The sequence below is a fragment of the Ovis canadensis genome, chromosome 6 (genome assembly GCF_042477335.2).
Source record: "Ovis canadensis isolate MfBH-ARS-UI-01 breed Bighorn chromosome 6, ARS-UI_OviCan_v2, whole genome shotgun sequence".
NCBI lineage: Eukaryota > Metazoa > Chordata > Mammalia > Artiodactyla > Bovidae > Ovis > Ovis canadensis.
The window spans coordinates 118,058,338-118,346,695 of NC_091250.1; the positions used below are offsets into that span (position 1 = coordinate 118,058,338).

The following is a 288,358-nucleotide window of genomic DNA, read 5'->3' on the forward strand; positions in this document are numbered from 1 at the left end:
TGCTTTTACAATTTGTTTTACGTTGAAATAGCTCATAAAGTTCTTGCTTGTTTACTGAAAGAGTCGTGGAAAAACTCATTGTTACTACAGCTGTGTGCTTGTTCACCCTTCTCTCACCACCCACTGGCTGTTTGCTGAAAGGGAGGTCTGGTGATCTTTCAAAGCATCTCTTTGAATGAGTTTTTGCACAAAAGTGCTTTTACTTTCCGTTGAAGGGAAAGAGTAGTATGTGTGTGAGTGTATGTAGGGTGACGACAGTAAAGGGAAAGGCATGGCATGGTGACTACCTCTCTTTCCCAACATCCACATGAAATAATTTCATCAGAGACCTCGTGATGTAATGAACATAGGCAGTGCTGCTTCAAGAACCAGGTGACAAAGTATGGCACAGAGCTGGCCTTGCCCCTGCCATTGAGCTCAGTCCCACTCTCGCTCTTGGTGAGCAGCTTTGAGAGCACTCAGAGATAATCCCCTTGACTCCAGCGTGGATTCCCTCATGGAGGGTATCAGCAGCAGTGGAAGTGGCAAGCTCCCTAATGCAAGTGATACTCAGCACTAGACTTTCAGGAGAAGGTTTGAGGACAAGAACAAAGACAAACATTACAACATTACAGGGCACATAGGAACTGTCTCTTGGAGAATTCTGGAAATATGGGAAAGAGGTACGACGTTTTCAGGAGTCTAGGGGCCTAGTGGAAGCAGAAGGGGCTAAATTTATATTATTAATATACCTGGAAATCAGTTCATACCCCAGGCTGGTGTGAGCTTTAAAGAGTGGTTTTTGGCTAATGGGTTGTTAGCTAACTGATACTCTTCACGTAATTCAAATTGCCAATGGTGGGACTGAGAAGACTTTCCCATTAAGAGAACTGGACAAGAGAAAGGAAGATCATTCAAAGTACAATGAAGTGGGAGAATGTTTATGGAAACCTGAGTAACTGAAGTATATTCTCTGATCAAAGGCAACAGGGGTTATTCTTCCAGGGACAACAGAGGATGAGATGGTTGGATGGCATCACTGACTCCATGGACATGAGTTTGGGTGGGCTCCGGGAGTTGGTGTTGGACAGGAAGGCCTGGTGTGCTGCAGCTCATGGGGTCGCAAAGAGTCGGAACAACTGAGCGACTGAACAGAACTGAATTGTTTTGAGAGAGTAAAAAGTCTCTTCCCCCCCCCCCACCCGCCAACACTATACATGGAATATTAATATCTCTGCTATTTGCCCTTTCCCCTTTTCCCCTCTCCCTCCCTCAATAGAGTGACAAGAATAAATGTATCAATTGACAATCAACAAAGATTAATATTTTCTGAATACTTCTGGTGTATAAGATACTGTGCTAAGCACTATACCAGGATTTTTCAAAATAAAATAGAAGCACTATTAAATGACCTTCACTTAGTCAAACCACGAGATTAACTAATGTTCTCCATTCCCTCTATAAGACACACAGACTGATACCCACTGCCTTTGAATGTTTACTAATGAGCCAAATCATGGTATGTGAACATTTATCCTTCCTCCAGCTGAGTTAAAACCACCAAAGGCCATTCACTCATTCCCTTCACAGTATCTGAGTGCCTACTATGTGACAGGCACTGTTGTAGGAGCTAGGGACATAGCAATGAATAAAATAGACAAAAATCCTACTTTAATGAAGCTTACATAAAAATCAATTGTCTTAGTTTTCCAAACTCTTAATGTAAGTTATTCTTGCTAATGTAACTAGGTAATTTAATTTTTATATACTTAAGTGTAAAAGACATTTTCCTATTGAAAATAAAGTTGAAATTTTAAAGTAGTTAAAATGGTTCATTTTGTTATGTATATATTTTGCCATAATTTTTAAAAAATGAAGTTGAATGCTTCAGAAAGACAAATTGTTGCCACAAATTACCAGAAGCAAAAAAACTGGAATATACTATACAAATATAGAAGTACTCTAAAGTCATATTACTGTGCTAGTATCATTTAGGTTCCATACTTCCTTTAACATAAAACAAAACAGAAAATTGTAGCTTTTGATTCTGATTTGGAAAGAGTTTATGTAAAAAAGACAACCTGGAACTCATGGTCAGAATCAAAGCAGCAGACTCCTGGTCAGAATCAAAGATTGGCCCAGCATCAAAAGATTTGCTAATGAATGTATAATGACAGATTTTTTTCGTAAAAGTAAAGCACTTAAATTATATACGTATAATTTTTTTTTTTTACATTTTCCTACTTTAAGTTTGTAGATGAACTAAAGGACTGCGCAGCTTCAACTCTCTAAGATAAACTTCCTCTCTTCGTGTGGTTGTCAACTGTGGCGGGTTCAGTGTTTCTCCCACTACATGATATTCTAAGTCAGGAGAGGGCCCTAAACTGGTAACCAGTTTCCATTAATTAGATCATTTTCCTCTTACATTTTCTTTTAAACATTACAGAAGAGAATGCAAAAATCAAGGCAATCAACTTTTGGGGAATTTCTTACAAAGTGATGCTTTGTTTCATTAAACATTCTGATTCCACCTTACAAAGCCTTTAATGATCAACTTTCCTGCACAGCAGCACAGTCTCATCAGACTTTAGTTTATGTTCTTTAAGACAGAGCATAAACTAGAAAGCTTAACTTCTGATTTGGTTTCCATTTCTGGGAACACTTTAAAACAAAAAAAAAATCAAGATTAACAGTCATGAACCCTAAGGCAAGTCCTTTAGGTCAGATTTAGATGACAGCATATTCATATTAAATTACCTTGTGTGTGTTCAGACGTGGCCAAGTTTCAAAAAGCAGAAGGGCTATGCTTATTTGCCATACTCCCTTCAACCAAAGTGAAGAGGTGGTTCCAAAACTTGCCAGGACAAGTAGCAGAAATGAGTCAGAGAGGACTGGCCCTGGTGAAACCTGTGAATTAGGCAGTTTGACTTCAGCGCCACACCCCTTGAGTACTATATACTTCTCTGCCCCTCCCTTGGTATCGGCAGCCCTGAGGGTCACCCTCACACTGCATACCTCTTCCCCACCAAATTCCTCTCTCACCAGTTCCACTTCTACTCACGCTGAAACTAGCTTCCCCTCATTCCTCTTTCTCCTTCACTAATTAAAATTTACCTCCCCAGTATCTCTCACCCTCAGGGTTTAAAGTGACAGCTACCTAATTTGATAAATCAATCACACAGATGCCCGAAGAGAGAAAGTTGGAAGGGAAAGCAAATTTAACTTCACACTTCTAAAGTTAACACCTTGCAGTTTAACTCATTAGTGACTAAAAGTGAGAATTACCAGCTGAGGCATTCAGGGGAGAGAAATATTCTGAGTCAGGTGGTGCACCTGGCAAGTCAAGTAGGAGGGAGTGAATGCTTTTAGCCTAACATGGTACCAGCCTTCATCCGAGTGGCTAATAAGTTGTGGTCAAGTTTGGGAGCCAAGGTTTCCCTGGTAGCTCAGTTGGTAAAGAATCTGCTGGTAAAGAGACCCTGGTTCGATTCCTGGGTCAGGAAGATCCCCTGGAGAAGGGATAGGCTACCTACTCCAGTATTCTTGGGCTTCCCTTGTGGCTCAGATGGTAAAGAATCCACCTGCAATGCTGGAGATCTGGGTTCAGTCCCTTAGTTGGGAAGATCCCCTGGAGGAGGGGCATGGCAACTCACTCCAATATTCTTGCCTGGAGAATCCCCATGGACAGAGAAGCCTGGCATGCTATGGTCCACAGGGTTGCAAACAGCTGGACACGACTGAGCTACTAACTACACAGTAGTGTGTAGTCAGTAGTCTAGTAGTGTGGTAGACTCTTTGTGATCCCATGGACTGCTCACCAGGCCTCCCTGTCCACTGCCAACTCCCAGAGCTTGCTCAAACTCATGTCCATCATATAACCATCATATAACCATCTCCTCCTCTGTTATTCCCTTCTCCTGTCTTCAGTGTTTCCCAGCATCAGGGTCTTTTCCAATGAGTCAGTTCTTCACATCAGGTGGCTCAAAATATTGGAGCTTCAGCTTCAGTATCAGTCCTTTCAATGAATATTCAGGACTGATTTCCTTTAGGATTGACTGGTTGGATCTCCTTGCAGTCCAAGGGACCCTCAAGAGTCTTCTTCAACACCACAGTTCAAAAGCATTAATTCTTTGGCACTCAGCTTTCTTTATGGTCCAACTCTCACATCCACACACGACTACTGGAAAAATCATAGCTTTGACTAGACAAACCTCTGTCAGCAAAGTGATGCCTCTGTTTTTAAATATGCTATCTAGGTTGGTTATAGGTTTTCTTCCAAGGAGCAAGCATCTTTTAATTTTATGGCTGCGGTCACCACCTGCAGTGATTTTGGAGCCCAAGAAAATAAAGTCTCTCACTGTTTTCATTGTTTCCCTATCTATTTGCCATGAAGTGATGGGGCCGGAGGCCATGATCTTCGTTTTTTGAATGTTGAGTTTTAAGCCAGCTTTTTCACTCTCCTCTTTCACTTTCATCAAGAGGCTCTCTAGATCCTCTTTGCTTTCTACCAAAAGGGTGGTGTCATCTGCATATCTGAGGTTACTGATATTTCTCCCAGCAATCTTGATTCCAGCTACAACTAAACAGTACAGGGGGAAATTAGAAAAGAGCCAAGAATCTGGTTGGCAAAAAAAAAAAAAAAAAAGCAGAAGTTACAGGAGCACCACAGTTAAATTTTTCTGACGATCTTTCATAGAATTACCTGACCCTGGCACCTAATAAATACTTTCAAAAGTTTCTCTTCAGAATGAAAGAGATTATTAATAATTTCTGTCTCATTAAGCTCAACACTAATTGCAAATATCTGTACAGTTTTGGTTGTTGCTGTTATTTAATTTTTTAAAACAGTGCTATAAAGTTTACAAATAGCTTTCATACATGTATTTCATTTACTTCATGTATTTCATTTACTTGAACACTGAAAGAACATTACAGGCTAGTACTCAATGGACACGGGTTTGAGCAAATTCTGAGAGATAGTGAAGGACGGGGAAACCTGGCATGCTGCAGTTCACGGGGTTGTAAATAGTCAGACATGAACCTAGCAACTGAACAACATGTGGAACATATCAGCTATTCCTATTTCCTTCACTTTCTAGAGGAGGAAAGTCATGCTCAAAGGAGTTTGGTAACTTGCCAAGATTTGCACTCGAGTCTTCTGAGTGCAAATGTTGTGCTCTTCATTGTACTGAGCTACCAGGCTGCCTCCCAATGCTTGGAGTTACCTTTGCCATTGCTGTCACGTAACTCCTCATCCTAGGGGAATTCTCACATTTTACAGAGAGTTCAGCTACCACCAAAAGAAAACAACCTGCTTATTCAGTGGAGCTGAGGGTAATTGTAGTCCTATCTGGTTTCCATCACTGCATTTTCTCGCTAGCTAATTCTTGGTTCACTTGGAAGTGTTAGTACTGCCTCACAAAGTCTTCCTTAAACACTGTCAGAGTCTGTGCTCCAATTACCTGCTCGTGTTTTGGTGGATTACTTATCTCCCTTCTGCTGCTCACCTGAGCAAAGTTCCCATCGCAGTCCTTACTTTGTAAGCAAGAAAGGATAATATGTTCCTGGGCTTAAAGTGGGAAAAAACACTAACATAGTTGGTACAAGTCAGAATACAAATATTTCATATTGAGATGAACACAAGAAGTCAGCTGGGAAAACATTGCTATTTACAAATTTCGATTAGCTTAGAATTCATTTCAACCTTTGAAAGGTGATATTTTAAAATCATTGGCATTTAAAGCACCCAATCGCAACATTTTGGAGGGATATATATACTTTTCTGAATTTGTTGAAATGTTTATTAGACACTTTCCCTATAAAAATAAACAAAACACACATTCTTGGAATACAGTCTCAAGGAGACTGTTATGGGGTGATCCCTGGGTCCCACAGAAAATATTTCTTAGGATGCTCCTCAAGTAATAAACATTCTGAGGCTCACAGACCATGTTGTCCTTGTTCAGTTGTTAAGTTGTGTCTGACCCTTTTCGACCCTATGGACTACAGCATGCCAGGCACCCCTGTTCTTCACTATTTCCCTGAGTTTGCTCAGATTCATGTCCACTGAGTTGGTGATGCTATGTAAGAATCTCATCCTCTGTTGCCCCTTCTTCTCCTGCCCTCAATCCTTCTCAGCTGCAAGGCCTTTTCCAGTGAGTCAGTTCTTTGCATCAGGTGGCCAAAGTTTTAGAGCTTCCGCTTCAGCATCAGTCCTTCCAATGAATATTCAGGGTTGGACCATATGGGAGCCCAGTTAAATTTGTGTTATGGCCAGCTATGTAATTTCTTTATTGTTAGTAGTGATAAACTATGTTGACCTTTTTGTTTATAAGTTTTAATAGAAACTAGCAAAAGAGAAAGAGATTTTCTTTCATCTTTTAGAGAAAAATCAGGTATGCTAGCCTCTGAAATAGTACTGTCCTATAGGACTTTGGGAATCGGTGATGGACAGGGAAGCCTGGTGTGTTGCAGTCCATGGGGTTGCAAAGAGTCGGACATGACTGAGCGACTCAACTGAATAGGACTTCTTGCCATGATCGAAATGTTCTGTGTCTCTACTGCTCTGTATCTGTGCTACACTTGAAACACCCCTAGTTTGACTGAAGAACTGAATTTTCAATTTAATTAAAATTTACAAAAAATTTTTTTTCATGATGAAAACTTTTAAGATCTACTCTCTTAGCAACTTTAGTGCCTTTGCCATACATTATATATCCATGAATTTATACATCCCCATGACTTATTTTATAGTGGGCAATTTGCCTTTTTTAACCCCTTTGGCCTTCTACACAAAAGTAAACAATCTTGTGAAGATTTTAAATTAAAACATTTCAGAAATGCAATGTTTTCTGGATTTCTAATTCTTATAGAAACCATTGGTAACAGTATAAATATCGCCATATATCAATACATAGATATATGTACTTTTGAACAGAAATAAGATCATTCTGTATGGCCACTTGATTTTGTCACCAGGTAATATACCTGAGTAACCATAGTTAACTTAATCATCCCACCATTATGGACATTTATTTTGTTTTTAAATTTTCTGACTATCAACAATACTGTAAAGAATATTCTTTTTTTTTTCTTTTTGTGACACAGCACGTGGGATCTTCACTCCCTCCCTGACCAAGGATCAAACACATGACTCCTGCATTGGAAGCCTGAAATCTGAACCACTGAGCCAGGTAGGTCCCACAAAGAGGTCACATCTCTGGTCATGGGTATACATATTTTTATAGGATAAATTTCAAAAAAATAAGTAAAAGGATATAAACATCATAAATTATGAAAGACACAACTGCACTCCCAAATGGAATAACTCAATTTATAATCCTACCAACAATGATGAGACAATATCTATTTCACGTGTTTTCACCGACACCAGATATTACATCTTTAAAAATATTTTTCCAATTCAATAGTTACAAATATATAATTTTTAGTTTTACTTCTCTATACAGTTGTTTTATTTTTAAATATTTATTGCTTTTTAAAATTTCTTTTGTAAATTTCCTATTTGTAGCATTTTTATTACTCTATAGAAGCTTTACATGGTTATACAGTTAAATTTACAAATTCTTTTAAGGTTTTGGGGGACAAATGGGTAGTTACTGCTACCACCAAAATAAATTCCATATGGATCAAAGAATAAACTGTGAAGGCTATAAAAGTTCTAGAAGAAAATATGGGATAATATTTTTGGTAACAGAAAATAGACTGGCTTGTAGACATACAAAAAGTGCTCATAAGAGAATTGAAAGTACAGATGTAATGTGATAGCATTTTGTATCTATTAGATTGGCAAAGTTCAAAAAAGTTTAATGATGAGGATGTAAAGAAACAGAATGCACTCTCAAAATTTCCATCTGTATTAGAATGACTGTAACTTGTACCACTTCTTGGCTTTGTCCATCAAAACGTAAAATGTTACTCTAACTCATCTTTTATTGCTTCTGAAAGTTTTTCTATTAGTCCTTAAGTTTGCATATAATTTGCAAACAAATGACAATCCTAACAGTTTCAGTGTTTAATTTCTTGTTTCTATTTCACAACAGTGGATAAAGAATCCACCTGCATTGTAGGAGACACAGAAGACTCAGATTAGATCCCTAGGCCAGGAAGATCACCTGGAGGGAGAAATGGCAACTCACTCCAATATTCTTGCTTGAAAAACCCCATGGACTGAAGAGCTTGGTGGATTATAGTCCAAAGGGTAGGAAAGAGTCATTCACAACTGAGTGACTTAAGTACATGCCATATCTAATTTCATTGGCTATCATTTCCTTACATGGACTGATGGTGGGCATTCTTGGCCTTGCTCCTGACTCCAGCAGGAATTAGCATAGTGGTTCATTATTCAGCAAGTTTCTGACTTTGATGTAAAATATACATTCTTCAAAACTGTTTATTAAGGAACAATGCTGGATTTTACAAAATCCTTTTCAGTATCAATTAAAGCACACAGTTTCTCTCCTTTGACTTAATATATAAATAAGTTTTCTATTACAGAATCATTCTTATATACTTGGCATAATTCTTAACTTCGGCATACATTCATAATATAGTTCATGTTCTACTGTTAATATTGTACTTTAATTTTACATTATATCCAAAAAGGAGATTAAACTATAGATTTCTCTTTTGTGTACTCTATCAGGTTCTGGTATCACAGTCATTTATTTTAAAACCAGCCTTTCAGCTTATATAAAACACAAGGATCACTGAGAAAAAGCCTGGAGGGCAACCACCTGAAAAGGCCTTAATGCACACACACACACACACAAACTCACAACACTTTAGTTTTTCTAACTACTTTTGTGAAAATTTCCAAACCATCCTCTTTATACCTTCTTTCTGACATGAATGCATAAGTTATTCCAAGTATTATGGATATTGCTTTTCTTTCTAATGAATGCAGGAACTTTTCTTTCAGTGGCAAAACAGGGGCAGATGTTCCATGAAAGCTTTTATTCTCACAAAATGACCTCTCCCACTCTACCTTCCCAACCCATACTTAAACCAGAACATTTAAAACCTCCTATTTCGGAAAATGAGGGAAGGGCTAGGGAATTGCTCCAAGCCTTCATTTCTGTCTCTAGGTCAGCTGGCCTGATCTTCTCATTGTTATTTACTTTCACCACTCTATTCCTGCTGTTGCATTTTGGTTTTACATTTTTCCTTCAAATAAATGTCTTTTCTCATCTTTGCTTCCTTCATCCCACTCCCTATCCTTCCAATTTAAATTCTTTTCCTCCTTAATCTGACTAATCCAGTCCATTCTACATACCACAGACTTGCTCTCATTGACTACTGTACTGCACTCAGTGTTTGGCTGCACATTCTGGCCCTAATCTCAAATTGTTTCAAGAATGCTAGTTTTTTTTCTTAGGCTTTGCGTTTATCTCCTTGAGGGCAGGGTCCTTATCTTAAAATTCTGCTGTGCATTTTATTGTTTTAGTGCTGTAAGTAATCACACTCAGCTCACATTTGCAAGGCATTGTCGACTGAATACATCCATCACAGCTATTCATTTAGTAAATGAGATAATGAAAACGCAAGTACTCGCCAAAGGTAAATCATTATTATTAATTCCCTCATTCATCATACATGTACAGCAGCCTCAGGGGCTAAGGAGCCTAAAGCTTGCAGCTCTTATTTTGCTTCAGATCTCTCTATTTTGGAACCAGCCAAGAAGTTCAGATTCATCTAGGGCTTAACACGGGGGGTCCAAGAATAACTTAACCTTCAGGTCCCGCTGTACCAGGTTTACCTTATACTTCTGAGAGTAAACCCAAACGTTTGAAACTCAAATGATGAGATATCCTTTGCTCATGAATTCAGTAAGACTTCCTGGTTAAATTGTGGACACCCAAATTTTTTAGCTTTCAGGAGGGTCACAGCTGCTAGGACAAACTTTTACCAAGCTGTAATATGTAGTTCTATAGAAAAATGGATGTCTTTATTTTATTGCATTATGCCAAACTTTTTACTTTATTTTTTTTAACTTTAGGATTATCCGAACTTCAGAAGGAAAATAACAAGATTTTACATACTTTATTTTTATTTTTTCAAAAAGATGAGAATGGGAGTTTTCCTGAAGGCATCTGGCGTTGACCAAGTGTTCCACAGCATCTCTGAAGATCACTTTACAACTGTGGGAAAACTCACCGGGCTGTTTTCGTCGACCCCGCCATTTCCAAGTTGCAATATTGCTGCAGGGAACTGGCACAGCCCCGCTCTTTCTCGCATTCTTCTCCTCACCCTTTCAAAACCCCAATCCGCCCGGTGAGAATATGGAAACAAGGCTGGAGACAGGGGAAGTCAAAGTGGGGGGGGGAGGGGTTTATTTAGATTCGCAGAGGAAGAGCAGGGCATTTTTCCATTCTCACTCTCATTCCCCAGGGCCATAAAGTTCTGTTTCCGAAGTTGGAAGTGTGGGGGCGGTCGGCGGCATTTTCAACTTGGTCTGAAATTAGGAGTCCACCCCGGAGGAGCTAGTAACTTTTCCTGCGGGGTCATCAACTTGAGCTTCTGGCAAGCCAGAAGTTCGCGAAAAGCCAGGCCTAAGGCACCGGTTGTCATAGGAACCTGGGCGCCGGTCTCCCCGGCGACCTCGTCTCTAGGGAGGGGGCGGGGCTGAGGAGCCGTCGGGCCAATGAGGTCGAGGGAACGGCGGGGTCGGAGATCCGCGGGGCTCCAGAAGTCCGAAGAGGGTTGATTGACAGGGACTGGGGCGGAGCCGGGCGAGCGCCAGAGGTGGAGCCGGAGAGGAGCCGGGAGCTCCGGCAGCTGCGGCGCGGCGAGGGTGACACACCGGGATTACCGCCCCGAGAGACCGTCGTGGCGGGCGAGCAGCGCTCCTCGGCTTCCCGGTCTGCCTCAGGCGTATCTCGGCAGCGCTCGGAGCCGGCGGCCGGAGTTGAGCGGCCCCGCTCCGGAGGGTTTGGGGAAGCCCTTGGAGGCGCGCGGGGCAGCCGAGGGTGCGCTAGCGCTCCAGGGTCTGGCGGTCGGCCGGGGTCGCCGCCGGACAGCGTTTCGGAGGCGTGGAGGAGGAGGAGATGCTGCTTCTCTTCTCCCTCTCCAGCTTCTTCGGCCCACGCCCGCAGCCTCTTGGGGGAGAGGAGGTGGTGGCTCTCGGCGCCCGCGGCGGCTGCCCGCGGCCCGCCTGGACGCCGCGTCCCCGCTGCCCCTGCTCCGCGCGCCAGTAGCCGGACCGGGTCTCGGGACGAGCAGGTAAGGACGTGCGCTGTCCTGGGCGCTGGGCTGGAGGGGCGCAAAGTGCCAAACAAAGTGTGCCGCGCTCTCTATTCCTTCCTCTGTCTGGTTTTTTTTTTTTTTTTTGGCTTCAGCCTCTCAAAATCAACCTCTCTATGGCCCTGGTGGAAGGAACTTTTCTTTGGTGGTGTGTTAGGGTGGGGGTGGGGTGGCGGAGTGGGTAGGAAGGATGAGATGGTGTCTGATTGTGAATTAGGTAGATCCGCCTTCTCGGCGGAGGAAAGTCGGATCCTTAGGAATTAAACCCCAGAGGGGATGAGTACAGAGATTGTGGGGCAATCGAGAGTGACCTTACCCGCATCGTGCTACTCCAGCTCTGTGCGTGCTGTGGAAGGGCTCCCGGAGTCTGTTTCTCATTTCTGTAAATGATTGTGGACATGGTGTGGTTAGAGGCCGCCCAGAAGAATGTGTATATGTGAGGGTTCGAAGAAGAGGGGGTGGGGTGGTGGGGAACAGTGCAGAGGGACGGACACTGCCTGATGCAAGCTCTTTTATTGCTCTTCTCCGCGTTCTGGAGTTAACCAGCCCTCTCCCCGCCCCCGCCTTTGCTCATTGCAAGATGCTGTAGTACCGAAAGCGGGGAAGCTAAAGTTTGGTAGAGGCAAGAAAGTTTTCACGAAGTTTAATTTCCCTGTATTGTTAAGTATATTGGAGAAGGATGAACTGGGATAAATATTACCACTAAAATAGATTTACAGCAATACAGTTTTCGTTGGCCTTACCCAGAGATGATAGACTCCTCCACGCACTGGGGCAGCTCTTCTGTTCGACAGCCTGTGTCATTTTCGTTTAATTGCATCTTTGAAACAACAAACGCGGTGACTTCATAGGGAGCTTCCTGGAGCTGAGTTTACCTCTCAGAAAATGGGGCAATCGGGTTTGTTTTCAAGGCGGGGACCTAAACAAAATGTAGGACACCTGATCTGTGGGTTGACGGGCGCACAGGTAACTGATTAAAATGATTTTAAAATTTAGATCTGCAGAGGTTACTAAAGGATTGGGGGGACGGGAGGAGGAAAGAAGTTGCTGTGTTTTGAAACAAGCCTTGGTTATTTTCCCAAATTCTTGATGACTGGGTTGGCAGGATCAACGTGAAAACTTGCTTCATGCTCATTGCTCGCTTGTGTTGTGCTATGATACAGATTATTTTTTGTGTTGTTATCATCAGCATCAGTAAGTTCTTGTATGTATTGATTCAGTAAATTCGTACAGAAGCCAATGGTCTGCTTTACGGTCCAGTTTTAGGTTTAGTTTACCTTTTTCATAATAACTTTGTGTTCTAACTTTGATGTTCTAGCGGCTTTGTGGGAGTATGTGTGGGGGAGATGGCAGAATGGAAGCAGGAATTAAATAGAAAAAACATCTAGGTTAGTTATTAAGAAAAGGAACTAATTTGTAGTGTGTTTCACTTTTACAAGAACTTATTTTTTAGCTCTTATGTAGTTTGTCTTGGATTAACATTTGTTCCACCAAAATTTGTACTTGCATGAGAAGCCCACTTATTTTTAGGAAAGTGATTACCAGCATTTTAAAATATTTACAGATAGCTTTTCATGTCACAAGTAACACACACAAACCATAAAAACCAGTGTCAATTGCAAGGATGGACTATGATGCGATCAAAAGTTTTAAAACCTACATTATTTTTTCTGGAGGCATGCCTCAAATGAAAAGTGAATGTGAAAATTAGCTAATCAGTTGTTTTTAGTAAATGATAGATACCAGTCTTGAATGGAATTTATGTTTTGTTTTGTTTTGTTTTAAATTAAGATGAACAGGTCAAATCCTTGCTTTATTCTACTTTAGTAGGTCAAGGATGGGATGAGGAACATTGTAACTTCTTCCGTATCAGTTGAGTATGTATTTTTTCAGCTCATCTTATTGCTCAGGCCAGACTTCCTAGAGAAGGGATTACTGGGGATAAGCCCCTGCTGCTGCTTCCTTTTTTATTACTTTTGGACAAGAGTTTGTAATTTTCAAATAAACTACAAAACACTTTTGTGGTGCAACTAAATTGTAATTAATACCAATTGAAATCGAAAGGAAACACTGTTATACCTCAAGCCTGTGCATCTAGGAGTTAACTCCTGTCAACATTTTCTTATTTTGGAATATGCTTTGGGAGAAGTCTGTGCCATGAATTAGAAGAGTGAGTTGAAGGTTTTCTTCTGTCAGGCCTCTGATGTAACCAAGTGTGACTCATTTGAGTTGATGTCTCTTTGCAAGGCTGGGGCCTGAAAAAGGAGAAAGGATATCTGGTCTCAGGACTGAAGAGTTAGTGCTGATGGGGAAGGGAGAGGGTCTCTTGCACTCTTTCCCATTTTTTTCCACTGACAGCTTTTCTTAATTTGAAACTTAAGAACAACCCAGGAACTGCATTTAAAAAGCTTTTAATGAGCAAATTATTATAGAACATTAAATGGTCGAAGTTAAATTAAAAGTTACATAGTGTAAATTTGTTTGTTGTTGCCCAGGAAATCCCATGACAGACTCACTTGTAGGTACCTCACATCAAAACTGTGGTCTGTAATTAACAGACTTAAAGGAGGAGCTTAAAGGTTGCAGGGGGAAGGATGGGGGAAGGGGTGGTTAGGGAGTTTGGGATGGACATGTACACGTGCTATATTTAAAATGGATAACCAACATGGTTCTACTGTGTAACACAGGGAATTCTGCTCAATGTTGTGTGGCAGCCTGGATAGGTGGGGACTTTGGGAGAGAATGGATACATGTATTTGTATGGCTGAGTCCCTTTGCTTTCCACCTGAAACTACCACAACATTGTTAATTGGCTGTACTCCAATACAAAATAAAAAGTTAAAAGAAAAAAAAAAAAACTGGTCTGTAAACTGCTCTATGAGGAAGAGTTCCAGTAATCCTGTGAGTCTAGGGGGCAAAATGAAAACCCCTGTTTGATTCCTGTTTAGTGTCAGGCCCTGTGACTACGCAGCCTGTATGGAGGCTGGATGACAGTAGCTAATAGCTTGTGAGGCAGTACGAGACCAGTTGTTTAACTTCTTAAGGCAGAAGGACAGCAACTCCTGTATGGGCTAGTGCAGAGGCTGGTGGAGAGTTGAACCACAGATGCACATGTTTTTTCCCCCAGGGTTTGCTTAGGAAATACAGGAACTGGTCTAAGCACCTGTTTAAGGATGTTTGCCTTAGCCTGTGCTCCACCACTGAATCCTGCTTTTTCTTTATTTTTCTTTCTTTGATTCCAGTATGAGACTTGATTGAAACAGACTTCCTCAGAGAGAATTCTGCTGTAGTATAAAGAATGTGGACTTTACCGTTTGAGACACATGTGTCCAAATCCTTAGGAACATCTTTATCTTTATTTTCCACATCTGTAATTTAATAATACCTACCTCTCATAGTATTTTGAGAATGAAATTAATAATATATATATAAAGGTGGCAAGTACAAACGGACAGTAGTTTATTTCCTCCTTTTTTAATCTCTTTTACATATTTGAAAACATTCACTAATAGCAAAAGTTATGATGGTGCACCCAAATTGTTCCTGACTGTTTACAACATGTAACTCACCATAGTCCTCAGGGTGAGCTTGAATCTGGGTTGCTGAAAGGCCCTCTTGGCTACCAGCAGATAAACGTCTTTGGTTGTATACTGCATCTGTGCTTAATAAACAGTTTCTTATTTTCTTTCTAGTTTAGTGATTCTCTGGCTGCCTGATAGAATCACCTGGGTGGCTTTTAAAAATCTTAATGCCCAGGACTCAATTCAGACCAATTAAACGAGAATCTTTGGGGTTAAGACCCAGACATACATATTTTTGGAAGCTCCCTAAGAAATTACAATGTGGAGCCAACTTGTGAACCAATATTCTAGTCCTCTCTAGAAGGTTAGCATAGAAAATTCGATTCTCACAAATGTAGCACCAGTATTGTTATATTATGTACTTTCCTCTACATAAATCACAAGAATTTAAAGAAAATAAACTTGCATCTTCTGTGTCTATACCCATCTAGGGGCTTTTTACTATTTGAATCAGAATGTAAGGTATAAATACTTCCCGCCTGTTCCTTAAAGCTGCGCATGTTGTTAAATTTAAATTAATTTAATTAGGTATCATTTAAAGTTCAGTTTCTTATTTCACTGAAGAATTTTTTAAACCATTTTATTGAGGTATAGTTGACTTACAATGTTGTGTTTAGTTTCTGCTGTATAGCAGAGTGACTCAGTTGTATATATATTTTCCATTTTTTTCCCATTATGGTTTATCCCGAATACAAAGTATCATTCCTTGTTGTTTATCCATCCTATAATAGTTTGCATCTGCTAATCCTAAACTCCCTCCCCTCACTAACCAAATTTTAAGGACTCAGTAGCTACTTTTGGCTCAGTAGCCGCTGTATTGAACAGCTCAGCTATGGAACATTTCTGTCATCACAGAAAGTTCTGTATTACCTAGAGATTTTAAAATTTATATTCTAGTTTCTCCTTTGAAATGAGATGTATAGAGTCGTTTCTGTCAGATTTATAATTGAAAGTATATATAGTATTATTTTTGATAGTTTCTTAAGGAGAAATACCGCTTTTTTGATGCTTATATTTCGTCTTTCTTAGGTTTCTTGTGCCTAGTTGTGAGGTTTTCTTTCTCCAAGTTAACTGAGAGGAGGAACTTGAGTGTCCTTATGTTTGTCATTTATATCAGTATGCTCCGAATCTAAACAGATTCAGGAAACAGAGAAATTCATCAATTCAGCCTAAGTGCTGGAATTTGACTCAAGGTTTTTCTTTCTGGAGGAGGCTCTTTTTTTTCTTTTGCAAATGAAGTCTGTTTGTTGTCATATGATATGATTGAATTTTCCAACAGAAAATCATCTTTAGTTTTAACATGAACATGCACCAGAGACTTTTTCTTCCCACAAGAAAGCATCCTCTTTAACAAAAACGAGGTTCCTAAGCAGTTTGAGATGTTTGAAAGCTAACACTACGTCATCAGTTTCAGTGGTATTTGTCACTTGTTAACTACTGAGGCGCAACTTAGAGGAAACTGCACTCTAGTTCATCTCAGGTGCACACCGCCCCGCCTCCCCCCCACCCCCCGCACCGTAAAAAAAAAACAAAATTCAGTTTTTCTTATTGGCTTAGGGTTTTAGACACTTTTTCTAGAAAAATGTAATTTCTAAAATAAGCATTTAAATTATTAAGGGATTATTTATTTTAGGTCTTTGTGTAGTCAAATACCTCTCTGGAATATATAGTGTTGAAGTGAAGAAATAATCAGTATTTTGACCCAGGAGTTTCCCTTATCATAATATTTTGAATGATAAATTTATTCCCTCAGAGTCTTTCATATTCTTGACTTTGAGGTATAATTTCATAGGATTATTTGAATGCAGTATTGATTAAAGTCATTTTTCACAGAGTCTATTTTGATTTTACTCTCATGGCTAGTTTCTAGAAGTGAAGGAATGAACTTCAGACAATGATTCAGATGTAACGTATATCAATTTTCTAGCTACTGTATGAAAATTTACAGAAGCTAAAATGTATCCTTGTAGCTGTACTTCATGAAAGCTGAAATAGATGTTTTATTAAAAAAAAAAACTGATGAGCTATACTTGAGTTTAAAAAAAAAATTTTAGATTAAAAAACTGATAAAAATTTTAAAATATATAATAAATATAATTTAGGAGTGCTTGATTATCAAATGTAAACTGTCTAAAACTGTTCTGTGGTTATATACCATTCAGTTGAGTTCAGTCAGAGCTTTGAAATTCTGGCAGTGCTTTGAGGTATATAAAAATAAATAATAAGTAGGATATGTTATTACTTAATACATGACAGTATTGCTATTTCAGTTATAATTCAAGTCAACACATACTTCAGTGTTCATTGTTATATAATTCTTACAAAGAAATCTAGACTGTATTGTTTTCCATTATTAAAATTTAGTGGAAATTTTCAGTTTTTATTAAAAGAAAATATATTAATGTGATCACATATACTTGTGTAACTAAAGACAAAGCAGAGCTATATTAAAAAAATAATTCATCTAAATCTTTGTTTGTGCTTAAAGACTTTGTCTAAATTCAAAGGTATTTTAAGGCTGTATTGAGGTCCTGAGGTTTAACTTAAAAATAGATGATATTGTTCCACCTAAAGGGATTTTAAAGAATCACTGTTGATGGACCAAGCCAGTTGAGTGTTTTCTAACAGCCACAGTGATGAATCTGGAGTAATAACCTTATTGTGATGACCTGCTCCCTTTTTAGTTGTTCTATATTCAGCAAGTATACATTGAGTACAGTAAGTGTACACGACATAAAGTTCAGTAAGTGCCTCTGCCAGACACTCTGCTAGCCACTGGTGATACACAGAGATCACATTTCCAAGGCAGCAGATAAGTGGAATAGTCTGTGCCCGCATATATTTGATCATCTGAGATCACGGCAAGTAAACCAGCCTGTTGACAGGATATATTGACACAGAAGAGTTGTGAAGATAAAAATGATATGTGAAAATCGTACAAACATCTGGGTACTGATTTGAATAGACATGAGTTGGTTTTAGCTGCAGTTGGGCACGGTGTTGACCATCCCTCTTTGACTTAGAGTATAGCACAGAATTTCGAGCACGGACGCTGGAGCCAAGCTGCCTGGAGTTTAGTTGCTGACTCTGATATACAGGCTCTATGGCCTTGTGCAAATTTTCACTTTTTTTCCATCTACAAAATAAGGATTATAGCTAAGCCTCTTTTATAGGTTTGTGGTAAGGATTAAATGATTAATTCATTGAAACTTGTAAAGCAACAAAGCAGTACCTAATACATGTCGTTGTTCAGTCACTAAGTCATGTCCGGCTCGGCACTCTCATGGCCTGCAGCGCAGCAGTCTCCATGGGGTTCTCAGCTAATGCATATGGGTATTTAATAAATATTAGATTATTGTTTTTGATATACGTACATTTTACTTATAACAGTTTTTTTTTTTTTAAAACATTGGGTAAAGGTAATATATGAACTTAAATGTGTTTTTTTGTTTCAGCGTTCATGGCCCTGCTTGTTCCTTGGGTTACGTGTTTCCGTTTCTTCCGCTCACTACTTGGACTTGATATATGTTATCTGTGCCTAAGTTTCACATGCTTCGTGGAACTTGTGAAAATAAATGTCATTTTCTTCAAACTGCTCTTTTTTTTGCCATGCCTTGTAGCTTGTGAGATCTTAGTTTCTTGACCAGGGATTGAACTTGGGCCGTGCAAGTGAAAGCACAGAGTCATAATCATGGACCACCATGGAAGTCTGCAAACTACTCACTTTTAGAATCCTACATCTCCTGTTTTGGAGTTACTTTTTAGATCATGTGACATGTGGCACATGTCTTCTTTGAGAACGGATTTGCTTCAGTTAAATAATACATTCATATTCTAGTAAGGTGAATGATTAAGGAGGATTTACTGATTTAAATTGGAAAATGATTGGAAAGTAAATGGAGCAATTTTAAAATGAGACTGTAAACATGATTAGAAAGGAGAGTCCCAGAAATGTCTCTGATAATACTGTGTTTGAAGCCAAAGGTATCTATCCTCCCAAAGTGTCTATTTTGAAAGTTAACACTCTCAAGATATGTAAACTGTTCAGTCACGCAAACAGGGATATTGCTGCAGTCCATGGAGTCACAAAGAGTTGGATACAACTTAGTGACTGAACAACATGTTGTTATGCTCTTAGGAGTAAGCATTTTGTAACATAACGTAAAATTCTTGAGTAAGTATTACTGGACATTTATCCTGTTACTGTGTGCACTTTTAGACCCTTTAATATTCTAATGTACCTTATGAATCTCCAAGATAATAACATATACAGTTATCCCTTACTGTTCTCCAGGGGATTGATTCCAGGACCCATAGGAATATAAAAGCTGTGACTAGTCAAGTCCCTTATGTAAAATGGCATAGTATTTGCATATTACCTATGCAAATCCTCCCACATACTCTAAATCATCTCTAAATTACTTATCATATCTAATACAATGTAAGTACTGTGTAAATCATCGTAAATACTATATAAATCTTATGTGAATAGTTGCCAGCGTGCAGCAAATTCAAATTTTGCTTTCTGGAACTTTCTGAAATGTTTTTCCCCCCAAATATTTTCCATCTGAGGTTGGTTGAATCTGTGGTTGTGGAACCTGTGGTTACAGATGGTCAACTGTTTATCATTTTCATTTCTTTGACAATTTAACTGCAGAATTTGTAATGCATCTCTTGTAACAGGGGAATTGATTTGGGAAATATTCTGTGTGCTTGCCCTATCCAAAACCACTGCAATGAATTGTTTTGCTTCTTCTAATTAGAAATTGCATTGGGTTGCTAGTACAGAACCCTGGCATAACAGGGCCTAAAGAAGATTGGGATTTTTTTTTTTTTTTTTTTTACATAAAATCTTGGCATAGTACTCCAGAGCTGCTGGATAACTGTTTCAAGAAATAGCAATGAACCCAGACATCTTTTTTTCCTTCTCTGCCTCCTTATAACATGGCTTTCATCCTCACGATGCCCTCTTGGTGACAAAATGGCTGCTAGCATTCTATTAAAAATGTTATCCTTCTAGTTAGACAAAATATGGAAGAAATAGAGAAAATGGCAAAAATAACAAAAGATGAGTGTGCCTCCCAGCTGAGTCAGATCTTCTCAAAAACTTTTCTTGAATTCCTTACCCAATGCTATACATCATGGGATGCTGGGAATTGTTTTTTGCTGGGCACTTGGCTGTCCCCAACCTGACAACTGAAGAGAGTAGATATTGGGGATTCAATTATTGTTTTCTTCAGATTTCCTGACACCTGATCTCCATTAGTTTCCAGCTTAATGGTATTTGGTTGTAGTAGGTATGGATAAATTATAGATCCTATGCTAGGTTTTGGGGTGAATACTGGACTTGGTTTTACTGACTTATCACTTGATAGCTAACACATCTATTATGTTAATTAAAGTGCCTTGACCTAGAAAATAATTAAAAACTGGATTTACTGTCTGTGGAGGCTAGTTCACAGAGATTGTTTAGTATTTTATACTTTGTGTGGTTTGATACTTAATTCCTTGTAATAAATATGAATCATTCACACAATTTTCATTATTTAACCTACCATTGAAATATTAAACTGAGTTACTGATAACCTTTAACAGGACAAAATTAATATATTTATGTTCATTCTCAAATGTGTAGCTTTTGTGAAAACTAAATCTAGGCTGTGTCATAATTTGCTGTTTACATTCAAACAAGTTTGGAAGCATAGTATAGTAGAAAGAGCACAGATTTTAAATTTAGGTAGTCCTTGGAATGTATTTTAGATCTTTTAGTAATTAGAGTCATTTTGGATAAGTGATTTATCCAATCTCTTTGATATATAAAATGGAAATAATATCTACCTCAGGAAGTTCCATGAGCTTTATTCCTGAGTCATTACATATATAAATTGGTTGGGCACAGCCCATTGATTCAGTTAATAAGAATTCTTTACCTTTCACCACACTTTTCATCTGTATATATTGGACAAAATAGCAAACTAGGAAATATGATTCATTATATGGAGAAAAAAGCATGGCTTGTCTCTTTATCCATGCAGATTTTAGCCTCAGAAGTATGTTTTGATTAGGTCACTGACTATGCTTTGGTTATCAGATGTATTCCGAGTAAGATCTTTTTAGACATAGTAACTACGCATTGGTCACTTTAAAGCTAAAATGATTGACATCTTAAGGGAAATAAAATGGGCAAACCTGCCATGTCCCCTTGAATATGTGAAAACTATGAAAACTGGTAGAAAAAATACCCACAGAATTATTTGACGATAGTTAAAATAGCAGCAATTTAAAATGTTTTACAAGTAATGTAAATTTTTGTTGTAATGGTCTTTTGTTTCTTAACTAAACTAATTATACAGCTGTAAAGCATTTGACTGACTACTCTGTGTTTGGAATTATTTTTGGTATATTGAGGAATGGGCTTCCCTAGTGGCTTAGTGGTAAATTATCTCCCTGCCAGTGCAGGAGACACAGGTTTGATCCCTGGATTAGGAAGAACCCCTGGAGAAGAAAGTGGCAACCCACTTCAGTATTCTTGCCTGGAAAATACCATGGACAGAGGAGCCTGGTGGGCTACAGTCTCAAAAGAGTCAGCCATGACTTAGCGACTTAAACAACAACAGCATTGAGAAATACTAAAAGAGGAAAGGAAAATGGCTCCTACCAAAAAAATTAAAATCTAGGAAAAAAAAAAAGCAAATAATGAAGATAGGTAACCATTATATTACAAAACAATCAATACAGTACAAGTTTTAAGAAAGTGTGGCTCAGTCAAAGGATTCACTTGGGTAGAGATTGATCTGTCTTGGAGACACTGTTATTATCTGGGAGCAAGCATGGTGTATCATTTGTTGTTGTTAAGTTGCTAAGTCATGTCCGACTCTTGTGACCGCATGGACTGTAGCCCACCAGGCTCCTCTGTCCATGGAATTCTCTAGGCAAGAATACTGGAGTGAATTGCCATTTCCTCTTCCAAGGGATCTTCCTGACCTACTCACTAGATAATTTTAATAGTGAAAATCATTTGTAACTTTTAGTTTAAGGTTAGAAGTAATGATCTTATTAAGGTGCAATCATTAAGAATAGTTTATGACCCACTCTCCATTCCATTCTTAGTGCATTTAAAAATTGTCCTTTGGTTTGGTTGACAGCTGTGTTTACAGAGCCCCAAACTCTTGGTGACTGCTAACAAAGTTTCTTTTCTTCTCCTTTGAATTGACTCTTTCAGTAAGCTTGCATGCCTTGTATGTGGTGCTGTAGAAGGGAGATAAGAGAACTCCAAAATTTCTAAATTTTAGTTTACCATACAGTTTTAAAATTCATTTGCAATATAAATTGATTGACATTTGCTTTATTTGGAGAAGTGAAATTTATATTCTGGAGTTCTTTGAAACATAAAATCTCTATTCACCCTTTCCCTTAACTGTTTTCACAGCTTTTTTTTATTTCCCCCACTTAAGAATTTCATAGCATTCTCATGCAAATAGTTAGATGATCATACAGTTTTTCACTCAGTGAAAAGTTTTGTTGCTCCACAGGCTTTACAGTAGCAGGTAAAGTGTGTTTTATTAATTTTAGGTATCTTATTTTTCAGAGTAGGCAAAACATGCATATTGAACAAGATTGAAAAGTACCAACATTAAGAAGTCAGTCATCTTTCTAGTCCTGTCTCCAGGTCCCCTCTTGGGGTGCTTTGCTGTAACCTTCATTTTTAGTAATGTTATCAGAGCCAGGAGGAAACATTATATACCAAACTAATGGTTCAGTTTTCCTTAATGGGAAGCTTTATGTGTACCCTCTGAGTATGCTAAAAAGTTCTGTGCTTTTGAAAATAATTTATAGAAAGTCTTCCTTTTTTATATATTTAATGGTTCACTTTTATTTTTTTTATTTTCTCCCTGCCCCCAATTACCTCATTAGTCAAACATGTCTCACATTTTTGACCTGTTCATCTCCATTCTTTTGTTACCAGTTAGAAATCTATTAGTAGTAAAAGCAAAGTTGAATGTTTTACCATTAATATACTGTTTTGTTTGTTAAGTTGGACATTTTCTTTTAACTGAGGTTGATAAATATTTGGTACAGCTGAAGTTGGATTGTTTTGCAGTTGAAGGGCAACTTAAATGTATTTTGGTTCTTTTACGGAGTATTGAGTTACAAAGAAACCCTAGTATACAGAAATGTTTGGTATATAGAAATTCACTTACTCTTCTGGTTTTCTTGGTTAATGCATGAAAACCGAAGACTATATATGGACCATATATGGACTTTTACTTTATACTCGAAGTTCAAATTTATTACCTGCCTAGACTGCATTGGTAGAAAAAGTAAGAGCCTACTTTTCTGATAACATTGTTATCGCTCTTTGTAATTCTGCTGTCTTTTATGTGTACCTTTTGAAACATAGGCAAAAGATAGGGTAGATTGTAGTTTCTAAATGCAAGCTGTATCTGAATTATCTTATGAATTGGTTAAAATAAGCATTTTGGGACTTAAAACGTACTCCACATACAGCTTTCCTAAAATTGGTAGAAAATAAATATGCTTTTTATTGTATCTTTTTAGGAATCCTAACTTCCCCCTTTGAAAAAAAAACAGTTTCACCATGCTTTTATACATTTGTTTTATAAGTTAAAAAATATAAGTTAATTTGTTGGGATAATGTTATACATACCCTTCAGTAGGTATCACTAGCCTCCATACCTGTAGGGACAAGAAAGGTCAGAGATAGTTGAGAGGGAGAGGAAGACAGTAATGAATGATAGATATTGTGATGAACGAAAGGGCTCAGACTGTAGCTAACATGGACATCTGCTGCCCACCTGGAGTCCTGCCCCATCTCCTTTTCTCCCAAGATTTTTATATGACATTTCTTTAATTTGTGAGATTTTCCAATTTATAAATACTGGCACAATTTCACACTTTGGAAAATACAGTCTGGGCCATTGCTGTCCAGGAGAAGCCTAAGTCTGCAGGCCAAATAGAGCCCATGGGCCACGGTGTGCCCCCTGTGCCCTAGATTCTTTTAACAACCTTACACTTGTATGAACTTGCCATATTTTGTTTTGACATTTATTAAGGGATAATAATGATAATGCTTCCAGCTGTCTGCCTTGATTAATATTTCACTTTAGCATGTTAGTTATATAAACATTGGATTTTTGCGTAAGAAGACAGGAAAGAATAAGACTGTTTTCTAAAATGTGTCAAGGACAATGTCTGTGTAAATGTATCAGGGACTTGGTTCTATGATGTTTCTTAGAAAAATTTAGTTCTCAATCTCTTTCTTTCTCAAAGTCTGTCCTTCTTCTTTTGCCTGCCTGCACATCCAGTATCTTCGTGCTCTTCCCATGAATGTTCTTTTCATTTGCAAGAATTATGAAAGAAATCCTTCGTATAGAAACTCTGCAGAATGAAAATCATTCTCTGACTGACTTAAGCTGCACAAACTTCTAGACATTCTTCACTATAGCATTAAAATTCCATAGCCTTAGTACTATTTCTTTCAAATGTGCTTTTTAAACAGAAGAATGACTGCCTTTAAGGCAGACAGTGAAAAGACTCACACAGAGGCAATCTAGGGGGGCAGGCTCGTAACCATGAAAGATTTGACCCCAAGCCATCAGGAGGGATGGTTGAACTGAGATGCCGTTTACAGTGGCTCAGTACAGAGAAACGAGCATAATAAAGCAGCAAGACTTCTGCTTCTAGCCAAGATGCAGTAACAGGGACAAGATTCTGTCCACACCAGCTAAAAAACGAAGAAAATGTTGGAGACAACTGTTTTTAAGCCACTGGATGTCAGGCAGTGAAAGACAGTGATATCCACGACAGAGAGAACTAAGGTGAGCCTTCGGATTGCTCAGGTTACTAACTTGAGAGAGTTTCTAGGCTGTGGTGCAGGGTGGGAAACCAGGTGGAAAATGGTGTACACCCTGAATTCAGCACTTATTCCTGAAAGTCTGGGGAGACTAAGGCAACCAGAGTTAACAGGACAGCGTAGTAAGATGAGAACAGAGCAGAGAGAACCCCAGAAGGGTTCCTGCAGAGGGGCCTCTTTGAGTGCTCAGCTGAGTACTCTAAACACATGCATGTGAGGAAACTGACGGACTGTAGAGGAGCCGCACAGAAGGAAGAAAAGGAGCAGTGCTTGTGGGTGCTGGCGGGGCTGGGAATAGTGCCTGTTCCCACAAACCAGACTGAAAGGCCTCAGGGTTCATAGGGTGTTAGATAGGGTACACAGAAGAACGCACCCCACCAAACGAGCCCTAGACCTGCATTGCTCTGGGCCAGACTAACACATCTTAAAAGTTAGACCTGAAAGGATCAAATTTACAAGTTTTCAAGTAATTTAACTTCATCCCTAAGCAAGACTCAAGAATATGTCTAAATACGTTCAGTATCCAGCAAGATGAAATTCACAATATTTGGCATTCAATCAAAAATTTCCAGGCTTGTAAAGAAGCAGGAAAATATGACCTGTAATGACAAAGTAAATAGATTAGACTGCACACAGAGGTTAGAATTGACACAGAGGTTAGAATAGCAGAAAAGTACATTAAAGTAGTTTTTATAACTGTATTCCATATGTGCAAAAGTTAGTAGGAACACACTGAACTTCTCAATATGAAAACTAGAATGTCTGAGATGAAAAATACAGGGATGGGATTAATGGCAGATTAAACATTAACAACCTAGATAGCATATTGAAAAGCAGAGGCATTACTTTGCCAACAAAGGTCCGTCTAGTCAAGGCTATGATTTTTCCAGTGGTCATGTATGGATGTGAGAGTTGGACTATAAAGAAAGCTGAGCGCCAAAGAATTGATGCTTTTGAACTGTGGTGTTGGAGAAGGCTCTTGAGAGTCCCTTGGACTGCAAGGAGATCCAACCAGTCCTTTCTAAAGGAGGCCAGCCTTGGGTGTTCTTTGGAAGGAATGATGAAACTGGAGCTGAAACTCCAGTACTTTGGCCACCTCATGGGAAGAGTTGACTCATTGGAAAAGACTCTGATGCTGGGAGGGATTGGGGGCAGGAGGAGAAGGGGACGACAGAGGATGAGATGGCTGGATGGCATCACTGACTTGATGGACATGAGTTTGAGTGAACTCCGGGATTTGGTCATGGACAGGGAGGCCTGGTGTGCTGCGATTCATGGGGTCGCAAAGAGTCAGACACAACTGAGTGACTGAACTGAACTGAACTGAAACATCACAGAAGAAAAGATTAGTAAACTTGAAGACAAAACCAGTATAAAAATCATTCGAAGTGAAACACAAAAAGGAAAATAGTTTTTAAATTAACAGAGCATCAATTGTGAGATAACTTGAGGTGGGCTAATATACATGAAATATGAGTTCCTAAAGGAGAGAAGGCCATGATGAAAAAGACACTTGAATAACTTACGGCTGAAACTTCCAAATTTGATGAAAGCTATACGCATGCAGGTTCAGAATCTTAATGAACCCCAAGCATAAGGAACATGAAGAAAATTGCACCAAGGCACATCGTATTCAAACTGTTCAAAACATGAGAAAGAGGCAGTCTTACAAGCAGCCAGAGAAGCAAAGAGGAATAAGGATAAGTGTTGACAGTATATTTCTTGTTAGAGACAATGCAGAGAGGAGGACAGGTGTAGCAGTGTCTTTAAAGTATTGAAAGAAACTGTCAACCTAGAATTCTCTCCTCAGTGAAAATCTTTGAAAATTGAGGTTAAATAAAGACTTTTTTTCGGAGATAATAGCTGAAAGAATTCATCACCAGCAGATCAAAGAATGAAGTTCCCCAGGCAGAGGGCAAGTGATACCAAATGGATAAAAAATAAAGTACTAACGACACTGGTAAATATATATGATACTTTTCCTGTTATTTAAATATGTTTTAAAGGTAATCTATAAAAGGCTGAGAAAAGTAGATTCATAGGCCCATTCTATATAAGAATCCCCAAATGCAAAAATGAAATAATAATGGCTAACATATTTTGGCCACTTACTATGGGCAAGAGGTTTTATATCATGTTTCATTTAATCCATCTGACAGTCCTTTAATTAAGTACCATTGTTGTTACCTTGAGGAAAGTAGGTTGTTAGGAGGCTGAAATAACTTGTCCAGGATCACACAACTGTTAAATGAATGAGCAGGAACTTAAATTCATTCTGACTCTAAAGCCTAGATACTTCACCGTTTTCCTACACTGCCTTCCCAGGGAAGGAGCAAAGAGTATAGAACATGTGATCACAGGTCAAAGAGGATGAGGAAGGAGTTAAGGAGGAAGGAATAAAGAGGCGGGAGTTGGGCAGATTTCATCAATTCGTTATGTATGAATCACCGATTATTTCTAGTTAGATGGTCAAGGCTACTGAAGGTGGCATTTTTCTTAAATTTTATTTATTGATTCATGTGGCTGCATCGGGTCTTAGTTGCAGCAGGCAGGCTCTTCATTGTGACCCGCAGGCTTCTCTCTAGCTGGCAGGCAGGCTCAGTAGTTGTGTGCTGGACTAGTTGCTCCACAGCATGTAGGATCTTAGTTCCCTGAGCAGGGATTGAACCTGGGTCCCCTGCACTGACAGGCGAATTCTTAACCACTGGACCACCAGGGAAGCCCTAAGGTGGCACTTTTAACTCTAATATTGTTTTAATGTAAGCTTTACACAGATGTGGGAGCCAGTGAGTTCGGATGTCTTGTTTTTAGCTTCACATAGTTTAGAATATGCCCTCTGGAGTTACGGAAGGGAGGGGATGAACCTCCCTGTTCAGGCAGCCAGCTCTTGCATCACTTCAAGTAGCTCTCACCAGTTGGCTGGGCTCCAGGCCCAAGTTATTTAAATAAATTTTCTCTTTCATTTTTAAATAACAGTTGTAGTATTTTAACACTTTACTTGCAAGGTCAGCTAGCCAGAAGAAAAACTAATTTGATTTGTGCTAGTAATAACAGTGATTAGGTCACAGGGGAATGGTTTAAAAATACCTATGGATATAAAGATTGGTACTTTTTAATGTGCTTTTACTACGTGTAGTAAACTTTTTTAAGAAGAGGTAATTTATTTTAAACAAAATAACAATGTAGTATGGAGTATGGCTGTAGTATGGAGGTTGCAGTATGAGATTTCCCTGGTGGCTCAGACAGTAAGGAGTGGCCTGCTATGTGGGAGACCTGGGTTCAATCCCTGGGTTGGGATGATCCCCTGGAGAAGGGAATGGCTATCCACTCCAGTATTCTTGCCTGGAGAATTTCATGAATAGAGGAGCCTAGCCAGCTGTATGTCCATGGGGTCTCAAGGAGTTGGACATGACTGAGCAACTAACATTTTTACTTTTTTCACCATGGAAGTTAAATACATGTAAAAGTAAAATGCATGGGTTTGGCCCACAGGTTGAGAGTGGGACAATGAAAGTCAGTTGACCCTTGAATAACACAAGTTTAAACTGCATAGGTCTACTTATATGCAGATTTTTTCCAGCAATGTTATAGCGCTGTGTGATATGTGGTTGGTTGAGTCTGTGGATATGGGGGAACCACATATATGAAGGGTTGACTGTAAGTTATACACTGATTTTCAACTGCATGGAAGATCAGTGCCCCTAACCCCTGTGTTGTTTGAGGGTCTGTATACATTGTGGCTTCTTATGAAATGGTATAATATCATGTGAAGATAGACTGGAATAAGTCAAAGATGTGTACTATAAACTATATAGCAGAGATTAAAATGACAAAAAGTTATAGCTAAAAGCTAGCAAAAGAGATAAAATGGAATCATGAAAACTGTTGTTAATCCAAAAGCAAGAAAAGAAAAAAAAAGATGAGAGGGAAAACAGACAGGACAGATTTTTTTAAAATAGCAAAATAATAAATCCAACTATATTAATAATCACATTGAATGTAAATAGTTAAAACACCCCAGTTAAAAGGCAGAGCTTGTCATATTGCTACAATCTGGTCTTGATTTTTAAATCCAATCTTAACTGATTAAAGGATGGGAATTCCCTGAGGGGTCAGTGGTTAGGGCTTGGCACATTCACTGCTGTGGCCTGGGTTCAGTCCCTAGTCAGGGAACTAAGATCCTGTAAGTTGTGCAGTGTAGCAAAAAAATAAATAAAAGGATGGAAAAGATATACCATGTTAATACTGATTAAAAGAAAATTGGCTATATTAGTATCAGACAGAGTACTTCTCAGGACAAAGAATGTTACCAGGTTGAAAAAATACCATTTCATAATGACAACAGGATCCATTCATTAAGAAAATATAACAGTTCTAAACATTTATGCACCTAATAACAAAGCTTCCAAATACTCAAAGCAAAAACAGAACAAGTGAAAATTGACAAACCCACAATGGTAGCTACAGATCAATATGTCTCTTTCAGAAGCTGACAAAATTAGTACAAATGTACCTTGGAGATATTGTGGGCCCAGTTTCAGAGCACCACAATAAAGTGAGCCACACAATTTTTTTTGGTTTTCCAAAAGTTATGTTTATACTAACTGTAGTCTACTAAAAGCAATAGGATTATATCTTTAAAAACAATGTACTTATCTTAATTAAAATGTAATGAACTTGCTTGATACAGGATTGCCAAAAACTTTCAATTTGTAAAAATTCAAAATCTGAAGTATAATAAGTAAAACAAGGCTCAATAAAGTGAGGTGTGCCTGTAGAAAATCAGTAAAATACAGAAGACTCTAACAACATAATCAACTAACTTAACTTTTATAGAGCACACCACCCAACAACAGGAGAACCAACACATTCTTTTCAAGTGCACATAGAATAATCACCAAGATAGTTCATATTCTGGGTCACAAAACAAGTTTTAATGCATTTAAATTTATTCAGGTCATAAAATGTCTGGGAAATTCTCAAGAAGTTGAAAACTAACACACTTCTAGATAATCCATGGCTCAAAGAGGAAATGAGAAAGCATATTATTTGGGATAAAAACGATGACACAGTATATAACAATGCATGGCATGTAAGCTCCTAAAGCAAAACTTGGGGGAAATCTTATAGCATTCAGTACCAACCACAGAAAAGAAAATATGTCTCACACCAGGTTTCTCATAGAAAAAGAAGCAAAGTAGTAAATAGGAGTACACTAAGTAGAAAAAAGGAAAGTATTAAGGTCAGGAAAAATCAAACAAAACAGAAAGGAAGAAAAGGATTGAAAATCAGTGAAACTTAAAGTTCGTTCTTCGAAAAAAACCAGTTAAATGTATAAACTTCTAGCCAGACTGATCAGGAAAAAGAGAAGACACTACTGATGTAAGGAATGAGAGAGGTGACATTGCAACAGATTCTGCACTTAATGAAAGAATAATAAATGAATATTATCGATGATTTTATGCCAGAAAATTCAACAACTTGAAAGGGACAATGAAATCTACTGAAATATAGGCCCTCTCAAACCTTACTATTGGATTGGCCCAGAAGTTCTTTCAGGTAAAAAAAAAAAAAAAGGACCATGATACATTTCTTTTGTGCTTTCCTGGAGAAATTAAAATTTAAAACCTCCCAAGAGTAATGTCTTCAGATAACTCTATTTTACTTTTACCTAAGCAGTTCTTTAGAAAGCTTGGAAGAGTACTTACATGGATTTTTTTCCCTTACAAATGATGATTTATTTAAAAATGCTAAACATAAGGTGGGGGTTTCCCAGGTGGCTCAGTGGGTAAAGAATCCACCTTCAGTACAGGAGACGCCGGTTCAATCCCTGGCTTGGGAAGCTCCCCTGGAGGAGGAAATGGCAACCCACTCCAGTATTCTTGCCTGGTGAATCCCGTGGACAGAGGAGCCTGGCTGGCTACAGTCCACGGGGTCACAAAGAGTCAGACACGACTGAAGTGGCTGAGCACGCATGCAAACATAAAGTAGAAGGTTCAAAGGTTTGTTCAGTGGCTCAGTCATGCATTTTATAAGGTTCGTGGGGTGGTTTTGTTTTTTCAGCCTGCTGTTCATCTGATATGTTGGGGGTTCCCACGATCAACCCAAGTTCCGTACTGTGTTCAGATAGCTCACAGGACTCCACAGAATAAATTGATCACAACAAAAGGGTGCAAAGCAAAATCCACAAAGGGGAAACAGGCAATGAGACAAAGCCTGAAGGAAACCAGGGGCAAACTTCTAAGAGTCCTCTCCCAAGGGAATCACACAGGCTCCATGAGTTTAAAGAGTTGCTTACTGTTGCAATATTGCACATTTCTTTTCACACAAGAGTCTTTGTCTACACTATTATATGGTTGATTTTCCAAATTGATACTCTTTTTCGAAAAGGGTCACCTTATTTACCGTAAGAACTTTCATCTTTTCTCAGTGAAGTTATTCTTTTTCAGTTTGACGTTTATGAATTTCCTTCACGTTTGACAGAATGCTTCTGCCATGGTCAATTAAATAGTCAGTTCAAGTGGAAAACCAGTTGGAATTATCAGAGAAATGTAATCAGTTTGGGATTTTACAGTGGTACAAAAGTCATCATAATTCATTTCCTAATATGACGGTTGTAGTATGTTGTTAGGTGCTCAGGCGTGTCCAACTCTTTGTGACCCCGTGGACTGTAGGCCTCCAGGCTCCTCTGTCTATGGGATTTTCCAGGCAAGAATCCTGGAGTGGGTTGCCATTCCCTTCTCTGGGGTATCTTCCCTACCCAGGGATTGAACTCAAGTCTCCTGCATTGCAGGTACTGTCTGAGCCACCATTCCTGACCATGTGCTATGTTGGCCATGGATTGAAACAGAACAGTCCTTTAATGAAGAAGGAAATTCCAATAAGGGATTGTTGATTTTGGAAATACCTCTGACAATAGACTGCTAAAATGTAGGTGTAGGTTTAAGAAAGTTGAAACGTTCTTCATAAATAGACTTTAAAATTATTCACTTTTGAATGAAGAAAGAAATCTGTTAGGAATATAATTGCACTGCTTACTTAAGATTTAATTACTTGTGGAAGTAAGAGATTGTCATCCAGTTTCTTATTCACTAACAAGTTCGAATATCCTACTGAACTACATGTTAATGCTAACATATATTTTAGTTGTTGTTCAGTCTCCAAGTTGTGTCCAGCTCTTTGCAACCCCATGGACTGCAGCCCGCCAGGCTTCCCTATCCTTCACTATCTCCCAGAGTTTGCTCAAACTAAAGTTCATTGAGTCAGTGATGCCATCCAACCCACTCATCCTCTGTCACCTGCTTTTCTTTCTGTCCTCAATCTTTCCCAGCATCAGGGTCTTTTCCAATGAGTTGGCTCTTTGCATCAGGTGGCCAAAGTATTGGAACTTCAGCTTCAGTATCAGTCCTTCCAATGAATATTCAGGGTTGATTTCCTTAAAGGTTGATTGGTTTGATCTCCTTGCTGTCCAAAGGACTGGTCCACATGAAAAAAAATTTTTCAATATCAGTTAATGACATGATTAATAATAAAAGTTATTAAACTTACCTAAATAGGAGAAACTCTAAAACCAGAATGGCCAATATTTACTTTAAAAAAGTAAATAAAAACTAAGTTCCTCTTGTGCACTGGCCACATTTCAAGGGCTCAGTGGTCATGTGTGGCCGTTGACTTTATCATACTGGAAAGCACAAATGTAAGATATAGCCATCATCACAGAAAGTTCTGCTGGACAGCACTGTTCTAAACAATATAGAGGAACCAATAGAGGTCTTGAAACTTATCAAATATAGTCAAGATATATTCTGAAAGTAGGGCTATCAGGATTTTCTAACTGATTGGATATGGGATATGAGGGAAAGATGGAAGTCAGCTGACTCCAAAGTTTGTGGCCTGAGTAATTGGCTCAGTTCCATTTCAAAATGGGAATGCGGGAGGAGAGGTTTAGTAGATGAAATTCAGTTTTTGATTTGATAAATAACATGGCTATATAAGAGTCGGACATGACTGAGTGACTGAACTGAACTGATACCTATTAGAGAGAGTATAAGACGAGGATCATGGAATTTGGCAACATGGGCATTAATGCCCTTAAGTTTTTTTTTTTTTCAAAATACTTCTTTATTCTTTGCCCTGTGATAATTAAGTCTGTGTACTTTTCCTAAAATGAGAATACAATCGTTTGTGTGTAAATTACATCCAGTTTAAGACGGTTGAACATATTTATCAACTTAATATCTTAAGTCTCAGCTTAAATGATAGTAAAGAAATTAAAATGTTAAAGGGCTTCCTAGGCGGTGCTAGTGATAAGGAACCCGCCTACTAATGGAGGAGATGTAAGAGACATGGGTTCCATCCCTGGATCGGGAAGATCCCCTGGAGGAGGGCACAGCAACCTACTCCAGTGTTCTTGCCTGGAGAATCCCATGGACAGAGGAGCCTGGCGGGCTGCAGTCCATATGGCCAGCTACAGTCCATAGGGTCCCAAAGAGCTGGACGTGACTAAAGCAACTAAGCACATATGCACAATAAAGAGAACAGATGAAGGGGCATCTGTTTCTAGAAAAAGTTAAAATTTTAAAAAATGATCCTTGGAGCAAAGGCACCTGAGGAAGCAAAGTAGAAGAAATCAAGCTCAGAAAATGAGCAGGATAGAAAAGTGAAAGTGAAAGTTGCTCAGTCGTGTCTCACTCTTTGTAACCCCGTGGACTGTACAGTCCGTGGAATTCTCCAGGCCAGAGTACTGGAGTGGGTAGCCTTTCCCTTCTCCAGGAGATCTTCCCAACCCAGGGATCAAACCAATGTCTTCTACATTGTGGGCAGATTCTTCACCTGCTGAGCCACAAGGGAAGCCCAAGAATACTAGAGTGGGTAGCCCATCCCTTCTCCAGGGATCTTCCCGACCCAGGAATTGAACCAGGGTCTCCTGCATTGCAGGTGAATTCTTTACCAACTGAGCTGTGTAGATAGAAATATAGAAAAGGGTAGACCCATTTTTTCCCAGTGAACCCTGGAGGTACCTAGGCTCAGAAACAGGCGTGAAGGGAAGCAGGAGTACAATGTGTGATAGAAACAATGATGGGAACGGAAGGATTTAATATGTATTATTAGTGCTTCAGGTTATGTAATTCTGTTATTATTTGAATCAATGAAGATTCAAACTGTACATAGTATATCATTTTTTTTCTGCCTAGAGTTTCCAAAGCATTAAATGAAAATTCAAGATGCCCCATTGCCTTGACCATGCACTCCTTCTATGCTGAACCCCTGTTTTTCTTTAATTTTGAGGAGGGAAACCCAGATACACGTCTTACATAATTAGGAGGGAGTGGCGGGAATTCCAGTGTGACATTAAATATGGAGGAGCCGCTTTCAGGTTCTTCCTCTCCCATTTCTTTACCTTTGCCTTGGACACAAGGGGTAATTACGAAGAATTACCTCTTACCTACACGATAAGGCCAATTCAGTTCCAGTGAAATTCACCATCTCTCTTTTTTGTGAGCCTCAATTCAGTTCTTTCTGTAATTCCCAGAAGGGGAACTGCTCTGCCTGGATTTGGACCCACTAAAGAGGATAGAGCTATGCATTGATTTACAGGAAAGCATCTTGTAAAAATTCTGTTATATAGGGAAACATAAAATGTATATAAATAGCTATTTTGTGATGTAATTGTAATATTGAATTTAACTGAGGTATAGTTTATGTTTCATAATGTCAGCAATGTTGACTGTTTAGACAGGAGGTTCTGAAGTTTAGTTATGAGTCATGAAATCTGGAGAAAGAGGTTCTAGAATGTTTTTGCTCTGTTCTCCTACACAGATAACCCATAAGTGTTAATGAGCCCATTAACTGCACCATCTGAGTCGTCAGTTTTTCCTCAAGAACAGAATTTGTTTAAGCTTGTGTTTCCTGTGCTTTATTCATTTGAGTACTACCATCGTAATCTTTGTCATATCCTAATGCTCTTTACTTAATATTTTTAAATATCTCATTTTTATGTTTGAATTTGTTTAAAAAACAAAATCTTAAATCTGTATTATTTTCTTAAATGGAAAACCAGTAAAATGTCCTGCCAATAGAGACTAAGTGGAAAAGTCAATATCATTTTGAAACCTGAAAACATAATAATGTCATTAAATACAAGCTATAATAGAGTGGCCTGCCTGTGCAGCAATGCTCCATGCTTAGGGCATGTCTGTATTTGTTGAAAGGGGAGATTAGCAAATAAAACAAACTACCTAGTGCTAAACTGGAACTTTCTCCATGACCTAATCAGGAACATTGAAAGAGAATTTAAAACAGAGCCTTGATGAGGGTGAAAGAGTAAAGTGAAAAAGCTGGCTTGAAACTCAACATTTAATAAAACTAAGATCATGGCAGCTGGTCCCATCATTTCATAGCAAACAAAAGAGGAGAAAGTGGAAACAATGACAGATTTTCTTTTCTTGGGCTCCAAAATCACTGCGGACAGTGACTGCAGCTAAAAGACACTTGCTGCTTGGAAGAAAAGCTATGACAAATGTAGACAGCATGTTCAAAAGCAGATGCATCACTTTGCTGACAAAGGTCTGTGTAGTCAAAGCTCTGGTTCTTCCAGTAGTCACATACGGATATGAGAGTCGGACCATAAAGAAGGTGGAGTGCTGAAGAATTGATGCTTTTGAATTGTGTTGGAGAAGACTCTTGAGAGGCCTTGGACTGCAAGGAAATCAAACCAGTCTATCCTAAAGGAAGTCGATCCTGAATGCTCATTGGAAGGACTGATGCTGAAGCTGAAGCTGGTGGTGGTTTAGTCACTAAGTCGTATCCGACTCTTGCGACCCCATGGGGTGTAGTCTGCCAGGCACCTCTGTCCATGGGGATTCTCCAGGCAGGAGTACTGGAGTGGGTTGCCATTTCCTTCTCCAGGGGATCCTTCCGACCCAGGAATCAAACCCAGGTCTCCTGCACTGCCAGCAGACTTTTACCAACTGAGCTATTAGGGAAGCCCTTTTAGGGAAAGTGGTGGTAGGTGAAGCTGAAGCTAGATGCTGGGAAAGATTGAAGGCCAAAGGAGAAAGAGGGTGGCAGAGGATGAGATGGTTAGATAGCACTGCAGACTCAATTGATGTGAATTTGATCAAACTCCAGAAAACAGTGGAGGACAGAAGAGCCTGGTGTGCTACAGTCCATGAAATCCCAGAGGTCTGAACGTGACTTAGCAGGTGATTCTAGTGGTAAGAATCTGCCTGTCAATGCAGGAGACAGAAGGGATGCGGATTCAATCCCTACGTCAGGAAGATGCCCTGGAGGACAGCATAGCTACCCACTCCAGTGTTCTTGCCTGGAGAATCCCATGGACAGAGGAGCCTGGTGGGCTGCGGTACATAGGGTCACAGAGTCAGACATGACTGAAGCGACTTAGCGTGTGTAGCGACTGGACAACAAGAACAACTTACTTGCTGTGAAATTCAGTTTTCTAAAATTTAGCTGCAGACATCCTCTCACCACTAGCATTACTCTTAGAAGAGCTCTGCTTCATCCAAATGTAATAATCAGATGTTAGAAAAGATGTTTAGGGATATATTGATAGAAATGTGATATCGTGACAGAAGTTGAATCTTGGGTTTCTTCCTATTGCTGTCTTTCCTCCTAAGAAATGAAAGCCCTTAGGATATGGAAGGCTTCCAGAATTGTCTCTTTTCCTTATCTGAATTTTAAGGGAGTTTCAGCATGTTTACTTACCCAAAACAGCAAGTATTGCCTTTTTTCCTCTTTTAAGTTAAAATTTTCCTTTGTATTAGATATTTGAAAGATCAAAGAACTTGAATTTTCTTTCTCCATCTGTAGGGTAAGCCCATGTAAGGCTAGTGGCTAGTAAACTTGTAAATGCAGCATACATTCTCCTTTATGAAATTTCCATCCTTGAACTGCCAGAAAGACTGAAAAATCCAGCTCATTTTCTGGTATTTCTTTCAATGAAATCTCTCTCTAATCTAACTTTTGATACTAATGAGTCACGACCCAGATAATCATGATGATGTGATCACTAATCTAGAGCCAGACATCTTGGAATGTGAAGTCAAGTGGGCTTTAGAAAGCATCACTATGAACAAAGCTAGTGGAGGTGATGGAATTCCAGTTGAGCTGTTTCAAATCCTGAAAGATGATGCTGTGAAAGTGCTGCACTCAGTATGCCAGCAAATTTGGAAAACTCAGCAGTGGCCACAGGACTGGAAAAGGTCAGTTTTCATTCCAATCCCAAAGAAAGGCAATGCCAAAGAATGCTCAAACTACCACACAATTGCACTCATCTCGCATGCTAGTAAAGTAATGCTCAGAATTCTCCAAGCCAAGCTTCAGCAATACTTGAACCGTGAACTCCCTGATGTTCAAGCTGGTTTTAGAAAAGGCAGAGGAACCAGAGATCAAATTGCCAACATCCGCTGGATCATGGAAAAAGCAAGAGAGTTCCAGAAAAACATCTATTTCTGCTTTCTTGACTATGCCAAAGCCTTTGACTGTGTGGCTCACAATAAACTGTGGAAAATTCTGAAAGAGATGGGAATACCAGACCACCTGACCTGCCCCTTGAGAAATCTGTATGCAGGTCAGGAGGCAACAGTTAGAACTGGACATGGAACAACAGACTGCTTCCAAATAGGAAAAGGAGTACGTCAAGGCTGTATATTGTCACCCTGCTTATTTAACTTATATGCAGAGTACATCATGAGAAACGCTGGACTGGAAGAAACACAAGCTGGAATCAAGATTGCCGGGAGAAATATCAATAACCTCAGATATGCAGATGACACCACCCTTATGGCAGAAAATGAAGAGGAACTAAAAAGCCTCTTGATGAAAGTGAAAGAGGAGAGTGAAAAAGTTGGCTTAAAGCTCAACATTCAGAAAACGAAGATCATGGCATCTGGTCCCATCACTCCATGGGAAATAGATGGGGAAACAGTAGAAACAGTGTCAGACGTTATCTTGGGGGGCTCCAAAATCACTGCAGATGGTGACTGCAGCCATGAAATTAAAAGACGCTTACTCCTTGGAAGAAAAGTTATGACCAACCTAGATAGTATATTCAAAAGCAGAGACATTACTTTGCCGACTAAGGTCCATCTAGTCAAGGCTATGGTTTTTCCTGTGGTCATGTATGGATGTCAGAGTTGGACTGTGAAGAAGGCTGAGTGCCGAAGAATTGATGCTTTTGAACTGTGGTGTTGGAGAAGAGTCTTGAGAGTCCCTTGGACTGCAAGGAGATCCAACCAGTCCATTCTGAAGGAGATCAGCCCTGGGATTTCTTTGGAAGGAATGATGCTAAAGCTGAAGCTCCAGTACTTTGGCTGCCTCATGTGAAGAGTTGACTCATTGGAAAAGACTGATGCTGGGAGGGATTGGGGGCAAGAGGAGAAGGGGATGACCGAGGATGAGATGTCTGGATGGTGTCACTGACTTGATCTGTGAGTCTGAGTGAACTCGGGAGATGGTGATGAACAGGGAGGCCTGGCGTGCTGCGATTCATGGGGTTGCAAAGCATCGGACACGACTGAGCGACTGAACTGAACTGAACATTTATTTAGCAATTATTATGTGCCAGGCATATGTTCAAAGACTGTTACATATATGTTAACTCGGCAACCCCCATTTTCAGATGAAATCATAGCACTTGAGTTCACATCCCAACTCCACAATTTACTGGCTGTATGATCTTCGGCAGTTTATTTAATCTCTGGTCCTCATATGTAATATGGAATAGTCATAGTATCTACCTCACAGAATTGTTGCAACAACAGTAATTTCCTCTGCTACGGAACAGAATTGTTAAAGGGCTAAATGTCTCTTGCTTAATATAGTCAGTCTGTCCATTTACTCATTTCAGAAGCCAAATCTTTACTGGTTTGATTTTTGTTTTGTTTTTCAGTTTTTGTGATATTTTGGTTTTTGGGGTGGGGTGTTGTGGGTTTTTTTGTTTTTGTTTTTGCATTAGAGAAAAAAACTTGTAAAGTTTGTACAACAGGACAAACAGGATTAAAGATTATTCTCTTTCCTGTTTTTGGAGATACTGAAAAAAGTTTCCTTATTGGCCATTTTGACAGTTTCCTTATTCTGTAGAGTTATAAGTAGAAAGAACCAAAATTTAGTGATTGTTATGAGTATACAATACTCATAATTCTTATCAGCATAATCAAAATTCTTATGAATAGGTAATATTTAAGATTTGAGGTGGCATATGTATTTTTCTTTTAAACAGTGTCAGTAATTTAGTGTGTGGTCTTAGATAAACCATTTCATAAAATGTACTCTTTTACCTCTCTGGCGTGCATTAGCCGTCCTTGTGGAGTTATTTCCTCTATAACTTTTATAGCTATATGCTTTTCTGTTTACTTATTGCCTCCCTCTTCTAGTATTAATATTCTAACTCCATGGGACTTGATGTTTTTGTTTGCTGTTCACTGCTGTTTCTTCAGTGTCTAAAAGAATGTCTGGCTTACAGAGGGAACTCAATAAATATTTGTTGATTTAATGAATAAAAATAGAGCACCTACCAATGAATAGCACATAATAGTTTTAACAGATATTTAAATGAATGAATGAATGAGTGGTTAAATAATCTAGTTGGTGGATCATCTCATTCCCTCCTAATATATTTGACTCTCTTCTAGCTTTTTTAAATTTTTTTTTATTGAGGTTTGTTGATATACAATATTTTACAAGGTTCAGGTATACAACCGTAGTGGTTCACAATTTCCAAAAGTTGTATTCCAAACTAGTGGCTCTAGTCCTCTGTGTTGTACAGTACATCCTTGTAGCATATTTATTTTATACATAGTAGTTTGTACCTCTTAATCTCGTACCCTTGTCATGCCCCCTCCCCTTTCCTTTGCCCCACTGGTAGCCATGAGTTTATTCTCTGTATCTGTATGTCTGTTTCTTTTTTGTGGTATTCACTAGCATATTGAGAAGCTGACTTCTGACTCCAGGGACAACCATGAAAGAGACACCTAGGGACCTTCTTCACATTATGATGGGATGTGTGATCCTGTACTCAGAGACTGCAACTCCAGCAGTCCCTTTGTTTTGGTTTGCTAGTTTTCTACACTGAAAGGGTAGACTTAAAATAGCCCTTTGTCATTCGTTAGTTAAAGAGCCTCTAATTGCTAGAAATCAAGGCTTAACTTGGAAGGAAGTACTCAACTGGCTGATCTTTGCTTCATTCGGAAAGCCTGACACTGTTTGCTCCTCTTTTAAAATTGTTTAATTTCAGGATGATCATAGGAGTTATTGGAACTGTGAGTTAAAGCTTTATCTGAAGATGTTTAGTGCAATGATTCTTTAATATTACTACATATGAGAATTAGCAGGGGAGTTACAGATTTCTGAAACACCCTGAAAGAAAGTCACTTTTTACAGTATGTAAGCAAATGCACATGTGTACCAAGCATTTTGAAACAAGTCACAGGGAGTGCATCACTCAGCCCAGGAGGCCCTTAGGCAAGAAGTCTTCCTCATGACTTTCCTCTGTCTGCTCACATGCTACTTTCCGTTTGACTTCAGTGGACCTGATGAAACATCTAAACGGTAATCAGTTCCTTTGTGACCTTGCCTACTACTCACGCACCTTCTGTTGTATCTTCAGCCTCTTGACTGGTTCTTTCCCTCAACATATACACAGGGTCCCTTATAATTTAAAGTCAGAGCAAACGTCCATCCTCACCTTCAGATTTATCATCCTAACTTTACTCCTGTCACCAACCAAGTTTCTAGAAATGTGACTACGTTTAAAATCCAGCATCAATTGCTTCCTATCCTACTGGACTAAAACTTCTTAGGATAAAATTACTGATGACATCCAGACAGCCAAATACGTATGTTCTCATATTGCATGACTTTCCTATGTGGTTTGAGAAGGACAGTGCTGAAGGGCAGTTATTAATGCTGCATACTAGGTACTGAGCCGTATGTTTCTCATTTAACTCTTACCAATGTCCCTTAAGATAGGAATTGTTTATAATTTGCTTTAAGAAGAAAGTTGATTTTATTTACAAAGCGGAACGAGAGGCAGAGACCTTGAGAATCAATGTATGGATTCCAAAGGGGCAAGGGAGGGGAGGAATTGGGAGATTGGGATTGACATATATGTACTGTTGATACCATATATAAAGTAGATAACTAATGAGAACCTACTGTATAGCGCAGGAAACTACTGAATGCTCTGTGGTGACCTAAATGGGAAGGAAATCCCCAAAAGAGGAGACATATGTATACACATAGCTGATTTACTTTGCTGTAAAAGCAGAGACATTACTTTGCCAACAAAGGTCCATCTAGTCAAGTCTATGGTTTTTCCAGTGGTCATGTATGGATGCAAGAGTTGGACTGTGAAGAAAACTGAGCACCAAAGAATTGATGCTTTTGAACTGTGGTGTTGGAGAAGGCTCTTGAGGGTCCCTTGGACTGCAAGGAGATCCAAGCAGTACATTCTGAAGGAGATAAGTTCTGAGTGTTCATTGGAAGGACTGATGCTGAGGCTGAAACTCCAATACTTTGGCCACCTCATGTGAAGAGTTGACTCACTGGAAAAGACTCTGATGCTGGGAGGGATTGGGGGCAGGAGGAGAAGGGGACAACAGAGGATGAGATGGCTGGATGGCATCACTGACTCGATGGACATGAGTTTGGGTGAACTCTGGGAGTTGGTGATCGACAGGGAGGCCTGGCGTGCTGCAGTTCATAGGGTCGCAAAGAGTTGGACACGACTGAGTGACTGAACTGAACTGACAGTAGAAAATAACACAACATTACAAAGCAACTATAGTTCAATAAAAATTAACTTAAAAAAAAACAAAACTGAGCCTAAAAATAATTAATTTGCGGAAAGTTACAGAACCAGTGATCTGAATCCAGACAACATGGCATAAAACCTCACATTCTTAACCTTGCGTTCTGCCGATCTCCTGTTTGAAACTCCTCTTCCATCCTCCCTAACATAATCATCTTATGATTTTCTTATTTCTCTGGCTGTTTCTTTTACAGGTACGTTTGCAAGCTCTTTGCCCTCCTATAATTTTTAAATGCTAGTGCCTTCCAGATCTCTGTACTTGCCTCTTTTTCTTAATAAGTCCCTTTTCCTGGGTGACTTTATCCAAACTCGTGATTTTGTCTATCATTTACATACTAACCATTTCCCAATCTATAGTTCAAGACCTCTGTTTGTTCCCTTCTCTAATTAAAACGATCCTTTGAAAATTCAAATTTTGTCACTTTACACCTTACCCTGATATTTGCTGTTGCCTCTTCATAGGTTGCAGTATAAAATTCAAGCTGCTTAGCCGAACCACAAAACGCCTTCCGTGATCTGGCTCCTGCTCACTGCTGTTGCCTCATGTCTCCCCTCCCCATTACAGAATTTGAACACCACCCCTGTTTCTTATCTGTTTTCAGGATTACAGGGTGTTCCTTTGCCTGGAAGACCTTAACACTAATTCTTCTATCTTCTTCATCTGCCTTCCTCAACTTTATGAGACTTGAAAGATTAATTTGAGAGAGATTGAGAATGAATAAGCAGCAGTTCTTAGTGAGGAGACAAAGGTGAAAGAGAAAAAAAAAAAGTCAAAGAAGAGAGACTTGAAGCCCGCTAGCTAGAGGAATAGTGCTAGGCTTAATCTGCTTGGAATAATGAGATTGGCTGATTTGGAGGAAAAGATTATTTTATTTTAGGGGTTTTTTTGCCACTCCATTTGCAGGATCTCAGTTCCCTGACCAGGGATTGAACCTGGTCCATGGCAGTGAAAGAATAACTACTAGGTCACCAGGGGACTCCCTAAATGTATTGAATTTGATACAAGAGTACCCAGGCCAAAAAAAAAGTGTAGTACGTAGTTAAATTTAAAAATCTAGAACTTGGAACAGGGCTTTCTCAAGGCTGGAGATAGATTTAGGAATAATCTGCCCTGAGGTGATTAGGTAAAGTCTTGGCAGCAGATGCATTCTTCAATAAAAACTGGATGTAGAGAACGCTTCTAGCTTTATGAGAATAGATGGAGATTATATGAGATTATATTAATTAAAATTAATTTTGATGTTGGCATTGATTAGTGTTAAAAGAGATGGTGTGATGTAATCTGAAATTAAACTCAGAATTTTGACAAGTGACTTGTAGAGGGGAGTACATTATTCTAGGTTATTCTAACCTGTAGTACATTAGTATTCAATTTGAATAATTTACCCAAAATGATCTTACCATTATTTGTCTATAAACATGAATTCCTTTACCTTCTCCTGTGAAAAAGGCTCCATTGTATTTGCATGTTAGTGATTCTTTTTTAGACAGTTGCACAAGAGCACTGTATGGTTAATTAAAATAAAAGTTAAATATGGAAACTACATCTTGAGAAACACATCTTTATGGAGTTAGTTGGATTGCCACAAAATAAAGGAATACCCTACCTCATGGGATTGGGTTGATAAGTTTTTTTAAGTCATGTTATTATTTCAGGTATAAGCAATAGTCTCATTCAGTTGTCACAATGATATTAGATAAAATAAAAATGGCATAATAAACAGCAGTACTCAATATGAGTATCTCTTGTGTCACTGCTTAGTATTTTAGATTCGGTTTTTAGATTTATTGAATTTATTGTTTTAGGTACTTAGATGTTTTATACCACATTTCAACTTTTAAAATGTTTCAAAATGGAAATTGGTAATGTCAAAATCACTTTTAGGATGGAGCAATTTGAATAGAATTTTGACTGTCTCCAAACATCAAGTTGAAATTACTTTTGTAATTACTGGAGCATGCGTAGGTTTATTGTGCTTCATCTGTGACTTGTGCAGTTATTTGGGCTTACTCTTGATTTATTTTTATCTAGAGTCAAAATTGATTTGTCCACATTAATACAGAGACATCTACTGCCTTATCTCATGCTGTAGTATAAATTTACCCCCCGATTTTTAGATTCAGTAGATTTGGATATATTTGTAAGAAACGTCAGGAGGAGAAGACAAACATCACTTTCTCCTTCAGTATTCAACTTTTAGTGTTGAGGTGGTTTGGGTTTTTCCATAAGATCGTAGGGGAAAACCCCAAAGAACTTTTTGGCCAACCCATTATTTGCCAGTTAGGTAGAGTTTGTTGTCTTCTGCCTTCTAACACCTCTAATAGCTGACTTCTTGCTGCTCATTTAGATTGTAACTGTGGAAGTATTGCCTGATCTTGAGAATGCTAACTAGTGGAAAATCAGGAAAATATAGCAAGAGCCTCTTTAATAAACTGGCACTATTTGTTTTGCTTATATTAGTCATTCACTTCTGAGTCGGGTGAGCTTTGGTCCACTTTTCTGGATCACCTAACATTATATCCCAAACAGTGTATGATAAAGGCACCTCAGTGCACATTGCTTTGTTAATTAAAGCATGAAGTAACAGGTTTGTATAAACCTTGATGTCTAGAAAGACAAGCTTAATTTACTCAGCATGTTCCCTCTCTTATGAGATCCACTTTAATGGTCTGAAAGCATTATCCTGAAAACTTTAGTAGAAGTATAATAACAGGACTTACTTTTTTATATTTTCTTCAAAATCTGTAACCTGGTTGTATTTGTTTTTTATTGTTTCTATTGTATAACAAATTACCATAGAGTTAGTCGCTTCAAACAACACATTTATTATAATCTGATTTTATTTATCTTTGGCTGTGCTTGGGTCTTCGTTGCTATGAGGACTTTTCTCTAGTGTCAGTGAGCAGGAGCTCCTGTCTTGTGGAACATGAGCTCTAGGGCGCACAGGCTTCAGTATTTACAGCATGTGGGCTCAGTAGTTGTGGTGCAGGGGCCTAGTTGCTCTGAGTCATGTGGGATCTTCCAAGATCAAGGATCGAACCCATGTCTGCATGGGCAAGCAGATTCTTTACCACTGAGCCACCAGGGAAGCCCCAGATGACACGTTTTATTATCCTAAGTTCCTGTGGGTCAGGAACTCAGGTGCAGGTTAACTGGGTGCCCTGCTCAGGGTCACACCAGGCTGGAATATCAACTGAGGCTTGGAGGTCTTCTTCTGAGCTCTCTAGTTATTTGGTAGGACTCAATTCCCTGCAGCTGTAAAGTCTAAATTCACCATTTTCTTGCTGGCTGTCAGCTGAGGTGTGCTTTCGGCTTAGCGGTCTAACCACCAACTCCTTGCCACGTGGTTCCCTCCTTAGGCAGTTGCAGTTGACGGCATGATGGCTTCATCAGGGTGAGCAAGGGAAAGCTCCCTGTCTTTGAATTCCTTTCCAGTTTGCTCCAACAGAGTCTTCAATATCAGGGGTCCCCAACCTCTGCAATCTAATGCCTGATGATCTGAGGTGGACCTGATGTTATAATAATAGAAATAAAGTGCACAATAAATGTAATATGCTCAAATCATCCCAGAACAACCCTGTCCGTGGAAAAATTGTCTTCCAGGAAACTGGTCCCTGATGCCAAAAAGGTTGGGGACCACTGTTCTATATCACAGCCGAGTCAAGTGGGCTCCTCTATCCCTTGATATTTATTGGTCCCATCCAAATGCAAGGGATGATTTTATACACTAAGATATATGCCAGGGTATACCAAGGGGATAGGAATTTAGGGAGCTATATCAGAATTCTACTTAACATAGTTTTGCCTCTGAACCCATATACTCACTCACAAGCAAGATACACCCCCTCCCCTGGTTCCCAGAGTTCTCATTCTATTAAAACATCAGCTCCAAGTCCAAAGGCTCATCTGAATCATCTACATTAGGTATAGATGAGGCTCTTGTGTGTCCCTTATCCCGTGAACCTATAAAACTAAAGAGACTGTTCCAAACATTCCCAGCATAAAATTGTAGGACACACCTGGGATAACTATTGCAGACATTCTGGTCCAGAAGGGAGACGGCAGGATGGAAAGTCAAAAAGGAGTCTCTGTCCATCACTGTCCCACTGTCCATAACAGTTCTGAGATTCACGTGGGCAGATTGGCTTTTTGTTGTTGTTGTTGTTGTTGGGCTTCAAAGCCTGGGAATAATCCTTCAAGGCAGTCAGCTCTGCCCTCTGAGTCTCAGTTCTGCCTTCTGGATCAGTCTTCCTTTTTCTAGGGTGGTAGTGTCTATTTGCTGAGTGGTTTCTTGCAACCAACCTTTGTCCTGGCAGGAGAACTGAGGTTGCATCCAACAGCCTCCTTCCATTTTATATTCTTTCTTTTAGTCCAGCCCGGCAGTGTTTATGCTGAAACCATTTTCTCAGGAACTTTGGGTTTCCTGTGGATTTCACAGGGATTCACTACATTAGACAGAAGTTACACCTGTGAATTTTTATTTTTTTCTCTTCAAAATAATCCTTTTTCTGTCTTTGCCTCCTCCTGAGATGGCTAAGGGAAAACTCTAAAGCTTACCAGAGACCCCTAAAATCTTGACAGGGTCCTCTCTCTGACTGAATCCTCTGACCTTTTGACCTTTCTGAAATTTTAGCAGAAGGTCATTTTTTGTCTGTTGTAGTTTTGGCAACCATTTCTGGTTTTTGGCATCTTTTGCTATCGGGAAAGGCTAGGTACTTTCAGAGTTATGTAGTCCTGATTGCTTTCTCTTTAACAGGACTTTCCTCTATTTCTCTCTCTCTCTTTTTGCATTTTACTGTAAAGAGCAAGAGTAAACCGGACAGCATATTTAACACTTCTTTTGGAAATCTCCTTCGTATCGTATGTCCAGTTTTGCCACTTGGAAGTTCTGCTTTCCACAATGTCGTAAGATTTCTGCCACTATGTAATAAGGATTCCCCTTCTTCCAGTTTCCAATAACGTGTTCCTTGTTTCTTTCTGAGCCCTCACCAACAATATTCAGGTTGAAGTCCAGTCATCTATTAAAAATCTGTTTGAGGCAAATTAGGCTTTCTCAAAATTCTTCCAGCTTCTGCTCACTACAGTTCCAAAGCTTCTCCTCCGTTTTCAGTCACTGTTTTGTAGTGGAATCCCAGGGTCCCCTGGTAACTCAGATGGTAAAGAATCTGCCTGCAACACAGGAGATGTGGGTAGGGAAGATCCCCTGGAGAAGGGAATGGCTACCCACTCCAGTATTCTTGCCTGGAGAATCCCATGGATAGAAGAGCCTGGTGGGCTACAGTCCATAGGGCTGCAGAGTTGGACACAACTAAGCGACCAACGCTTTCATTCATGGTGGAATCCCACTTTCAGTTGCTACGAATTTAGCTCACATTTATTACCTTGCACTTCTTGTTTGTCAGGATTCTGGGTACACATGATCCTGTTCCATTTTTCAGGATTTCACCAGACTGAAATCAGAGTGTCAGCTTGGGAATATGGTATCATCTGAGACTCAGTCCCATGACACATTCACTGGTTGGTGGTAGAATTCAGTTTCTTGTGGTCATAGGACCATTCTCTTGCTGGTTGTTGGTTGGAGTATCCCATCAGCTCCGGGAGGCCACTCCCAGCTCCTGGTCCTGTACCTCCCCATAGGCGATTCTCAACATGAAAGGAACGTTGAGGACAATCTCTCAATTCTGCCTACAACATTAATTTGTTTATTAGAGTATGAAAAGCAAACAGGAATTTTTTTTTCATGGACTTTCGTGCCTTATCGTATTTGTTTCCTTTATTGGCTGTTTATCCTGAGGCATTTGAAGTCTATGTTTCTTTTTTCTAAGAATTGTTTATTTATGGTGGCTGTGCTGGGTCTTTGCCATTGCTCAGGCTTTTCGCTAGTGGCAGAGAGCAGGCCTCTCATCGCTGTGGCTTCTCTTGTTGCAGACCACCAGCTCTAGGTGTTCGGGCTTCAGCAGCAGCTCCTGGGCTCAGTGCTTGCGGCTTCTGGGCTCTAGAGCACAGCTCAGTAGTTGTGATGCATGTGCTTAGTTGCTCTTGGCATGTGGGATCTTCCCCCATCAGGGATGGAACCCTCGTCTCCTGCATTGGCAGGCAGATTCTTTACCGCCGAACCACCAGGAAAGCCCCGAAGTCTACATTTCTTGAAGACCACCAACTAGGTATTCTAAAGCAGTCATCATAAGGAAAGTCAGTGGGTGGAGAGGAGAGGTAATGCAGAAAAGCCGAGCTTCAAAACTAAAGTTCTGCCGTTACATTGTTTTCTGTTGGTACATCCCAGTTGGTGAGGGATAATATAACACATGTGAAACTAGAGATTTTCCCCTCAATTTACTTTTCTCCTCAATTTAAATGATCCAGAGAGAGAAAAGAGTTCTGGAATTTTTCTTTCGGTGTTTTGAAGCTGTCCTTTGAAAAACAGGGAATAGGCATATACGATTTCTATCTAGATAAGTAGTTGACTTGAGCCAGAGGCCCAGAAAGGCAATTTAGACTTGGGTTTGTTTTAGTTTCTGTTCTCTCACTGGAAAAGTATAATGGAAAAGTTGACAAATATTAAGCTTTCCTCTAACGCCAATAAAAATGTTCAGACGCATGCTATTTTCTACCTTGAAGCAACGTCCAATTAAAACTTCACTGACTTTTATCTCTTTTTCTCCTTAAAATCTCAACTCTTTCTTAGTCTTTTTCTAATTACAGTGGGCAGTAACATTTTTCTCTACTACTCGATCTGTACATACGCCCTAATGGAAGAGAAATATTCTATTTTTTTTATTTTAATTAGGGAGATTAGCTTTAAGTCTTTAAGAGATCTAGCTGTGCCTTTATTGTTACTACTTTGTGTGCATCTGGCTTGGTATTGACCTTTTGTTTTTTGGATTGACAGAAGGTAGAAATAATTTCACATTATTTCAAATGGCCTATAATTTTCATAATTATACTTTCAGGTCTAAATGCTTTAGGAAATTAGAAGTTGAGAGGAAAAACAAGAGCTTGCTATCTTTAATAAAGGTTTTTACAAAATTATTGTGTTATCAAGCCACATATTCTAGCTTGAATAATCTAAGCTACACAGCATCTTAGATATGCTTCGGCTGTTTAAGGAGAGAAAATCTTAGATTTAGCCTAGCCGTGGATTCTTATCTCTTTGTCTAATAGATTTTATTTTAATGGGAGAAATTAACTTTAAGATTCCTTCCCCAGGGGATCTTCCCAACCCAGGGATCGAACCCGGATCTTCTGCATTGCATGCGGATTCTTTACCATCTGAGCCACCAGGGCTTCTTAACTTTTAGAATAGCGGTCCCCAAACATTTTGGCACCAGGGACCTGTTTTATGGAAGACAGTTGTGATGGAGAGGGTGGTAAGGCAAGTGATGGGAAGTGGCAGATGAAGCTTCACTTTCTGGCCTGCCACTCACCTCCTGCTGTGTGACCCGATTCCTAATTTGCCCCGGACCTGTTTTAGAAAAAAAAAATTTTTTTTTTCTTTTTAAAGCATATGTTGCTTGTTGTCGGGGCTTGGTTTCTTCCGGGGAAAAAAATGCAGTTAGCTTCCCAGGACAAAGAAAAGGCATGCTGTCCTGGCTTTGGTCAGGTTTAGCTAGCTTTCTCTTTTTAACAGCTTTATTGAGGCATAACTGACGTATAATAGACTATACGTATTGTGTACAGTTTGCTGAGTTTTTGACTTATGTTTGCACCTACCTGTGAACCATCATGAGGGTAGGGAATGTATCCATTATCCCCAAATGTTTTCTCACGCTTGCTTGTAGTCACTCCCACCTGCCTCTTCATGGCGCAATGCCATCCTTAGGCAACTGAGCTATTTGTCATAACTACAGTTGTCACTTTCTATAGTTTTGTACAAATGTAATTATAAAGCACATACTCTCTGTTTTTTTTCCTTGATCTAGCTTCCTTTACTCAGTATAATTATTTTGAGATTTATGTTGTGGCATGTATCAATACTAGTTCATTCCTTTTGTGGCTGATTAATATTCCATTGTGAGAATATTCTAAGATCAGTTTATCTGTTCACTTGTTGACAGTTGCTTGTTTCCAGTTTTGGGCTGTTACAGATAAAGCTGTTATGGACATTTGTATATAAGTCTTTTTATTTTTTTAAGAAATTGAATGTTTTATTTAAGATGAATTTGAGGATTATAACCTGGGAAGAGCATCTCAGAAAGTTTTGAGAACTGTTCCCTTTGTGTAGATAAAAGCTTTCATTTCTTTGGGGTAAATACTTAGGAGTGGAATGGCTACATCCTATAGTAAGTAGGCTTCTATTAAACTTTTAATGAAACTGTTAGTTTCCCCAAAGGTACCATTTTACGTTCGGACTAGTTGTGTGTGAGTCCCGGTTTCTCCACATCCTTGGCTACACTGAATATGGTCATTTGTTTTCATTTTAGTCATTCGGATAGCTATGTGGCAGTATCTCGTTGTTTTAATTTCATTTTCCTAATGACTATTGAAGTTGAGCATCATTTTATACTCATTTGCCATCCATGTATTTTCTTTCTTCAGTGAAACACCTGTTCAAGTCTTTCGTGAATTTGATGTAAAAAATTTGAATTGTTTGTTTTCCTATTGTATTGTGATAGTTCATATATATTCTGGGTTATAAATCGTTTATCAATTATGTGATCTGTAAATGTTTCCTTTAATTTGTGGCTTTTCTTTTTATTCTTTGATCAATTATTTTCAAAGAGCAGAAGTTTTAATTTTGATGAAGTCTTAACATTTTTAACATTTTTTTTTAACTCAACATGTACACGCTGCTGTTTTTATTTTTTATTTATGTATTTTTGGCTGAGCTGGGTCTTCGTTGCTACACAATGACTTTCTCTGGCTGTGGAGAGCAAGAGCTACTCTAGCTGGTGGCGCATGGGCTTCTCACTGGAGTTCTCTTTTCTTGTGCAGCACAGGCTCCAGGCGCATGGCCTTCAGGAGTTGCAGGGTGTGGATTAGGGATTGAACCCCTGTCTCCTGCACTGGCAGGCAGACTCTTCTTATCCACTGTGCTACCAGGGAAGTTCAAACACGTAACCATTTTTTTAAGGGTCATTTTGATGTTGTATCTAAGAAAAATTTGTCTGATTCAGAAACACAATGATTTTTCTGCTAACTTTAAAAAAATACGTACTGTATATAGCAAAGCTTATTGAAAATTATTTTTAAATGAATATTCTCATTAAGTTACAGATTCTAAAACCTAGTTGTTAAGTTTCTAAGGTCAGTTATTTTATTTTACTTGTAGAAAAGATTAGTAGTCACTTTTAGGGGACCTTTTGATTGAGTATATAATCCTATTTTCAAACTTAATTAAAATGCCTCAATTGTTTTAAACTGCATTCATACAGTTAAAAATTGGCTTCTAGAGACTTCCCTGGTGGTCCAGCTTCCACTGCAGAGGGCATGGATTCAATCCCTGAAACATTTATTTAAAATTTTTTGATTTCTAAAAGTATTTCAGTTGTCTGACTGACCACCACTACCCCCGCCCACCCGCTCCTCCCCCCCGCCGCTGCAAAATTCTTCCTGAGTACTTAAAGAAGTCTCTAATGAATGGAAACTTGTAAATATGCTAAGATTTAAATTCTTTTCTGTTCCAGTGGTATTTGTGATATTTTATATAAGCCTAAAGCTGAAACTCCAGTACTTTGGCCACCTCATGCGAAGAGTTGACTCATTGGAAAAGACTGATGCTGGGAGGGATTGGGGGCAGGAGGAGAAGGGGACAACAGAGGATGAGATGGCTGGATGGCATCACTGACTCGATGGACATGAGTCTGAGTGAACTCCGGGAGCTGGTGATGAACAGGGAGGCCTGGCGTGCTGCGATTCATGGGGTCGCAAAGAGTTGGACACGACTGAGCAACTGAACTGAACTCATAATAAGCCTGAAATCATTTTCTCAGTTACATTATTTAAATTGGAATCACAAGCAGATCTGTTATTCTGACCTATTTTTCTTAAACATTATAAACAGCTAAAATACCAAATATGTACAAATACTAATATATGGGCTTTCTGCTCTTAAAATTTTATGAAATTCATTGTAAATTTTCATGAATTAAAGATGTTTGTAACTTTGGGGATTGCTTCCTCAACTCACTGTGATTTCTTAATGACCTTAGCTAGTCCTTAGACACAACGATGCGTGTCTCTATGCTCCAAGCTAGTGGCACATCTTTGTTTTATAGTTGGCTTTGTTCTTGAGACAGGTGCTCTTACAGTTGTGTTTCTTTTTTTCTTCCCCCAAACTTTAAACTTTTAATTTTGTATTGGAGTATAGCCAATTAACAATGTTGTGGTAGTTTCAGGTGGACAGCAAAGGGACTCAACCATACATATACATGTATCCGTTCTCCCCCAAACCCTCCTCCCATCCAGACTGCCACATAACTGTTGAGGAAAGTTCCATGTGCTATAGAATAGGTCTTTGTTGGTTATCTATTTTAAATATAGCAGTGTGTACATGACTTCCCAGAGTCCCTAACTATCCCTCCCCCCAGCAACCATAACTTCGTTTCCTAAGTTTGTGAGTCTCTTTCTGTTTTTAAGTAAGTTCATTTGTATCATTTCTTTTTAGATTCTCCATATAAACGATGTCATATGGTATTTCTCCTTCTCTGTCTGACTTACTTCACTCAGTATGACACTCTCTAGGTCCATCCATGTGGCTGCAAATGGCATTATTCCCTTCTTTTTAATGGTTGAGTAATATTCCACTATATGTATATGTACCATATCTTCTTTATCCATTCCTCTGTTGATGGACATTTAGGTTGCTTCCATGTCCTGGCTATTGTAAACAGTGCTGCAGTGATCACTGGGGTGCAAGTATCCTTCCAGATTATGTTCTTATCTGAATGTATGCCCAGGAGTGGAATTGCAGGGTCATACGGTAGCTCTATTTTTAGCTTTTTAAAGAACCTCTATGCTGTTCTCCAGCAATCCACTCCAGTGTTCTTGCCTGGAGAATCCCAGGGACGGGGGAGCCCGGTGGGCTGCCGTCTATGGGGTCGCACAGAGTCACACGACTGAAGCTTCTTGGCAGCAGCATGCTGTTCTCCATAGTGGCTGTACTAATTTACATTCTCATCAACAGTGTGGGAGGGGCTCCCTTCTCTCCACACCGCTCCAGCATTTATTACTTGTCAATTTCCCTCATGGCTCAGCTGGTAAAGAATCCGCCTCCAATTTGGGAGACCTAGGTTCAGTCCCTGGGTTGGGAAGATCCCCTGAAGAAGGGAATGGCTACCCACTCCGATATTCTGGCCTAGAGAATTCCATGGAATGTATAGCCCATGGGGTCACAAAGAGCTGGGCATGACTGAGACTTTCACTTTCGTTTCATTCTGATTGTTGTGAGGTGATACCTCATTGTAGTTTTGATTTGCCTTTCTCTAATAACTTGTGATGTGGAACAGCTTTTCATGTGCTACTGGCCATCTGTATATCCTCTTTGGAGAAATGTTTATTCAGATCTTCTGCCCATTTTTTGAGTCATTGTTTGTTTTGGTATTATTGTTTGTGGGTACCCACCTGATGGGTATGGGATTTGATTTTATCATGATTGCACCCCTCCTACCGGTGGGTTCCTGTGTCCTCCTTTTGATGGTTGTTCGACAGCTAGTTGCAATTTTGGTGCTCTCGCAGGAGATGAGCACACATCCTTCTCCTCTGGCGTCTGAGTGGGTTGTTTCTTTGATGCTATTAAGTGTCATAAACTGCTTGTGAATTTCAGAAACAAATCCCTTAATCAGTCACATCATTTGAAAATATTTTCTCCCAATCTGTAGGTTGTCTTTTCATTTTGTTTATTGTTTCTTTTGCTGTACAAAACCTTTTGAGTTTAAATAGGTCCCGTTTGTTCATATTTGCCTTTATTTCCATTATTCTGGGATATGGATTGAAAAAGATGTTACTGTGATTTATGTCATAGAGTGTTGTACCCATGCTTTCCTCTAGGAGTTTTATAGTGTCTGGTCTCACAGTTAGGTCTTTAATCCATTTTGAGCTTATTTCTGTGTATGGAGTTAAGAAATGGTCTAATTTCATTTTATTTTACTTGTGGCTATCTACTTTGCCCAGCACAGTTTGTTGAAGAGACTGTCTTTCCAACATTGAGTAGTCTTGCTCCTTTGTCATAGATTAATTGACTGTAGGTGCTTGGGCTTACGGAGAAGGTGATGGCACCCCACTCCAGTACTCTTGCCTGGAAAATCTCATGAACGGAGGAGGTAGGCTGCAGTCCATGGGGTCACGAAGAGTCAGACACGACTGAGCGTCTTCACTTTCACTTTTCACTTTCATGCATTGGAGAAGGAAATGGCAACCCATTCCAGTGTGCTTGCCTGGAGAATCCCAGGGACGGGGGAGCCTGGTGGGTTGCCATCTATGGGGTCGCACAGAGTTGGACACGACTGAAGCGACTTAGCAGCAGCAGCAGCTTGGGCTTATTTCTGGATTTTCTATCCAGTTTCATTGATCTATATTTTTATTTTGTTTTTGTGCTAGTACCGTACTGTTTTGATGACTGGCTTTGTAGTACAGTCTGAAGTTAGGGAGCCTGATTCCTCCAGCTCTGTTATTCTTTTTGGAGATTGCTTTGGCTATTCAGTGTCTTTTGTGTCTCTGTATAAGTGTTGAGATTTTTTTTGTTCTAGTTCTGTGAAAAATGTCGTTGGTAATTTGATAGGGATTGCATTGAATCTGTAGATTGCCTTGGGTAGTATAGTCATTTTGACCGTATTGATTCATTCAATCCATGAACATGGTATATCTTTCCATCTGTTTATGTCTTCTTCAATTTCTTTCATCAGCATCTTATAGTTTTTAGAGTACAAGTCGTTTGTCTTCTTTGGTAAGTTTATTCTTAGGTATTTTACTCTTTTTTAAAAATTTTATTTATTTTTATTTTATTTTACTCTTTTTAATGCAGTGGTAAATAGGATTGCTTCTTGAATTTCTCTTTCTGATCTTTCATTGTTAGTGTATAGAAATGCAACAGATTTCTGTGTATTAACTTTACAAAATTCATTGATGAGTTCTAGTAGTTTTCTGGTAGCATCTTTAGTATCTTCTATGTATAGTATCATGTCATCTGCAGTGGCAATTTAACTTCTTTTCCAATTTGGGTTCTGTTTACTTCTTTTTCTTCTCTGATTCCCTGTAGCTAGGACTTCCAAAACTATGTTGAATAAAACTGGTAAGAGTGGGCATTCTAGTTTTGTTCCTGATCTTAGAGGGAATGCTTTCAGCTTTTCACCATTGGTATGACCTAGTTGTAGGTTTGTCATATATGGCCTTTATTATGTTGAGGTATGTACCCTCTATGTACACTTTCTGTAGAGTTTTTTTTTTAATCATAAATGGGTGTCAAATTTTGTCAAAAGATTTTTCTGCATCTATTGAGATGATCATATGGTTTTTATTCTTCAGTTTGTTGATGTGGTGTATCATACTGATTGATTTGCAGATGTTGAAGAATCCTTGCATCCCTGGGATGAATCCTGCTTGATCATGGCATATGAGCTTTTTAGTGTATCATTGGATACAAATTGCTAATATTTTGTTGAGGATTTTTGCATCTATGTTCGTCAATGATATTGGCCTGTAATTTTCTTCTTTTGTGGTATCTTTCTCTGGTTTTGATATCAGGGTGATGGTGGCCTCATAAAATGAGTTTAGAAGTTTTCCTTCCTCTGCAACTTTCTGAAAGTTTCAGAATAAGTGTTAACTCTTCTCTAAATGTTTGATAGAATTCACCTGTGAAGCCATCAGGTCCTGGACTTTGTTTGTTGGAAGGTTTTTAATCATGATTTCAATTTCAGTGCTTGTGATTGGTCTGTTCATATTTTTTATTTCTTCCTGGTTCAATATGGAGACTGTCCCTTTCTAAGAATTTGTCCATTTCTTCCAGGTTGGCTGTTTTACTGGCATATAGTTGTTCATAGTAGTCTCTTATGATCCTTGGTGTTTCTGTGTAGTCAGTTGTAGCTGCTTCTTTTTCATTTCTAATTTTACTGATTTGGGTCCTCTCCCTTTTTTTCTTGAAGGTTTATCAATTTTATCTTTTCAAAGAACCAGCTTTTAGTTTCATTGGTCTTTCTGCATGTTTTCTTGGTCTCTTATTTCATTTATTTCTGTTCTCATCTTAATGATTTCCTTTCTTCTACTGACTGCCCAAGTTTTGTTTGTTCTTCTTTCTCTAGTTGTTTTAGGTGTGAGGTTAGGTTGTTTACTTGAGATTTTTTTCTTGTTTCTTGAGGTAAGATTGTATTGTTATAAACTTCCCTCTTAGAACTGCTTTTGCTGCATCCCATAAGTTTTGGACTGTTGAGCTTTTGTTTTCATTTGTCTCTAGGTAATGTACTCTTATAGTTCTGTTTCTTTAGAATCTGTTTAAATGGTCCAAGTTCATTAGTCAATCATCAGACAAGCTGTCATATCACTTGAGTGGATTCAAGTCAATCTGTTTACTGTTTAGTTCTTTTTGGAATCACTTTTATATGTTTCCTATTTGCTGAGTGCCACAAATCCTTCAGAATTAAAATGACATCATTAGAATCTTTGTGTGACTTTATCTGACTCTGTGGGCACAGTATTAAGGTCATGACAATAATACCTATGTTAACCAAAAACATAAAGCTCAACATTTAGAAAACAAAGATCATGGCATCCGGTCCCATCACTTCATGGGAAATAGATGGGGAAACAGTGGAAACAGTGTCAGACTTTATTTTTTTGGGCTCTAAAATCACTGCAGATGGTGATTGCATCCATGAAATTAAAAGACACTTACTGGACATCACGCGGCCTTCTCCCGGCGCCAACATAAAGAACGGCGCGGAGAGGCCGCTCCCGGGGGGAGCCGGCGGCTGCCGCTGCCTCCCAGGGCCCCCGGGCCCCGCCGGCCAGGCCCGCCGCCCACGGCCCGTGCCCTTCCTCCTGTGTCGCCGCCGCCGCGTCGGTCACCGCTGCCCGCGCCGCCCGCGCCCGGCCGCGCCGGCCCCTTCCTATGCGGGTGGCGCGGGCCCTGGGAGGGGCGCCCACAGCCAGCCGCGCAGCATGTACTGGGGGGTTGGCTTTGCCTCGTCCAGGCCGTGCGTGGTGGATCTGAGCTGGAACCAGAGCGTCTCCTTCTTCGGCTGGTGGGCCGGGTCCGAGGAGCCCTTCTCCTTTTATGGGGACATCATCGCTCTCCCTTTGCAGGATTATGGTGGGATCATGGCAGGGCTGGGCTCCGATCCCTGGTGGAAGAAAACCCTTTACTTGACCGGGGGAGCTTTGCTGGCCGCAGCTGCGTATCTGCTCCACGAACTCCTGGTCATTAGGAAACAGCAAGAGATTGACTCCAAAGATGCTATTATTTTGCATCAGTTTGCAAGACCTAACAATGGTGTCCCCAGTTTATCTCCTTTCTGTTTGAAAATGGAAACTTATTTAAGGATGGCTGACTTACCCTATCAGAATTATTTTGGTGGAAAACTCTCTGCTCAAGGGAAAATGCCTTGCATTGAATATAAGCATGAAAAAGTTTCCGGGACAGAATTCATAATTGACTTTCTGGAAGAGAAACTTGGAGTGAATTTAAACAAAAACCTTGGTCCTCATGAAAGAGCCATCTCCAGGGCAGTGACTAAGATGGTGGAGGAGCATTTCTACTGGTGACAAGAAGTACATCATGGGGCCCAAGCTCTCCACCCTCGACGCTACTGTCTTTGGACGCTTGGCCCAGGCGATGTGGACCTTACCTGGGACGAGACCTGAACGGCTGATTAAAGGTGAGTTGATCAATCTCGCTATGTACTGTGAGAGGATAAGGAGAAAATTCTGGCCTGAGTGGCACCATGATGATGACAACACCGTCTATGAGTCAGAGGAGAGCAGTGACGGCAGCAAAACACATACGCCTCTGCTGGACTTCAGCTTTTACTCAAGGACAGAGACCTTTGAAGACAAGGGAGCAGAGAACAGTTTTTCCAGAACCCCAGACACAGATTTCACCGGACACTCGCTCTTTGACTCTGACGTGGACATGGATGACTACACAGACCATGAACAGTGCAAGTGACGGCCAGCCTTGCTGACCCTCCTGTTGGAACTGCCACTCCCTGGGGCCAGTCCAGTTTCCCAGGCAGAAATCCATCGAGCTGGGAGGAGATCTTCGTGCTTGGCACAGTTCTCACAAGCTAACTGGAGTAGAGCAGCCTTATTTCTTTTTTGTACAAACAAGACTCAGAACCATTCCTATGGCTCCATTTAAAGCAAAGAGGCAAAAAAATTAAAAAGTCAGCATGGTTCCTGAAATCCATTTTTGTTTTCATTAGAAAACTAACATTGTGTGGTAGAGCAGTGCAAGAGCGGGTTGTCCACAGACTGCTTATACGTTGATCCCCTGCAACCTGAGGGCTTAGGTGTGAGTTGGATCCTTGAACATCCTTCATCCAGTAGGATTCAAAGTCATGAGTGATGTTATCAGAAGGAATGCAGGAGATAAATGTTCTTTGGTGGCCACTTGTATTTTCTGTCTGTATATTGTATGTTGAAATATAAGTCAAATAAAATCCATAGATATTCAAAAAATAAAAATAAAAGACACTTACTGCTTGGAAGAAAAGTTTATGACCAACCTAGATAGAATATTGAAAAGCAGAGATATTACTTTGCCAACAAAGGTCCGTCTAGTCAAGGCTATGTTTTTTCCAGTGGTCATGTATGGATGTGAGATTTGGACTGTGAAGAAAGCTGAGAGCCAAGTTATTGATGCTTTTGAACTGTGGTGTTGGAGAAGACTCTTGAGAGTCCCTTGGACTGCAAGGAGATCCAACCAGTCCATCCTAAAGGAGATCAGTCCTGGGTGTTCATTGGAAGGACTGATGCTGAAGCTGAAACTCCAGTACTTTGGCTACCTCATGCAAAGAACTGACTCATTTGAAAAGAGCCTGATGCTGGGAGGGATTGGGGGCAGGAGGAGAAGGGGACAACAGAGGATGAGATGGCTGGATGGCATCACCTACTCGATGGACGTGAGTTTGAGTGAACTCCAGGAGTTGGTGATGGACAGGGAGGCCTGGCGTGCTGCGATTCATGGGGCAAATCATCAACATAATGATGATTCTGATTATTTATCAGATAGTAAATTCTGATTATTTATTTGATAGTCTTTCCAACAATGTGGTTCTCATGTAACCTACCACTTTCAAGGAAATAAAAGTGAATTTTATGCTTATGTGTATTGTAAAGCGAGACCTTTTTGATAGTAAAATAATGCCAGTCATTTATCTGCACCCCAAGTTATCTCATAATGTGTCCAAAGGAAACAATTAAAGTAATAAACTCTTTAGAATGTTCATAACTTTTTCCCTCTCAAGATTTTTTTTTTCTCTACTTCCTTTTTGTTGCATCCCTCTTCTACTTCTGCATCTCTTTCATTCCCTTTCTTCTCTTTCCTTTCAGACTTACTGATCTGGAGAGCTATATAGTAAAGGTGAATAAAAATAACAGAGAAATGATATGTAGTTGCCAGACTTGGTGCTGGTAGACAATTTATAATCGATAGTTATGTGTCATTTGCTTGAATTTTAGAAAACCACTTTAACATTATGTTATTTTGAGACTGGGTGAAGCAGTTTTTTAAAACAGTAAACCTCTTTTCTAGCAAAGTTAATACATTTAAAGTGTCTAATCTCTTGTGTTAGCTAGATGATATTACGTCTAAAGACATATATTCCTTCTATGTTTCGGTGGACTAATAAATTCCAACCAGCGATATATACAGATCTTACACTGAAAAGGCAAAATTTTAAAAATTTAAAGAGGATTAATAACATATAAATCAGGCCAGACTGAATCAAGCAATAAAGGTGTAATTTTTGTAGGCAGAAAAAATTCTGTTGTCTGGTAGTTACTTTTAATTTTTCTTATTCTTATTTATGGGAAGATTTTAACAACCAATTTCTTTATACCTAGAATAGTTAAATTCATACAGTCAGAAAGTACATTGGTAGATGCTGGGATTTGGGAGAGGGAGTTAGAAGGGAGAATGAGGAGTTACTGTTTAATGGGGGCAGAGTTCAGTTTAGGAAGGTGAAAAATTAGGAGATGGGTGTTGTCAGAGTTGCACAACAATGTGAATGTACCTGGTGCCCCTGAACTGTATAGTTAAATATGATTAAAATAGTATGTTTTATATTAGAAGACTTTTTACCACAATAAAAAATATTTTTAAAAAACCTATCTCGAAGCTTCCCAGGTGGCTCCATGGTAAGAATCCACCTGCCAGTGCAGGGGACACAGGTTCCATCCCTGGGTGGGGAAGATCCCCTGGAGAAGAGACTGGCACCCCACTCCAGTATTTGTGCCTGGGAAATCCCATGGACAGAGGAGCCTGGCAGGCTACTGTCCATGGGGCACAAAGAGTTAGACCCAACGTTGTGACTAACCAACAAAAACCAGTATCTTAATATTTAATATGGTGTGTGTCGGAGAAGGCAATGGCACCCCACTCCAGCACTCTTGCTTGGAAAATCCCATGGACAGAGGAGCCTGGTAGGCTGCAGTCCCTGGGGTCGCTAGGAGTCGGACACGGCTGAGCAGCTTCACTTTCGCTTTTCACTTTCGTGCATTGGAGAAGGAAATGGCAACCCACTCCAGTGTTCTTGCCTGGAGAATCCCAGGGACGGGGGAGCCTAGTGGGCTGCCGTCTCTGGGGTTGCACAGAGTCGGACACGACAGAAGCGACTTAGCAGCAGTAAGCAGCAGCAGCAGCATGGTGTGTGTGAGAATATAGCATTTGCTTTACAATAGGTAATCATAAGCATCTTATTTTGCCCCTTACTTTTCTTTCTTTCTGCCTTCCCTGCTTCTTTCCCTCCCTCCTTCCTGTCTTTCTTTCTCCTTTACCTTCGAGAGGGGAAGTTATTCTTTTGCCTTTATATGAAACTCAAGTTCATGCTTCTCTGTTCATCCTTTGAGAATAATAACTGCAATCACATATGTTGAAAATGTAATATTTCTTTAACTAAAAGCTCGAAGAAAGAAAGTGTTAGTCGCTCAGTCGTGTCCGACTCTTTGCGACCCCATGGTCTGTAGCCTGCCAGGCTCCTCTGTCCATGGGATTCTCCAGGCAAGAGTACTGGAGTGGGGTGCCATGCCCTTCTTCAATAATTAGGGCTTGCCTGATGGTTCCCAGATGGTAAAGCATCTGGCTGCAATGTGGAAGACCCAGGTTTGATCCCTGGGTCAGGAAGATCCCCTGGAGAAACGAAGACCTGGTGCAGCCAAAAGCAAATTTAATTAAGTAATTACTTACAAAGCTGTTAAAAAAAATTCTACCTGGAGTACCGCCTGAGGTTCCCAGAGTACTGACCAGAAGGTAGAGGAAATGAGGAAGCATTAGAAAAGGAAGTATGAGGGCAGAGGGAGTAGAGGAAGAGGAAGAAGAATTGGGTATTGGCTAGAAGGAAAATCTTTCTCTCGTTTTCCGGTTTTCTCTAGTTTATGTCCAGCAGGGGCTACTCTCCAGTTCCTGCTCATAGCAGTGACTTCTCTTGTGGAGCACAGACTCTAGGTGTGTGGACGTCAGTAGTTGCGGCACATGGGCTCCGTAGTTGCAGGTTGCGGGCTCCCGGGCTCAGTTGCTCCACAGCATGTGGAATCTTCCTGGACCAGGGATCAAACCCGTGTCCCCTGCATTGGCAGGCGGATTCTTTACCACTGAGCCACCAGGGAAAGTCCATTTTTTTTTAATAGCTTTATTGAGATATAATTGACACACCATAGAATTCACCTTTTTAAAATATACCTTCAGAGTTCTGCAACCATTGCCACAATCCAAAGTTGGGGACATTTTCATCATCTGGATAAGATCTCATTAACTCCGAGCTATGTGTTCTGCTCCTCGCCCCTCTTCTCCTCTCCCACTCAGCTAATATCCGAGTTAATAGAGCTTGCCTCCTCCGCCAGCTGTCTTGTGTGCCCTGTCCTCCCTCTCACTGCTGTCTTAGCCTAAGCCTTCAGATTCCTGAAGTATCAAGCTCAAGTCTATGGTGTCCTCCCTACCTCCGGAGAACACATACCAAACATCCAAAGGCTCCTTCCCACCGCCTCCCACTGGAAGAGGCATGAGAATCAGTACAGCTGTCTTCAAAGAAGTTCTCTTTATGCAATTTTCTCCCTACTGTTTATACCCTGTGTGTAGGTTTTAGAGCTATCTAACTGGTTCTCATTCATATTGCTTTGGAACTTTGCTACAGACTAGTCTTTCTCACAAGTCACGTTGGTATCTGATGGCTAATAGTATCTTCTGTTGACATTTCCAATTTAATATAGTGTTTTATGTAGAAGATTATTCAGATACCTTTTAGAAAGGAATGAAGCTTCTATTTTTTTTAATTCAATAACTGTGCCATTACTGTGCTATTATATAATAAAGTACATGAGAAACTTCAAGAGTTGGAGGGTAGGGGATCTGAATAAATGATCCTTTCTTGTTCAAGCTGGATAAAAGCCCTGTGACTTTTTCAAAGCATTATCTTACATTTTCCCTCTAACCACCACATTGCTCATTTAAGTAAACGCCCCTCAAGGCAGACTCTAAGAATTAAATGCTATAATAAACAAGTGAAAAGGAAAGTAATGGGACAAAGCTGGCCTCCTGTATGGAACTGTAGTTGATGTTTTTCCATCTAGGTTAAAGTATCATAAATGTAAATTAAAAGAAAATATTAGGTTTTCTTGATAGCTGAGTAAGCAAAGTCAACTTTTATCAGAAAAAGATGTTTATTTTTAAAACATCTCTTAAAGTTTAATGAAGGATATAACTACAGAAAATAAGTATTTAACATTTTCTACTCCTTCTAGTTTCTTTTCCAAACCCACTGCTTCTGCCTATCAATAGATATACATTATTCTTAATTTAGTTTGGTTAGTGTAGAAATCTCAGTGATCATTACAAAGAGCAATTTTCTTTTCAAGGAAGGTTAATTTAGGAAAATGTATAAAGGAAGATTTTGACTAGCTGCATTTCCCTCTTCCAAAGTGAAAAAAAGGATTATTGAGCCCCGTGGAAAATCTTGCTTCATCAATATATTGCCTACACATTGAATGCTTTAAAAATAATTGAAAATGTCACAACAGAGGCACCTTTTTGATTTTCTGTTAATTCAGCTTCTATAGTGTTTTAGATTACAAAGCATGATTACGAGCATAGCTTCTTTCCTTGCTACAGTCACCTCAAAATGGCATTATTGTTACTGTTTTGTTATTATTCCCATGTCACATATGGAAAACTGAATTTAGGTGTAAAATGACTTTGCCAGGGGCAAATGGTAAGTTGGCAGCAAAAGCTGAGTCTAGAAATATTTAAGTTTATTTAGTGCAAAATTATAGTATATTTTTAGAAATATAGAACTCAGTGAATGGGGAAAAATGTGTCCGTCTTATTTCTAACTTTTTCCACCATGATCATTGGGTCTCCTTTCTATTCTTTTTACCTGGGATGAATAGAATGAAACCTGAACTCCATCTGGTTGCTTTGATTTAATCGTGTGTACTTTTGGTGTCTCTGGTACTTTGAGTCTCTCTTCTCCCATTAAGTAGTCACCACTGTCACCAAATCAGGCTTGGTCTGCTTGCCACATGACAGGCTCATAAATCAGGAGAGGAGAAATAGCAACTTTATTCGGGAAGCCAAGTGTCTAAAAAGATGGCAAACTGGTGTCCTCCAGTACCATCTTATCAGGGTCTGGTTGCCAGTTTCTTTTATAAGAGAGGGGGAGGAGGTGAGAAAGTAAAATTAGAAAGCCATAATTCTTGCAAAATATCTCCTGGGTTGGCCAGCATCAGAGAGGAGATGTGTTCATTTCTTTTCTGCAGCCTTTCACAGGTGGGCAGGGTCAGAATGTCTTCCTGTGGACTGAACAAAGGCACTTTAGTTTAACATTCAGTCAGAGGGGCAGGGGTCCTCGAGGCAGGCCATTGTGTATGCTTTTAGCTATAGACAGCATCCTTCTAGTGATTATAGTAACAAACATAACAAAAAGCAAAGGTTAAAGTTAAAGAAACAGATCCAACATGGAGTCAGATTTTGTTCTTCCCTGTTACACCACTATGGCCATTCTCCAGGTCTGTCTCTGAAGTTGACCGTATTGGGCTCGGGCATATGGTGGTTTTGAGAGGTCTTTTCCTCTAAGTCCTTTCTGTCTTCTACTTGAAGCTGTAGGACTATGTAGTATAGATATTGAAGGCCATATTGAGAACTTAGATGGACAGGGACTTCATAGACTCATTACCGATGCAGAACTTTCACTGCTGCAAATGCAGTAAAGTGGCTGATGTGTAGACCATCTGTTACCTTTGTTTCATAGGTAATATGCACGTGTCACTAGCTGAGGCCCTGGAAGTTCGGGGTGGGCCACTGCAGGAGGAAGAAATATGGGCTGTATTAAATCAAAGTGCCGAAAGCCTCCAAGAACTATTCAGAAAAGGTAAGTGTGTGTGTGTGTGTGTGTGTGTGTGTATGTGTGTGTGTGTGTGTGTGGTGGGAGAGGTGGATGGGGTGGTTGGGGAGAGTCGCAGAAAAGCAGCTACTGTGGCAGACGGTAGAAAGCAGTGCTTTCTTTTATCTCTCTTAGGACTGAAAAAGCTCAGATCTTCTCTGCTTTCACTGGAACATCTTATGTATGCTAAGCACTGAAAATATCATAGTGTTTAAAACTGAAAATCTTGCCTATCTCTCTAGAACTTACAATCCAGTGTGGGAAATACCTGTTAATAAAATACTTCTATAAGCAAACGTAAAAAATGCAATCATGACAAGGACTACCAGGGAGGAAAATCAGTTGACTCTGAGAGCCCATAGTAGGAGGTTTTGACCTGGTGAAGAGGAAGCAAAAGAAGACTTCCCTGTATAAGTCACCCCTGAGCTTAGACCTGAAAAAAGAAAAGTTAACCAGGTAAGAGGGAGGAAAAATATTCCTGGCAGAAAGAATTATATGTGCATCCCCAGAATAATGAAAATTGAATAACTAGTGTGATGCTGCCTGCTGAGGTGGTTACCTGGTGCAAAGGGTTGTGTGACAGTTTGAAACTAGAAGATTTACAGAGTGAGTCACCCTTTATTTGTTCAAAACCATTTGATATTGTGCTGAAAAGCTCCACACAAAGATGGTGTTTGCCATTCACACCTTATGTCCAACTCTAATTTAGAATAGTAGATAAAGAAACCAAACTTCATCTAAAGAAAGAATTCAACTTTAAAATGGATTTTAATTAATTAATCTGAAGTCGAATGGTTCTACGAAGACCTACAAGACCTTTTAGAATTAACACCAAAAAATAGATGTTCTTTTCATTATGTGGGACTGGAATACAAAAGTAGGAAGTCAAGAGATACCTGGAGTAACAGGCAACTTTAGCCTTGGATATAAAATGAAGTGGGGCAAAGGCTAACAGAATTTTGCCAGGAGAACACACTGGTCATAGTAAACACCCTCTTCCAATAGCACAAGTGACGACTCTACACATGGACATCACCAGATGGTCAATACCAAAATCAGATTGATTATATTCTTTGCAGCTTAAGATGGAAAAACTCTATACAGTCAGCAGAAACAAGCCTGGGAACTGACTGTGGCTCAGATCATGAACTCCTTATTGCAAAATTCAGACTTAAATTGAAGGAAACAGGGAAAACCACTAGGCCATTCACGTATGACCTAAATGAAATCCCTTACATTATACAGTGGAAGTGACAAATAAATTTGAGAGATTAGATCTGATAGAGTGCCTGAAGAACTATGGATGGAGGTTCATAACACTGTACAGGAGATGGTGATCAAAACCATACCCAAGAAAAGGAAATGCAGAAAGGCAAAATGGTTGTCTGAGTAAGCCTTACAAACAGCTGAGAAAAGAAGAAAAGCAAAAGATAGAGAAAGAAAGTAAAGATTTACCCATCTGAGTGCAGAGTTCCAAAGAACAGCAAGGAGAGATAAGAAAGCCTTCCTAAGTGATCAGTGCAAAGAAATAGAGGAAAACAATAGAATGGGAAAGACTAGAGATCTCTTTGAGAAAATTAGAGATACGAACCAGTACTCTTGCCTGGAAAATCCCATGGATGGAGGAGCCTGGTGGGCTGCAGTCCATGGGGTCGCTAAGTCAGACATGACTGAGCGACTTCACTTTCACCTTTCGCTTTCAGGCATTGGAGAAGGAAATGGAAACCCACTCCCGAGTTCTTGCCTGGAGAATCCCAGGGACGGGGGAGCCTGGTGGGCTGCCATCTATGGGGTCGCACAGAGTTGAACACGACTGAAGTGACTTAGCAATAGCAAAAAAAGGGAACATTTCATGCAAAGATGGGAACAATAAAGGACAGAAATGGTATGGACCTAACAGAAATAGAAGATATTAAGAAGAGAACACACAGAACTATATGAAAAAGATCTCAATGAGCCAGATAACCAATATGGTGTGATTACTCACCTGGAACTAGACATCCTGGAATGCAAAGTCAAGTGGGCCTTAGGAAGCATCACTGCGAACAAAGCTAGTGGAGATGATGGAATTCCAGCTAAGCTCTTTCAAATCCTAAAAGATAATGCTGTGAAAGTGCTGCACTCAATATGCCAGCAAATTTGGCAAACTCAGCAGTGGCCACAGGACTGGAAAAAGTCAGCTTTCATTCCAATCCCAAAGAAAGGCAATGCCAAAGAATGTTCAGACTACTGCATAGTTTCACTCATCTCACAGGCTAGCAAAGTAATGCTCAAAATTCTCCAAGCTAGGCTTCAGCAGTGCATGAACTGAGAACTTCCAGATGTTCAAGCTGGATTTAGAAAAGGCAAAGGAACCAGACATCAAGTTGCCAACATCCATTGGATCATAGAAAAAGCAAGTGCATTCCAAAAAAACACCTACTTCTGCTTCATTGACTATGCCATACCCTTTTTTGTGGACCACAACAAACTGTGGAAAATTCTTAAAGAGATGGGACTACCAGACCACTTTACCTGCGTCCTGAGAAATCTGTATGCAGGTCAAGAAGCAACAGTTAGAACTGGACACAGAACAACAAACTAGTTGCAAATTGAGAAAGAAGTATGTCAATGCTATATGTTGTCACCTTGCTTATTTAACTTACATGCAGAGTACATCATGTGAAATGCCAGGCTGGATGAAGCATAAGCTGGAATCAAGATTGCTGGGAGAAATATCAATAATCTCAGATATGCAGATAGCACCACACTTATGGCAGAAAGCGAAGAAGAACTAAAGAGCCTCTTGATGAAAGTGAAAGAGAAGAGTGAAAAAGCTGGCTTAAAGCTCCACATTCAGAAAATGAAGATCATGGCATCTGGTCCCATCACTTCATGGCAAATAGGTGGGGAAACAATGAAAACAACAAAAGGACTTTTTTTCTTGGGCTCTAAAATCACTGCAGATAATGACTGCAGCCATGAAATTAAAAGACACTTGCTCCTTGAAAGAAAAGTTATGACTAACCTAGACAGCATATTAAAAAGAAGAGATATTACTTTGCCAACAAAGGTATATATAGTAAAGCTATGGTTTTTCCAGTAGTCATGTATGGATGTGAGTATTGGGCCATAAGGAAGGTTGAGTGCCAAAGAATTGATGCTTTTGAACTGTGGTGTTGCAGAAGACTCTTGAGAGTCCCTTGGACTACAAGGAGATCCAACCAATCAATCCTAAAGGAAATCAGTCCTGAATATTCATTGGAAGGACTGATACTGAAGCTGAAGCTCCAATACTTTGGCTACCTGATGCGAAGAGCTGACTCAATGGAAAAGACCCTGATCTGGGAAAAATTCAGGGCAGGAGGAGAAGAGGGTGATAGAGAATGAAATGGTTGGATGGCATACCAACTTGACAGACATGAGTATGAGCAAGCTCCAGGGGATAGTGTAGGACAGGGAAGCTTGGCGTCCTGTGGTCCATGGGGTCGCAAAGAGTCAGACACGATTGAGGGACTGAACGACAACAGCAATTAATTAAGCACAATAATTGTAACAGAAATAGGGGAGGATTTGAGGATAGTCAAAGTTCTCGAAGTGGATTCCTGGATGGGTAACACCCGTGTCACCCGAAGCCTTCTTAGATATGCAGATACTTAGGCTCACCCTAGACCCACTGAGAAGGAGATGGCAACCCACTCCAGTATTCTTGCCTGGAAAACTCCATGGACTGAGAAGACTGGTAGGCTACAGTCCATGGGGTCGCAAAGAGTTGGAAACGGCTGTGCTTCTTCACTTTCACTTTCAGACCCCCCACTGAACAGGAAATCCTCTGGGTGGAGCCCAGCCTTTTGTGTTTTAGCAAATCTTTAGGGATGTTCTGATGCATGTTAAAGTTTGAGAGCCATTGTATAGTTGAATTGCTGAAGACCAGGAGCCATGAGAACCTTCTGAAAGGTCTAGAGGTTAGGTGGCTGCTGACTAAGTAAGGAAAGTCAGGAGCTCAGGGAAAGAGTGAGGATAGATGGTGATGCTCTGGTTTTGCTGCTGTTGTTTTCCAATCCAGAGGCAGGAACTTAAAACAAGGTTAGGACCCATCCCATTTTTCTATCCCCTGGAGTAGGAAATGGCAACTCATTCCAGTATTCTTGCCTGGAAAATTCAATGGGTAGACAGGAGCTTGGCAGGTTACAGTCCATGGGATTTCAAAGAGTCAGACACAGCTGAGTGACTAAGCACAGAAGCACGATTCTTTTATAACCTAGATATTTGACAATCTTTGATTAGAGTTAGGATTCATTTAAAGGAAATTTATTCCTTTTATCTAACGCGGCTTAGAACCTAGTTCAGTGGACCTTGTTTGCTTCATGTTAATTTTTCAGAGAATTTTCAGAAAAGTATTGGCCCTCTGGAGTACAGAGCAGGTAGCCGTGCTGCAGAGGTGTTGTTGAAGGAAGACATTACTCAGCTAATTACCAACAGTCCATTAATGTTGAAAAATCATCTCCTACTTGTGAGGTATTGTTTGGAGGATTCCAATAAGTAGAAGGTGTGGCTTGCCCTTAAGGGATATGCACCAAATAGCCAGGTGCCTGTGGAAAGTTTACTACTTCAAAACAGTGTGCCAGATGTGTGATAGAGACAGGAAGTACTAGGGATGTTCAGAGGAGGGAGAAAGAATGCCTTTTTTCATTATGCTAATGGGGAGATCACTGCCCTGCCCATGACTCATAGACTATAAAGCATCTCGCACACTGTGAGTACCTAAGGGTTTCCTTCTTTCAAATTTTGTAACATTAATAGAGATTGAAACTTCCCCAGTGACTCAGACAGTAAAGAATCTGCCTCCACTGCAGGAGATCTGGGTTCGACCCCTGGCTCGGGAAGATCCCCTGGAGGAAGGAATGGCTACCCGCTCCAGTATTCTTGCCTGGAGAATCCCATGGATAGAGGAGCCTGGTGGGCTACTGTCCTTAGGTTGCAAAGAGACAGACACAACTGAGTGACTAATTCTTGAACTTGCAGTAGAGATCAAACATCTGAATATTACGTCCTTGTCACTGAGATGCAGTTATTGTATAACATATTGGCACATTACAATAAAGAGATTTATTGGATGTGTTAATAAAATTAATTGTGAGGCAGCTATATCTTAAACACTGCCCAGTGGGATCTGGTTATCATAAAGCCTTCCGTTCAACTCACAGAATAACATCAGTGATACAGAGAAATTGAATTTGTGTTCTTTGGCACTCTGGAGATTACCAACTCTTATGATTGCTAGTTGGAATTTTCTATTTATTTGGAGGAAACTCATGCTTATTTGATTTAGTTTATCTGAAATCTAAGGGTTTCCTAAATGGCTCTGTAGTTAAGAATCCACTTGCAATATAGGAGACATGGATTCGATCCCTGGGTTGGAAAGATCTCCTGGAGTTGGAAATGGCAACCCACTCCAACATTTCATGCCATTTCTTGTTCATGAAATCCCATGAACAGAGGAGCCTGACAGGCTACAGTCCATGGGGTCTCAAAGAGTTGGACATGGCTGAGCGACTGAGCACAGCACATCTGAAATCTCTGGTTTTTTATTCCTTTTGTTCGATAGCACACTGTCTTTTTTTCCCTTTTTTCTTTTCAGCAGTATCTTTTTTGCCACAAGTTCTTCTCCTTTTGTTTTAACAAACTGAAATAAAAATAACTATTTTGTTTGCTTATTTTATGGATGAATGGTGTTTATCTTGGTAGACACACTTATGAATAATACTGGGAACATTATGGGGAACAAAGCAGGTAAAATACAGTGGTCTCCAAGAAATTTGTTTTTTTATAATGTGTTTTCCTCTCTAGATTTTTTTTGTCCTTTTGTGTCTGTTATATAATCTCTTAATTCTTATGGAATTTTTTTTCCCTTTATTTTCTTGAACTTGTGTGTTGCTACTGTGTCTTTTTCAGTGCAAACTGACATTCCTATTAGTATAAATAAAGGCTGAAAATAAGCATTTCTAATGGGGGATTATTGAATAGAAGGCCAAGAAAATTATTTCTTCATGTTTTTGAGACTCCTAGTAATTTGAGTCCTTTTTAAAAACAAAATTGTTTGGTAAATATTTATAGAATAATGATATCTAAGCATGACCTTGTTGAGAGATATCATATTCAAATGTGATTCCAAACATTTTGATGATGGTGATGATGATAAGTGGTTTTTTTGTTATAAGTTCCTTAGTGTTACTGTCTTGTGAATCTTAAAACAAGATCAAGTGTGATTACTTCTTAGAGTTTTTTGAGATTTTTGTCACAGCCTTGCCACATGGTCTATTTTTGTAATATCCTGTAGAATATTTGTGAGAATTTGAAAAGAATGTGTTTTTTCTGTTTCTAAGGTATAACTTAAGCTTATTAGATGTTTGTGCTTTAAATTTTTTTCCTATATCCTTATTGTTCTTAGGGAAAGTTTAAACTTTTAACTATAAGGATGTTTTTGTCTGTCTTCATGTTTTTGTGCTGTTTTATGATACATATAATGGCTAATGACTAATTTAAATGGACTGGATCTTTTTTCACTGTAAAATAAGCTTCCCCCTCTCCCATTTTTGCTACTCATCGCCTAAAATCCTGTTCCTCTGCTCTTAATATTGTCACCTGTGCTTCCTTGCCATTTACCTAGTATGTTTTTTAATCCTTCCTTAATTTTCAAATAATTTGTATTGTAACTTATATATCATTTGTAAATAATAAGATAGCTGAATTTTACCTTTTTGCCTCACTAATTTCTTTAATTAGGAAATTAAATGTGGCCATTGAAATAAAAGTTCTGGAGGAATTTCATAATCAGAGGTCCACTTGTATCATGACTTCTCATTATGTATATATTTCTCAGTTCATCTTACTAACTGACTGGGAAAGCATATATCTGAAAATGTATATATACTTAAGATTTTAGCTTTTACATCATGAATGAACTCATGTAGGGGCTCATGATGATTAAGTTCTGGATAAATTTTTTTTTTAATGCTGTTCTCACATGCATTCTGGATAATCTTTAGAAATGAAATTATTGCTGTGTTGAAAGTTTTAGCTTACAGTTACAAATTCTAGTAAAGGTGACTTTATCCTTTTTTCTTTTATGAATCATCCATTCAGTGTCATTATCTAAGAAATCTTTGTCCAACTCAGAGTCACAGTTACTGTCTCCTAGGCTTTCTTTGTGCTTCCCTGGTGGCTCAGTGGTAAATAACTCATCTGCCAGTGCAGGAGGCATGGGTTTGATCCCTGGGTCAGGAAGATCCCTTGAGGAAGGAAATGGCAACCCCCCCAGGTATAGCCTGGGAAATCCCATGGACAGAGGAGCCTGGAGGGCTGCAGTCCATGGGGTCACAACAGAGTCAGACCCAACTTAGCAATTAAACAACAACATGCTTTCTTCTAGAACTTTTATACCTCTAAGAATCAAAATTTTTTTCTGCATCTACTGAAACATATGGCTTTGATTCTTTAGTGTGTAATAAAGAAATAAAAGCAAAAATAAGCAAAAGGGACCTAATCAAATACTCATAAGCTTTTGCAAAACAAGGAAAGTAATAAATAAAAGTAAAAAGACAATCTTTGGACTGCGAGAAAATATTTGCAAATGATGTGACTGACAAGAGCTTAATTTCCAAAATATACAAACAGCTTATACAGCTTAATGAAAAAATGGCCAACCTCAATAGACATCCCTCCAAAAAAGACATTCAGTTCAGTTCTATTTAGTTGCCTCCTGAACATACCATATGATATCACTTATATATGGAACCTAAAATATGACACAGACTTGTCTATGAAACAGAAACAGATCCACAGACATAGAGAACAGACTTGTCGTTACCAGAGAGGAGGAGAGTGGTGGAGGGGTTGGATGGGGAGTTTGGGACTAGCAGATGCAAACTGTTGTATATAGAATGGATACAAAACAAGGTCTTACTGTGTAGCGCAGGGAACTATATTCAATATCTTGTAATAAACCATAATGGAAAAGAATGTATACGTATATATATAATAGTGAATCACTTTGTTATACCCCGAAAACTAACATAACATTGTAAATTCAACTATATTTCAGTAGAAAATAGATAAAAGTACTCTAAATTTGAAATTTAATCCCTCAGTTATGTTAGCCACATTTAAGTTCTTAAAAGCCATTTGTAGTTGTGTGTGCATGCTCAGTTGCTCACTCATGTCTGACTCTTTGCAACCCTATGGACTGTAGCCCACCAGGTTTCTCTTTCTATGGGATTTTTCCAGCAAGAATGATGAAACTGTTTCCTCCTCTAGGGGAAATTCCCAATCCAGAGTTCAAATCCACCTCTCCTGCATTGCGAGTGGATTCTTTACCACTGAGCCCACAGGGCTTCCACTGAGCCACCTGGGAGACCCAGGTTTGATCCCTGTGTTAGGAAGATCCCCTGGAGAAGGCAGTGGCAACCCACTCTGGTATTCTTGTGTGGGAAATTCCATGGACAAAGGAACCTGATGGGCTACAGTCCATGGGGTTGCAAAAGAGTTGAAGATGACTTAGTGACTGAACAACAGCAGCAGTGATATGTGGCTATCAGTTCAGTTCAGTTGCTCAGTCAGGTACTCCTCTTTGCGACCCTGTGGCTAGTGGCTACTAAAATATGCAGTTAGAATTTAATGTCCTTCTAAACTGAGGTTCAAGAAAAGGGACTTCCCTAGTGGTCCAGTGGTTGGGAGTCAGGTTGAGGAACTCACGTGGCGTGAGTCCACGTGCCATGACTACTGAGGCCTTGCACCATAGCTAAGATCCAACGCAGCCAAATAAATAAATATTTTTTTAAAACAGAAAAATGTCTCTTTTTTTGTCCACATTTTCAGACAAAAACTCAAGTATATTTACCATCAACAAACCCTCACTGAGCAAATTGCTAAAAGATGTATTTCAGGATGTAAGAAATTTAATTCAGAAGGAAGAAGGAATGAAAGCAAATTAGTCAACTTGATAATAAATCTAAATAAACATTGGCCATATGAAACATCCATAATGATGTCAAATTTAACATTATAAATAAAATAGTAAGACTTAGACTTGGATAGGTGGTAGGAGTAAAACAACTTACAGGTTTGATTCTATTTATGAGAATGATTGGTTTCTTGACCTTAAAGTTTGTAATGGTAACACAAAACAAAAATAGAGAAAATGTGGAACTTCCAATCTGGTGGAATCAAAGGAGAGTAAGTAACTCAATTCATGAAAAGGGAGACAAAGTACTGAGCTTCAAATTGACTTACTGGTTGGTTTGTTTCTTTAAGCCTTTATAAGGAATATGGAAAGTTTTGTGGATTAAAAGCTTTTGAGTAAATCTTGATATAGTCTCTGCAGCTTTTAAAAGACCAAAGCCTAACTTGTCTCTCTGTATTACATTCCTAGTTATTTACAATCATAATTTTCTTGATTAACAGGGTTTACTAGTTGTCTTTGACATGCTATGTCTTGTCCTGCCTTCATAAAGCCAGAATGAACAGGTTCTTCAAGTTAAATGTGTTTGAACCAGATACAATTAACCCATATATGTTCCCTGGAAACAAACTATAAAACCTGAAATTAATTTAGTATCTAGCATTCTTAAAATGAATAATGTGGGTTAACAAGTGTATAATGCCCTTGTAGTAAACCATCCCTCCTCCACAACTATTGTCAATATACTATGTTTTGATTTTAAATTCTTCTGGCTCTAGATGTGGAAAACAGGCCATTTTATAAGCTTAAAGAATCATACATTTAGAGATGAAATCAGCTACAGGTCATGCTCTCTAGCCCCTTCTTTGCTGACAAATATATATTTACTATATATATTTTTAAATTTAATACAGGAATTTTTCCAGTCAGGTATAGTTGGCAGCATTATTCTTAATTGTACTGTCTAATGAATTTTATAAATGTTCATAGTTGTATAACCACAGCCTTGATTGTTTCTAGCACCCCAGAAGGTTTCTCCTGCTTCCTCTTAATCAATTCTTGGTTACCAAGAGTAATCATGATTATGACATAAATAAGTTTTTAAAAATCTAATTTTAAGCATCCTATAAATAGAATCATGCAGTGTGGACTCTTGTGTGTCTGACTTCTTTCACTCTACATTTTGACAGAGATTTTTCTACATTATCTACTAAACTTTTTAAGGAAAACATTTTACAATTCTCACATTTCTTTTCTCAAATATAGAAATTAGGGGGTTTTATGCTTGTATAATTTAGTGACAAGTAAAGATTTTTCTGTGCTGGGGTGATGTGTACCAGTCATGATTAACATTTTTATAAGAGATTCTAATATTTCTTTTTGAAAAATAGATGTTTACCATTTAAATAAGCCTCCTCCCTCCTTTTCCCTTTGAGAAGGAAAATTTCTTTCAAATAGGAGGGTGATCATCTAAAGAGCCACAGAGAATAGCATTAGTGAGCATAAAATATTTTTGATAAGTAGCTACAGATCATGTTTATATGGAATCATGTCACCGTAAATAAAGCCAGTTCCTCTCTGGAACACTATATATTTCCTTCCACTTCAGGCTGAAAATATACAGTAATCTTCATTGACCTTTTCATCTCGTTCTTCAAAAATAAATGACAGTCACCCTTGGAATTATTGGTTTTCCAGTCTTTGTATAAATTCCAGGTCCTTCAAACCTAAAGAGAAGTTGCTGAGTTCATCTTTTAAATTTTTGTGTTCTTTTTTTCTCCTGGCTTTATGCAAATAGCAAGGGTGGAGGATCTTTAACCTGAAACTTTGTATTGGCTGGAAACCCCAAAACATCTACTGGGTAAAAGGCCTTTACTATATAACTTACATCTATTTGCTACTTTCTTCAGTTATAGTTTATTTTGTCTGGCAGAACACACTGCAGCAGTTGTGTGACCGACAAAGGCTGTCGTGAAGTTTTTAGGTGGCAGCACAAACACCAGTGCTTTAAGCAGCTTAGCACTTAATTCCAAGGTTGCATGACAAAATTGTTAAACTCACAATGAAAGTCAAGTTTTTAAATAGATTTTCCCATTCAGGATTAACATTTTTACAACTGTGGAATGGAATATTCAAATAAGATATGACTTGTGCATTTTAAGAAAGAAACCACCTTCAAGCAAATGTGTCTCTTGGAAGTCCATAGCCTAAAATAACATAGACATAAGAAACAGTTTTGCTCTCAAAGCTTAAACTCTCCTTGGGGAAATAAAAAGTGGTATTAATCCCAGGATCTTTTCCATGTACTGGTTGTGTGCTTAATACCACATTGACATTTCAGACAGGGTAGAAGAGATCAAAGTGGCTCACCCCAAGGCTTGAACAGATACAACATAGATATTCATTGGCTGTAAGCAAGTATCAGAAAAGAAGCAAAGTGCATCGGAAGTTCATTTGTAGTTTGCTTTCCTTTGGGAACAAGATAGAAAGAAGTCAAAGATAATTTTATTAGCTGCATAAGGCAATTTATTTCTAAGTTCTCAATCAGTGACATCCTCAGTTCCGTGCCATTTATTCAGCTTCCTCCTTATAAATAGAGAAGAGCTATTTAAGTCTCACTTCTAGTCTAAAATTATTTCTGATAGTCATTCTGCCTTTCTAAATCAAAGTGACTTTATTATAATTTGATAAAAATAGTTACTTGTAAAACTTTCTGGCTTACCATATCTCTTATTAAATGCCTCATTTGTGGCTTTATAAGTTAAAAAGAAATTTGAGCATTAAGGAAGGATATAAAGTCATACATATTCTATCTCATGATATCCTTAGTAATAGTTAATTGACATAGAAATGGAGCAATGTGCAAGGTCAAGTTGCAACTTACTTGAGCTATGGTACCATTTTATTGACTCTAATAAGGGCATTGATTCTTATTTGTCTGTTGGGTAGATTGATGTGCCCATCTGAATCCCCAGGAAGCTTTTGGAAAGTACTGTGTAGAATCCTGTACCCAGTCTCCAGAATTCGCACAAAAATCCTGTGTTTTAGGAGAGAGAAGGCCTCTGTGCTTTCTCAGTTACCCCAAAGCCATCAAAATCAGAGACTGTGAATATTTGTCAAAAAAGCTGACACTTCCTTTCCTCACACTTGAAAATGTAACTGCAAGTAATAAAGATTGGAGAATAAAAAGAAGATGCAAAGTTAAAGTTCTTGATGTTCAAAAGTTGAAAGAAAACTTTTCTTTATAATAGTCAAAATAATATTTATTTTTGTGATCTTCAAAATGTAAATTGTTATTGTCCGAGAGCAGGGCAGAAGTATGTTTTTAAGACGTTGGACTTGTGGTCTAGAATTAGCATTGTAAACAAATTCATATTAAGTATTGCAATTACCTTATCATAATGTCATTATACTTGATTTTTTGGAAATTTATATTTCCTATTCTTAAGCCTCTTATATTCTAGAAGAAGTGTGTGAAACAGAGTTACAAAAGCATTAAGTTCAGTATTTTGGCATATAATATAATTTGAGGTGTGCAGTTTTTATTAATGAGGATAAAGAAGATTGGTGAGAAAGGTGAATGCTGAAGAAAAATGAGAGAGGGAAAAGTTAATATGTTAAAGGAACAATGTGGGCTGTTTTTTCAGAATATGATAAGAATGCAATGGAAAAATGTTTCTGCAGCTGTTTCCTTAATGCTGATCAGGTGGCCAAGGAGATTTGCTGAAAAGGAGGGCAAATCCTTTGATACTTGCTGCCTTCTATTCATATTGTTCATTTAAGCCCTATTGCTTTTAATAGTCATAACCAATTTAGTTTTGCTAATATAGATTATATGTATATCTTATATATATGTGTGTATGTGTTGTTCATTCACTAAGTTGTGTCCAACTCTTTGCGACCCCATGGACTGCAGCACACCAGGCTCCTCAGTCTTGCGCTATCTCCACAAATTTGTTCAAATTCATGTCCATAGAGTCGGTAATGCCATCCAACCATCTCATCTTCTGCCCCTCCTTCTCCTTTTGCCCTCAGTCTTTCCTAGCATCAAGGTCTTTTCCAATGAGTCAACTCCACATCAGATGGCCAAAGTAATCACGAAAGTAATTTTATATATACATATATATATAAATCTTTTTTTTTAATTGGAATATAGTTGATTTAGTGTTATGTTGGTTTTTGGTGTACAGCAGAGTATTTTGGTTACACATATACATGTGTTCATTATCTTTTTAAGATTCTTTCCTCATATAGGTATCTCAGAATACTTAATAGAGCTCAGTATTCTGGCCTGGAGAATTCCATGGACTGTATAGTCCATGGCGTTACAAAGAGTCAGATGCACTGAGCAATTTTCACTTTCACTTTTCCTGTGCTACAGAGTAGATTCTTGTACTATCTGTCTTTCATATAGTAGTATGTTTATGTGTTCATCCAAGGCTTCTGATTTATCTGCCCCACCACCACCACCCATGTGTCCCCTTTGGTGACCATAAGTTTATTTTGGATATCTCTGTTTCTGTTTCTTCTTTAAACAAATTAGATTTCACATATGAATGATATCATATGAGATTTTGTCCTTCTCTGTCTGACTTACTTCACTTAGTGTGGCAGTCTCTGGGTTCATCCTTACTGCTGCAAATGGCATTATTTCATTCTTTTTTATGGCCAAGTAATATTCCACTGTGTATGTGTACCGCATCTTCTTTATCCAGTTCTCTGTTGATGGGCATTTAGGTTGCTTCCATGCCCTGGCTATTGTAAATAGTGCTGCAGTGAGCATCAGGGTATATACATCCTTTCAAATTATAGTTTTCTCTGGATATATGCCCAGAAGTGAAATTACCGGGTCATATGGTGAAACTCCAGTATTTTGGCCACCAGATGCAAAGAGCTGATTCATTTGAAAAGACCCTGATGGTGGGAAAGATTGAAGGCGGGAGGAGAAGGGGACGACAGAGGATGAGATGGTTGGAAGGCATCACCGACTCAATGGACATGAGTTTGAGCCAACTCTGGGAGTTGGTGATGGACAGGGAGGCCTGGAGTGCTGCAGTCTGTGGGGTGGCAAAGAGTCAGACATGACAGCCACTGAACTGAACTGATAGTAACTGTATTTTTAGTTTTTAAAGGAACTTCCATATTGTTCTCCACAGTGGCTCTACCAATTTACATTCCCTCCAACATTGTAGGAGGGATCCATTTTCTCTACATCCTCTCCAGCATTTATTGTTTGTAGGTTTTGTTGTAATGACCATTCTGACTGGTGTGAGGTGATAACCTCATTGCAGTTTTGATTTGCATTTCTGTAATAACTAGTGATGTTAAGCATCTTTTCATGTATTTGTTGGCCATCTGAATGTTGTCTTTGGAGAAATGTCTATTTAGGCCTTCCATGCATTTTTTGATTGGGTTGCTTGGTTTTTTTTTTGTTTTTTTCGTTTTTGTTTTTTTACCTAGAGCTACACGGGCTGTTTGTATATTTTGGAAATTAATCCCTTGTCTGTTGCTTCGTTTGCAAATATTTTCTCCCATTCTGAGGATTGCCTGTCTTTCTGTTTTGTTTATGGTTTCATTTGATGTGCAGAATCTTTTAAGTTTAATTAGATCCCATTTGCTTATTTTTGTTTTTTTTTTCCCCATCACTTTAGGAAGTGGCTCAAAAAAGATACTGCTGCAATTTATGTCAGAGTGTTCTGCCTATTTTCGTCTTACAGTTTTACAGTATCCAGCCTTACATTTACGTCTTTGATCCATTTTAAGTTTATTTTTGTGTGCATGGTGTTATAGAGTGTTCTGATTTCATTCTTTTTCATGTAATTACCCACTTATTGAATAGACTGTTTTTTCTCTGTTGTGTATTTTTGCCTCCTTTGTTATAGGTTAATTGACCATAGGTGCATGAGTTAATTTCTGGGCTTTCTATTCTGTTTCATTGATCTGCACTTTTGTTTATGTGCCAGTACCATAATGTTTGGATTGCTGTAGCTTTGTAGTATAGTCTTAAGTCAAGGAGTCTGATTCCTCCAGCTCTGTTTTTGTTTCTCAGGGTTGCTTTGGCTCTTTGGGGTCTTTTATGTTTCCATATAAATTTTAGAATTTTTTGTTCTCATTGTGTCATTGGTAATTTGATAGGGATTACATTGAATCTGTAGATTGCCTTGGATACTATAACCATTTTGACAATATTGATTCTTCCAATCCAGGAACAAGGTATATTCTTCCATCTGTGTTGTCTCCAATTTCTTTTATCAGCACCTTATAGTTTTTATGAGTAGAAGTCTTTTGTCTCTTTAGGGAGGTTTATTCCTAGGTATTTTATTCTTTTTGATGCAGTGGTAAATGGGATTATGTCTTTAATTTCTTTTTCTTATCTTCTGATGTTAATATATAAGAATATGAGAGATTTGTGTATATTTTGTATCCTGAAACATTGTTGAATTTATTGATGAGCTCTGGTAGTTTTCTGGAACTATGTTTAGGTTTTTCTATGTATAATGTCATGTCATCTGCAAACAATAACAATTTTACTTCTTTTCCAATTTGTATTCCTTTTATTTCTTTTTCTTGTTTGATTACTGTGGCTAGGACTTCCAAAATTATGTTGAATAAAAGTGATGACAATGGGCATCTTTGCCTTGTTCCTAATCTTAAAGGTAAATTTCTCAACAGCTTTTCACTGTTGAAAATGATGTTAGCTGTGGGTTTGTCGTATGTGGCCTTTATTATATTGAGGTTCATGCATGCTAAGTTACTTCTGCTGCTGCTGCTGCGAAGTTGCTTCAGTCGTGTCTGACTCTGTGCGACCCCATAGATGGCAGCCCACCAGGCTCCCCTGTCCCTGGGATTCTTCAAGCAAGAACACTGGAGTGGGTTGCCTTCCACTCCAATGTGGAAGGAATTCTCTTCTCCAAGGAATTCCCTTCTCCAATGTGTGAAAGTGAAGCCACTCAGTTGTGTCCGACTCTTAGCGACCCCTTGGACGGCAGCCTACCAGGCTCCTCCGTCCATGGGATTTTCCAAGCAAGAGTACTGGAGTGGGGTGCCGTTGGTCAGTTGTGTCCAATTCTTTGTGATCCTATGGACCGTAGCTTGCCAGGCTCCTCTGTCCATGGGATTCTCCAGGCAAGAATACTGGAGTGGGTTGCCGTTTCTTTCTCCAACTTTGTTGAGGTGTGTTTCCTCTTCCCTGGTGGCTCAGACAGTAAAGCGTCTGTCTACAATGTAGGAGACCCGGGTTCAATACCTGGGTCAGGACGATCCCCTGGAGAAGGAAATGGCAACCCACTCCAGTACTATTGCCTTGAAAATCCCATGGACAGAGGAGCCTGGTAGGCTGCAGTCCATGGGGTTGCAAAGAATCAGACACAACTGAGTGACTCCACTCCACTTAAGTTTCCTCTGTTCCCACTTTCTGGATATATTTTATCTTAAGTGAGTATTGAATTTTGTTAAAAACTTTCTGTATCTGTTGAGATGATCATATGGTTTTTTATTCTTCAGTTTGTTAATGTATTACACTGATTGATTCACAGATATTGAAGAATCTTTGCATACCTGGAGTTAATTGTATTTGATCATGGTGTACAGTTTTTTTTAACATGTTGTTGGATTTGGTTTGCTAGTATTTTGTTGAATATTTTTGCATCTATGTTCATCAGTGATACTGGCCTGTAGTTTTCTTTTTTGGTGGTATCTTTTTCTGATTTAGGTAACAGGGTGACGGTGGCCTCATAGAATCTGCTTGGGAAGTCTTCCTCTGCAATTTTTTGGAAGAGTTTCAGAGGTATAGATGTTAACTCTTCTTGAAATGTTAATAGAATTTGCCTGTGACATCCTCTTGTCCTGGACTTTTGCTTGTTGGAAGTATTCTAATTACTGTTTCAATTTCAGTACTTGTATTGGTCTGTTCATTTTCTATTTCTTGCTGGTTCAGTCTTAGAAAGTTGTCTCTCTCTAAGAATTTGTCCATTTCTTTCTGATTGTCCACTTTATTGGACTAGTTGTTTATGATCCTTTGTATTTCTGTGGTATCAGTTGCAACTTCTTTTTCATACCTAATTTTATTTATTTGAATCCTCTCCCCGTCCTTTTTTTTTTTTTTTTTGTTCCAGTGAATCTTAAATGATTTAATCACAAAGCTTTACTATTAGTGAAAGTGAAATTGCTAAGTCGTGTCCGACTGTTTGTGACCCCATGGACTGTAGCCCACCAGGCTTCTCCATCCATGGGATTTTCCAGGCAAGAATACTGGAGTGGGTTACCATTTCCTTCTCCAGGAGATCTTCCCAACCCAGGGATTGAACCCGGCTCTCCCACATTGTAGGCAGACACTTTTTAACTGTCTAAGCCACCAGGAAAGTGAGGATTTATTCTAAACTATGTATTTTTCTGTTTGTGCATTGTTACACCAGATCATTGACTTAACACTGTGTGTCTTTTTTTAATGCACCTGTGAGCTGAGTTTATAAGTGAATTCTGTATGATAGATTGACTTCATCAGATCCTTCAGAGTTTGAAACAGTGGACTCTGCCTAGATTTTTGCCAAGTACTGTAATAGAACATGTGTGTGTGCTCAGTTGCTCAGTCATGTCTGACTCTGTGACCCCACGGACTGTAGCCTGCCAGGTTCCTCTGTCCATGGAATTTTTCAGGCAAAAATACTGGGATGGGTTGCCATTGGATCTTCCAGAGTCAAGGATCATACCTGCATCTCTTGTGTCCCCTGCATTGGCAGAGGACTTCTTTACCACCGAGCAACCAGGGAAGCTCATAATATGTGCTTAAATAGACCAAAGGATTTTTCAGGTCAAAATGGTTTCATTGTTATTCTGAGTTTTTAGATGATTTCCTGATACTTTCGGTTCTTTTGCCTTATCATGTTTGTTACCCAGTTACGATCATTTCTCTAATTTTATACTGTAATTGGAGGGCCAAAAAATGAAATGAAGTGGACAATCTAAAGGAAATGAGAAGATCCCTCAGTGCAGGGAAAATGTGTAGATATGTCTAAGTTGAAAGGCACATAAGAAAGAAGTGCTAAGATGTTTCTTTGCATATCAGATTTCTGCTGATTTCTAAGTTTGCCTCTGACTGCATAATGTTTTGAGTAAGCAGCTTTTTCTGAGGAATGTTGGTGAAAGCCTTTAAATAGAATCGTTTGAGTACTGAAATCGGTTCACATCAAGGTTTACTCTTTCATAACAACAGCATTCTTGAGGACAGTCATCATACAACTAAAACATTAGGGAACACCAAATTACAAGCTTCTGGAATTCTGTTTTTAAATCTTCTTTTGTTAGCATTCTTTGAGGGATTTTGAATATATTTGCCTTAAATTCTTTCTCTCTTAGTTAGACAAGGAGGGTGAATTAGACAGATTTTAGCCAGGACTCTTTAAAAGTTTCCTCACATGAAGGTTTGCATAACCCTTTAAATGATTTAAAAATATATTTTGTGGTTTGTTTTCTAAAGAACGTGGTGCTTAAATGTTGTGTGTGTGTTTTGGGAATTTGACAACAGTGTAGTTTGTTGTCATAGCTGCTTTAACTTTATTACCAGACATTTAAAAATTGAACTTGAGAACAGTGATAATATTTGTGTCATTTCTTTGTATGTATTTTTTGACAAGTAAAAATATGACCCACCTTGGTAATTGTGTTTCTCACTGCTCTCTACCATTCCTCTGCTCCAGGTTCTTGCTGTTCCTTGTACAAATTTAATAATTTCCTGACCACATACTTTTGCCTTGGCTGCCTCTTTTTGGAATCTCCCCGTTCAGTTCAGTTCAGTCGCTCAGTCGTGTCTGACTCTTTGCGACCCCATGAATCGCAGCACACCAGGCCTCCCTGTCCATCACCATCTCCCGGAGTTCACTCAGACTCATGTCCATCGAGTCTGTGATGCCATCCAGCCATCCCATCTTCGGTTGTCCCCTTCTACTGCCCCCAATCCCTCCCATCGTACACATTTTAAAGGCACATACAAAAAAAAAATTCTCTCTTCATTGTTACTGAAGTAATTTCCTCTAAATCCTCTTTTATATTCTTTTTTCCCTTTTAGATACCTTACACTTACAGTCTTATTTTTATTTTTTTAATACCTTTTATGTTTCCAGTAATACTATGGACTCTGTCAGCAATGAACGTGAATTTGAGCAAACTCCAGAAGATAGTGGAGGACAGAGGAACCTGGCATGCTGCAGTCTATGGCATCGCAGTGTCGGACACAACTTAGTGACTAAACAACAACTGTGAGCAAATGACTTGAAGTTTCATGAATATTATGTTTAGATATAAAAAGTGAAAGTGAAGTTGCTCAGTCATGTCCGACTGTTTGTGATCCCATGGACTGTAGCCTACCAGGCTCCTCCATCCATGGGATTCTCCAAGCAAGAATACTGGAGTGGGTTGGCATTTCCTTCTCCAGGGGATCTTCCTGACCCAGGGATCGAACCCGAGTCTCCTGCGCTGCAGGCAGACATTTTACCCTCTTAGCCATTTAGATATATATACTACCTAAAATAATGGTATACTTTAGATGTTCAGTAAAAACTAACAAGAATCTATTGTTTAAAGCAAAAATTGAAAGATACATTTCTTGTCAGTGTAGTTTTTTTGACCTTCATTGTGCTGATAAGTGAATAAACAAACCTGTTAATTTCAAAGCTATAAGCAATTGTAGATAAGTTTTACCTGCAGCAGCTTCTGTTGTGTGCCACCCTGTAAAGAAGAGGGTAGAGTCAGTCTGTTGCCTGGGGCAGGGAGGAAGAGTGTGGTGGAGGTTTAGTCTCTAAGTCATGCCAAACTCTTTCAGTCCTATGGACTGTGACCTGCTAGTCTTCTCTCCACATGGAATTTCCCAGGCAGGAACACTGGAGTGGGTTGCCACACCCTCCTCCAGGTGGTCCTCCTGACCCAGGAATCGAACCCACGTCTCTTGCAGTGCAGGCACTCTCCTACATTGTAGGTAGATTCTTTTACCACTGAGCCACCAGAGGTCTGAGTGGATACCAGCACCAAGAATGGCGGGACATGACAGAGCATTTAGGCTTCAGGATGGCACTCCTCCTTCTGTATTAGCTGTGATCCCTAATAATTTATAAATTCAAATGGCAATAAGTATACCAGAAATCAAAATTCTGTCCCCAGATAAGGCTGACAGGAACTAGGCATGAGAGTTGGAATTTCAACTTCCTCTCTTAGGTTCAGGATTGGATGCTGGGCCACTTGATAGAAAGACTATTAAATAAACAATTAAAATGGTGTAGTGGAGCTTAACAGTGATGCACAGAAGAATTGTAAGAGAGAGATTGCGATGCCATACTTGTGTGGATGCCCCAGAAAAGAACAGCAAGCTGGAAGGAAAGCCTGAGAAGGAGCAGTTGGTCATAATGTTGGAGTAGCCCAAGGTGCAATCCTTGTTCTTGATTTCTTTTCGATCTTAAAACTGACTTTTTGTTCATCTCATCCAGTTACAGGGTTTTCAATACCATCTCTTAGGGCAATGACTCCCAAAATATATCTCCAGTTCAGATCTTTCTCCTAGACTTGAGATCCAACTGCCTCCTTGACACCTCCATTTGAATATGTAACAGATATCTTCAACTTAATAGGTCCCAAAGCAAAGTTGAATTCCTACCACTGTCTGCCAGCCCTGCCTCAGCAACCTATGCTATTCCTATAGTCTCCTCACTCTCAGTTGATGACACACCATCCTTCCTGTTACTGAGACCAAAATCTTGGAGTCATTCTGATTCTCCTCTTTCTCACTCCACATCCAGTCTGTCAAGAAATTCTTATTGTAAGTGTCTCTGAAATACACTCACGTTCTAACAGGTTCTCACTACCACTGTGGCTCCAGGCCATCATCATCTTGTACCAGGTATCAGTGCATTGCCTTCAGAATTGTTCTGGTGTTTGTCCCATTTGGGCTTTCCTGGTGGCTTCCCTGGTAAGGAATCAGCTTGCAGTGTGGGAGACCCAGGTTCGATCCCTGGATCAGGAAGATCCCCTGGAGAAGGGAATGGCCTTTAGTTGCTAATTTGAAAGAATTGATCATAGGCTATTTTATTATGTCTGTGACACACATGAAATCTCAATATTATGAATAGCAAGGTTTGGCAAAGAAAATATTGTTCGACCTGGTTTGAGTTCTTCTCTGACTGAATTTTGTGATATTTGTGCATGAGATACCCAAGAAGAAGCTTTAAAAAGAAAATGTGTAAAGTGGCTGAAAAGTAACAGTATACCTAGGCTTAACAGCTATGATGATTCATTGAAACTTATTTTGCCATGAGGATTGTGAGTCTTGTTCTTAGCAACCTGAGGTGTGGTTGAGTTGGAATACGAGGACCACTGATCTGTAACTGGGCTTCAGGGCAGCACAAGGTATACTGACTGAATAAAGATGCATTCAAACACTTTTCTCTTCCTTGGCACAATTATTAAAGACATGTTTCAAATTCATAAGAATGCAGGAGAGGGTGTAGTTGCCTTTTTAACCTTCAAAGGAGAAATGAATTTTAATAGTTTAGTTTTTTATCAACATAAGTCAAATTCTGATGGTTAGAATCTTGACCGCAGGTAGAGGTTTAAAAGTCAAAAAAGATCAATGATTCTTGTCTAATAGAAGTTGATTTTAGGAAAATATGCTTACTGTATATTTGATAAACTATTCCATAAACTTCTGTCAGTTTCTTATGATTTGAGTTAGATAGCAATATAACCCATTAAGATCAAATAATAATGTCACTGTTTGTCAGAGGCCTTTTGTGACTTTCCTGTAGAGATTTCTTAGTCTGTAACTCAGTTTCATTTAGCAGTTACCTTAAAACCTATATTAATTTCCTTTTGAAATGTGAGGTCAGAATAAAATTCCCTCTAATAAGTCTGTTTTTTATTGAGCCTAATGTATATAGTTTTACTTTTAAAGGAGGCCTACTAAAATTAAAATGTAAGGATTTTTTAAAAACTACTCTTAAACTGAACTCTTAGGTGCCAATATAAACAAACATCTAAACAAAACAAAATTAATGACCTCATTGATCCCATGTGGTAGCATAGAAGCTATCTGAAATTCTACTGAGATGATGAACAAATGGAAACTAGACAAATATACATATTGATGCAGAAAAAGAGATTTTCATTTTAGCTGGAAACTTTCACTATTTCTAAATCTGAGGAACTCTCAAGGGAATTAGTTTCTGTCCGTTTTAGGAATCTATACTATAAATCAGGGACTCAACCTGGGATCCATAAATGGGCTCTAAGGAGATCCATGAACACCTTTTGCTTATAGGGTTTTATATTTATGGGCAGTTTCCTTGAAAGGGTTTCTTGATCATAGTTTTCACCAAATCCTCAAAGGAATCCATGATCCCTTCCCCTACCACCAACATGTAAGGACTATTGATTCTTATTCATATCTCTGTATCACTGTGATGGAGTATTGGAACCAAGTTCAATCTTGTGAGTAACAATGAACGTTCTCTAGTTTCTTAGATCTGCCATCTAGTCTAAGTTTGAAAGACTAAGCCAGATCCAGATCCGTGGTTGTTGATAATGCTAACAGTAGTGGATGCATGAAACCTTGTCTCTTTTTATGGCATGTTGATTTAGTTTATGTAACTGCATGTTATCTGTGACTATGCTCGGATATTCATTTAAGTGATCTATAATTGCTTAATTTTAAACACCTATCTTTTTTTTTTTTTTTCCTTTCATTCTGTGCGGTTACAAAGCAGTAAGCATAGCTGACCCTGCTGCTCTTGGCTTCATCATTTCTCCATGGTCTCTGCTGCTACTGCCATCTGGCAGTGTGTCATTTACAGATGAAAATATTTCCAATCAGGATCTTCGTGCATTCACTGCACCAGAGGTTCTTCAGAGTCAGTCACTCACTTCTCTCTCCGATGTTGAAAAGGTAACATTAAGTCTTTTTTTTTCTTTTTGGCTTGATTTTGTTTTGGTGGGTGTAAGAAAAATAGACACTGGGCTACCCTACTTCAACCCCCTGAAAAACACTCATTGAATTCTAAATAATCATGAAATCACTTATATATGGAATCTAAAAAATACAACACACTAGTGAATAAAACAAAAAGGAAACAGACTCACAGATACAGAGAATAAACTAGTGATTACCAGTGGGGAGAGGAAAGTGGGGAAGGATGAGAAAAGGGGAGAGGAATAAGAGGTACAAACTATTAGGTACAGAACAAGCTATAAGGGTATACTATACAACATAGGGAATATAGCCAAATATTTTATAGTAACTACAGATGGAGCATAGCCTTGAAAAACTGTGAATCACTGTATTGTACATCTATAACTTATATCATATGGTGTAGTATTATACTATAAGTGAAAGTCGCTCAGTTGTGTCTGACTCTTTGTGACCCCATGGACTATACAATCCATGGAATTCTCTAGACCAGGATACTGGAATGGGTAGCCTTCTCCAGGGGATCTTCCCAACCGAGGGATCAAACTCAGATCTCCCGTGTTGCAGGCAGATTCTTTACCAGTTGAGCCACCAGGGAAGCCCAAGAATACTGGAGTGGGCAGTCTCTCCCTTCTCCAGGGATCTTCCTGACCCAGGAATTGAACCGGGTTCTCCTGCATTGCAGGCGAGTTCTTTACCAGTTGAGCTACCAGGAAACCCCCTTGCTATTACAGTATGCTTCAGCTAAAAAACAAAATGACCGTGTATTCTAAGAAGTTCATATTTATTTTAAGAATTCAAAATAGTTTTATCAAAATGTATAGGTCTAAGAAAAAAAAACATAAAAAAGATGTGAGCCTTTATTAATTCAAGGTTTAAAATACTTATTAAAAGCCTGCTATGTATAAAACACTGTGCTTGTGAGGAAGATACAAAAATAACTAGAAGATAGATCCTGATCAATGTATATAGAACAATAAGGTAAATACAAATAAATGCTGTATAGAGGGATAGAGTTTAGAAGAGGAACAGTTTTCTGTTTAAAATGGTATGGCAGAGAAGGTTTTGTGTTGGCGTATGAAGAATGACTAGAATTTAGAAGTCCATCCTAAAGAAAATCAGTCCTGAATATTCTTTGGAAGGACTGATGCTGAAGCCGAAACTCCAATACTTTGGCCACCTGATGTGAGGAACTGACTCATTTGAAAAGACCCTGATTCTGGGAAAGATTGAAGGTGGGAGGAGAAGGGAACGACAGAGGATGAGATGGCTGGATGACATCACCAACCCAACGGACATGAGTTTGCGTAAACTCCAGGAGTTGGTGATGGAGAGGGAGGCCTGGAGTGCTGCAGTCCATGGGGTCGCAAAGAGTTGGACATGACTGAGTGACTAAACTGAGAATTTAGAAAATTGAAAACAGGTAGGAATGGGGATTCCACTCAGGGTTGCTGTGCTGTGCCGTGCTGAGAGTCGGAGATTGTGCCCTCTGATGGGGAGTGTTTGGTCAGACGGGTTAGGCTGGAGCATCCCCTACATGGAGGGCTATGGTTAAAGGGAGACAAGAGGTCAGAATGAAGAAGACAGTGAATACTAGAAACTTAAACTTTCTTCTGGGATATATCTTTAGGAGATTGATGTGATTTGTTACCTCCAAGTTTGATGCAAGTGGATAAATGAGATGAAAAACTATGTAGGACTCTAACTAGGGCATTTTAATAATCGAGGGAAAGAACTAAAAATTGTATAAGGCCTTGGGCATATAAAGGTGGGGATAATGGGGTTATAGTGGAAACAAAGCTGAAAGAGTTTCACGGTTGATTTGATGAAACAATGAAGAAGGAAAAGTTTATGATAGGAATATCCAGTCTGAGGATAGCAGTGTCATTGATATTTGAAGATCTAATTTCATTGTCAAGGCTCTGAAAAGAGATTTTGAAATAAATATGTGTATTTTGTGTAGCAAGCTGTGATAATTTTTATTCGTTTTTGGCCATACCACGTGGCTTGTGAGATCATAGTTCCCTGACTAGGGATTGAACCAAGGCCCTTGGCAATGAAGGCACAGTGTCCAAACCACTGGAGCACCAGGGAATTCCCAAGCTGTGATAACATAGATAGGGAACTTTGGAGAATTCAGAATTGGGTATAGATATCATTTCTCATATATCAGTGCATGTAAATGCAAAAACTAACCTAATAATTTCCTAGTAGTAAAATTGTTAAATCAGAGTATGTGCATTTAAAACTTTGACATGTAGTTGACCCTTGAACAACTCTGATTTGAACTGCATGGACCCCCTCATGTGAATATTCTTCCCAATAGTGAATACTCCAGTACTACACGATCCTCAGTTGGTTGAATCTGCAGATGCAGAACCACTGATACAGAAAACCAAGCCTGCCTCTTCCACAGACTTTCTAATGTGAGAAAGATATCTTGATTTGAGCCACTGATTATATATCTGAAATAAGACTGACCAGAATTGGTAGAAAATCCAGTTTTATCTGCCTTTTATATTCCAAGAGCTGCTTAAGAATTTGGATGGTACATGCAAAGCAACCAGTGAATAGAAACCATAGCTATGAAGTGTAGGTAATGCTTAAGGCATTAACCCTAAGAAATTTCCCATTATGTGCAAGGAGGTATTTGCAAAGGCCTTTGTTTAATACACAGTATGTGCAGTGTTGGTAGTTTTATATCATGAAGGTGTTTATCCTGGTAGTGTTTTATTAAACTGGATGGCATATGTGTAGCTCTGTATATTTAAATAGTGTACGTTCATTCTGTATACTCTCTGATTCCTTCAATAATAAGATTTTTAAAGATAGAAGTTAACTGGAATATTGGAGATAGGCATGATGTGTGTGTAAATTATTTAACCCTTGAGATTTCTGAGTCTTAACTGAGCTTCAGGATATCTAAAAAGCAATGAAATGATGTACTAAGTTTTACGTGTCTGAGCACGTTAGGGGCAGCGTGTCCTTCAGACTGGGTTATCAGTCTCTCAGGTGGGTCTGGTGACCTAAGGAAAACTAAGAATCTCTGCAGTAGAGTCACAGGTGTCTAAGTTTTAAAAACTGCTGCTGAATTATAAGTAAGTTTTCTCTAGTTAAGAAAAAATTTTGCACAAGTGTTTATGAATTCTTCCTGCAAGGTATTTAAAATCCACAATTGAAAAACTGCTTAATAGGTGCATGAGTGCTTTTCTGACTTGCTAAGGGCTTTCCCAGTTTGCCCTGCGATGTCAGAATACCCAGACAGTAAACTTCCCATGTATTTAGGTACAACTGTTAGATCCTGAGTTTGGGAAAGTGATTGAAGCCTCCCTATTACTAGGCTAGGTGTTCAGAATCAAGTGTTGGGGATGTGATAGGCGTTGTCCCATTCCTACAAAGTTGCCAACTATATTCTGACATCTTGAGAAAGAGGATGGTAAAGGCATTTCATAGTTTGCTGAGTTAAGGATATACCATTTTTAACTTGTTCTCAACAAATGCTTGCTATTGATAGTATATGAATTTTTTAAAAAATATGATACTTAAAGCCTAGCTTATGAATAATAATGAATACTTAGTAAGATCTTGACCCATGAAAATGTTTCCTTCATTCAATGAAACTTGTTTTGTAAACTGCTTATTCAGTTATATGAAAAAAAGTTTACCTTACCACGAGCTGTATAAATAGACACTTTGCATTTATTTGCCCTAAAATTTTACTTTTCCAGATAGCATGCCCCTTTATTTAAATAACTAGACAAGTTTATATAGGTCACACGAAGCTTTTTGATTCTCTGGTTTTCCCTTCAGTGAGTAATTGTTTACTTCCTGCTTGCTTGGCACATGGTTAATTTGGCAATTCTTTTGAAATCATTTTCTTAGGACTAGTCCATGGGATTTTCCAAGCAATAGTACTGGAGTGGATTGCCATTTCCTTCTCCAAAGCGGATCTTCCTGACCCAGGGATCGAACCCAGGTCTCCCACATTGTAGACAGATGCTTTACCATCTGAGCCACCAGGGAACGTTAGGACTAGAACCTGAATCAAATTCTCGTTTTGTTTTCTCTTCAAGATTATTGGACATGCACCAGGGATTCGAACTATATCCCTGGTGAACTAAAGGGATCTTAGGTTAAGTGTTTATTTTCACTAACTTACAATGTAAGTATCAGTAATTGTGGTTCCTACCAAACAGTAAAGAATCCACCTGCAATGCAGGGACGCAGGAGACCTAGGTTGGATCCCGGGGTTGGGAAAATCCCCTGGAGAAGGGAATAGCTGCCCACTTCAGTATTTTTGCCTGGAGAATTACATGGACAGAGGAGCCTGGCGGGCTACAGTCCATGGGGTTGCAAAGAGTCAGACACAAGTGAGCTACTCACACTTTCACCATATCTATACTTCTTAAAATCAAGAGTCATCTTTAGAAGGATAATATGAGGAAATAGCAGAAACCTCAAATGAACTTGTTTTAAAGACCAAATGCCTTTAACCACACTACATTATTCTACATTTATTCCACATTAATTCTTACTGATCCACCTTTTCTCCCCTCCATTTGTTCCCATTTATCTGTAAATTTGAATGTATAGTTATTACAGGCATTTGAAGAAACTCCAGGGCTGTCTAGTTCTAGAGTCCAACATTTAATGACAGAATTAAATTAAAAATTTAAATGCTAGGGTTGTAGATATATCATCTCGCACCCACTAGACTGACTGACCACTGTTAAGAGAACAAAAACTAGCACGTGTTGGTTGAGGATACAGAGAAGCTGGGACTTTCATTTACGTTTCTGGGACTGTAAATTGTATAGTCATTATGAAAAACAGCATGGCAGCTCCTCGAAAAAGTTAAAGGTAGAACTACTGTGTGATCCAGCATCTCCCTTTGGGTGTATGTCCAAAAGAACTCGAAGCAAGGTGTAACTGGCAGGTATGGCATAGAACAGTGGTTCTCACATTTTATCCTGCATCAGAATTACCAGAAGGACTTCATAAAACACAGACTGCAGGGCTTGCCTCCAGGATTTCTGATTCAGTAGGTCTGGGGCAGGGTCTGAGAACTTGCTTTTCTCCCACGTTCCCAGGGGATGCTGATGCTGCTGGTTGGGGAATAACTCTTTGAGAATGACTGGTATAGAGCTGAAAGCTAAATACGATTGTTAAATGCTTAGAACAGTCCCCAGCAGAGAGTAAGCATCCACTGAGTATTATCAGTTACTATTATGTGGTGTCCTAGGTCCTGGGATAAAATGATAGATAGAACAAAGTCGTTTCATTCACAGAGTTCATATTCCAGCCCATTATAACTGTAAAGACAAAAAGCATATTTCTCTTTCCCATGGATTATATTGGATCTTTCAACTCTGCGTGTGTGTGTGTGTGTTTAAATGTCACATTTTCTTGTATCTTTATCTGACTCCTGCCTTTCCACAAGTCCACTTAATTGCCTAAATCTCTCAAGTCATCTTCCGAAGTCCAGCCATTCTGTCCTCTCCTCTTCAGCCCTATTGCCAGGGCTATGGTAGGGTCCCCATTTCCTTTCTCTTGAACTTTTATCTAATCTTCTAACTTATTTCTGCTTCTTGACTATTTGCCCAACTGCTGTCAGATTAACCCCTCTGATCATGTCTTTTTTTTTTTTCCTTCAAAAACCTTCTGCTTTTTTTAACCCAGTTAAGTACAGATTCCTTTGCAAAACCTAGGAAACCTCTCCAGAGTTTGATTCCAACCATATTTCAACTCCTCTCTTTCATATGCAAAAGTTGTAGTCAGTGATTATTAAAGAGATTCTATGCTTTGTGGCTTCCCTCTTTTGTATAACAGTGCCCTTCCCCATTTCTGCAAACCCACATCCTAAGTACCAACCATTCTTTCAATGACCATCTCTTGAGGACTTAGATATTCAATCCTATATTAGGCCATAGGTTTACAGAGATATTGAATAAAAAATAGCCTTTGCCCTCAAAGGGCAAGTAGTAACGTAAGTATCAGTAATGGAGAGACAGACAAAAAGCAATTAATAATAACAATAATGAAAATACAAGGATAGTACGTCTGTACGAAACATTAAGAGAACATGGAAAGGGGACACATACCCTGTATTCAAGGCTGAGCTTAAACTGGCCCTGCTTCAAATTTCTTCCCTAATCACAAGTAATCTTGTCTTTTTTGGATTTCGCTAAGAGTCGGACATGACTGAGCGACTTCACTTTCACTTTTCACTTTCATGCCTTGGAGAAGGCAATGGCAACCCACTCCAGTGTTCTTGCCTGGAGAATCCCAAGGACCGGGGAGCCTGGTGGGCTGCCATCTGTGGAGTCACACAGAGTCGGACACAACCGAAGTGACTTAGCAGCAGCAGCGGTACAAATTTACCACTTCTTTGTTTGATTCATACATATATATTCTCTCTCTCTCTCTCTACATATATATATATATGTGATATATATATATGATATGTGTGTGTGTGTATATATATATATATATATATCATATTTGGATACTTATTAAGCAGGAGTCTCCAGAGAAACCAGATCAGTAGGGTGTGTGTGTGTAAAGAGAGACTTATTAGCTCATGTGATCATGGATACTGACAAGTCCCAAGATCTGTAAGATGAGCTGGCAAGCTGGGGACCAGGAGAGCAACACTGCAGTTCTGGTCTGAGAACCAGGAGAACCAAGGGTGTAGTTCCACTCTGCAGGCCAGAAGGCTCAGGGCCCAGGAAGAGTTGATATTTTGGATCGTGTCCAAAGGCAATAAAAAGCTGATGTCCTAGTTTGAAGGCAGTCAGGCAGAAAGAATTCTTTCTTACCTGGGGGTGAGTAAACCATTTTGTTCTATACAGGCCTTCCAATGATTGGATGAGGACAACCCGTATTGGGGAGAGCAATCTGTCTTGCCCACTTTACCTATTTAAATGGCGCTTTCATCCAAAATGCTCTCCCAGAAATACCCAGAATAGGGTTTGATCAAATATCTAGGCATCCAGTCAAATTGACACATAAAATTAACCATTATAGTGTGTGTGTGTGTGTATATATATATATATATATATATGTATATATATATATGATCAGCAAATGTATTAAGTTTATAATCTATTTTTTAAATGTTATTAATCTTATATAGTCTTATATGTTATTAAAGTAATTCAATTCACATACTGACAAGTAAATATAATAAAGGACCTTAAAGTACTACCAGTATCTCAAAGAACCACAAATCAGAGTTAATATATTAAGAGACATATATTTGAGTATGCAGTTCATCATTTTTGCTAAAGGTATGAAAAATGTTTTTCACGTATGAGGCTCTTTGAAAAGGTGTTCCCATATGAGGTTCCTTGAATTCTAAACAGAAATGTGATACAAATAGTCTGCAACATGTTGCCTTGAACTTCATGCACATTTAATTGAATTCACCAGGCATGTATTGAATATCTACTATGTACAAGTTGTGTCAGTTGCTAAGAGGGATATTAAGATGTATAAAAAACGAGGCTCCCTCAAGGAGGACAAACAAGCAAGCATCCTAACTATGTTGCAGGTAGTATTAGTTAACTGTTTCATTAGAGATATAAATGAAATGAAGACTGTATTATATAAGAGAGAATGCTTTATACTGTTGGAGAAGATTTATATAACATTTGTAATAGATAACAGCATCTTTGGGCTATCAATAATGGGTAGAACTTTTATTGACAGATGAAGAAAGAAATTCTTGGTAGGAGGAACTTTCAAAAAAAGCTGGGAAAGAGAAAGATTGGTTTGCCAGCAGAGAATTATCTTTTAGTTTTGAAGTGTCTAGGTGTGATAGAGAAAGGAGGGAGAAGAGAAGGAAGACTGAAAAATCTGTTTGGAAAATGGAGATGGAGGCAAGTCAGAGTGAGCCTTGTGTATCATAAAGAATTCGGAATTTTGAACATTAGGAGCCATGAAAATATTTAAAAAGAGGAACGAACTTTTTCTAATCTGTAATTTAAATGCTGTGAGATTCTAAGGATATCCAGTTTTATATGGATTTATCTCGTGTATATCTAAAGAGGTTTGAGACAGTTTGTATAATTAAAAATAGAGAGGAGAAAATGACAGCAAAATGGGAAAAAAGGAAAGACACTGAAGATGATATTGCAGTAAGATGGCTGCAAACAAAATGTTTGTGGTAAGATTATTCAGTACTGAGAGAGCCTGCTGAAAGTTTAGCTTTGAATCTCTTAACAGGAGAGCTGGAAAATGATTACTTAGAAGGATTAACTGTCCATTCTTTAGGTTGATAATCTTGCTTCCTGTTTCACCAGGGGAAAAAAAGTAGAAGTAATCAGGAGACTTCTCCCAAGATCCCATGACCAGATTACCCACATAAATTTTCGTATTCTTTGCTTCCCTGCTTCCTAAGAACTGTCTGTGCTCCTCTGGAAGCCAACTCCTTCATCTGTGCATTAGCCTCCACTTCCTCCTGCTTACTCATCAGTGCTCTCCCAGCTGTCTCCTCTCTCCTGCAATTCCAGTTTTCCCTGTTCTATCCACATATCAGCATAAAAATACGTTGTCATTTTTCCAATCTTTAAGAAGCAACAGACAATGAAAAAGGAACCTTTTCTGATCCAGCTTTTTTTTCCATGTGCTACTACCCCATCCATTCTTGGTAAGAAAAGTGCTAATCAAACTGTAACGAGATTTTTTTTCTCTTTTCAGTTCAGCAAACAGCTTCATAACACATTCTATGGATAAGGCTTGTGGAAAGGAAGTCTCATATGTTGCTGTAGAAATGCAAAAGGATAAAACGTTGTGGGGGGAAATCAGACAAAAATGTATCAAAACTACAGATGATTTGCTCTTTTATTCATGATGTAAGAGAGTCAATTTAAGAGGAATATTTGCATGTACAAAATGACATATCCAAAATTGTTTGCTAAAACTTTATTTATGATAGCAAAAGTTTAGGAAATTTCTAATTGCTGATTAGTGATAGATCAGTTAAGTAAACAATACAGTGACCACAAAATATAGTTCTATGCAGCAGTGAAAAGAGTTAAGAGATTCAAAGCTAAAGAGACTCAATGCCATCTCTAAACATTCATAACCTGTCTTGTTAAATTAAAACTGCAAGATGTCGAGTAATTTTTTTAAAATTTCTGACCTTTTGTAAAAGAAATGGAAAGTCAGACTGTTTATTCATATTCTCTTGAGTTTGCATAAAGAAACTTTAAATAAGAAATGGAGGAGAATGGATACATGTAAGGTATGGCTGAGTTCCTTAGCTGTTCACATGAAACCATCACAGCATGTTAATTGGTTAACCTCAATACAAAATAAAAAGTTTAGAGTTAAAAAAAAAAAGGACTGATAAAAATGATTACTCATAGCAGACAGACTGAGGAGTTGGAAAATGAAATCTGTTCTGATCATTTCCAGTCTTTTCTGTTTTAAGCTCTCACATACATTTTTAATTTAAATTTATTTATTTTTAATTGGAGGATAATTGCTTTACAATACTGTGTTGGTTTCTGCCATACATTAGCATGAATCAGCCATAGGTCCCCTTTCTCTTGAACCTCCCTCCCACCTCCTACCCCATCCCACCCCTAGAGGTTGTCACAGAGCACCAGATTTGAGCTCCCTGCGTCATACAGCAAATTCCCACTAACTCTCTGTTTTACATATGGTAATGTAAGCTCTCACATTCTTTTATGCAAAATATGAAATGATGGTTTTCTCAAATCATGTGTTACATATTCTTGGGAGCAAAAAGTGATGAATATATAGTACTTGCTAGATTAACTTTTTACCATAAAATGATTTTTTTTTTAAATTCTATTCCTAGATCCATATTTATTCTCTCGGAATGACATTGTATTGGGGAGCTGATCATGAAGTACCTCAGAGCCAAGTGAGTCAAGCCATCACATTTGTACAATATTATACTTTTTAAGAAGCTCTTCTGTATATTTCTACAGTGTGTTGTCAGGCACACCAGCATTTCTATACTGGTTGTTCAAGTTAATAATGTCTTCTCTCAGAATGAAATAATAAAGTACTAAAGAAATTATTTTTCTGAGAATGTTCTTAGAAATACAGACATCGTTAGAGGATGGTATGGCAACCCACTTCAGTTTTCTTGCCTGGAGAATCCGCATGGACAGTGGAGCCTGGCGGGCTACAGTCCATGGGGTTGGACACAACTGAGTGACTAAGCACAAATACACAGCTGTGTTTCAACAACTCAGTGAAATATAGTAGCCTTTTCAAAATTAGAGCAAGAGAAATAGGAGTCCCCTTCATTTCTTCTAATTTAATGACTGATAGAAGGGAATTGTCAATGTCTTTGATGATTCATACTTGAATAGAAAGTGATAGCCTTTTCTGATACAAAAACCATAGGAATAGTAGTAGCTCTAACTACATATCAGAACTTCAACATCATACCTCACAACCCCTGCAGCAGCAGACACAGATAGTAAAGTCATACTTTCTGGGGTGTTAGGCACTGATGACCATTGGGCTGCTTCTGGTCTTTATTTTCTAAGATAACTGATTTCCTGAAGACACAATACATAGTAGTAAATGTAATTGAAATTTTTTAAATAGCTATATTTCATCAAAGATATGGGCATATAGAATTGTTTTATTTTAGGCATTTAGAACTCAAAACAAAAATAACTAGGTGTGTCTTGTTATAATCAAATTAAGAAGCAGTAAGTATTTTAGGCTTTTATTCTAAAATTCAGACCTCTTAAGGTCCATGAAAGATGAATGCTAGTCTTCAACTTCTTTTGGTTTTCATTTTACATCATGAAAAATACTGTGTATTTACTTTCTCTCATTTCAATTCTATAAATATAAATAAGAAAGCTAAATTATTACTGGAAATAATAGTGTCATATTTTATGCAACCTAACTTACATGTAAAATGTGATCATATCCTATAATTTAACACTTTCTGTCTCTGGTAACTGAAAATAAAGTCAGTATTTATCATGTGTAAATTGGAAGGGAAGTATATATAAACTTTTACCTCTATTTTACTATCAGATATAATTAATTGTTTTGGAGAAATATTTAATGTTAATTCAAAAGTATTTATTAAGCACATACTTTATGACAGACACTATCCCAGACACCAGGAAAATAATGTCCCATGCCTGTGGAGTCCTGTCATGGGTATGAACAACCAAATAACCAGTTACAATGCAATGTGATAAATGCTGTGTTAAGGGGAATGAAATTGTCTGCAGTGCAGGAGACCCAAGTTCCATCCCTGATTTGGGGCGATCCCCTGGAGAAGAGAATGGCTACCCACTCCAGTATTCTTGTCTGGAGAATCCCATGGACAGAGGAGCCTGGCGGGCTACAGTTCATGGGGTCACAAAAAGTCGGACACGACTGAGCAACTGACACGCACACGTGGAAAACCAGATGTGAAGCCTCTAACTAGACTTGGAGGGCTAGGATAGGTTTATTAAAGGAAGTTGTTGCTAAGCTGAGCTCTAAAGGGTGATGTATAATATCCATAATGGATGAGAAGTAGAAAGAAAGGGTTACAGGGAAAGCATATGTTAAAACCAAAGCAGATGTACTATTTCAGACTCCAGTCAGCAATGCTCTTCTCACCACTACTTCGTATTATCAGTGTTTTTATTTTTAACCATGCTACTGAGTGTGCAGTGACTTATCTTTATGGTTTTATGTTGCATTTCTTGGTATGGTCTTTGGACATTTAGATATAATAGTCTATAAATTATGTCAAGTAATTTTTAAAAATTTTCACATTCCGGCTTCTGTTTCACCAGCAAAATGAGAACTTATATTAAAATGACCTTGAGTCATTGCAATATTTGAAATCTCTTCTAGGTTATCATGAGAGTATAAAATTATATTTATTATTACTTTTTATGAAATATTAGGAAATTGTTTATTCCTCCCCAAATAGTGTGTGCATATGTGTTTGTGGGTTTTCCCATGGGGCTCAGTGATAAAGAATCTGCCTGCTGAGTTAGGAGAGGCTAGTTCGGTCCCTGGGTCGGAAAGATCCCCTGGAGGAGGAAACGGCAACCACTCCAATATTCTTGCCTGGAAAATCCCGTGGACAGAGGAGCCTAGTAGGCCGCAGTCCAAAGGATCACAGAGTCAGACATGACTGAGCCACTGAGCACACACGTGTTTGTATGTGGATGTGTGTGTGTGTGAAGTGAAACATGTATGAAGTGAAATGTTTATATATATGTATAAGCGAAGTGAAAGTGAAGTTGCCCAGTTGTGTCTGACTCTTCGCGACCCCATGGACTGTAGTCTACCAGGCTCCTCCATCCGTGGAATTTTCCAGGAAAGAGTACTGGAGTGGGTTGCCATTTCCTTCTCCAGAGGATTGTCCCAATCCAGGGATCAAACTTGGGTCTCCCACATTGTAGGCAGACACTTTACCATCTGAGCCACCAGGGAAGCCCATATATATGTACATAAGCAGTTTGTATATGTGTATACATGTATATGCATATATATAAACTGCTTACCAAAACTCTTGGTTAATCAAAACATTCCATTTCTTAAGCATACAAAAAACCCCAGGTTTTTTTTTTTAGAATAACTCCTATTCTTAGGAGATATATGTTAACCATCCTCCACTAATACAATTTTTATGTTATAAAAAAGGTAAAATGCAGTCAAACATTTATGCTACTACGTAAGGAATTCACTTCCTCCAAGTATTTGAAGTATATTAATTTGGTACGGTTCCTGTGACTCTAGAAATGGTTTGTCTCCATTCGTTCGATTTACCCTCACTGACCAACATGACCTTTTCTTTCTTTGTCTTCAGCCTATCAAGCTTGGAGACCATCTCAACAGTATACTACTTGGAATGTGCGAGGATGTGATTTATGCACGGGTTTCTGTTCGGACTGTCCTGGATGCTTGCAGTGCCCACATTAGGAATAGCAATTGTGCACCTTCATTTTCCTACGTGAAGCAGTTGGTAAAACTGGTTCTGGGAAATCTTTCTGGGGTAAGCCACAGTTCCAACTGGTACATATAGTCATACTTTAGTAGCATTTCACAAGATTTTCTTTAAATATGGATAGTGTTTCTCCATGAAGACTAGGAACAGAAGACTGAATTTCTTTCAAACGTTAGTTGTTTATTTGAAACAGTACTTAAAATAGAAGCCCACGGCAATAATTTAGTCTTCTAGATTTTATGAGAATTTGTCCTTTTTAATTTTTTTAAATAAAAAAATTTTTTTAATTGGAGGATAATTGCTTTACAATGTTGTATTGATTTCTGTAGTACAACAGCACAAATCAGTCATAACTATATATGTATTTATATAGTTATAGGGAGGGAATATATATGTATTCCCTCTCTCTTGAGCCTCCCTCGCACACACACCACTAACCTAGCCCACCCCTCTAATTCATCACAGAGCACTAGGCTGGGTTCCCTGTGTTATGTAACTATAATACTAGCTATCTGTTTTATAGATGGTGCTGTAGATCATGCCAGTGCTCTTTCTCAATTGATCCCACCCTGTCCTTCCCCTGTGGTGTCCGTAAATCCGTTCTCTATGTCTGTGCCTTTATTCCTGTCCCGCAAATAGTTTCATCAGTACCATTTTTCTAGATTCTGTATATGTATGTTAATATACAGTATTTGTTTTTCTCTTTCTGTCTTTCTCCACTCTCTATTACACGCTATAGGTTCATCCACCCTAGTTCAACTGATTCACGTTTGTTCCTTTTTATGGCTGAGTAATATCCCATTGTATAATGTGCCGTAACTTCTTTAAGCATTCACCTGTTGATGGACATCTAATTTGCTTCCATGTTCTGGTTATTGTGAATAGTACTGCAGTGAACACTAGGGTACATGTGTCTTTTTGAACAGTCTTTTTTTAGAACTTTATTCTAGCAAGTAGTGTAGAATCACAGCATGTTATGTCTTCTTGCCTCTTTTCTTTCTGTTTTTCCTATGGAGCTTTCAGTAAGTGAGTCTGTCTATTGTGAAAGCCATATGGACATGCAGCATGGGTTTTAGAGTCATTGACATGCATTTTCAATTGCTTTAGACCTCTTTCTTGCCCACTTAGTCTGGACCTCTTAAGTATTTCTACACCTTCCCCACCTTATTTGGACATTGGCTTCTGGTGTGTGAGGGGGAAACAGGCTTGCATTCCTACCAGATTAGTCCAAAACTGGGACTACCTTTATTTTCTCGCTTCTCTTAGATATGAAGAATCCCAAGACTAACAGTCTGTATATCTAATAATCCCTCCACTGTATTTTCTTAAGCTGTATTCTATCCTATTTGCCATAGATTGGCCATCCTTTGTTGTTGTTTTTTAAGGAAAGTCTTTTCTGTCTCTTTTTAAAATAATTTTTGCTTATTTATATATTTATTTTTGGCTGTGATGGCTCTTTGTTGCTGTGAAGGCTTTTCTCTGGTTGTGGCAAGCAGCAGCTACTCTCTAATTGTGGCGCACGGGCTTCTCATTGCGACGGCTTTCCTTGCTGCTGAGCGCGGGCTCTAGGACACGTCGGTTTCAGTAGCTGTGGCTCAGGGGCTCAGTTGTTGCAGCTCCCGGGCTCTCGAGTGCTGGCTCAGTAGCTGTGGCTCAGGGATTTAGTTGTTCCACGGCATGTGGATCAGGGATCAAACCCATGTCCCCTGCATTGTCAGATGGCTTCTTGACCACTGGGCCATCAGGGAAGCCTTCTTTTGGTTTTTGGTGTTTGGTCTAGATTTGGCCTTCATCTGCTCTTGCCCCTTACGTTATGGTTCCCTGAGTTCCTCTCTTTTATGTGACTTTGGATAGACTCGTCACTGTCATGCAGTGTTCTTGCTGGCTTCCTCTTAATTTCTCATCCCTAGGGGTTTAGTTCTGCTAACCTTAACTAAGATGTTGTATGGCTGGCGAGGATATATCCAAATTCCACATGCTTTGCCAGTTGATAGGTTCATAAAGTCTTCTAGGCAAATGGTTTATAAAGTAGACTCCAAGGATCCTTTGAGATACTGTAGTGAGAGGAATTGAGGTAGTAGAGGCTAAGTGAAGAGGGTTCTTGGCTGTGTATTTCCCCTTCTTGACTAGGGCTGATTTATTTGTTTGTATTTCTTGTGTGACTTTTTTTTTTTTTGAAACATAAAGATACTAAAAACTTAGGAAAGCCCAGAGGTCCCCAGCCTTTTTGGCACCAGATTTTGTGGAAGACAGGTTTTTCCAGACTCAGGCAGTGGGGAGAGTGACGGTTTGGGGATGATTCAAGTGCACTGCATCTATTGTGCACTTTATTTCTATTATTATTGGATCAGCTCCACCTCAGATCATCAGGCATTAGATCCTAGAGGTTGGGGACCACCACTCCATTCAGACCAAACTATCCTTCATATTTTGAAGTACATTTTTGTTTAGAAAAATTTCTCTATGTTCAAATAGAGTTGAGGGAAAACTCTTTAAGGAACGTTAAATGTATATTCACTGTAGAACTTCTCAGAGCCTTTAATATATTAGGTTGTATTGCTAACCCTCAGGAGGGAAAGGCACATAGGTGAAACATTTCCCAAACTTATTTGAGCCTTCTTTCACAGATCTTCTCATAATACTGATGTTCTTGTGAAAACTCCCTCTGAGGAATGATCTGTACTAACTCCTTCACTTTATAATTTACCCAGTTCATTTTTGCTTTTTTTTTTTTTTAAAGCATTTTGAAGATTTTTTTTTTTTTCTTTTTTTTTTTTGGCTGTGCTGGGTCTTCGTTGCTATGCAGGCTTTTTTCTAGTTGGGGCCAGTAGGGGGCCACTCTTTGTTGCGCTGAGTGGGCTTCTCATTGGGGTGACTTCCTTTGTTCAGGAGCATAGGCTCTAGGCATGAAGGCTCAGTGGTTGTGACACGTGGACTTAGTTGCCCTGCAGCATGTGGGATCTGCCCGGACCAGGAACGGAACCCATGTCTCCTGTATTGATAGGCAGATTCCTATCCATTGGACCCCCAGGGGCATCCTATGTATTTCTTAAAGAAATTGAGACTCAAAAAGCTTATGTGACTTCCGTTTCCTATGAATCAGTCAGGAACTTAAGAGCTATCAGAGTTTGAGGGGAAAGGATACAAGTAATGACTGAGTTGAAAAAGAGCACTTTAAACTAGATTCCAGAGACTGGATAAAAAGAAAGGGTAATCCAGGCAGAGGGAAGTAAACTTGGATCAGTGCCCTGAGATGGGAAAGAGCAGAACATTCAAGGAACAGCGATAAGTCTGACACAGGATGTGCTGTGGGACTTTTGAGTGGGAGAGAAGCATAGAAAGGTCAGTTGGAATCAGCAGGGAGAAAGCTCACCTTTCCAGAGGCAGATTTCAAAATAGAAATAATAACACTCCCCCATCCATTGTTCTTGAGAGTCTCCTGGATATCACTGGATAGATAACTCTCATAGCTACCATTTTTAAATGTTGAGTTTGTTTTGTGCTGAATGACTTATGTGGTTTTTTTTTTCACATTTATTCACCAAAACAGCCCCGGGTTACAAGAGAGAATTTCATCTTCCTTTTAGAGAGAATGAAACTGAGGCTCAAATAGATGAGATAACTTGCCGTGCCACATACGTGGTAAATGACAGAGACACAATCGGAATCTGGATCTCTCTGACCCTGAAGCCCATGCTGTTAGCCAGCACGCCCCTCTGAGACTATCATTCTCCCCAGTAGCTGATAGAAAGATTTAGTCCTTCATCCAGTATGAAATTCACTACAAGTGTCCATAATCCTAATTCACTTAAAATTAATTAGCCTAGAGTAAAAGTCAGTAGGCCAGCTTACTTGTCAGCGTTCTTCCACTGATTTAATCTTATAACATGTTTGAATGCAGTTTCACTTACCTGTGAAATAGTAGTAACAGTGCATACCATCCACCCATATTAGTGAATAGTTGTAAAGATAATTATTTCAATATTGATGAGCTGCTTCAAGGTCCTTAGAAATTTGCTATTTCTCCCTTTATTGTAATGTGAAGTTAATATATACCACATGAGGTTTTTTTGATAGTTAAATAACATTAAGTATGTAAAGCACTTAAGGTGGTACCTGCCTTATAGTAATTGCTCAGTAAATGTCAACTGTTATTAATAGTAGTGTTCATGCAGGAATACCCAAAGATGATACAGGATATTGTCTCTTATGTTACTGATAATACAGTACAATATGAACTAATATATAATTGAAACAATACCATCATTTCAGAAATATTTCCATTTAAGTCTTCTTATAGGTAGGAAGCATAATGCCTTCAATATACTACCTTAAATGGATTTTTAATTCATATTTAAACAAGTTCCACTCATGGAGAAATATTAAAATGTATTGTATGTGTGTAAACAGATAAGTTTGTATGCTCTTGGTGCCAGAGTTAAGTAATTTTTCTTTACCATTCTCTCTTCTTACATTTATTTCTTGAAGTTTCTATTCTAATTGATCATCTGAATAAATTCATTAGTAGTCTTAACATTTCACCCTTTATAATGTGGAATTTGATCTAATTTGACATGTTTTATTTTAAACAGGTACCCTTAGTTGAAGTTACTAAAGTTTAAGACTACTTAAACATTTAGTTCTAAAAGAGTCTCAAAAGAGCATTGATTTAAATTGTTATCCCTCAATATATCCATTTAGTTTAAAGCGTATTTCAAATGTAACTTCTGGCAGGGAAAATCTAGAAAATTATTTTCAAAAATAATTTAAATCAGCACCCTCAATGCATAGTTACAATCAGGAGAAAGGTTTATTATACCAGAATTAATGTGGTTTTAAAATTTTAATCACACTTGAGAGATGAAAGTAGTTTGGGGAAAAAAGAATACTTCAAGCTTATTGCTTTGAAATGGAACTCCTTTTAACTAACTTTGTTCACTAGTTAGCAGCTTAGGCTTTGATAGATGTTTCTTGGCTTGTATTCCCTGAAGATGAATTGGCCAGAACTAAGCTACATAAATCTTATCCAAGGAATATATATTAACAGTATCATATGTGGAGTGTTTTTACTCAAATATTACGGCTTCCAAAAACTATCTAGTTGATGTCATTCTGTAGACATGAACAAAAGGGAGATTCTTTAGTCAAACTTGACTTTTGATTACCTGTGTACAGACGGATCAGCTTTCCCGTAGCAGTGAGCAAAAGCCTGATCGAAGCCAGGCTATCCGAGACCGATTGAGAGGAAAAGGATTACCAACAGGTAAGAGTGTGTTAACAGAAAATTTTTAGACCTTAAATTTGTTACTATTTCCTTTACAAAATCTTAGTTAACCTAGCTTGGAAATCTGGTAATTATGATCATAATCCTAAGTGTGCAAAGTGGAGGCACTGAACAGGTAGGAACACTGGATGTATTAATATATAAATCCTTGATCATTTTGCAGAAAATGTTAATACAGTCAGGACACCCACAGTATATCATTTCTTTCCCGATATTGTTGTTATAGCAATAATATCTTTATTTACTTTATCATGATATTTTATATTAAAAATACATTTTAAAGGATGATAAAACACAAATTTATGAACATAAATGTTACTAAAGCACAAGTTTCAGAAAACAACATTATTCTTGTTACATACTATTTTCTATTTCTTTTTTTAAATGCTAATCTCAACCCACTAAATTGATTTCATGACCAATGAATTTCATGACTTGCAGTTACCAAATACTGTCTTAGGTTATACAATGCTTAGTAAGTAAAAACTGATGAAGAGTGGTTTTGCTATTTGCCAATAGCATTAGATAATTATAGGGTCTACATAGTTATTAAATTTATTTTTTTAAGGAAATGAATATAAAATCAGATTCAAAACACATGAAGTAAAAGTAGAAAAAGTAAATTTTTTACATGAAAGTTTATTTTTCAGTGTTAAGTTTCAAGCGTGGTTTATTTATAAAATGAAATTTTGTTTTTGCTGATTATCTTTGTTCTCTTTACTTCTCATCAAGCAATATTGATAATCATGGTCATTTAAACATTAGCAAAAATGTTTTGTGAGTGAAATATTTTGTCTTAAGTCTAGGAGCTGGGGTAAAGTAAATATAAATATTGCTTAAATATATTCTAATATAACATACTAATTGATATAGTCATATTAAAAATTAAGATGTTTATTTAATTAGACTGTCAAAACTCAGCTATCTTAATTAAAACCTATGAGAAACTCTCATTGTGAAAACCAAAAACAAACATTTGATTACCTGGACTAAGCGTTTTGCAGAATTCAGAGCTCTCATGTCCAAGAGGGACAGATGTGCCCTAAGCAAGTGTACTGGTTACTTTAAGTCAAGAAAAGCAATAAGATTGTTTCTCATGGGAGTTGGTGATGGACAGGGAGGCCTGGCATGCTGCAGTCCACAGGGTCTCAAAGAGTCAGACACGACTGAGCAACTGAACTGAATGGAGGGATTCTGTCATAGTGCTGTCAGTTACGTGTCTGTTTTGGTGCTTTCATTTTACTTATTGTGAATAGGGATTTTTTTTCTGAAAAGGCACCAAGATTTCATATCATCAATATAATTAATTTACTTCGAGTTGCATAAAGTTCTGTTTCTAATACATACATTGTTAGTTTATGCACGGGTCAGAAAAGAAGGCAGACTTTAAATTTAAAAAAATATTTTTAACCCTTTTTCTGTTTTCGTACTATACTTACATCCTCAAATATATATATATATAATATATATATATAGAATATATTTATATAAATAAATAAAAATAAATATTCCTCAAATATATATGTGTGTGTGTGTGTCTATATAGACGCACCTTCCTCTCATAGGTAACAGTCTGTTTTCTTTTGTCTTAAAGGACACTAGGATTTGAGATATAGTGTGAACCTTGGTGCTAAAAATAGGAACACTTTGTTAGTCCATCCAATTTTCAATCAGTCCCCTGTTTTGGAAATAAATGAATCCTTTTTGAAGGGACATGATGAATACTTTGATAAATGAACATTAGATTTAAAAGAAATGATTTTTTTATTTATTATCTTTCTATTTCTTACTCCTTCCTTCTCTCTTCTCTTACCTCCCTTTCTCCCCTGCTCCTTACTTCCTTATTTCTCTTTTATGTACTTTCTCTTTTTGTAGTTCTCTATCATCTCCTGCTTCAAATTGGCCATGTTATAAAATTGAAGTTTGTATGCTTGGTTGTTACTTGTTGATTTCGTAATTTTAATGCTATATTATTGATGATTAATTTTAAAGATAGTTTTTTTTTTAAACTAAAACAAGCTTAGTTTCTTTAAGAATAAACAATCTTCCTATAAATATGAAACCCCTCATTCTAATTCTATGCATCATAAATTTATTGAGTCTAAAGAAAACTATCACTCTGTCATATTTAGTTTATCAAATTTAGAAAACTAACAAATGTTAACATAATTTAGTTTATATTACTTTCAATGATTCAGTTTTATTTTTTCAGACATGAAGTATTACAAATATTTTAGAAGTAGCAATAGACTGAATCTATACCAACTCTACAATATACTTTTTTTTTTCTGGTTAGCTATTTTTAAAATTTTTATTTCATATTGGAGTATAGTTAATTTGCAATACGTTAGTTTCAGATGTACAGCAAAGTGATTCAAAGGTATACATACACATGTATCCATTCTTTTTCAAATTATTTGCCCATTTAGGTTATTCCCGTTAGGGTGGATTAGAGAGTGTTGAGTAGAGTTCCCTGTGTACAGTAGGTCTTTGCTGGCTATTTGTTTTATTTATAACATATTTGGTTAGCCAAAATGTTCATTCAGGTTTTCCCACATTACAGAAAAAACCTGACCAAACTTTTTGGCCAACCCAATACTTTAAATAAACAGTTATTTAACTTATCTTAGATAACTCACTCAGTTGTGTCTGACTCTTTGTGACCCCATGGACTGTATAGTTCATGGATTTCTCCAGGCCAGAATACTGGAGTGGGTAGTCTTTCCCTTCTCCAGAGGATCTTCCCAACCCAGGGATTGAACCCAGCTCTCCCACATTGCAGGCGGATTCTTTACCAGCTGAGCCACACTGTTTATGAAAGCCATATACAAAATTAAGTTTTCTAGACATGTATATACTAGAGATGAGGAAAATCTACCAAATTAAGCACATTACTTTTTGTAGATGTTAAATAAATATTTGTTGATTGAATGAGTATGAGAAAGATATAATAACATGTCTATAATATAATTTTAATGGTTCCAAAAATAAATATATGAGACTCAATTATTTTTTTAGATAACTTATTTTAAACATTAAGTTGCATTCAAAATAAAAAGTAAACTATAGTTCACTATTTTGGCTATAACAACAAATAGAAGTTTTAAACCAAATTATTAATGCCTTTTATTTATGATTTTGTTTTTATAATATTGAAACAATATTATTGTCTAATAGTGCTTTAGAATCATTATGACTAATAGACTGTTGAATACAGATAATCTAGAATTGACTGTAATAACTTAAGAAAATTTACAGAGAAATCTTTAAATAGCCTATCCATTGATTTTAATTCTCTAATAATCCTGTCTCCTTATTGGAGAATAAAATGTCCCCAATATCGAAACTCAAGAGAATTTTTGTAAGGAATTAGTTTGTCACACAGAACAAACCTGAATGAGTTCCTTTAATTTAGGGTAGAATTAGAGGTTCTTGTATTTAAAGAAACAGTAGCCCCTTTTTGGACTGTGTGTCTGCATGCTCAGTCGGGTCTGACTCTTTGTGACCCCATGGGCTGTAGCCTGCCAGGCTCCCCTGTCTGTGAAATTTTTCAGGCAAGGGTACTAGAGGGAGTTTTCATCTCCTACTCCAGGGGATCTTCCCAGCCCAGGGATCGAACCCTCTGGAGTCTTCTGCTTTGGCAGGTGGACTTTTTAGCACTGAGCCACCTGCAATAGCCTTTGTTGAATCAGCTATAATGGGAGAGGATTCCTCAGTTCATTTTAGCCATTGCTTACCACAATAGTAATAATGCTCAAAGGCTCTTTTAATTTATCCTTAAAATTTTGTAAAACCACATCTCAACGACAGAATTAATATAGTATACTAATTTATAGGCATTATCAGACAGAAGAGGTTAGGAGCTAATAGTGGCATAAACTTATAAATCTTTTTAAAAATTAACTCATAAAGAAGAAATACTCTTCCATGACAGTGGTATTACTTTGGGGCAGTACCAGTTCTTAACTGTCAGTGGTCACTTGGCAAAGCAACATTGTCATATTACATTCGTAGTAAGGCATTCACTTTGATGTAGATGAACCTAAAACCTTGATGTAGTGATAACTTGTAGTTTATTCAGTTCTTGACCACTGTTCTCGATAAATAAAATGTCAAGTTTTGACATTTTCCAGTGAGATATAGAATTAGATTAAAAGAAGTGGACAATTTTAGAGATAATGCCTCATACCTAAGTGATTTGATTGTTCAATTAAAACATAGCAATAAAATTTTTCATCTATGAGTAAATGAACTTGAAAAGTCGCTCCTTATATCTTGCCTCTGAGATCTGTTACAGAAGCTAAGGCCTGAACTAGTGGGCTGTGTGCCCCGACTTTGTTATTTAATACTGTCAGTGCACTGAGTGTAATGGCTGCGCTAAGCAGAAAGAAATCAAGCATTTCCTGCCAAGTGAGCTTAAGGTAGAAACCCACACCTTGATCAGATCAGTGCGATAGTGCTCCAGAACTCAGGCATATTGATAATACCATGTTTCTTTTTTTTTCGTACCTGATCACATTTTTGAGGACAGATGGGGAACCAGGGAGCCTCTTTTAATACTGAAATGTCGTTTTGAAGTTAGCTTCTAAGAGGTGCTGTGAATTTGAGTCTGTGTGTAAGGGGAAAGATGAATGATGTTGTCCCCTTAAGGATAATGTTAATCATAAATAACAAAAAGAGTTAAAACAGTGTACTTTACAAGGAAGGTTTTTTTAATTTAATAAGTGGAATATGTTATATTATGAATATGTTTTATGATCTTAAAATCTTTTATTTATTCCTCTTCAAAGTTTATTGTTTGCTCTTTTTAGCAAACTACATACTCTCTGAAAGGAAAATGCTTTGTGGTTTCATTTTAAATTTGAATACTTAAAATTGTGTGTAATCTAATGTTGTCTGTAAATTCTCTGAACTCAAAACATCCTTAAGAAATGGAAAAATGTACCTACAGTGACTACTTGTTCTGAATAACTTGATTTTTTATTATAGAATCTAAGAATTTTCTAGGAGATCTTTTGATTTCTGTTTTTATGATTTTTCTTTCAAAAGGAACTTAAATCCTCCCTCAGTAGATAATTATATGCTGAGAAAAATAAAGCAGAAACAACAAAAAAAAGAGGCAAAATTTAGAATTTTATGCTGCTCCTTGTTCAGAAGAGCTTTTGATCGTTCAAATGGGTTAGTTTATTTATCCTGTCATCTCTAAGAAGAGGCATAGCAAATTACATCCACATTCTCGTAGATGAAGGCAGTGAGAAACAGAAGCTAAGTGGCTTGCCCAAGCTCATGGACTGAATGATAAAGCCAGAATTAAAACCCCGCCTTTCGACAGTAATCTTTCTCGTAGATTGTGCTACTTAAGTTGGCTTAAAAAGGTTTTGTAAGTTATATATTCATTCTATTCTACAAACATTCTTTCGAAATTTCTTTTATTGGGAACTGGAAATACAAAAACAAGTAAGATCCCTTCTGTTATTATTCCAGTTAGGGGTGGAGGTGAGAAAATGAGTAGGAATGATGGCAGATGCAGAATATAATGGATAATTTTAATATAGCAGGAAAAATGTCTTCATAGAGGTCCAGCATGCTCTGTGAGTTTAGGTGGAGGAACTTCTAACTCTACCAGAATGGGAAAATACCACAGAAGGCTCCTCTTGAAATCTTTTAAGAGTAGCTACAGTGGGTATTCCTTTCAGAAATACCATTAGTTAAGTTTCCTGTGATCAAAATGAGTAGTAAGGATAGCTATTGAAAGTGAAAGTCACTCAACTGTGTTGGACTCTTTGCAACCCAATGGACTGTATAGTCCATGGAATTCTCCAGGGCAGAATACTGGGGTTGGTAGCCTTTCCCTTCTCCAGGGGATCGTCCCAACCCAGAGATCAAATCCAGGTCTCCCTCATTGCAGACAGATTCTTTACCAGCTGAGCCACAAGGGAAGCCCAAGGATAGCTATTCAGTCAGTTCAGTTCAGTTCAGTCAGTCAGTTGTGTCCAACTCTTTGCGACCCCATGAATTGGCAGCACCCCAGGCCTCCCTGTCCATCACCAACTCTCGGAGTTCACTCAGACTCACATCCATCGAGTCGGTGATGCCATCCAGCCATCTCATCCTCTGTTGTCCCCTTCTCCTCCTGCCCCCAATCCCTCCCAGCATCAGAGTCTTTTCCAATGAGTCAACTCTTCCCATGAGGTGGCCAAAGTACTGGAGTTTCAGCTTCAGCATCATGGCTTCCAAAGAACACTCAGGACTGATCTCCTTTAGAACGGACTGGTTGGATCTCCTTGCAGTCCAAGGGACTCTCAAGAGTCTTCTCCAACACCACAGTTCAAAAGCATCAATTCTTTGGCGCTCAGCTTTCTTCACAGTCCAACTCTCACATCCATACATGACCACTGGAAAAACCATAGCCTTGACTAGACGAACAAAGGAATGTCTCTGCTTTTGCATATGCTATCTAGGTTGGTCATAACTTTCCTTCCAAGGAATGAGCATCTTAATTTCATGGCTGCAATCACCATCTGCAGTGATTTTGGAGCCCCCAAAAATAAAAGTCTGACACTGTTTCTGCTGTTTCCCCATCTAGTTGCCATGAAGTGATGGGACCGGATGCCATGATCTTCGTTTTCTAAATGTTGAACTTTAAGCCAACTTTTTCACTCTCTTCTTTCACTTTCATCAAGAGGCTTTTTAGTTCCTCTTCACTTTCTGCCATAAGGGTGGTATCATCTGCATATCTGAGGTTGTTGATATTTCTCCTGGCAATCTTGATTCCAGCTTGTGCTTCTTCCAGCCCAGCATTGACAGCTATTCAGTTCAGTTCAGTTCAGTCGCTCAGTCATGTCTGACCCTTCCGACCCCATAAATCGCAGCACGCCAGGCCTCCCTGTCCATCACCAACTCCCGGAGTTCACTCAGACTCACGTCCATCGAGTCAGTGATGCCATCCAGCCATCTCTGTTAGGTATACTTAATGATTTCAGCGCTGTTTATTGCTTGTTTGATAAAGTAATTATAATAGCCTGGGTACATATTTAGAAGCTCTGGAAAGCAGCTGAAGAAACTGCATTTTATATAGTGTTAGATATAGGATGTGGCTCTGGTATTAACAGTTGATGGTTTTCACTGTTGTGGTAGACTTAAGCATCTAATACATGGGCCTAGAATGCCATGATTCTCCTCATTTGTATGGCCAGATTCTATATTTAAGCTCTAATTTTAAATTCTCAGATTAGTGAAATTTTTTCCCTAAGTACTTTAGCATCACAACAGCCATGATACTATTCTGCTGTATATGATGCCATATGTATTTTATCTACCTGTGAAGTGTTAATGAGGCAATTGCATGTCTCATGTGGTTGAAGATAGCAAGCATCATTGACATAATAAAACACATCAAGACTCCTGCCAGTTAGGAATATGTGATTTAAGAATTGTATGTTTGTGACCAGCTGAAACCCACTTCTCTGTGTCCTTACCTAATGATGTATCTCCTTTTTCTCCCAAAAAGCAAACAGGAGCAGTCCTAGGCTAGAAGGTTCACTGGAGAAACCACTTAGCTCAAAACATCTCTTTCCTCCCACTTCCTTTCTCTTCCTTCAAAAGGTCATCCACACTGTTTCTCCCTTTAATAATTTTGTAGCTCATAGCTCTTACAATTTTACTTTAGATCATCTGTAACAAGTATATACAGATCACTTTGGACCTTATTTCACACCTCTACAACTTTTTGCTGTTTTCCTGAAGAGTGTCAATGCCTCTGGCCCTCCACTTCCCACCATCTTTCTTTCTCATTCCACTTCCTGTATCATCATGCCTTTCTTTGTCCTCTTGGCTACTATGGCTACTAGAAGAGACCTCAACTGTGCTTCAGAATCATCCTTTATAAGTAACAGTCGTGAGATCTTAGGTTAGTTATAATATGATTTTCAAACATATAGAGCAAAATGAGTCATATTTTATAGAAATAAAGTAGGAAGTTAGTGTGAACTTTTTAAAAAAACAAATCAAAGATTGATATTTGTGTAAACTTTTAAATGGCTTATTTTCATTGTAATTTTGTACTACCCTACAGAATTTAAAATGATAACTTTCTGAATTTTTTAATAAACATGAACTGAAATACTTTTATATCTACTAATTTTCATAAGGACTTCCCTTATGGCTCAGCTGGTAAAAAATCCACCTGCAATGTGGAAGACCTGGGTTCCATCCCTGGGTTGGGAAGATCCCCTGGAGAAGAGAAATGCTACCCACTCCAGTATTCTGGCCTGGAGAATTTTATGGACTGTATAATCCATGGGGTCACAAAGATTGGATACAACTGAGCAACTTTCACTTTCATTTTCAATTTTCATGAAGACAATAAAAGCTAGCATTTATAAAGTAATAGTAATCTTAAGAGCCACCTTATTAGCTTTTTAGTTTTAAACTTCATATGGCTAGTGAGAAGACATGGTTCTTTCAGAATACCATGGCCCATTTATATAGCGCTAATAAATACTAATGGGTGTTGGAGAAGACTCTTGAGAGTCCCTTGGACTGCAAGGAGATCCAACCAGTCCATTCTGAAGGAGATCAGCCCTGGGATTTCTTTGGAAGGAATGATGCTAAAGCTGAAACTCCAGTACTTTGGCCACCTCATGCGAAGAGTTGACTCATTGGAAAAGACTTTGATGCTGGGAGAGATTAGGGGCAGGAGGGAAAGGGGATGACAGAGGATGAGATGGCTGGATGGCATCACTGACTCGATGGACATGAGTCTGAGTGAACTCCGGGAGTTGGTGATGGACAGGGAGGCCTGGCGTGCTGCGATTCATGGGGTCTCAAAGGGTCGGACATGACTGAGCAACTGAACTGAACTGAAAAGGGGATGATAATTTACTTGTTCCAAATAGTCTCATGATGTGTCAGTAATGGTCAGGGTATCTTCACTGAAGAAGTCATAAGTAAAACTATAGAATGGGAAACAACCAACTACAAAAAAGGTCTAGAAGAGACCACTCAGGGAAGATAAGATGGTATATACAAAGGCCCTAACATATAAGAGACCTTAACAGAGAAAAACCTGTAGCCTGGATGGAATAAAGAAAGTGGAGATGAATCCCTGAAAAGGATCCAAGTTGCACACCCAGAAGGAGTCTAAATTGTATTTGGAGTGCAATAATTATGCCTTGGAGACTTACTAAGAATAGTGACATCATGGAATGCACTTTTAAAAGATGGTTCTGGCTGTTGAGTGGAGTATAGTGGATGCAAACAGAAGCAGGGTGACATTGCAGTGTTAATTGGGAATAAGGGGATTTCAGTAGAACTGGAAATAATCACATGGAGTAACATATCTTTGAGAAGTTAGGTAGCCAGCACTTTCTGATGAATTTAATATGGGAAATGAGGAAGATGAAGAGTTTCAGGAGGGTGCCCATATTTCTGTTTTGAGCAATCAGCTGAATAATGGTGCCACTGATCCAAGTTGCAAAGAGTGGGGTAAAGGACATCTCTGGGTGTGGGAAGCATAAGGTTAGTTTTAAGCATGTTTGCTTTGAGGTGCTTCTGAGATACACGAGTAGAAGTTCCAGTTTCTGTTTCAGATTGGAGCTCCCAGAAGAAGTCAGTGCCACGAATATAAATTTGGGAGTTGTCAATATGTGGATAATATTTAAAGCCTTGTTAATAGAGTGAAAACATAAGATTCTAAAAGCAACACCTGAGGAATACCAACAATTGGATATCCAGTAGAGGAAGGAAGAAAAAGACTTAGAAGGAGCTGTCTGAGTAGGAAACCAGGCTTGTAAAGAGAGGAAAGTGATTCCTTAAGGGATTGTTCTCACTGTTAGTTGTCACTGAGAAGAAAAATGAGAACACAAAAGTGTCTACTGAATTTGGTAATATGGGTGCCATGAGTGGTAACATGATGGGAGCTACCAAGTTGGAGAGGAGCTGGGAGTTGACTAAAGTGGGTAGAATAATGAATGGGAAGTGAGAAATTGGAGACAGCAATAACTAGAGGGAAATGTGGTCAGAGGGGAGAGGTTTTGTTTAGTGTGTTTTGTGATAGAGATATAAGGGAACATTTGTATACTAATGAGAAGGACTCAGTAGAAATGGGAGACTAGAGGATGGAAGCAGAGCAGGCAGAAATTAACCAAAGAAGCAAAATCATTGATAAAAGTAAGAGGAGGGGGGAATAGAACACATACTGGGAATTGGCCTTCCACTGGTAGGAAGTTTTACCCCTTGAGACAGTAGGGAAAAGATTGCCGAGGCAAATAGATATATAGAATTAGTCATGGAACAGTGAAAAAGCTCTCTTCTGACAACTTCTTTTTTCTTGGTGGAATATGAGACAAGAGCATCAGATAGAGAGTTAAGGTGGGAAAGAATGAGGAAACGTGAATCCGTCATTGTGAAAAGTGAGTGATGTTGAGTGTCCATCATGGTTGACCAGGAATTTATGTTGCTGCCGGAATATTTGTTTGATTTTCTCCAAGGTTTGACTCAGCTTGGTAGCCAAGATAATAGGAGGAGGCAGATTGTTGAGCTCATATATGCTTCTATGGTTCTTAAATCCTTTAGATTCTTATTTTTTTATCAATTGTATCCTATCAACTTTTAAAAATATCTTTGTTCTCTACTTTTTAATATGATTTTAAATTGAGTTTCAATATCTGATTTAAGAATGTAATTCACCACTGAAGTACTGTAACATAGACATATGTTTATCAGTTTTAAATTATTTTATATTAGGATCCAAAGTATGTGGCAGTCTATACATCCAGATGTGAGATGGTCTATTTCCCAGTATTCTGAGCCCCAGATACATGATGTATCCTTACTTGCACTTGAGTAGATTCATGTTCAGGGGAAGATGAATTCCAAGAAAAGCAAAACATTTGAATCTAATTTTCAAGCAATTATGTGTTGACATTCTGAAATTAATTGACTATGATGTTTAAGGTAAAATGTGTGGTGAGGGAAGAAAGCTAATAGTTATTACCCTGAAGAGGCAATTGACTTATTCAAATGTGTTGATAAATAATTTATTGTTACTGGGAAGGTTTTAGTTATCATTTTATATTGTATCCATAGCAAATAGCTTATCAAAGAGGGATCACAGATGGTCCTTGAGGAAATCTTCAGTGTTTATGGGTTATTGATGTTAGTAACTATAAAGTATTTTTCTACATTTCTCTTTTAAATAATGGAGCCATATATGTGTGTGATTTTTTTGTTGTTGTTGAGTCTGTGAATTCAAAAAATTTCTGGCTGGGCATTTTTGCTCCTCTTCAGTACATTTGTAGACTGCTACCTTAAAAAAAAACATTAGAATGGCTTACTGGTTTTAACTACATCAAGGACCAATGCATGAATAAGAATGGGTAATTTATTCCAGTTAACAAATATTGATACATAATGTTTGAGAAGAAAATCTATTTCAGGATATGATGGTCTACTGTAGAAAAATTAAGTTTCTTACATAATTTAAACACAATCAAATCGTCTGGATTTTAAACATAATCAATTTTTTTGGAAACATATATGACCTTAATAAAACTTTGATACTCAATAATTCCAAATACTACAGCAGGAATTTTTTTTTCCTTTGAGCACGTTTACTTGAATGACCAGAAAATGGCAGGGCTTTATATTGAAATAATACATATTTGAATTGTATCTTTAACCATTAAAAGAGTATACTATGTATTCTATTATTAACTCCAAATCATTTTATGAATAATTAATGTCTACCAAACTGGATAGTATCAGAAACTCTTATCTATTTTTTAAAACCAAATAATTCACCTTTGAATATAAAACAATGTTACTTTAGAAACCAAGTTCTATATGTTGCTGATACCATTTGGTAAGAAACATTGGACTCTGAAACATAGCATTCAACTAACAAACATAGCAATTTTTTTCCAGTTCCCTTATCATCATCACCATCCCATTTCATCTCTGATTCTCCATTTGGAGAACTGGAAAATGCCACCACTTTCATTGTCAATAGTAAGGTTACATTCCAATTATTTTCTAAAAAGTCTGTGCATACATGATAGATTCTTATCATTCCAGGAAGAAGCTCTACTTCTGATGTTCTAAACACATACAAGTCTCCATTCTGTCATCAGGCCTTTCTTAACAAAGGGCTTAGTAAATCCATGGGATTTCTATCTATCAAAGACACTCAAGATGAGGAAGATTATTTCAAGGACCTTTCATCAGATAATAACTCTGGACAAGAAGATTTGGAAAATTCCTGTTCCCCTTCCCCGTTCAAATCTAGTGGCCCAGAAAAAAAAGCTGTCCCTGGCATTGACGTGCTTCCCAAGAAGAAGATCTGGGCTTCGTCCATGGACTTGCTTTGCACAGGTGACAGAGACTTCTCTTCTGGGGAGACTGACAGATACCAACGCCGTCTCCCTGAGGCAGTTACAGTGCGGACTTCAACCACTCCTAGAAAAAAGGAGGCAAGATACTCAGATGGAAGCCTAGCCTTGGATATCTTCGGTCCTCAGAAAGTGGATCCAGCATTTCACACACGAGAATCGCCCACCTCCTCGGCAATATCAAGCGCTTTGGACCGAATCCGAGAAAGACAAAAGAAACTTCAGGTTCTGAGGGAAGCCATGAGTGTAGAAGGTTAGTAATTCTGTGTGTGTTTGAGAGAGAATTGAATCAAATGTTTACGATTGTGTTTTGAAATAAAGAAGGGTTACGAAACCATTCCATAAGTCTTATTTCCACTGCCAAACCTTTGTACCCAAGTCAGGCTCTTTCTTCTTTGTCAGCTTCTGTTCCTCCTCCCACAAAAACCCTAACTAAAGTACACTGTTTCCAGAAGTCATCTTTGCTAAACATACCCGGTCCAGCCACCTTATATAGTCTCTCAGTATTTTAGGTAGGCAGGGGCCGTGTTTTCAACTGCTTTTTAATCCTCTATAGCATCGTCTTTCATGCACCATCTTGTGGGAGGCTTCCATAAAGGACTGGTTCATGGAAATGAGATACAGTTAATAAAAATCAGTTATCCAAGGGAGTCAGCATAGCCTGGTGATAGTGCAGTGGTCTGGAATGACGCTTAGATCCATGTTTTTATTTATTTTTGTTTAGATCTCTGTTTTTTGAAATCACAGTATTTATCAGCTTAGAGTCAGGCAGCCTAGGCTTGAATTATGTACTCCATTCAGTAGTGACGTGATCCTTACTTTAGCAATGGGGCTTAATCATGCCAGGTCTTAGGTTAGCCTATGTATGTGTGTGTGTGCTTAATCACTCACTCGTGTCCGACTCTTTGCAGCCACAACAGGCTCCTCTGTCCATAGCATTCTCCAGTCAAGAATACTGGAGTGGGTTGTCATTCCCTTCTCCTGGGGATCTTCCCAACCTAGGGACTGAAGCCAGGTCTCCTACATTGTAGGCAGATTCTTTACTGTCTGAGTCACCAGGGAAGCCCATGTGTAAAATGGGCTTAATAAAAATAAATTAATTTGGTGATGAATGTAAAATGATTAATAAATTATTATGAAACTACTATGGGGGCATAAAATGACTTTATAAATTACCAATTCTTATTATTTATAGGGGAATGCTCTTTCAAAAATACTTGATTGATACACAAAGCACAGTATATTGAATAGAATAAAATTATGTTCTAGTCATATGGATAGAGGCTACTTTTAGTACAGATAGCTGGAACAAAAAGCAAAGTAAGTGTTTTCAATCTCATCCTCTACAGTTTTGAAGATTAAAGTTTTATATATGCCCCTTGATCACTAGACCCCTGGGACATAACTGATTAAGGGGCTTTAAGGTGCTTCTAGTTCAGTGAGAGTAGTAACGTAATGAAGGGTCATATGTATTCAGTATTTTTAAAATCAATGTCCTAGTTGAATGTTTTTAATTCATAGGTTGGTATCTTTTCTTAACATGTGAATATTAAAATTGTTGTTGTTATTGTTCAGTAGCTAAGTCATGTCCCATTCTTTGTGACCCCATGGACTGCAGCACACCAGGCTCCCGTCCTTCAGTATCTTGTGGAGTTTGCTCAGATTCATGTCCATTGAGTTGCTGATGCTAGCTAACCATTTGCTGCCCCCTTCTGCAGGTAGTAGTTTGGATATGTGAAGTCTGAGAGAAGTGTTTTTACATTTGAACCTTGGTTGAGAGTTAAATAGTAAAAACATCAAAACTTTGGTGAAAATATTTTTTAAAATTATATTACAGTAAATAGTTTAACATGTTTTCTTTGAATATATAATTTATAGGAATTTCCTATAAGCAAAACTCCATCATGGTTTGCATGTGCATGCATGTATGTGTAAGTGTAAAGAAACTCAAATAGATCAACTTGTTTTCAGATATGCATATATACATATATATCTGTAAAGATAATATATTGAGTTGGCCATAAGGTTACAACCCAAATGAAATTTTTGGCCAACCCAGTATAATCTGTATAGACCCTTATTTGTTCAAAATACTAACTTGTTATGCCCCTCACCAAAAAAATTTCTGAATTGAAAAATTTTCTTCCCGTCCTATTCCTCCGCCATCTTTTTCTGTCTCCTGAATTGAAAAATTTTAGGTTTATTATAAGAGATACGAAAAAGGAAAAGATTTCCTTTTAAAAGTAAGATAAAATATGCTTTCAATTATTTGATGTGGGACAGTTTTTATCCTGAAATCTGTCTTTGGCATTAAAAGAGTTTTCAGAAGCATTTGCTCCCACAAAATATCTACCAATTTTTTCCCTAGAGTATATTTCATAACCAAATTAAAGTAAACAAAGTAGAACACTGTGAAAATGTTGATTTATTATAGAAATACTTGTACCACCTTAAATAAGCTGCATTATTATGTAGTAGTAATAAATTATGTTTGTTTTTGACTAAAAGCATTGTTTGAAAGGAACATTTGAGGTTTGGAATTCAAAAGCAATAATTCTTACTAGTTATTTAGTTGAGTAACTTGCTGGTTTTATGCTATGCTGTCTTTTTGTAAAGGTAAAATAATTTATGTTGGCTGTGCAAAGTACAGATTGTTAATATGAAGAGTTTAGCTAGTATACTAAGAAGAAAAAAGAATGGAAAATAACAAACCACTTATTATTTAATTCTTATGAAAAATAGGCTTCATAGATCCCTTTCATGTGCAACAAATCAAGCAGAACAGTGGACATTATTCATGTGCCCATTTTCTTGTACACCTTTCTCTTGAAACATTCCTATTTTAAAGCATTTAAAAGTTACAATGCTCTGTACAGTTTTTGTGATCTTTACAATTGAAAGTTGTCACTGAGGATCAGTAATTTTAGAATTAGAAGAGGTTTTAGAGCACATGTGCTTGAGCATGTGAAGATTTAATAGCATACCCAGAATCACATAACTGGTTAATGATAAAATTTCCATCATTATGGGAGATTGTAAATTTCCATCACAGATTTGGCATTCCAGTCTAAGGATTTCTCACTACATGTTACCTCCTAATTTTTAAAAGAGATGTATTACAGTGTCCAGTGGGATAATATACAACCAGAAGAAAAGAAATTGCTAAATTTCAGTTCATTCTCAGGGGCACATGAACATTCATGAACTGATGGAAAAGACTGTTATCTCCTTCCACCTCAAATGGATAGCTGTTTCCTTTAGCCCAGGCCCCATCCTTTTGAAAGGAACCTGTACCTAAATCACTTCCACAGCATCTTCTCAGCTGACAAAACCAACCAGCCAACTAGCACAAGGGAGACCAGACTTTAAAATCATGGGGTAGTGCTGGAAGGAACTTGGGTACCATTTTAAACATCTCATTTTCAGGCGTCATCAGACCCCTTAGGTCTCTTCTTAATATCATTATATAATTTTTAATATAATAAAAGTATTTTATTATGAAATAAAGGCTCATTTGGGTCTCCCTTCAATAAACCATTCTGGGTGAGGGGTTGAGATGGAGCTCCATTTTACCATGTAGCAGACAGAGGGATTTTATTTTCCTTTTTGGGGTAGTGTTTTGATGGGGCTCTATTATTGCAGGATCTGTAAAATGGTTATCCAGTTCCTGATGACATAAGAGAGTAAGCTATCAAAAAGCAATGGTTATTATTAAGTGCTCTGATTTCTTTGGGAACAAAATAAAGTTAAGAACAAGAAAGATTCCAAGGAAGAAATTGTAGTTGAAATTTAAAAATTATAAATAAAAGATTATTACTAAGATTATTAATCATTTTCTACATTCATAAAGCCTTTGCATACTGTTCATGGGGTTCTCAAGGCAAGAATATTGAAGTGTTTGCCATTCTCTTCTCCAGTGGACCATGTTTTGCCAGAACTCTCCAGCATGACCCATCTGTCTTGGGTAGCTCTGCAGGAGATAGTGAAGGACAGGGAAGCCTGGCATACTGCATTACATGGGGTCTCAAAGAGTTGGACACAACTTAGCAACCGAACAACAACATTCATAAAGCAGTAGAGGAGAGGCAAGAAAGAACATAGTTTTAAAATTTGATGTCATCCCCCCCTTTTTTTGTTTTTTGCTTTATTCTTTTCATTTCACTCTTTCCACGTTAGCATAGGACTGTCCTATTCTGCTCTTTTCCTTCTTCATTTCCAGGCTTTTGTTTTCCATCTCTCTCTGCTCCATCTCAAGAGCTGAGAAATCGTCTGCTTTCTAATGAGAGTTTCTGGCCCTGTGTTGTTTGTGGGGTAATTACCACACACTCCCTGTCCATCGCTCTGTGGGTTGGCAGCACATTCCTGATTGTGAGAGACTGACTTGGAACCGGTACTGTGAGTATAGTATGAACAGCACTCCACACCCTGGGTGGGGACCGTGAATAGCATTTTGCTTACAACAGTCAAGACTCCCCTGCATTCTGTGTAATACTAGAAGGGAGAGCGTAAACAACAGATATAATTGAATTCTATGAAAGTGACTGTGGTTAAATAGGACTTATTTAAGGAGTTTAAAGTCAGCCCATTGTACATCATGTCTAAGTTAAGTGCTGTCTCCCTTCTTTCAATGCTGTGTCTTCTGGTCTAGCCTAGTTTTGCTTTTCTGTGACTTCTCTGTGAATGCAGCTTAAACTCTCTTGTGCAACTAGAGTATGTAAACACTCAAGTATGTGAGGCTGTTCTCATTATTGCAGCATCTAATACTTCCTTTCCATTCATGTTCATTCCATTGAACTTGAAAGGGCATGTATTTTTATAGTTACATTTCAGAAAAGCAAGAGGGTGGATTCATAAATGTTACAGTTCATCATATTGGATGCTACTAGTGACACTTTATAGGCTTCCCTGGTGGCTCAGACGGTAAAGAATCCACCTGCAATGCAGGAGACCTGGGTTTGATCCCTGGCTTGGGAAGATCTCCTAGAGGAAGGCATGGCAATCCACTCCAGTATTCTCGGCCTGGAGAATCCCCATGGACAGAAGAGCCTGGCGGGCTGTAGTCCATGGGGTCACAGAGTCAGACACAACTGAGTGACTAAGTACAGTGACATTTTATGGAGAGAGAGAAATGATTTCAATTTCAATTTAAAAAATTTTTGTCTTTCTTTTCTAAGAGCCTGAACTAGTAAAGATGAGCTACTCTGTTTTTTATTTCCTTCACTATATTTCCCTCTGGATATCACCCCTCCCCTCCAAAAAAATAAAGATTGTTATTTGGATTACTCCCCAAACTTAAATAATTTAAATAATCAGTTTCCATAGAAGTAAATATGAATAAACAGGGATTTTGTATGTTAGTCAAATATCACATGTATTTAAGTATTAATGACTGAATAATTACACTGAGATACAAATACATTTAGTATCTCTGAAGAACACACTAGTATAAATGGATTCAGCGACTTAGCTGGAAAGAATCAAGTGCCCACTGTGTTTCCACAGCTGATGAAATTTTTATTTTATTTATTTATGGCTTCACCCCACAGCATGTGGGATATTACCCAACCAAGGATCAAATTTGCCATTCCTTCATTGGAAGCACAAAGTCTTGAACCCTGGACTGCAGAGAAGTCCCGAGGTTTATATTTTAGACCAGCATTGTCCAGTAGAACTTCTTCGGTGGAGGAGAAGTACTGCATCTACAAATTCCAGCTAAGTAGACTGGACGTAAGGTTACAGGTCACAGGTGACTGTTGAGCATATGCTTTCTAGCTAATGCAACTATGGAACTGAATATTTTATTTAAATTACATAGTAACATAGGGCAGCTTCAAACCATTCTCATATAGGACTAGTCCAGTAAAAAAATACCAGTGTTCAATGGAGGAAAAATTGGCTTGAGAAGCATTTGAGAAGAGAGACACAGTAAGTTACTCTTTAGCTCAAAAACAACAGAGAATAGACATTTGCTTTTTTGATTTATCCAAGTGGAAGAATGAAACTGCATTTTTGAACACTAAGGAAAGTTAAAAATGAAACCAAAACAAATGTTCCAGTGTCTATATTCATAGTAATATAATACTGATTTTGGAGTCCACAGAAATCCATGGCTACTTTATCAGAAATTTAGAGACCTAGTTTAAATCTAACTCATACATAGTTAACATAGACCCAGTTTGGCTTTGATATAGAAACCTTCTGAAAAGCATGGACTAATATGTATTAAGGGAAATTTAAAATAGAGCTTACTGGTAATGAGTATCAGCACAAGTTTTAAGACCCAACAGTTTGGGGGTTTTTTTGGCCACACCATGTGTCATGCGAGGTCTTAGTTCCCCAACCAGGGATCTGTGGGCTCAGAATCTTAACCGCTGGACCACTAGGAAAGTCCCAAATTCAGGGTTTTTATTTATTTATTTTTTTCTTTGTTGTATAGCACATAGCATAGCATAGCATGTGGTCACATAGCATGTGGTAAATCTTAGTACCCTGACCAAGAGTTAAACCTGCACTCCTTGCATTGGAAGCATGGAGTCTTCACCACTGCACCACCAAGATAGTCCCCCAACAGCTATAGCCTCCAAAATATTTCTTCATTTCATCCCAGGCTCTCAGTTCCTTTTATTGTCCATGGACTGTAGAACTAGCTTTCTAAATTGATCTCTTAGCTATAATTTGTCCTCCATTTCCCTGCCGTGCAGATTTGAATACATTTCTTCTCTGCCTGCAGTCAGTTAATAACTTTTCATCAGTTGAGCAGGATAAAATTCAAGCTCCTTAGGTTATGGCATTTAAGGCTTTCCATTATCTCCATTATCGTTTCTCTCCAGCCTTACCCTTTTGCATTTCCCATCTCACAAGTTGCTCCAGCAATATATGTGTTCTCTCTCCCTCCTTCCCCCACTTCCTCCCCTAATACGTGCCATTCTGTATTATCATGATTTTATTAATGCAGCTTTCTGCCTTTAGACTTTAAACTTTCTCTCATCTTCACACTTCAGGATGATGGCCTGTATTTTTCACTGAAATTATTTGTTTTGAGGAGCTTGTTTCTCCTCTTGTAGACACCGGAATTTTGCCCTGGTCTAATTCATGGCTATATCCTTAGTGTCCACCACTCTGCCTGACATATAATAGATACTCAATTAATCTAAGCTGAATATTGCAACATGGCTCTTACCACTAAATATTTAGTGTATTCAGTGGTGCTATTTCAGATATAGAATACAATAATATTCTCTGAATTATACTATATAGTGAGGAGAAATCTCACCTTCGTCTCCTGTTTTGTCCAGCTCTAAGAGAAAATCACATACTTGTCAGTCACAGCCTGACCAATCAACAGCAAATGCAGTCACTTTTCTTTAGAGCTCTGTACTGTCTGAAAGCTTTGGAGGGGGGCAGTTGAAGTCATGACAATAAAGGATGCTAGAGGATGCTAGAAGAGTAGTATAGCTGGCCTAGATTTGTGGCTACGATGTTATACAAAACCCTTGTAGAGGAACTGCTCACTCTTGTAGTAATCCTACTCCGCACAGATGTTCCATCTATAAAGTCATTTATATTTCACAGAATATTCCTCTCTTACCTTCCTTGTTTATATATATATATATATTCATACTTACATGAGCTCCATTCCTCCTTGTTAAAAATTTTATTGATCATTTCTGGCTCTCAAAGAATTTTAGGATATGTTATCTTCTTGTGTCATGCAGTGTAATGTAATACAGAATACACTGGACTCTATTGATCATAAAGAAGGTACAATCTCTAATCTCCAGAAGTTAACCCTCTAAAAAGAAAGCATAGAGAAAAACACTTGGCACACGAATACACTTACACAAAAGTAAGTGTTCTTACTTTTGTTTGTCTGCTTATTTGAATACTGAAATATTTTATTTGTTAGGAACCATAGCTATCAAAATGCAGGAGTTTAATTTTCTTTTTTTCCCCCAACAATTCTAGCGACAAAACCAGCCATCTTAGTGCATTTCTGTTTGAAACTTTTTTCTGTAATTTGGGTCACGTATTAAAGGAGATAAAGAAATGTCAGGTTAAAAGTGCTTATTTAATTCCTGATGTTGCAATTGCCCGAGTCTCAATTTCTTCATGTTGCTTGTCTGAGCTTGAATACGTGTCACTTGTAAATGGTGCTTTTCGATTACACTTTGTTCTGGCTTAGGTTCATTTTAACATGAAGATTGTAGATTCTAGTGTTTCATCTAAAACAGCTTTACGTAAGCACTGTGTATCATGCAAGTCTTCATAACTCTGTGCCACAACTTTGTATGTTTAAAGTGTTAAGTGTGTTAAGTGTTGGTGGAAATTGTGGCTCTTAATTGTCAAGGATTTATGATAGAATACTAACCTGTTGAAAAACTGCCTTTTAACGTTGCTATGTAAAAGTGGAGTCAGTGCTCTATTAGAGTTGGCGTTTAGAGAATCCAGATTAAAGGACAGTAAAATATTTGTTGGATTTTTATACATTGTCATCTGGCCTAAAGATGGTATACTCTTAATTATGGTAAATTAATACTAGAAATTAAAAGATATTGTCAGAGAATGTATGATTACAGAATCTCTATAACTAGACTTTATCCAGATTTTTTATTATTAAAATATAATTGCTTTACAATATTGAGTTAGTTTCTGCTGGACAATGAAGTAAATCAGCCATATGTATACATATGTCCCCTCCCTCTTGGATGTTCCTCCCACCTCCATCCCACCCCTCTAGGTAATCTCAGAGCACCCAATTGACCGTCCTGTGCTTTAAAGCGGGCTCCCAGTAGCTATCTACTTCACACGTAGTATCGTATGTATATGTCAGTCCTAACCTCCCAATACATCCCACCCTCCCTTTCCTACCCCCACATCCACGTCTGTTCTCCTCATTAATTCTTTAAGCCATTCTTCTGCAGTCCCTATTTGTCTCATCCTCTCACTATTCAACAGATTGCTTTCAGGAGACACTGTGTTCCTCTGTCTTTATGTATCTACATTACACACACACATACACACACACACTGAATTTGGTGCTGCTTTTTTGGTGACATGTATCCAGGCTAATTTTATTCTCCCATTTTTTTCTTTTGCACTCATTATTATTTCTACATTAAGATTCTTGATTCCAACTTCAAATTCCATGTCTAAAAACTATCCTTGTAGGAAGTCAGAGACGGAAATCATGTAGTGAAATGAGGAATAATCATAATCCTAAAGGAATTCTAGTATACGGATTTCTACAATGTAGATTTCATTTAAATATTTACTAGCTGAGAAGGTTGCAAACCAAAAATTAGATACTGAATCTAATTTTACTCTACAAGTCAAATAAATTCAGTTCTCCAATTGTAACGGTGACAGCTTAAAATTTTGCTTACAGTTTTAGCACTGCTGTGAAAGTAACTACATGTATATTTTATAAAATGGGTATTTGAATATTCTTAACAGGTTCATTGCACATGACTTAAGAACTTTGGCATTCAGAAAACTTTGTAATGGTCTAGGTGGCTCAGAGGTTAAAGCGTCTGCCTCCAATGTGGGAGACCTGGGTTTGATCCCTGGGTCGGGAAGATCCCCTGGAGAAGGAAATGGTAACCCACTCCAGTATTCTTGCCTGGAGAATCCCATGGACAGAGAAGCCTGGTAGGCTACAGTCCACAGGGTCGCAAAGAGTCAGACACGACTGAGCAACTTCACTATTCACTATGAATACTTAGGAGCATCTCTTGTTTTTTTTTTTTTTTTAAAGTCTAAAACTTTCTAATTAAAATAACAGTTAATAGATTTTGTTGATGCTGGGAGATGAGTACATATGAGAACTTATTGTATACTCTTTGTCTTCATGTCTGTTAAGTTTTCATAATAAAAAGTTGTGTTTGTTTTTTTCAATCACTTGGTTAATACCACATTCCTAGGATCTGGACCAAACCTAAATGCTAATATACATTTAAGTGTAGACAGAAAACATCTGTGTTGTTGGGTTCCTCCGAAAAGAAGTTATTAATAATGTTAGGATCTTGTGGAAAATTAGAGATTACCCTTCTTTTGTCGACTAGATCAGAGGAATAAAGCCTGTATCTATCTAGTTGGTATCTTTTAGTGTTAGTCGCTCAGTCGTGTCCGACTCTTTGTGACCCCATCAGCTATAGCCCACCAGGTTCCTCTGTCCATAGAATTCTCCAGGGAAGATTACTGGGGCAGGTAGCTATTCCCTGCTCCAGAGGATCTTCCTGACCTGGAGCTGAAGCCACACTCTGCTGCACTGCAGGCAGAGTCTTTACTGTCTGAGCCACCAGGGAAGCCCAGAGTTAGTGTCTGCCGGGTGCCTTTTGTGTAGGTCATCAGAAAGTCAAGAAGTGTTTCTTTCCAGATGATCTGGAAAATATGCCACTCCACATGCACCAATGCAGATGATCTTGGTAAAGGAAATGTAATTTATTAATAATTCATGAAACTGTTACATTTACTATTCAGAAATGGAAAGCTTAGAAGGCTAACCTTTCTCGTAAGCACAACTGAGTAGTAAATTTTGACTGAAAACTGAAATCTGATTAAAGCCGCCTTATAAGCATGACTGAGTAATAAATGTTACCTGGGAACTTTAATATCGTTAGATCTGCCGTGCCGTTGCATGAAAGGAACATGGCTAACAACATTTTTTTTTTAAGATACATTCCAGAATACAAGAAGCTCGCAAAAGATCCCTACCACTTAATTAACATAGATACACCACTCCTGTTTTGTTTTGTTTTTTAATCTGAGTTTAATGTTTGTTTTAATTGGAGGAAATTTGCTTTGCAATGTTGTTGATTTCTGCCATACAACAATGCAAATCAGTCATAATTATATATGTATGCCCTCCCCCTTGAGCCTCTTTCCTTTCCCACCATCCCACCCCTCTAGGTCATCCCATCCCTTGTGATTTAGAAGAGGGATAAAAAGGTCTTCCTACCCTCAATTGTCCTGCCACGCTAGTCATCCAGTTCATGTTTCTGGGGTGCTTGTGCCCAGTTACTCTGAAGTGGTAAACCATTGTGAGCCAATGTCCTTCCTCCCCCTGGTGTGGTACTGAGAACGTTTAAAGATAACAGTTCATCTAGGGAAGATGATTTATTGTTATATTTTTAAGAGGGTTTGTCAAAGTTACATTAATTTGCCTTACAGAGGAATCCAAGGGTTGAAAAAAGTTTACTAGTGTTGTCAATAAAGGAAACAAGGAGGAAAAAGGAACCAAAATATAGGCAAGCTGAGAACAAAGAATATGGACCTGTGAAATAATGCAAGAACAATTATAAAGCACCACCAAAGAATAGAAATTGAAACTAAAATTTACTCTCGTATAGCCACTTTGCAGAAATAGTTATGAAACAGTAAATTCATGAAATTGTTGTTGCAGGGCATAGATGACTGAGGTTCTCTACTCTGTCTACTGAATAGGTTATTGCAACTTTCAACTTTTCTTTGTGAGGTAAAACTATATTGCCTCCATCCACATGGGTCTTCTCTTTGGCCTTGTTGGTTTTACCGTCCGATAGGTTACAATGCCAGGTTTGGCATTTGGTCAAGTTATCTTGGGAAAATCCCTCAAAACTTTTCCATGGAAGTTCTGTACAACAAAAGAAAAAGTTCTTTGGCGCTCCTTGAAAATAGCATTCTTCTTACATAATCATTTAACTATGTTCATTAAATTTAAGTAGTAGTAGATAAAGCTAATATTTGATATCTTCTATAATCCTTTCAAATCATGTTCCTCTTATACCAGAGGAATTTGTTTTGTTTTGTTTTTTATTTTACCATGTCACTTCTGTGGTAGCATGGAATCCTTTTTTTTTTTTTAAGTGCTGGTCAGTATTTGTATTTTCAATTCCAAAGCTCTTTTAATTATAGTTTTATTTGACACACATCCACTGTATACAAAGCTGGACAAAGTAGGAGTCACATATATTATGCCTGCTTTTCCAGGTAAACATTGTTACAAGAACAATACACAATATCCTCTCCGTCAAATCCATGGCCATTTATCCTCCTACTCCTCCTGGCATGACGTCTACCCTTTGTCTCAGCATGACCTCCCATTTTTTCCAGCCATCATTTTCATCCTGATTCTACAAGCCTGGTTTCTGTGGTGCCATTTGATGATTTCATTCATTCTTCTCTTTTTTTTTTTTCTTTTTAATAAGCTCTCTTAAAATACCTTCTAGCACAAGGGAATAATTCATTTTGTGAAATACCTGCCCTCAAGTTTACAAACTAGTAAAAAAGAAGCCCTCACTTCTGTTGATCATCTGTTACCTTGCATCCCACACCACTCCTCGGGTATTTCCCATTTTTCTGCTTTCTCTAGTGCCTAGAAAAAGCCATACAACCATTCTGATTGGCTTCAGTAAAATTCATGCATTCTAGCCTCATCTAAACTCTCATTGCTACATAAAAGCTTTCACGTGTGTTTGCTGATTCTTATCACAGCAGAATTTCTTTAGTCTTCTAGGGAAATGGTTTACTTTCCTTGCCAGGAGTGAGGCATATTTCTAGTACAGATTTCTTAGGATTCCCTCTGTTTTTTCACTCCTTTCTTTGTTTCCTTTCTCTTGAGAAGGAAAGGTTCTTCCTCCTACATTAGCCATCTTATGTATGTTGGGTCTTTTCCCATCTCCTGTTTTTCCTTCACATTTTTCCATCTGTATTCCCCACCATCATTTGCAATCTCCTCCAATCTACAGTCTTATTATCCACTGCTTAAAAACATTCTCAAACATTTCTCTCTGCCAAAAAGACCCTAATAACTCATTTAGTCTCATTTAGTTTGTTTTTGTTTAAATCTTTTTCCTTTCTCAAACCTTCAAACTTCTTTAAAGAATAGTGTTACTCATTTTCTCAATTTCCTGTCTTCCAGCCTGATTTGGCCTCTCACCTGTCTGTGCAATGGAAATAGTCCTCTTTAAAGATCATCAGTGACCTTTGTATATCACTTATATTCCCCTGTTCATTCATTTATTCATATCCACTCAGAAAATATTTATTTTATGTTTGCTATGCATCAGACACTTGCTTGATAATAAAGGTACGTCTGAAAAAGATACAGTCCTTTTTGCCTAAGTTTGTGATTTAGGTAGAAGAAAACAAACAGGTGGGGAAAGAACTATAAAGCAGTGAAGAGTCACAGTTACGTAAGCATAAGGCAATGTAAAAGTATCAGAAACGGTGTATGACCCAGTCTTTAGGTGGTCATGAAAGCTTTTGTGAACAGGAAAGGTTTTTTTTTCCTTTAAGTCTGCTCTTAAAGGAAAAAGAAAAAGGATTCAAAAGAAAAAGAGGAGGAACAGCATTCTAGCAGGAAGAGTATCTGAGGAAGGAATTTCAAAGTTTATATGCTTTTGGTTATTTGTAAATTCAGTAGCAAGAGTGGAAAATTTGGAGAACTGGGTGGTGATGATGCCCTGAAACAAGGGTTCCGCCTAGACTGAGTTTTTCAAGTTCCCTGTGAATGTGTGTGTGCCCGTGGGTCTTAGGGCTGCGGGAGGAGAGAGGTCTATGTTTTTCACGATTCTAACAAGTCAGAAGCTGTGTCTTCACAGCATGTAGAGCTACTGCTGTGAATGAAGTCGTGGATCAACTTACGAAAGGCTTTGAATACTAAGGAAACGTTAAACCCTATCTTTAAAACTCTAGTTTGAAGGAGTTTAAGAAATACAGCAACGTGCTCAGATTTTCGTTCCTGGAAAGTTCACTCTCTGTAATGTGCGTTATAATGTGAGACAAGCAAGACTGCAGAAAGGGGAATCTAGGGCAGTTAAAAGTAGTCCAGGCATGAGACTTATCATAGAATTATCATCTATGGTAGGGATCACAGAAGTGTGACGATGAGGGGCTGAGGCAGAAACATTCAGAAGGTAGAATTTAGATTTCAGTGGAGTTCTTCCTCCCTCATACACACTGCACAACCCTGCACAGACCCCCACCCACTCCCGGTGCTTACTTATCTCATTCTGGTGGAACTAAATGTCCCATCTTGAGTATTTTGTATTTCTACATTAAAAAAAAAAAAACAAAACTTTCTATTGTATTGGTGTATAGCCAGTGGTGATTAACAATGTTGTGATAGTTTCAGGTGGACAGCAAAGGGCCTCAGCCATACATTTATATGTATCCATTCTCCCCCAGTCTCCTCCCATCCAGGCTACCACAAAGCATTGAACAGAGTTCCTTGTGCTACACAGTACATCCTTGTTGGTTATGCATTTTAAACATAGCAGTGTTGTACTTCTGCATTTTATATTATTTGAGCCTGGGGCTGGGTCTCTGGATTTTTCTGTCCCTAATAGCACCTGAAACAGAGAATGATGTTTATATAGCATCTGCTCTGTTCTAAGAGCTTTGCATATGAGTTCAGTTAATGCTACAATAACCTTAGGAGATGCGTATTTCCCTTATACCCTCTTTTCTTTTTCTTTTTTTTTTTATATGAAACTTTTAGTATTTTATTCATTTTCATAGTTTTACAGTATTAGTAAAAAAAATGGCCATTATAAATAGGTATAAAATGAAAATTGATGAAAAAATAACCCCAAGTCTTCCTTGACTCCCACCAAAACACTAGCTAGTATATGGCAAATATCCTTTTCACACATTATCTTTAGGCATATATTCACTTTGTAGTGGTAGATGTTTTAGTTGCTAAGTTGTGTCTGACTCTTGTGACCCCACAGACTGTAGCCTGCCAGGCTCCTCTGTACATGGTGTTTTCCAGGCAAGATTACTGGAGTGGGTTGCCATTTCCTTCTCCCCTCTTTTCAATTGAAGAAGAGTCACAGGAAAGTTAAATACCATCCCCAAATCGTGCACTTGGTGAGTAGTAGACCTGAGATTCAAACCCAGGCAATATGGCTTCAGAGTCCAGGCCCCTAACCAGGATGCCAAACCACCTCAAAATTGTCATCACATTTTTAAAGGACCATCCAATGATTAGTAAATTTAAAGCAATAGATGTTCTGGTCTCACAAGAATAAATGTAGTGCTTTATATGATTGTGGAACAGCTAATGAGATTGCTTTCTAATGTTTTTGTTTTAATCCTTTCAGAACCAGTTCAAAGATACAAAACTTACCACAGTGATCTCTTTAGTACGTCCAGTGAAAGTCCATCTATTATTTCCTCTGAATCGGATTTCAGGCAAGGTAAGAAGCATCTGAACAAGCAAAAGATTCATAAGAACCATGATTGTGCTGTTTGATTCCACTTATACCAGATACCAATGGCACCCCACTCCAGTACTCTTGCCTGGGAAATCCCATGGACGGTGGATCCTGGTGGGCTACAGTCCATGGGGTCTCAAAGAGTCAGACGCTACTGAGTGACTTCACTTTCACTTTTCACTTTCATACACTGGAGAAGGAAATAGCAACCCACTCCAGTGTTCTTGCCTAGAGAATCCCAGGGACAGGAGCCTGGTGGGCTGCCGCCTATGGGGTCTCACACAGTCGGACATGACTGAAGCGACTTAGTAGTAGTATACCAGATACCTAGAATAGTCAAATTAATACTGTCAGAAAGTTCTTTTGTAGATGCCGGGGAGGGGAAAGGGGAGTCAGTGTTTGATGGGGACAGAGTTTCAGTTTAGGAAGGTGAAAAATTTGGGAGATGTATGATGGTGAGTCTTGCAAAACAATGTGAATGTACTTAGTGCCACTGAACTGTACAGTTAAATATGGTTAAAAATAGGACGTTTTATATTATGTGACTTTTACCACAATTAAAAAAAAACATTTAAGAAAGAAGCTATGATTTTTGTTCTCTTTCGGTAGTGTTGAGATATAAGGTGTGAAAAGAATAATTCTATATAAAAATTTTAAATTACAAAAAGCTTCCAATTACTCATTTTAACCGTTATAGGTACTTAAGGGGTTCCCTCATAGCTCAGTTAGTAAAGAACTGGCCTGCAGTGCAGGAGACCTGGATTCAATTCCTGGATCAGGAAGATACCCCGGAGAAGGAAATGGCAACCCACTCCAGTATTCTTGCCTGGAGAATCCGTTGGACAGAAGAGCCTGGCAGGCTATAGTCCATGGGGTCGCAAGAGTCGGACATGATTTAGTAACTAAAACCACCATAGGAACTTAATAGCAGTTTCATCAAACAGCAGTGTAGTCATTTTCATATGAGGACATAATTCATTGTTTTCAAAAATAAAATGACTGCCGCTAAAGAGTTTGATGACATTATATCATTGATTTGATTATGTGAATATGATTTGTGAAAATTACCTTATGTGTCTTCTGAGTGCTTATGTTTTAAATAAGATTATTTCATATTTTTATGACTTGTGCTGTTCCTTTTCATTCACAATTAGTGAGAAAAAGTGAAACTTCAAAGAGATTTGAATCCAATAGTGGTCTCCCAGGCGTAGATGAAACCCCAAGTCAAGGCCAGCCACAGAGAGCAAGGTATGCAATATGAAAAAATGGTAATATATTTCCAGTTGCTTGTGGTTTCTTTCTTCATTAGAATCAAGGAGAATTATTTTTTAATTATTCTCTTCCCTCTGTTTTCTCCATTTTCCTTTTCTTCCCTCCTCTTTAAGTTCTTGCAAATTCAATTATGTGAAAGATATTACAGCTGTTTGAGTTATTGGAATCTTTTAAAATTAGAATTGGCCCTGATTATTTTCATTTATGCTTGATTTTTTCTAATTGTCAATATGAATATAAAATAACTAACAGTAAGGAAGTTCTAAAGGTATAGCAATAAACATCTATGAGAAGATATAAACTTTGATTTCTAAAAGAATAATGCTTTTTTCAAAAGATTACATGGGCTCAACAAGTAGGCTTTCAGTACTATTTGTTGAATGAATAATTACTAGATTACTACTAAGTAACCTATTATGTGAAATCTACTATATAAAAAGTTAAGTTTTCACTACTTCACTGGATTAAAAGAAGCTATCTTACACTTAAACTTTTTTTAAGCCCAGTTTGGACTGTTTAGAGTTCATTTTCATACTGAAACACTCAGCATACTTATAAGATGGCAGTTATTCTTGTGCTAGGGTTAAGATAGTGGTATTATAACTATGGGTTGATTTACCTTGTTTGAAGTGAAATGTGTCAACTCAGTACTGAATATATTAATGTGTGTCTTCCTCATGTGTGCACAGATCCCTTACATGAACAGAAGCATATTGTTAAAGTTAAGCATTAATTTGAAATTCATAGTGTAATACTATAGAATCAGAAGTTGCTTCAGAATTTACTACCAAACTATAGTAATACTTTTAAATTTGATACCTCAGTTCATTTGATTTAAGTACCATTATATACAAAAGGATCATTTGGAAATTAACAAAAACCTGCCCCTTAGCTGATTAATTCTGGCAGGCAAATGTTTCATACCCATAAATTATTAATAGTCCAGGTAACCCTGCCCATGTGATTAAAGCAGACAGTTTATCCAGGGTTAACACTCCAAGTAATTACATACATTGCACTAAAATTATTCTGTAATATTCCAGTTTTTATAAAATTTATGTCTTTTTCTTGTGTTCCTTTTTAAAATGTCTGTGATACTTTCTATGAGGAAAGTTCTAATCAGTATTCATTTGCCTAAAATGATATAATCTTTACATAATAGCATTGTGTATTACTATAACTCCATTGTGTGAATAATAATTGCAATGACCCTATTTTGGTAATTTTGACCAAAGAGATTAGAGACAAAGATAGATCTATGCTTGATAGTAGATAGTTTATTAAAGAAGTAAAACTGTTTGGAGATGGCCAGCAATAAGAAGCAAATGTTGAATTGCACTAAGGTCTGTGTTGAATTGAGGAAGTCACTCCTGTCCATATATGTAATTTAGAGAAAGCTTATAGTTAATATTATGCCTTTTTAGCTTAGTCAAAAGAAGGAATAGAGAGCAATGGAAGAATTGTTGGAATTATATGTTAAAATTGATTGATTTTATAGTCAGTTTGCTAGTTATTTAGAAAACATATTCCTCCAAACAAAGTTAAATCATTTTGTGAGACTTACTTCAGTTTTCTTGATAAGGTAACTCAAAAGCATGGGGATTATAAGAGAATATTAGTTTTGACTGTTTCCAGGGTTTTTTTTTAGGAAACAATAACATTAAAGTGTTGGCTTATCAGATCATAATTTAGTGATAAGCTGCTTTTATTTCACACTTTAAGATGGTAAAAAACACAACTTGATGTTCATAGCATCTGCATTAGATATAGGTGAAACAAAAATATTTCTTTCAAGGAGAAGTTGACTGTTATTGCTGTTTAGTCCCAACTTGTGTCCAACTCGTTGAAACCCCATGGACTTACGCACACCAGGCTTCCTTGTCCTTCACTGTCTCCCAGAGTTCACTCGAACTCATGTCCATACAGTCGGTGCCATCCAGCCATCTCATCCTCAGCTTCCCCCTTCTCCTCCTGCCCTCAGTCTTTCTCAGCATCGGGGTCTTTTCCACTGAGTTGGCTCTTGACATCAGGTGGCCAGAGTATTGGAGCATGCAGCTTCCAGTGAATATTCAGGGTTGATTTCCTTTAGGATTGAATGGTTTGATCTCCTTGAAGTCCAAGGGACTCTCAAGAATCTCCTCTAGTACCATGGTTCAAAAGCATCAATTTTTTTGGCACTCAGCCTTCTTTATGATCCAACTCTCACATGACTACTGGAAAAACCATACCTTTGACTTTGTTGGCAAAGTGATGTCTCTGCTTTTTAATACGCTGTCTAGGTTTGTCATAGCTTTTCTTCCAAGGAGCAAGTGTCTTTTAATTTCATGGCTAGAGTCACCATCCACAGTGATTTTGGAGCCCAAGAAAATAAAATCTGTCACTGTTCAACTTTTCCCCTATCTATTTGCCATGAAGTAATGGGATAGGATGCCATGATCTTAGTTTTTGAATGTTGAATTTTAAGTCAACTTTTTCACTCTCCTCTTTCACCCTATCAAGAGGCTCTTTAGTTCCTCTTTGCTTTCTGCCATTGGAGTGATATCATCTGCACATCTGAGGTTGTTGATATTGCTCCCAACCATCTTGATTCCAGATTTGTGTATTTGTTACATTTAATGTAAGATGCTAAAGTCTACTTCTTTTAGACTACCCCATCTCTTCCTGTCCAAGGAAAAACACATTAACTGAGGTATTGTCTAAATTCCTTATTCAAGTGCAGAGTTTTCTGTATATGTACAAAGTCTGATAATATCTTTAACATGCCAGTACACAATCAGGAGGTTCTGTTTGTTCTTTAGGTCACGTATTTGTGAGATCTATAAATAGTTCTGTATTTAGATATGTTGCATGATTCTTTATAAAAATTTCCATTCCTTTATCTAGAATGAAATGGAAAAACAGATCCACACAGCACTATTGATTTGTATCATAGTGGGTGGGAGGAGATTAACAGGAAGTTATGAGTCAGATCCATCAGACTGAGTAATTTTGGATTTTGAACTATCAAAAGTGTCTTTCAGTGACCAAAAAAAGACATTCAAAGCTGTTTTCCAAAGAGCATCTCTAAATTTTTTTTCTGTGTTAACTTTTGAAGTACGGTTTTACATATTGCCATTCCTACTGCTTCAATGCTTATCTGTTTAATGATGTAACCTTTTTTTGTCTTGAAAGAACTTGTTTATTCATTCCTAAATCATCTAGGTTTTGTGAGTTTCTTGTTTGTTTGCATGTGTTTTGTCTATATTTTGTTCGTTTTTGTTTTGCTTCTCAAATGTTGCAATCAGATATTATGATGGGACACAAAATGATGATCAGTCACTTTTGTTATCTGTTTGTTGCTCTGGTAGAAAAGAATTTGAACAAGAAGGCTAATATGTTTGATGAAAATCACAGGTGTGGTTTAAAATATATAGATTCAAAGTTTTATCATTTGCCTTGACCCCCATTAAATGAGAGCAAGCCATAAAATTATATTCAATCATTGGCTCAATAAATGATTTTTGAATACCTACCTTGTAGAGGGTACTTCTGTGAACGGGAAATGAGATGAACAAGACCAAAAACTTCCCTCCAGAGATGTTATAGGGCTGAGAGATATCTGGTAAACCGCTAAAAAAAGTTAAGTAATGCACCATCAGAATGTGATGGTATTTGGAAGAAAAATAAACCATGATAAAGAGATAGAGACTGCAAGGATATGATGTCCAAGTTCTAGTTCACTTAGGTCGGCTGGTCAGAGGAGGCATCTCCTAAGGGTTAGGGTTAGGATTAGGATTAACTATTTTGAGTATAATGGGAGTCCATTGGATGGTTGAGACAGAGAGAGCTATGATCATATTTACGTTTTAATGAGATTACTCTGATCTATTCTGTGAAAAACAGATTACAGAAGTACAAGACTTCTGGAGGTTTGGAGGTGATTACAGTGCTCCAGTTGAGATGCATACAGCACAGACTAGTTTGTTAGTAATAGAGAAGAGTTGGAAATAGATTTCTTCAAGGTTATGCCTTTAAGAATTTGCTGCTCATTCAGATGCTGGATTTGTAAGGAATCAAGAATGACTCCAGATTGTGTCCGAAGCAACCAGTGAATGATTGAGAGAGGGTTGCACGTAAGGAACAAGTATCAAGAGTTTGGTTTTAGACATCTTAGGCTAAAGATGCATGTTCACATCCAAGTAGAACACTCACCTAAGCAGGTGAGTAGAATAAGAATGCAAGGGAGAGCCTGGAATTATGGAAATATAAGGTAATCGAGGCCATGTGGCTACATGAGGTCAGGTAAGTGTGAACTGTATATGCAGACTAGAAAAATCTGGAGGTCTGAGCACTGTTGTAGTCTAATGTTGTTGTTGTTCAGTCGCTAAGTTATGTCTGATTCTTTGTGACCCCATGGACTGTAGCACACCAGGCTTCCCTTCTTTACCATCTCCCAGAGTTTGCTCAGACTCATGTCCATGAGTCAGTGATGCCATCCAACCATCTCATCCTCTGTTGCCCCCTTCTCCTCGTGCCCTCAGTCTTTCCCAGCATCAGGGTCTTTTCCAGTGAGTCAGCTGTTCAGATGAGGTGGCCAATGTTTGGAAGCTTCAGCTTCAACACCAGTCCTTCCAGTGAATGCTCAGGGTTGATTTCCTTTAGGTTTGACTGGTTTGATTTCCTTGCTGTCCAAGGAACTCAGTCTTCTCCAGCAACGCAATTTGAAAGCATCAATTCTTCGGTGCTCAGTCTAACATTAAGAGATTAGAAATGAAGAAAGATCCAGAAAAAAAGAGTAAGGAGGAGCCAGTGAATATTTATTTTTGGTTGTGCTGGGTCTTCATGGCTGTGCACACTTTTCTCTAGTTGCAGCAGTGGTTGGAGGGGAGGCAGCTACTCTCTAGTTGTGGTACACAGGCTTCTCATTGCAGTGGCTTATCTTGCACAGCACAGACTCTTGGGTGCTTGGGTTTCAGTACTTGTGGCTCATGGGCTCAGTAGTTGTGGCTCACGAGATCAGGGGCCCCATAGTATGTGAGATCTTCCTGCATCAGAAATCGAACCCATGTCTCCTGCATTGCCAGGAGGATACTTAACCACTGAGCCACCAGGGAAGCCCCAGTATTCAGATGTTTAATGACTGAATAACTATGTTATATGGTGCTTGGAGGTCAAGTAAGATGCAAACTAAGAATTACCCTTTGGCTTTGATTACACTGAAGGCAGTCTTTTCTGTGACTGGTTTTGGTAAACTGGTAAGGACTCAAACTATGGGTCTGAGTCCAAGAGAAAGTGGAAGATGAAGTGGAGATAAAATTTACAAGACCCACAGTTTTGAAGAAACTTACTCTAAAGGACAGCAGAAAAATGAAATAGAATCTAAAAGGGGATATGGCACCAAAGACGAGTGTTTTTGTTCTAAGTAGAAAATAGTACAGCATGTTTGTATAACATGAATGACCTAGTGGACAAGACGGATGATGCATGTGAGAGGGCAACTGCCGGAGCGAAGCCTCTGGGTAGGGAAGAGGGTTGGAACCCCATGCACAATAGGGGTTTGAGGCCTATGTAAGTGTGCAGGAGATCTATCCATTGTAACAGAAAAGATCAGAACATAGATCTGGGAAGTCTGGTGGTAGAAGGATAAGGAAGTTGTTTCCTGTTTGCTTCTTATTTCACCAGAAATATTGAAGAGAAGTCATCAGTTGAGAGAGAATGAGGGAGGAAGTTTTGAAAGAACTTTGATAAAAAAGAAAAGGAAAAAAAATGAAATAGTTCTCTAAGAAAATGAATCATCATGAAGCACTGAGAACCTAGTGAGATCAGTCAGCATGGTTCTGCATGTTTCTTGAGAGTTCAGGTCGTATGCCAAGAAATGATTTTCATGATGGGCTGTACAACTCAAGCAATGTGAGGGTTAGAGGGGGTTAATAGAATTACTGTATAACAGGTATAGAAATGGAGAAGGCAATGGCACCCACTCCAGTACTCTTGCCTGGAAAATCCGATGGACGGAGGAGCCTGGTGGGCTGCAGTCCATGGGGTCACTAAGGGTCGGACACGACTGAGCAACTTCACTTTCACTTTTCACTTTCATACACTGGAGAAGGAAATGGCAACCCACTCCAGTGTTCTTGCCTGGAGAATCCCAGGGACAGGGGAGCCTGGTGGGCTGCCATCTATGGGGTCACATAGAGTTGGACACGACTGAAGTGACTTAGCAGTAGCAGCAGGTATAGAAAATTTAACATCTTATGGAAAAACTCAAACTAACTTTTCGGCCTACCCAATACTAACTGATTTTATGACAGAAGTGGAATGACATCTATCAGATGAATTACTGAAGACTGTGTTGTACCCTGAACCATAATACTTGTAATACCAATACATGATAAAGCAGTGTGGTCTAGAAGATAAACATTTCTAATTTCAGATCATAAACTAATCCATTAGTTAACTTGACATTAAAAGTGTTTACTCTAATTCAAGATTTCTAAAGCATTAATATATCACATTTATGGGAAGTAAAAAATTTTTTAAAGTGAAAGTTTTAACATAGAGGAAGTGGTTGAGTCGGTGAACTAAAATTCCTGATAGAGTCAATGAATGGTTTGATGGAGAGTGTTAGAAGAAGTGAGCTAGAAGAAAACAAGGAGATTAGATGGAGAGGGTTTTGGAAGGTAGAAATAGGACATTCTAGGGGCTGCACAGTTATTGTTATAGCCAACATGACTTGTCATGGGAGCAGAATTCTGGCTGAGATGGAGGAAGCCAGGGTGTTGGAAGACTCCCAAGTCTCTGTAACACCACCATGAGTGAAGACAGCAGTGGTGTTAGGGAAGACCACTGCATCAGGCACTTAAATCTATAATGCGTAATGAAGAGTTGGCCAACAGAACCAAGTCTAGAGCAAAGCAGATCAGTAAATGGTTTGATTTCATAGCTCATATTTCAAGGAAAGGGAAGAGACCCGGGTTTGATGCCTGGGTTGGGAAGATCCACTGGAGAAGGAAATGGCAGCCCACTCCAGTACTCTTGCCTGGGAAATCCCATGGACAGAAGAGCCTGGCAGGCTACAGTCAGAGTCGGACATGAGTGAGCAACTAACACTTCCAATTCAAGGAAACTGGAGGCTCTTGGAGGAGGAGTCAGTAATGATCTGGAAGCTGAAATAAAAATCCAAGGAAATCTCTGTCTCATGTTCAGGCCCACTGGTGCAGGATTATGAGGATAAAACTGCCCCAATCTGAGAGAACCACAGTGGGAACAGTTTCAGATGTTGAGCTGTTCAGAGAAGGGGTAAAGGGTATAGATCTGCCCACTGAAAATGGGACACCACAGTATATTAATACATTAAAAATAGGACTGAGGAGTTACTTCAAAGGTTCTTTTGAAATGAAAAAGTAAAATTTGTCTAAGTTCTTGACACCTTGCTACTTGATATTTTTTCTTGATTAGACTTAATATGTTTTTTTCTCAATCCACTTTTTTCTTTTCTAAATGGCAGACAATATGAAACACCCCTTGAAGGCAACTTAATTAATCAAGAGATCATGCTAAAACGGCAAGAAGAAGAAATGATGCAGCTGCAAGCCAGGATGGCCCTTAGACAGTCTCGGTTGAGCCTGTATCCAGGGGACACCATCAAAGCTTCCATGCTTGACATCACCAGGGATCCCTTAAGAGAAATAGCTCTAGAAACAGCCATGACCCAAAGAAAACTGAGGGTAAGTTGATTCTCAGGTTACTGCATCTAAACTTGGTCTCAGAGGGAAATGTTATGCAAAGTACTTTAAAAAATTGTATAATTCTGAAATCTCATATTTAAGTTTCCATTGATGTTAAGTATCTTGTTGGTTGACATTAAAATATTTAGCTCTTTTCATGGTTTCACTTTTACAATAGCATGAGATGGATTTATAATATCTCAACTGTATATTTTTAAAAGTATATTTGTGATCCTTAAGTCAACTGGCCTTATTCAGTATTGTGGTGGATTACCTTTTAATATTTATTATGCCACAAACCAAGAAGATCAGAGCTAGAGAGGTCAAGATTGGTTCAGAAGCTCAGGAATTCTATCAAGTACATTCCATCTTTCTGCTCTGCCATTCTCAGAATTTTGGCAGTAATTCTCTTTATAGTTAAAAGATGGCTACATTAGCTCCAAGTATCATATCCTTGTATTACAGTATTCAAAGGTAAGAATGAACAAATCTTGTTGTCTGTGGAGGAGTTTTCTTCTATGTGTTTAGTTGCTTTATTTTTCTTTCATCATATATCCTCTGTATTTTTAAAAACATAAGCTCAAAATGAACATAGTCTTTTCTCATATAAAATATCATGAACATTTTACAACTTTTATAGTATTATTGTTAAGGGCTGTGAGGTACTCTATTATGTGAACTTACCATGTACCATAATTTATTTAATCATTTTCCAGATATTGGACATTTAAAATCCTTCTAATTTGTAGTTACTATGAACATCCTGATACTTAAATCTTTGCAGATAGCTTCCTCCAAGTAGAATAGCCAAGTCAAAGGCAAATACCTTTTTAGACATTTTTATACCTTGTCAAATTGCCCTTTAAAAATTTCTTCCAATTTGTTTCCTCTGATCATTCTTGTTTCACCATTTTCTTACTGACTCTCAGAGTGTCATCCTTTTTTTTATCATCACCAATTTGATAAATGAGGCAATATCTCATTGTACTGTTGCTTTACAAATAATTCTTCAAAAGCAAAGTAAATAATAGTAAAAGTGATAAAATCTAAAGTGATTTATTTTTGTTTCTGGTCCTACGCTAAGAAAGTATATTAACCTATTCCATTTTGGGTTTTGTTGCTTATTTTAAACAGTCTTCTAAAAAAGCAAATTTGTATACCCTGAAATTGACAAAATTCAAATTTTTTCTCCTAATTTTCTAAGAAGAAAAGTGTTGCATGGTGAAAATTACACTGAACTACAAATTAAGAGACTTGGATTCAATTTCTAATAATTTCATTTCTAATATGATGTCTTTATGCATATTTTTAAACCATTTTGTGTCTCACTGTGCCAATTTTTAAAATGTGGAATTAAGTTTAATGTATAAGACAGATTCCAGTTTTAAAGTTGTTAGAGTTCAATAAAATATAACTCAATTTATTTTAAGCCAAAAGGAAGAAATTCCAGAAGACTTCATCAATTTATCATTATAAATAATACATTTGTCAAAATTAAGCAGTAGTCAGGATAGCATGCGTTTCCAATAATTAAAGGCACACATAAAGCAAAAGGGGCACACATATATCCATATCTTTTCCTAAATCATAGTTTCAGAGAACTAATACAGAATTTTGTTACATTAAAGAGTCATAAATTATATTCTGTACCTTTATAGTATACCGCTGTGAAGTGTCATCTCACTAAAAACTTGTGTTTCCTTTTAGGCTATGCTGTCTGGCTATTAAAAAAAAAAAAATACTTTTTTCAACAGGCTACATCAGTGACTAGAGAATTTGAACTGCTGATCTTTGAAGAACCACAAAGTATTTTTTCTTTAAAAAAAAAAAAATGAACAGGAAGGGAAAATTCCCCAGCGGTCCAGTGATTGGGATTCCACACTTCAACTGCAGGGTGTGGCCAAATACATAAAGGAGGAAGGATACATTTTTGAGGCTGAATAAAGAGTTTTAGTGTTCAGAGGACCGATTTCACAGTTGAATTAATATTCTTTTCTAAAACATAACATTTTATTTTTTCTAGATTATTTTTGGTGTAGGCACATTTTAGTGTTTATACTCAGCTGCTTTAATTGATTTGTATCAGATTCTGTCTTTAACATGGCAAACCATTGTCATTTCTTCTACTCTGTTTCTGTTCCCATTTAAAATGTATCCTGCTGGTTCACTGAAAATTAACAAATGCTTAATGTTCAGCTTTTACCTAAGTGGTATGGGTCACATGTTCGACACTCCATTGATTGGATAGAATTCCCACATCAAGTAACCAAATGAACTGTACAGAGAAGATGCAAAGAAGAAACCAACAACAATAAATCTCCATATGTTTATGGAGTGTACAAGACTGCGCACACACACAAACGCACAGAGCACCTGCCTTTGGCCTCAAGATTAGCCCTGTGCTCATTCTACTCTTTTTCCCCTTTGGATGTCGTGTTTCAGTCTATTCTGAATCCTACTCCCCCGCTGAAGTCTAACTTGTTTTAAGTTCTCTTTTCAACCAGTTCCTCTAGGCAGAAACCCCTGGATGTACAAGACATAAAGGGAAAGAGTAGACTGAAGAGCAGTAAATGCAGAGTGTGGACTCTACTTCTAGCTCCCGAGATATTATTTTCATAGTAGAGGCAGAAGTGTGGAGCAGAGACCGTGACACCTATAGTAACCCTGCATACATGCGAAGTCACTCAGTCATGTCTGACCCTTTTGCAACCCATGGACTGTAGCCCACCCGTATCCTCTGTCCATGGGGTTTCCCAGGCAATAATACTGGAGTGGGTTGGCATTTCCTTCTCCAGGGATAATATCCCTGCTGCTGCTGCTAAGTCGCCTCAGTCATGTCCGACTCTGCGCGACCCCATGGACGGCAGCCCACCAGGCTCCCCTGTCCCTGGGATTCTCCAGGCAAGGACACTGGAGTGGGTTGCCATTTCCTTCTCCAATGCATGAAAGTGAAAAGTGAAAGTGAAGTCGCTCAGTCATGTCTGACTCTTTGCGATCCCACAGCCTGCAGCCTACCAGGCTCCTCCATCCATGGGATTTTCCAGGCAAGAGTGCTGGAGTGGGGTGCCACTGCCTTCTCCAGATAATATCCCTAATTGCCGCTAATCAGAACAAAACAGTACAGGGTTGTGAGAACTTGGTTACAGGTGAATGTGTCTTTTGTAGTCACAAAGCAGATGTGGTCCACTAGAAGACTTGTTTTAGGACAAATTGAGTATCACTCTCTGAAATAATAAGATTCTATTCAATTACTTTTCACATTAGCAATAGAAAACCAAATCCTTATATGAACTTGAGAGCCCTATATTCAATAAATGAGACTGGTTTTTTTTTTTGTTTTTTTTTTTGGTTTTTTGTTTTTTTGAGAGAGTTTGGGTCTACCTGGAGTCCAAAACATGAAAACCTTTATTTATGAAAAACAGTATAAAGCCGGGCTTTATATTTGGTAGGAGTCGAAGCTGATAAAATTAATATTTATAGTGTAAGGCACATTTCAGCCTTATTCTTTTTTTTTTTAAACTGAGATATTTTTACCTTATAAACATGGCAGAGTATTCAACATTGAAACAGAACAACAGTGAAACTGGTTTTTAATTGCACTTCCAGTTTATACATTAAGTATTATATCTTTGAGCCTAACAAATTTCTGATTGTCTATTTCTGAAAAATGATTATAATTCTGCTGTACTTCTTTATCAAAAGTTATACATTTGTTTCAGATCTCTAGTTCTAATATGATGACCTTACATGTAGTTTGCTACTATTATTATTATTTGATTATTATATTTTTATTTATATTTTAATTTATTATTATTTATATTATTATTATTATATTATTTTCCTTTCAAGGAAAGAGCTAGAATAAGTGATAATAACTATTGATTCCTCTCCTGTGGTTCACAGAACTTCTTTGGTCCTGAGTTTGTGAAAATGACAATTGAACCATTTGTATCTTTGGATTTGCCACGGTCTATCCTTGTAAGTAATAAAACCACTTTGTCACTCTCAGAAAATAATTTTGGTAATGATTTTTTTAAGCAGTTACAATTCTTATCATGGTTACATTGGTAACTGCCATTCATTTTTTCCCAATTGTAGACCAAGAAAGGGAAGACTGAAGATAACCGGAGAAAAGTAAATGTAATGCTCCTAAGTGGACAGAGACTGGAGCTGACCTGTGACAGCAAAACAATATGCAAAGATGTGCTTGATATGGTCGTGGCCCATATTGGCTTAGTGGAACATCATTTGTTTGCCTTAGCTACTCTCAAAGGTACCAAGACATTTTAAATGCAGGGTAGAGTGTGGAACGGAGAAGGCAGTGGCACCCGACTCCAGTACTCTTGCCTGGAAAATCCCATGGACGGGGGAGCCTGGTAGGCTGCAGTCCATAGGGTCGCGAACAGTTGGACGTGACTAAGCGACTTCACTTTCACTTTTCACTTTCATGCACTGGAGAAGGAAATGGCAACCCACTCCAGTACTCTTGCCTGGAGAATCCCAGGGACGAGGGCGCCTGGTGGGCTGCCGTCTATGGGGTTGCACAGAGTCGGACACAACTGAAGTGACTTAGCAGCAGCAGCAGCAGAGTGTGGAAACCTGGCATCAGTGACCTCCTATACCTGTTCTACCTAACCTTCTTCTGGGAAATACTGGCGGTGGTTTAGTCACTAAGTCATGTCCAACTGTTTGTGATCCCATGGGCCAGTAGCTCGCCAGACTCCTGTGTCCATCGGATTTCCTAGACAGGAATACTGAAGTGAGTTGCCATTTCCTTCTCCAGAGGATCTTCCTAACCCAGGGATTGAACTCAGGTCTCCTGCATTGCACAAAGATTCTTTACCAACTGAGCCACCAGGGAAGCCCTTGGGAAATATTAACTACATGGATATGTCAGCATTGAGAAGTAGGAGTTAAGAGCTGTCTTTCTTTTCCTAACTAGGTGCATTGTCTTAATAGCTGTGTCTTTTTAGCATCTTCTGTACCCAGCCATGAAGATTTGTCTCTGGCATTGGCTATGTAATAGATTTTAATTGTTATATTTTGGGGATCATTATTTTACCCATATATGTACTTTAGAAATCAGTATCCTGCTAATATGAGTTTGAATATATAGCAAGACCCTGTTTCCGAATCTCCATGTCAACTCCTTCAGCTTCAGTTCAGTTCAGTCACTCAGTCGTGTCCAACTCTTTGCAACCCCATGAACCACAGCACATCAGGCCTCCCTGTCCATCACCAACTCCTGGAGTCCACCCAAACTCATGTCCATCGAGTCGGCGGTACCATCCAACCATCTCATCCTCTGTCGTCCACTTCTCCTCCTGCCCTCAATCTTTCCCAGCGTCTGGTTCCTTTCAAATGAGTCAGCTCTTCACACCAGGTGGCCAGAGCATTGGAGTTTCAGCTTTAGCATCAGTCCTTCAAAGGAACACCCAGGACTGATTTCCTTTAGGATGGACTGGTTGGATCTCCTTGCAGTCCAAGGGACTCTAAAGAGTCTTCTGATATGAAGTGTATCAGAATTCCCTGCCACACTTCTTAACAATCTTGTTAATAGTGTGAAACTGTTTTGTGCAAGTCTGACCACAAAATGAAGAAATTAAAAGACAACATGAAAGTATTTTTATTCTATCGGAGTATTTCTCATTCTGTTCTAGATAATGAGTATTTCTTTGTTGATGCTGATCTAAAATTAACCAAAGTGGCCCCAGAGGGATGGAAAGAAGAACCAAAGAAAAAGAGCAAAGCCTCCGTTAACTTTACTTTGTTTTTCCGAATTAAATTTTTCATGGATGATGTTAGTCTGATACAGTGAGTACACAAGAGTTTCTCTGTTTTTCTTTTGGCCCCTGGTCTTCTGACCCTTGAGTTTACTGATACTGAATTATTTGCTTCTGACCAATGATGAAGTCTTCTTTGTCATAAAAGAAATATTTCTTTCTGCATTGTTTATTCATTTCTCATGCTTAATCATAAGCCGTCTTGGCAACTAAACTTATATGCCAATTTAAAAAGTCACCCAGGCTTCAAGATCAATAGCCTGGATGTTTTGTGTGTGTATTTATTTTCCCAGACACACTCTGACCTGTCATCAGTATTATCTTCAGCTGCGAAAAGACATCTTGGAGGAGAGGATACACTGTGATGATGAGACTTCTTTATTGCTAGCATCCTTGGCTCTCCAAGCTGAGTATGGGGATTATCAACCAGAGGTATGATTTGTTTTTTTTCTGCGGGGCAAGTATTTTGCATTGGTGTTCTTATCCTCAGTATGGTTAAAGACTGAACCTGGTTGAGTGTTTACTGTTTAGATCCGGAGGTTTTTGAGGCTAGTTCAGTGCCCCAGAATGACAAAGTTCCCCATGTATATTGGTTATTTAAAATCATATAGTGTGGGATTTCTTTCCTTCTTTCTTTTTAAAATTATCCCATTTCAGAGTTTTGGGACGTCTAGCACTTACCTTCCTAGCTCCCTATTTCTAACTCACAGATACTAGACATAAGGGTTTCCAGCCAAATCTGAATCAAAGGGGTCTTCTGCCTCACCCATGGATGGATCCTTGTGGCCAAGAACCTAGCAGAGCTCTCTCTATGGGAATACATGTTCAAGGCCAAGTGCACCTGAATATACGTGGACCTGAGAGGAAGCAGGAAATTGGAAGAGACTATGCCACTCAAGTAGCACCCTTCACAACAGTAGCCCTTAACTTTAGTGACATTTGGTCTACATTTGGTCTGAGATTGTAGTCTTTCCTCAAGCTTACCAATCAGTTCAGTCTTTCTTCTGCCTCACTGCCTCCCTTCTTCAGAGAGAAGAGTGAATAGGAGTACCTGATCTCTTGGTTGAGGCAAGAACTTTAAGACTGGAGGAAGAGAGCAAACAGACTTTCTTACCAAACCACTCTCCTTTCTAGGTTCATGGTGTGTCGTATTTTAGACTGGAACATTACTTGCCTCCAAGAGTGATGGAGAAACTTGATCTGTCCTATATTAAAGAAGAACTACCCAAATTGCACAATACCTACATGGGAGCTTCTGAAAAAGAGACAGAGATAGAATTTTTAAAGGTAAGCCTGCCAGATTACAAACGATAAACTGTATTTTTTCAAAGTAAACAAGAAATGTTAGAGGCCATATATCTAAAAATCCAGGTGCCAATAACTGAGGCTGTGTGCTTCATCTCCTCTTATTTATTCCTGGCTAACACCATAGTATTTTAATTCTTATTTTGTAAAAGAGGGATCTGGGGGTCAGAGAAGAGACATAGTGTTCCCAAAGTCAGTGGCTGGAATATGGATCACAACTGTGATTTGAACCCATGTCTATCTGAGTTGGGATTATATTCTTTTATCCTTTTTTATACTCTCAAAATCAAGGTATATATTTTAATATATAGTGAAACTATGTGTAACTTTGTTAGGTATTTTCCAAGTCTCCTGTAAATGTGTTATTATACTTTCATAATTTAAAAAAAAATCAAGATATGTTGTAAAGAATAAACAATTTTGTGACTGTCTGAATAAGAGGGGCAAGTTCAAACTAATTCTAGAGTTGTTTTGCTTTTTTGAAAAAAAAAAAAAAAAGCTTAAGATTCAGTTAAATCTTCTAAAAAATAGTCTTTCCATTAATGCCAACTAATTCATGCAGGGTACTGGGGGTTAGAAAAAGTGCTTTGTATCTCTAATTCTGCCACCAGCTACCTATAAGACCTCAGATGCATGTGTGTGTGTGTTTGCTCAGTCGCTTCAGTCGTGTCCAACTCTTTGCAACCCTATGGACTATAGCCTGCCAGGTTTCTCTGTCCTTGGGATTCTCCAGGCAAGAAGACTGGAGTGGGCTGCCAAGCCCTCCTCCAAGGGATCTTCCTGACCCAGGGATGGAACCATCTCCTGCACTGCAGGTAGATTCTTTTACCGCTGAGCCATGGGGGAAATCAGATGTATAATAGTGCATTTATGATTAGAAAAGATAGTGCTTCCAATATGAATAACAAATACATGATAACATTCTATTGAGAAGAGAAACTTCAGAACATTCTTGTCTTACTGCTCCCCAGGATGTAACAGTATTCCTTAACCTTGCTGCTCTGTAATAAGGGAGCCAGGTTTCCCAGCCCTACAAATACCTGTGAAAGGGTTTCATTCACAGACTCATACCACATTTAATCTAGGATTCATGGTTTGTTTTATTTAAGGTAAGTCTACTTTTAAAGACTTTACATTATGTGCTTGTTTGTTTCCCTCAGTTATTACATTTTTTACACTTGCAGGAAATAAATATCAAGTTATATTTTTGTCAACAAAGGTAGAAGACGTTAGCACACTGGAATGATTTTGCATGGGGATTTTCAGACAGTCTTTCATTTGAATTCTTGTTTCAGCCAGCTGGGTGAATGTGGACAACGTATTTAAAATCTCTCTGAGTTTCGGTTGTCCCTCTCTAAGTATTGTGCTCAGTGCATAGTAGGTTGCCCTTCTCCTTCTAATAATGTATCCTCTTCCTTTTCTCTTTAGCTTGAACATGCTTCTTCTAACATAAGAATTTTTTTAATCTCATTAATATACTGTTCTAAGGTTACCCTTCTGTTACATATCATATTGCCTTTGAAAAATTTTTCCTTTTCTAAATCTGCTTTCTTGAGGTATAATTTACATATAATAAAACTGACCACTTTTAAATGTTTGATTCAGCGAGTTTTCAAGATACTTGTACAATTGGGCATTTCCTGGCTGAGCGGTAAAGAATGCACCTGCCAGTGCAGGAAACACAGGTCCAGTCCCTGGGTCAGGAAGGTGCCCTGGAGAAGGAAATGGCAACCCGCTCCAGTATTCTTGCCTGGAGAAGCCCATGGACAGAGGAGCCTGGCAGGCTACAGCCCATGAGGTTGCAGAAGAGTTGGACGTGACTTAGCGACTAAACAGCAACAACATACAGTTGAGCAACCACTCCACAATCGTGATAAAGAGCATGGGTTAGCAAACTGTCGCCTGCCTATTTTGTATGTAAAGCTTTATTGGAACTTGGCCAAACTTAATTTGTTTCCATATGATCTGTATCTGCTCTCACACTACAACAGCAGAGTTAAGGATCTACAGCAGATATCATATGACCCACAAAGCCTAAAATATCTGGCCCGTTAAATAAGTCTGCCAGCCCCAAACATAAGACATTTCCAACACCAGAACGTACCTTCATGTTGCTTTCTAGTCAGTCCCTTCCCCCACTCCTAAACTCTGGCAACTACTGATTTGTGTTCTATCACTATCATTTTTTCTTTTCTAGGATTTCATTGAAAGAATCATATATCACCTAGTCTTCTGTGTGCCTCTTTTTACTTAAAATAATACTTTTGAGGTTCATCTGTGGTGTGGTGTGTATGGCGCTCAGTCACTTGGTCGTGTCTGTCTCTTTTGTGACCCCATGGACTGTAGCCCGCCAGGCTCCTCTGTCCATGGGATTCTCCAGACAATACTGGAGTGGGCTGCCTTGCCCTCCTCCAGGGGTTCTTCCTGACCCAGAGATCAAACCCAAGTCTCCTGCATCTCCTGCACTGGCAGAGGGATTCTTTACCACTCGCGCCACCACCCATGATGTGTATAGTAGTTTGCTTATTTGTGACTGAGCAGTTTTCTGTTGTATAGAGAAGCAGCAATTTTTGTTTACCATTTCTTTGGTTAATGGATATAAAGCTAATGTCAATACTCATAGACTGATTTTTGCATGAACATATGGTTGTTTGTTTTTTTTTTCTCTCAAATGAATACTTAACATTAGCTTTGCTGGGATCTATGGAAAGTATGTGTGTAACTTCTACAAAATTAACAAATTGTTCTCAAGTGATTGTACAGTTTTGCACTACTGCCAGTAACATGGAATTTCCAGTTCCTCTGTACCCTGAATAGCACTTGGTATGTTCAGTGTTTTTTTTTTTTTTTCTTTTTAGCTATTAAAGTAGGTAAGTAGAGGTATATGACTGTGGTTTTAATTTGTGTTTCCCTAATTACTGTTATCTTCAGCATCGTTTTATGTATTTATTTGTTGTTTGTATATATTCTTTGTTGAAGTGTCTAATAAAATCTGTTGCCCATTTTTTATCTGGATATATGTTTTTTTGTTGAGAAGGGCATGTTCTTTGTATGTTATAGATGCAGTTCCTTTATCAGATGTATATTCTACATAAATATATTCCCGGTCTGTGACTTACCTTTGTTTTCTTTTCAGTGACCTTTGAAGAGCAAAAGCTTCTAATGTTAATGAAGTTTCAGTTTACCAATTTTTTCTTCTATGCTTCCTACTTTTTATGCCCCATCTAAAAAATCTTTATCTAATTCACAGCCATGAAGATTTTCTAAATTTTATGGTTTTTAGCTATAAATTATAAATTATAACTAAAATATAAATTTTATCATATATTTAAGTCTCATCCTTTTGGGGGTAATTTTCACGTGTTGTTAAAGTAAGGGTCAAGATTCATTTTCTCGGCATGTGAATTTCCAATTCCAGCAACATTTGTTTAGGAGACCATCCTTTCCATATTAAACAACACTAATATAACTACTGATTCTTTCCGTCACCTTTTGCCAGGGTGCACTGCTATGTTATACTATTGTTCCAACAGGTCTGCCAAAGACTGACAGAATACGGAGTTCATTTTCACCGGGTGCACCCTGAGAAAAAGTCACAAACAGGAATACTGCTTGGAGTCTGTTCTAAAGGTGTCCTCGTGTTTGAGGTTCACAATGGAGTTCGCACACTGGTCCTTCGATTTCCGTGGCGGGAAACCAAGAAGATTTCTTTTTCTGTATGTCCATTTTAACCTTTTTGATTCTACGTTTTAATAGGTGTTGCTGATTTCCAATGTAACATATTAATTGACTTTCCTTAAATGAACTTTAGACCCTAGCATTCAGTAGGGCTTATCTTTATGTCTTAATACTATTTAACTCTTCTTTCTTGGTTGTAGAAAGTATTATTGAGGTTTTGTTTTTGGTTTCCTCAGGAGGTGATTTTTAAAAGAATTTTTAGCTGGTTATATGCTCAGTTAACTTTAGTTAAATTACAACCAAGTTGACTTCTCTGTTAATTCAGAACTTCTCACATGGAGAAAACCCACTAATGTATTTAAGATTGATGATTACCTCAACGACAGTGAACTTGGTCTAGCTCAGTAATAGGCCCCTCACAACAACTATATTTGAGTCTCAGTGGTCCAGAGGTTTACTGGCTTTTAAAATTAGCCTCATATTTTCTACAGTTCTCGGTTTTAGGGTATAGTCTCTGGAAATAAAGTTAGGAAAGTGGTTTTTAGAAAATCGTGTTTATGAAAGATAGTGAGGCATATTTGATTTGGGGTATAGATGGAAAATCTGAACATTGATGTGCCATTAGTAAACCCCAGAGGCAAACCAAAAATCTGTTCAGGTATCTGTTTCCCTAAGAGTGTTCAGGGACTACTGACATCTTTAGTATATATTTTGGATGAAATATGGTCTCAGGCTCAGAGGAGCCTGGTGTGCTGCAGTCCGTGGGGTCACAAAGAGTCAGACGCAACTTAGTGTCAGCAACAGTGGTCTCAGCAGAACAGCGTCTGTAAGGATGCAATATGAAGGTCCCAGCTGACTGTGGATAATCTTCAAACCAGAGAACTTTGAAATCAGTTCTAGATCTCAGTCTGGTTGGTTGGTTGGTTTCCTGTGAAACCCAGAGTTACCACTAAGATAACCAGATAATAAGGTATTCTCTCAGGAAAGCCCAGACCGTCCTTATCTTCCCAAGATTGTCAAGACCAGGAAATCACCTCGGTTTAAGTTACCTTCCTCAATGGAAATGCTGGCAGAGCAAGTGCCTAGAAGAAACCGTAGATTAATTAAAAATAAATCTAATTTGGACCAGTTTTGAAAAGGCAACAAATCAAATAATCGTCCAGCATTCAGCACTCTGCCATTTGCCAGCTGTCACATCAGCCCTGCAATAAAAATAGAACAAGCTCTGATGAGCTCATTTTTAAAGATCTCTAGTAATAAAGAATAAACCGCATTTCCCCACAAACTATTCCCATCTTCAACAGTGCTTGTTTATCATGAAGTTCTCGCTAGCACAGAGCTCTCTTTTTAAACTCTCCTTTTTTTCTTCCACTGGCCTCTGGAGAGATGGAAAAGTCACCCTTTTCCCTTCTCCTCTCTTACCACTGAATTCTCCTAGGGACATTTCTTGTCCATCCATCAGTTAACGTTTAGAACCAATATTCTTACGATTTGTTTCAAACCCGTACAGCAGTGGAGTTCAACATCCTTGGGAATTACTTGGTAGTGGTAAAGGGCAATGTTGGATAGGAAGAAAATTCCCCAACTATTTGAAGAGTTATTACATAGACTCCTGGTAGTCAGGATGCTAGTTTGGTGCTACTGTGTCTTGAACTCCTCTCTAAGACTTGCTGACCTCCTTTTTTCTCTTTTTCACAGAGTGAATAGGGTCCCCCAGATCTCACTGGTAACAAGATCTAGCAAGAATTTAACAGTCTTATTTTGTTTTTAAGACCAGGAATCATGGAGATGGCTCTTGCCATCTCTTCATAACAGAGTTTGAGTAATATTCTGTTACATCTTTTGTGAGCCTGTGAAATTTGACTTGTCTGAGCATATTTCTGCATTTGACATAAAGACAAAGGACATGAAATAGAGGGAATAATTATAGAGTAGAAGAAGCCGGGAGCTACAGCAGATCTAACTGGGCTTGAGCCATTCTCCAGAGACATTAGCCTTAGATCCCTGATGTGATGAATGCTCGTCTTTACGGCATCTTTCAAGGCACATGGATCGCTGCAAGCTAGCATATAGGTATTAAGATGTCCTCTTATATGAGAGACATTCATTTTTTTAAGAAACAGGGAGGTACAAGTGATTTGTGGTTCTCTTCCCTTCCCTGAATTTAGCAAGAATCACTGTCTCTAAATATTCATGTGTTTCATCTCTGAGCCCAGCAGTTACATGATCCAATGCTTTTATATTCCAACGTTTTCCATAATTTCCCACATCTTCCAGCCTTCATGCCATCAAGATTTTTCTTGACTAAATCACAGTTCTTATTGTTGGATATTATACCAGTTTTTGATGAACTTCATTTTCTTTATCCAAAGGATTAGAACATATATTTCTTGTCATTTCTTTTTCAAACAGTTCTGGTGTTTGTAAACATTGTGGTAAACTCAAAATATCAATCATCTTTAAAGGAAACTATTTCCCTTGCTCATGGCTCCATGCATGTGTGCTAAGTCACTCAGTCGTGTCCAGCTCTTTGCAACCCCATAGAGTAGCCTGCCAGGCTCCTCTGTCTGTGAAACTTTCCAGGCAAGAATACTGGAGTGGGTTGCCACTTCCTTCTCCAGAGGATCTTCCCAAGCCAAGGATCGACCCACAGATCTTCTATCCCCTGCAGTGGCAGGCAGATCCTTGACCATTGCACCACCTGGGGACCCCTTTGTTGATGGTTGGTATACAGTATATATAGTCTGACTTAAGCTACAGTTTCTAAAAGTGGCAAACAATATTAATTTCATTTATTTTCTGAATTTCTAGCAATACAGGATTATATTTTTCTATATTTATATTAGATAGGGGTCAATGAATATGCATGCCTAATGATGTGAAATAAAAATCATGTCTCAACTTATTCATTATTGTTTCTAGAATTGTTTTTAAATAGGGAAATACCCTAATTTTTAATATCCCTGATTAATACTGCAGAAAAAGAAAATCACGTTGCAAAATACTTCAGATGGAATAAAGCATGCCTTCCAGACAGACAACAGTAAGATATGCCAGTACCTGCTGCACCTCTGCTCTTCCCAGCATAAGTTCCAGCTGCAAATGAGAGCAAGACAGAGCAACCAAGATGCCCAGGATATTGGTAAGGAGGCGCAAACTGTGTCAGATGACTCCAGGGTAAATGCATGATTTTTGCCACAAACTTTAAAAGGACTTCCATGTTTAGGATGAAAATGACAAGGTACGTAGATGTCAGATGACTGAGTCAAATTCATAAAGTTGTCATAAAGGAAGCCGAGGCATCAATTTCATAGATATTTTGAAAACAAACAGACCCGATGAGTCAGGGAGTACCTTTTAAACTATTTTGTGCTTATCATTAAGCTAGCCCATGTATCGATAAATACTGTAAAATTTTCAGTCATATTCTCTACCCATAGTAAGCTTACACACTATTTGTGAAGATAAGGTCAATATACATGAAACAATAATATACACGAGAGGGTCAGAGTTTTAAGAACAGGTTATATTGCACAGCCTCTGTGATCTACATTACAGGAGGAAGGGGAGATCAAAGGAGAGAGTATGAGAGTAGTTGCACTTGAATTGAAATTTGAAGGACAAAGATAGTTAAGTAGATTGAAGATGAATGGAAGGACTCTCCAGATGAGGGAAGAACATGGGAAACAAGGCAGGGAGCAAGGGGGGTTACGTACCATACAGTTTTAGGGGTGATCCATTTCCGCTGAACTTGGTCACGTCCCTGTTCTGAGGCTGACGTGAATAACTTATAGTGCCCAACATGAACGCTCAGGAGAGTGATTTCACTTACTTTTGAAAAGGAACCAACAGAAGAAACTAGTTTAGCTCTGAAAATAATCAGAGCTGAAATATTTAAAGCTTACTCTGCAAGGCCGCGTGTAGAGATTAAGGTTGTAGAAAGTCTAGTTCTGCAGTCAGTTCTTAGAGATTTTAGTGAAGCATTCTGAAGAATTTGATTAAAAAATTAAATATGATGGCACTGATGACTTTGTGCAGTAGAGCCCTATGAATTCTTTATCCAAACTTTCTCCTGTCCTAAAATCTTACAGAAAGGTATATTCCCTGTAGGGTCAGACTTGGGTGATGGCAACCTATGAATAGATGTTTGTCACCTTTTCAGAATCAAGATGGCAGGGACTGTATACTTATTAAAAATGAAGATTCCAGAAATCTACCTGAAACTTAGTGAATCACAATCTTTGGGCATTTGGTCCCTGGAATCTGCATTTTAACAGGCTTTCCTCTGTAATGATTTTTATGCATGCTAAAATATGATGATAACTACTGCTACTGTGATCTTATTGTTCCTTTTCTTTCCCTACTTTGCTCTGCTAAAAAGTGTGTATGCGCTTACGTACTTTCAAAAGATAGTAAAATATCAGACTTATCAGAGCTATCCATATTCCTACTTGGACTAATATTCTATTCAATACAATCAAAATTGCGACAATTAAGGGTTACATCATAATAGATGGTGGTACAGTGTGTTGTAGTGAAGAGTCAAAACCATGAAGCCAGCCTTCCACCCTCAAAACATTTCAGTGATAGAGTGTAGTAGTTAAGAGCTTGGACTATGGAACAACACTGCCAGTGTTCAAACCAGTGTTCAGAGCTTGCAAGCTCTGAAACCATGGTCAGGCCACTCAAACTCTCCGCCTTAGTTCCCCATCTGTAAAATGATTATCATAGTAGTAATACTGGCATCATAAGGTTATTGTGAAGATGAAATGAATTCATGCATGTAAAAGTGCCTGGCACAGAGTAAGGTTTGAATAAATATTATCATTACATCACCATCTTCAACATTATTTTACCACAGCTACCACTAGTAAAGGGGCTTCCCTGGTAGCTCAGATGGTAAAGAATCTGCCTGCAATGGGGGAGACCTAGGTTCAGTCCCTGGGTTGAGAAGATCCCCTGGAGAAGGGAACAGCTACCCACTCCAGTATTCTGGCCTGGAGAATTCCATGGACAAGGGTCTGGTAGGCTACAGGCCATGGGGTTGCAGAGAGTTGGACACGGCTGAGTGACTTTCACTTTCACCACTAGTAATAATAGTGGTAGTAGTAGCAACAACAGTAGTAGTAGAATGACCTTGGGAAAGTAATTGACTTTTCAAAATCTTGTTTTCTTCAACCATGAAGTGAGTATGTTCAGCGACTCTGTTTTGCCCCTTGGAACACAACTGTGTATCCCGAACTCAAATGTTAAAGGACTTTAAGGTGGTATTAGCTACATCTATTCCCTGATTTTGATAAGCTTTCAAAGGAATTATTTTCTGCTTGGAATCGGCTTAGAAGTAACCATCCGCCTACTTAACTGTCTGTACTAGTGAAAATAACTGGTGTAGTCTATAGGAGGTTGATAGGGGCTCACGAGTGTATGTTGCTTTTTTAGCATCATAGAATATGGGTTCTTTCTAGAACCTCACAAGCCATTAAGCCCAAAATTTTACTGCTGAGGAAGCAGCTTCAGAGAAAACAGTGTCTCCTTTCACCTCATAGTTAGAGGTCAGAGAAGACTGGACCCTGATCTCCTAATTCCTAATCCAGTTTCTTTCTTTTTGATAACTTTCCAAAGAACTAGTAAGATTAATAATCATTTACTGAGCACTTACTGCTTATAAAATACTATGCTAGGTGCTATGGGTTAGCAAAAATAAGTGAATCCAAAGAGCATACAATTAAGTTGATGATATAAAGAGATACAAAACAAGTACAAAAGACAATAGAATCATGTAGATTGCGGACTGAGTGTGGCCTTTGAGTTCAAATTTGAAACCTTAGTAATAGGATGTAGGTTCATTCTAATGTCCTTCCCATCCTGGCGGTCCTTGTTGGAGTCCATTCCAGGTGAAAAGCAGTAGGACAGTAGATAAGTGGTTGGTTTATTATTCTATTCCATGAATATGTGCCGTATTTTAAGTTCTGCCCAGGAGTGAGCTATGAATGGATTTGAACAGCATTATCCTTGGTATGTTTACAAAACAGACATAACCTAAACTGAACTGTCTAATCCTATTCCTGCTAAAATTTGTCTGCATTTCCTTCAGGGTAAGGAAATGTATTGGGTAGAGAGGCATTTTCCAGCAGCTGAATCTATATCAGACTCAGTTTTGCATTTTTGAATAAACTCTGCTTTCAGAAAAGATAGAATTAATTAATCTTTTCTAAGGAAAAGAAAATCTATTTTAAGCTTAAGATTATTCTGGGAATTTTAAAACCAAAGTCTTTTTTTTTTGATTATCATGTTTTAACTTGCTGTCCACTTCTACTTTAGAGAAAAAATGATGAATTTTCCTGGTGACAGTGAGACATGTTTATTTAAACTTCATTCTGATGCATAAACATGAAAGAATTTTAGTGTTTTTCCTGTCTGAGATGAAATACTGATTATTAATTTTCCTAGGAATTAGAAGATAAATGAAACAGAATCTAAAGATCCAGATCAACAGCATTTGACATTTTCTTTTTAAAAACAAGTTTTTGCGACTGTTTACATAGTGGTCAAGCTGTAATTCCCTGGAGAGTGAAAAACAGGGCTGGTACTTTCCATGGGGGGACCAATGCGTGTGCCTTGTGATATGGATTACTAATGCATGAACAACCAAATCATTTGAAATTCTGTGCTCCTGATCCTTTATATACATGAAAGGATTTTGATGCCAGAATTCTGTGATTCATTGCTTTCATTTACAGCCTCAAATGTTCAACTACTAACAGGACATTGGCTCTTACAAAATAGAATGGTCAGTTACTTGTTAGGAAGTATCCCTAAATTTAGCCCCAAAAAGAAGACTTGGATATGTGTTTAAGACTGAAATGAATTTAAGCATAAAGAGAATCCCAGCTCATTGATGTGTTAATTAACAGAAACATATCCTGTGAAGAAAGAAGTCAACAAGAGGGGAGGGGGGTGGTATTGACATTGAAATGAAATGACAGAAAATTTGCTGTAAAAGGTTTTTGTTTTGTTTTGGGTGGTTTTTGTCTCAGGTTTTTTTGTTTGGGTTTTTTTTTTTCTTTTTTCTTTTTTTGGTAGTAGTTCTATTAAGATCTAATTTACATACCATACAATTTATCCACTTAAAATGCACAATTTAGCGATTTTTCATATATCCTCATTGTTAACCGAGTTGTACAAACACCACCACAATCTGCCATAAGCTTTTAAAATTATAATAAGAATATTTTCTCTAGGCAAAACTCTCCTCTGCACAACTTTTTTCAGGCATGAAATCACCATATCGGCCTGTCCAGGTTTGATCTCCCTCTCCCCATCCTTGGTTCCCTGGTGTTTTAGCGGAGGTACCCCTAGGGTTAAATGTCATTCTCTGTCAAATGTCGGGTTCTCCTTTGTAAATGAGCACTATAATTGGGAACTTAGGGTCAACAAGCCTGAATGAAGCCCAAACATTAGTAAATCCAAGAAGATCACTAGCTGAAGTTAGAAAGGCTGACCAGGCCCCTCCCTGGCTGTGAGAAAGCTACAAGGATGGAGAGATGGTCTGGAAACCAGGATCTTCCCACCTACTTTTTAAAACCCTTGATTGCCACTCTCTGAAAGCTGCCTACTTCTGCGGGCAATCAAAATGAGTAAAAACTGCATGCTGTCTTTTCTGTTTCTTAAAATAGCTCTTCTCCTAAAGGTTCTGTGATGTTTCCATCATGTAAAGCAATCCTGTTTCCTTGTAGAGAGAGCTTCGTTTAGGAGCCTGAACCTCCAAGCAGAGTCCGTTAGAGGATTTAATATGGGACGAGCAGTCAGCACTGGTAGTCTGGCCAGCAGCACCCTGAACAAACTTGCCGTTCGACCTCTGTCGGTTCAAGCTGAGATTCTGAAGAGGCTCTCCTGCTCAGAGCTGTCGCTTTACCAGCCATTGCAAAACAGTGCAAAAGAGAAGAATGGCAAAACTGCATGGGAGGAAAAGCCTAGAGGGATGAGTAAATCATACCACGATCTCAGTCAGGCCTCTCTCTACCCTCACCGGAAAAATGTCAATGTTAACCCGGAACCCCCACCACAAACCATTGCGGAGTTGGTAGGAAAACCGCTTCACCAGATGGCGAGATCTGATACAGAATCTCTGGCAGGAGTCACAAAACTCAATAAGTAAGGACATAATTAAGCCAAACTACCTACTTGTAAATTCTACATTTCATACTTTTGTTTTTGATGATTTATTTTCACCATTTTTTTTTTTACATTGACACTTCCCCCCTTCCTACCTTTGCTTTTCCCTCTTTAGTTCAAAGTCTGTTGCAAGTTTAAATAGAAGTCCTGAAAGGAGGAAACATGAATCAGACTCCTCATCCTTTGAAGACCTTGGTCAAGCATATGTTCTAGGTCAGCATAAACCGGCTTACCTTCTTTCTCCTATACCCCTTGCTCATCATGAAGAGAATGAGATAATGTTAATTACCAGGAAGTTAGAATTGGGGGTCCTGTTTCCTAATTGTCTCAACTTTTTGTGAATATAAAATTTCAGACTACTTAAAAAGTACCAAAACAAAAATAAAAAGCACCAAGTCAAATTAAAAAATTGATTTAACAGGTGATTGCCTCACGGCATGGGCTATTTGCTTTCTCTTGGTCACAGTTCAAAGTCATGACAGTCTTAGGGAGAGAACCCAGACAGTCTGGTGCCACGGCTCTGGCTAGCCTTTGGGTTTTCCTTACAGCCTGTGAGAGTAGACTCCACTAATGCTACATGTTTTAAAGAGCAGTTTATGTAGAGTACTTTCTGAATGGAGACAATGGACAAAAGTTTATTTAGGAAACTTTCTGAATGGAATTGTCTCTAAAAAGGAGATAAGTTTTATGAACTGTCCTATAGTTGTTAGGTAGAAATTCCTAGTTGATTTAAGTTTTCTCAGATTCTCCCAGCTAGCTATGAACTCTTTTAGACAAAAGTCATTTGTGTTGCTGATACACACACACACGACCTTATAAATAAAGATTCCCGTTATTTTGTGCATCTTAAAAGGGAAAAAACGTGGGAATCCATCTTTTAAAAGACTGAATATTTAAGCATAAAGGTCTGAATGATTACTCAAAATAGGAAATAACTAGGGAGACAAGAGATCAACAAGGATGCCCTCTGCAGTTGTTTTATTAAATAATACTAATTAACTCCCCCTTAGAACTGAATTTGATTGTTTAGCCCTAAGCACACAGAGTTAAAGTATTTTCTCACCCTGTAATTGGATTGGGGATAAGTGGAATAAATGAAGTCAAAGAGAACTGTACACTATAGTTGTTAAATATTTATAGAAAATGTCACATTACTTCATTAATATAGATTTCTACAACTTTCAAAGATTATACTATCATCAATTTAAGTTGAATTGGTTAAAAAAAAAAAAACTTTTAATAGCTGAAAGACAAGACTCCATCTTATAGGTTACCCTATGCATTGAAAATAGCCTAAAAAGCCACCAATACAATCTTTTAGAAAGTAATTTTCAAAGTGTATTCATGTATAATGAGATCTCTTATAGACTCTTATTTAATTAGGAAGGCTTTGTTCATTATAAAAATTCATCACATATCAGGTGCTGAGTAGTAAATATTTCCATAGAAAAGCACAAGTAAAATTCAAGCATGAAAGAAAATTTCTGTATTTGTTTTTGATTGATTATTCATTCTTTTTGAATATTGAACTTCCTTTTAACATTTGAACAGATAGCTTTAAAAATCATTTTAGTTTCATCATTTCGTATAGGACATATCAAAATGTCATTGTCAGAAACAGTACATTTGTGTTTCAATTTATTCTGCAGAACAAGTTGATATGCTTGGACATTAAAAGTAGTTTTTAAAAACCGTTCATTGTGGGAAGACAGTTTTTTGATTGTAAATAACAGAAATTGTTGCTGCCTTGATGTTTTATTGATTTTTATTATTTTATCAGAAATTTCTTCTATATATAATATCTGACCATTTTTAAACTGTCTAATAATGTAATTTATACTACAGGAATGACTTTGCATAGTTCTGGAAATTCTTCATCCCAAGTACCCTTAAAAGAAAATGGTAGGTTTACAAAATGTTTTTCCCCTCATTTCCATCATATTTTTTCTCTTGTACCTTGTAAAAGCATCGTGGACCTACTAATAAATAATTTTCAATTCCATGCCAAGGATTTTAAGCCTTGCCTTAGATTGGAGTCAAAGGAGAGTTGTGGTTTTCACAAACTGATGTGAAGGGACTGAAGGGAACTGATGATGTGAAGGGGCCTATAATGTAGACTACTGTGAAGTCACAAATTCGAGCTAAGGACACTAATTGGGGAGCTAAGATAGCTTAAATGGGAGATAATTTTGATTGAAAAGAGCTTTAACTGAGATAGTTATTTGAAAGGGATACTTCTGCTGAATCTTAAAATAAAAGGAGTATTTATTTATTCAGGCAGAATGGTATAGATAAGTATTTCAGACCAAGGACATAGTATGATCAAAGACATACAGACATGGGAGAAGATAACCAGATTCAAGGAAATGTACGAATCTCAGACTTGGGGGTGTTGCTGGGGTCAAGGTGAAGGTCAAGAACTAAATGTGGACTATCGTTGAATCTTACCATAAATCTTTTGGGAAGAATCTGAAGACTTTAAATGTTGAGGTAAAGAGTTTAGAAAGAATCTGAGAAGAAACAGAATTGTAGGAAAAAAACTTTGTGCAATGATTTGAAAGTCAGTGGGTTCAGAATGTTTAGAATTTAGCTTACTTTCAAAAGGCAGTGGCACCCCACTCCAGTACTCTTGCCTGGAAAATCCCATGGACGGAGGAGCCTGGTGGGCTGCAGTCCATGGGGTCACTAAGAGTCGGGCATGACTGAGTGACTTCCCTTTCACTTTTCACTTTCATGCATTGGAGAAGGAAATGGCAACCCACTCCAGTGTTCTTGCCTGGAGAATCCCAGGGACGGGGGAGCCTGGTGGGCTGCGTCTCTGGGGTCGCACAGAGTCGGACACGACTGGGCGACTTAGCAGCAGCAGCATGTACATTATTTTATTTTTCTAACAACTTTCCTGGGTCTAAAGAATATTATTATCACTATGTATACACTGTTTTTTCTCCAAAAATGTTTACGTTTTACCCTTAAATTCTTAAAGTTGAAATAATCAGAAGCCTGATGAGAAGGAAGCAAATATGCTAATCAAAAGTGTTAATATAGTTAAACTTGGTGAAACTTTAAGTTTTGTTCTCATTTTCCTGAGAACCAAGGCAAAAATAAAAGCATGAATATTGGTTGAACCATTTAAACTTGTTTTTGTAGGCCAAAACTGTCAGATCCCAGTAAGTTATTTTGTATAATTCTCATTCTCTAATAGAAATACAAATACACATTGAAGAGAAGAACATTTTTCTTGGGAAGCAAAATTGTGTCCCAAAGTAAATCTTTTTACTTTTATAATATCTTAAATACTCAGAACAAATAAAGATTTTTTTTTTCATTTCATAGTTTTTAATGTATCAATCCTCAAAAAATCTGAGGGTATACAGTTAAAGAAAAAGTTAGTCAACTTATACTTGGGCCTAAGTTACTAAGACCTCGTTGTATAGCTTTTTGATAACCAAATGTTTTTCATGGACTGAAGTTAGAATACCTCTGTACCTAAAAGAACTCAGTTATTAACATATCCGTAATGGTTGTACTTATTGTCTGACAGTTCCTTAGTGCTTACTGTGTGCCAAACACTTTCCTAAATGTGTTATGTTTAGCTCTCAGTCCCTACAACGGTCCTGTGAGGTGGATCTAATGGTATTTCCTTTTCACATGTGAGATGCCAAAGAACAAAAAGGTTGAGGTGCGCAGTATGTCACGGAGCGGGCAGAAGCTGATGCCATGATTCAAATGCAGGGTGTCTGTTTCCAGAGCCCACACTCTAAACCACCCTTTAAACTGTCTCCTAGAATAATAAGGCCTAATTATTTGTAGGTATTATTTTTCCCAGCTAAACTTTTGAAAGAAGCTGGATAATAACCTTTTCAAGAATGAGAGCTTGAAATGTGTTCTTTACCTAGATTCTAACAGGAAAGAATATGAACTTACATTCTGAATATGAAATGAACAGCCTGTGCAGAGTAGGATCTATGTTTAAAGCTCTGGGCACCTTTATTTTCCCACCTACCCCCTAGAGCAGGACCAATCCACCTTTCCATGGAGGCGTTCCCCTGTTGGCTTACAGACAAGTTTATATTTTCTTCAAGATTCTCCTTGAATCTGTCCAAGTAGCCCTGAATTAATGTCGAGAATTGAGTTTTGACGTAATAGAGCATGGCAAACATGTTTTTCCAAATAAGGTAACTGAAGATTAAAAAGTTATTTGCCCATTGGTCAAATATAGGACTTTTAAATTCTAATTTCAGTGTTCTTTGCTCATCAAGACTGTTAGGAGAAAATTAGAAATGAGCATTAGGTAATACTGAATTATTTATCACTTAATATAAGGACCAATGAGTAAAATTTAATCAGCCTTTTACAACTTTAAGAGACCCATAAAGAGTGTGAAACTTAGAGGATAAAAGAAAAAAGGCAAGAGACTTCTAATCTCATGAAACAAATATGGAAAGGATTCTAATCCTTTGATTAATTGTAATTTCTCCCCCCTCCCCAAAAGAAGGTTGCTTAACCTTTCAAAAAAAGATACATTGTATAAAAGCCCTTTTTTTCTTTTTTAAAAATAATGGTTGATTTATAATGTATTAGTTTCTAGAGTACAACATAGTGAAGAGTATTTTATACTTCATTAAAAGTTATTATGAAGCAATATCTATTGTTATTTCAAAGCAATAATTCCATGTACTGTACAATATATCTTGTTGCTTATCTGCTTTATGCATGATAGTGTGTATCTCTTAATCCCATATCCCCATCAACCCTCCCTGATTCCATCTGCCCACTGGTGACCACTGGTTTGTTTCCGATACCTGTGAATCTGTTTTATATTTTAGATTTGTTTATATTTTAGATTCCACATGTAACCAGTATCACACAGTATATGTATTTTCTGTCAGACTTATTTCCCCAAGCACAGTATTCTTGCTGTGCTTATAGGTTCATCCACATTGCCGAAAATGACAGAATTTCATTCCTTTTTATAACTCAGTGATATTCCATTGTGTGTGTGTGTGTGTGTGTATCACATCTGCTTTATCCATTCATTCTATTGATGGACACTTGGATTGCTTCTATATCTTAGATATTTGTAAATTGTGCTGCTATGAACTTTGGGGTATGTGTGTATTTTTGAATTAGTGATTTTGTTTTTCCTGGATATATACCCAGGAGTAGAATTGCTGGATCATGTGGTAGTTCTGTTTTTAGGTTTTTGAGAAACATCCATACTGTTTTCCATAGTGGCTGCACCATTTTACATTCCCACCAACAGCGTACAGGATTCTCTTTTCTCCACACCCCAACAGCATTTGGTTTTGTAGACTTTTATTGCATGTAGCCATTCTGACAGGTGTGAGGTAATAGCTCATTGTGGTTTTAATCTGCATTTCTGACGATTATTGATTTCAAGTATCTTTTTCTGGACCTGTTGACCATTTGTATGTCTTCTTTGGAAAATATCTTTTCAGGCCTTTGGGTCATTGTGCGTGTGTGTGTGTGTGTGTGTGTGTGTGTTTTATATTGAGTTGTATGAGTTACATATTTTAGATATTATCCCTTGATGGTCATATTTGCAAAATACTTTCCCTCGTTCAGTAGATTGTCTTTTCATTTTGTCAGTGGTTTCCTGTGCTTTGCAGAAGTTTTTAAATTTAATTAGGTCTTATTTGTTCATTTTTGCTTTTATGTCGTTTGCCTGAGGAGACATATCCAGAAATATATTACTACAATTTATGTCAAAGTGTGGTTCTGCCTATGTTCTCACCTAGGACTTTTATGGTTTGGGGTCTTTGATCCATTTGGGGTTAATTTTTGTACATGGTATGAGGAAATGTTCTAATCTCATTATTTGACATGTACTATTCCAGTTTTTTCAAGCCACACTTATTGAAGAGACTGTCTTTTCTCAATCATATATTTTACTTCCTTTGCTGTTCAATAATTGACCATATTCTTGTTCAGTCGCTCAGTCGTGTCCAACTCTTTGCGACCCCAGGGACTGCAGCATGCCAGGGTGCCCTGTCCTTCACCATCTCCTAGGACTTGCTCAAACTCATCTTCATTGAGTCAGTGATGCCATCCAACCATCTCATCCTCTGTTGTCCCCTTCCCCTCCTGCCTTCAATCTTTCCCAGCATCAGGGTCTTTTCTAATGAGTTGGCTCTTTGCATCAGGTGGCCAAAGTATTGCAGCTGCAGCTTCAGCATCAGTCCTTCCAATGAATATTCAGGACTGATTTCCTTTAGGATTGACTGGTTGGATCTCCTTGCAGTCCGAGGGATTCTCAAGAGTCTTCTGCAACACCACAGTTCAAAAGCATCACTTCTTTGGCACTCAGCCTTCTTAATGATCCAACTTTCACATCCATACATGACTAATGGAAAAACCACAGCTTTGACTAGACAGATCTTTGTCAGCAAAGTAATGTCTCTGCTTTTTAATATGCTATCTAGGTTTGTCATAGCTTTTCTTCAAAGGAGCAAGCATCTTTTAGTTTCATGGCTGCAGTCATCATCTGCAGTGATTTTGGAGCCCAAGAAAATAAAGTCTCTCATGGTTTCTGTTGTTTCCCCATCTATTTGCCATGAAGTAATGGGACCACATGCCATGATCTTTGTTTTCTGAATGTTGAGTTTTAAGCCAGCTTTTTACTCTACTCTTTCACCTTCATCAAGAGGTTCTTTAGTTTCTCTTCGCTTTCTGCCATAAGGATGGTGTCATCTGCATGTCTGAGGTTGTTGTTATTTCTCCCGGCCATCTTGATTCTAGTTTGTGCTTCATCCAGCCCGGCATTTCGCATGATGTATTAGGTATATAAGTTAAATAAGCAGGGTGACAGTATACAGCCTTGACATACTCATTTCCCGATTTGGAACCAGTCCATTGTTTCATGTCCAGTTCTAACTGCTGCTTTTTTACCTGCATACAGGCTTCTCAGGAGGCAGGTAAGGTGGTCTGATATTCCCATCTGTTAAAGAATTTTCCAGTTTGTTGTGATCCACACAGTCAAAGGCTTTAGCATAGTCAATGCAGCAGAAGTAGATGTTTTTCTGAAATTCTCTAACTTTTTCTATGATCCAGTGGGTGTTGGCAAATTGATCTCTTGTTCCTCTGCCTTTTCTAAATCCAGCTTGTACATCTGGAAGTTCTCAGTTCACAAACTGTTGAAGCCTAGCTTGGAGAGTTTAGAGAATTACTTTGCTAGTGTGTAGCAAGGGCTTTCCTGATAGCTCAGTTGGTAAAGAGTCCATCTGAAATGCAGGAGACCCTGGTTCATTTCCTGGGTCTGGAAGATACGCTGGAGGAGGGATAGGCTACCCACTCCTGTATTCTGAGGCTTCCCTTGTGGCTCAGTTGGTAAAGAATCTGCCTGCAATGTGGGGGACCTAGGTTCGGTCCCTGGGTTGGGAAAATCCCCTGGAGAAGGGAAAGGCATCCCACTCCAGTATTCTGGCCTGGAGAATTCCATGGACTCTATAGTCCATGGGGTTGCAAAGAGTTGGACACTACTGAGCAACTTTCACTTGCTAATGTGTGAAATGAGTGCAACTGTGTGGTAGTTTGAACATTCTTTGGCATTGCCTTTCTTTCTCATCGGAATGAAAACTGACCTTTTCCAGTCCTGTGGCCACTGCTGAGTTCTCCAAATTTGCTGGCATATTAAGTGCAGCACTTCAACAGCATCATCTTTTAGGATTTGAAATAGCTCAACTGAAATTCCATCACCTCCACTAGCTTTGTTTTTAGTGATGCTTCCTAAGGCCCACTGGAGAAAGCAATGGCAACCCACTCCAGTGTTCTTGCCTGGAGAATCCCAGGGATGAGGGAGCCTGGTGGGCTGCTGTCTATGGGGTCGCACAGAGTTGGACACAACTGAAGCAACTTAGCAGCAGCAGCCTAAGGCCCACTTAACTTCACATTCCAGGATGTCTGGCTCTAGGTGAGTGATCACACCATCGTGGCTATCTGAGTCATTAAGATCTTTTTTGTATGGTTCTTCTGTGTATTTTTGCCACCTCTTCTTTGTATCTTCTGCTTCTGTTAGGTCCATACCATTTCTGTCCTTTATTGTGCCCGTGTTTGCATAAAATGTTCCCTTGGTATCTCTAATTTTCTTGAAGAGATCTCTAGTCTTTCCCATTCTGTCGTTTTCCTCTATTTATTTCCTCTATTATCTATTTCCTCTATTGATCACTTGGGAAGGCTTTCTTATCTCTCCTTGCTGTTCTTTGGAACTCTGCATTCAGATGGGTGTATCTTTCCCTTTCTCCTTTGCCTTTATCTTCTCTTCTTTTCTCAGCTATTTGTAAGGCCTCCTCAGACAACCCTTTTGCCTTTTTGCATTTTGTTATAAACCTCCATCCATAGTTCTTCAGGCACTCTGTCTGTCAGATCTAATCCCTTGAATCTATTTGTCATTTCCACTATACAATTATAAGGGATTTGATTTAGGTCATACCTGAATGGCCTAGTGGTTTTCTCTATTTTCTTCAATTTAAGTCTGAATTTGGTAATAAGGAGTTCATGATCTGAGCCACAGTCAGCTCCTGGTCTTGTTTTTCTGACAGTATAGAGCTTCTTTGTCTTTGGCTGCAAAGAATATAATCAATCAGATTTTGGTATTGACCATCTGGTGATGTCCATGTGTAGAGTCATCTCTTGTGTTGTTGAAAAAGTGTGTTTGCTATGACCAGTGTGTTCTCTTGTCAAAACTCTATTAGCCTTTACCCTAAGTAACCATAGGTGCATAAATTTATTTCTAGGTTCTCTGTCCCATTGATCTATGTGTCTGCTTTTGTGCCAGTACCATGGTGTTCTGATTATTATAGCTTTATAGTATAATCTGAAATCTGAGATGATGATAGCTTTATTCTTTTTTCCAAAATTGCTTTGGTAATTCGGGGTCTTTCTGCCATTCCATATAAATTTCAGGATTATTTCTTCTAGTTCTGTGAAAAATGTCATATGTATTTTTACATGAAATCTGTAAAGTGCTTTGAGCAGTATGGCCACTGTAGTTTTCAGAGTGAAGGTCTTTTACATCCTTGGTTAAGTTTGTTCCTAGGTATTTTATTGTTTTTGATATGATTTTAAGGAGAATTTTGTTGTCATTTGCATGCTTTCTTTTTAACTTTCTCTTTCTGATAGTCCCTTATTAGTATATAGAAAAGCAAAATTTTTTTGCTGCTGCCCTAGGTCTTCATTGCTGTGTGCAGGCTTTCTCTGGTTGCAGCAGTCAGGAGATACTCTTGGATTCAGTGCCCAGTCTTCTCATTGCGGGGGCTTTTCTTGTTGCAGAACACAGGTTCCAGGGCACCCGAGCTTCAGTAGTTGTGACACACAGGCCTAGTAGTTGCAGCCCACAGGCTCCAGAGCGTGGGCACTCTCTGTTTGTGGTGCACTGGCTTAGTTGCTCCACAGCATGTGGAATCTTCTTGGACCAGGGATGAAACCCGTGTCTCTTGCATTGGCAGGCAGATTCTTATCCACTGTGCCACCAGGGAAGTCCACAACAGATTTCTATATGTTAATCTCATATCCTGCAACTTTACTGACTTCAGTACTATGTTGAATAGAAGTGGAAAGATTTGGGCATCCTTGTCTTATTCCTGAATTTAGAGGAAAGGTTTTCAGCTTTTCACTGTTCGGTATGGTGTTCGCTGTGACCAGCGTGTTGGTCGCACACTTTAGTATGTTGAGATATGTTCCTTCTATACCCACTTTCTGGAGAGTTTTTATCATGAATAGATGTTGAACTTTGTCAAATGCTTTTTTCTTCGTCTATTGAGATGATCATGTGCTTTTTACCCTTCCTTTTGTTTATGTGGTATATCACAGACTGTTTTGTGAAACAAACAATCTCTGTGTCCCTGGAATAAATCATGGTGTATGATCCTTTTTATATAGCTTTGCATTTGGCTTCCTAATGTTTTGTTGAGGATTCTTGCATCTGTATTTATCAAAGATATTGGCTTGTAATTTTCTTTATTTTGTAGTGTCTTTGTCTGGTTCATACCATGATAATGGATGGTGGCCTCCTAGAATGAATTTGGGAGTATTTTGTCACCTTCAGTTTGAGGGAATACTTTGAAAAGCATAGGTATAATTTCTTCTTTATATGTTTGGTAGAATTTTCCTGTGAACTGTCCAGTACTGGACTTTTTTTACTGGGAATTTTCTAATGACAAATTCAATTTTCTTGCTAGTGGTAGGTCTGCTCAAAGTATCCATTTCTTCTTGACTCAATCTTGGCAGGCTGTATGTTTCTAGAAATTGGTCCATTTATTCTAGGTTGTCTAGCTTGTTGGCATGTAACTATAATATTCCCTTATGATTTTTTGTATCTCTCTGCTGGGCTTCCCAGGTGGCATGTGGTAAAGAATCCATCTGCCAAAACAGGAGACACATTAAGGGATGTGGGTTCAGTCCCTGGATCAGGGAGATCCCCTGAAGGAGGGCATGGCAACCCACTCCAGTATTCTTGCCTGGAGAATCCCATGAACAGAGGAGCCTGGCAGGCTACAGTCCATAGGACTGTAGATTCAGACACTACCGAAGAGTCAGACGCAGCTGAAGCAACGGAGCACACATGGTGTTTGTTGTTATTTCTCCTCTTTTGACTTCCTCTCTGATCGTTATTATTTTCTCCCTTAGGCTGGCTTTGGGCTTTGTTATTCTTCTGTTTTAGCTAGTAGGTTAGGGGAATTTTTTTTTTCTTAATCTGGTAGATTACATTGTTTATTTGAGATTAAAAGATTACTTTTTAGTCAGATATCAAGGACCAGTATAATTTAAATGCTAGGGTTTTTTTTTTTTTTTCCCCACCTAAAGTTTAATTAGGATACATACATAGTTGAAGATTATGAAAAGTCCAAAGTGCTCACTGAGGATTCAGCAGATATGAGAATTAACCAGAAGCAAAATATAGAGTCAGATAAATTGAGAACTGAAAGGAATTTAAAAGTTTATCTAAAAAAAATATAAAAAGTTTATCTAAACCAAGCCTTTCAGTCTATGAATGGGTTAAATATGTCTCTGAAATGTTATATGGCTCCATTTCACTTAGCTAATTTGTGCTGTCACAAGAACGAAACACCAAAGTTTCCATCATGATTTTCTGCTTCTACCACCAGAGCAGTTAGTGTATTAGGTGATATAACAATGAAAAATACCTCTCTCTGTTTTTATACCAATGTAGTGTTGCTGGTCCACCACCTCCGGGTTTGAAATGGGTCTTTTTTTCCCTAGAGTGACTGATGATATCAGGAGCCTCCTCTACCCTTTGTCCATTTCCTCTTAGAACCAGTTTTGTGGAGCTGCTTGATAATTGACAAGGGTCTGTATCTGTAACCAAAAAAAAAACAATTTTCCTTAGAAAAAGAATTATTGATTCACTTAAATCAATTATATGGCCTTGGCCTTATCTGAAAAGTGCTTTTACTAGGAAATTCAGATAGTTTACTCATATATGTATCTATCATTAATATCCACAATTATTCTACTTGGAGACTGATACGTCCTCATGAACCTTATGAGAGATGAGAAAGGCAACAGTGAAACAGTCTCTAATGCAGACAGTGTACATTTAATTTCTAAATTATACATTTATCAGTTCTTAAGATATTTCACAGGTAAACATTGGGAATAACACCAGCATGTATTACTTAAAGAAGCAGAAATTTCTATTTGAGCCTCTTTTTCACTTTAAAATATTTGCGGAATTTGCTGTGGCCATAGGAAAAGAAAATAATTTTAAAGATGTAAAAAATACATACCTTGAATATTAATGCTTGTTTCCATACAGTAATTAACTCAGAAATGTCTTGGTACTTGAAATGTCTTAAAATATCTGGTTCCTTACTTTCAGTGATTCATAAATTCTATTTAATCTTCATTGAATTTTGTATCTTTAAATTTAGTTGGGTTCTTATGCACTATATACCTCCAGATACTTGTCTTTTTTTTTAAGCCAACAAAAGTATTTTGAACATCTATGTGAATAGAATACAAGATAAATATAAATTCAGTATGTGCACAGTACTGTCTACTCAGCTCTACACTGACATCCTTCCTCTGTCCCCACCTTAATAAGTCAGGATGACGGGGGTGGTTCCCTGTTATAAAGAGTATGTTAGCAAAGCTTCACTTTCCAAAATAATATTCAACTCCATCTGACTCATATTGTATTTTAGCCAAGCTGACCTGGGCCATCTTCCCAGAAACTTTTCCACCTTTTATCCGTCTCAGCTTTTGTTAATGCCTTACATGATTGTCCAGGGTGGCTCAGACAGTAAAGCGTCTGCCTACAATGCGAGAGACCCAGGTTCAATCCCTGGGTCGGGAAGATCCCCTGGAGAAGGAAATGGCAACCCACTCCAGTATTCTTACCTGGAAAATCCCATGGATGGAGTAGCCTGGTAGGTTACAGTGCATGGGGTCACAAAGAGTCGGACATGACTGAGCGACTTCACTTTCTTTTCTTTCTACATGTTGTACATGTATACCATCTACATAATCCACTTATTAAACTGTACCTCATGTCCTTGGGGAGCTTCCCAGATGGCACAGGAGTAAAGGAACTGCCTGCCAATGCAGAAGGTGCAAGAGACGTGGGTTTGATCCCCGGCTCGGGAAGATCCCCTGGAGAAGGAAATGGCAACCCGCTCCAGTATTTTTCCTAGAAAATTCCATGGACAGAGGAGCCTGGCTGGCTACAGTCCATGGGGTCATGAAGAGTCGGACGCAACTGTGCGCGTGCCTGCATGCACACACATATCCCTGAAGTCTCTTTTATTTCCGGCAAGGAGAACGCTCTCTGCTCTTACAGGTCCAACTCATACTTTTGTGATACAAATATTTCTTTGAGCGGTTAACATTCTGTTCATCAATCAGACAAATCTTTGTTCTTCTAGCCTGACCTGATTGAGCTCTGATCTGAGCCAACTTTATTACGTTAGCAGTTTTCATATATATTGTCACTTTTTTATATTATCTCTTTTTACTTTCGCCAGTTGCCTAATGAGTGACTTTCATGGGAATATTATTCAGCAAATGTTGGGTTAGCCAAAAAGTTCACTCGGGTTTTTCTGTTAAGATGTTATGGAAAACCCCAAATGAACTTTTTGGCCAACACAGTATTTGAAAGGTGAAAGTGTAACTGAATGAATGAATATTCAAGTCTCATTGATGAATCCTTGAATATAGAGAGCCTAATCTGTTGCTTCTAGTTAGAGAAGTAAATACCAAAAAAATTGCATAATTAATGCGTGTATACACATATATCCCAATATTGTTTACCTAGGAAATGTTTGGTGTACATGCACACACATATTTTTAAAATAAGTAGCATAAATAACCAATCTTGTAAGTACATATTTTTGGAAATGAAAATAAAGAAATGGTATTTTTATTCTTTGAATCAGTACCTTTGACTTTTAGCATATACTCCTTAAAAACATTCAGAATATTGATCACTTTTATAATCAAAGGCAGAAACACTCTGCATAAAGGAAATGGACTCTGTCTTCACAATGGTGATAAAAGTTTACATTTAATACCTAACATGACTTCATCCCTTATTTGTTTCATTTTATCAGTTTCATTCTGTTGTATTTTTTATTTAACTCTAGCTGAAAATTAGAGTTAATCATCTATTTTAGGATGAAGGTAGAGTCGGACACAACTGAAGCGACTTAGCAGCAGCAGCATATCAGCCACTTAGATATTAATTTAGACAGTAACTAATTCATGAACTTTACTTGTATAAAATATATAAGGCTCTTCATACCATTGTCCAGTGATCTTTTTCCTTTTTTTTTTTTTTGATATCTCTTTAGTTAGAAATATTGAACTACTATTACTTCTGTTGATTATAGCTGAGTTTATAACTTAAGTTTTGGTCAAAAAGAAACAACACAATAGAGACATGTATACTATAGGGAGCTATCGAGCTTGCACTAGTACTTGGTGTTTAAGGGACAAGGTTAATTCACTTCAGAGAGCATCTGATGGTGGTGGTGGTTTTCTGAAATTAAAGGAGTTTATTGCTAGAATATGAACTATCACATCTGCATCATTTAAGCATTAATACACGTTGTGTAACATGTTGTTATTAATAACATAATAATGCAATTTGAAATCCATGGGTAATCATATGTTGGTGGATAACCTCTAATTTTCAAAAAGTTTCAATATGCCTAAAAACCATTTAGAGATAAATTTGTAGATTTAAACAGATATCTTTCTGAGTGTGTTGAACTCATTTGCTGCCACTGCCACCTCCTCACACACAGACAAGTATCAACTATTAAATTACAGTTGATGTTAAGAAATGTACTAATTTACTCGAGCTGCCATAACACGGTCCCATAGGTTGGGAGGCTTAAACAACATAGGTTTGTTCTCACAGTTCTGAAGGTTAGAAGTCTGAGATCAAAGTGTCAGCAACATTGATTTCTTGAGACCACTCCTTGGCTTTGTAGATAGAGGCCTTCTTCTTTCTTCATATGAGTTTCCCTCAATGCACACATAGCTATATCCACATTCCCTCTTTATATAGAGAAGTCACTCAGTGATGTCTTACTCTTTGCGACCCTATGGACTGTAGCCCACCAGGTTCCTCCATCCATGGAGTTTTCCAGGCATGAGTACTGGAAGTGGGTTGCCATTTCCTTCTCCAGGGGATCTTCCCGACCCAGGGATTGAACCCAGGTCTCCCTCATTGCAGGCAGGTGCTTTACCGTTTGAGCCACCAGGGAAGCCTCCCTCTTTATAAGGAAGAAGTCATATTGAATTCGGCCACCCTAAACACCTCATTTTAACTTAATTATCTTTTTAAAAACCTGTCTCTAAGTATGATTATGAATTCTGCGGTACTAGGAGTTATTGGTTCAGCTTATTTATTTGTGGAAAGGGTGGAGGAACACATTTTAACTCATAACAAAAAGTGTGTGTGTATATTTCTGTGTTTTCACATGCTCTGATTGCTAACTAAATGAAGTAATTTTAATAACATGACAATTAAGTGGCATATTTATTGGTTTAACTTAGGAGATACTTTTCAGTGATCCAGTTGCTAAAAAAAAAAACAGTGGAAATAAGAAAAAGTAAATTTTAGTTTTGATGCCAACATTCACTCAGTGTGTTTAGCATTCATCAAGTGCCTAAGGTGTTTTGCTGGGCAGTGATGCCTGCTATAATTTGAGCAAGTCATGAACTATTATTCCTTATCTGCTAAAAAGTGACTAAAAATCTCTTTGCCTACCTCATGAGATTGTTCCATAAATAAAATAAGAAATAAAGGGCTTTGAGAATATAAATGTGCCAGCTAAGTCATTAGTCAGATTTAAAAGAATTAATCCTGTCTCTTCGCAAACCTTAGAATTTACCATGAATGTTCTGCTCATACAAATAGAAATGCCAGCCACTTATTAGTAGAAGATTTACATATTGAGCATTGTTGAATTCAGGAGGTCAGCTATGATGTGACAGAAAGACAGAGTGTAACAACCTAAGTTTAAGGTTCATTTCTACCTGTAACTAACTGAATGAAAGTGAAAATGAAGTCGCTCAGTCCTGTCTGACTCTTGGCAGCCCCATGGACTGTAGCCTACCAGGCTCCTCGGTCCATGGAATTTTCCAGGCAAGAGTACTGGAGTGGGTTTCCTTCTCCAGGGGATTTTCCCAACCCAGAGATTGAACCCGGGTCTCCCACATTGCAGGCAGACGCTTTACCATCTGAGCCACCAGGGAAGACTGAGTAAACCTGCTCAAATCATTCAGTGTCTTGAGATCTATTTATGCGTTTGTAACTGAAATAGGCTGATTTCACAGGGAACCATTTATAAGGAATAAATGAATAACATAATCGTTTGATAAACTGCTCATTATCAGCAGATAGATAGTAGCATATTATTTAAAATATGATTTTAAAGTGGCTGACAAATCTAATAGTGAGCTTTATTATTTAAATTGGAACAAGCAGACAGTCTCAATGCCTAACCATGTTATGTTAATTGTATCTTAAAATTTCCCCATAGATGTGCTACACAAAAGATGGAGCATAGCATCTTCACCAGAAAGGGAGATCACTCTGGTTAACCTGAAAAAAGATGCACAGTATGGCTTAGGTAAGTCACTGAGATTCTTCAAGGTCTGTGAGAATTTAACATTGGTATTGAGGAACCAGCCCACTTGTCCCCACCTGAGTCCGCTTCTCCCACTTGCCCAGTCAGGAAATGCCAAAGGTGAAATGCTTACAAGCAATGTTTCCACCTAATTTAAATCCCGTCTCACATGTGTTACCTATTAAGTCATATTCAGTATGAGTCTGTACACTTCTGTGTGTCAGGCAGACTTATCATTAGTCCTTGAAAGCACCAATGCCATGAGATATTTTCATTTTTACTTTTTTTTTTAATTGAGACAGTTGATTTATAATGCCATGTAAGTTTCAGGTATACAGCATAGTGATTCACAATTTTTAAAGGTTGTATTCCATTTATAGTTATTATGCAATATTGGCTATATTCCTGTGCTATGTAATATATTCTTATAGCCTATTTATTTTATACATAGTAGTTTATACCTTTTAGTCTCCTAATCTGTATCTTGCCCCTCCCCATGAAGATTTTATTTTAATGTGCTAATTCACAGGATTTCAAATTATTGGTGGAGAAAAGATGGGAAGACTGGATCTAGGTGTATTTATTAGTTCAGTTACTCCTGGAGGACCAGCTGACTTGGATGGATGCTTAAAGCCAGGTATTTATTTTTAGGTAATTTAGGGAATTTCCTAAGTATTTACTGGGCTTCCCTAGTGGCTCAGATGGTAAAGCTGCCTGCAGTGTGGGAGATCCAGGTTCAATCCCTGGGTCGGGAAGATCCCCTGGAGACAGGAATGGCTACCCACTCCAGTATTCTTCCCTGGAGAATTCCATGGACAGTGGAGCCTGGCAGGCTATGGTCCATGGAGTCGCAAAGAGTCAGACACACAACTGGGCGACTAACACTTTCACTTTGAAGTATTTACCGACAGTGAATTTGCACAGATAGCAAAAGCAGAAGTTGGGTAAAACAAAAATAATGAGGGGGAGGTAACATTTCTAAGATTTAGCCTGAATTTCTCTTAGCTGTAGAAGACACTGGGTTGTCTGTTTTTACAGGAGACCGTTTGATATCTGTGAATAGTGTCAGTCTGGAGGGGGTCAGCCACCATGCAGCAGTTGAAATTTTGCAAAATGCACCTGAAGATGTGACCCTTGTTATCTCTCAGCCAAAAGAAAAGCTATCCAAAGGTAACACTGTGGATGTCTCTGAGCTGTGGATCCTGTTCCAGTTCCCACAAAAATTTCAGTACCTTGACACATAAATTAGATTTAAACTTTTATTTCCTTTCTGGAAATCTAATATGTGTAGTTCTGATTGCTTTAATTTTGTGCATCAGTACAAGTCTTTCATTCATCACTTCTAAGATTTTCTGTCTCATTCCTCTTTACATGCATAAAAATGATTTGTTGTGCAAAATCAGTGTCACTTGAGTAAATTCCAAGTACTTGGTGTGTTCTATCACATCTTAGGCCAAATTAGAAATAAAATTCTTAATCATTGCCCAATTAATACAGTTATATAACAGTTATCTATGAAGTCCTGTCTTGAACCTGTTTATAAAAGGGAAAGGATGCCAACATACCAGAAATATGAAAGACATATGTGTGTAAAAGACACATATATGTAAAAGACCATATAATTTTGTACCATTTTTCTAGATTCCACATATATGTATTATCTATAATTCTTTTCCACATGTCACCTGTGATTTTTGTCTTAGGAAAGCTTTCCTAAGTGGCTTTTTAAAAGAACTATGTATGTAAGGAGTATAGAATTACCTTCTTTGATAATTACTTGGAGTCTAAAACAGGCAGTTTGTTACGACAGTATAAAACAAGTATGTAAATAACCATTCAACAGAGATCTTTGGAGATTCAAGTTATCTCTGGATAGGGAATTAAGAAAGTCTTCACAGGGGAAACTTACTTGAAACAGGTCTTGGGGAATGGAAATGAGGAGTTCAGGTGAGGCAGATACACATTCCCATAGAAGTTGCCCAAAGAATGACCAAAGAGGAGGCAAAGGAAACAGAAAGCATCTTCAGTGTTTGTTGGGACCTTGTCACGGTCCCAAGCCCCGGTCAGGTGTTGTGCACACGTTATCCTGTGTAAAATCCTCGCAGCAGCTACCAGGGAACAGTGTGCATGTGTGTGAGCCCAGGCGTGTGTCACTAACCTGTTATTCTCACGGGCTGATTTTGACTTTGCAGTACCTTCTACTCCTGTGCACATGGCCAACGGCATGAAAAACTACATGAAAAAGCCTTCCCACCTGCAAGACAGCACTGTAAATTCTTCTGAGGATCACTGCTGGCCACGGGGCACCCCGAGGCACATCTCAGAGAGCTCGTTTGGGCTGTCTGGGGGCCTGCGGGAGGGAAGCCTGAGCTCTCAAGACTCCAGGACTGAGAGTGCCAGCTTGTCACAGAGCCAGGTCAATGGGTTCTTTGCCAGCCATGCAGCTGACCGCAGCTGGCAGGACTCACAGCGTGGCAGCCCTTCCCCATCTGTGATATCCAAAGCCACCGAGAAAAAGTGGACTTCTACTGACAGTAACCGAAGCAAAGCTAAAAATACAGGCATTTCTGATGCACCAGATTACTCTGACCGTGGAGATTCAGACATGGATGAAGCCACTTATTCCAGCAGTCAGGATCATCACATACCAAAAAAGGCACCGTTTAATTTGAATCTTGGTTTTTATTTTTTTTTTCCCCCACTTAACAAAACAAACAACAACAAATGTATTATAGAGCAGAATAATCTACTATGAACAGAGTACATTATTCTGGAAAGGAGAAATTGTTTATGTATAATGCTACTAACTGCTACTGCATTTGATGCTAACTTTCAGAGAAATTAGCAGCTTTGAATACTAATTCCAAATGGCTATTATTCTGGGAACTTGCTACGTGATTACACAAAGGAATGAATAACCAGATTATGATTGTTTTCTATAAATTGTTTTTTCTCTTGCATACTTAATATTTATATTAAAAGAGAACTTAATATCTGAAAAAATTGTTCCTAAATAATTCATATAATGGGCAGTTGGCTTTACTGTTAACAGCCTAAATTACTCTGAAGTTCTGAATGTATGATAATAAGAATAATAAGATAGAAAATTGACCATTTCCTAGAAATATTAGACATGATATAATTTAGACCCATTTTCACAAGTGGATTCAGAAAAGAACCTTAAGCCCTTTGTTCACTGAAAAGCATTCCTCATTAATGTCTCCAGCATTCCTCCTGAGAGAGTTATGTCCTTATAGATTGGGCTTGGCTGTTGTGCCTATGTTTATATTGGATTTAAACATTAGCAAAATAAACTTGAGGCCTACTCATCTTAAAAGCCCAAGTTAAAAGCTACTACATGATATATGTGGATTTTTTTTTTACAGGAAATAGAAATGTTTTCTAAGTTTGAGTGTATAAAAAGCACTGGATAAGGATTATGTAAAAGCCAAGGTTTGAACTGGATTCTGGGCTTCCCTCAGTCGTATCTTTTTACCTGAAGCAAGGCCTTTAGGCTCTAGATCTCAATTTCCTCAGTTTTAAACTCTGAAGGCCTTGGATTAGATGATCCTTAAGATCTTTTCCAGCCCTCATCATTTTTTAGTCTACTCTGTCCTTTAATATCTTGCTTTTTCTTAATTTTTCAAAAAGAGAAAGATCTTCCATTAATAACTCTGTTTGACTCTAACAAGAAATGCTTTTGTTTGTTTTTCTTTGTTAAGGAATCTTCCTCCTCCATGAATACCTCCAACAAAATGAATTTTAAAACTTTTCCTTCATCACCTCCTAAACCTGGAGATATCTTTGAGGTTGAACTGGCTAAAAATGATAACAGCTTGGGGATAAGTGTCACGGTACTGTTTGACAAGGTTTTCAAATGTTTTCTCTTCTCCATTTCTAGCAGCCTATCAAATGCCAATTTATTACTTGAATTATTTTGCTTCAAAAAAGGAAACTTGTCAAATATTTGCAAAATTTTAAATTGAATTATATCTTAAGACTTTTTTAAAAAAACTTATGTTTTCTAGTCACTTTTTCCTGTGGCTTAAAAGAAATTAGACAAATGCTATTTTCCCCTAGAGATTTCATACTTGTTTAATCTGAATACAAGACTTGAAAAATATATAATTGAGAAGTATGTCTTATATATACTTGGCAGCTTCTACATCAGCATGGAATAATTTTAACCTACATCATAAATAATTAAAGTTGAATATATATTTATATGCCCTTCACTTCATAATACATCTTGGCATGCAAATATGATTAGTAGTTTATTATTAGAAGTTCCCAAAAATATGTGTAATACTTCTAAAGAAATTAAAATATGAGCATAGGCTATTTGATGAGACTGCTTTAGAATTCTATTAACATACTATACCCTAAAGTGTAATATTATCATTTATATTTGAAGGGTGTTGTTTGTTAGGAAAAGGCATTTAGAAATAAGGTAGAAATAATACTCTTAACAAATAGAGATCCAAAAGAAAACCTGATTTTCTATCAGTCCTCAATACTGTAACCCTTTTTATCTTGTCCGTAACTTCTTTAGAATTTTATTATCTTCCTACTGTGAAGGGAAATAAAAGCTGAATATCCACAAGAGATGGAGCATCCACTCATGAGACCTCATCTACTCTGTAGCACAACTTCTATACCAAAACCTTTTAAAATGAAAAGAAAATTTTCCATTGCCTCATGAGATTCGTTTTCAAATTAGCAAATATGATCTGGCATATTACTCCATATGCTGTTTATTTCTGACAGTTATATTCTCACACTAATATTTCATGGCTGGATTTTGCTTGCTGTTTGTGCCTAATGCACGGTATAGACTTCTGAAAGGAAGAGCACCCTCTCATCCAGGCAAAGATCTGGCATGTCGTTATTTTCTGAATAAAGAATGTTTCTAAAATGTAGCTGCTTTCGCATTTGGAAAACTTGCTAGAAATATTCTTGGGTATTGAAGTAATTGCACGTGCTAATGTGATGCTGCTGCTTTGGCTGATGAATGGAATGCTTTCTAGGTCTCAGACCTGAAAGACAGAGTGCAACATTTTTCATGGGACAAAACGTTATTCGTCTTTTTCCACTTAGGGAGGTGTGAATACCAGTGTCAGACATGGTGGCATTTATGTGAAAGCCATTATTCCCAAGGGAGCAGCAGAGTCTGATGGCAGAATTCACAAAGGTAGAGTGTTTGTGGGTATGGGAATTACATAAGGATTATCGTGTCAACAAATAAAGAAGAAATTGGAAAGTTGATGAAGACCTGCAAAGTATTCATAATATAAAATAAGAACATATTATTTTAAGATTACAACATGAAAAAGCTCCTTGATATGATTCCAAACACTTATTTCCAGCTTTTCCTCTGTGCTGTGCTTAGTCGCTCAGTCATTTCCGACTCTTGGCAACCCCATGGACTGTAAACCACCAGGCTTCTCTGTCCATGGGGATTCTTCAGGCCAGAATACTGAAGTGGAGTGCCTTGGCCTCGCTAAGGGATCTTCCTAACCCCGGGATCAAACCCAGGTCTCAGGCACTGCAGGCAGATTCTTTACCATCTGAGCTACCAGGAAAGACCATCCTCTATATAGTATCAGAAAATATCTTGTTTTAGTTCATGCTTTGTACTTTTTAAGAAGCAAATTTCCAGAGAATTGGAAAGGGGTAGTGCCCTTGTAAAAACAATGACATCTGCATTTCTAATAAGAACTAACTAGGTTAGTTCTCTCCCATCTCTCTGCGTTTGCAGCTCAGCGTGTCATTTTTTTCATAATTAAAATTGATTTTATAGTATATATAATATCCAGTTTGAAAATATACCTAAGCTGTAGAATAGAGAAAGGAATTAAGTATATATTAAAGAAACTCTGTGACAGACTTTTGTCCAGAATTTGTCTGAGTCTCTCCTTGAGCAAATTACTATAAAACAAGACCTTAAGGTATTAAAGAACATGTAGAATCCTTATTTTCTGACTTGCTTCTTTCATCATTACTGCCTAATTTATAGGTGATCGTGTCCTCGCTGTCAATGGAGTTAGTCTAGAAGGGGCTACCCACAAGCAAGCTGTGGAAACACTGAGAAATACAGGACAGGTAAGAGATCATTATACCAGCCTTCTCTAGATATCTCGGAAGAACATAATAATGTGTGAATAATATCAATTTGACTGAGATCTCCAAATTTATTGGTCAAGAAACAAAGCCTGATTAATGTAAATAAACATCCTCATATTTTTTTCCTTCCAAATTGGGAAGCAAATATTATGACGAGGATTTTTATTGTGGAAGCGGGCTTTCTGTATCACATTTAGCCCTAATATCACCCGAGATCTGCCAGGAGGAAGGGGAGAGATTGCCTTAACGTTTTTTTTCCATCAGTTCAGTTCAGTTCAGTTCAGTCGCTCAGTCGTGTCTGACTCTTTGCGACCCCATGAATTGCAGCACGCCAGACCTCCCTGTCCATCACCAGCTCCTGGAGTTCACTCAGACTCGCGTCCATCGAGTCCGTGATGCCATCCAGCCATCTCATCCTGGGTCGTCCCCTTCTCCTCCTGCCCCTAATCCCTCTCAGCATCAGAGTCTTTTCCAATGAGTCAACCCTTCGCATGAGGTGGCCAAAGTACTGGAGCTTCAGCTTTAGCATCATTCCTTCCAAAGAAATCCCAGGGTTGATCTCCTTCAGAATGGACTGGTTGGATTTCCTTGCAGTCCAAGGGACTCTCAAGAGTCTTCTCCAACACCACAGTTCAAAAGCATCAATTCTTCGGCGCTCAGCCTTCTTCACAGTCCAACTCTCACATCCATACATGACCACAGGAAATACCATAGCCTTGACTAGACAGATAAACATCTACAAATACCTAGTGGTTTTCACTTCCAGGTATCCTTCAGCCCAAGGGATAAATTCACGTTGTTCTAATACATTTTTAAGTCAGGGAGTTTACCAAAGTACTTATAATGGTCTTTATATTATTAGGATAATAATGATTTTTTTCCATCTTTAATTGGAGGATAATTGCTTTACAATATTGTGTTGGCTTCTGCCATACAACATCATGAATCAGCCACAAGTATGCATGTGTCCCCTTCCTGCTGAACCTCCCTTCCACCTCCAACCCCATCCCACCCCTCTAGGTTGTCACAGAGCTCTGGGTTAAGCTCCCTGTGCCCATACAGCAGCTTCCCAATGGCTATCTGATTTTATTTTAGAATCTGAATTTTCTAAAATGTGTTTATATTATTTTTATAATAGAATGTTTTTCTTTCTAATCATGTATCTTCTTTATACAGAAAATAATTTTTAAAAAACTTGATTTTGACATTTTTAGTCCCTTGCTTTTGTCTGTTTTTCCCTCCCTCTACTTGTGTATTGGTAGACCAGAGAGTTACTTTAAATGATCTCATACCACCAACTGTACAAAGTCCTGAAAATTTATTTGCTTTCTTATGTAACTTTCTTCTTAATTAATAAGGCACTCTTCTATTTATACAGGTTGTTCATCTGTTGTTAGAAAAAGGACAGTCTCCAGCATCCAAAGAACATGTCCCCCAGTGTACCCTCTCCAATGCAGACACCCAAGGTCAAGCCCCAGAAAAAATGATGAAGAAAATGACTCATGTCAAAGACTACAGCTTTGTTACTGAAGGTCAGACCCTGGGAGGCTGTCATCTCATCTTAAACTTATTCCTGGATTATTCAAAGTTTGATTTCTACATGTCAGAACATAATTCATACTGAGTCTCTTGATTCTTGTCAAGTATAAATAATAACCTGATGCAGCACTATACTGAATTTGGGGGGGGCAGGGGGAACCACAGGTAGTTGTAGTTCTTGAAGTCTGAAAGGCTTTGACTAATGAAATCAGGCACAAAACAAATTATGGTCATTTAATGGTGCCTAAAATAGTTGTAAAATTCAAAATAAAATTTGTAAGAGAAAAAAATAAATATAAATAATTGCTGAGAATGACTTCAAACCCATATGAAACCTTGACTCTTACATTTTCTATATATCTGTTTGATTTTGTGAACTTGTGAAGCTAACTCTGAATAGAAATTCACTAACAGTTCCCAGATACTTGTTTTCCTTACAAACTTTTCCAGCTAACTGGTAGTAAAACTGGACATGCCACTAACTCATAATGAAAAAAGGAAATCGAGACTAATGTAGTGAGTTTTTCATAAGGTTAAATGTGTTCATAATACAGAAGTACTCTTCATTCTGAGTTTATCTGTCTTCCTTTTGCTGGGTATAAATGTCCTTTACTTTATATGTGGTGGTGGTGGTACATAAGCATTGTTTTGTCTTTATTTTAGATTTTTCTTTGCTTATACAACTTTCATCAATTCTGAATTAGTCCCCAAAATAAGGAGAAAATATTAGCCCAACCTATATCATCTTTCCTGATTATGAAAATAAGATTAGCATGTCCACTTAATCTTACTGCCTTCTGTTCTTCCCTTATTTCTTCCATTACTATGTCTTTAAATATATTTCTTCATGCTTTCCTGCTCATCATTCTTTTCATTTCTTCTGTTGATGAGAATTTTATCATCATGCCTTACAGTTTTACTGTATTAAATTATATCTCACCTAAATATTAGGTCACCTATCCACTTCCCCATAACCCTTCTCTGTTCCTTGTTTTGTTTTTCTTAGCAAATCTGTCCCATTTATGCCTGAATTTCTTTCACTGTCTCCTTTCTTGGATTTTCCCCTCTTTTTCTCTGTCATTCTGCAGTTTTATAAAACATGGAATTAAGACATAGTTTCCTTTTTAGAACATTTTTCTCAGAACCCACTTTTCTAATTAGGCAGCCTATTAGTTCATGCAGCTCAGCTCAATAAGTGAAATTTCCTTAATAACAGTGTAAAATAGGATTTGAATATAGAATAAGAGTGCGATAAGTGCATATAAAGCTGTGAGTATGGTGGAAATGGGCTTTTTAAAAATGTATTCAAAAGTGTATATGTTTATATATGCATATAGAGAGAGAGCCTATTAAGAATATTTACATTTTTTGATACCTTTTTTTTCCAGAGAATACATTTGAGGTGAAATTGCTGAAAAATAGCTCAGGCCTAGGATTCAGTTTTTCTCGAGAGGATAATATTATACCCGAGCAAATGAACACCAGCATAGTAAGGGTTAAAAAGCTCTTTCCTGGACAGCCGGCTGCAGAAAGTGGACAAATTGATGTAGGAGATGTTATCTTAAAAGTGAATGGAGCCTCTTTGAAAGGACTATCTCAACAGGTGAGCCCCCAGCCTGTGGAGTGCAGCATTTTTAATGAGACAGATTGGTCTTTCAGAATGAAATGGTTTAACCGTGTCTTCATTTCTCATTCATGGTTCCCTCAGGAGGTCATATCTGCTCTCAGGGGAACGTCTCCAGAAGTATCCTTGCTCCTCTGTAGACCTCCACCTGGGGTGCTGCCAGAAATTGACCCTGCTCTTTCGGTGAGACTGAGGAAAACTACTTTACACTATTATAGAATGTCATCGGAGTGATTAACTCAGTTGTAGTGGTTCCATCATTGATTGATCTCCTGGGTTTCATCCTAGTTAATTCTTTAGCTAGGAGTATTATCTCATATGGGTCACATAACCTGTGAGTGTATTCGATGTTTATAATATAAAATAATTCACTTTCTCTTCTCTCCCTTCTGATTCTAGGATTTTGGGAATTTACTTGCCAAACATAAGTAGAAAAAGACATAAAATATTGGTTACAAAAACCTTTTGTCCGTTTCTTCATTGAATCAAATTTTAAAATACTCGTTCTGAGCTAGTTTCGATGAAAATAAGAATTATTTAAGATTTTTTTGGCCTTAATTTTTAATACTGGGAATCAGAGAGTAGGCAATATGTTTGTCCATTTCACTCTCTTGTATGAAGGAATAGCCAAAAAACCCAAAATCTATTTTGATGGTTATTTATAAATTGCATACTGGTAGTTAGGAACCCACACATAAGTGAATAATAATCTAATTGAAAGCCTTTGTCCTATCTACTTAAAATAGTGTTCCGTTACCAACGAACATGATCACTGGGTATCAAAGACAGGAGTGTCTGGCCCCAGAAACTTTAACCCTTATCCTGGGGAGAAGGAGGGAGTATTATAAAGACATTAACAAGGAACTAACGTTTCTGTAAGGTTCATTGTCAGTAGCATTTAAGAGATGACATTGGTTTTGGTCATCAGATAGGAAGAACTGAGAAATTCTCTCAGTTCCTGAGTATATAAGTTGATACAATCTTTCTGGAAAGCAATCTGGAAATACTTAACAAGGCCTTTAAAAACATCTTATGTTCTGAATATAGAAAATTATATTTCTATTACAGAAAATTGCAAGGAAATAATGAGAAACTCAGATGAAAACCTACATACAAAGAAGTTCTAGATTTCTATTAATAGTGAAAAGCTAGAAAGAAATCTGTATCCAATAAAAAGCTGTAGCCAGTTGTAAGATTATTATACAGTTTATGCAGTGTTTGCAAAGCACGTTTAAGGATCTCAGAAAATACTCATGGTAGAAACCTAAATTTTGAAAGCAAGATACAAAGTACAATATATACTATGACTCTAATTCTGAACGAAAGTACAAGTTGTACAATATAAACAATTGTTACTTTTACATATGGTTTTTTTTCTCTAATGAACATAAATTACTTTTATCAAAAAATTGAGTATATTAACAGGAAGTACTGATGTTTAATTTGTTCATTTTCACATAAATAAAAATATGTTAATATAAGTTGTCACCCTGATCTTTTTAAATGTGTCCGTTACAGACCCCCTTGCACTCTCCAGCACAAGTACCTCTGAACAACAGCAGAGACCCTCCTCAGACAGCGTGTGCAGAGCAAGGCACCAGCTCAGATGAAAATGAGATGTCTGACAAAAACAGGAGGCCAGGCGCGTCCCCATCCAGGAGAGGCAGTTACAGTGACAGCAGCGAGAGTGGAGAAGATGACTTAGCAAAAGCTCCAGCAGAGATACCAAACATGAGCTGGAGTTCAGCTCTGCGCCAGACTCTAAGCAGCATGATGCCACAGGCACAAAGTCATCATGACTCACTCAGGAGCCAAGAAGATCCCATTTGTACCATGTTTTACTATCCTCAGAAAATACCTAATAAGCCAGAACATGAGGGCAGGTATTGTCAATATTGGGCTTCCCTGGTAGCTCAGCTGGTAAAGAATCTGCCTGCAATGCAGGAGACACCGGTTCAATTCCTGGGTCGGGAAGATCCTGTGGAAAAGGGTTAGGCTGCCCACTCCAGTATTCTTGGGCTTCCCTGATGGCTCCATCGGTAAAGAATCCGCCTGCAATGCGGGAGACCTGGGTTTGATCCCTGGGTTGGGAAGATCCCCTGGGGAAGGGCATGGCAACCCACTCCAGTATTCTTGCCTGGAGAATCTCCATGGACAGAGGAGCCTGGCGGGCTACAGTCATGGGGTCGCAGAGAGTCGGAAGCTGAGTGACTTTCACTTTCTTTCACTTTGTGTATATTCAGGTCCAGCTGTATTTGTTCAACTTTTTTATTGTTTGTTTTTTTTTTTTTCAATCATGTCTTCCAAAATAACTACGAGAGTAAGGCTCTTTATTTCTTCTTTTTCTTATTATGTTGAAACGCACATTAGCCTTCTGATAACATTAGCTTCAGCCTTAGCTCCAAAATTAACAACTGGGAATCAAAAATATATTTATTTAACTTTTCTCACTGATTTGTGCAGCTTAAAGAGATCGACAGAGAATAAAAATCAGTAATATTAGCACATAACAGATGTGAAATAAATTCATAGTCCAGAATCAGACTAAAAATGATCTCACTAAAAAACAGATGTAACTGTTAAGCATTTCCTATCTGTGGTACAAACTTACTATACTGGCATTGCAATGTGTTTGACAATAGTCTTGCTTTGTCTCTGTAGTAACCCTCTTTACCCTCAACCACTGGATGTAACTCCTGGGCAGAGCTGTCAATCTCAATCAGAATCTGTTCCCATAAATACAATGGATAAATATCATATGCATCACACTTCTGAACCAACTAGACAAGAAAGCTTGACATCTTTGAAAAATGACTTGGAAAACCACCTTGAAGACTTTGAACTGGTGAGTTATTTCCTTTGCATGAAGAACATTCTATATTTTCTCAAGTAAAATGTAGTTATACACAGCTTCCCTTTAGGGAAATTGCTGTCCTTTAGATCAGCCTCATATCTATGCTCAGTAAATAGACAACACATCTGCCGTGTTTCTCTGCTAAGAATTCAGGGAAAAGACAAGACTCGGGTACACGTCCTGACTCTCCCAGTGACTTGCTGTAATTTGGCAGATGCTATGAATGAATTACTTAATTCTTCTGAGTTTTAGCAATTTTAGCTGTAAAATAGGACTAGTAACCTCATGGTATTGTGGGAAGTATTAAACGAAATAACATATATACAGCACCTAGCCCAGTACCTATTATTTCCCAAACTCGACGAGTTACCTGTTTACTCTTTAATCAAGTTTGAATGTAATTTCATTCTCTTCCACACTGTTTTATGGGTGCCTAAATGGAATCCTTTATACTAATAACCCTAGAACTTCTAAACTTACAAATTCACTTTGGAAGTCACATTTCTAATAGAAATAATATCCCTTGGACATAAATAGTGATAGCTCAATCATCTGAAGAAAATGAAAGAGAATCTGAGTTTTGTCATTTCTGTCATTCTGTCTGACTACTTGGAGTTTTTAATTTCAAATGTAAAAGGTGAAAAAATGTGTTTGAAAAAAAATTTACAAAGTCTAAATTTGTTGATAGTTCTAATTTTTGATAAATATGGTATTTTTTGAATTTGAAAAAAAAGAATAATATCCTTAACACTGATTCAAAGTCACCCTTTTAATACTTTTTTTGTGTTATCTAAGTAATAAGTACTTATTATAGAAAAGTTAGAAAAGATTAAAACCGTCACTAGTTAGAACCCATAAACACTTTAATCTTTCCAGGCACTTTGTTTCCCTACAACAATTGTGTGTGTGTGTGTGTGTGTGTGTGTGTGTAGCATCTACATCTTCAGTTTCATTCTCAGCAGTAGAGTGAAAATAATCTTTGGATGATTTCCTTAGAAATCTGTCATCATGCCTATAAGCCCTAAGCAACCCTTGTGCCTCAGTTAAAATCTGAAAGAAAAATTTTTCATACAACTAAATATATCAAGTTGTGATATTTGATCACCCAGACTTCATGTTTTTACCCAAGAAAATCTTTCTTCTGTTGCTCTTGGCATGGGTGGGGTTTTTTTTGTTGTTTATTCTGAAAATATAAGAATTGAAGCTTGAGTAAGTTCTGGGTCAGCTATCTCCAGACAAGCACATAATGTTGAATTTAAACCCAACTTTTATTTTACATTGGCAGGCAAGAGGTTGGAGGAGTACCTTCTGTCTAGAACTAGACATACATAGCTGCCTTCTTCACTTGGGCAAGTTAAGCAGCCTTTTAAAGTTTAGTTTTCTCCTGTGTTAATCAGTGGAAAGAATAGTTGTTTTTCCCTTTGTACTGCAAAATAGAATCACCGTTTCTTTCCTTAGGAGGTAGAACTCCTGATTACCCTAAATAAGTCAGAAAAAGGAAGCCTGGGCTTCACAGTAACCAAAGGCAATCAGAGCGTTGGTTGTTACGTTCATGACGTCATTCAGGATCCAGCCAAAAGTGATGGGAGGCTGAGACCTGGGGACCGGCTCATCAAGGTAAGACATTTAAGCAGACTGTGTTTGTGCCAGTGTGGCTAGACAGGTGGTGCTAGTGGTAAGGAACCCACCCGCCAATGCAGGAGACGCACATTCATGATCCCTGGGTTGGGAAGACCCCCTGGAGGAGGGCATGGCAACCCACTCCAGTATTCTTGCCTGGAGAATCCCATGGACACAAGAGCCTGGCGGGCTGCAGTCCATAGGGATGCAAGAGTCGGACACGACCGAAGTGACTGAGCATTGCAGCAGGGCCAGAGATCAAGCCAGTGCTGCAGAAGGAAAGCCGAGAAGGCTGAGTTGATACAATGCTCTATTTCTCCGTTTGGTTTATGTTTTCCTTCTCCACCTCTGAAAAATAAAGGCCTTTATATCGTCATAGTTTGAAAAGACTTTAAACAAGCAATTTTGAGTCTCAGAAAGAGAAAGTTTCTTAAATTGCTCTAAGAATAAATTTTCTGTATTAGCAAAGTAATAACATCTATATTAGTGATAGTAATAGCATTATTATTTCATTTATAATTACTTGGTCTTTGTGCTCATGATTTCCGCAGTAAAGAAGATTATTAGTAAACTAGAGACCAGACTCTTTTTTTGTTGTTGCTGCACTGGGGTCTTTGTTGCAGCACATGGGGGGCTTTGCTCAGTGCTGCGTGCAGTCTTCTCATGTTGTGGCACGTGGGCTTCTCATTGCAGTGTGCAAGTTCTGTAGTAGCACTGCATGGATTTCGTTGCCCCGTGGCATGTGGGATCTTAGTTCCCCCACCAGGGATCAAACCCATGTCTCCTACATTGCAAGGCAAATTCTTAACCACTGGACCACCAGGAAGGTGTCCCTAGAGACCACTCTTCATTGTGAATCTCCTATTAGCCAAAATAGATTATATGGAAAGTTAGGGAAATTACTATATTTTGTCAGTAACTCCTGTGTTCCAAAAACTATAATCCCACTTTGGCCCTTTCTTATCTCTGTAGGTTAATGATACAGATGTTACAAACATGACTCACACAGATGCAGTGAACCTACTCCGAGCTGCGCCCAGGACAGTCAGATTAGTTCTTGGCCGAGTTCTGGAATTACCCAGGATGCCTGTGCTGCCTCATTTGCTACCTGATATCACATTTACGTGCAACAAAGAGGAGTTGGGTAATGGCAAAATCAAGCTTTGGGCAGTTTTGACTTTTCTTGGATAGATTAAAAGTACATACTGTTAAGCCTAAGGAAACAAATATTTTTCTATCTCCTGAAGGTTTTTCCTTATCTGGAGGTCATGACAGCCTTCATCAAGTGGTGTATGTTAGTGATATCAATCCAAGGTCAATCGCAGCCACAGAGGGTAATCTCCAGCTCTTAGACATCATCCACTATGTGAACGGAGTCAGCACTCAAGGAATGACTCTGGAGGAAGCTAAGAGAACATTAGACATGTCACTTCCTTCAGTGGTGCTGAAAGCTACAAGGTACTCCACAGTTATTCATGGATTTGTGTGTGTGTGCACATGCATTTCAGGCCGTTAGATTCTCTTAAAGATATTCCTGAATTAGTATTTCGCAGACCAAATGGATGGGGAATTAGTAAAGATTATGTGTTTCCTTCATGATAGTCAAATGGCTGTGTCAGTTTCGTGACTCATGTGCCTCTCACACTGTCCAGACCAATCTTCAGACAAGTCTCACTGATCACAGTAATGAAGCAAGGACTGAATGCCTATTGCCTTAGACCTAAATTCAGGCAAGTCCTGATGAGGCAAAGGAATGAGAATATATTGGTTGGCCCTGGCAAGTCCTGGCTGATTCCTGGAGCTGGAACACGGTCTGTCCTCCCAGAACCTCATGTCTACAACCAATGAGGCATAGACTGTCACATCCACTATACCTCCTGACCATTTCCCACTATAAGAAATGCTAATAGCAACTTTTCTTTCACTTAATAATGGAAATAATTTTTTTTAATGTATGTGTTAGTTTCCTGCTATCAAATGACTACAAATTTAGTGGCTTAAACCAATAAAAATTAAATATATTAACAGTTCTGGAAGCCAGAAATATAAAACGGTCTCATTGGATTAAAAATCAAAGTGTTAGCAGAGCTGCATCCCTTCCAAAGGAGAAAATCATCTCCTTGCCTTTCCTGCCTTTTAGACATTGGCCATCTTTCTTGGCTCATAGCCCACAGCACCCTTGGTCATCATATCTGTCTGACTCCGACATTCCTACCTTCATGTTTAACTTATAAGGACCCTTGTGATTACATGAGATAATCCAGGATAATCTTAGTCTCTAGATCTTTAGTTTACTCACTCCTGTAAAATTCCTTTTGCCATATAACATAACATTCTGGGGATTATAATGCAGACATATTTTGAGCCACTACTCTGCCTTCCACAAGGACATGAACCCAGGCTTTTTAGATTACAGTCTTATATTACATAAAAGAAAACTTCACATTTGTGTCTGTGACACAGGATGGACTTTACATACTATGTATTCCACCATATAAGAACAATTAATAAATCATTTGATTATAAGCCTGTTTCTCCTTCTGAACCTTTAAGTTCGATTGTATACTTTTCCCCTTGAACCAGTTTCCCTCAATATTTCTAAAAATTTGATTGCCTACAGTTATTTTCATAAATGTAGCTGAATGTTAATTAGTGGAGGAGAGAAGTGTTCAGACAACCTGGAAAAATGTTTTTTCTGATTCTACTAACCACAGATCTAGAATTTTTTGCCTCCAAATTACTAGAGCATCTCTTGAAAAAGAAAGTGGAAGTGTTGGTCAGTCTGTGATGTCCAACTCTTTGTGACCCCATGGACTGACTGTAGCCTGCCAGGCTCCTCTGTCCACAGAATTCTCTAGGCAAGAATGCTGGAGTGGGTTGACATTTCCTGCTCCAAAGTATCTTCCCAACCCAGGGATCAAACCCAGGTCTCCCACATTGCAGATAGATTCTTTACCATCTGTACCACCAGAACATCCCTTTCCTCAGGTCTAAAATCAGTTTTTTTCATCTTTCTACTTTCATCTCTGCTGAAGTCACTAAAGATTCAGTTCAGTTCAGTCGTTCAGTCATGTCCGACTCTTTGCGACTCCATGAATTGCAGCACGCCAGGCTTCCCCGTCCATCACCAACTCCCAGAGTTCACTCAAACTCATGTCCATCGAGTCGGTGATGCCATCCAGCCATCTCATCCTCTGTCGTCCCCTTCTCCTCCTGCCCCCAATCCCTCCCAGCATCAGAGTCTTTTCCAGTGAGTCAACTTTTCGCATGAGGTGGCCAAAGTACTGGAGTAGTCCCAAATACCTTCCCCTTCATCCTGCTTCCAGCTACAAACTAGCCAGTTATTATTTTATTATTTAAAGAAGTGATTCTTAATCTTTTTTCAGTCACAAATATCTCCTTCCAGCATATATAGATGAAGACTGATAAAATCTTTTTTTTTTTAATTTTTATTTTTACTTTATTTTACTTTACAATACTGTATTGGTTTTGCCATACATTGACATGAATCCACCACGGGTGTACATGCGTTCCCAAACATGAACCCCCCTCCCACCTCCCTCCGCATAACATCTCTCTGGGTCATCACCGTGCACCAGCCCCAAGCGTTCTTTATCCTGCAAGACTGATAAAATCTTGTCTACAGCTTCAGAAAGTACCTAGACCCTTGAAGCCCATCCAAAATAAAACTCAAGGCCAAATGGTTAACAGATAGTTTGAGGGAAACTTAAGCAAATATCTTACATAATTTACAATTTTGTTTTCTTTCTTTTTCCGTTTTAAACAACACAGAGATGGTCATCCAGTGGTTCCCAGTCCCAAGAGGTCTGCTCTTTCAGCTTCAAAGTCAGCCAAAGCCAATGGTAAGGATGCAATGATTTTTTTTTTTTTTTAATGATACAAGTACTTATGGAGAGGTAACTGTCTTTTCCCAAAAGCAAGTTTGGGTACTGTCAATATAGTGTTCTATTGCCCTTCCGGACTATTTTGCAGAACCTAAGTGAATAAAAGCTTGTCTAAAATTCAGTGCGTGATAGGAAAGAGTGGAGCAGCATGGACCCTAGGATTTAAAGCTAGACAAACCTGAGTTCATTAGGTCCCGTGTAACCTTAGCAAGTTACTTGATCCACATCTAAGCCTCTGTTTTCTACCTGAGAGATGAAAAGATTATTATAAAAGTATCTACCTTATAAGGTTATAATGAGGCATAAATACAATAAAATGTCAACTTATTACAATGATTGTCACATAATAATTTATTCAAGCACTTACTGAATTTCTTTTCTGTGCCAGGCAGAGTTCTGGGCATTGTGAGTATAGCAATGAATAAACAAAGTATCTGTCTTATAGTCTAGCATAGTAATAGAAATTATAGTATTAATAGTGGTGGCAGCAGTTGAGATTAATTTAATGCTTTTCCTGGACTAAGCATTCTTCCAGGTGCTCAGATACTTGCAACAACCCTGTGAGACTTATATCCTCCTTTTATAGAAGCAAAAACCGAGGCCCTGAAAAGTCTGATAACTTGCCCAAGCTCAAAGGGTAAATAAATAGTCAAAGCAGAATTTAAACCAGGATGTCTGACTCCATGCTCTCATTTACATAATCAGGCTTGGTAAATGTAGCTTTTATTTTCAGTATTCATACCATATAAAAATGTTAGGCACAGGGGAGTATGGTTAAACTTAGAGTGTTTGAAATGTAAATCCAGTACTTCTTTATAGAGCTAAACTTTTAGGGTATTTGGCCGCCACCATGCTCAGAAGCTCAGTCGTGTCCAACTCTTTGCAACCCCATGAACTGTAGCCCACCCGGCTCCTCTGTCCATGGGATTGCCCAGACAAGAATACTGGAGTGAGTTGCCGTTTTGTTCTCCAGGGGATCTTCCCTACCCAAGGATCGAATCTGGGTCTCTTGCTTTGCAGGCAGATTCGTTATCCTCTGAGCCACCAGGGAAGCCCAGTAGTATCTAAGTACCAAAACAGCTCAGAGAAATCTGACAACTGCAGCTGTGGTTTGATTATCTTCTGAAAGCTAAAGCACCTCTGGTTCTCTCCTCCTCTGTTGTTATCTTGAATGCCTTAGGGGCCCTTCCTGCTGCTTCCTGATAATTCTGGTTCACAGTAGAGTCAGACTACCTCACCCAACACTCAGGAGAGCATTTGTCTAGTGACCTCTGAGATGACTCAGAAGTTTGTAACTTTCAAGCCTGAGGAAGGTAGCTGTGCCCTGTCTGCCTTGTAGAAACTGCCTAGTAATCTGTCTTTATGGGATTCTAGGACCTAATTTATGAATTCTTAAAAATCATATAGTATCATTCATAGGAATTCTCTTGCAGTGATGAATATGTAAAATAGTACAACCATTTTGGAAAGCAGTTTGCCAATGTCTTAAAAATTTAAACATACCTACTGTGTGATCCCAATAAACTGTGGAAAATTCTGAAAGAGATGGGAATACCAGACCGCCTCACCTGCCTCTTGAGAAATCTGTATGCAGGTCAGGAAGCAACAGTTAGAACTGGGCATGGAACAACAGACTGGTTCCAAATAGGAAAAGGAGTATGTCAAGGCTGTATATTGTCACCCTGCTTATTTAACTTCTGTGCAGAGTACATCATGAGAAACGCTGGACTGGAAGAAACGCAAGCTGGAATCAAGATTGCTGGGAGAAATATCAATAACCTCAGCTATGCAGATAACACCACCCTTATGGCAGAAAGTGAAGAGGAGCTAAAAAGCCTCTTGATGAAAGTGAAAGAGGAGAGTGAAAAAGTTGGCTTAAAGCTCAACATTCAGAAAACGAAGATCATGGCATCTGGTCCCATCACTTCATGGCAAATAGATGGGGAAACAGTGGAAACAGTGTCAGACTTCATTTTGGGGGGCTCCAAAATCACTGCAGATGGTGACTACAGCCATGAAATTAAAAGACGCTTATTCCTTGGAAGAAAAGTTATGACCAACCTAGGCAGTATATTCAAAAGCAGAGACATTACTTTGCCGACTAAGGTCCGTCTAGTCAAGGCTATGGTTTTTCCAGTGGTCATGTATGGATGTGAGAGTTGGACTGTGAAGAAGGCTGAGCACCGTAGAATTGATGCTTTTGAACTGTGGTGTTGGAGAAGACTCTTGAGAGTGCCTTGGACTGCAAGGAGATCCAACCAGTCCATTCTGAAGGAGATCAACCCTGGGATTTCTTTGGATGGAATGATGCTGAAGCTGAAACTCCAGTACTTTGGCCACCTCATGTGAAGAGTTGACTCATTGGAAAAGACTCTGATGCTGGGAGGGATTGAGGGCAGGAGGAGAAGGGGACGACAGAGGATGAGATGGCTGGATGGCATCACAGACTCGATGGACGTGAGTCTGAGTGAACTCCGGGAGTTGGTGATGGACAGGGAGGCCTGGCGTGCTGCAGTTCATGGGGTCGCAAAGAGTTGGACACGACTGAGGAACTGAACTGAACTGTGTGATCCAGTCATTCCACTTCTTTATTTACTCAGGAGAAAAGAAACCATATATCCAGAGATAAAAACTTGTCCAGGAATTTTTCTAGCAGCTTTCTTTATAACTACCAAAATCAGAAACCACTCAAATGACCAAGAACTGTTGAATGAATAACCCTTTGTATAAGCAGCCTGTAGAAAAACCCTAATGAACTTTTTGGCCAACCCAATAATATATTCGAACAGTAGAATGTTACTCAGCAATAAAAATGAATAGACTGTTGATACATGCAACAACATAATTAAAATAAACTCAAAATAGGTATCCTGAATGAAAGAAGCCAAGTATAATAATAATACAAAATAATATAAAAATGAATTCATATTGTATTATTCAGTTTATACAAAGTTGTACAAAAGTGCAAGTTAATCTGTAGTGACAAAGGAGATCAGTGGTTGCCTGAGGACAGAGGGCAAGAGAGCGGATACAGAGGAGAGGTTGCAAATAATAAACTGAGTATGATTCCTTTGAACGAGTAGTTCAGTTTTGGTACCCTGTTTAATTATTTTTCCTGGCAATTTAATAAAGTATCTCCTAGAAATAATGAATCTAATTAAATACATGCATTTTAACTGTAGAGGAAACAATCTCATATTTAATATACGTATTGAATTTTCGTGCTGAGGGCTAAGAGTCATTTGGTTTAGAAAACCAAAAAATCAGCATTTGGTTTAGAAAACATAGTCTCCAGTTATATCCATACTTATTTTCCTGTGTTAAATCAATAGTCTTTGTGAAATGAAATAAAGGATCTGCTGCTCTTTTCGTGCCTAGCGCAGCCATGGCTCGGGGTCCCAAGAAGCACCTGAAATGCGTAGCAGCTCCAAAACATTGGATGCTGGATAAACTGACTGGTGTGTTTGCCCCTCGTCCATCTACCGGCCCCCACAAGCTAAGGAAATGTCTCCCCCTAATCATTTTCCTAAGGAATAGACTTAAGTATGCCTTAACTGGAGATGAAGTAAAGAAGATTTGCATGCAGCGTTTCATTAAGATCGATGGCAAAGTCTGCACAGATATAACCTACCCTGCTGGTTTTATGGATGTCATCAGCATTGATAAGACTGGAGAGAATTTTCGTTTGATCTGTGACACCAAGGGTCGCTTTGCTGTTCATCGTATTACACCTGAGGAGGCCAAGTATAAATTGTGCAAAGTAAGAAAGATATTTGTGGGGACAAAAGGAATCCCTCATCTGGTAACCCATGATGCTCGTACCATCCGTTACCCTGATCCCCTCATCAAGGTGAATGATACCATTTAGATTGACTTGGAGACTGGCAAGATTACTGATTTCATCAAATTTGACACTGGTAACCTGTGCAGGGTGACTGGAGGTGCTAACCTGGGAAGAATTGGTGTGATTACAAACCGGAAGAGACATCCAGGTTCTTTTGATGTAGTTCATGTGAAAGATGCAAACGGCAACAGCTTTGCCACTCGGCTCTCGAACATTTTCGTTATTGGCAAAGGCAACAAACCATGGATCTGTCTTCCCCATGGAAAGGGTATTCGCCTTACCATTGCTGAGGAGAGAGATAAGAGATTGGCAGCCAAATGGAGCAGTGGATAAAACGATCACTATGTGATGTGATTGGAAAAGTCTTTGTAATTAAAGATAATACCAAGTGATTAATAGCATCTCTGGTGTTTGCTCTGGTTTGTATTTTTGGTTTGTTTGCTTGCTTTGAATTTTCAGGCAGGCTTGGCATTCTGGGATATGATGTCTCCTATAGGCTAGACTTCAGTGATGGTAGGAGAACATATCAAACCTTGGCAAGGAGAAGCAAGTAAATTATTTTATACACAGTAAAAAAAAAAAAAAAAGGATCTGCTATCTTTCCAGTGACTGTAGTTCAGCACCTACGATTTCTCTCCCATTTAGTTGGAAAAATCTATATTCAGTTTCAAATACTAGAAACATTTAGACCAAACTGAGCTTTTATACCAACTTTTTTTTTTTTTTTTAGGAAAAATAGTTGACTTTGTCCTTGGAATAAACCCTCCTCTAACATTTAATTCCATCTAGTTGATTTAAAATCACATGGTGTTATGACCTCTCAGTATATTAATAAAAATAAGAACATGCTTAGAAATTGTGGGTCTTCTTTCACTATTGTCCCTAATGTGTTCTGAGTGGCTCATCTTTTTCTTTCTGTTCTTCCTTCAGGTCCTCCCATTGTGGAGCCTTGTGGCAAACCTTCTCTCACACCTAATAACTCGTTCTCCAAGGTAAGTGAAAGACCACATTCTTTAGATACCTTCTTTAGTATTGATTTTAGATACATGTACTTAGTAAGCAGATTTTATTTTCTTGGGCTCCAAAATCACTGCAGATGGTGACTACAGCCATGAAGTTAAAAGACACTTGCTCCTTGAAAAGAAAGCTATACAAACCTAGACAGTGTGTTAAAAAGCAGAGACATCACTTAGCTGACCAAGGTCCATGTTGTCAAAGCTGTGGTTATTCCAGTAATTGTGTATGGATGTGAGAAAGTGAAAGTCACTCAGTCGTGTCAAACTCTTTGCAACCCCGTGAACTATACAGTCCTTGGAATTTTCCAGGCCAGAATACTGGAGTGGATAGCCTTTCCCTTCTCCAAGGGATCTTTCCAACCAAGGGATTGAACCTAGGTCTCCCACGTTACAGGCAGATTCTTCACCAGCTGAGCTACAAGGGAAGCCCATGGATGTGACAGTTGGATCATATAGAAGGCTGAACACCAAAGAATTGATTATTTCAAGTTGTGATGTTAGAGAAGACTCTTGAGAGTCTCTTGGACTGCAAGGAGATCAAACCAGTAAATCCTAAAGAAAACAACCCTGAATATTCTCTGGAACTGAAAGGTTGTTGCTGAATCACGCAAAGATGCCAGGATTCTTGGCCTCCAGAGGAGAAGAGTTCAATCCGGGGCCAGAGATGAGGCTTGATCACTCAGAGCTTTTGTGTAAGAAAGTTTTATTAAACTATAAAGGAGATAGAGAAAGCTTCTGACATAGACATCAGAAAGGGGTAGAAAGAGTACCTGCTTGCTAGTGTTAGCAATGGAGTTATATATTCTCCAGTGAATCAAAAGAATGTCTGGAGGTTGTAAAGACCTCACCAGACATACTCCCATAATTTACATTTTAAGATAACAGAATTAGCCAGAAGGTTTAATCCAGAGACTGTCCTCAGGCAGGATATATTATTGTTATATAGACCTACTCCCATAATTTACATTTTAAGATAACAGGATAAACCACAAGGAGGTTTAATCCAGAGACTGTGCTCAGGCAGATACATAATCATGTCAGTTCAGTTCAGTCCCTCAGTTCAGTCTGATTCTTTGCCATGAATCGCAGCACGCCAGGCCTCCCTATTCATCACCATCTCCTGGAGTTCACTCAGACTCACGTCCATTGAGTTTCGTGATGCCATCCAGCCATCTCATCCTCTGTCGTCCCCTTCTCCTCCTGCCCCCAATCCCTCCCAGCATCAGAGTCTTTTCCAATGAGTCAACTCTTCACATGAGGTGGCCAAAGTACTGGAGTTTCAGCTTCAGCATCATTCCATCCAAAGAAATCCCAGGGTTGATCTCCTTCAGAATGGACTGGTTGGATCTCCTTGCAGTCCAAGGCACTCTCAAGAGTCTTCTCCAACACCACAGTTCAAAAGCATCTATTCTTCGGCGCTCAGCCTTCTTCACAGTCCAACTCTCACATCCATACATGACCACTGGAAAAACCATAGCCTTGACTAGACGGACCTTAGTCGGCAAAGTAACGTCTCTGCTTTTGAATATACTGCCTAGGTTGGTCATAACTTTTCTTCCAAGGAATAAGCGTCTTTTAATTTCATGGCTGTAGTCACCATCTGCAGTGATTTTGGAGCCCCCCAAAATGAAGTCTGACACTGTTTCCACTGTTTCCCCATCTATTTGCCATGAAGTGATGGGACCAGATGCCATGATCTTCGTTTTCTGAATGTTGAGCTTTAAGCCAACTTTTTCACTCTCCTCTTTCACTTTCATCAAGAGGCTTTTTAGCTCCTCTTCACTTTCTGCCATAAGGGTGGTGTTATCTGCATAGCTGAGGTTATTGATATTTCTCCCAGCAATCTTGATTCCAGCTTGCGTTTCTTCCAGTCCAGCGTTTCTCATGATGTACTCTGCATAGAAGTTAAATAAGCAGGGTGACAATATACAGCCTTGACATACTCCTTTTCCTATTTGGAACTAGTCTGTTGTTCCATGCCCAGTTCTAACTGTTGCTTCCTGACCTGCATACAGATTTCTCAAGAGGCAGGTGAGGCGGTCTGGTATTCCCATCTCTTTCAGAATTTTCCACAGTTTATTGAGATCCACACAGTCAAAGGCTTTGGCATAGTCAATAAAGCAGAAATAGATGTCCTTCTGGAAATCTTTGCTTTTTCCAAGATCCAGCGGATTTTGGCACTTTGATCTCTGGTTCCTCTGCCTTTTCTAAAACCAGCTTGAACATCAGGGAGTTCACGGTTCACGTATCGTTGAAGCCTGGCTTGCAGAATTTTGAGCATTACTTTACTAGCATGTGAGATGAGTGCAATTGTGCAATAGTTTGAGCATTCTTTAGCATTGCCTTTCTTTGGGATTGGAGTGAAACTGAGCTTTTCCAGGAATGTAGAGGGGGAAAACAATAGTTTTTCCTTTCTTCCTTCTTGAGAATTCCAGATCCCTCTCTCCTTGGGGACCCCTAGACTTCTTATCAACCTGCCTAGGAAATGACTCTCTCATTCCCCCTTTTCTTTTAGGAGAGTTATGTTGCCCAGGGAAAAAGCATCGTTTTCATTCCATAACTACTTCCTGCTGTTTAGGGACGTGGTCCCTATATTGTTGAGGCAACATATTCTCCTAACCCTCATATTGAGGGTGTCTGATCCAGGGGCCCCAAGTAATAGTTGGAGGAGGCTGTGGCACTTGGAGGAGCTTGGACAACCATTTGTAACTTAAAAACTAGAAACAAATCCAATGACAAAGTTACAAATGCAGGGAACAAACAGCAAAAATAGAACAATCAGAATTATTGTATATAAGATAGTTTAAAAGTCACGTTACGTCCATAGTTACATCAGTCCATCTTAGGATTGTTAGATGTCATCAGTTTAAGAAGAAGCATCACGTATGATTGTTGTCGAAGGTATTCGCAGACGTGGAGAAAGTCTTTTCCTTGAAGTGAAGATGTCCACCACGGGAAGCCTTCCACTGATGAAGAGGGGAGTGCTCCACAGACCCAGCAGTTAGACTGATTGTGAAATGCTGAGTAGGAGTGAGCCCAGGACAGGAAGGCTTTGTCTTAAGATCAAACAGCAGACTCAGGATTTTTAGAGTCAGCAGAAGTAGGCTCACATAGATTATCAGGCCCATCTTTTGGCTCGTCTAGACAGTCCCATTATGGAAGCGGATCAGGAAGAAAGTGGGCCAGGGGCTTCAATAAACACAGAGTAAGTTGCCCCAGTATCTAAAAGAAAATCGACGGATTGGCCCCCCCACAGTTATTGATATTGAGGGTTTCCCAGGTGTAATTAGGGTGGGAGCTAGTGTGGGGACCCCTGGGCACCTTCAGTCCTGATTGTCTTGAGAGTCCGACCTCTGAAACCTACACCTCTGGGGGCAGTCTCTCTTCCAGTGTGGTCCTTTGCAGATAGGACATGGAGCTGGAGGTGGCTTAGGTGCCTGAGGGCAATTCCACTTCAGATGCCTCTCCTTTCCACAGTAATAGCAAGCACATCCCTTTTCACCTAGGTCCCTCTGGGCATTTTTCTCAGGCTGTTTAAGAACAGCCATTGTGAGGCTTTCTGCCTTTCCTTTGTCTTTTTCTGCCTTTCTTTCTTTTCCTCATATTCCCTACCATAATAGACTGTCTGAGCTAGTTGTAACAGATTATCTAAAGACTGATTTGGTCCATATGCCAGTTTCAGTAGCTTACAGCGGATATCTGGATACTGAGTGAGAAATCTATCTTTTAAGATCACTTTTCCCTCTTCACTTTCGGGATCAATCTCAGTGAATCTTCGAAGGGCTTCTCTCAGTCTATCTAGGAACTTACCAGGAGCTTCCTTCTCCTCCTGTTCTGTGTTTGCCAATTTGCCATAGTTTAAAGGCTTAGCACGTACCTGCCTGGGTCCTTCAAGAATACATCTGACAAAATGACTCTGATCCCATCTTCCTTTAGCTGTGTTGTAGTCCTAGTCTGGTTCTATAGTTGGAACCACCTGATTCCCAGTGGGGAGGGCGGTTATCTCATCCTCCCTCTTCCCTACTGATTCATTACCAAACCATTCATCTCCATGCTACTGCTGCTAAGTGGCTTCAGTCCTGTCTGATTCTGTGCAACCCCATAGATGGCAGCCCACCAGGCTGCCCCGTCCCTGGGTTTCTCCAGGCAAGAACACTGGAGTGGGTTGCCATTTGCTTCCCCAATGCATGAAAGTGAAAAGTGAAAGTGAAGTTGCTCAGTCATGTCTGACTCTTATCGACCCCATGGACTGCAGCCTTCTAGGCTCCTCCGTCCATGGGATTTTCCAGGCAAGAATACTGGAGTAGGGTGCCATTGCCTTCTCCGATTCATCTCCATAAACAATTGCTTTTCCCAAAACTCAAGTTTTTGAGTAGGGAGTCAGCGTTTATCCCAAGATATACATCACATCCTTCCAAGTAAGGTCATAAAGCAGGATAACACCTTTAAAAGCTCTAATTTATTTTTCTGGGTCCTCTAAATAGTCTCCCATATCCTCCTTGATTCTTTGTATTTCTTGATAAAAAAAAGGCTTATTAACTCTCATAGACTGATCATTTCTCCCGGTGGGTGCTTCATGAAGAGGCAACAGCTCGTGTGGCTGTTCTTCAGTCTCTCTGGGTGCTCTGCGCATATGATCCCAGGGATAGATTGGAGAAATCTGCTTTTCTTTATCTCTTTGTCTCCTGTCCTCCATCTCATCTAGCAAACTAGGAGGACTGGAGGGAGCTGAAGGAGTCACACCCAAATCTGTACCCTTAGGACTTAAGTCTGGCATATTTCGCAGAGAGAAAAAGGGTAACACATAGGCTACTTCTACCCATTTCCCTTGTTTTCTACAGAACCGGTCTAATTGTAAAACAGTATTATACTTAAGAGACCCTCCAACCGGCCACTGTTCGCCATCCTCCAATGGATACTGTGGCCAAGCAGTATCACATAGAAAGACCAGGTGTATCTTCTTTAAGCCCTGCGGATCAAATCTATTCCAGTTTTTCAGGATACAGTTCAAAGGAGTGAGGCTGGAATTGTTAGCTCCCTTCTATAAGGGAGGAAAAAAGTGACCAGCACCATCTTTCTACCAGAGGTGTCCCTCCCTGCTTTAGATGAGGGTGTAGACAGACTTTACACCAAAGCTTTCCTTCCCTGGTCGGACTTATCAATGGTCTGTCCCTCACCAAGGTAGGCGACGTACTTCCTGGTCTGTCCCTTACCAATGTAGGCGACCTACTCGTCCCTCCCAGTCCTACCACCGAGACAGGGTGGAGATGCACCAGGGGTAGACCTGAAGGCATTGCTAGCTGACATCTAGCTGCTCACCATTAAAACCTTGCTTGCCTCTGAGGCCACCCAGGGTGCAATCAGAGTAACCTTCCAGAATGCCTCCTAGGCTAAACCACTGGGGGAAACATTCTTCACCTAAGTGCCTGTGCACAACCCTGAGTATATTTCTGACTATAATAAGACTGATACAAACATAAAACTGAGATATTTCTTCCAAGCATCACCACACCAGTATAAGAGCCTCCTCTGGCCCACTAAGAGCCAGTGTTACCAAAGGAAAAAAACCCATTGTAGTTCCAATCTGAGTACCTTTAACCTCAGAGATGCTCTTGTACCTAGAGCTCCATCTAACTTCAAACTTTCGATTTCTAGCGAGGCGAGGTGCTTCCTGACTACCAATCAAAATTTGGGACCTAAGTCATAGTACACAGTACCAGCATAGGTCACAAGTCTCTTGGAAGTATATTATCCAACAGATTAGGTTCGTACTTCTAATTTCCAAAGAGTTATGAAATAGTCAAAGAGACCGAAAAGTTTGACCAAGAAAGGAAAATTTGGTCCACATGCTTCGCCCATTTTTGGTCAGTCACCGAAGGAGATTTTGGGTGCCTCTTGGCATTGGCAGGACGGTATAAACCCCCGACAGGTTCCTGCTGTAAGCCGTATGAGGTCACCACGGAACCGGAGAGCAGGGCTCCTCACGTGCTTCACGCAGGGTGTTTCATTCATTCGCGCAAACACACCACAGAGTTAGTAAAATATAGCAGAAAACGTGTTCGCTAGGAGAACAAAAAATTAGAGCTCCAAGCATCCTTACATTGTCCTGAAGAATCCCAGATGAGCCCCCAGGAAGAAAGGTTGCTAAATCACGAAAGACACTGGGATTCTTGGCCTCCGGAGGAGAAGAATTCAATCCAGGGCCAGAGACGAGGCTTGATCGCTTAGAGCTTTTGTGTAATAAAATTTTATAAAAGTATAAAGGAGATAGAGAAAGCTTCTGAGATAGACATCAGAAGTGGGTAGAAAGAGTACCCAGTTGCTAGTGTTAGCAATGGAGTTATATACTCTCCAATGAATCAAAGAATGTCTGGAGGTTGTAAAGACCTTAGCAGACCTACTCCCATAATTTAGCCTTGGAATACAGAATGAAGCAGGGTAAAGGCTAATAGAGTTTTGCCAAGAGAACACACTGGTCATAGCAAACACCCTCTTCCAACAACACAAGAGAAGACTCTACACATGGACATCACCAGATGGTTGACACCAAAATCAGATTGATTATATTCTTTGCAGCCAAAGTTGGAGAAGCTCTATACAGTCAGCAAAAATAAGACCAGGAGCTGACTGTGGCTCAGATCATGAACTCCTTATTGCCAAATTCAGACTTAAATTGAAAAAAGTAGGGAAAACCACTAGACCATTCAGGTAAGACCTAAGTCAAATTCCTTATGATTATACAGTAGAAGTGAGAAATAGATTTAAGGAATTAGATCTGATAGATAGAGGGCCTGATGAACTATGGACGGAGGTTCGTGTCATTGTACAGGAGACAGGGATCAAGACCATCCCCATGGAAAACAAATGCAAAGAAGAAAAGTGGCTGTCTGAGGAGGCCTTACAAATAGCTGTGAAAAGAAGAGAAGCAAACAGCAAAGGAGAAAAGAAAAGATATAAGCATCTGAATGCAGAGTCCCAAATAATAACAAGGAGAGATAAGAAAGCCTTCCTCAGTGATCAATGCAATCAAATAGAGGAAAACAACAGAATGGGAAAGACTAGAGATCTCTTCAAGAAATTTAAAGATACCAAGGGAACATTTCATGCAAAGGTGGGCTCGATAAAGGACAGAAATGGTAGGACCTAACAGAAGCAGAAGATATTAAGAAGAGGTGGCAAGAAGAACTGTACAAAAAAGATCTTCACGACCCAGATAATCACGATGGTGTGATCACTCACCTAGAGCCAGACATCCCGGAATATGAAGTCAAGTGGTCCTTAGAAAGCATTACTATGAACAAAGCTAGTGGAGGTGATGGAATTCCAGTTGAGCTGTTTCAAATCCTGAAAGATGATGCTGTGGAAGTGCTGCACTCAATATGCCAGCAAATTTGGAAAACTCAAGATTTTCAAGCTGGTTTTAGAAAAGGCAGCGGAACCAGAGATCAAACTGCCAACATCCACTGGATCATGGAAAAAGCAAGAGTTCCAGAAAAACATCTATTTCTGCTTTATTGACTATGCCAAAGCCTTTGACTGTGTGGATCACAATAAACTATGGAAAATTCTGAAAGAGATGGGAATACCAGACCACCTGACCTGCCTCTTGAGAAACCTATATGCAGGTCAGGAAGCAACAGTTAGAACTGGACATGGAACAACAGACTGGTTGCAAATAGGAAAAGGGGTGCGTCAAGGCTGTATATTGTCACCCTGCTTATTTAACTTATATGCAGAGTACATCATGAGAAACGCTGGGCTAGAAGAAGCACAAGGTGGAATCAAGATTGCCAGGAGAAATATCAATAACCTCAGTTATGCAGATAACACCACCCTTATGGCAGAAAGTGAAGAGGAACTAAAAAGTCTCTTGATGAAAGTGAGAGGAGAGTGAAAAAGTTGGCTTAAAGCTCACTTCAGTTCAGTTCAGTTACTCAGTCATATCCAACTCTTTGCGACCCCATGAATCACAGCATGCCAGGCCTCCCTGTCCATCACCAACTCCCAGAGTTCACTCAAACTCACGTCCATTGAGTCGGTGATGCCATCCAACCATCTCATCCTCTGTCGTCGCCTTCTCATCCTACCCCCAATCCCTCCCAGCATCAGAGTCTTTTCCAGTGAGTCAACTCTTCACATGAGGTGGCCAAAGTACTGGAGTTTCAGCTTTGGCATCATTCCTTCTAAAGAAAACCCAGGACTGATCTCCTTTAGAATGAACTGGTTGGATACCCTAGCAGTCCAAGGGACTCTCAAGAGTCTTCTCCAACACCACAGTTCAAAAGCATCAATTCTTCAGCACTCAGCTTTCTTCACAGTCCAATTCTCGCATCCATACATGACTACTGGAAAAACCATAGCCTTGACTAGACGGACCTTAGTCGGCAAAGTAATGTCTCTGCTTTTGAATATGCCATCTAGGGTGGTCATAACTTTCCTTCCAAGCGTCTTTTAATTTCATGGCTGCAATCACCATCTGCAGTGATTTTGGAGCCCAAAAAAGTAAAGTCTGACACTTTCCACTGTTTCGCCATCTATTTGCCATGAAGTGATGGGACCAGATGCCATGATCTTCGTTTTCTGAATGTTGAGCTTTAAGCCAACTTTTTCACTCTCCTCTTTCACTTTCATCAAGAGGCTTTTTAGCTCCTCTTCACTTTCTGCCATAAGGGTGGTATCATCTGCATATCTGAGATTATTGATATTTCTCCCGGCAATCTTGATTCCAGCTTGTGTTTCTTCCAGTCCAGTGTTTCTCATGATGTACCCTGCATAGAAGTTAAATAAGCAGGGTGACAATATACAGCCTTGACGTACTCCTTTTCCTATTTGGAACCAGTCTGTTGTTCCATGTTCAGTTCTAACTATTGCTTTCTGACCTGCATATCAGTTTCTCAAGAGGCAGGTAAGGTGGTCTGGTATTCCCATCTCTTTCAGAATTTTCCACAGTTTATTGTGATCCACACAGTCAAAGGCTTTGGCATAGTCAATAAAGCAGAAATACATGTTTTTCTGGAAATCTCTTGCAACATTCAGAAAACTAATATCATGGCAAATAGATATGGAAACAATGGCTGACTTTATTTTTCTGGGCTCCAAAATCATGGTTGATGGTGATTTCAGCCATGAAATTAAAAGACACTTACACCTTGGAAGGAAAGTTATGACCAACCTAGATAGCATATTCAAAAGCAGAGACATTACTTTGCCAACAAAGATCCATCTAGTCAAGGCTATGGTTTTTCCAGTGGTTATGTATGGATGTGAGAGTTGGACTGTGAAGAAAGCTGAGCACCGTAGAATTGATGCTTTTGAACTGTGGTGTTGGAGAAGACTCTTGAGAGTCCCTTAGACTGCAAGGAGATCCAACCAGTCCATTCTAAAGGAGAAAGGTCCTGAGTGTTCATTGGAAGGATTGATGCTAAAGCTGAAACTCCAATACTTTGGCCACCTCATGTGAAGAGTTGACACATTGGAAAAGACTCTGATGCTGGGAGGGATTGGGGACAGGAGGGACGACAGAGGTTGGATGGCATCACCAACTCAATGGACATGAGGTTGAGTGAACTCCAGGAGTTGGTGATGGACAGGGAGGCCTGGCGTGCTGTGATTCACTGGGTCGAAAAGAGTGGGACAGGACTTAGGGACTGAACTGAAGATAATAGGATTAGCCAGAAGGTTTAATCGTGAGACTGTCCTCAGGCAGGATACTTAATCCTAAGGAATGTAGAGGGAAAAAAAAGTTTGTCCTTTCTTCCTCCTTGAGAATTCCAGACCCCTCTCTCCTTGGGACCCCTAGACTTCTTATCAACTGCCTAGGAAATCAGTCTCTCAGAAGGACTGATGCTGAAGCTTCAATACTTTGGCTACCTGATGTGAAAAACCAATTTATTGGAAAAGACTCTGATGCTGGGAAAGATTGAGGGCAGGAGGGAAAGGGGGCAGCAGAAGATGAGACGGTTAGATAACATTACTAACTCAGTGGACATGAACTTGAGCAAACTCCAGAAGATAGTGAAGGACAGGGAAGCCTGTCATGCTGCAGTCCATGGGGTCACAAAGAGTCAGACATGACTTAGCGACTGAACAACAATAGGACTTAGTAAGTAACTCACACAGTGGAAAGCCCAACACAAGTAACCCCTCATCATTGTGCACACTTTCAGCTCTTGGTGGTGGTGGTGGTGTGACTAAGTCGTGTGTGACTCCTGTGGGCATATGGACTGTAGCCTGCCAGGTACCTCTGTCCATGGGATTCTCCAGGCAAAAACACTGGAGTGGCTTGCCATTTCCTTCTCCAGGGGATATTCCCAACCCAGGAATCAAACCCGGGCCTCCTGCATGGCAGACAGATTCGTTACTTAGTGAGCTATGAGGGAGGCCCACATTCAGCTCTTAAATAGGCTAATTACTTACATAGATAGCTTTAGTGCTGGGATTTTTTGATTAACATGCACAGTTCTTTTGGTTGTCTCTTAGATATCCAGAAGAGAAGAATGTAGTTAAGAGTGGGTTAACGTTGACCAGCCGTGACTCTCAAATGACAACAAGTCTCTGCTACTAATGAGGCAAAACTTTAGTGGCAAAAGAAACAGGCTTACTTTCTTTTGAAAGACCTAGAAAATGTTTCACTACATAATAAAATGAAAGAATCTAAATCATTTAAGATTAAGATAGAGAAATCTGGAGGTGATTTAATATAACTGTTTTAATATGTGAATAAATTCTGCTTCCCAGCTCTTTGTTTAAAGCTACATGTGTGCTCATTTGTCTGGTTAACATTTTTTTACTTTCTGGCATGTAATGTATGGGACTTCCTAGGTGGTGTCGTGGTAAAGAATCTGCCTGGTCATGCAGAAGATGCAAGAGATATGGATTTAATCCCTGGGTAGGGAAGATCCCTTGGAGTAGGAAATGGCAACCTGCTCCACTGTTCTTGTCTGGGAACTTCCATGGACAGAAGAACCTGGAAGGCTGTAGTCCATGGGGTTACAAAGAGTCAAGACACGACTGAGCAGGCACACACACATGTAATGTACACATCTCACAGCTGCATCTTTATTTTGTGGAATTGTTTTATCTTAGACACATCTCCTACAGTCTCTTCGGAACCTCAGTACTTGAATGTTTTTCCTGGTAAAATGCAGACCTGAGGCATTTCCCTCCTAGTAATCTGAAAATCTTATCAGCTCAACAAGATTTCTGGTAGTGAGCTGGGTTTAGTGCAGGAAGAGAAAATGAATTTACTGACCAGAAGCCCCAAATTCCATGCCTTTCATCTCACTGCGTTGTGTCAAACTTATGACATGGTTTAGCACGTCAAATGATTAGGACACAAAAATAAAACTTTCTTAGTGTCTGTATGCTGGTAGATTAAGACATGGCTTCACATTATGTTCTGTTTATTCAGAATGTCTCCAATTTCACATAGCTGAAGCAACTGAATTTCCATGTATTTCTAGTGTTAGTCATGCCATGTAGTGCTTATTTTCTTTGTAAACATCACCATGTTGTTGAAAGGGAGAAAGGGTAGAGTTTCTGTTTAAATTAACATAAAACTCTAGAAACTAGAACTTTTGTTATTTGTGATTGCAAACATTTTTGTTGGAATTAAAATCTTCCAGGAAGGCTCCCAAACAATATTCTGTCCTTGAATACTGATGTCTGTACTATGAATTTCTCATGTAGAACAGAGTTTTATAATCCAATGAGATTTTTGACTTTATGTAACCACTATTTAAGGCTTCTCATATGGCTCAGTGGTAAAGAATCTGCCTGCCAAGCAGGAGATGAGGTTTCAGTTCCTGGATTGGAAAGATCCCTTGGAGGAAGAAATAGCAACCCACTCCAGTGTTCTTGCCTGGAGAATCCAACTGACAAAAAGAACCTGCCAAGCTACTGTCTATAGGGTCGCAAAGAGTTGGACACAACTGGGAGGCTAAAGAACAGCAGCAACAACTATTTATAGAAATAACTTTATCCTTGTATCTACTATCCTTTTCATTATAATTTTAAAAGTAAAATCTTTAGAGCAAACCACCTTTTATTTGTATAAATTATTTTCATTTATTCAAATCACTTAATTTTTTCCCTAATCATCTTTCTTTTTATAGGTTGCATGCCATGAAGTGCTTCACAATTAATCATTAAATTTAAAAAGTTGCATTCCATTTAATAATTACTTTATAGTTACAAATCCATTGCTCTTTTCTTGGAGCCAAGATGAGATTTAGATTAGATTTGAAAATCTTTACAGCCAATAGTTGATCAGGTCACTAAATCAAAGACTATCCATGAAACAACTTCACAGATACTTAAAAGATTGACTTTTTTTCCATTTCCCTCAACTTCTAAGTTTAGTAGTACTATTTAACTTTTCTGAAAAAATTCTATGGAAGATAAGTCCCACAAAGTATGCTTTAAAAAGAGATTTTTGTAGTCAACTAAGTTTAGGAAATAGTACACAATGCATTTATCTTTTGACAACTCACAGTTTATATTAGTAAGTATTGTGAGCATTCTTGAAATAAAAATCTTGGTTTAATGTTGTTTAATCTAGTGTTTCTAGACATATGATGATGGAAAGGCCCATCCCCTTTGCATATATCATTGCACTGGTATTTCCTGGAAGCGCTGATGCAATGTGGGGAGATAGAAGAAGGATTTTCTACTGAGAAAGATGGGGAGAAGGACATGGAGGGCCAATGTGCAGTCTCTACCTAATCCTGGAAGTTAGTAAAATAGTAAACTAATGATTTACTTTGTTTTTTTTTTATATTTTAGGTTAATGGAGAAGAAATCATTGAAATTTTGTACCCTGAAGGAAAATGTTCTACTTATCAGATGAAGGAATCAGCAAATGTGATTCTGTACAAAGGTAGCTTTCCAAATCAGCCATCCAATTACTCTAATAATTACTCTAATTATTACTCTAATAATTCAAGTTTTAAAGAAATATTGGTAGCCTTTCTTATTTTCCTTACATGCTCCTGTATTTTACAAGGACAGATTGTTGTTCAAAGAAATAAAAGAATAGCATAAAATTAATATTATTAGCTGTACTACTGTACAAATTTCCAATAGTCAATCTCACCTCTTAAGATTAAAACAATTTTTAATTGCTTGAAGAGAGAGCAGTTTTATTTGATAATGTTTCTTATATTCTCTGAAGCAGCAATTCACAAGCTATCTAATAACTGAGAAATTTTTTCTTAAAGATGTTTGGGCTGCCCTATTATTATATATTATATATCCATAATCTTTGTAACATCGTTAGTTGACCTTCTTTAGTTTTTTTAATAAATTAATAATTTAGGACTAGTTTAGGGAAATAAAACATTAAATTATTAATATTTCATGAAAAGGTGTATCACACACATTGATTTTATTCAGTTGCATTTGTGTCAGAATAGTTCTAGAAGTAAAAACTGCTTTCCCTGTCATTGCTGCTTTTTCAGAGTAAATGCTTAAAATGTGAAGTACCTGGCATATTATATGTTCCACATGGTCTCTTTCTCCTATCAATATGTTTTAAAATAAAACCCCATGTTGATTACTGTTTTTCAAGAATCTGATGGACAAGAAGATGAGAACTACGATGATCCTCAAGAAGCTGAAGTCATCCAGTCTTTGCTGGATGTTGTGGATGAGGAAGCTCAGAATCTTTTAAACCAAAATAATGCATTAGGAGATGCCTGTGTTCCAGGTAGATGAACCAGAATGAGTAAGTTAGTACCCTAAAGGATACCGGAAGGCCTCTACAGAGCATTTTAATTCCTCTTGGCCCATTTCTTTTGCCCAGGTGCATTGAAAGCCAATGGGAAGTTATCTGAAGAGAGAGCAGAAGATACATATTGTGATGGTTCACCTTTACCTGAAGATTTTACAGAGGTAAGGATAATACCTAGGCAGGCACTGTGATGCTGTCTCTTGTTAGAATTCCCTGATAAGGTCTTACCTCTCCCAGCCTACCAGTTTCCCTTCTAAATATTAGAGATAATATCCTGATGGCTGGTTAGTAACCTCAGTTACTCAGAGTTAGAACTGGTATCTTTTACTCATTTTGCAGAAAGAACTTACCCTTAAATCATTTAACTTCTTTTGGTGAAGTTATCCATTCAGGAAAAAAGTGCCTGAAAATCTTGATTTTTTTTTTTATATCTTTATTATTGTTGCATCAAATAAAAGTTGGTAATTCTAAGATCCCATTCCAGGTAGGAAATTTGATTTTTATCCTAGAATGCTTGTTTTCTTCTGTCTTTCTTGAATTCTTGGTCTTAATTATCATGAAAACATATTTTTTTCAGTTATTCCATGGCTTTTCCTGTGATTGGCCTGCAATTTCAACTGAGACATGTTTTAATAGATTTGGGCAGCTGGCTCATTCATAATACATTAGATTAGTTGGATCCAAACTAATAAAACTAAGCTAAGAATTAGTGTTCAACATATATAAATTTGTTAAAAACGTATATGTTTTAAGAAATTTGTTTTAAGAAAATAAAACTCAGAAGTTGGAATCATCTTAGATTCATTTTCTTGTTGCATTTGAGAGTCATCCTATGCCAAACAATTACATTTAGAATGAATAAACAACAGGGTTCTAATGTGTAGCACAGGGAATTATTTTCAATATCCTGTAACCATACTGGAAAAGAATACTAAAAAAAAAAAAGAATGTTTCCAACAAAAAGTCATCCCATTCCAAAGAAAGTATTACTATTCAAATTTCCTTAAGCCAAAAGAAGAAAAAGACAGAGAAAGAAACAGTTTTCAAAATGTAATGATAAACTTATTTAAGAGGCTTCATATTTTCTGAGATATTGAGCTGACTAAGAAAAAAGCATGAAATAGTGGATAAATAATATGTTGTTGTTCAGTCTCTCAGTTGTGTCTGACTCCATGCAACCCCATGGACTGCAGCATGCCAGGCTTTCCTGTCCTTCACCATCTCCCAGAGCTTGCTCAAATTCATGTCCATTGAGTGGATGATGCCATCCAATCATCTCATCCTATATAACCCGCTTCTCCTCCTGCCCTCAATCTTTCCCAGCATCAAGGTCTTTTCCAATGAGTCAGCTTTTCACATCGGGTGGCCAGAGTATTGAAGCTTCATCATTAGTCCTTCCAATGAATATTCAGGGTTGATTTCCTTTAGGATTGGCTGGTTTGATCTCCTTGCGGTCCAAGGGACTATCAATAGTCTTCTCTAGCACCACAATTTGAAAGCATCAATTCTTCAGTGCTCAGCCTTCTTTATGGTTCAACTCTCACATCCACACATGACTACTGGAAAAACCATAGCTTTGACCATAGGGACCTTTGTCGGCACAGTGATGTCTCTGCTTTTTAATATGCTGTCTAGCTTTGTGATAGCTTTTCTTCCAAGGTGCAAACGTCTTTTAATTTCACGGCTGCAGTCACCATCTGCAGTGATTGTGGAGCTCAAGAAAATAAAGTCTTTCACTGTTGCAGTTGTTTCCCCATTTGTTTGCCATGAAGTAATGGAACTGGATGCCATGATCTTCGTTTTTTGAATGTTAAGTTTTAAGCCAGCTTTTTCATTCTCTTCTTTCACCTTCATCAAGAGGTTCTTTAGTTCCTCTTCTCTTTCTGCCATAAGGGTGGTGTCGTCTGCATATCTGAGGTTATTGATATTTCTCCCAGCAATCTTGATTCCAGTTTGTGCTTCACCCATCCTGGCATTTCACATGATGCACTCTGCATATAAGTTAAATAAGCAAGGTGATGATATACTGCCTTGACGTATTCGTTTCCCAATTTGGAACCAGTCCATTGTTCCATGTCCAGTTCTAACTTGCTTCTTGACCTGCATACAGATTTCTCAGAAGGCAGGTCAGGTGGTCTGGTATTCCCATCTCTTGAAGAATTTTCCAATTTGTTGTGATCCACACAGTCAAAGGCTTTGACATAGTCAAAATAATACATAAGCCTACTCAAACTAGGCATCACTGTATCTATATTAATCTGATCTTGCTCATTGTTTGAGGATAATTTCCCCTCACAGGTCTTCTTAAACTTCCTAATGAGCATCTTCAAAATTGTCAAAACCAAGCTGCTTTGGATTCTTACTATGCATGTATACACACACAGTCTCATATACACTTGATTATTTTCATTTAAAACTTACAAATAATTAATGTGTGTAAATAAAAGGAAGCATTTATCTGTTTGGTATGTATTTCCTAACCTTAAAAAAATGACTACACAAATATTGGATAGCTCACAATATATCATGCTGTAGTGTTTTTTATGTAAGATGCTGTTCTTTTGTACTATTAATAAATTATAGTAATAAGCTCTTTGTAAAATGTTTTCTGAATATTTTAAACCAGACTGACTTTAATCATATTTTATTAATAATACTATTTAAAATATGCCTTGCAATGTATGTTCTGAAATCTCTTAACTAAGGCCATAATGACACATCTTTCTAGACAGCATATTAAAAAGCAGAGACATTACTAACAAAGCTCCATATAGTCAGAGTTATGGTTTTTCCAGTAGTCATGTATGGATGTGAGAGTTGGACCATAAAAGAAGGCTGAAGACCGAAGATGTTTTCAAATTGTGGCACTAGAGAATATTCTTGAGAGTCCCTTCGACTACAAGGAGATCAAACCAGTCAATTCCAAAAGAAATCAACCCTGAATATTCATTGGAAGGACTGATGATAAAGCTGAAGCTCCAATACTTTGGCCACCTGTTGCAAAGAGATGACTCATTGGAAAAGACTCTGATGCTGGGAAACATTGAGGGCAAGAGGAAAAGGGGGAAATAGAGGATGAGATGGTTGGATGGCATTACTGAATCAATGGCCTTGAGTTTGAGCAAACTCTGGGAAGTAGTGAAGGACAAGGGAGCCTGGCATATGGCAGTCTATGGGGTCACGAAGAGTCAAACACCAGTTAGTGACTGAACAAAAACAACCCTTGACTACAATAGTCTCTCCCTGTCCCCCATCCACAGTTCCACTTTAAGAGGTTTCAGTTACCCACAGGCAACCTCAGTTAGAAAATGTTAAATGGAAAATTCAAGAAATAAACAATTCACAAACTTTAAACTGCATGCCATTTTAAGTAGTGAGATGAAATTTTGCACAGTCATGCTCCATCCCACCCATAACCCAGATCATCACTTTGCCCATAAGTCAGTCAGTAGCCGTCTTGGTTATCGGAGCAACCATTGCAGCATCGAAGTGTGTGATGTAACTTCCTTGTGTTTCTGTAACTTATTGCACTTAAGAATGGCCCTGAAGTGCCAGAGCAGTGATGCTGGCAGTTTGAATTCACCAAAGAGAAGCCATAAGTGCTTCCTTTAAGTGAAAAGATGAACGTTCTCTACTTCATAAAGGAAGAAAAAAATCATATGCTGAGGTTAGTTCTATAGTGCGAACAAATCTGTGAAATTGTGAAGAAGGAAAAAAGAAATCTGTGCTACAGGTTCTGTTGTTGCACTTCAGACTGCAAATGTTATGGCCACAGGCGTGAAAGTGCTTAGTGAAGATGGAAAAGGCATTCAGTTTGTGAGCGGAAGACATGAACAGAAGACAGTGTTGAGTACTGTCCGTGGTTTCCGTCATTCACTGGGGGCTTTGAAACAAATCACACTCAAATAAGGGAAGGGATTACTGTGACTCTTAGTAAAGTGCTTCAGGCCAGTGTCTGTGTCTTATTTATGAATGAAGGAATGAATGCCAGTCATAGGCGTTATTGTAAATTATCATCTGATGTTTCAAAACTCTTCACTTCAGCTGTTGCTGAACTTGTTGGATTATTTGGGGGATAATAGGGATTATAGGGTTGGATTATAGGGTTAGAAGGGACGTCAGGGCTTCTGTCCATTTTCGCTTGTGCAGTCTAGTGGTCAGTTTGGGAGATGTACACGTGCAAGTGGCTCAGGAGTAAAGAATCTGCCTGCCAATGCAGGAGACACAGGAGACGCAGGCTCAGTCTCTGGGTCAGGAAGATTCCCTGGAGGAGGAAATGCCAACCTACTCTAGTATTCTTGCCAAGATAATCCCATGGACAGTGGAGCCTGGAGGGCTACAGTCCACGGGTTCACTCAGACATGACTGAGCAGGCACACACAAACCATACATAGATGAACTTTGCAAAATTAGTGAGAAATCGGTTAGTACAAGTATCAACATAGTGTATGTCAAACTGGGCTGTATCTAGTTATTTTAATATTGATAATAACACTTTACTCTTATAAAAGGCTTTATACTTTGCAAAATGATTACACACATGGTAGATTCCTAGATCAGGATTATGGTGGGGAATAAGAAATCCAAATGACTTTACTTGGAAATACAAGTTTTAGACCAGACTGAAATTTTCAACTCTTAAAAACAGATAAGATCTAAGAAGCTTTGTTTTTTTTTTTAGTTGTCAGTGGATTAAAAACAACCTACTCTTTTTTTTCCTCCATAGAAGTTCTGTGTTTCCCTCAGATCAATTGAAAAGGATATCAGAGTAACTTAATTATAGATACTTTTTAACTCTACAGTGTCTACAACTAACAGGGCAAATAAGCATGCAATTACAAGTTGTGATAAAGTCTATGAAGTTTAAAAGAGAAAGTGCTTGAAAAGAGAATAACCAAGGAGAACTGTGTTTAGCCTGGGTGGTAGGAAACATCCTTAGAAGATAAAGACACTTAAGATTAGTAAGGAAAAAGTGAAAAAAGATGAGGGATTTTGAAGAGCTCAAGAAAGGCCCATCAGTTTAAAGTCTAGTTAGCGAAGGGGAGAGTAAAACCATATGGAATGTAGAGCTGGACAGAAGCCAGATAATGCAGTCTTGAAGTGAAAGGAATTTCCGGTTAAGATAATTTGTTCTGATGAAGATTGAGATGTAAGATTAACCATGTAAAAATTCCACTTGACATCTTTTTCTGAGTGTAGCAAAATTCTTCTTCAGGACTTGGGTCTCTGGGACTCAGCTAAACTATGAACTAATTAATTTGTGTTCCCTAGAGAGACACCCTTTACTTTAAAATTAAAAGGGCGAATGTGGTATTACTTATGTGTGCAATCCGAAGTATGATACAAGCAAACTTACTTACAAAATAGAAACAGACTCACAGATAAAACAAACTTATGGTTACCAGAGGAGAAAGGGGTTGGGAGTTGGGATTACTTAGTTTAAGATGGACAGATACTGACTTTTATATATAGAATATATAACAACAAAGACCTACTGTATAGCACAAGGAACTATATTCAGTATCATGGAATAAACTATAATGGAAAATAATACATAAAAGTGGTTTTATATGTGTTTATAGATACATATACATTTATATGTATATAACTGAATCACTTTGTTGTACGCCAAAAACTAACACAACATTGTAAATCAACTGTAATTCAATTTTAAAAGTATTTTTTAATAAATAAATGGGCAAGATAATTTAACACGTTGGAAATTTTAGCTTTTAAACTGTTGTTCAGTTGCTAAGTCATGTCTGACTTTGCAACGGCATTGACTGCAGCATGCCGGATTCCTCCGTCCTCCACTGTCTCCCAGAGTTTGCTCAAACTCACGTCCATTTAGTTGGTGATGCTGTCCAACAATCTCATCCTCTGTCATCCCCTTCTCCTCCTGCCTTCAATCTTTGCCAGCATCAAGATGTTTTCCAGTGAGTCGGCTCTTCACGTCAGGTGAATATTCAGGGTTGATTTCCTTTAAGATTGACTAGTTTGATGTCCAAAGGATCTCAAGAATCTTCTCCAGCACCACAATTTGAAAGCATCAGTTCTTCGGCACTTAGCTTTCTTTATGGTCAAACTCTTACATCTGTACATGACTGCTGGAAAAAAACATAGCTTGGACTATATAGACCTTTGTTGGCGAAGTGATGTTTCTGCTTTTTAATATGCTGCCTAGGTTTGTCATAGCTTTCCTCCCATGGAGCAAGCATCTTTTAATTTCATGGCTGCAGTCACCATCTACAGTGATTTTGGAGCCCAAGAAAATAAAGTCTGTCACTATTTCCACTCTTTCCCATTCTATTTGCCATGAAGTGAACTCTTAGTTTTTGAATGTAGAGTTTGAAGTCAGCTTTCACTCCTCTTTCACCCTCATCAAGAGGCTCTCTGGCTCCTTTTTTTACTTTCTGCCATTAGAGTGGTTCAGTTTCAGTTTAGTTCAGTCGCTCAGTCCTGTCCGACTCTCTGCGACCCCATGAATCGCAGCACGCCAGGCCTCCCTGACCATCACCAATTCCCAGAGTTTACTCAGACTCATGTCCCTCGAGTCAGTGATGCCATCCAGCCATCTCATCCTCTGTCATCCCATTCTCCTCCTGCCCCCAATCCCTCCCAGCTCAGGGTCTTTTCCAATGAGTCAACTCTTCACATGAGGTGGCCAAAGTATTGGAGTTTCAGGCATCATCTGCATATCTGAAGTTGTTGATATTTCTCCAGGCAGTCTTGATTCTAATTGTAATCCATCCATCCTGGCATTTCTCATAATGTGCTCTGCATATAAGTTAAATAGGCAGGGTGGCAGTATACAGCCTTGACATACTGCTTTCCCAATTTGGAACCAGTCCGTTGTTCCATGTCCAGTTCTAACTGTTGCTTCTTGACCCACATACAGGTTTCTCAGGAGACAGATAAAGTGATCTGGTATTCTATCTCTTCAAGGATATTCCACAGTTTGTTTTGATCCACACAGTTAAAGGCTTTCACGTAGTCAGTGAAGCAGAAGTAGGTGTTTTTCTTGAATTCTCTTGTTTTCTCTGTGATCCAAAATGTTGGCAATTTGATCTCTGGCTCTCTGCCTTTTCTAAATCCAGCTTGTACATCTGGAAGAGCTCAGTTCACATACTGCTGAAGCCTCGCTTGAAGGATTTTAAGCATAACCTTACCAGCGTGTGAAATGAGTACAATACTACAGTAGTTCGAATGTTCTTTGGCTTTGCCCTTCTTTGGGATTAGAATGAAAACTGATCTTTTCTAGTCCTGTGGCCACTGCTGAGTTTTCCAGATTTGCTGAGTATTGAGTACAGCACGTAAACAGCATCATCTTTGAGAATTTTAAATAGCTCAGCTGAAATTCCATCACCTCCACTACCTTTATTCATAGTGATGCTTCCTAAAGCCCACTTGACTTCACACTCCAGAATGTCTGGCTGTAGGTGAGTCACCACACCATCGTGGTTATCTGGGTCATTATGATCTTTTTTGGATAGTTCTTCTGTGTATTCTTACCATCTCTTCTTAATCTCTTCTGCTTCTGTTAGGTCCTTACTGTTCCTGTTCTTTATCGTGCCCATCCTTGCATGAAATGTTCCTTGATGTCTCCAGTTTTCTTGAGAGATCTCTAGTCTTTCCCATTTGATTGTTTTCCTCTATTTCCTTGTATTTTTCATTTAAGAACACCTTCTGATCTCTCCTTGCTATCCTCTAGAACTCTGCATTCAGTTGGTTATATCTTTCCTTTTCTCCCTTGCCTTTCACTTCTCTTCTTTCCTAAGCTGTTTGTAAAGCCGCCTTAGACAACCACCTTGCCTTCTTGCATTTCTCTTTCTTTAGGATAGTTTTGGTCACTGTTTAAAAACATGTCACAATTTTTTAAGGAATCTCCACACTGTTCTCCATAGTGGCTGTACTAGTTTGCATTCCCACCAACAGTGTAAGAGGGTTCCCTTTTCTCCACACCCTCTCCAGCATTTATTGCTTGTAGACTTTTGGATCGCTGCTATTCTGACTGGTGTAAAATGGTACTTCATTATGGTTTTGAGAAAGAAAAACACCAATACAGTATACTAACACATATATATGGAATTTAGAAAGATGGTAATGATAACCCTGTATGCGAGACAGCAAAAGAGACACAGATGTTTAGAACGGACTTTTGGACTCTGTGGGAGAGGGAGAGGGTGGGATAATTTGGGAGAATGGCATTGAAACACGTATACTATCATGTAAGAAACAAATCGCCAGTCTATGTTTGATACAGGTTACAGGATGCTTGGGGCTGGTGCACAGGGATGATCCAAAGAGATGATATGGGGTGGGAGGTGGGAAGGGGGTGCAGGATGGGGAACTTGTGCATCCATGGCTGATTCATGTCAATGTATGGCAAAACCAATACAGTATTGTAAAACAGAATAAAGTAAAAATAAAAATTTAGAAATAAATAAGTAAATAAAAAATAAAAACTTGTCACAAGTGCACATGTAAACAATCATTACTTTAGGTTTTCCTTTTTCTTTTTCCTTACCTCTGTACATTCATATCCCCTATGTAAGAAATGGAAAAGCAAGATGAATGTGAAGATGGGTAAATGGAGCCAGCAATAATTCTTGAGCCACTGTGGATGCCTCAGCCAGAGTTTGTCATGTATTAACTGAATAGCATGTTGTCTTTGTAACATGAGGATGAATGATAACAGTAAACATTGGCAATAATTAGTAGGAAAAAACTGAACATTATATAAGATAGGTTTTTTTATAGTAGGCTGTTTTGATATTGACTTCTCTTTATCGTAGTCTACCAAAATGAATGGCTGTGAAGAACATTGTGAAGAAAAAGGCAAAAGTGAAAGGTAAGAAAATAATTTTTCAAGTATCTATAACAATTTCATTGTTTTTTTAGAAGCATTCTGAAGATTTCCATTTAGATGTTGATTTTTAAGTTAATTTATCTTCTATAAAATGAGACTTGTTGAGTAAATTATGAAACTACAGTTGAAATTTTTAAATGTTTTAAAAATGTTACAAGGCAGTTCTAGTGACATGTGACAATGTGTTTATTATAACATTGCTCAAAAAAAAAAGCAATATATTCTCTTCACCATCAGAAAGAATTCAAGAAGGGTCTGCAAGAAGATACAGTGATAATAGTATCTTCTCCTGGTGTATTTATAGGCAACTTATTTTTTCTACTTCTCTATTTTTCTGTACTTCACAAATTTCATTCTTTAATAAAACCATAGCAGGTAAGAAACATTTTAAACCCCCACAAATGTTTTTCCTGTTGAAAACAGTTTCTAATGTAAGATTTTTTATTTTGTAACACTAAATGATGTATCAGGAAAAGTTATATATATTGTTGCCCAGCAAAGTGATTGTATGTGAATTTTGCTTTGTATTAAATGATAACCAAGCAGTCGAAGGGAGTTATTTGCAAACTGACAGTGAATTTTTCACTAAGTAAAGTTAGTGAATGCTAAGTCACTTCAGTGGTGTCTGATTCTTTGTGACCCTATTAATGTAGAAGTGCTACACAATAGTGTAGACCCTATTAATGTAGAATGGTTTTATAATTAAAAGATTAGCAGATATCTGAGCCAACTACCAATATTTGTAAGACATAGGCTTTTCCCTGTTTGGCAGGCGAGGGGGAAGAAGGTAAATTAGTATATAATTTCTTCAAGTGGAAACTGAAAACATTATTAACACATAGATTTTTTTTAACATGTTCCCAATTCTTGGAAGCACTTTTGAAGTTGTAACATCTCTGAAATCATGAAGGATTATAAAATTATAGTCATTGATATTATTTCTTTCTTGATGTAAACTAAGTAACAGTGTGTCTTATAATGTTAGAGGTCATGAGTTCAAAGAACTGTAGTACTGATACATTCCCTTCAGCCTAGAAATTTTATTTCTAAGAATTGGTCCCAAGGAAAGTTATGAGCAACCTAGATAGCATATTCAAAAGCAGAGACATTACTTTGCCGACTAAGGTCCATCTAGTCAAGGCTATGGTTTTTCCAGTGGTCACATATGGATGTGAGAGGTAGACTGTGAAGAAGGCTGAGCACCGAAGAATTGATGCTTTTGAACTGTGGTGTTGGAGAAGACTCTTGAGAGTCCCTTGGACTGCAAGGAGATCCAGTCAGTCCATTCTAAAGGAGATCAGCCCTGGGATTTCTTTGGAAGGAATGATGCTAAAGCTGAAACTCTAGTACTTTGGCCACCTCATGCGAAGAGTTGACTCATTGGAAAAGACTTTGATGTTGGGAGGGATTGGGGGCAGGAGGAGAAGGGGATGACAGAGGATGAGATGGCTGGATAGCATCACTGACTCAATGGATGTGAATCTGAGTGAACTCCGGGAATTGGTGATGGACAGGGAGGCCTGGCGTGCTGCAATTCATGGGGTCGCAAAGAGTCAGACACGACTGAGCGACTGAACTGAACTGAACTGAACTGAACCATATGTATGCAGAAACATTTCTGTAAGAATATTCATTGCAACATTGTTTATAGTAGTAAAAATCCATAGTAAACACAAAATAAGTTAGGATGTACTCATGCTAAGAGTCAGACACGACTGAGCGACTTCACTTTCACTTTTCCCTTTCATGCACTGGAGAAGGAAATGGCAACCCACTCCAGTGTTCTTGCCTGGAGAATCCCAGGGACGGGGGAGCCTGGTGGGCTGCCGTCTATTGGGTCACACAGGGTCGGACATGACTGAAGCGACTTAGCAGCAGCAGCAGCAGCAGCATACAATGAAATACTAAGCAACTGTTCAAAAGAATGAGAAAGAAGGGACGATCCTGGTGGGAGGAGCTGCAAAACATATCCTTCCAGACAACATGAACTTACTGGAAGACCAGAGAGACCTCATGGATGCAGAGCTTGCAAATTATATGTTAATTGTGATGTACAATTAGTCGGAGCAGAGGAGAGCATCCACTATAAAAGCAGCATAGTTGCTGTCCTGTTATGATGTTTCAGGAGCATTAGTACATGTCCTGCTTTAATGGTGTATACAGTGCCATCAGACAAATGTACTCTGCTTTGTTCCCCTGAGCATCAGAAAGTGAAAAATGTACTCTGGCCTTTGTGTTATCCTTTGTCATCTCATCTTATCACTAAACACTGTTCTCTTCTATGTAGCTTCTTTTTTCTAGCACCTATTTTACCAAGGAGATGGCTTCTGCTGTGTATCCCTAGAATAATGAGAACTTGTGCTGAATTTTATTACATTAAGTGAATACCCAAATACAGGACTGTAGCCCTAGTGGGCTATAGTCCATGGGGTCACAGAGAGTCAGACGTGACTGAGCACGTGCGTGCATACACACACACACACACACACAGTATCTTTATACTGAGGACTTCCCTGGTGGCTCAGTAGTAAAGAATCCGCCTTCCAAGAAGGAGATGGAAGTTTGATCCTTCAGTTGGAAAGATCCCCTGGAGGAGGAAATGGCAACCCACTCCAGTATTCTTGCCTGGGAAATCCCACGGGCAGAGGAGCCTGGCAGGCTACAGTCCATGGGGGTTGCAAAAGAGTTGGACAGGACTTAGCAACTGAACAGCAGCAAATACAGAAGTGTCCTCTTAGCCTCCTTTTGTAGCAAAAGATTGTCCATCAATTGGGACTTCTGTAATTAAAGAATCATTTTATTTACATAATGGTAATCACTGGTCCACAACGAAGAGTGGAAACAAACCATCACCTTTCCATCCCCAAGAGGACTCCTTCAACCAAAGACTTGGGGTTTATTTAAGCACACAATGTAAACTATATTAAGCAATCTGGCTCTCAGTCTTAGTACCGTCTTTTGAGAAACCTCTGTGCCATGAGAGTGAAGTGAAGGAAGAAGCAAATGGGCAGGCTGAACCACAAAAGAAGAAAGATGAGGCAGAGTTCCAAGTAAACTTTTACACCCCCGGAAGCCACAGAAGCAGAAACAAGGGAAGCAGAGGCCAGGGATGCCGGTACAAATTGCTGGACTGCCTGCCTACTATCTAGAACTTGTCTCAATGGATCTGGAACACCTATGGCCATTCTGATTGCCTTGACCACTTTTGAAAGACCCACCTTGCTCCTATCAAAATGGTCCCTTTTGGTCCTTTACCCTGGACCTCTGATTTTATGGACTAATTCTCTTCTCAGTTGTGGCTGAATGTAATGTGTGTACAATAAATCATCTCTTTTGCCATCTTAGCTGAAGAAAAAAAAAATCTATACCTCAGTGTGATTATATCTACCTATAAATTTTAGCAATTATGGATTTGAGGATTTTTTTTAATCATATAATGTATTTTTAAATAGATTAAAAATAATTATTAAAATTACTAAATACAATAGTAATTGTGGAGATGTGTGGTTCAGGGACATAGTATTTAAATTTATTTTGGTGAGAGAACAGAAGAAAATATTATAAATGTGTTTTGTTATCATAGCTTAATTCAAAAGTCAGAAGAAAAGAAGAATGAGGATGATGAAATAACATGGGGAAGTGATGAACTGCCAACAGAAACAGCAGACCACGAAGATTCCAATAAAGGCAAGAAATTTATTAGCAACTTTTAATCGAAAACAGTAGATAAAAAAATAAGTGTTTGAGAATTACAGTTTTCAGAATATTTTAGATACGTTATTTCACCGCAGGTCTACATTATTAGGTTCTATACATAAAGTTAAATCACATACACAGACATCAACATTCATTTATATGACCAGATTTTTTGCACAGTTGTTAGAATAAAATAGTCAGTGGCTTGGAATAAAACGTGTAAATAGATGTACAGACACACAGAAACACAAAATCAAAATTTTGCCATCTTGGAATAAGAAGTCAAGGAGCACGTTTTATTTATAGCAAAGTAGGAAGAACAGCTCAAAGACAGGAAAATGTTTAAGAGCAAAAATCAATTGGTCTGCCCTCACGATTACTGCCTCTTTGTTTTAATCTGAGCTAACAGAGCAATAACGTTCCATCTAGTGTTAAACTTCTCTTTTCTCATGTAAGGAAATGTTATACTAATATAATGAAACAGCATGGTTTTGTAATTTGAAGTCATTGTTGAAAGAAACTAAAGAAGTTGAATTAATACTTGTTTTGTTAGGTAAATTGTTGGTATCAAAGGAGATGCTCAAATCCTGTAGCCCAGGTTCATCCCTCCAGCCTCTGAGCTCCTGTTGCATTCACACTCAGTCCTGTAAAAGTTTGCAGTTATTTCGTATGATTGAATTTTGTATTCACAACTAGCTTTCACTCCAGACAGACGTTAAGCTTCTTGAGTATCCCCCTGCAGTGCCTGGAATTACTGTTGCTTGCATAGTAGCTGCATCATCAAAATCCTCCTATCAACTGATTGATGTAATTAAAGCTGCACTTGTGCAGACTATAGCAAGAAGTCTCTCCTACATGTTTTCCCGGATAACAGTTGTCTTCTGTTATCAGCAGTTTCCATAGACAGTGCAGATACTAAATTAGACACATACCACTTCCTTAGACACTGATATCGCTTGTTTGATAAACTTCTAAAGACCCGAAGGATTTCATTTGCATGGAGAAAACTATAAAATGCCAGAGATAGTGGCACTGAGTACCAGTGGGTGGAGAGAGGAGAAATCAGTGTTTCCAGGGCAGTGTTCCCTGATAAGGAGTTTCTGGAGCATCCCTTCTTCATTTTTCCTCCATGTGCTTGGAAGCCAATTTAAATGCAAAAAACAGGACTAAATACATTTTTGTCAAGTAAACAGTCCCATTTGAATCCAGAGAAACAGAAACAACTTAAACTCCTTTAGAAACTTTTAAGTAATTGAGAGTTAAGAGCCCTTAAGAACGCTGAACATTCGGCAAGGAGTTCCCTTAAAAGTTGGGTACAAGGATCTTGCTGTGGCCAGGATTTCCCTTTGTTAACTGTAGATATCTGCCTACTTGTTAATTCTATTGCCTTATTAATTTCAATACTCTCAACTTTTGTAAAAACCAGATGAGGTGAGGATAAGCTCAAATTGGTTCTCTTATTGGCTAAATCAGTTATGGGGGAATTTTTTTTAATTAACTGGTGTCTTCTTTTTAGAGCATCCCTTTCTGACAAATGAGGAACTTACCACACTCCCCATCGTCAAAGTGCTTCCCTCTGGGAAATACACTGGCACCAAGCTGAAGTCAGTCATTCGAATGTTGCGGGGTTTACTCGATCAAGGAATCCCATCTAAGGAACTGGAGGTAAGGAGCTTCTGACAGTGGTTCTTTCTCAGACGAAGTGTTATGCAAGGTTAAGATAAATTTTGAAAAATTTGAAAATGTCTACTTCTTTACAACCTCCAACTATAAAAGCACCATCTTGTCATTTCTAGTGTGCTCAGTCACTCAGTCATGTCTGACTCTTTGCAACCCCATGAACTGTAACCCTGCCAGGCTCCTCTGTCCATGGGATTTTCCAGGCAAGAATACTAGAGTGGGTTGCCATTAACTTCTAGCAGTAAATTAATTTTTCTGATTAGAGTCCTAATAGAATAAAGGAATCTCTTTAGACATTTTGGAGCTTGATAAATCTCCTTGAAGAATATCCTCTTATGTTAAGATGAAGAGATTTTTTTAAAAAGCCAAGTATCAATTCTAACCATCCACTAAACTTCATAGTTAATACACTATAGATGTGATGCATCATTTCCAACAGTTTCTTGATTTAGTATTGGGATTTTAGGCTGATTTGTATTAACAGGATATAACTATTTCTAAACAAAGTTTGCCCTAGTCAATAGTCAGTTTTGCTGCCTGTACATTTAAAGCATTTGCAATCATTACAATGAATTACTGCTTATCTCAACAAATTTAATTTTATTTCTATTTTTGCTTAACAGAATCTTCAAGAATTAAAACCTTTGGATCAATGTCTAATTGGACAGACGAAGGAAAACAGAAGGAAGAACCGATATAAAAATATACTGCCCTGTAAGTTCCAATTTGGTTTCAAATCAAATGTATGTTTAATATGATTTAAACCAGTTTAAAACTTACAGGCTAGTTTATCACTCATGTAAGTGTGCACATACACAGAGACATACATCCAGAGATTTACATCAGTAACTAATAAATTTATATATATAGTGTAAACTCTTTTACAAGTTTCTTTGTATTCTGAAAATTGATTAGGGGAATCTTAAATGCATCTTCAGACATTCGTGAACTTTTAAGGTCTTTCTAAAAATATTAAATGGCTTCTGGATAAGCAGTTTCTTAGTTCGTGTGTCATAGTCAGATCTATATATTCTGCATGTTAAGCACAGAGAAATGTCTGTGGTCCATAACAGTTGTGGATGTGCACGTGGTCACTGTGGAATTACGAAGTTGCATTGTCCTTTGAATTGTTTCAGATGCCATGTGGAAAAACTGGTGATCCTATTTTTACCCATCCCATTTCACCAATCAACATGTGACTTTTTAAAAATATATATGAATATGTGTATATAACTAAAATACTAACATCTAGCAACTTTTTATAATAATCAGGAGTCATATATACATATATTGGCATATTGAATTATATCACATGACACATTGACCTTATCGTTGCCAGGAAGTCATAACTTCAAAGATAAATAATAGAACCAATAATGACAAACATGCAATAAAAATAACACAACTGAATTTTTTCAATCAGGGTGGAAGATACAAAATTTATTTAGAAAAACCTCCTTTAAGAGTTGAATTTCAAAAAAAAAAAAGAGTTGAATTTCATATAAATCAAATGCATTTCAAGAAAAATTTTTTAAAAAAGAATTGAGTCTTAGACAAGATTTTTTCAATGGAATAAATAAAAATGGAATAGAGCCTGGTTTGCCATAAAGTACATGATGATTATTTCAGGCAAATAAAAAAATGGCCAGACTAGTATCTCAAAGCAGAATGGGATAAATCAGGAATTACTGAGTGGATTTGCTTCTGTGGAACAACAAACAGAAGTCAAGTAATAGCAGGGCAATTGACAGAGGATTTTGGAATCTATTACTAAATGTTATAATTTGGCAATCACAGAAATAACCCGTTAAATTCGTGAATATTTAAAATAGAAATTACTTGCAATGTATAAGTACATACAAATTAATTCTCTTGGATAAGATGGCTTATATAGTGCTCACTTCGGCAGCACATATACTAAAATTGGAACAATACAGAGAAGATTAGCATGGCCCCTGCGCAAGGATGACATGCAAGTTCGTGAAGCGTTCCATGGGTTTTTAATGGAATATTACTCAGCCATAAAAAGGAACGCATTTGAGTCAGTTCTAATGAGGTGGATGAACCTAGAACCTATTATACTGTATCAGCCTAGAAGGGTGGGATGGGGCAGGAGATGGGAGGCAGGTTCAGGGGGGAGGGGATATATGTATACCTATGGCTGATTCAGGTTGAGGTTTGACAGAAAACAGCAAAATTCTGTAAAGCAATTATCCTTCAATAAAAAATAAATTTGAAAAAGAAAAATGGCTTATATACACTTTTCACTGGGGAGCCTGCTTTGAAAATTTGTATTTTGACTATATGAAATTACAATGCTTAGAGAATGAAGCAACCTACCTTTTTATTTATTGCATTAGTTTATTATTTTGGCTGCTTACTTAAAAGAATATAATTAGATAAGCATTAATTGTGCCAATCATATTTGTAATAAGTACTTTAGTAGTTTTCCAACTTGGGGGGAAACTCACTGAGTTACATCTTAAATATACTTGCAACATGAGGGAAATGTATAAAATGATTTCATTGTACTACACCTTGAAAACATGCCTTTATTAAAATGTTTGTGATTTCATCTGTGGTTATGAGGAAAGTCTCAATCTTTGACTTACCTGGTCTATGAGGCTCTTGTTTAAAAATGCATGATATGGATGACTGTGTATTGTGATGGGGAATTCACAGATGATGCTACCAGAGTGCCTCTTGGAGATGAAGGTGGATATATCAACGCCAGCTTCATCAAGATACCAGTGGGGAGAGAAGAGTTTGTCTACATCGCCTGCCAAGGACCTCTCCCCACAACTGTTGGAGATTTCTGGCAGATGATTTGGGAACAAAACTCCACAGTGATAGCCATGATGACCCAAGAAGTAGAAGGGGAAAAAATCAAATGCCAGCGCTATTGGCCTAACGTCCTAGGCAAATCGACCATGGTCAGCAACAGACTTCGACTGGCTCTTGTGAGAGTGCAGCAGCTGAAGGGCTTTGTAGTAAGGGCAATGACCCTGGAAGACATTCAGGTGCGTGGATTCAATCTTTCCATGATTACATCAGTGTCTTTCTCTGAACAAAAGCTAATGATTTGAGTCCCATTTCAGTGGAACTAATTCCACCCATTATTTTTAATCTAATAGAAACTTTACTGTGACCCTCGTCATGAATTCTGCCAGTTTCCTCTAGTATGTTGTTTAGTGACTAAATCATGTCCAACTGTTTTGCAACCCCCTGGACTGTAGCCTGCCAGACTCCTCTGTCCATGGGATTTCCCAGGCAGGAATACTGCAGAGGGTTGCCATTTCCTTCTCCAGGGGATCTTCCTAACCCAGGGATCAAACTCGCATGTCCTGCGTTGGCAGGTGGATTCTTTACCACTAAACCACCAGGGAAGCCTTTCCTCTAGTATATACTGTATTAAAATGAAAATGGAAACGCGAGACTTTTACAGAATCAACCATCATCCTTTGCTTGGTGTGATACCACAGAACAGCTCAAAAACTATGTGCTAGAAACTTTTTTTTTTAAGGTCAAACCTCTAAGTAGGCTCAATAAAACTTTTTAAAAAAAATCTCCACGTAGAAAATAATCACCTACAAAGACAACATATTTTAATATAAGGACAATTGTAGCATAAATGTTTGTTAATCAGGTAATTCCAATTGCTCCACCTAAGCACTGAACAAATTATCTTAAATTAGTTAAGTGATTATACCTGAGGTTAAGCGTCTACTGTTTCTCCACCTCCCTACACGCTCACATTTTTTCCTTCGTCCACCCAGTAATGCTAACTTGGTTTGAGTAATGTGTTTCCTATTGGAGCTTTAACTCTGTTAAAGAATAATTGTATTTTCATAGAAACAGAGCTTATTGACTCAGTGTTGTTGGTGGCATATATACAGAGCCTGAGAATTTCCTTCATGATTTCTAATTTGTGGTTTTACAAAGATTATACCTCTGTATTCATTTACACCAGCCTACGCATTACTTGGGGGCTTCCCTGGTGCCTCATATGGTAAAGAACCTGCCTGCAGTGTGGGAGACCCAGGTTCGATCCCTGGGTCAGGCAGATCCCCTGGAGAAGGGAATCACTCATTGTCCACTCCAGTTCAGTTCAGTCTCTCAGTCGTGTCCAGCTCTTTGCAACTTCATGGACTGCAGCACGCCAGGCTTCCACTCCAGTATGCTAGCACAATTGTTCGATATTTCTTAAATGACTTACTAAACAACACATGTTTATAGAGCTTAGACTTTGTTATAGAATCTAGGGATTCAGAAGTTAACCATACAACCAAAGGAAATTGCTGACTTCATGGAAAGTAATTTCTAATGAGAAGATACTGATGTTGATGCTGTGAGAAAGACATCACAGGAACATTGTGGGGAGGGAAGCATTTCAGTCAGAAAGAGCAAGTGCAAAGGTCCTGAGACTAGACTGTGCCTAGTGTTTTTTAAGAACCAGAGAGGGCCCTGTGCTGGAGCAAAGTGGCCAGGAGGAAGAGGTTAGGTGTGAGAGGAAGCCGGACCACATCTGTAGGGCTTTTAAGCCCCTGCAATGACTATGGCTTTTACCTGAGTAAAGTTGAAAAGGGGTCATTTAAAAACAAAAAAGGTTGTTATTCATAACAAAACATAATTTGCTTTTAGGGTTTCCAAAAAGTAGTTTTTACCAATATTTAAAGCATGGATCTGGTAACCTTTTTTATTTTTCATTGGAGGATAATTGCTTTACAATGTGTGGGTTTCTGCCATTACAGCAATCTAGTAACCCCCTTTATAAAGGTCCTCCATGTGTTGTCTGATGGAGTCTCTTTGTCTCTTCCATTTTTATTTGGATCTAATCCAACGGACCAGGCAAAATTTTAAAGGACAAAATAAGAATTAATTATATGTAAATGACATTATCTACTTATTCTGTTGTACAATTTCAGACAGGAGAGGTACGACATATTTCTCACTTGAATTTCACTGCTTGGCCAGACCACGATACACCTTCCCAGCCAGATGACTTGTTGACGTTTATCTCCTACATGAGACATGTTCACAGATCGGGCCCAATCATCACACACTGCAGCGCGGGCATTGGACGTTCAGGGACCCTGATATGCATAGATGTGGTTCTAGGATTAATCAGTCAAGATCTTGAAGTGAGTACAGGATGTGTTGTGATCTCAGAATGTTTTATTTATTAGTTTGTATGTACTACATAGAATTGCATTTTAGTAAACTTTCAAAAACGCATAGGGCATAATCAAGAAGAAAATAATATTCCAAACTTATATTTGTTTTACTGGGGTTTTTTAACCATCCATTTAAAGCCCCTTATGTGGCATTGCATTTTCACTCTATGTAGTCTTTAGACTTGTGTAAGATATTCATTGTTATCACACTTTTAGAGACAGAAATATTGAAGTGCCAAAGAAAGTGTATCTTTGAAATGAAAAAATAATTATTTTGTTTTTGTTCTTTTTACCTATAGGTGGGAAACACATACTTTATTATACAAATTGATACTGAATTGTCTATCTATAAACAATTACTCCTGATTTCTCAAATTACTACTAAATAAGCAAAGTTAATAAGAGTATAATCTTACTTAAAAACTAAATTAGTATAAATCATACTTAAAATGTTATCTTACTATACATAATATGTAACTAATCATCTCTTAAAGAATTTGCCAAGAACCATACTATCTTGCTCTTCACACTCTCACGATAATTTAAGTAGGACAAAACAAAATAGTTTGTTTCTCCATTGGGAATATAAAAAGATCAGGAATTTTATTCTGAGCAGCAAAATATAGGAAAAATAGTTAATGGAGACAGTAGAATTAGTCGTTCCAAAGAAAAGAGAATTCCCATTGGGGATTTTCTAATAGAATAAACTTCCTAATTCTTAGAAAGATCATAAACAGAATTATCAAATGATAGCAAAGTCAGTTCACCAACTTATTTTGTCTAGAAGAGTTTCTCAAGACTGATAGAAGGGAAAGGAGATTGGGGTGAAGAAATCTATATAAGCCACTCCTTGGTGAACCTTTGGGGTTCACAGTCAGTTATTTTTATGTAACATACAGGCTCTGTTTCCTTTGACAGTTCGACATCTCCAATTTAGTGCGCTGCATGAGACTGCAGAGACACGGAATGGTTCAGACAGAGGTGAGTGTCGGCTCGTACCTTCTGATGAAGATTTTTGTAAAAGCATTTCTAGGGCTGTCTTTTTTCAATGTTGCCTTTTAGTTTAAAAAATAAGAAAATCCAATACCAACAATGAATAGATTACAGAGAATAGGATGGCACATTGGGGGCAAAAATTTGAGTTGGAACAAAATAGCATGTAGTTAGTAGCATTTCAGTTCCTACCTAAAAAAGAGAGAGAAGGTAATATTCTTGCTACAGAATTTTCCTGAGAGGGAATGGATTCAGCAGCATTGACTTGAAGGCAGAAAGGGAGTCTGGAGTTCTTAGCTTGGGAAAGAGTTTATTTATCCTCTGCTTTGGTCATTTTCATTTCTCTTACCTCAAGTCAAAAGATAGGTTATGTCACCCACTGACCTGCAGACATGGGTCCTTCCCAGGGACTACATGACTTAGAGTGTCTGTCTACTCTGCATAGTTCAACTGTCCTTTTTGTTTATATTGAGAGGGGAATACTTTGCATAGTTCTGTATCCCGCGTCTTACATTCAACCCTATAACACGATTTTTCCATATTTTCACAGTTGCTCAAACATCACTTCCAATAGTGGTGAATATATCAGTATATATTCACACTATACATCTGGTCTTCTCTTCCTCTCGCTCTTTTTCCCCTTTTTTTTTTTGTTTGATGTGGAAGCTGTGTTCATATATCTGTTAACTTATATTTCTCTACCTCCCAAAAAATACCCCCGTCCCCCATGTGTGATTTTTTTTTTGGACTTCCCTGGTGGCTCAGACGGTAAAGCGTCTGTCTACAATGCGGGAGACCCGGGTTCGATCCCTGGGTTGGGAAGATCCCCTGGAGAAGGAAATGGCAAGCCACTCCAGGACTATTGCCTGGAAAATCCCATGAACGGAGAAGCCTGGTAGGCTACAGTCCATGGGTTGCAAAAAGTCGGACACGACTGAGCAACTTCACTTTCACTTTCACTTTCTACTATTTTTAAAATTAAAACTTGCCACCTTTCCTTTCATATACCTTTTAAATTCAAATTAAGTCTCCTAAATATTAAGCTGATTCAGTCTTTTTTTTTTTTAGATAAAGAAAACATATTAAAAAAATAGTTTTTTAGACCCAGGAAGTTCACTTGTTCAGCAGATATTTATTAAGTGCCTACTATATGCCAGGCACTCTTCTAGGCGCTTGGAGCATGTCAGTGAATAACATGAATAACAAAGCTCTTCTAGTGGAAGATCTTGCAGAATAAAAGATCTTCTAGTGGATGGTGATGAGCAAGGCAGATAATAAATCCATTAACTGTACCCAGTTATGATATACGTTATAAGATCTTTGAAAGTGGTAAGTGCTTTAGAAGGAAAAAGAGTGGAGTAGAGGATGAGTCATGGCAGGTTGGGTGATATTTTACACAGAGTGGTACCACTGAGGATGTAACCCCTTGAGCAAAGATGTGAAGGATGTGAAGCAGGTGGTCATGCGGATGTCTGGGAGAAAGAATCTTTCAGGCGGACAGAACCACCTTCGAAGAGGCCCATGATGGGAGTTTGTCTTCTGTGTTCAAGAGTAGTCACAACCAGTGTGGCTGAGGCAGAGGGGGCAGGAGGGGAGGTGTGAGAGGAGGTGATGGGGCCAGAGCTTGGGGCTTCCCCCTGAGTGAGATGGGGCCATCACAGGATTGTCAGTATGGAATGACATGAGCTAACTCCCCTCTTAAAAGACCACTCCAGCTGCTGTGCTAGAACAAGATGTGCTTTGGGGAGGAGGGTGCGGGGTTAGAAACCGGAGGACCGTGAGTATCACTAAAGCACAAAAAAGAGAGGTGGCCCTCCCATCAGAGACAACTTGAGTTAGCACTCACCCCGCCCCCCCACCCCAAGGCTTCTTCCTTCCACATTTTGTCAGTCGGGTTTCTCTTTCTTGTCATTTTCATGACACTGCACAATTCTGTATCCTGCTTTTACTTTCAACCTTATAACACAGCTTTTCCATATTTTCAAAATTACTCAAACATTGCTTCCAACAGTGGTGAAGCTATTTATCATATATTCACACTATACAGCTAAAGTCTGCTCTCCCTGTCTCCTTCTTTTTTTTTTTGCTCTAGGATCAATATATTTTCTGCTATCAAGTCATCCTTTATGTCCTGACACGTCTTCAAGCTGAAGAAGAGCAAAAAGAGCAGCCCCAGCCTCTGAAATGACATGAGAAGAATAGCCTTCTGGATGTCTGTCCATTTCTTTGCTCTCTACTTAAAGGCCACGGGACAGCAAGTCCATGCTTATTCTCCTCTACCTTAGAGGGGCATTCTTAATAACAGTAAATAACAGTGACATGCTGTATTTTTACAGCTGCTTCAGTCTGTGATAAGTATCAGAGGTCTTTTAACACTAACTGAATAATGCAGATCTTAGGGATGAATAAGGCAGCATTTGATTATAGACGTATCAAGTCTATTTTTCACGCACCAATCTTGTTTATAGCAAAATTATTTTCCAGTATTTTTTTAAAAACTAGAGCTATTTTATAGGGGATACTTGAAGCCAGTATTTAAGCTTTAAATGACAGTAATATTGGCATAGAAAAAAAAAGGTAGCAAACGTTCATTATATCAATTTCTAATGTTTACTATCTAGAACTTCCTGTAATATATTTATATACTTTTCCATGAAAATAGAGATACCAAATATGTTTGTAACTGCATCATGTTATACACCCGCTCACTTTGTAAATAAAAATACACCTTAAAATGAACAAGCCAAAAGTGTGTGCAGACAAGTTTCACATTTTCAGTGTGCTGTTTTTTTAACAACATCTAGGACCATGTGAAGGCAGGAACTTCTAGACTCCAACTTCCCATCTTCCCATTTGATCCCAGTCATGCCAACCTCAGAGACTGGGAGTATTGTTGGAACCCCTGGAGATATGCAGACTCTGACGTGAGGGTCAGGTACTGACTAACTGTGGCTAAGAAATTCATTCTCCCTTCCTGCCTCCACCCCATAAGCCTAACTGATACCTGAATCAGAATTTTCAAGTCCTAGATGTTGCAAAACTCAGAATATCTTGCTGACAAGGCGTAATGAAAGAAAACAGTATTATGCTTCCTGGGAGGTTGATATTGATTCTGCCTGAAGGAAACAGCTTCCCAGGCGGTGCTAGTGGAAAAGAACCTGCCTGCCAGTGTAGGAGACGTGAGAGACTCTGGTTTGATACCTGAATTGGCAAGATCCCCCTGGAGGGAAAGCATAGCGACCCACTCCAGTATTCTTGCTTGAAGAATCTCATGGACAGAGAAGCCTGGCAGGCTACAGTCCACAGGGTCGCCAAAAGTCAGACACGACTGAAGCAACTTAGCATGCCCCACAAAGGAAAGAGATGGGCTTTGAAGAACCCACTTCGATTCTCAGTACCAAACGTGTTTCACTAACTCCCAGTTCTGACAGCATTCCTCCACTCTGCCATGAGTGATGCCATCCCAAGACCCTGGAAACTGCTTGGTTCCTCCTCATAGGATTGACCAATTCTGAGCTAATTAATTGGAATGTCTGATCTTACCCAAGATCTCCTGAGAACTACTCCTGAAGAGCTGAGGCTATTTAAAGGCAGAAGACAACATCAGGAAATGCACAAAAGTCCACAGGGAAGTGGCTGACTCCTCACCAGGCAGCAGGTTTGAGTCCTACCTCAGAAGTGACAGGACTACCCTGGTGACTCAGACGGTAAAGAATCTGCCTGCAATGCAGGAAATCTAGGTTCGAGCCCTGAGTCAGGAAGATCCCTTGGAGAAGGGAGTGCAACCCATTCCAGTATTCTTCCCTGGTGAATCCCATGGACAGTGGAGCCTGGTGAGCTACAGTCCATGGGGTCACAAAGAGTCCTGAAAGTGAACACTTTGAGTTCACCTTCGCTTTTCAGAAGTAGCTCTGAATCTAGCAAGAGAAGCATACTTCATCACCATCATTCCCACTGCCATCAGAGCAGTTTCTACAGATTGGATTATAGCAAAGGATTTGGAGTTGAGGGGTGGGGTGGGGGTAGGGGTGGGGTTCTGTTGCTTTAAAAGCTATTTGGAAACTCCTGAGTGGGCTGGAATCCTGAGACCTTGTTTTCCTGTCATAGCACAGGAAATGAGGCCAGCGGGGCTCCGGGAGCCAGAACAGCTGGAGGTGATTAGCTCCCATCCGAAGTCCACAGAGATGGGTGGGGGAAAGCTGGAGAAGGATGCTTTTTCTGGAAAGAACGTAGCTAGGAAATGCAAACTGGAGGAAGAAAATGTGAGTTTCGCTTTAGGAACCCTGAATGGAAACTTCATCATAGTAAACATGTTACTGCCCTCATCTGGAACGTGGCTCCACTACCGGAGTGCGGGGAACCTTTGGCTAGGGCCGCACTGGTTAGAAAGCACGCCGAGGCCACAGAGCTAGGGTGGCACACGGAGGCACTCAGCAAACGAATGAATAAATACAACTCAGCTCCTAACGCGCGTTAGACGGCTAAGTACTAGAACACGCACAGCCATACAGAATGGCTCAAACACAACAGAAGTTTCTCTAAGAGTTCTGGATAGGCGAAGAGCTCGGCAGGCTGCCTCTCCTCCCTCCAGCTGGTAGGAGCCCAGGCCGATGGAGTTTCTATAATCAACACAGAGTTTCCAAGGTCATCGTGAGAATCATCTCCATACCCCCAGCCAGAAAAGGGGGAAAGACTATGGAGGGACGCCTATGGGGGATCTTTCAAGCTGGGCAGCCTGGAAGCAAAGCACATTACTGCCACTCATTCTATCAGCAAGAACTGGTCAGTGTCCCTGAGCACAAAGAAGCTGGGAAGTAAAAAAAAAAAAAAAAAAAAAAAAAAAAAAAGAAGCTGGGAAGTGAGTTGGCTGAGCAGCTGATCCCAGCGACAAGACAACTCTACACAAAAGAAGAAGCACAAGTAGTGATGGAATCTATCTATAAAACTGAAATGAAGTTGCATATTCTAAAAAATATATCTTAGTACGGTCCTGAGCACTGTAAGATTGGATGTATCACTTCTGTCCCTAATTTGGTATATGCATTAGAAATATTTCTGTATCATGATAAAAAGGAGAGAAATGGTTATTGAGAAAAGGTCAGATGTTCATATCTGTGGTTCCAGATCGCCTGTTAGATCTCTTGGTTTTAAAATGTCTAGTTATCTAAATCCAATGTGATACATCCAAGAAATTAACAACTCACAAAAGCTGCCCTTCAGCCAGATATCTTGATAGTGAAAGAATGTGTTCCCATTTTAAATAATTCAAGGTGTTTTGTTATGGTTGAGATAAATGTAACAAATTATGCATTGACCTGCATAATATTTTAAAGTCAATTTAAATTTTAATATATCACTTTGGAGTTGCACTTGACTGCAACCAGCCAAAAACTAAATCAACAGGCTTACACAATTTAGAGATTTCTTTCTTTAAGAAAACAAGTTCAGAAGTAGACAGTTGCCGGGCTTGATTCTACAGTGTGATAATGTCAGATGGAGTCCCATTTGTGGATTTTTGGTTTTGTTCCCCTTGCCTGAGGACACATATCCCAAACATTGCTAAGACCAGTGTCAAAAAACATACCACCTATGTTTTCTTCTAGAAGCTTTATGATTTCAGGTCATCTTTGTTGTTATTGTTGTTCAGTCACTAAGCTGTGTCTGACTCTTTGTGATCCCATGAAGTGCAGCATGCCTATCCAGCTTCCCTATCCTTCACTATCTCCCGGAGTTTGCTCAGGTTCATGTCCATTGAGTTGGTGATGCTATCTAACCATTTCATCCTCTGTCTCCCTTTCCCCTTTTGCTTTCAGTCTTCCCCAGCATCAGGGTCTTTTCCAGAGAGTCAACTATTCACATCAGGTGGCCAAAGTATTGAAGCTTCAGCTTCAGCGTCAGTCCTTCCAATGAATATTCAGGGTTGACCTACTTTAGGATTGTCTGGTTTGATTTCCTTGCAGTCCAAGGGACTCTGAAGCGTCATCTCCAGCACCACAATTTGAAAGCATCAATTCTCTGGTATTCACCCTTCTTTATGGTCCAACTCACATCCATACATGACCACTGGAAAAACCATAGCTTTGACTAGACGGACCTTTGTCAGCAAAGTTATGTCTCTGCTTTTTAATATGCTGTCTAGGTTTGTCATAGCTTTTCTTCCAAGGAGCAAGCGTCTTTTAATTTCATGGCTGCAGTCCTATCTGCAGTAATTTTGGAGCCCAAGAAAAATGGCACCCCACTCCAGTACTCTTGCCTGGAAAATCCCATGGACAGAGGACCCTGGTAGGCTGCAGTCCATGGGGTCGCTAAGAGTCGGACACGACTGAGCGACTTCACTTTCACTTTTCACTTTGATGCACTGGAGAAGGAGATGGCAACCCACTTCCACTTTTTCAGTGTTCTTGCCTGGAGAATCCCAGAGACAGGGGAGCCTGGTGGGCTGCCGTCTATGGGGTCGCACAGAGCTGGACATGACTGAAGCGACTTAGCAGCAGCAGCAGCAAGAAAATAAGATCTGTTACCGTTTTTTCTCCCCTTCTCTTTGCCGTGAAGTGATGGGACCGGCTGCCATGACCTTAGTTTTTATTTTTATTTTTTTTAATTTAATTTTATTTTTTTACTTTACCATACTGTATTGGTTTTGCTATACACTGACATGAATCCACCACAGGTGTACATGAGTTCCCAACCCTGAACCCCCCTCCCACCACCCTCCCCATATCATCTCTCTGGGTCATCCCAGTGCACCAGCCCCAAGCATCCTGTATCCTGTATCAAACCTAGACTAGCAATTCGTTTCTTACATGATAATATACATGTTTCAATGCCATTCTCCCAAATCATCCCACCCTCTCCCTCTCTCACAGAGTCCAAAAGTCTGTTCTTTACATCTGTGTCTCTTTTGCTGTCTCGCATACAGGGTTATCATTACCATCTTTCTAAATTCCACATATATGTGTTAGTATACTGTATTGGTGTTTTTCTTTCTGGCTTACTTCACTCTGTATAATCGGCTCCAGTTTCATCCACCTCATTAGAACTGATTCAAATGTATTCTTTCTGATGGCTAATACTCCATTCTGTATATGTACCACAGCTTTCTTATCCATTCATCTGCTGATGGACATCTAGGTTGCTTCCATGTCCTGGCTATTATAAACAGTGCTGCGATGAACATTGGGGTACACGTGTCTCTTTCAATTCTGGTTTCCTCAGTGTGTATGCCCAGCGGTGGGATTGCTGGGTCATAAGGCAGTTCTATTTCCAGTTTTTTAAGGAATCTCCACACTGTTCTCCATAGTGGCTGTACTAGTTTGCATTCCCACCAACAGTGTAAGAGGGTTCCCTTTTCTCCACACCCTCTCCAGCATTTATTGCTTGTAGACTTTTAGATCGAAGCCATTCTGACTGGTGTGAAATGGTACCTCATTGTGGTCTTAATTTGCATTTCTCTGATAATGAGTGATGTTGAGCATCTTTTCATGTATTTATTAGCCATCCGTATGTCTTCTTTGGAGAAATGTCTATTTAATTCTTTGGCCCATTTTTTGATTGGGTCATTTATTTTTCTGGAATTGAGCTGCATAAGTTGCTTGTATATTTTTGAGATTAGTTGTTTGTCAGTTGCTTCATTTGCTATTATTTTCTCCCATTCCAAAGGCTGTCTTTTCACCTTGCTTATATTTTCCTTTGTTGTGCAGAAGCTTTTAATTTTAATTAGATCCCATTTGTTTATTTTTGCTTTTATTTCCAGTATTCTGGGAGGTGGATTATAGAGGATCCTGCTGTGATTTATGTCAGAGAGTGTTTTGCCTATGTTCTCCTCTAGGAGTTTTATAGTTTCTGGTCTTACATTTAGATCTTTAATCCATTTTGAGTTTATTTTTGTGTGCGGTGTAAGAAAGTGATCTAGTTTCATTCTTTTACAAGTGGTTGACCAGTTTTCCCAGCACCACTTGTTAAAGAGATTGTCTTTAATCCATTGTATATTCTTGCCTCCTTTGTCGAAGATATGGTGTCCACAGGTGTGTGGATTTATCTCTGGGCTTTCTATTTTGTTCCATTGATCTATATATGTGCTCTGATTGCTGTGGCCAAAACTTCCAGAACTATGTTGAATAGTAGCGGTGAAAGTGGGCACCCTTGTCTTGTTCCTGAATTTAGGGGAAATGCTTTCAATTTTTCACCATTGAGGATAATGTTTGCTGTGGGTTTGTCATATATAGCTTTTATTATGTTGAGGAATGTTAAAGCTTAACATTCAGAAAATGAATATCATGGCATCTGGTCCCATCACTTCATGGGAAATAGATGGGGAAACAGTGTCAGACTTTATTTTGGGGGGCTCCAAAATCACTGCAGATGGTGACTGCAGCCATGAAATTAAAAGACGCTTACTCCTTGGAAGAAAAGTTATGACCAACCTAGATAGCATATTCAAAAGCAGAGACATTACTTTGCCGACTAAGGTCCGTCTAGTCAAGGCTATGGTTTTTCCAGTAGTCATGTATGGATGTGAGAGTTGGACTGTGAAGAAGGCTGAGCACCAAAGAATTGATACTTTTGAACTGTGGTGTTGGAGAAGACTCTTGAGAGTCCCTTGGACTGCAAGGAGATCCAACCAGTCCATTCTGAAGGAGATCAACCCTGGGATTTCTTTGGAAGGAATGATGCTAAAGCTGAAACTCCAGTACTCTGGCCACCTCATGCAAAGAGTTGACTCATTGGAAAAGCCTTTGATGCTGGGAGGGACTGTGGGCAGGAGAAGAAGGGGACGACCAAGGATGAGATGGCCGGATGGCATCACTGACTCGATGGACGCGAGTCTGAGTGAACTCCAGGAGCTGGTGATGGACAGGGAGGTCTGGCGTGCTGCAATTCATGGGGTCGCAAAGAGTCAGACACGACTGAGCGACTGAACTGAACTGAACTGAATGTTCCTTCTAGTCCTGCTTTCTGGAGAGTTTTTATCATAAATGGATGTTGAATTTTGTCAAAGGCTTTCTCTGCATCTATTGAGATAATCTTATGGCTTTTATTTTTCAATTTGTTAATGTGTTGAATTACATTCATTGATTTGCAGATATTGAAGAATCCTTGCATCCCTGGGATAAAGCCCACTTGGTCATGGTGTATGATCTTTTTAATGTGTTGCTGGATTCTGATTGCTAGAATTTTGTTGAGTATTTTTGCATCTATGTTCATCAGTGATATCGGCCTGTAGTTTTCTTTTCTTGTGGCATCTTTGTCAGGTTTTGGTATTAGGGTGATGGTGGCCTCATAGAATGAGTTTGGAAGTTTACCTTCCTTTGCAATTTTCTGGAAAAGTTTGAGTAGGATAGGTGTTAGCTCTTCTCGAAATTTTTGGTAGAATTCAGCTGTGAAGCCATCTGGGCCTGGGCTTTTGTTTGCTGGAAGATTTCTGATTACAGTTTCAATTTCCGTGCTTGTGATGGGTCTGTTAAGATTTTCTATTTCTTCCTGGTTCAGTTTTGGAAAGTTGTACTTTTCTAAGAATTTGTCCATTTCTTCCACGTTGTCCATTTTATTGGCATATAATTGCTGATAGTAGTCTCTTATGATCCTTTGTATTTCTGTGTTGTCTGTTGTGATCTCTCCATTTTCATTTCTAATTTTATTGATTTGATTTTTCTCCCTTTGTTTCTTGATGAGTCTGGCTAATGGTTTGTCAATTTTATTTATCCTTTCAAAGAACCAGCTTTTGGCTTTGTTGATTTTGCTATGGTCTCTTTTGTTTCTTTTGCACTTATTTCTGCCCTAATTTTTAAGATTTCTTTCCTTCTACTAACCCTGGGGTTCTCCATTTCTTCCTTTTCTAGTTGCTTTATGTGTAGAGGTAGGTTATTTATTTGACTTTTTCTTCTTTCTTGAGGTATGCCTGTATTGCTATGAACTTTCCCCTTAGCACTGCTTTTATAGTGTCCCACAGGTTTTGGGTCATTGTGTTTTCATTTTCATTTGTTTCTATGCATTTTTTTATTTCTTTTTTGATTTCTTCTGTGATTTGTTGGTTATTCAGCAGCGTGCTGTTCAGCCTCCATATGTTGGAATTTTTAATAGTTTTTCTCCTGTAATTGGGAGAGGGCAATGGCACCCCACTCGAGTACTCTTGCCTGGAGAATCCCATGGATGGAGGAGCCTGGTAGGCTGCAGTCCATGGGGTCGCTAAGAGTCGGACATGACTGAGCGACTTCACTTTCACTTTTCACTTTCATGCATTGGAGAGGGAAATGGCAGCCCACTCCAGTGTTCTTGCCTGGAGAATCCCAGAGACGGGGGAGCCTGGTGGGCTGCCATCTATGGGGTCACACACAGTCGGACACGACTGAAGCGACTTAGCAGCAGCAGCAGCAGCAGCAGCTCCTGTAATTGAGATCTAATCTTAATGTATTATGGTCAGAAAAGATGCTTGGAATGATTTAAATTTTTTTGAATTTATCAAGGCTAGATCTATGGCCCAGGATGTGATCTATCCTGGAGAAGGTTCCATGAGCACTTGAGAAAAAGGTGAAATTCATTGTTGTAGGGCGAAATGTCATATAGTTATCAATTAGGTCCAACTGGTCTATTGTATCATTTAAAGTTTGTGTTTCTCTGTTAATTTTCTGTTTAGTTGATCTATCCATAGGTGTGAGTGGGATATTAAAGTCTCCCACTATTATTGTGTTATTGTTAATTTCCCCTTTCATACTTCTTAGCATTTGCCTTACATATTGCGGTGCTCCTATGTTGGGTGCATATATATTTATAATTCTTATATCTTCTTCTTGGATTGTTCCTTTGATCATTATGTATTGGCCTTCTTTGTCTCTTTTCACAGCCTTTGTTTTAAAGTCTATTTTATCTGATATGAGTATAGCTACTCCTGCTTTCTTTTGATCTCTATTTGCATGGAATATCTTTTTCCAGCCCTTCACTTTCAGTCTGTATGTGTCCCTTGTTTTGAGGTGGGTCTCTTGTAGACAACATATATAAGGGTCTTGTTTTTGTATCCATTCAGCCAGTCTTTGTCTTTTGGTTGGGGCATTCAACCCATTTACTTTTAAGGTAATTATTGATAAGTATGATCCCATTGCCATTTACTTTATTGTTTGGGGTTCGGATTTTTACACCCTTTTTGTGTTTCCTGTCTAGAGAAGATCCTTTAGCATTTGTTGGAGAGCTGGTTTGGTGGTGCTGAATTCTGTCAGCTTTTGCTTGTCTGTAAAGCTTTTGATTTCTCCTTCATATTTGAATGCGATCCTTGCTGGGTACAGTAATCTGGGCTGTAGGTTATTTTCTTTCATCACTTTAAGTATGTCTTGCCATTCCCTCCTAGCCTGAAGAGTTTCTACCGAAAGATCAGCTGTTATCCTTATGGGAATCCCCTTGTGTGTTATTTGTTGTTTTTCCCTTGCTGCTTTTAATATTTGTTCTTTATGTTTGATCTTTGTTAATTTGATTAATATGTGTCTTGGGGTGTTTCACCTTGGGTTTATCCTGTTTGGGACTCTCTGGGTTTGTTGGACTTGGGTGATTATTTGCTTCCTCATATTAGGGAAGTTTTCAACTATTATCTCAAGTATTTTCTCATGGTCTTTCTTTTTGTCTTCTTCTTCTGGGACTCCTATATTTCGAATGTTGGAGTGTTTCATATTGTCCCAGAGGTCTCTGAGATTGTCCTCATTTCTTTTAATTCGTTTTTCTTTTTTCCTCTCTGATTCATTTATTTCTACCATTCTATCTTCTATTTCACTAATCCTATCTTCTGCCTCTGTTATTCTACTATTTGTTGCCTCCAGAATGTTTCTGATCTCATTTATTGCATTATTCATTATCTATTGACTCTTTTTTATTTCTTCTAGGTCCTTGTTAAACCTTTCTTGCACCTTCTCAATCCTTGTCTCCAGACTATTTATCTGTGATTCCATTTTGATTTCAAGATTTTGGATCATTTTCACTATCATTATTCGGAATTCTTTATCAGGTAGATTCCGTATCTCTTCCTCTTTTGTTTGGTTTGGTGGGCATTTATCCTGTTCCTTTACCTGCTGGGTATTCCTCTGTCTCTTCATCTTGGTTATATTACTGTGTTTGGGGTGGCCTTTCTGTATTCTGGCAGTTTATGGAGTTCTCTTTATTATGGAGTTTCCTCACTGTGGATGGGGTTGTATCAGTGGCTTGTCAGTTAGGGAAGCTTGTGTCAGAGTTCTGGTGGCTGGAGCTGGATTTCTTCTCTCTGGAGTGCAATGAAGTGTCCAGTAATGAGTTATGAGATGTCAATGGTTTTGGAGTAACTTGAGCTGCCTGTATATTGAAGCTCAGGGGTGTGTTCCTGTGTTGCTGGAGAATTTGCGTGGTATGTCTTGCTCTGGAACTTGTTGGCCCTTGGGTGGTGCTTGGTTTCAGTGTAGGTATAGAGGTGTTTGATGAGCTCCTGTCGATTAATGTTCCCTGGAGTCAGGAGTTTTCTGATGTTCTCAGGATTTGGACTTAAGCCTCCTGCTTCTGGTTTTCAGTCTTATTTTTACAGTAGCCTCAAGACTTCTCCATCTATATAGCACTGATGATAAAACATCTAGGTTAGAGATGAAAAGTTTCTCCACAGTGAGGGACACCCAGAGAGGTTCACTGAGTTACATGGAGAAGAGAAGAGGGAGGGGGAAGTTAGAGGTGACTGGAATGAGATGAGGTGGGATCAGAAGAGGAGAGAGCAAGCTAGCCAGTAATCACTTCCTTATGTGCGCTCCACTGTCTGGACTGCTCAGAGATTTTCACGGAATTATACAGAGAAGAGAAGAGGGAGGAAGGAGACAGAGGTGGCCAGGGGGGTAAAAGAGGGAAATGAAAACGAGAGAGACAGATCCAGCCAGTAGACAGTTCCCTAAGTGTTCTCCACTGTCTGGAACACACAGAGATTCACAGAGTTGGGTAGAGAAGAGAAGGGGGAGGGAGGAGACAGAGGCAACCTGGTGGAGAAAAAGGAGAGTCCAAAGGAGGAGAGAGCAGTCAAGCCAGTAATCTCACTCTCAAGTAAAAATGGGTACTGAAGATTGGGTTTTTAAAGGTACAAAATTGATAACAAATACCAAAAAGCAAAGATTAAAAATCTAGAGTAGAGGTTGGATTTTCAAAAATACAATATTAAATAAAAGAATGAATGAAAAAATTTTAAAAAGTCATAAGAATTATTAAAAAAACAACAACAACCACAGAAAAATAGATATATGGCGTTTGCTTTAAGAACTTAAAAATTTAAAAATGTTAAAATTTTTAAAAAAAGAAAAAACAAAAAAAGAATGATCGTGAAAATCGTAAAGGTATATCTGGGACTTTCTCTGGTGGTGTTGTGGGCAGTGTGGGGTCAGTTCATTTTTGGATAGTTCCTTGGTCTGGCTTATATTCTTAAGATCTATACTTCCAAGGTGGTTCCCTCTGTTTTAGCTTCTTCTGTTTGCTGGTCTCTTCAGTGTCTGTTTTCTGCCCTGACACAAGGGGGATGGTGGTGAACACTTTTTTTTTTTTAGGATCACTTGTTCAGTGCTGTGGGGAGGGAGGGACACTGCAAACAAATAACACTGGCGTGTGCTTGCAGTGCCTCAGCCCTGCTGGGCCTGTCCCCGCTCACAGCGCACACAGCTCAGGTCTAGGTTGCTCCGCCGGGAACCGTCTGAGGCTGGCCCTGGGCTGCATGCACCTCCCTGGTCTAAGCTGCTTAGGCTCAGGCACTCAGGTAGTCCTCAGAGGCGCAGACTCAGTTGGGCCTGCGCTTTGTGCCCTTCCCAGGACCCAGCAGTGTTTGGCGAGTGCAGTCACTGCAACTTATCGCCTATCCCATCCCTGCTGCTCAGTTTTCTGAGTGTACAACTGGCGCCCCTTCTTAGGCAGATGATGACTGTCCAGAACCCCAAGAAGTCTTAGTTAGCAAAGAAGCTTGCTTGCAGTTTGGAAGTTAATGTCCCTCTGGGGCTGCAATTGCCCCCTTCTGGCCCTTCCAGCTCTGGCTGCCTGTCACCAGAGGGGGATGGTCTGCAGCGGGCTAATTCTGTTCCATCCTTTGTTCTGTGTGTGGTCCTGGTGGTGTCTTATGTTAGAGCTTTTTGCGTGGTAGCTATCCCACAGTCTGGTTTGCTAACCCAAGTTAGTTCACTCTGGTTACGCTCAGGGCATTTCGGCCTGATTCTTAAAAAGCACTGCAGCCCGTGCCTCCCTGCCCAGCCCCGCTTGCTAGTGGCGGATGCAGGCGTATGCGCTGCTTCTCTGCTGGGGGAGTTACCGCTAGGCTCATAATCTGTTGCTTTTAATTATTTATTTATTTTTCCACCCTGTTATATTGGCCTCTATGCTTCCAAGGCTTGCCACAGACTCGGCAGCGAGAGTGTTTCCTGGTGTTTGGAAACTTCTCTCTTTTTAAGACTCCCTTCCCGTGACAGAGCTCCCTCCCTACCTCTTTTGTCCCTTTTTTCCGTCTATTTTTTCCTACCTGTTTTTGAAGACAATGATCTGCTTTTCTGGGTGCCTGAGGTCCTCTGCCAGCATTCAGAAGTTTTTTTGTGAAGTTTACTCAGCATTGAAATGTTCTTTTGATGAATTTGTGAGGGAGAAAGTGGTCTCCCCATCCTATTCCTCTGCCATCTTAGGACCGCTCTTCCATGATCTTAGTTTTTAGAATGTTGAGATTTAAGCCAGCTTTTTCACTCTTCTATTTCACCCTCAAGAGGCTCTTAGTTCCTGTTCACTTTCTGCCACTATGTTGGGTACATATATATTTACAATTGTTACATCTTTATGTTGGATTGATATCTTATGTAACATTATGTAATGCGCTTCTCTGTTATAATCTTTGTTTTAAAGTCTGTCCTGTTTGCTATAAGCACTGGTGTCCCAGCTTTCTGCTGTTTTCCACCCCTCACTTTCAGTCTGTGTGTGTCTCTAGATCTGAAGTGAGTCTCTTCTAGGCAGCGTATATGTGTGTCTTTTTTTTTTTTAATCCATTTAGTCACTTTGTGGTAATTAGTAATAGGTATATACTTATTGGCATTTTGTTCATTGTTTCTGATTGTTTTGAAGCTCTATTTTGTTTCGTTTGTTTGTTTTTACTGCACTGTGCAAATGTGGAATCCTAGTTCCCCAGTCAGGTATTGAACCATGTCCCCCTGCAGTGAAAGTGTGGAGTCTTAATCACTGGCGTATTCCCACCAGGGAAGTCCTGTTCCTTCATCTTTTACTCTCCTCCCTTATGATTTGATGATTATCTTTAGTGTTATGTTTGGGCTCCTTTCTCTTCTGTGTGTGTACATTTAAGTTGATTTCTTAAGTTCAAGTGCATTGGTAACAACCCTGCATTTTTGTTCCCTCTCCCCACATTTCATGTGTTTGACATATTTTACATCTTTTTATGTATCCACAATAACCAGTTATTTTAGAGACAGATGATTTTACTACTTTTGTCTTTTACCTTTCCTACTAGCTTTATAAGTGATCTACCTTTATGTATATTTGTCTTTACCAATGAGACTTCTTCTTTCACAATTTTCATACTTCTACTGATGGCCTTTTCTTTTCCACTTAGAGACATCTCTTTAACGTTTCTTATACAGTTGATTTAGTTGTGCTGAACTCTCTTAGCTTTTGCTTCTCTGTAAAATTCTTTCTCCTTCAAACCCAAATGATAGCCTTGTTGGGTAGGGTATTCTTGGTGTACATTTTTTTCTGTCACTTTGAATATATCATGTTACTCCCATCTGGCCTGCAGTCTACTAAAAAGTCAGCTGATAATCTTATAGGAATTTCCTTGTACATAACTAGTTGCTTTTCCCTCGCCTCTTTTAAAGTCTCACTTCATCTTTAATTTTTGCCATTTTAATTACAATGTGTCTTAATGTGGTTCTCTTTCGTAGGTGTATCTTGTTTGGGACTCTGTGATTCCTGGACCGGAATGTCTGTTTCTTTTCCCAGATTAGGGAAATATTCAGCTATTATGTCTTCAAGTATGTTCTCTGCCCCTTTCTCTCTCTCATTCTGTGACCCTTATACTGTAAATGTTAGTATGCTTGATGTTGTCCTGGAGGCCTCTTAAACTGATTTTTTTTTTTTCAGCTTGAGTGATTTCCTCTGCTGCCTTCTAGTTCATGGATCCATTCCTCCATATCATCTAATCACTGTTGATTCCTTCTATGGTATATGTTTATTTCTTTTATTGTAGTCTCCAGCTCTGTTTGGTTCTTTATATTTTCTAGCTCTCTGTTAAACTTCTCACTGTGTTCATCCATTTTTCTTTTTTTTTCAATGTTTATTTATTTGGCTGTGCCAGGTCTTAGTTTCAGTATGTGGGGTCTTTGCTATTCACTGAGGCATGTGAAATCCTTGGTTACAGCATGTGGAATCCAGTTCTCTGACCAGGGATTGAACCCAGGCCCCCTGCATTGGGAGCACGGAATACAGTGTCTTAGCCACTGAACCACCAGGGATGTCCCCATCCATTTTTCTCTTGAATTTGTTTTGCATCTTGATAATCATTACCTTAAACTCTGTTGGGTAAATTGCTTATCTCCACTTAGTTTTTCTGAGATTTTGGTCTTGTTCCTCATTTGGAACATATTCTTCTGTCTTTTCATTGACTTAATTCTCTCATTTGCATTAGGTAGGTAGGTTATGTTTCCCAATCTTAGAAAAGTGCCTTATGTAGAAGACACATTATGGGCCTCAGCAGTACACTCCCTCTGGTCACCAGAGCTATATGCTCTAGGCATTCACCTTATGTTGGCTGCATGGGCCCATTTTTTTTTTTGTTTTTTGTTTGTTTTTTTTTAATGGCAGGGCTGACTGCACTGGGCACATTGTTGGGCAAGGCTAGTCCTGGCCCTGTTCCTGCCAGGCCCTGCCTAGTGCAGTGGCTTTAGGCCCACTGCTTGGTACCATTGGGTCCCAGTGTAGTTGACTGCACAGCCAAAGAAGGTTAGCCAGGGCCAACCCACTGGTAGACTGGTCAGGGTCTCAGGGCAGCCCACTGCAGACCCCAGGCAGTCCCAGGGGTGATTCCAACCCACTGGTGGGTAGGATAACATCCTTTTTAAGAAAGGAGACTGAACCTTGCTCAAGATTGTCCAAATAACAGCTGGGATTCAATTCTAGGACTGCCTGACAACAACCCGTTCTAGCTCTTTAAGTGTGTTACAATAAATAGCCTTGTAAAGCCCAGGTTCTTCCCACTACACTCTGCTGTCTCAGCTGCCCACCTGGGTCTTTTCCAGACACAGAGCTGACTCATTCTGCTTAACATTTCTCTGCACTCCCCACTTCTGAACTTCATAGGGGCCCTGCTTTTATGAACATGTGATTATTTAGATCAGTTAGAATACAATTTATTCAGTTAGAGCTTTTGTTTAGTTACATTCTTTTTAAAGATAATGCCTGACCTCTTGGACAACTTTTTTTTTCCATATTTATTTTATTTATTTGGCTGTGTTGGGTCTTAGTTGCAGCACGCAGGATCTTTCAGTCGCCACGTACAAGCTCTTAGCTGCAGCATGTGGAATCTAGTTCCCTGACCAGGGATCAAACCCCCAGCCTCCTGCATTGGGAGCACAGTCTTAGCCACTGGACCACCAGGGAAGTCTCAACTTGACTATTTCTGTTTCCTCTCAATAACGTGTTTACATACCATCTCTGGAGATGGCAATCATCCAGTGTGACTACTTTCAAACCCTTACATTGATTTCTGTTGTTTCTGTCTTAAAGGATGGCTTTTGATGTACTTGTCTCCAGACCTGTCCTGATGGTGGTAAACACTGATCATGCAGTTACTACTTGGAGAATGGAACATGGGAATTTACCATTTTCTGTTAGGTGCCTATGTAGACAAATGATTTAATCCCTTTCTTTTGGATCCTTTCAAACTCATGGTAATGCTCATTTTGGAACTGGGGATCTCTGAACATCCAATTCTGCTATGTTAACTGCAGCAGTTGAGAATTAATAATCATGTCACAACTGTGTGTACTTCCTTTCCATATAAATATACTTGTGATACCTAATATGTCTCTTTCTGTACTACCATGAAGATGTCCTTAATTGGGAAAATACCATAATAACCATTGACATTATATATATAACCTATAAGTTCTCGGGTATAGTTACAAAATAAAATTGTAAAGCACTAATCTCAGACAATATGTTTTTACACATTTCACAATTTACAAATAATTTTAAAATGGAGCCAAACAGATCCCAATAAAACACAGTAATAGAAAGTTACAATACAAGTGGCATTTCATATCAGTAGAGAAAAGACTGATTCAGTATATTAAGACAATTAATTAGATTTTTAACATAGCATAGAAAAAATAGAATAAATATGTACGTATTTAGTCAATAAAAGTAATAGAAAATATAGGAAATATTTTTAATAATGTTAGAGGAGAAGGGTGGGTTTTATCTACTGCCAGACAGTATACACGGCAGCTAGTAAATATGTTGACCCCAAAAAAAACTCCCTGAAAAGGGGCCACATACATTCATGAAAAAGGGATCCTTTTACAATTCATGATCCACACAAAGATATAAATATTCTAACATTTGATAGATATTAAGGTCAAAAAACAATTTTGAAAGACTAGTAAAGCTGAACATATGAAACTTCCATACAGCAAAAGACATTATACAAAACTAAGAGACAAAAGAGGGGTAAAATATTGACAAAACATAGGGCAAAGAGTCATTGTCCACCATGTGTTAAAATTTATCAATCAAAAAGGAAAAAATACAACAGAAAAGCCAGCAAAGGACATGAACACGCACTCATGAAAAATACTCTGCTTCACTCAATTTTAACAATGCAATTTTAAATAAGATATTTTCACAAAGCAGAGCGATCATTCTTAAGATGAATGTGGCTGTGGGAAACCAGACACACTCAGGCACTGCTGGTACAATGTTGCCAGAGAGCTCTCTGCCCAGCATTTTAATGTGCAATCAGCCTGGCAATTCAAGTCTAGAAAATGATCTTACAGAAATACTGGCATGGAGACACAGGTGTTTGTAATAGCACTGTAATACCAAGAAGTTGAAAGCTGTCTAAATGTCCTTGAATAAGAATTGGTGAAATAATTACAATCCTTCCATACACTAGAATACTTCTATGAAGCTACTGTTCTAAAGAATGAGGTAGGTCAACACAGACTGACATGTAAAGATGCTCTGTAATATAGTGTTGGTTTTTGCTGTTCAGTCACTAAGTCATGTCCAACTCTGCAATCCCATGGACCGCAGCACCCCAGGCTCCCCTGTCCTTCACCATCTCCTGGAGTTTGCTCAAACTCATGTCCATTGAGTCAGTGATTAATCATTTAGTGATTTATGAAACAGTATACATGGAATGCACTTTTTAAATTGTATATCTCATAAATCTATATATTAGAAGAATAAACGTGGCTATCTCTAGGGAGTAAAAATATTACCCTCAAGGGTTCATTAGATTCCCTCTAGGGAATGTAATGTAATCCCTCGTATTACATCTATAAATCTAAGAGGATTTTCAAGCCCTTAAAAAACAATCAGCATTTGAGAAAAGACCCCATTTTTATAAGAGCTGTATGCTTTCTCCCCACTATCCCAAAGCACTTGCCCAAAGTCAAGAAGTCAAGTGGGTCCAGACTCTGTACTTGCCCTGCAGTGTGAGATGACATCTCTATCCAGAGGCTTAACTCTTGTGAGATTAAAATTCACAGCTTGACGACTTCATGTAACGGTGGGAATCACTCTTCACTGTACGGGAGACAAGAACACACATAGCAACTAGTAAACATGTTGTGTAACCCCCCAAAGGAAGAACCAGAAATAGGCAGAACATATTCTCCAAGGGGATCCTATGACAACTCACAATCCACACAAAAATATAAATATGTTAACATCACACACAAACATTCCCATAAGCCCTGCCAACAGGATTCACTCATCAGCTCTGCACTGTCTACTGGCCGCTGAGGAAGGCAAGGAGTAGTCAAACCAACAAGCCCCTACTTGGCATGTGAGATGTCACCAGTTGGCGTCGGAGCCCCATGGAGATCCATGGGTCCTGATGGCCCAGGACTTAGAGTGGCTTCTTCATTCATCTCCAAGAAAGCAGTGGTCTCTTTGGAAGAAGTGGATTTCTTCCTATGGCGGGCTTCTTGACAACCTGGCTTCTCGTTTCCATGTTTGTTCTTCAATCTCCTCTTGTACATCTTATATGCTAAATGTTAAAGCACACCAGTATTTAAAAATCACTTTGGCAAAGACTATAATTTGGTAACATTGTACACGGCTCAAAACTTTGGGGGTTTGTTTGCTTTGGATCACGTATGTATAAACACATGGGGAAAAAGAGGAAGAAGAGAAAACTAGAACAAAATAATTCAGTGTATCAGGATGCTATTTCTGTCTGGAATGAAACTTCTGTGATTGAGACACTCAGCAGATTGCTGACAACGCATCCATACATCTATCTATCCATCCGTTCATCCAGTCAGTCATTCATTCAGTTAGTCAGCAACTCCTGTGGATTGCTTACTATGGATCAGGTGCTCCCCTGGTGCTTTTGTGACTGGGAATGGACCAAGCATATTCCTTCAAAATCAGTCTCACCATGAGACGTTATTAAAATTTGGATCTAAGACCAGGGTTTTACTCTTCTAGAATATATCTTGTGGAAAATTAAACCCTGGTGTTCCTTATACTGATTATTCTATCAGTAATCAGTATATAATCAGTTATATCAGTAATATTTGAGTCTCTTCAAATTCGTTCTGTGACAACAATAAAAAAAATTTAAATGGCTAAGATTAATCTATCAATCTATATATTTTAAATTTAACTTCTGTGAACCTGTATAATGATAGGGATAGGTAAGCACATATGTGCTGTGCTGTGCTTAGTTGCTCAGTCATGTCCGACTCCTTGCAACCTCTGGACTGTAGCCTGCCAGGCTCCTCTGTCCATGGGACTCTCCAGGCAAGAATATTGCAGTGGGTTGCCATGCCTTCCTCCAGGGGATCTTCTCAACCCAGGGATCAAACCTGGGTTTCCCACATTGCAAGCAGATTCTTTACCCGTCTGAGCCACCAGGGAAGCCCAAGGACATATATGTATATGTTTTTTAAAAATATATGTGTATGCATTATATTTCACAGCCATTTGGCACAATTCTTAGTCACAGAAGCACTGTGAAATAACATTTGGAATATTTCTTAATAAAACATAACAAATGTCATTTTTGAGATTAAATAATTGCTCATGGACAGTTCTGAGAGTGCATTGTTTTTTGCAAAGCATATTGGTTTATAAGCTCACTTTACAGTTTTTTTTTAATATTTTCCTGTGAAACTTCCACTTGTAGCACAGGATCTTGTTTACACATTTTATGTTCCCTAGAAATGTCACGCTAAACATGTATCACACCGGCAGCCCATGTAGATTCATGTTGAAAAAGGAGTTTGTGAACTGCATGAACAATTTTCAGTCAAGCCTACTCACTGGGGGCTTTACGTACCAGCAACCATGAGAAACCCATCCAGCATCTGGAAAAGTCCATAGGCCAATGTGAAGTTAAATATCTGGGCCAGTTGCTCTGCAGTGAAGGATAACTGCAGCATTGTCAAGCACATCTGAACATTCTGAGTTCCAGTTTCTAAGGAAATTGTCCTGCACCTACCAAGACAAAAATTTTATGCACCAGCAATAAGGACTATACAAAAATCTTCTCTTATGTATAGTAATAAGTGCAAGCCATGAGCTGAGACTACTAAAAATGCTTCAATAATTATTTGCTGAGTACCTACTCTGTAGTTGGTCTCTTAAGAAGCACCTCTTGAATGCTTCCCCTGGGAGTCTGGGTGAAAAGACAAGATACACAGAAACAACACAACGACCAAGCATGATGACGGGTCAGGGAGATGGTGTAGAAATTCACCAGTAAATCAGAGAAGGCTTCACAGAAGGGTGGGATTAAAGGGTGGAAAGAGAGAAAGAGGCGTTTAATGTGGGAAAATGGTTGTTTGGGGACAGGTATGAGTGTGGCCTGGTCAGTAAGCACTGCTTGTGCTCTATGCCAGCCTGTGGGAAGTGAAGGATGAGGAGGTGAGGATGGAAAATTGAGATAGAGACAAAACAGCGTAAACTAAAGAATCTGCCTGCCAATGCAGGAGACTCAGCCTCCATCCCTGGGTTGGGGAAATCCCCTGGAGAAGGAAATGGCAACCCACTCCAGGATTCTTGCTTACAAAATCCCATGGGCAGAGGAGCCTGGCAAGCTACAGCCTATGGGGTCGCAAAGAGTCGGACACGACTCAGCAACTAAACAGCGAAATAAATGACACTTGAAAATAAACAGGGCTTCTCCAGTGTCTCAGTGAAGAATCTGCCTGCCAGTGCAGGAGAAGTGGGTTCGATCCCCGCGTCAGAAGATCCCACGTGCTGCGGGACAACTAAGCCTGTGAGTCACGACTACTGAGCCAGCGCTTTAGAGCCCAGGAGCCACAACTGCTGAAGCCCACTGCCCCCAGAGTCTGTGCTCCACAACAAGGGAACCCACCACGCTGAGAAGCCCATGCTCCGCAACTAGAGAGTAGCCCTCAAGGCAACGAAGACCCAGCATGGCCAAATAAAGAAATACAATTATTTTTCTAAAAAAGAAACATAAAAATCCTATGTGAAAACAAAATGCCTGCAATGAAGTCTTTGGCGAAAGGCTTTAGTAATAAGTTTTGTGTACTTTTCTCTGTTTGATTTGTTTTCAAAGGAAGAGAGGAAGAAAGGAAGAGCAGGAAGGAGAAAAAAGAAAAATCTAGGCAGGACCTTGGAGGCTGGGTTAGGCAGTTTCATCTTTTCCAATTTCCAAAGGGCGCCTTGAGGTTTTCACAGATGGCAGAAGAGAGGACAAAGGCATTTGATAAGGCAGCGCCTCGACACAAACTGGCTTCCCAGGTGGCTGTAGTGGCAAAGAACCTGCCTGCCAATTCAGGAGACTTAGAGACAAGGGTTCAACCCCTGGGTCCGGAAGATCCCCTGGAGAAGGGCACGGCAACTCACTCCAGTATTCTTGTTTGGAGAATCCCATGGACAGAGGATCCTGGTGGGCTGTGGTCCATGGAGTTGCAAAGAATCGAACATGATGGATGCGACTTAGTACGCTATGCAAACTGGACTGAGATGTGAAGGTAACAAGGGTGTGTAATGTGGGAGTAAACCTATTATCACTAGTACAGGGCAAATTCAGTGGCCCTGATTTTATTTCTAATTATCCTGTTCCTTGTTATGCTTTCTCCAGATTACTCTCACTTCTTTCAAAGACCTTGTCCATAACTTGACATGATTAAGCTACACAGCTGTACCTCACACCTGGACCATTCACAAAGCAAATGCAGTATCTCAGTCCTGATGTTTCTCAAGCCATCAAGTGTGGAAAAAAACACCAGACTGTTGACTACACTCTGTCATAGGAATCCTTCTCTCCAGACTCAACTATATTTCAAATCCTCAACAGTCTGTGTTCCTAAGGACAGTCAGTCCATGGATTCAACCAACCTCAGATCAAAAATATTTTGGAAAAGAAAAATTCTGCAAGGTTTCTAAAAGCAAAACTTGAATTTGCCTTGCAGGCAACTATTTATATAGCATTTACATTGTATTAGGTACTATAAGTAATCTAGAGACAAGTATATGGAAGATGTGCGTGCGTGCTCAGTGACTAAGTTGTATCCAAGTCTTTTGCAATCTCATGGACTGTAATCCGCCAGGCTCCTCTGTCCATGGGATTTCTCAAGCAAAAATACTGGAGGGGGTTGCCATGCCCTCCTCCAGGGGATATTCCCGACCCAGGAATTGAACCTGCGTTTCCTGTACTGCAGGCGGATCCCTTACCATTGAGCCACCTGGGAAGACCTATGGAAAATGTACATAGGTTAAACGCAAATACTGTGTTCTTTTACATAAGGAAGTTGAGCATCCTTGGAGTCTGGTATCTTCAGGGGATCTTGGAACCCGCCCCCTGCAGATAGGGCTGTACTGACCTTGTAAATAAACCCAGGTCCGAATCTTAACTCCGCCACATTCTGGTTCTATGAACTGGGTCAGGTTACTTCTCCAAAGGATTTGCTCATCTATAGAATGGGTAACCAAGAGTATCTACCTCTTAGACTTGCAGCAAGAAGTAAATGAGATACACTTGGCAGAGCCTCACCAAGGATTTGGTACCATCCGGAATGTTTCCCAAGTAGACAAAAATGTAAAGCTGATTAAAAATCTCCCACTTCATGTTTTTAAATACATATATATGTCTATTCTGTTTCTTGAATAAAATTTTACCAAGGATCAAAAGAAGAAACCCCAGAATTTAAATGGGAAGATCGACATATCACAGTGGATTTCGTCTTAAACTGACAATGTGCTGTGCTAAGTTGCTTCAGTCGTGTCTGATTCTTTGTAACCCTATGGACAGTAGCCTGCCAGGCTCCTCTGTCCATGGAATTCTCCAGGCAAGAATACTGGAGTGGGTTGCCATTACCTACTCCAAGGGATCTTCCCGACCCAGGGATCAAACCCATGTCACTCTCCTCTCCTGCATTGGCAGGCAGATTCTTTACCACTAGCACCACCTGGGAATCCCCAACAATGTTTAGGTTGTAAACAAAGTACCAGTTAACATGGAAAAAAAAAAAAAATTCCCAAATGTCACTTTGGGAATTTAACGGCACAATTTATTTTTCAATAATACTTTTCTGATTTTAAAAGTAGTACATATTCATTATTCATCAAAAAATTAGATAATATATCAAGGAAATATTAAGAAACTAAAATTACTCTCCATCCCACTACTCAAAATTAAACACTTATCATAGTGGTGGTTTAGTCACTCAGTTGTGTCCGACTCTTTGAGAGCCCATGAACTATAGCCTGCCTTCCAAGCTCTGCTGACCATGGAATTTTCCAGGCAAGAATACTGGAGTGGGTTGCCATTTCCTTCTCCAGGGGATCTTCCTAACCCAGGGACCAAAACCCATTTCTCCTGCATTGCAGGCGGTCTCCTGCATTGTAGGCAGATTCTTTACTGACTGAGCCATGAGGGAAGCCAGAATATTTATTTGTTTATGTGTCTGCACAGAATTTTAGTAGTGACATGCAAACTTTAGGCTGCAGCTTGTAGGATCTAGTTCCCTGGCCAGGGATTGAACCCAGGCCCTCTGCATTGGGAGTGAGGAGTATTAGCCACTGGACAACCAGGGAAGTCCAATTAGCCTATGGTATATTTCGTCCAGTATTTTTCTAAGCATAAAATTCTTCTATTTTCTTCTACAAATGGGAATCAAAATGCATATTGTTTCCTGCTCTTTTTAAACTTATTTATAGTATTTTCCAAAAGCATTAAATGGATGAATTATAGTACTCACATAGACACAGTCATGAATTAAATATCTCTCTTTTGTCAGATATTTAAACTGTCTCTATTTTTTATATTCACACATAACATTGCAATTAATATCCTTGCACATCAGTATTTGTGTATTTATCTGATTTGCTAGCTTAAGGACAGATTTCTAGAAATAAAGTCACTGAATTAATAGCTATAAATATTTATAAGGCTGTTGATATGACTAAATAGCCTTCCAGAGAGTTTGTGCCAAATTATGTTCCAGCCAACACTGTATGATAATGTTCATCTCATCGACAGGCAAAACAGTATGGAGTGTTATCATTTGTAATGTTTTATAATGTTTATCTCATATAAGGATGGGCATGATAAAGGCCAGAAATGGTAAGGACCTAACAGAAGCAGAAGAGATTAAGAAGAGGGGGCAAGAATACACAGAAGAACTATACAAAAAAAATCTTAATTACCCAAATAACCACAATGGTATGGTCACTCACCTAGAACCAGACATCCTGGAATGTGAAATCAAGTGGACCTTAGGAAGCATTACTACTCTTAAAGCTAATAGAGGTGATGGAATTCCAGTTGAAGCTATTTAAAATCCTAAAAGATGATGCTGTTAAAGTGCTGCACTTTATGTGAGCAAATTTGGAAAACTCAGCAGTGGCCACTGGGTCAGTTTTCATTCCAATCCCAAAGAACTACTGCTAAGTCACTTCAGCCGTGTCCGACTCTGTGCGACCCCATAGACAGCAGCCCACCAGGCTCCCCCATCTCTGGGATTCTCCAGGCAAGAACACTGGAGTGGGTTGCCATTTCCTTCTCCAATGCATGAAAGTGAAAAGTGAAAGGGAAGTTGCTCAGTCGTGTCCGACCCTCAGCGACCCCATGGACTGCAGCCTACCAGGCTCCTCCATCCATGGGATTTTCCAGGCAAGAGTACTGGAGTGGGGTGCCATTGCCTTCTCCAATCCCAAAGAAAGACAATGCCAAAAAATGCTCAAACCATACAATTGCACTCATTTCACATGCTAGCAAGGTTATGTTCAAAATCCTTCAAGCTTGGCTTCAGTAGTATATGAATCAAGAACTTCCAGGTGTACAAGCTGGATTCAGAAAAGGCAGAGGAGCCAGAGATCAATTTGCCAACATTCACTGGATCACAGAAAAAGAAAGAGAATTCCAGAAAAAAAGGCTACTTCTGTTTCACTGACTATACTAAAACTTTTGACTGTGGATCACAACCAACTGGAAAATTCCTTAAGAGATGGGAATACCAGACCACCTTACCTGCCTCCTGAGAAACCTGTATGTAGGTCAAGAAGCAACAGTTAGGACCAGATATGGAATAATGAAATGGTTCAAAGTTGGGAAAGGAATATGACAAGGCTGTATATTTTCACCCTGCTTATTTAACTTATATGCAGAGTACATAATATGAAATGCCTGACTGGGTGAATCACAAGCTGGAATCATGATTGCCAGGAGAAATTTCAACAACTTCAGATATGCAAATGATACCACTCTAATGGCAAAAAGTAAAGAGGAACTAAGATTTCTTGATGAGGGTGAAAGAGGAGAGTGAAAAAGCTGGCTTAAAACTCAACATTCAAAAAACTAAGAGCATGGCATCTGGTCCCATCACTTCATGGGAAATAGATGGGAAAACAGTGGAAACAGTGTCAGACTTTATTTTTCTGGGCTCCAAAATCACTGCAGATGGTGACTGCAGCCATGAAATTAAAAGACGCTTACTACTTGGAAGGAAAGTTATGACCAACCCAGATAGCATATTGAAAAGCAGAGATATCACTTTGTCAGTAAAGGTCTGTCTAGTCAAGGCTATGGTTTTTCCAGTAGTCATGTATGGATGTGAGAGTTGGACTATAAAGAAAGCTGAGCGCCAAAAAACTGATGCTTTTGAACTGTGGTGTTGGAGAAGACTCTTGAGAGTCCCTTGGACTGCAAGGAGATGCAACCAGTCCATCCTAAAGGAAATCAGTCCTGAATATTCATCAGAAGGACTGATGTTAAAGCTGAAACTCCAATACTTTGGCAACCTGATGCAAAGAGCTGACTCATTTGAAAAGACCCTGATGCTGGGAAAGATTGAGGGCAGGAGGAGAAGGGGATGACAGAGGATGAGATAGTTGGATGTCATCACTGACTCAATGGACCTGGGTTTGGGTGGACTCCAAGACTTGGTGATGGACAGGGAGGCCTGGTGTGCTGCCGTTCATGGGGTCGCAAAGAATCGGACATGACTGAGTGAACTGAACTGAACTGAACTGATGTTGAAGTTCCAATACTCTGGCCACCCGATGCGAAGAACTGATTCTTTCGAAAAGAACCTGATATTGAGAAAGATTGAAGGCAGGAGGAGGAGATGACAGAGGATAAGATGGTTAGATGGCATCACTGATTCATGGTACATGAGTTTGAGCAAACTCTGGAGATAGTGGAGGACAGGGAAGCCTGACATGGTGCAGTCTATGGGGTTGCAAACAGTCAGACACAACTTAGTGACTGAACAAGAACAACAGTATTTATGTATTATATACCCCATATTGTAACGATAATATTTAAGATAAATTCCTATTGTATTTCTTGAATTTGTCCTATCTCCTCTTGCCTTTATAAATAGCATTTTTTAAAAATTTAGCACAAACAACAGATATATGCTTAATCTTTGAATCCTTGCTCATCCTCTAGAATGATCTCTATATTTAGTGAAACCATCTCACCCATCCTCTTAAACTATCAGACTAAGAAGAGAAGTATGTCCAGATTGCAACAAGTGGTTTGAAACCAAGGCCAAATTGATGGTAAGTTGTAATTTTTGAAATTAGGATTGGCATATTGACACCATTAATGAACGATCCCTGGGTTGGGAAGATCCCCTGGAGAAGGGAAAGGCTACCCACTCCAGTATTCTGGCCTGGTGAATTCTATGGACTATAAAGTCGGACACAACTGAACGACTTTCACTTTCACTTTTTCATTTATGTGAAGAATTACTATGATCTTTCCACTGTTTTTACAGTGAGTTGTCCTGTTCCATCCACTTTATAAGGCAAAACTCTTTGTGCTTCCAGACAGACAGGCAACAAAGTCTGCCAACAGCAGTGTGTTTAATTTTTCCTCTTTATAAAAGTTTATGGATAATTTAACTGTACCTCTGCCAAGATTGGTGGGTAAGAAGTGCCAAGAGAAAGCCTGTGACATGGCCAATCAAAGGAAAGATGAAACTGATCGTCAGAAGAATGATGTCTGTACTCCAAAATTCTTTTATCAGCGCCACACCAGCCACTGTGACGACCAAAAAGAGGAGTCCACCAGCAATGGCCCCAATCTAAGACAAATCAATAAAAGAGGTATGTGTGAACATCACGGTCTTCTTGCAAAGTCCATCACTGCTCTAAAAGCCTTGAAACCTAGAAGAGAGGAACAAAGAGAGAACTTAGAGAACCACCAAATCCTATGTCATTTTACAGAGGTCCAACGTGGTCAAGTGACTTAGCTGAGGAGCTAGAATTCAATGAAGCTCAACACAAACTGACGTCTTCTTATTTTATGATCGGTACCTTTTTCCTTTCAAGTGGAGGATTTTGCCAGAAGAACTGGGTAGTGAGATATTTCATGGATAGGACAAATTTGTGAAATAAGGGGAAAATCTGTTACTAAGCATCCAACACCTCTACACACGGGGCTTCCCTGGCGGCACTAGCAGTAAAGAATCTGCCTGCAGGGCAGGAGACATGAGAGACGTTCGATCCCTGGGTTGGGAAGATCCCCTGGAGGAGGAAATGGCAACCCACTCCAGTATCCTTGCCTGAAGCATTCCATGGACAGACTGAGCTCCTCTGCACACAACCTCTTGGACCCCACCCTGGAATCTGTTGTCTGAGATCTGCCCTGTCTGACCATCCACCACTGTTTTCCCACCACCCCCTCAACTGCCAGAGACTTCTTACAGCATTGACTCCGGTGCTTCTCTCCGCCAAATGAAATTGACCAATGCTTCATTAGACCACCTGAGCTAATATTAATGTAATATGAGAGGTACTGACAGATATCTCTATCCTCTACCAAATGAATACTCTCATACTTTTGTTGTCCACAGAAATAAAAATTAAACAAAATTTTTTTCCAAGAAAGGAAGCGAGACCCAGAAGATTGGCGGAAAATCAGGATCTTGGCAAGTTCCAACTCACATCATGTACACAGCAAACTCTGCACCCAGTGACAGCATCAACCTTGATTTTAAATGATTCACGGTGTGGAGAACCAAAACAAAATAAAAACAACCCAGTGTACCTTAGGTGTGTCCTGGAGTCAAAATCAGGAAACACTGGGCCTCCGCCTAACTGAAGATGCTGCAACACACAAAGGCCTCTGAACTTTCTACCAAGAGAGGGATCTCAGAGTTTAAAATTTACCAAAAGCAACTTGCCCAGCAAATGAATCAGATCTATGTTGATGTCTGGCAGAAACCAACACAAATCTATAAAGCAATTATCCTCCAATTAAAAAATAAATAAATTTAAAATTAAAAGAAAATGAATCAGATCTAAAATGAAAAGAGGACTAGGAACAGAGAATGAAGACATCCCAAAATAATGATTAAAATGTCCTAATTTTAATGAAGATACTCTAAAATATAGTTATGCACATTATTAAATATTTTCTGCCACAACTCCTATGGACTAGCCAAAGGGTTTTGAATTTGCTCTTTACAAACATATAGAAAATATTTCTCCAATGACACCGATGAACTAGTAGAGGATTTGGAAATGCCAAAATCATTATTTTTTTTGTTAGGTACTCTTTTAAGGAAGTAATTCAAAATAGAGTACTTGAAAAGTAAGAGGTTCCTGGGACTCCTCTGGTGGTCCATTGGTTAAGAATCTGCCTTCCAATGCAGGGGACACAGGTTTGACCCCCTGGTCAGGGAACTAAGATCCTACATTCCACAGGGCAACTGCTGAGCCTGTGTGCCACAACTAGAGAGCAATCCACGTGTCACAACTAAGAACTGACATGGCCAAAAATAAAAAGGAAGAGGTTCCCGTGATCATACTCTTTCCTGTGGTTTTGTAAACAAAATTATAACCACCCACTGCCACCCTGGAAATCTTCTCCTACTGAAATAACAGTAAAGTCACCATGTCCAATCCACATGCGTACCATTTCATCCTCCCCCAGTTCCCTGTGCCCGATTGAGTTGTCTGCCTCTCAACCTCTCTTCTCTCATTCTCCACCCCCTGGAGGAAGGGTGGGAGGGGTTCAGTCTCACGCCAAAGTGGAGAAGAGCATCCATGCAGGCGAACGGAGTGGCATGTTCTGCCAGGTACAGCAAAACCAAGCTTAAGCTGAACCAAGGCATAATCCTCAAACTAAAAGGAGCTGAGATTTCATTTGCCGAAAGTCCAATTAGCTCCAAATTCTTTCTTTAGCTCCAAATGTTTCTTTCTTTATAAATACAAAAAATAACTAAAACATTTTTTAAATCTTCATGGAAGCAGCATATATTAAAAGGGTAAAAGCATATATCTTCTAAAACAATACATACTTGGAATCCTAGGGGAAGGACACCATTGTTGAGAATGCCTTCTTTCAAGCCAGATAATTTTTAAAAGCCATTTAACAAGGACATTTGCTTGTTTCTCCAATAAACTAAAGACAACCCTAAGGAACTATATTTAATGTCTTTGAATAACCCATAATGAAAAAGAATATAAAAATGAATATATATATATATGTAAAACTGAGTCATTCTGCTGTACACCAGAAATTAACACAACATCATAAATCAACTATACTTCAATCAAAAAAAAAACAAAAAAAAGACAACCCTGGAAAGTCAAGAGGAGGTAAGAGATCCCATTTCCCATCATTCCTCAACACATTCTGGATAATTTCATTTTGACAGTGATTTGTGTGGTCAGAAGTCATTGCTTGTGTGTACAAACTCCATCTTTAGAGGCTCCCCCAGGAATGCTTCTGAAAGACAGTGCTGCTCCCTGCTCTTCCAGGAAACCAGCCACATCCTAAACATTGGGCCCCATTTCATGCAGCCTTGAGCAGCCTTCGCTGGAGAGCACCATGTGAAGTCTTATGAGTGAATGGGCACTCTCCGTCCACACGCAGGCCTAAGCTTTTCTGCCCCTGAAGCATGAGTTCCATGCTTTGCAGGATGTCATAAGCCTCAATGTAGGGGCCCACCGAAGTGATAAGGCAAGCCTTAGACTGGAGGAAATAGGGCAACTGGATACAAAAATGCAGGGCATGTAAAGAAAATTGCTGGGTGTGGGCTGTATTCTACTGCTCTGTTTGTTCCGGTCATTGCCTACATCTGTTTGTCAAGTCTTGGTGTCCGAAATGTCCCATGGGATTCCTTACCTTAAGAATAATTTTGGATTGTTTTGGCCACCTATAATTCACATAGATACCCAAGGCCACAGGAATGATCAGGCACACAAGAGTGATTCCTGAAGAGAAGAAACATCTGTCAGACAGTAGGTATCCTTTCTCTACCCTTACCTCCCAGGCCTCAACAATTTATGTCTGTTTCATTTATATAAAAACTTTAATTAAAGCAACATTTTGTTTCTGCATCCACCTCCAAAAATTTTTTTAATCTTTGAAAGACAGTCTTTGAAGGGTATATGATAGCACTAAATGCCATCATATATTTCTTTTGGATCCTTCAACAAGCATATGGGATTTGAGTGACAACTGATAGCACTAAATGCCATCATATATTTCTCTTGGATCCTTCAACAAGCATATGGGATTTGAGTGACAACTGAAAACGTAAAGATTAGAAAACAGATGGACCCTTTTGTGTCTTCAAAATTCTTTGGTTGCTATGTATGGGGTCACCACTCTACAACTACAGCTATTATTTCTCCTATTTGAAGCCAATGAGTGATTTGCTTTGCAAAGAATCCCTATTGCAAAACAAACACACCACCTGTTTTAGAAACCAAAGCGAGTTCTCATACTTTCACTTGTAACCAGGTAACCCATAGGCAGGTAGAGAAACACATCAATACATCATTTCGTGAACACAAGCAAATGAAGACATTGAAGGCAGGTTCAATACAGCAGACGTCTACTTGCCAGACAGGAGCCATACACTGACATTTTCCAGGGCCACATTCCAAATCTGCTCACTTGAAATACTAGCCAAAGCCACAAAAGTCGCTTATAATATCTGGGGCTTAACCTGTATGCAAGTGCCTATTATTATATATTATCAAAACAGAAATCTATTAAATCTTAGTAATATGAAGAAGTTACACATAAAACTATGATTTCTAAATTAAGATTTCACTCAAATTTTACAATTCAATGGGCTTCAGCTGTCAGGATGTGGCTCTGTTTTGAACTATGGGACATGGGTTGTAAGCCCTTGAAACTCCAGATTGACACTTTGGAGTTCAAGAACCACATTTTCTAACAATTCTTCAAAAATTCTGATCAAACCAGGATAGACATATCATCTCACCAAGTTTTTCCTCCAAGCTGAGTAAGTTCACAGAGCTCTCTTAAAAAAGGACAGAGTTTAAGGAGATGATGAAGGAGATATGGGTATGGTTGTGATGTGTGGATATGCTTTAACAGTTAATAAGAATTGTTTGTGTTGATCAGTAAAGAAGTCGAGGCTCACAGGCAATGTGACAGATGAAACTGGGGGAACTAAGGTCTCATAAGAGTCACTGAGATGCAGTCAACCTGTGGGTCACAAGGAGTCAAACTACTTTCTAGTGAATTATATAAGGAGAGTTTGTTTGTTTTTAATAAGTGAGTTTTCTGCCTTTATTTTCAAAACTAAACACTTGTAGGCGTTAAGAACTTGGACTTTGCAGTCAGATTCCAGAGTCAGAAATCAAGTTCTGCACTTAGCAGGTGCACAACCTTGGTAAAGTGAGTTCACCTGTTTCTGAAAATACAAGAAGTGGAACTGGTAATAGAATCTATTCTGTTGGGTTATGTGGAGAATTAAATTAGATATATGTAGAATCCCCTGTATAAAGCAGACACACACTAAACACAGCTGTTATTATTACCATCACTATTACTACTTCATGTCACAAGCCCAATACAGACCTATGTTCTGATATGGAATCGTGAGATTCTGCTCGAGGTTCCAGGACAAGGTGTAGAGATAAAGGCAGAGTGGCATCATTCCCAGGGCAGCCACTGTGGAACAGGTTGTCATACTGATGCTGAAAGTAAAATTAAAGTCATGCTTACAAGGGAGGTTTTGAAATAAAGGATTTAATCCTTAACCAAAACAACTTCTGAGGCACAACTTCTTACACATGATATAAGGTAATTTACTTGAAACTCCCTCCTGTCTTATTCAACAAACGATGGCTGGATTTGTGGTCTAGAAAAAGATTTCCGGCAGTTCTTGTCATCTATCAATTAATTCATATTTTATGAACATTTTCTTGTCCTAAATGTTCTGATAGTCACTGTAAGGATTCATTTTTTTCCTTATACAGTTCTTTATTTATACATAACCCATAGACAATAAGATTTCATTTTAAAGTATCTTTAGTGAGGAATTCCCTGGTGGTCCACCGGCTGAGACTGAGCTCCCAATGCATGGGCCCCACGTTTGATCCCTGGACAAGGAACTAGTTCCCACGTGTCACAACTATAGATCCCACGTGCCGCAACTAAGACCCAACCCAGCCAATTAAAAAAAAAGTTTCTTTAGTAAATGTGACTATGCTATTCTATTTCCAGAATATTTTCATCACCTCCAAAAGAAGCTCCACCCCATTAGCAGTCCCTCCCCATTCCTTTCTTCCTCCTTCCCTGACAACCAGGAATCTACTTTCTACATCTATGGTTTAATATGTCAAAAATTTCCCACTTTTTTATCAATTCAGAGAGGGAGCCAAGAAGTCTTATCTGGGTCCTGAAGTTATAATGTTTCAAAAAACAGGGACAGAGCCAAAAGATGCCAGGCTATATTCAAGATTGCTTATTCCTTCTGACCAATGGTCTTCTCACCGGCTTACTCTTTCTGTCTATAGGATTTTGTCCCTATTTGGGTGATAAAATAAAAAAGAAAATGAATCAGTAAAATTAGAGGTGTGTGGCAGAAAGTGAAGAGGAACTAAAAAGCCTCTTGATGAAAGTGAAAGAAGAGAAAGAAACAGTTGGCTTAAAGCTCAACATTCAGAAAACTAAGATTATGGCATCTGGTCCCATCACTTCATGGCAAATAGATGGGGAAACAGTGGAAACAGTATCAGACTTTATTTTGGGGGGCTCCAAAATCACTGCAGATGGTGATTGCAGCCATGAAATTAAAAGACGCTTACTCCTTGGAAGGAAAGTTATGACCAACCTAGATAGCATATTCAAAAGCAGAGACATTACTTTGCCTACAAAGGTCTGTCTAGTCAAGGCTAAGGTTTTTCCAGTAGTCATGTATGGATGTGAGAGTTGGACTGTGAAGAAAGCTGAGTGATGAAGAATTGATGCTTTTGGACTGTGGTGTTGGAGAAGACTCTTGAGAGTCCCTTGGACTGCAAGGAGATCCAACCAGTCCATTCTAAAGGAGATCAGTCCTGGGTGTTCTTTGGAAGGACTGATGCTAAAGCTGAAGCTCCAATACTTTGGCCACCTCATGCAAGGAGTTGAGTCATTGGAAAAGACTCTGAAGCTGGGAGGGATTGGGGGCAGGAGGAGAAGGGGACAACAGAGGATGAGATGGCTGGATGGCATGGCTGACTCTATGGACGTGAGTTTGAGTGAACTCCAGGAATTTGTGATGGACAGGGAGGACTGGTGTGCTGTAATTCTTGGGGTCGCAAAGAGTCAGACATGACTGAGCAACTGAACTGAACTGAACTAAACTGTGCTAAGTCACGTCTGACTCTTTGCGACCCTGTGGACTGTAGCCTGCCAGGCTCCTCTGACCATGGCATTCTCCAGGCAAGAATACTGAAGTGGGTTGCCATGCCCTCCTCCAGGCGATCTTCCCAACTCAGGGATAGAACCCACGTCTCTTACATCTCCTGCACTGGCAGGCAGGTTCCTTACCACTAGCATCACCTGGGAAGCTCAAAGTTAGGGGAAATAAGATAAATGGAAGGGCCTCCCAGGTGGCACCTATGGTAAAAGAAACTGCCTGCCAATGCAGGAGTCATAAGAGACATGGGTTTGATTCCTGGGTCAGGAAGATCCCCTGCAGAAGGGCATGGCAGCCCACTCTAGTATTCTTGTGTGGAGAATCCCATGGACAGAGGAACCTGATGGGCTACATTCCATAGGGTTGCAAAGAGTTGGACACAACTGAAGCAACTTGGCATGGATGCAAGGTAAATGGAAATGAGATATCCTTCGGGTCAATAAAATACTTTATCTTTAAAATTGCTAGGAAAATTATACAATCTGTTTATGAATGTACAAACTGTCTATAGACACGAATACTGCTGCTCTACTGATTAATTGAGGCACAGGAAACATCATACAACACAAACCAGGGATAAAGCTAGAGTTTGTTCACTTTAACGCTAGCCCTTGAAAGTCAGAGAATGTTTTAATATTCACTATTTAGGTTCTCAGAGCAACCTGTCTTGCACGTAGTACATGCCTAACCTGTGTCTGTGGTGCAGATGGCTGAGAGACTGAGGCTTACTACCTCCCACCCCACCAAGGAGAGGGGGAAGAGACCCTTCGCATGGCTAAGGTCAGCTGCAGAGAAAGCAAGGGTCCTCAGCACTTGATCAGGCCAGCAGGTCAACCATCATTCCTCCCCATACTATGAATCACCAATGTTTCCATTTAATTAAGTACCCTGCCTATAAAATAATCTGCCTGTGATGACTTTGACATTTTCTATCAAAAGAACAGTTGTGAGAGCCAGATGGTAAAGAAGGCATAGTTCTGAAGAATTGATGCTTTCGAACCGTGGTGCTGGAGAAGACTCTTGAGAGTTCCTTGGATAGCAAGGAGATCAAACCAGTCCATCTTAAAGGAAATCAACCCTGAACACTCATCGGAAGGATGCTGAAGCTCCAATACTTTGGTCACCTTCTGCAAACTCCATTGGAAAAGACCCTGATGCTGAGAAAGACTGAAGGCAGAAGGAGAAGAGGGAATCAGAGGATGAGATGGCTGGATGGCATCACCAACGCAATGGACATGAACTTGAGCAAACTCCAGAAGATGGTGAGGGACAGGCAGGCCTGGTGTGCTGCAGTCCATGGGGTCGCAAAGAGTTGGACATGACTGGGTGACTGAACAACAACAATCAGAAGAATGCTTATACTCCCAGAAAAGCAGCAATCATTATACTTCAGTGATATTAAAAGTACTCCTTCTGGGAACTTCCCTGATGGTCCAGTGGTTATGACTCCATGCTTCTAATGCAGGGGGCCCGGGTTCAAGCTCTGGTCAGGGAATTAAGATCCCACATGCCATGTGGCATGGCAAAATAAATACTCCTTCTATACTCTCAATCATTGCCAGTAAAAATGCAAAATGGCACAAAACCTGGAAGGAGTTTGGCAACATCTAGCAAAACTTTGGCTACTTGCAAAGATCTGACTCATTGGAAAAGACCATGATGCTGGGAAAGATTGAGGGCAAGAGGAGAAGGGGACAGAGGATGAGATGGTTGGTTGGCATCAATGACTCAATGGACATGAGTTTGAGCAAACTCCAGGAAATAGTGAAGGACAGAGAAGCCTGGCGTACTGTAGTTCATGGGATTGCAAAGAGTCAGAACAACTTAGTGACTGAATAACAACAGCAAGCAAAATTACACATGTGTTTACCCTTTGATTCAACAATCCCCCATCTGGGAATCTAACCCAAAGATGCACTGTCAAATATTTGGCTGACTGATGACCCTTTCAGAAAACTAGACTTAATTCACAAGTATTTGTATATATCATCCTTCTCCTCTCTGTTTTCATTTAAACATTCCTATTTCATGGTTGCTTGTTCATTGAATAGACGTTTATTCTTTTTTCTTTTTAGAGCAATCACACAATACAACTTACTCTGTAGCATGGTTGCTTCTGCATTCTTTTCTACTTAGTATCACAGTCATTTTCAGGACAGCAGATATAAGAAACTCACTTTTTTTTTTTTTTTTCAAAAGAACTGCAACATAAATATGCCAAAATTTCCTCAATTACTCCATTAATGATGAAAAATTGCTTTGAGTTTTCTTCTGTTATAAACAATGTTATAATAAGCATTCTTACACATATTTCACTTGAATAATTCTTTTCCTTCTCTAGAATAGATTCTCCAAAGTTGAATCACTATGTCAAAAGCCTGTTTTTCATTTTAATAGATAGTACCAGATTACTTTCAAAAATTTTTATTATACTTCACAGTCTTCCCTACACTGGAGGTGATCAGTCCCTTCTACTTCCCATGAGAACACTGAATAATGCATCTCACTCTTCTTTTTTATACATCTGATTCTCTATGAGGTTGTGCTTTCCAACGTTTACTAGCCTCTTGGAAACCCCCTCACAACAGCCCTGCTTGTCCGATTTTTCTTTTCTCAATTTGCAGGAGCTATTTTAAAAGTAGGGTTGTTGTTCAGTCGCTAACCTATGTTCAGCTCTTGGTGACCCCATGGACTGCTGTACATCAGGCTTCCTGGTCCTGCACTATTTCCCTGAGTTTGCCCAGATTCATGCCCATTGAGTCAATGATGCTGTCTAACTGTCTCATCCTCTGCTGCCCTCTTCTCCTTTTACCTTCAATCTTTCCCAGCATAATTGTCTTTTCCAATGAGTCGTCTCTTCGCATCAGGTGGCCAAAGTACTGGAGCTTCAGCTTCAGCATCAGTCTTTCCAATGAATATTCAGGGTTGATTTCATATCATCAAATGTAATACAAACATTTTTCCAAGCTTATATTTTAACTATGCTTATGACTTTTGCCACAATAATGAACACAGAGGTAGTCAAATCTGTCCATTTCCCCCCGCTCCCCAGCTTCTGAGTTCCCTGTTTTATTAGAGATCCCCCCTTCTCCTGAGGTTTTTCAAAGATTGCCCCCACTTTTTACTTTTTCATAGGTTTATATTCTACATTTATATTTTCAGCTCATCTAAAATTTATATTTTATATTGTATAAGGTATGAAACTGATCTATTGTCTTCTTTTATTTATTTGGCTGTGCTGGGTCTTAGTTGCAGCCCTTGGGATCTTTGCTCTACGGCCTGTTCGCCACAAGAAGCCACCACAATCAGAAGCCTATGCTCTCCAATTAGAGTAGCCTCCACTTGCCGCAACTAGAGAAAAACCTCTGCAGCAATGAAGACCCAGCACAACCTAAATAAATTAATAAAATTAAAAAAAAAATGAATGTTTGAGTTGGGCAAAGTCTTCTTCCTAACTGAAGAGCAAATTAAGGAAGAAAAGCAGTTTTCCACAGCTTTCAAATCTCTGTATCCACGAAGAGTGTGTCTGGGACACTTGCTAACTCCTAGTCTATGATAGTGCTACATTTCTGGCTCTTCCCACCACCACATGCTGAAAGGAAGTCCATACTACATCACTTTGATCTTGAACTTCTGGAGAACGAGCATAGCGTTTTCCACCTGTATAGCTTTGGATCAAATCCCAGAAAGGTAGGGTTTCCCAGGTGGTGCATGGGTTAAAGAATCTGTCTGTAAGGCAGGAAGCACAGGTTCTATCCCTGGGTTGGGAAGATCCCCTGGAGAAGGGAATGGCAACCCACTCCAGTACTTTTGCCTGGCGAATCCCATGGACCGAGGAGCCTGGTGGGCTACAGTCCATGGGGTCGCAAAGAGTCAGACATGACTGAAGACAGTGAGCATGATGCATGCACCGAAAAGGTAGGATTGATGGCTGTGGGGAGCAAACTGTGAGATTCTATCAGACTCAGTCTAGACCCTTGATTACACAGGTGACGATTTCCACCCTTTACACAACTCACGCCCATCACGTGCACAGCAACGGTCAAGGATGGATGGCAATCCATGACCCTGGGGCTCTGCCAACAATTATAAATACCAGCAAAGCTTGGAGAGGCACACAGTGAATGTGCATGAGTGCGATGCATAGTCATACCTTTTGTTTTACTGCCATGAAATTCCAGTGCAGCATAAACAGAGGATGTGGCCAACTGGGTCTCTCAGCTATTCACCGAGGAAAATTGTTGGCAAAATCTGACTGCAGTATAACAAGATTCCGCTTGCACTAAGCAGAATGGCATCACCGTCCACAAACTATTACACAGAATAATGAGACAGATTCAACAAGTCCAGACAAACAGGGAAATCCTGAACCTCCTTTAAAACATGGAAATTACATATCTGTACATTATACTAAAGTGTAGTGTCCATGGGTATACTACTTTGCAATGAGTTTAAATTATTCAATGGTTTTTAGCTTGAAACCAATAAACTCTGGGACGCTGACGCTCAAAACTGTGAGAGAATACCTTTGCTTTCCCAATGAAAAAAAAAAAACACTTATAAAATTATCTAGCTAGCCAGATGGACATGGAATATACTATAAGATCAGATCAATAGACTGGGCCCTAGAGATACGTTCCAGGCCAGGTTTTTCATCCCCAAATATAAACATTACTCCTGTCTGCTGCTTCTCAAGAACAGTAATCAGCATTTATTGAGTACTAATGCTAAGACTTCATTACATACATTTTTCTCTTTTCATCTATAAAACAACTCTATGTGTGGGTATTATTTTCATTAGGAAAAAAATACTAAAGTATGTAGAGTTACAGACAGAACCTTATACTAAGTCACATGGATTCAGTCTCAGTTCTGTCTCTCTTCTCTTCAGTTCTCCACCAGGCCCTGTTAAGCAGACCTGAAGAATCTGAAGCCCTATTTTCAGGGTCTCTGCTGAAGGATCAAGAGCTTCTTTAAAGTCAAAATTGGCCGCTGACTCTCTAGGCTCTACCACTATGAGTGCCCAGAATTCTTTCTTTGCTGCTGAGGACAAAAACACGTCCTCAGGGAAGAACAGACTTCGTACATCAAAAGTTATCAAACTAGAGTTCCCAGGTGGCCTAGTGGCTAGGATCCCAGGCTATTGAGGCCAGGAACCAGATTCAGTCCCTGGTTGGGGAACAGATCCTGCAATATCCTGAATGTACTTAACGCCATTGCGTGTACACTTTAAAATGTTAAAACGGTAACTGCTATGCTATCTATATTTACCACAATGGAAAAAAGGACCTCATATGACATGAACTTACCTATGAAACAGAAGCCAAGTCACAGACACGGAGAACAGACCTGTGGCTGCCAAGGGGGAGGCAGCAGGGAAGGGCCAAATTGGGAGTTTGGGATTAGCCAATGCAAACTATTATATATAGAATGGGTCACCAAGGTGCTACTGAATAGAACAGGGAACTATATTCAATATCCGGCAATAAAACTACAATGAAAAGAAAAGAAAAAGGGACCTCAGAGAGTCTAACCCATTACTTTCACAAATGAGTAAACAGTCCAGAAATGCAAATTGCTCAAAGACACACAGCTCCTTGAGCAGCACCTAAAACACAGACCTCTGACACAGTGCTCTTTTGCCTAACCTATATAATAATAATAATAATAACTTTATATATATACATATATGTGTGTGTGTGTGTATATATTGTCTCATTCAATCCATGCAACAACCAGTGAGGTAGCTTATGTTTTCCCCTATTTTAGAAGTGAGTTTCCCTGATGAAATTAAAGCATACAAAATATACATGACCTGTCAAGATGACCGAGTTAGTAAGTGACTAGGACTTCAAGCTCCCAACGTGGGAGGCCCAGATTCAATCCCGGGTTGGAGAACTGAAAGGAAAGTTATGACCAACCTAGACAGCATATTCAAAAGCAGAGACATTACTTTGTCAACAAAGGTACATCTAGTCAAGGCTATGGTTTTTCCAGTAGTCTTGTATGGATGTGAGAGTTGGACTATAAAGAAAGCTGAGCACCAAAGAATTGATGCGTTTGAACTATGGTGTTGGAGAAGACTCTTGAGAGTCCCTTGGACTGCAAGGAGATCCAACCAGTCAATGGTAAAGGAAATCAGCCCTGAGTGTTCATTGGAAGGACTGATGTTGAAGCTGAAACTCCAATACTTTGGCTACCTGATGCGAAGAGCTGACTCATTTGAAAAGACCCTGATGCTGGAAGGGATAGGGGCAGGAGGAAAAGGGGACGACAGAGGATGAGATGGTTGGATGGCATCACCGATTCAATGGACATGGGTTTGGGAGGACTCCAGGAGTTGGTAATGGACATGGAGGCCTGGCATGCTGTGATTCATGGGGTCATGACTGCGCTACTGAACTGAACTGAACTGGAGAACTGAACTGGAGAACGGGATCCCACATGTTGCAACTAAAGATCCCACATGCTGCAAAAGGACCAGGCACAGCTAAATAAATAAACTGAAAAACAACTTTTTTATGCGTGGGATATGTTTAAAGAACAGTTAGTAGTCCATTCTTACAACAGACCAGCTGTGCTTAAGGGGTTAATGGGAAATAAACCTACAGAAGTCCATTAGACTTGAATTAGGTTCTATTCAATTTAGCAGGTGTTGAAAAGCCTTTATATGTATATATTCCTTTTCTCCTCACAATACCACAAAGGAACTACTATGATTTCTAGTTATAAAAAAGAGGTCCCAAGTCAGGATATGAAGTCAAGCAGTCCAATCTCAGAGCCTATCTTAACCGCTTACTACAAAACCACGATGGAGAGATGGAAGGCACAGAGTACATTGTGAAAGTGCTGCAACTGGCCAAGAAAGGAACTCTGGGGCCTGAATAGAGGTGATGACAGTGGAGAGATAGGAAGCCACGCGCTGCGTGACACCAAGAGGCTCGGCTACAGTACGAGCCACAGGGCTGAGCGGAGGAGTAGAAGCGTGGACGGAGTCACAGGGGGCTGCTAACAGGATGAGCCCAAGTGACTGGGAAGAGGACTGAGGTCAGCATCAGACGCTCAGAATACAGAAACTCAGCTGTGTCTGACTCTTTGCAACCTCATGGACTACAGTCCACCAGGCTCCTCTGTCCACAGAATTCTCCAGACAAGAAGACTGGAGTGTGTAGCCATGCTCTTCTCCAAAGGATCTTCCCAACCGAGGGATCAAACCCGGGTCTCCTTCATTGCAGGTGGGTTCTTTACCATCTGAGCTACAAGATGCTGGACTAAATGCTCTTGGATTTCATCCAGTATGAAACACAGAATTCCTATCAATGATTGTTTACTGAGTTTTGCTTAAAAATTATTTTTGTTGGTAATCAAGTAAGAAAAGCAATGAACTTGGATACTGTTTCAGTCAACAATACTGAGTTTCCAATTTATAATTTTTACAGAAAATTAAGATTTATTACTCTTGTATCTATAAGCTTTTGAAAATCTAGTATTTAGTCCCCATTTTAAAAGTTCATTTCTTGGAATTAAAAATTTTTTTACTTGACTTTTGTTTTGTTTCTTTGTTTGTGAGGCTTGAAATCAAAATTTTATAGGAAAAAGGGGGAAATAGCTAATATTCACTGTGTACCTACTATGTGCCTGGCACCCTGTATATGTATTTCCTACTTAAAATACAATCTCATGGGGAATAGGTAATTTTAACCTCATTTTACAAATGAGGCTTACAGGTTAAATAATATGACCAAAGTTAAAAGCTAATTAAGCAAAGTAAAATGAGCTTTACCTTTTACAGACTTCCTATTATTGGTGCTTTTATTATAATGTTGGCGAATAAGAGATGAAGATAAATGTTCTCTTTCCCAGAGGTATTTAAGAAGACTATTTAAAGATGTATGCTCCTACCTAACTGTCCATCAACAGAGGCGTGCGTAAAGATGTGGTACATACATACTATGGAATACTGCTCAGCCACAGAAAGGAACAAAATTGTGCCATTTGCAGAGAGATGGATGGCCCTAGAGACAATCACACAGAGTGAAGTAAGTCGGAAAGAGAAAAAACAAATACTGTATTAACACATATATGTGGAATTAAGCAAAATATATAGAGGTGAACTTGTTTGCAAAGCAGACACAGAGACACAGATGTAGCGAACAAAGGTACAGATACCAAGCAGGAAAGAAGGGGTTTAGGACGGACTGGGAGATTGGGATTGATATACACTACTATGTATAAATAGATAACTAATGAGAACAAACTGTAGAGCATAGGGAACGCTACTCGATGCTCTAAATGACCTAAAGTGCTCTAAGTGACCTAAATGGGAAGGAAATTCAAAAAAGTGGTGATTTAGGTAAACATATAGCTGCCTCACTTTGCTATATAGCAGGAACTAACACAACATTGTAAAAGAACTATACTTCAATAAAAAATTTTTTCCAAAGATTTATGCTCATACTCAGAAGATCTAGTTGTGCTAATAAATAGCATTGAAGAAAGTGCCCAAATTGCAGACTGATGAGAAACAGCTGTGACTTTAAATCTGAATTTTGCCATATTCAATTTGTAGCATTTGGCAATCTACTTAACCAATCTGAGACACAATTTTCTCAGCTATAAAATTCAGAATTATAAAAGGTCATTTACAAGGTTATTTTGAGGGCCAAAGAAGAAGAGAAAGAGCATATATGAAAGCATCAATCCCATGCCTGTTCAGGGTACTTAATAAATATGTGTCCTTTCTCTTTCCCAAAACTTGCAGTCCCTGCAATTTATCACTGTTATATAGACTCTGTGTAAAGAATATTTATCATTTCCCAATTATTATGTTAATGGTTAGCTTTATTGAATTTCAATTAGCAGTGCACATTGAGGGGGGAGGGTTTAAATGAGCGAGGCAAGTGATTCATTTTAAATCTTTGATAAGTGGGTAACTAAAAACATAACCATATGAAAATTAATTATTGCTCTGCTTGGCATGAACCCATTAAGATTTATAGCTGAAATAAGTTCCAAATGCTAAACATTGAGCACATGCAGGAAACTAGAAACCCATACCTGCAGCTGACTCACAAACGGCAACTCCCAGCAAAGTCAGCACCTCTGATTCATTCATTCATTGTCTAATAAATTTCAACTAAATGGCACAGATATCGAACAAAGATTTTAATTTATAAGTAGGTCTTTCCCAGGGCAAAAGGTGAAACAGCTTGTTCATAAATAAGTAAGCAAAGATTCTAGAAAGACCACTGCTTTGTAGCCCCTTCATTTTTATAATTGTGACTCCATCCTTTCCTCAAATGCCCTTTTCTCCCCCTCATCGAAACAAGTACTCCGAAATAGATGTGATTAACTCATTTTCATTAAAATGTAAATGAAGTATACTCCCCGGGGGTATTCAACTACACTGTAACTGGGAACAAGGGCATTGACCTAAATGGAAGGAATGAGATTCTAGTAGTGAGTGCTAAGCCACAAAAAAGTTTTAGTCATAAGAATCTTTGTGTTACTCCACAAGGCAACTCAACAGGCCTCTTAAAACAGGATACCCCTGAAGCGCCCTTATCCAATCCCCCAAAATACTGATCTCACAAAGTAGGTGCTCATGAGGGTCCCGAGGCCCTCATTGTGCTGCTGCGGACACCACCATCACCACCACTACAATAGCAACCGCTTCCTGGGAGTCTCATCCTATTGTGAAATTAGGACTGTTGTTAAAGCCACCAGCGCGGGTGAGAATGAGTTCACGCCTAGGAAGGGCCACTGGGTGAGGAGGAGACGTGACTTCACTACTGTGTATGAGCCCAACCCCTTTACTCAGAAAAGAATAACAGTTGCCAGTAAAACAGAGGACAGTCACAGCAAAGTTAATCTTAAATTCAAAAAGGAACGTCCTGGGGACTCCCTGGTGGTTTAGGGGCTTAGACCCCCCACTTCCACTGCAGGAGGTGTGGGTTCGATCTGAGGTCTGGGAACTAAGATCCCACATGCTGTGTGGCGTGGCCAAAAATCAAGGGGGGAAAAAAATGAAAGTCCTTCTGGGACTGAACAAGTCTCTGTAAAATGTTTCTCACTGGAAACTCTATCTAGATTGGCAGGGTTTTTAACACAACCATGTAAGCCTCCCACACCCACCCCAGGCAGGGGAAGACAGCTGAGCTTCCCTCATGTAACTTACCTGAGATCCATATCTCCATCCACCCAGAAGGTGAAAATGTTTGAGACGGTTCCCCCTGGGCAACACCCCATGATGAGGACAGCTATAGCTTGGAGCGGCTTCAGAGAGAAGCTGATGATCAGGAGGTAGGCGATGAGAGGCATGAGCCCAAACTGGCAGAGCAGTCCCACAGCGATGCCCCAGGGTCTCCTGATGTGTCCCCAGAGCTTCCGGACCTCCACAGAGCATCCCAAGGAGAACATCAGTAGGCCGATCATCAGGGCCGACACCACTGTGAATACGAGTTCCAGGTTCCCGTAGGCCTTCACCCCCTCTGGCAGCTCCTCCACCGAACTGTTGGCCGGGCAGGCCGAGCTGCTGGAACAATTTGCTCTCATCTCCTTATCTCCTTAAGGCAGCATCACAAATGAACGTCCTGCTGTAATGGCTGGGCAGGTCTATCCTGCTGTATTTTGTAATAATGCCACCAAGTCACACGTGGAAGATCATTCCAGGGGCCAAGGGCCAGCCAGGTGATTCATCCTGAATTGGTCAACTTATTCACAAGTGGTATTATACCAGTAATTATCATGGCCAGGAAACATAATAAATTGTGGTAAGGAAGGCTTTCCACATCTACTGATATTTACCGGTGAACATTCACGTGAAATGAGACAAGCAAACTTACTGTCAAGTGGAGCTACTGGTGCACCATCAGCAATCATGTTGGGTTCCAGGAAAGGAGGCTGGTTGACAAGACATAATTTCTCCAGATTCAGTGGGGATTTCCAAGAGCCAAGATGCAACGTTTTGCAGAAAGAAAGGCTAACTCTGGGGGAAAAGAAGAAAACAAAGGCAGCTAAGCCAAAGCCACACCTCATAGCATGAGCAAAATACTTCAGCCTAGAGAATTCTATGAGGAGCATAGAGGAGCCTGGCAGGCTACAGTCCATGGAGTCACAAAGAGGCGGACACAACTGAGTGACTAACACTTTCAATTTCTGTTGAAGAAATTAAAACAAAAGAAGGCCAGTTAAAGAAATGTCAGGAGGGAAAATAAGGATCATTTCAAGAGAGCTTTGGAATTAGTCTCACTTTTTGTTCTTTCTGTTTCTACTAGAATGCATGTCTAAAACCAGTGGTTAAATGCCTGTGAAAGTAATACGGTGTTAAGCACCTGCTGCATCACGTGAAACATGTGGAAACTCATTTCTGATCTGAACCCAAAATAATTCAAGAGAAATGTCACTTTCCTTCGGAGAATAGAGTCAGCTTTGATATGCCCCACCCCTCGGTCTTGAGGTGAGGTCTGGGAATTCAGCAATGAAATGTGATATAGAGCTTGTCTGGGGAAGGCTCGAGACAGAGTCTGAGGTCAGCCTGTGACCGCAAATGGCCTGGGGCCTCTCTGTGTGTCTTAACCACACAATCACATGTTTTGTTGGCAAAACCAGGCGAGAAAAGAATGGTCCCATGAAACTTAGGCTCCAAAACAGCAGACACCACACCCTTTCTCACTGAAAGCAGGAAGTATATTTGTGGCACAGAGGCTGAGGACAGGGAACACTTTATAAATGGTCCCGCGTGTCTTCAGAGTGACACCAGCTCCGCATTGTTTATTTCTAGATTAGCAAATTACTTTCCATGACAAAATGTTCTGGGCATGCTTGCTGTATACAAAAACAAGCTGAATGCAAATGTGAAATGAAATCTCACTATCTGCAGGAAGTATAAACTGACGCAGGCAACCTACACCCCAAAAGCAGCTCTGAAGGGAGAACCTTGCTGGAGGCCATTCACAGGTCTTGTTTTATGCCCAAGAACAAGCTAACATCTACAGCAAGCTTGGTGAGCTTGTCAGGAGACAATCCAGAACCATCTGCATTGTGTTTATGCAGAGTCAAGCAAAGAAATGGACTTCCCTGTGCCTCAGCTGGTAAAGAATCTGCCTGCAATGAGGGAGACCTGGGTTAGATCCCTGGGTTGGGAAGATCCCCTGGGAAAGGGAAAGGCTGCTCACTCCATTATTCTGGCCTGGAGAATTCCATGGACTGTATAGTCCATGCGGGTACCAAAGAGTTGGACACGACTGAGTGACTTTCACTCACAAGCAGAGAAATGGATATTTAGGAGTGGGTTAGGACTCTGGAAAGCTGGTATTCTCAGCTGAAAGATGTTAAGGTGTGGTCAAGCTGAAGAGGAATGGAGGAAGGAAAGAATTAACATTTTTTTGAGCACCGACTAAGTGACAGGGGGTTTCCCAGGTGGCTCAATGGAAAAGAATCCACCTACCAAGCAGGAAATGCAGGTTTGATCCCTGGGTCAGGAAGATCCCCTGGAAGAAGAAATGGTAACTCACTCCAGTATTCTTGCCTGGGAAACCCCAAGGACAGAGGAGCCTGGTGGGCTACAGTCCATGTGGTTACAAAAGAGTCGGACACGACGGAGCAACTCAACAACAAAGTGACAGAGACACACTAGGTTATTTGCACATATGTGGCTGTGTCTGGTGAAGCAGAACATTTTTTTAACTTTATTTAGTAAGAAAGTGAAAGTGAAGTTGCTCAGTCATGTCCGACTCTTTGAGACCCCATGGACTGTAGCCTACCAGGCTCCTCCATCCGTGGGATTTTCCAGGCAAGAGTACTCGAGTGGGTTGCCATTTCCTTCTCCAGGAGATCTTCCCAACCCAGGGATCGAACCCAGGTCTCCCGCATTGCAGGCAGACGCTTTACCATCTGAGTAAGAAAGTATCAGATTATTTCTGTTTGGATAATGTCAAAAAGTCCCTTGGTAGACCTTTCTTACTGAAAGAATCACTTCAACAACTCTTCTTAGTTATACAAATTTAAGTTCAGTAAGCCATACCCAATAGTGATTGGTTTTGCTACTCAGCTCTAATAGCTGGAAAATGAAATGAAATGTTAGTTGCTCAGTCGTGTCTGACTCCCTGCCACTCCCTGGGCTGTAGCCTGCCAGGCTCCTCTGCCCATGGAATTCTCCAGGCAAGAATACTGGAGTGGGTTGCCATTCCCTTCTTGACCCAGGGATTGAACTAACCCGAGTCTCCTGAATTGCAGGCAGAAGCTTTACTGTCTTAGCCACAAGGGAAGCCCTGAGGAGAGGGCTAAATTTGCAAAGTAAACTTAAGTAGTCTCCAAAGGCGAAGGTGACCTTGGCCACTTGCCTTTTAAAATATAGTGTTATCTGAATTTCTCGAATTAGGATGATTCCAACTGAGGTCCATTGACAGGAATAGATATTAAAGTCTAATTACACACCTAGAAAGGGATGTCTGGACTGGTGACTGAGTACATGGATGCAGCTGGAAAAGAAGTAGCCTTGAGAAGTCAAGCTTGGGCACCACCATGATGTGTGCAAGGCAGCAGTGAGAGAGGACCCACTGGCCTTGGTAGAACCAACTTATTCAAAACATCCTGAGGCAGGAAGTAGATGGGCCCCCTGACCACAGAATAGATAGTCCAAGATGAAAATAGCAGGACAATCAGGGAGGAGGCTGAGCCCTGCCCAGAGAGAAGATAAGAGATCACATATTTCTCCTTCTCAAAGTCAGGAGACCTCCCTGTCTACACATGCGCAGAAAGACTCCTTGGAGGTCAAAAGGGGAGTGATGCTAAGTGATGCTAACTACATATAGGCCTCTTTGGTGGAATCCATCTTGGCCAAGAGATACGTGAGGATCCTGAGATATACCAAATATGAACTCTGAGCCAGGCAAATCAAAGTGACTGGCAAAAGAAAAAGTCAGAAGAAATGCCCCATAAAAGTGATTCAAACTACCACAAGGGCTCAACTCTCTCTCTGAGTCGACCCAAGTCTATTTACAGGTACTGTACTCTTTTTCCTCCTAAATAAACACTTTTCTGGTTTCACAACTTCTGTCTTTGTGGGAATTCTTTTCTGCAAAGCCAAGGAGAAAAGGAAAGATATACCCATTTGAATGCAGAGTTCCAAAGAACAGCAAGGAGAGATAAGAAAGCCTTCCTAAGTGATCAATGCAAAGAAATAGAGAAAAACAATAGAATGGGAAAGACTAGAGATCTCTTCAAAAAAATTAGAGATACCAAGGGAACATTTCATGCAAAGATGGGCTCAATAACGGACAGAAATGGTATGGACCTAACATAAGCAGAAGATATTAAGAAGAAGTAGCAAGAATACACAGATGAACTGTACAAAAAAGATCTTCATGACCCAGATAACCATGATGGTGTGATCACTCACCTAGAGCCAGACAGGAACGTGAAGTCAAGTGGGCCTTAGGAAGCATCCCTATGAACAAAGCTAGTGGAGGTGATAGAATTCCAGTTGAGCTATTTCAAATCCTAAAAGATGATGCTGTGAAAGTGATGCACTCAATATGTCAGCAAATTTGGAAAACTCAGCAGTGGCCACAGGACTGGAAAAGGTCAGTTTTCATTCTAATCCTAAAGAAAGGCAATGCCAAAGAATGCTCACACTACTGCACACAATTGCACTCATTTCACATGCTAGTAAAGTAATGCTCAAAATTCTCCAAGCCAGACTTCAATAGTATGTGAACCGTGAACTTCCATATGTTCCAACTGGATTTAGAAAAGGCAGAGGAACCAGAGATCAAATTGCCAACATCTGCTGGATCATCAAAAAAGCAAGTGGGTCCCAGAAAAACATCTACTTTTGCTTTATTGACTATGCCAAAGCCTTTGACTGTGTGGATCACAACAAACTGGAAAATTCTTAAAGAGATGGGAATACCAGACCACCTGACCTGCCTCCTGAGAACTCTGTATGCAGGTTAAGAAGCAACAGTTAAAACTGGACATGGAACACCACAGTGGTTCCAAATCGGGAAAGGAGTACGTCAAGGCTGTATATTTTCACCCTATTTAACTTATATGCAGAGTACATCATGAGAAATGCTGGGCTGGAAGAAGCACAAGCTGGAATCAAGATTGCTGGAAGGAATATCAATAACCTCAGATATGCAGATGACACCACCCTCATGGCAGAAAGTGAAGAAGAACTAAAGAGCCTATTGATGAAAGTGAAAGAGGAGAGTGAAAAAGTTGGCTTAAAACTCAACATTCAGAAAACTAAGATCATGGCATGTGGTCCCATCACTTCATGGCAAATAGATGGGGAAACAATGAAAACAGGGACAGACTTTATTTTCTTTGGCCCCAAAATAACTGCAGATGGTGACTGCAGCCATGAAATCAAAAGACACTTGCTCCTTGGAAGAAACGTTATGACCAACCTAGACAGCATATTAAAAAGCAGAGATATTACTTCGCCAACAAAGGTCCATCTACTCAAAGCTACGGTTTTTCCAGTAGTCATGTGTGGATGTGAAAGCTATAAACAAAGCTGAGTGCTAAAGAATTGATGCTTTTGAAATGTGGTGTTGGAGAAGACTCTTGAGAGTCCCTTGGACCACAAGGAGACCCAACCAGTTCATCCTAAAGGAAATCAATCCTGAATATTCATTGGAAGGACTGATGCTGAAGCTGAAACCCCAATAGTTTGGCCACCTGATGTGAAGAACTGACTTATTGGGAAAGACCTTGATGCTGGGCAATACTGAAAGCAGGAGGAGAAAGGAACAGAGGATGAAATGGTTCGATGGCATCACTGACTTGATGGACATGAGTCTGAGTAAGCTCCGGGAGTTGGTGAGGGACAGGGAAGCCTGGCGTGCTGCAGTCCATGGGTTTGCAAAGAGTCAGACATGACTGAGCAACTGAACTGAACTGAAAGCCAAGGAGCCAGGGCCTTGTCACTAACCACTGATCTAGTGGCTAGGACCTGGTGCTTTCACTGCCGTGACCCCGCCTCAGTCTCTAGCGGGGAAACCCAGCCCAGCTTCAAGCTACTGCAGGACAAGACCACCTAAGATCATATTTGGTACCAAAATCTGGGAATTCAGAAAGTCAAGGTAAACCACAGGTGTTGCCCAGCTGCGGCTTGAGGCCCCCAACTTCTGCTCTTGCTTTCTGATTCTCACTCTCCACTTTGCTTTCAAGACCCAAGGGCATAATCTCTGCCCATTCACAGCATTATGGGTACCCCCCAACATGGGGGTGGCAGGCTAATTCCCCAGGCCATGCTGATTCTAATAATACTTGGGTGATAGCTGATGCTGTCCTCTGAGACATGGTGGAAACGTGATTTCTGATAGTGCAGGAGCCCGAGGGGTCTCTCTCTCACTGTCCCATATGGAACCCTCCACTACAGTTTTCTTTTCCACGTTATTCCCACAACAAGGTCTCTTTCTCACTCCTATTGCTGTGCCCTTCTAGGGAAGGATTTCCTAGATATCATTCCTTAACTGTATCCCTGGTGCTCTCTATGTCAGACAAAATTGTCAGATGATTCTCGATCGTATCTCAGCTGCCAGGAAGACAGAGAAAATGATTTGGGGTTCTTCTGTTGTCTAGTCTCTCACCTCACTCAACGCCCAGAAATCCACTTTGAGAATTTCTCTGCCTTTCAGCCCTCAAGCCTTGAACCCCATGCCATCTTCCATTGCGCCCAACTCCAATTTCCTCGAGGGTTCTTCTTTGCATCTATTGGGTCTCTTCATGCCAGGCCTTGGCAGTCTACATACCCTATTATGGACAGCCTATCAGACTGGCTGCTACCCAGAATCCCAAATCATAAACATCACAGATGCTCAGTCATGAGGAATACACCCCAGCACAGGAAAACTTATCACAGGACATGAACTCTATAGATAATGGATCCTTCCCAAGGAAAGTCCAGGCAACCAGTCTGAACTGGTTCAAAAGCCCTTCTCTGGCCGTGCTGAGGGAGGAGCTTTGCATATTCACAAGGAAGGCCAGACGTGTCTGGTCAGCAATCAGTGGGAGAGTAAAGGATGCCTGAACCCCCATCAAATTCAAAGGGAATTTGAGGGACACCCGGAACTCCTTCAGGTTAAAGCCTCCTGTTAAATGTTTCTGGGATACTGGATTCCATTTTCAGAGTGCTCTCTCATTCTTTGTTGTAGGTTTCTCAACATGCGAGAATCCCCCTCCAAGCCAGAAGAGACACCTCTGCAGTATATCCTTAAGAATTGGAAATATTTTAATGGATGGGCCAAAAAAGGAAAAACTTAAATTCTACTCTAACAGGGCTTGGCCTTGTGTAAGTTGGGAAATGTAGAAAAATGGCCTGAAAGTTGATCTCTCAATTACAATACCATTCTGCAATTAGATTTTTGCCACAGGATGGGAAAATGAGGTGAGGTCAGGTTCTCTATAAAGGCTTCCATGATCCTTTACCCAAACCCTGCCCTATACAACTCTTGTAATTTAAACCCTGGGAACCAGCAGAAGACACTCTTGACATTTCAGATGATCCTTGTCTCAGCTCTCTTATCTTTCAGGGGGAAAACCGAGCTCCTCCTACTTCTGACAGTATCTCTGCATCTCCGGAGCCACCTACTTCTCCTGGTCCCTCTGACTGACCCAAACTCCACCTTCCCAATGTCTCTCCATACATTGTTATCCCAAGAAAGAGAGATGAGGCCCTCTCGGGTAACTCACAGTGGAGCTTCCTATCACCAGGATAAGGGGAAGTATGCCCCTCTTAGGGAAGTGGCGAATGGCAAAGGGCCAATCAGATTACATGTGCCTTTCTCTTTAACTGGCTTAGTCCAATGCACACAGAAACTGAAGACCCTAGTAAGTTTGTTGAAGGGTTTCATGTCCTAAGGCTGGTCTATGATTTAACCTGGAAGGATGTTCAGGTAGTCCTATCTATCTGCTTGTACCCATGAGGGAAAATGAAGAATCTGGAAGCAGCCCAGGGGTAGGCTGACCAGCTTGCCAAAGACCAACCCGAACATTATGCTATGGGTAGAGAAGCAGTCTTAAATCAGGAACCCTCTTAGAATTTTTTTTTTTTTCAGAAACTGCTTATTTCCCATCAACTGAATTTTCATTTTAAGAGTTTGTATTTGAACAGCTTAAGATCACTCAGTGGTTCTTCCTACCCATGCAGTGGCCTCAGCAGTGGGAGATGCAAACCAGTCTTCAGTGGCAGGCTGAGGAAGTCAAGATTGGTGCCACCTAAGGGGCTTCCTGCTGCAAGGAATTTGAGGGACACCCTGGTCATCTATTCACAAGACATCAAGGGTTCTGGACACAGTGAATGTTTCCCTTTTAAGTTACAATGGGAATCCAGAACAATGCCGTATAGATCCCTGTCTTGGTCACCCCGAAAAGCCTCTCTTGGAATTATAATTCCCAGGAGGGAATAGAAATCAGGAAGTACATGATCCAGTGTGCATTAGAAAGGATGAGAAAGTATATCAAAAAGTCAGTTAACCACGAAAAGATTAAAGAAATGACCTAAGAAAAAAGAGAAAATCCAGCCCTCTTTCATGGGTGGCTTGCGGAGCCATTTAAGGAAATATACTAACACAGACCCCCTCCTCTGCTGAAGGTCAGTCCTTGCTGGGCCAGGCCTCCCCTGATATTAGGCAGAAGCTCCAAAAGTTACAGTTTGGCCCACAAACGCCCATCTCCCAGCTCTTAGAGTGACCTTTGGGTTTTTAATAATCAAGATCTAGCTCAGAGAAGGATAGAACCCAACATGAAGAAAGACAGGCCAGGGTTCATGCAAAGTTGATAGTTGTTGCTGTCAGTCATGCCTTGTGACCTCAGAACAACCCAAGGGGGCCAAGAAAGTCTGACTATCCATCTGGAGATAAGACCAACAAGGGAGAATGCTAAAATGCAAGCCAACAGGCCGCTGAGATTGGCAGAAAGAACTCCTGGGGCCATGCCCAACATGCAAACAAACAGATCACTGGAAGAGGGAGTGCCCCCAGTCCTGAAGGGGAAGCAGTGTGCTCCCGAGATGGCCATGCTACAGGAGTGAGGTGGCCTGGGGATTCTGGTAGTTCTCCCCAACAAGACATCTATATCCATTGAGGAGCCCTGGGTAGTCCTTGACATGACAGATATGAAAATCGATATCCTAATTGATATGGAAGCCACTTACTCTGTCTTAATTTCTAACACTGGACCTCTTTGCTCCAAAAGCTGTACTGCGACTGGTGTCGACAGAAAGCCGGGCACTCATGACTTCACTGGGCCTCTCACTTGCCAATTTGAACAACGTTTGATTTTTGCATGACTTTCCAGCTGTGCCTCAGTGTCCTACCCCACTCCTGGGAAAGGACCTTCTGAGCTCCCTCAGGGTCACTCTCTGGTTAAAAGGTCCTAAGCAGCCCCTTATCTTGACTCTAAGACACACCAGCCATAAGAGCAAGATTCTACTTCCAGCCATATCCTATAGGCAATAGACGCTTCTGTTTGGGACAAAGGAACCCCTGGAAGGGCCATGAACACCCAACCTGTAAGAATTAGCCTTAGGCCAGAAACTGCCTATCC

General features: G+C 39.1%; 3 protein-coding genes, 1 non-coding gene and 2 pseudogenes across 20 annotated transcripts; 4 read left to right on the plus strand and 2 right to left on the minus strand.

The window, feature by feature from the left end:
• Window positions 1–9,920: 9,920 nt before the first annotated feature.
• On the minus strand, window positions 9,921–14,093 carry LOC138442710 (serine/arginine repetitive matrix protein 1-like). Its single transcript, XM_069594631.1, has 3 exons — window positions 11,985–14,093; window positions 11,558–11,621; window positions 9,921–11,250 (listed from the first exon to the last, which is right to left on the minus strand). Exons 1-3 carry the CDS (start codon window positions 12,043–12,045, stop codon window positions 10,566–10,568), a joined length of 810 nt encoding a protein of 269 aa, XP_069450732.1. The 5' UTR covers window positions 12,046–14,093; the 3' UTR covers window positions 9,921–10,565.
• PTPN13 (protein tyrosine phosphatase non-receptor type 13) lies at window positions 10,723–236,205 on the plus strand. Of its 17 annotated transcripts, none has more exons than XM_069594613.1 (48): window positions 10,723–11,220; window positions 63,914–64,033; window positions 86,729–86,907; window positions 96,758–96,823; window positions 99,749–99,934; window positions 105,062–105,149; window positions 117,246–117,812; window positions 132,643–132,738; window positions 133,911–134,004; window positions 141,515–141,734; window positions 145,638–145,712; window positions 145,833–146,007; window positions 147,395–147,548; window positions 147,811–147,949; window positions 148,652–148,804; window positions 152,356–152,538; window positions 155,480–155,642; window positions 160,237–160,654; window positions 160,791–160,888; window positions 162,521–162,577; window positions 176,704–176,793; window positions 177,320–177,427; window positions 177,829–177,960; window positions 178,983–179,446; window positions 180,513–180,659; window positions 181,888–181,981; window positions 182,807–182,892; window positions 184,292–184,445; window positions 185,841–186,055; window positions 186,161–186,259; window positions 187,595–187,959; window positions 188,738–188,921; window positions 190,389–190,547; window positions 191,523–191,694; window positions 191,798–192,008; window positions 194,343–194,413; window positions 199,230–199,291; window positions 212,099–212,192; window positions 212,883–213,020; window positions 213,117–213,205; window positions 221,840–221,895; window positions 225,497–225,600; window positions 227,126–227,274; window positions 227,913–228,003; window positions 229,972–230,309; window positions 232,215–232,430; window positions 233,382–233,444; window positions 235,549–236,205. In XM_069594613.1, the coding sequence occupies exons 2-48, from the start codon at window positions 63,919–63,921 to the stop codon at window positions 235,642–235,644; spliced, it is 7,473 nt and encodes a 2,490-aa protein (XP_069450714.1). In that variant the 5' UTR covers window positions 10,723–11,220; window positions 63,914–63,918; the 3' UTR covers window positions 235,645–236,205. The 17 variants fall into 17 exon arrangements, with proteins under 17 accessions (XP_069450714.1, XP_069450717.1, XP_069450720.1 ...); XM_069594616.1 differs by having other exon boundaries at window positions 180,513–180,644; XM_069594612.1 differs by having other exon boundaries at window positions 10,733–11,220; window positions 86,726–86,907.
• Window positions 55,011–58,141, plus strand: LOC138442182 (failed axon connections homolog pseudogene; annotated as a pseudogene).
• On the plus strand, window positions 197,813–198,700 carry LOC138442711 (small ribosomal subunit protein eS4, X isoform-like; annotated as a pseudogene).
• Window positions 229,183–229,289, plus strand: LOC138443058 (U6 spliceosomal RNA). Its single transcript, XR_011257984.1, has one exon. It is a non-coding gene; the product is annotated as a U6 spliceosomal RNA (small nuclear RNA).
• A 16,927-nt stretch (window positions 236,206–253,132) lies between the features above and the next one.
• SLC10A6 (solute carrier family 10 member 6) lies at window positions 253,133–279,392 on the minus strand. The gene is made up of 7 exons (XM_069594632.2): window positions 278,976–279,392; window positions 266,974–267,092; window positions 265,261–265,349; window positions 262,035–262,210; window positions 254,983–255,140; window positions 253,476–253,686; window positions 253,133–253,220 (listed from the first exon to the last, which is right to left on the minus strand). The coding sequence occupies exons 1-7, from the start codon at window positions 279,350–279,352 to the stop codon at window positions 253,211–253,213; spliced, it is 1,140 nt and encodes a 379-aa protein (XP_069450733.1). The 5' UTR covers window positions 279,353–279,392; the 3' UTR covers window positions 253,133–253,210.
• Between the last annotated feature and the right edge of the window lie 8,966 nt (window positions 279,393–288,358).

Coding starts and splice junctions, on each gene's coding strand:
- LOC138442710 (XM_069594631.1), bottom strand. CDS start 12,045: ATGACACAGGCTGTCGAACAGAAGAGCTGCCCCAGTGCGTGGAGGAGT. Junction 11,622..11,984: donor GAGGAGTCTATCATCTCTGG/GTAAGGCCAACG, acceptor AATCATTTACAG/AAATGAGAAACAGACTCCGG. Junction 11,251..11,557: donor GCTGGAGTAGCACGATGCGG/GTAAGGTCACTC, acceptor GCGCCCCTCCAG/CCCAGCGCCCAGGACAGCGC.
- PTPN13 (XM_069594630.1), top strand. CDS start 12,127: ATGGGGCAATCGGGTTTGTTTTCAAGGCGGGGACCTAAACAAAATGTA. Junction 160,889..162,520: donor TGGTCAAGCATATGTTCTAG/GTCAGCATAAAC, acceptor TTTATACTACAG/GAATGACTTTGCATAGTTCT. Junction 182,893..184,291: donor CACTGAGAAATACAGGACAG/GTAAGAGATCAT, acceptor CTATTTATACAG/GTTGTTCATCTGTTGTTAGA.
- SLC10A6 (XM_069594632.2), bottom strand. CDS start 279,352: ATGAGAGCAAATTGTTCCAGCAGCTCGGCCTGCCCGGCCAACAGTTCG. Junction 267,093..278,975: donor GATGGAGATATGGATCTCAG/GTAAGTTACATG, acceptor TTTTACTTTCAG/CATCAGTATGACAACCTGTT. Junction 265,350..266,973: donor GATTCCATATCAGAACATAG/GTCTGTATTGGG, acceptor TCTTCTCTTCAG/GAATCACTCTTGTGTGCCTG.